General features: G+C 36.5%; 2 protein-coding genes across 2 annotated transcripts; one reads left to right on the forward strand and one right to left on the reverse strand.

The window, feature by feature from the left end:
* The first annotated feature begins 20,191 nt into the window (after window positions 1–20,191).
* PKN2 (protein kinase N2) lies at window positions 20,192–168,386 on the forward strand. Its single transcript, XM_014841895.3, has 22 exons — window positions 20,192–20,636; window positions 66,273–66,573; window positions 87,887–88,041; window positions 95,875–95,992; window positions 96,320–96,465; window positions 96,557–96,770; window positions 108,863–109,048; window positions 110,070–110,179; window positions 133,941–134,084; window positions 134,436–134,511; window positions 135,101–135,275; window positions 135,503–135,629; window positions 136,437–136,567; window positions 136,650–136,725; window positions 136,804–136,895; window positions 148,012–148,188; window positions 152,230–152,292; window positions 153,501–153,577; window positions 160,675–160,817; window positions 165,042–165,149; window positions 165,357–165,437; window positions 165,525–168,386. The coding sequence occupies exons 1-22, from the start codon at window positions 20,589–20,591 to the stop codon at window positions 165,726–165,728; spliced, it is 2,952 nt and encodes a 983-aa protein (XP_014697381.1). The 5' UTR covers window positions 20,192–20,588; the 3' UTR covers window positions 165,729–168,386.
* A 26,476-nt stretch (window positions 168,387–194,862) lies between these two features.
* GTF2B (general transcription factor IIB) lies at window positions 194,863–223,570 on the reverse strand. The gene is made up of 7 exons (XM_014841894.3): window positions 223,417–223,570; window positions 219,477–219,583; window positions 203,872–204,005; window positions 201,360–201,506; window positions 201,099–201,228; window positions 199,633–199,914; window positions 194,863–195,501 (listed from the first exon to the last, which is right to left on the reverse strand). Exons 1-7 carry the CDS (start codon window positions 223,431–223,433, stop codon window positions 195,368–195,370), a joined length of 951 nt encoding a protein of 316 aa, XP_014697380.1. The 5' UTR covers window positions 223,434–223,570; the 3' UTR covers window positions 194,863–195,367.
* Between the last annotated feature and the right edge of the window lie 14,837 nt (window positions 223,571–238,407).

Below are 238,407 nucleotides of genomic sequence, written 5' to 3' on the forward strand. Positions count from 1 at the left end.
ATCGCAGGCTGTTTTTGAAGATGCTAGTAGCTAAGTTATCCACAGGTAAGAAAGTAAATAATTCACCTTACTCTTAAGTACAAACAAAAGGACTTTATAGGCCAGCTAGTGACTGGCTTGGAAAGATTAGAATGTTTATCTTAGAGTGCTCAGGAAGAGAGACATGGGTGTTTATTATACCCAGCAACCATCCAGGTCCAGTCTGTGGTGTATGCTATGTTTCATTAGGAAAGACAAGGAGAAGCAACTTGGAAGTAAGGTAGAATCTTGTTGGATCAAATACAAACCTACCTCTTAACCAGCTCAGAGAACAGTCAAGGAAGAGACTCCCAGTATCTGCGAAACAAGCCTCTAGGATTTTCAAACTGATACTGGTAGAGAAGGACAAATTCACTTAAAGAGGTTTGGGACCAAGGTACATGAGTTTAAGATGAGTATAACCTCTTAGAGAAAACTTTAAGAACTGGTAGGCAAAGACAATAGCAGTGCTAAAGATTATAGTAGAGCTTAAAGAATTATTCCATGCTCCATTTAGAAACAAAAAAGAGTATACCTTTTCTTTGATGGTCTATTCATGATTATTTGAGATATGGCCTCTTGAACTGCCCTAGGTCAGTACTGATATTTTTATTCTCCTCCTTGGTCTCCTCCATCATAGGTCTACCCCATGATGACCATTATCCAAGTTTTTGTACTTACCAGTATATTTTTCCTTTCTGATAATCCCATTTGTTCTTTCTTTTGTAATAAACTCTCCTTTATTACTTAAGACTTACTTTACAATTCATTACATTCATGTTATTGACTGCTTCCTATTTTCTTAAAATGAACTTAATCCCATGAAAACACGCAGACAGTTCTGTAATGCAAACCGACTCTTCCTAAATTGACAGTCTTATTCTTTTCCCACTTTACTTATATCATTTTTTGACTTGTAAGATCACTACACTGGCAGTGCAGAGCAATCACACTAGGGAAGGCTGGAAGAGAAACTGGAAATACATGTGGAAGAGTCAGTCTAATACTTACAGAAGGAAATTTAGATTATCTGTAGTACAGGGGCTTGAGTTGATATGGGATGGAACAGAACTCATGCTCCCATCTTGAATACAGGGAAGTAATATTTTTTTCTTTAACTTCCTTTTTCAAGTTTTTCAGGTGTGCTTAGAATATCAGGTTAATGCTGACCTGAGACAGTAGAGAAATGCTTCCTTTTTTGCATCCTGCTGAGAACGGATCTTTACAGATGGATAAATTATAGGATAAGTCAATGCATCTTTTCTGCATAGACAACAGTGGCACACTTTTGCTTATGTTCAGGGGAACTCCTTGGTTTGGTTTGAGTTAGGCTTTAAGAGTTTTCAAAACATTTTATGAAAACTCCAAATTTTATAGTTAATAAACTAACAAGATATTATTTTTAGGGCCATTTTAAAATGAAAATAATGTGATATTTGAAAGTCCAATGAAATCTAAAACTATTGGGTTTGAATGATGACCTTTGGCAGCAATAGTAAGAGATTATTACTCTAAAAAGTCAAACGAGATGACAAAGGGCCTTGCAAGTCATACAAATGGATTGGATTTATCTGGAAGGTAATGGGGAACCGCCTCAGAAAGAGTGGCAAAATCTAATTTGCATTTTAGAAATGTACCTCCAATGGCAGCGTGAAAGATGGATTACAGAAAAAGTGAGGCTAGAGACAGGAAAGTCTTTTAGGAGGCTATTTTAAAAGCCCAGAAGAGAGACAGGCATGTGAGCGAGGACCCTGAGGCAATGGCCGTGAGGATTATGAGAAAGAAATTAACCTGAGAGGTGACTGAAAAGTAGGTTCAACATGACTAGGTGACTAACTGGTTGAAAGGTAAAATACAGAGGTGAGAACCATTCTGAGTTTTCTGCTTTGATCAATTAGGTGGCTTATGGTGCCATTAACTGAAATAGATAACATAGAAGGAAAAGCAGATTTGGGGAAAACAATAAACGTGAGCTTGGTTGAAGACTTGTGGGATTTGAGGTAGAAATACTTGGTTATTCTTTAGAAATACAATATTGATTAGAACAAAGATTTGAGCAGGATACACATACACGTGCATAATATTAATGGAAGTTGATGAGTTGATCCACATGTGGAACACTGGTTCCTAACCATTTCCCAGTCAAACACACCTGCATGATACATCACAGCCCCATTGGTAACTGCGGCAATATAGTGATTTTACAAGGATGTGCTGTCAGTACTTTCCCCTTTGAGTGTTGAAAGCAGACTAAGTGAGAATTGCCTGAAAACGGCAATACTTAAGGGGCTACTTCTTAAACTTCAGTGTGTATAAGAGCACTCAACAGGGGCCGGCTCAGTGGTGCAGGGGTTAAGCACGCACATTTCGCTTCAGCAGCCCAGGGTCTGCCGGTTCAGATCCATGGCACCGCTTGGTAAGCCAGGCTGTGGTAGGCATCCCACATATAAAATAGAGGAAGATGGGCATGGATGTTACCTCAGGGCCATTCTTTCTCAGCAAAAAGAGGAGGATTGGCAGCAGATGCTAGCTCAGGGCTAATCTTGCTCAAAAAAAAAAAAAAAAAAAAGAACACCCAATAAGCTTGCTAGAATGAGGATACCTAGACACATTCTCAGAGACTTTGATTCAGTGGTTTGGTGTAGTGCTCAGGAACCTGCATGTTTAATAAGCAACTACTGGTGTCTCTTATACACACTGAAGCTTGAGAATTTCTTTTGGAAAATCTAATAAAAAGGAAGAAGAAAACAAATAGTCAGAATTTTGCCTTAAAAATGACATGCTTAACTTGAATCAGATTATTTCTTTTGGTTTTAAAGTTCATGGTTTTAGTCAAAACCTAGAGATTATTTTTCCTGGAAAAGTGTATACCAAATAGATTTTCCTGCTTTGAGTCATAAGAGCGTATTTCCCTGGGCTTAACAAGAAAAAACTCTAAAGTTAAAAACAAAACAAGCAGTGAAAAGCAACTGGTTTACAAAATTTGAAAACGACTAATTGAAAATTTTGGATTCATTATGCTTAATGGAAAGGGTCCTGGACTGAAATTCAGAAAAACTGCATTACTTGGCATTAGTACTAACCTTAAGCAAGTCTCCTGAAATTTCTAGGCCTTCATTTTCCCATTTATCACAAGAAAGCGTTGGGCTGGAAAAATTTCATAAGATTCTGGATAAGATTGATGTATGGTCTTTTAACTTGTCTATTAGGTTTAGCCAAATGAAAATGACAATATTTAACCATTTTGACTGACAAAAAAATGGCAATTTCAACATGTCTACAATGGAGCTGACCCATTAGGCATGACAAGTCCAGGGGCCTAATATCCCTCCATCTCACAGTCAGCTTGCTTCATTTTCTCCGACTACAACGGGTCTTTCTCCATGGCCACAAGTAGACCCGCCTTTACATCCTTCAGGCTCTGTGATTTCAAAGGGCAATAACCCTTTTTAACCTCTAAGTTGAAAAATCCTGGGGAAGGACTCAGGTTGACATGGCTTGGCTCATACCCTCATCTCAGCCAAACGCTGTGGTCAAAGGACTATTATTGGCTGGAAATGGATCACTTTCCTACCCCAGTGGCCAGTGGGGTAGAATAGTGTGAATGGCAGCCTTTAGATCCCTAAAGAAGGTGTAGTGCTCAACAGACAAAAACTAGAAATCCTCTACACATTTGTATGTCTCTGGGTGTGTCACAATTTAAAATATACTTTATTCATTGAAAGGAGACATTATGACTAAACTAAACCAGAAGGAAGAAGATTTGGATTCCAAATCTTTGTGACTTGGGAAGTTATTTTCTTCTTTTGAATCTATTTTCTGATCTGAAAAATGTATTATAAATCCCTCAAAGGGTTATTCCAGGGTTAGGTGAAATCATGTGTGTGAAACTTCTTTGAAAATTGCAAAGCACTATAGAAGTTAAGGACTCTTTCATTCGACAAGCATCTATTGAGTGCCTACTGTGGGTTGTGAACTTTATTATGTGCTGGGAATATAAAGATGAACACAATATGATATTTTTGCCCTCTATAACATCACATAGGATCAGGATAAGATCTGGCATGTAAATAACTCAGTGCATCTTAACTTTTAAATATTTAAAATAGATCAAATACTTGACAATAGAGTCAGAGAAAACAGTAGTTTACCAAATGCAGGAATAGCCTATATATAATAGAATAGAGACATTACTCAAAGTTTCAGTGTAAAATGAATTTCTTTAAAGCAGACCTTTTACTTGTTTCACCTCTATCCCTTTCACAACACTATATTTGTTTCTGTTCACCTCTTCAAGTAAAGATTTATTCCTTAAGGTTAACACTGATTGCCTCAAAGCTGGCTTTTCTTGAAACTGATTCTGTGGCTAGTACTCTACCAAATGTTTCTTGTCTCTACGCACAGTTAAACCCAAATACAGCAATTCTTACCACATAGTCTCCCTCACACACTGTCTTCAAACTATTTCCCAAACAAGTCTATTTTGAATTTGATTCATATTAGTTTTTACTTTCAACTTTTCTTGGCATAATTCTCTTACCAAATTATGTTGTCCCACTTAAGTTTATGCCTTGGGAAAAAGCTGATAAAACTGAGACTTGTCTATAGATGATCTTACTGTTCTCCATTCTGCGTCTAAATTATCCATTATCATTTGGGGCAAACAGGTTTCTCTTAGTGCTTTACATTCCCATCATCCTGAACCACATTTTGAAATACAACTTTTAAAAAATTTGACAAGATTATAAACAAAAAATTGTAAGAGACTTTTCAGGAACCGCCTGCTAAAAACTATTTGCTTGCTATGCACTCCAATTTATATACCAATCACATATTTATTCAGCATGAACTGGCCACATTGCAATAAGTACTGGCTTCGACCATAACAGCATAAAATTCCCAAACCTAAGTGGTCATAATGCCACTACTCATTGCTGGTACTTTATACCTGTTGCTCAGTTTTGTCATGGGTTCCTAACCCACTCTTTTCGAAATTCTTTGCCTAGCTTTGCTTATTCATTTCTTTCTTCAGCAAATATTTACTGAGGGTCTACTATATGCCACATGCTGTTCTTGGCTGGGTGGATACAAAGTTAACAAGGCACAGTCTTTCCCCTCAAGGCCCTTCCAAAGCAGTAGAGACAGAGAACCAAAAAGACAATACAGGAGATGCAATGGACTACAGGAACTATAGTTTGTGTCTGCCTCCTCCTAGTTCCCTCAGGCAATTCCTCCCATCCCCATTTTGAAAGAGCCAATCACATTGGTTCAGGGATGGGCATGGAACTGTCCCAGACCCATCAAAGGCCCCCTCAGAACTCTTCAGCTGGAGTTAGAAGGGCAGGAGTATGCCAATGTTGCTTTTGGATCACAAGCCCCAAGTGTGGAGCCTGAAGCATGCAGGTGATTTCACCATTCATGTTAAGAGCCAAATGAGAAGATGCTGATGGCACTTTTCCCACCATGTGGAGAGAACCAATCCGGGCAGAGCAAAGTTAACATGTCAGGAGAAGCAGAGGAAAGTGAGTCCTGTGTGATGGAGAAAGCCTTGCTGATGCCAGGGTTTGGTATGCCTGAAGCTGTCACTTCCCTGGACTTACCAGTTATGTTTGGAGACGGACAGTCCTGGGTTGGTATGGTGTCTCCATGATCATCAGGGATCCAGGTTCCTTCTGTCTTTCTGCTGTGCAATCCTTAACATACGACTTCTATCCTCATGTGGAAACTGTACTTTTTAGAAGAGGAATAGACTCTACCATTTTTGGCAGTCCCCATTATTTTTTAGTATCTCCCAGACACTATGTTCTGTGCCAGCTGTCACTTATCCTCAAGCTTACAGTATTGTTTTACTTATGCTCTGCCTACTTCACTCGTAAACATAACCCACCTAGTCCCTATAGGCTGTGCGAGTATGGTCCCTGATCAAAAAAGAGAGGGACTGCTACTTAAATGCATCCCTAATGAACTCAAGCAAGAAGTCTAACCACTCCTTTCTTGTAAAGTTTTAAAGGAAAAAAAAAAAAGACCCACCAATGGCAATGTTCTCAACTTCAGATACATGGGACAATGGTGTTACCTACCTATTGTGAAGGATATGAGGTATATCCCCAGTAATTTCTTACTAGATGTAGATGTGCTTTTAAAGTTTGCTAACAGTAGTCTTTCTTTTTTAGAGAAGATTTAAGGTCATTCCTAGGATAATGTCATTCTCTCTTGTATTCTTGTATGCTTTAAAGAACAGGAAGAAAAAAGGTCAGAATTACTGGTTAATTCACATAATTTGAAGTCATTTAAATATATTCATGAGTGTGTCACATATTTGAACTTCATCCTTTATGTGTAGCAACAGCAGAATATTGAAAGTGTAACTCTGAAGCAGATAGACATTACGGTAAAGCTTTGAATGGGATAGGGAGCAGAGACCAACTGTCATCGCTAAATATGCAAGTGGTTTCACTATTCATGTTAAGTGCCAAATGGGATTAGTTAGTCGGCCAACTAAAGTTACTGTGTGAACTTTAGTAAATGTCAGTAGTCTCTTGGGAAAGAAAGTCCAACCTTACGATTAGGAAGAGAAGACTGAAGTTAGGTTTAGGGAAGGGGGTTGTGGGTGAGGAGAGAGAATGATCTATCTCTGAGACCACAGCTTACTCCTCTAGGGGATCTAAGCCTAAGTAAGAATTCCAAGTCAGAGCTGATGTTGCCAGAGATGTGGGATCTGCTGAAAGATCTGTAGTGAAGAGAAAAACAGAAAGAATCTAGGCCTTCAGGTGTAGCTGCTAGCCCCAAATGATGGAAAAAAGAAAACTAGCTAAGAAAAAAGTCCTGGAAAGAACCCGGAGACGAATTTGATGCTAATGTTCATAGCACTAAGCAGATCCCAGCAACAGAAAATGGTGCAGCCAGTTTTGTAGGAATAGCTCATGCAAACAGCCTGTGATTTGGGAGAATAGTTAGTATAAGATAGTATGAGCCTATAAGATGTACTGGGGACCTTGACTAAGGAAGTGGCCTTAGAAAAAAGACAAGGGATGGATATAAGAAACACTAATGAAGTAATAAACAGATGACTTGGCAACTGACAGTGGGTTAGGTGGGAAAGGAGTAGAAAGGCAGGGGTCAAAAGTCACTTAATTGTTTTAGGCCCGAATAACTACAAGAATGAAGATACTCTTGACAGAAATACGGAAACCTGACGGGGAGACTATTTTAAGGGGAAAGGTGATATGTTCAGCTCTAGATAATTTGAGTTTGAGTTGAATGTGAAATATTCAAGTGGAAATATCCAGAATATTCGGTAGGTAATAGGAAATGTGAGGCTAAAGTTAATGACAAAGGTCAAGGCTAGAATTCTAGATTGGGAGTTATAGCTCAGTGATGTTAGCGGAAGCTGGAAGAATAGATGAGATCACTGAGGGAGTTGCTGGTGGCCAAAGATTGGCATGTGAAGGTGTCCTTTCCCTTGTTCCTACATATTAATCTTAAATATGTGGACTGAAGATATTCAATTATTGCCTTGAACTGGTGATCATTTATTGCCTGTCAACGCAGACACAACACATCAGGGGTTCTTGGTTTGCATTCAAATTTCAAATTAGATTAGTTCAATCAAGAAATTTAAATACACAGATTAAGAATATTTGAATACTAGAAAGTTGCTCCTAACTTGTGTTATAAACTAAATCTAGTGTCAGGTACCTTAAAATTTAAGACTGCCAGCCAATACTGAATGGGTAGGTAGTCTTCATACAATATTTTTTACTTAAATCTATTTGAAGTATATTTTTCAAAGAAGAATTTCAAGATCATTTCTGAATTTTCCTAATTTTATAGTTTTAAATTAGACATATGAAATATGCCTTTTTATATATAGTGTTAAAGAGTTTAGTACACTGTGTAATCCAAAACACTGCACTAATGTTTAATTATATAAGGAACATTATGCAAATATTTAACTGAATAAGGAAGTAAGGTGTCATTATTAACAATGATTTGTGAATGTAATTAAAAATGAGGAATTAGGAAAAATACCATACTAACAAAGAGTTCTTTCAAAAGTGGTACACTAGGGATATGAAAATAAGCCCTTTATGTGTCCTTTACATACCAGTAGAATACACACATGGTGTCCTTGCCTACAAAAATGATTTGAAATAAAAAGGTAGGGATAAAAGGGTCATAATGTTCTCCTAACACCTTTGAGTAATTTTATTTTTTTTAAAGACTGGCACCTGAGCTAACATCTGTTGCCAATCTTTTTCCCCCTCAAAGCCCCCCAGTACATAGTTCTATATTCTAGTTGTAAGTCCTTCTGGTTGTGCCATGTGGGACGCTACCGCAGCATGGCTTGATGAGCAGTGCCACGTCTGCACCCAGGATCCGAAACAGCAAAACCCTGGGCCGCTGAAGCAGAGCGCATGAACTTAACCACTAGGCCATGGGCCTGGCCCCTCCTTTGAGTAATTTTAATGTAAAATAATACATTCGAGCTACTACACAGATTTGAATAGACTAGAAATCAAATAAAATATATTCCCAGAGGAAGCTTTATCCTCTGTAAAGCGGATTGTAATCTTGTCCCCCAAAATCACATATTAAAAGGAGTTTTGCTGCATTTCATCAGAGGGAAATTTTATTACTATAAAGGCATAGGTAATCAATAAACATTAGGTGAGTATAGAAAGTATGGCCTCATCTACTTGAAACTTACCCCTGAGACTGGACCATTGGGTTAGGGGTCAGAAAGTAAAGTTCCTGGCAATACAAATAATGTATTCCTTATTTGCTGTCTTCTAGTTCTGAAAGTTCTCAGGCCTCCCTAGGCAACGAATCAACAACGAAAATTTTGAATGACTGCTATGAGTAGATGTAACATAGGAAAGAGAATAACCCAGAAGTATTCAATACGGTATCCCCTTTAGTTGAGGACATGACAGAAAACCTGGAATTTACATAACGATGTCCCAAATCCTATTTCTTTAGTAACTGCCCCACTCTCCTTGTTTGGTCTCTGTACATGTGTATTGCTTCAATCCATTAATAAATGGATTTTGATATTCACAGTTGTATGAGCGTAAGCATTAAGAGAGCACAGGCTCTGGAGCCAGATAACTTTGAATCCTGGTTCTGCCTCTTACAGCTGTGAAGATTTGAGCAATTCACTCAACCCCTCTGAGCCTCAATTGCCTCACCTATAAAATGTAAGTATTAGTAGTACTTACTTAATAGGGTTAATGGAAAGATAAAATATAAAGCATTTAGAGTAGTACTTAGCATAAATGTTTATTATAATATTATTATTATGGACATAAGAAATATATTTGATCCATGCAAATACACACACACATAACACCTACAAGTTATATTTTGTCATATGTGATGGTTGGATTCAATAAATGTACTGGCCAAGGCAAACAGGTAGGCAGAAAGAATCTTTACTTCAGTCTCAGGGAGTTGAACTTAGAGCTGGTATAGGTCCTCTGGAGAGAGAGAAAATTGAATATGTGTTTTATTTAACTTCTAAGTTCTTCCATTGTTTTATCTTCTTTGCCTCTTTGTTCTTTACTGTATTACTCTTTGTGGCTCAAATAAACAGATGCCAATATAGTCACACAGAGAAATATGAAATAGTGCAACAGAGTCAGGTAAAAACAATAATAATAAAATTGTAGGGGCAATTCGAACTAAAGCTGGAGCTCAAATCTTAAACTCTACCAGTTTGAAATGGAAATGAAGAATTTTATTTTTTTGGCACCTTGGCTGATCATGTTGATCAGATCCACAGAATGATTCAAATTAAGAAGCAAATGAGACCTTAACACATTCCTCTGATACTTAAGAAAATTGAATTAGGATTACATGTAAACAGATTGACAGTTGCTGGACAGAGAGTTGAATATGCCATCTGATTACTCTAATTCTAATATATACATCTATTCGGAAATTATTGCTCTTTTTTTCAATTGCTAAGTGTAAAAATCAGATAGCTATTCTATTTTTTATTTTTATTTAATTAATTAATTTTTTTGCCAAAAAGATTTATCCTGAGCTAACATCCGTTGCCAATCTTCCTCTTTTTGCATGAGGAAGATTTGCCCTGATCTAACATCTGTCCTGATCTTCCTTTACTTTGTATGTGGGTGGCTGCCACAACATGGCTGCCGATGAGTGATGTAGGTCACCATTCGGGAACTGAACCCAGGCCCTGGAAGTGGAGCACGTGCTGAACTTAACCATAAGCCATGGGGCTGGGCCCTATTCTATTTTTTAAAGTTAAGAGTGGAGAACTGACTTAAATTTGACTGAAAAATGTATAGATTTGACAAAAGGAAGACTCTTAAGACTGTAATTTATGGGGGAAATAGGGATTTTTTTTTCTTTTGAAAATTTTAAGGTTAGGATTGTTCTCTTGGGATGGGTTAGGTACAAATCACCTTAGAATCATAGAATTTTTTTAAAAGTATATGTAGAAACCAAAAAAAATCAAAACCCTGAAATGAATTGATACTGTAGCTGTGGGATATTATCCTTATTCTATATGTCTTACTTCACCAATCCATTTCAAGTAATTTCTAACCATGTGGGGTAAAGAAGGAGATGAGTAGGGGAGGGCAGGGGGCCTATGTCAGGGAAAAAATGATGGTATACCGAAAAACATATTTTGCCACTTATAGATATAACTACCATTTGTCTACAAGCTATTTCTATCAAAGAGTCCACATCAATATCACAGCAAGTGTAGAGGGAATGAATCTGTAGGAAATCCTCACTATCACACTTCAAATCTTTTCCAGGAATGGCCTATCTTTCATCCATTAACACTGCCTTAGGCAAAGGATGTCCTGCGTGAACTGCATATAGATAACAACTCAAGTCTTTAACACTTTGGGTTAGCTTTGTTTTTCATAAAGGTCTTTATAGCTTCTGGCTTCATTTACCTTTCAAAGAAAAACAAATGAGTTGAGAGTATCATTATAGCTAAGGAATTTAAATTCTTTCAGCATTTAAGTGATAGAGGAAGGCCCAAATTGAGATCAATTTTCACTTGGTACCTAGGGCAAGTAAAACTAGTGCTAATGAAAAATGATTCATTCAGAGCTGCCATTACTAGAATTGTTCATCTATACCACAAACCAGTGAGAGGAGAAAAATGTGTTAGAAGGTTAATAGTTTTAGAAAGACAGTCCAAAAGTGAAAATTTGAGATAATGTAAAATTTGCTAAATAATCAACGAGCTGTAAGAAATTATTTGCTTTATTATTCTGTTCACTATATTGACATAATGGCAAACCAAGAAGTTGAAAATAAGAAAATCCAGCTTATCCACTGGTTATGTTAAAAAAAGTATAACTGACTTTTAACATCCTACAGTTCTACCTAAATGATGTCTACATAGTGAGTTTTGACATATCACAGTCACAGCCTAAATAATATCTTTAAAAATAACTGACCAAAAAACAGTTTAAAAATAAGCATTTATTTTTCCTTATTTTGATAAACCTCTGTGTCTATATTCCTTTGTCTTTATCACATATTGATGAATGTATTATAAATAGAGAATTTCAAATTTTAATATAGTTTGATCATTATCAAAGATTATAGTTTGGTTGATTAATATCACATTTTATTAACTGTCTCAGTACAAAGAATTATTTTTGAAATGCGTTTCAAGTCAGGAAGGCATCCATTTCTTAGGTGAATAATTACTCCAAATAAAGACTTTAAAAGCATAAGAAAACAGTGAAAAAAGGATGTTGATAACATAGTTAAGCCATTTACCAATATTTATGAGGAATTTATACTAAGACATATATAACCCGGAACAAAACCAAAAGTATTCCTATTCTTTTGAGTAAAAATCCTTAAAATATGTTTATACCCACAATAGGTGGTATAATATCATTATATCTACAATACTACAGGCTTCAATAAAAACCCAATTTATAAGGTCAGTCATTTTCATTCTTTGTTTTAATAAAGATAGTTCTTAGCTTTCCATTCTTAGCACGTAAAAAACAGGAAGCTGTTGTCTATGTAGCAAATGAACTCATGAGAAAACCCTTGAATATCTTCTCTGCATCCCCAATTTCAAGTCAATAGATTAAGTGTCCACATTGTTTGCAACTAAGTCACAGCTGTCTAAATTGCTTCAGAAATGTTTAGCAGATTGCTGTATAGCAGGATAACACAGTTTGAACCATAGTTTCTTGAATACATCTTGCTGAGAGCTTATCTCATTCAAATGATGAAGGCAGCTGAAGCATGGTATCTGAATCATCCACATTTTGCTCTAATAAACAAGAACTTTAGGAAGCTTTAGTTGTGATAGGCAACACAGTAAAGCAATTGAAATGTGGATCTTAGATTTTATACCATTCAAACTGCTTGCGTATGTGTGTGTGGTGATAAGATACTTTAAAAATAAAATTTCATTTGGCAAGAGGCTTACAGTTAAACTGTAAAAGGAATACACAGATGATGTGAATTACCAGCATATAAAAATAAATATGCAAATGACTGTAATAGTCTTTTCCAAAATAACATCTTTAATAGGAAACCCTTCATAAGAATCTTTATAAAGTGACAAATTTTAAAGTCATTTTTATATTTTATAAGTACTTATAACTAGCAGTTCTTATTTTTAATTAGAAAATACACATCTTCTCAGCAATACCTGAATAAGCTGTATGTATGAGCATGAAGAAAGGGTACATATATACACTTCCATTATAAATAAAAAAATTATTATCAACCAAACAAGTTCTCATCAAGTACTTTCTACTCACAACGAGCTTTACATATACTAGATGCTGTGGAGATTACAGAAGTCTGACATATATATATTTTTCACTCAAGAAGGTCAAAATCTTCTTGGGAAACGTAAGAGTGAATATAACTGGGTCCTAAGGTGTGTGGTTTACAGATAATAGTAAATTGGAAGGCCTCCATAAATATTGTCAAATAAGTGAATGACTTGTAAAAGCTATACTTTGTTTTTAATTGATCAGTTTAGAAAATTTAAATTAAATATTTCGGAAAACTTCTATCAATGGCAAGGTTGAGAAAAAGGCTTATCCAAATATCTAGCTTGGAATATATGTCCCAGTTATCCATTGCTATGTCTGTTGCTCCTCCCACCCCTAGAACAAATAAACAGACCAACCACTTGATTATGCTCACAAATTCTATGGTTCAGGACTTTGGACAGGGCACAGCAGGGATTGTTTGTCTCCTTCCATGATGTCTGTGGTCTCAAATAGGATGATACCAACAGCTGGTGACTTAAACAGATGGGGGCTGGAAGAGCTGAGACTGGAAGATCTTTTACCAAGATAGTTTTTCACTCACCTGTCTGGAATGATTTGAAGGCTGGGCCCAGCTGGGACTGTTGACCAGAACACCTACATATAGCCTCTCCATGAGGCTTTGCTTTCTCTCAGAATGGTGGCTAGGTTCTAAGAAAACACAAGCTGAGAGGGAGTATTCTAAGACAGCAACCGTTTTAACATAGAAACACTTGCTGTGTCAAAGAATTTATGGTCTTCTTTTTAAAACCAATGCAATCAATGTATTTACTCTAGGCCCTAGAGAATCTGATAGTTACAGATTTGGGGCTTGCATTTTAAAGCCTGAGAAGTAGAACACTTTGCTGACGGCAAAAATCATTGACTAAAAAGTCTATGTGATGAATACTATGAATTATCCAGCAAAATCCACCCTGCCCCTCTTCTTTAGTACCAGAGTTGTGGCTTGGCTCATGACTAGTCAGAGGGCATATTACTCAGCCTCATTTGAGGCTGAGACTACATTCTCACAATGGAACGGGAGCAGAAATGATTTGTACTAATCTTGAGCCTGGGCCTTAAGACACAGGACATATGATCACCCATGCTGTCTTTTCCTTCCCACAGGGTAGATCACGGAGTTCCTTGACCCAGCTTCAATCATGCAGTTGAGAATAATGCCATGGTGGATGGTAGGGCAGTAAGGCAGAAAGCACCTGGGGCCCAGGATGGCCTCATGGAGTACAGCCAATCTGATAAATTGGATTGCTGACTTTGTGCAATCCTGTGTATAAGGGAATAACAGATTTTATGTTCTTTTAACCGTAGTGTTTGGTGTCTCTGTTACAAAATGTTTAGCTTTACCCTAATTCAGATAGTAGATGCACAATGACGGTAGGGAAAGCCACTTCCCTGTTGTCCACGTACTAAACCCTTTAAAATGTTTAGTATGACCAATATTAAGTTCTTTATACCTACTGATTTTTATCGCCATCTTACAGTTGCAGAAGAGTTTTCCTCCAGAGGAAGCACTAGTAGTAAGATGGTCATGTATTACATAAACTTCTTCATAGCTGTATTCCTTTTTAATTTTGACAAGGATGGCTAAAATTTCTCATGTACCACACTAATGTTTCACTTGAAAAGCTCAGAAGCTTGTAGTAATTATTTTGGCATGCTAGTAGATCTCAAACTCTGGAAGCACAGAGATCACATTCTCGTATTCACACGTAGAGAAACTGTACTAATCTGGAAACACCAGAGGCAGACTTATAGGTTAGAATAGGAGTTCTCAAAGTGCAGCTCAGGGGGTCTGCAAGGTCAAGCCTATTTTCATAATAATATTAAGATGTTACTTGACTTTTTCACTCTTATTCTTCCACAGGTGGAAGGCAGAGTGTCTCAGAGGCCATGTGACATGGGATGAGGTCAGCACTCTGATGGCTAACGAAATTGTTTGTATATGCTTATGTTTTAAAAATTCTTCAGTTTTAACTTCTAATATAGTACACATCAGAAGATATAACCCTCATAAACAAAAGCTCTTTGGAGTCTTCAATAATTTTTAAGAGTATGAAGGGATCCTGAGGGTTAGAACAAAAAGTTCAACTACTCAATGGTGGTTAAAACATACTTTCTTTTTCATTATTTCAAATACATAAAATTCAAAATGTTACCATTCATTTGATGATTATGTACCAAGCTAAGAAAATGGCATTTTCTGGTATCCCTCTCAGGAGAACATTGTATATCTTTGGGGGAAATTTCCAAATAACTTGTTTGGAGAAAACAGTTGAGAATCAGAAGGACCTGAGTGCAATCAAACTGTAATAGCCTGGGAAAGGAGCAGGGTTTGCTTGTTAATCTACTGAGGATAGAAAAAGAGGAGCAGACCCAACATCAGGGTAAAAGGCATCATATTTTATCGTGTGATCCCTCTTAAATCTTTGGTACCAAATAAATGAATTCATAAATGCTTGAGGACAGTTGGAGGTAACTGGTCATGGGTTGAGCTTCAGGTCTGTATCAATGTTCTCAGAAGCAAGGCACACAGGCAGCGGGGGAGTGTTGCAGGAGTGTTTGTGGAGGAAGACAGAAGCAGGCAAGCATGTTAAACAACCTGTCAGAGAGTCCTAAAAACAGGATAGTGGGAAACAGAGGCCCTTGACTTTAGAGTTGACTAAACTGGGCACTCAAGGCAAGCTTACCTAATTTTCCGAGAGAGAGGGAGTTCCTAGCTGACAGTTATCCTAAAATATTTCTGTAATATATACAGAAATACACACACATACACACACAATATCTACTCATAAGAGATACTATACTAGGCCACATAAAAGACACATGGACCCTCTCTGGTGGCTTTAAGTCTAGCAGGAGAACAAGATTGTACACGATGAATCCACAAAGAAGAAATTTAAGTGCCCAAATAGATGTATCAACAAACTGCTGTGGGAAGGTTCACACTGGGTATAACAAATACTCATTGTTTATAATTTGTACATTTGCTGGTATCAGGATCTTTTGGGAATAATAAGTAGATTGGATAGAGAAGGAGTCATTGGAAGAGGAGACAGCACTAGTTAAACTCTATTGCTGTCCTAACTACTTCAACCCAATAGCCAGGACTGTGGTGTCACTCTTTCTCTGATGGTTCTCACCTTGGCTTAATGTCTTAGGGCTATTTGCTTGAGAATACACACACACACACACACACACACACACAGACTAACTTAAGCAAAAAGGGAGACTTATTAGGAGAACACAGGAAACCTAAGAACAAACAGACCATAGAGTAGCTTAACTTCCCAAAAGACTGGAGCCAGCAAATGGTAAGACATCAGGAACCAATTTGGCCACATTTCTTCCACCATCCTGGGGCCACACAGTCTCTCACCTCTGTTTCTCTGCACATTACTAGATCCTCCCATCTTTTAAATCTATTGGCTTCTCTCCATTTCCAGTGTCACAACCCTAGTCTAAAGTACTATCCTTTTTTGCCTAGAAAACGGAAATGACCTCCTAATTTTTCTTCCCCAATCCACTCTTGCCCAATTATAATTTGTTGTTCTCATCAACATGACCAGAATGATTTGTTAAAAATGGAAAATTTATTCAACGGTTTTCCATCGCTCCTAAAAGAAACATCAAAATCTTAAACATGGTGTGGAACTGAATTACTATTCACCCACATTCAGTGCCCTTCATTGTGGTGTCCCTTCTGTTGGAGTATGCCCTGCTTCTTGTTGCTTTCGGGCATGGCAAAGGTTTGGCTGATGAAAAGTGAAAGAAATGTGAGCATACGCTTCAAGAACCAGTGGGCAATTTACCACTTTTCTTATCCTTCTGTCATGACAGTGGCAACATTCCAGATAGAGACTGCTCTGTCAGCCTGAGTCCAGAGTGAAGATGACATGAAGCACAGCCATGGTGGACATGTAGCATGAAAGATAAATAAACCTCATTGTAGGCCACTGAGATTTTTGGAGTCATTTGTTACTCAGCACAACCTAGCCTCTCCTAACTGATACACATGGTCTATAAGCTCTTGCTTATTGCTCCATCTCTTTGCTATAGCCCCAGTGGCCTTTCAGTACTCACATACGATGCTCCCTTTCACTTTAGAACATTTATCTATGTTATTCTCTTTCCTTGGAAAGTTCTTTACACCCTTTTCTGCCCAGTTAACATTTATTCACCAGTGAGATCTCAGCTTAAATGTGAAGTACCCAGGAAAGGATTGCCGGACCTGTATTCAAAGTATCCTGAATTCACCTTCTTTGTCATCATGTTTCTTTAACTAAACTATAGATTCCATGAAGACAGAGACCAGGCATGCCTTGCTAAGCATTATATTCCCAGTGCTTTCCAAACAGCAGCTTTTCCTGCATCTTTGTACACATGGCAGAAAATGGACATTCTAGCCCTAGAACCACAACAACTCCCCACTTTAGGGCCACCAATTGATCAGCATTTCAATGCTCTATTTCCAGACTCTTGGAGACAGAATCTAGTTGGCTAAACTTGAACATGTTCTATTGTGTCCACCCAGTTTCCTGAAAGATCTAGGTCAAGAAGAATTGACATGGCTAGTATGTGGTGATACAATCCAGATATTTTTGAGGTCTTTAACTTCTTACATGGACGTTTGTTAAAAAAAATCTTTCATGGGGATGGCCCCATGGCCGAGTGGTTAAGTTCGCGCGCTCCGCTGCAGGCGGCCCAGTGTTTCGTTGGTTCAAATCCTGGGCGCGGACATGGCACTGCTCATCAAACCACGCTGAGGCAGTGTCCCACATGCCACAACTAGAAGAACCCACAACGAAGAATACACAACTATGTACCGGGGGGCTTTGGGGAGAAAAAGGAAAAAATAAAATCTTTAAAAAAAAAAAATCTTTCATCTGTCTTACTATTAATATAAATTAGAACATAACTTGAGGTGAACTGTAGTTAGGATTCCCTAAAAACATTCGCAAATAGGAACTGACTACAGCTTATCTGAATTAACATGATATGGATTTCCATTAAAACTATTTCAAGTGTGCTTCACTCTGATAAGTATGTTCTGTGTCCTATTACTTTTTTTTTTTCCTGAACAGAGACTGTGAGCTGGATAGTAGTTTTTATCTTTAAACTAATTTACTGTTTAAATCATCACATTTTTCAGATTCTCAAGCTGTTTTTATAATGTCTTGGCCTCCCTTTTATATTGTACTACTTTCCCCAGCATAACTAATCTCAGATATAACTCCCATAACTTTAAAAACTTTTTGTTTGTTGCTTATATTTACACGTGATCTATAAAATTAAAATTATTACCAGTACTTATTTTAGACTAGAAATATGTAAAGTTTGAAGTATTTTCCTATGGCAAAAAATTTGATGGACTATAATGATTTCAGTTCAGTTGAAATGAGGATTCTATGTTAAAGTACTACGACAGCATGGCGTAGGTTAAAACCAGCATGGGATCAGCCATTAGGAGAGTTGGGTTCTAGTCTCCATCTCTGCCACTGGGTAATAATGTTGCCATGCTCCTAATTAGTTAGGTAAATTACGGCTTACTTTCTTCCACCTATGATAAGAGTCAGGGTAGTCATTTTAAGTCTCCTCTAGTTCTAAAGTTCCATGGTGCTAAAATGTGAACATTCTCTCATATCTAAATTTATTTTTAAAAAGAAAGCTCATGGACTGTAATGCTCAGTCCTTACATAGGTAATTTTTAATTCCATCATTATTAAGAACCTACTATGTGCATGCCAGAGATCTCAAACCCATTTTGGAGTAAGGCAAGGCAAAAATAAGCAACATATATCTGCATGCATTTAATGCCACTGAATTGTACACTTAGAATTGTTAAAATGGTACATTTTTGTTATATATATTTTTATCACACACACAAAACATATATGCATATGTATATATATCTAAATGCAGTGCTTCCCTAACATTCTTTGCCTACCATTTAAAATTGCATTATAGTTGTTTGGACACAAGTCTGTTTCTCCAAAGACCCAATCATTCCAGGGACAAAGACTCTTTCTCAATCCTAGCTGTAACTCCAGGGCCTAGAACACTGTCTGGCTCTTAGATACCAGGGAGGGCAATTATATCTTGGCTTTTCCAAGTGTTGTTATTTCATATATGTTAATTATCATTTTCAACCAAGGCAATGCATTAAACATATAAACAGTTGTAAAACTTTAAAGTACATACCAGAAAAATTCCTCATCACATATCATGAGTTGGAGCTCAGAAAACATGGTCACAGAACTCTGGACCTTCAATGAATGTTTGTCAAGGTAATGCATGAGAATTGAGAAGACAAAAAGATAAACTTAAGTCCTAGCATCAGTCCAACAGATCTTATGTGGAATGTAAGAGAAATACATACTATTATACCTCTTTAGAAGTATGCCAATTAAGCCCTTCCTCAAGTAGCTATCTAACTAAACAACCCCTAGCACTTTCTCCAAGTAGCTTTTGAGAAAGCTATTGTATTTCAGCCTCAAATAATGAAAAGTTAGGCAGCTGCCTAGAATATCCACTCACTGCTCAAACAAAAGCTACCTGTTGGAAACTTTATTGACATTCCTGAATACTAGTGTCATTTTTTAAACCTAAACTTACACGACTTAGCTATATGTTACTAATAGGTTAGCTTGGATGTTCATCACACCAAGGAAAGTTGGCTTTTTTTCCATTCGTGGGCTGATCCCACCCCACCTCCTTCAGTTTAGATTCAGTTAAAAACAATTCAGGAGGCCAGCTAATTAAATTCTAAACTCTATATAGACTTCTACTGCCCAAACCACAGTAGTTCAGCGCTTGCGAAAATACACAGCACTTAAAGGCTGTGCTTTACAAGTTGCCAGAGATCGCGAGCTGCTTACATTTCTTGAAAAGTACAGACACACCCCGGTGTAGCCAGCTGTGCCCCTTCCTGGTGGGAAGATGCGCTATGGTGGAGCGAGCAAGAAGCAAGATTAATAGCTTGGGTTGATGGGGGCAGGGGAGTAATCTGTAAGGTTTGAGTCCCGAAACTCTGGTTGGTGGCGGTTAGGAAGCGGCCCGTTTAGGTTAGGCCTAAACTTCGGCAACAGAAGAGAAAGCGGCACTGGGGAAAACAACAGCAGCAGCAGGCTCCCGAACGCTAGCCTTCACGGTGGGGCCCGTAAACGCATCAGGAAAGCGGGCGTGTGTTTTTTTCTTCCTCTTCCCGCCCCCCGAGAGACGCGAGGCCAGTCCTTTCCCCTCGTTTTCACCCCCGCCGGGGCCAACGGCTGCCCCGCCCCCGAGCCGGTCGGAAGCCGCCCCGCCCCCGCGCCGCTCCCGCCCCGGGGGCCCCTCCGCTCCTCCTCTCCCGCCCGGCGGGAGGCGGTGGCCGCGGCCGTCACGTGTCCTGACAGCCGCCAAGCGAGACCGCTTTTGCGACGCGGTGACAGCCAAATGGTGCGACAGCAGGAGCTGCCGCCGCGGCCGCAGTGCCCCGCACCGAGAGGCTTAAGGCGGCTCCTGGCGTCGCCCAGAGGGAGCGACTGAGAGAGCAGAGTCCGGAGCGGGCGAGCGGGCGGCGAGGGCGAGCCCGCTACGAGTGCCCTCGCTCCCCGCCGCTCTCCATGAACCGGGTGGAATAAGCCGCGCCTCCAGCAGGGGCTGCGCCTCCATGAAGCTCTAGGTTTTTTTCTTCTCTCCCCGCTCCTCACCCCCCACCCGGCTCCCGTCCCGCCTTCTCCCTTCGCCAGCGGCGGCCGCGTCCAGGTGCGGAGTCCAGAGCGGAGCGCAATGGCGTCCAACCCCGAACGGGCGGAGATCCTGCTCACGGAGCTGCAGGTAAGGCCGCGGCCCGGGCGGGACGCGCCGGCGCCTTGAGCGCGGAAAGTCTGGCGCAGGGTCGCGGGCCGAGCGAAGCCGCTAAGTGCGGAAACTCGGGGATGTCACTCGAGAGCCGCTTCCTTCGGGAGCCGGACCCTCTCCCCGCGCCGGAGCCTGGCCTGCCACCGCTTTGAGCTGACCCTCCCTACCAGCGGGACCCGTCCCTGTGGGCTGCCTGCAGCCGAGTCGGCTCTCCCCGGTGCCGGGAGCGGCCAGCTCCCCGCCCCCTCCCGGGTGTCAGCCGCCCGCGGCCGCCCCTGTCGCCCCCTCCCGCCCTCCCTCCGCCCGCCGCCGGCCCCGCCTTTCCCTTGTCCGCCGCTCCTTACCCTCCTTTGAATGACTCTCAGGCTGTTTTCTCGTCCCTCCCCTTCCCCTCGGACTCCGCACAAAGAGCGCCCCCATAACTTCCAGCCCCCAGACAAGTTCTTTTTTTTTTTTTTTTTTTTTAACGAAAGCGTGTCTCACCAAATGCCTGCTTCACTTTCACCAGCCCTCTTCAGGTGACTGCATTTCTTTCCTCAAATTTGAGGGCTACCTTTTTTCTTTTTTTACCAAGCGATAGCTATAAGGTCCTCTTCTCAGCTACTCCCAGCTCCTGTCTCAGCTGCTCCCTGCCCGGTCAGATCCGGAAGCTCATATGCTGATGCCTTCAGACTTTCATTTTCCCTCCTGTTTGAACCCCAGAGAAAGAGCTACAGAAGTTGTTTACAAATAAGAAAGCAGTCGACTAAGGGAAAATGTTGTGCACCGAATGCCTGCAGAAGATGAGAACAAAATAGGTCTCTTCATTAGTGAAGTCCATGTCGAGTAGCAATATTATTCTTTCCCATTTCCAGCTAAATATTTGATGATGTAGGCACGGTTTTTGTGTTTAGGTCTCTGTGATGTACAAGGATACCTACGCTACCCTGTTGGGTTTATTTTTCATTACTTCGAGGTGTCCTAGAGATGTTTACATCTGGATTAAAATTTCATGCTCGTCTTTTGACTTGAATTTATTTTGGTTTGTTTAAATATAGTCTTCTAGCTACTCAAAGATTGACTTGGGAATTAAAAGAAGAAAAAATACTATACTTAGATTTATTTTTGTGTGTTGGGCAGTTAATTCTTTTTTAAAAGAATCTACACACTCTGAGGAGTTAATTCTTGATGATGTCAGAATTAAGTATTGCACCTGCTTCTAAATTTTTGGCTGTTTAAATGTCTTTATTGATTGATTGCTGTATCAGTTTGGTTTATTGTGCAGTTAGATGTAAGCTTGAAGGCATTCTTATAACACTTGATATTTCCTCCAAAAAAATGCATATTTCAACACGGTGTAACAATGATCTGTTGAAAATTTGGAATCCTTTGGAAATGCAAAGCTGAATTTTCATATCATTGAACAGTTACTATATAGTATTTTAATTACTCTTCGCCATTTATGAGGAAGTCTTAAAGCATACCACATTTGCTATATGAATGAAATTTATTGTTTTATTAATTTACATGAGCTTTTAAAATGAAGTTTATTTGAGGCACATGGGAAATGCTTTCCATTGCCTAGTCTTGAGATATAAAAAGCATACTTTAATTCTGACTGAGAAAAAGCCATGAAAATGACAGGAACATTTTTGTTTGAATGGAGTGGCTTTAGAATTATCAAGTATTTGGCATCCTTATTTGTATTTTATAGAAAGTTGGCATAAAAGACACTTATTTTGGCATGGACCTAAAACTATGTTTTCACATGTATTAAAATATAACATTTTGGGACTTTTAATAAGATCAATTTTGACAAAATCAAGGCGGCAAGTCAAAGTAATTTTAAACATGAGTGTTTAAAAAATGGGACCAAAGTAGGGGAACACCTACTCTAAAGTTAGACTTTTAAGTAAAGTAAAATGTAACTCTCTCCAGAAAAAAGATAGTTTTTATTAAGTGTTACCTTATAAGTTGTCATGTATATCCAGGACACTTTTCTTGGTGTATTTGACTCCCAGTTCTAATAAAAGTTACTGCATTTAAACTTTATCATGTTCGTTAAAATAATTATTTATATCAGCACTTAAGATAAATAGTGATGAAATTTGCTTGACTAACTATATCCATCTATTCACACATTTTATTTCATTGGTCATGAAACTGGTATATAGTGACCAAGTATTTATCGCTCTTGTTTGAAGAACCAGTTTTTAAAAGCTTCTGAGTTATTTGAATTTATTAAATTGAAAAGTTAATATGAAGTTCTTAATGCTTCTCTACCATACAGAATTTAAGTATTTAAATAGTAATTTATGTAGCAAGTTTTAAAATGTGTTTAGTAGTTTAAAATTGTTACTCTGCCATTATCTTGTCTCAGGAATACCTGTCTCACTCTGAAAGTTACACGTTACAACTTACTTTTAATTTAAGTGATACTTATTTATTTAGAAACATTGTACACCCAACATTTTAAAATTATTTTTCAAATTACATTGCAGAATTTAAAATACTTTACTGCTTGAGCTGGAATTGGCTTATTAATAACCATTGGTTGTGGAAAGGCAAAACAAAGAAAATCTGAAACCCAACAGTACTTTGTTTTGTTAATTACTGTAATATTTCTGTGGAATAATGTTTCTAACTGTTGCTAGTAATTTAGGAGGCTTGTTAAACAAGGAATCATTAATAAAGTACACACAGACTTTGATGGCTAGAAGGTTCAATGTGTAAGGAAGAATATTTGCTGTAGCAAAAATAAAAATAGGCTGTTTAAAAATATGAACTTAATTGGCAATTTCTAATTTTTATCTCACAACTAACTTTTGTGTCCTGTTCTCTTTTTTATTTGAAGTGTAGTGGGAAACTTAGTGAGATACTTTCTGAGGCTAAATAAATTAAAGTTTATTTTTAAGGAAACTGGACTAATGAAAGCTATATAAAGAATCTCGAAATGAAAATGTTGGCTACAGCAGTAATTTTGTAGAATTCTGACCCAAATATTGAGTAGCATACTAATAAAGTTCCCTTGTTAATTATTGGAGATTCATCTTCATCAAAATGCCTAATAAAACGTTGGGTTGAGAATCTTAAATTCCATTCTCAGCAGAATTTATTTAGGTAGAGGTGACTTGCCTGCGTGGAAGGTTGAGGTAGTTAGCTTTAAGTTACAGGATTCATTTCAAGAAACATTTATTGATTATCTACCAAAGCTATATTGGAGGAGATAAAGATGACAGGATATGGCTTTCACTTTCTAGAAGAGAGTACAAATAACATTTATTGATTATTTTCTATACGTCAGACATTGTACTTGGTACCCTGTACATCTTATATAATCTTCACAACAATGCAGTAAGGTCGGTGGTATTTCCATTTTGCAGATCAGGACACTTACTTCAGGAATGTTAAGTGAATTGTTTGTGGTCACACTGTATAAGTCTGAGTTAGAATTCGTATCTCTAGAGTTTCCCACTACATCATTCTTTAAGCTTCCTCATTTCTCTGGACCCATAAATGTTTTGCATTCCGAGTTATAGATGTGTGAACTTTCTAAAAATTGGCCAAAGATATAATTAACCAAAGTTAACTTTAATATACATATACTACTTGTTAAGTTCCTCTACAACAAGGAAAAATGCTTTCCACATTCTATTTGGTAGTCTTTAGTTTAGCAGTGCATTATTATTGTGAATAAGGTGTTGTATTTTATAAAGGCTAACAGTACAAATAACCTTTTTGCAGATTTTCATTTGACAATTACTACTTCTGGTGAAAGTTGTCAAGTCTTTGTGCAAAACCTTCCAAAAGATTTTACATTTCTCTGTAGACTATCCATAAGATAAACTTTACTTTAAAATTTTAAGCTCATCTGTAGTGAAGCTATGTGTTTCACGCTTAGTAGGTACTCAGTACTTTGATAAGAAGGCTCCATTTATTACCTAGGCTGAGAAATGTCTTGACTGTTCTAAGAGAAGTTGATCATAATCACTGACATAGAAATTACATAGTTTTCTTTAATTTACATTTCTAATCCCTTGTCCCAAAAATATTCCCTTGAAAAGTTCAGAAGGGATTTCTGCACTACTTATGTCATACCTATCTATAGCACACTGCTATTTTACCCATTTGATGGGAAACGAGGAGGTGATGTCTAATTTTGTAGTGATACTGTAAAGTGGGAAGGTTTCTCTGTTGGAAGGATTAAGATTTTAAAGTGGATTGGAGGAATCTAGACAGGGATGAGAAAGTACACAGAATGGGTAATGCAGATTTTACAGTTTTCTCGAGTTATAAAGGTAATACACGTTCATTGTAGGAAATCTAGAAAGTGCAGAAAAGCACACAGGAAGTAAAAGGTGCTCATAGTTCTGTCACTCAGAGAAAACTGACAACATTTCCCAACTTATAAGTCCCATGGTATTTGAGTCCATTTCCTCTTTCTCCTCCCTTTTTTAAAATTGAGATATATTTAATATAGAACATGTGTAACTTTAAGGTGTACAACATATTGATTTGATATTTTTCCTCCCTTCTTTATCCCATTTTACTTATTAGAATTCTAAAGAGAAATGAGGTTCATAGAGTTTTAAGATAGAAATAGTGAGAGGTTAAGAAAATTTTGCCACTACTTCTAGATAAGTGGATCTAGCTAGCTTAATTGACTTTTTTAAATTTCAGAATATTTTGATTTTGAGTCAGTACTTTGAGGTACAGTTAAGAAAAGTGGAGAATACAGCATAGACTTAGTACTAGACAACAGTGATACCTAGCATCAACTGTTTGAACAATAAATCAATACAGTGTGGTTTTTCAGCTTAGATTCGATTATTCCTATTCTTATAGAATGCTGAGTACTTTATTGAATACGGCATATCCTTAAATAACTTGCCGAATATTTTTTGACTACCTATGTAAAAGTCTCTGTGCTGAAACTAGTGTTATAAAATTGTGGCTCTATGTTGGATGTTTTTCCATCATCTCTGATTAGTATAATAGAGATTAGTTCTCGTCTCCTACAACTCTTACTATTCACATATGATCAATATTGAAATAGGGAGCGGTTGGGGCACCTTCTAAGCATTGTCTCTTTACACCAGATCTTTGCATCTGATTCCTTGGGCTCTCCTCTTTCTGCTTTTCAAATTTGGCAACAGTAAATTTCCATGCCTTTTATTAGATGATTCCTATGTGTCTACTTTTAAACAAATGGGAAGAGTGGAGTAGTAGTTTGTAGAGGTGAATATCACTTCGAATAATGTTATTTCCAGAAGCAAACCTGATATTCGAACAGAGTAGTTAATTCTGCATTATTTCCTAGTAAAATGTACTGTGTTGAACAATTGTCAATGTCTACTCTATTTCAAAAACCAATTTTACTTGGACTACAGTATGACAAAATCATAACATTTAATATGATTAATTTTTGATATGCAAAGTTGGGAGCAAAGTTAGAAATTTGAAAACTAGTTAAAAGCTTTAAACTTTACAATTTTGAATGGGAAAAACATACTAAGAAAAAGTAACTTCTAATGTCTTAGAAGAGCGGAAATAGAGAACATTTATCTTGACACATGTCTCGTTTCTCTTAATTTTATCTAAGGAAATCTTATTTGAAAATAGCTCTATTGTCACATTCAGTTTTTCACAATCTCACAAGAATTAAATTTATGTAACATTATGTACATAAATATTGTCTGTTAAAAATGAAGAATAGGAAAGCCTAAGAAGAATGTATTTGATAATAAATACCTTAGATTTGAAGGTAAATGTTGGTGTCATGTTATAAAGATGAACTGATACGTGAGAATTGCATAACATATACCATTATTAGGATTTATCTGTTTTAGAAACTTGGCAGTGGTAACTTTGTCTAATTGGTTAAAGCTTCACTGCCCTAGCTCACGAACACCTTAATTTATTGGAAGGTTGTTATGACAGAATTTGGAATTTATTTTAGATTGAGAAGACATACTTACCACTCAATACATGTGCTGAATATCATCTATCTTGCACATAAATCATATTGTTTTCCCTTTCCTGTAGTTGCTACCTTAGTGATTCTCCAGGGAGGTATTATTACACCTTAGGTACACTGCATTGGATTAATCCTTATCCATCCATCTATGTATCATTATAATAAGCACTCATAGACTATAACTCACTTCCTACCTCCCCCCAAAAGCTAGGAACTTAGCCTGTGTGTGATTTTTCTCCATTCCTTCCTCCTACCTCCACCTTCTTGTCAGCCAGCATAATCATCGTCTTGAGTCCTGTGTTTGTTCTCTTGCTTTCTTTGTATATAGTTTTGTTGGATATATAATTCTAAAAGATTTATCTTTTATTTTAGTTGTTCTTATATAATTGTGTTAAATACAGTCTTTCCAAATCATTATTGCTGATTTATCCATATTATTGCATCTTGCTATAGTCAGTCATTTTAATTGCTGTATAATATTCCATTGAGTAAACTAATCATCAACTCTCTCCTTCTTTGATATTTGAATATTTCTCCACTCACTCTCCCTCATTGGGCATTTAATTATTTTGTAGTTTTTGTAATTGTGAACAATGCTGCTGTGGAATTCTGTGCAGTTTTCGTATTGTACATATATGAGTTTCTATTAATTATATATCTACAGTACAAATTGTTGCCTCCCGGGGTAGATGAATGCCCAACACTAGGAGATGATTCCCAACTTCCATTGTGGTTGTGCCAGTTTATATTCATATCAGCGATATGTAAGACATAAAAGATCCTTTGGTTATCTGTCCTTTCTTATGTGTGATATTGTCCTTTTAATCTTTCCAAATCAGAAGAGTGTAAAATAGTATGTCATTGTGGTCTTGATTTACATTTTCCTGATCATCATTGTTGTAGAACATTTCTTTTTATGTTTAGTCGCCTTTTCTGTTTCCTCTTCAGTGGAATTCCTGTTCATGGCTCTTACTTATTTTTCTGTTTTTCTTAATTGATTTATAAGAATTTTTTATATTCTTCATGTTAATCCTTTGTGTATGTTGTAAATGCCCTCTCTCAGTTTGTAACTTATCTTTTCACTTTCTTTTAGGGAGTTTGTGGGAGGGATAGTTTTAAATGTTTTACTTTTTTGACAAATATTCAGAATCTTGTACATCATTGTGATCAGCAAGCCTGCTCTTAATACCTGTTCTAGATTTGGTATAGAAAAGGTAAAGTTATACAGTTTATGAGTCATGGATTCACAGACTGTGCAAATAAGCAACCATAGAAGTTGTGTAAAATATTGTATTGCTTAACACATTCTAGCACTCAAATGTCACTCAATTAAAAAGTGAATTTAGAAGCAAAGAAAAGTGAAAATTACATATGTAAATATCTCATCAACTACTCGTTTTTCTCAGTCTGTATCTCTTCAGTGCAAACTATATATTAGTTATTATTGATATTTTATTCTTTTGTTTGAAGGGCAGTGTATTACAAGTATAGAATTATGTGAATTGGTTATTCAGTTATGTTCGTAGCTTGTCAGTAAAGTGCTGGAGTTAATCATTTAATATTGGATATGAAACAGAAAATACTATTCTTATCTTATAGAATTTACTAGTGTTTATGAACCTGGAATCCTAAATGCAGTTTTTGTCGTTGCTGTAGTATCTTTTGATGAAAAAGATTTAATTTTAATTTTAGTCAAATTCATCAATCTTTTCTTTTATTGTAATTGCTTTTTGTTTAGAAAATTGTTCCTTACTCTGAGTCTAAAAAATAGTCACCTGTGCTTTCTACTAAGAGTTTTAAAGTTTTATTTTTAACATTTAAGTCATTAGATCTGGAGTTGATCTTTGAATATGGAGTAAAATGAAAATCTGTGTTATTTTTTAATTTTTAAAATATTTTGAAGTATATCAATCTCTTATAATGTAAATTTAAAACAGAACACTTTTCAGTTTTTAGGACAGAAACATTTCTGAATAGCGTTATTTAATTTTTGCAAGTTAGAAGTTAAGGTGACATCATACTAGGTTATGTAATAAACTATACCTAAGGTTATCCTCACCTAAATCATTAGTAGCTTACTTTTCCCTGATAGTGCCAGTTTGTGATTCTGTTTTTTGTTGTATTCCCTGAAACTCTGGGTCAGTAGGATTCTTGACTGACTTCTTGTTAACTCTCCATCACACTGCACTTGTGGCTCAAACCTTTTATATTTTCATAAGTCATCCAACGTAGTCTTGCTCCTTTGTTCTCAGCAGATCACTGGCCAGTCATTGCCTGTACTGAATGATACACAGTATTCAGGAATGTGAGTTTCCTCAACTTTTCTTCTCCCTACTTTAAGATTTCTTGGGATTTTTGTCATTTTTTTTTTGTTTTTTCGTAACCAATTTTAAGAAAAAATTGACCTTCTTAAGGCTATCCTTTCCTGGACTTCTGCTTCCTTTGGAATATCATTTCACTCTTGTAGAATGGGGCTTTCATTCTCCCCTGACTCTTTACCTAAGGATAAGTTCACATCAATGACCCCTTTTTTTAAAAGTATACTCTTTTTTTAATACTATTGTATTCCCAAATTTCTTTCTTTCTTTCTTTTTATTTTGTGAGGAAGATTTGCCTGGAGCTAACATTCATTGCCAATCCTCCTCTTTTTTTTACTTGAGGAGGATTGGCCTTGAGCTAACATCTGTGCCAATCTTCCTCTCCTTTGCATGTGCAATGCCACCACAGCTTGAGTGATGAGTGGAGTAGGTGCACACTTGGGATCCGAACCTGTGAACCCCAGGCCAGCAAAGCAGAGCACATGGAACTTTAACTACTTGGCCATGGGGCTGGCCCCCAGATTTCTTTCTTTTACTCATCACATTCCTTCAAAGGAATTTCTTAGTTGCACATGTTTTCTGCCATTTATTTCTTATTCAAATATGACTTCTGTCTCAATTATTCTATTGAAATTATTATCTTAAAAGCCTCAGTTGACCTCCTGCTCCTTCTAGTCCTTAGATGCAATTGATACTGCTTCAGCTTCTTGAAACTCTTCGTTTAAATTAAGCTTCATGGGGGCCAGCCCTGTGGCCGAGTGGTTAATAAGTTCATGCGCTCTGCTTGGGCGGCCCCGGGTTTCGCCGGTTCGGATCCTGGGCACGGACATGGTGCCTCTCATTAGGCCGTGCTGAGGTGGCGTCCCAACATGCCACAACTAGAAGGACCCACAACTAAAATATTCAACTATGTACTGGGGGAATTTGGGGAGAAAGCAGAAAGAAAAAAAATGTTTGGCAACAGTTGTTAGCTCAGGTGCCAATCTTTAAAAAATAAAAAAAAATATAAATAAATTAATTAGTTAATCTTCATGGACCCTGCACAATATTGGTTACTTTTTTTCCCCATCCTATCTGCCTCTGTTTGCTACTATTAGTCTTTTTTTTAAAATTTTTTGAGGAAGATTAGTCCTGAGCTAACTGCTGCCAATCCTCTTCTTTTTGCTGAGGAAGCCTGGCCCTGAGCTAACATCCGTGCCCATCTTCCTCTCCGTTATATGTGGGACGCCTACCACAGCATGGCTTGCCAAGCGGTGCCATGTCTGCACCCGGGATCTGAACCAGAGAACCCCGGGCCACTGGGGTGAAACGTGTGCACCTAACCACTGCACCACCGGGCCGGCTCCGATATTGCTGTCTTTTGATAACTCCTTTCCTAGTTTAAATGTTCTACCTGTTTCTAGACTATTTCCCCTCTAATTTATTCTTCTGATTAACCACCAGAATTAATCACCTTGTTTTGTCAGACTTACAAGAAATAGAAACCCATTTAAATTAGCTTAAACAAAAATTGAGTTTATTGGAAAGCCAGGGATATCTACTTAACCCAAGGGTGGTGTATATAGCCAGATCCCATGAGTACTGGAGGCTTGTTCTCTCTGTAGGGCTACATGTTCTCGTATCTCTTCTTCTTTAAGAATGTATACTGCTTTATATACTCATTCTCCTTTCACATGGTCCCCAAATGGCACTCTTAACTTCTGAATTTACATTAACTCTACAAGTCCAATGCCCACAGCTAACTCACTTATTCTGTGCCACAATTCTAAATTCTTGGATGGGAAAACTGATTGACCCCATACAGAGCATGTACCCCTGATCCAATCAGCTTTGGCAGTGGAGGGCTGGAGTTCTCCCTACCAGTATGTGCCAATATGGCTGCAAGGACTCTCCTGTGAGTTAGGGACTGGGGCTGTTCTCTGAGAAGGGAGAATCATTTGAGAAAGCACTTCTCTGCTTCCACTCTTTTAATAACTTTCCATTGATTATGGAATAAAATATATTAGACCTTCCATCATCTGGCCCTTATCAGTCTTTTTAGATTTTTCTCACTATGTATCTTACACTCTGTCATATTAAACTATTTGCAGTTCTTGGAACTATACTGCTTCTTTATACATCTGTATCTTTGCATATACTGTTTCTAACTTTATGAATACTAATATTGCTCATCTGCCTGAAAAACTTTAGACAAATTGGACACTCCTTAAAATTCTAAGAGAAATGTATTCATTGACTATATTAATATATTCATACCATATAATCAAAAATTTCACTTGAGACATTTTTGATAAGTAAATTTAGTGATTGGTCATGTAGCGTTTTGCTCCATTGGCAGATTAGCCTACTTCCCATTTTGCAGCTCCTGTTATTGAATCTATTACCCAATATGGCAATTAATTATTAAATTTTATGTTTCTCTCCCACTTTGAGTAGCGAAACTAGATCTTACTCATCTTTATGTCCCTAGCACCTGGCATGTGATTTATGGTTAATAAATGCTTGAATAAGTAAATCACCGATTTCTATGACTGATTTGTACTAAACTTGAGTTCTCTGTATTTCTGAGGGTTATCATTCTTCCCCTGGTTGCTGATGCTAGAAACGTGCTGGTCATTTTTATTTGAGTACTGTCTCAGCCTCTTGAGTTGGTTCTTCTACTTATGTAACTTGAATGCATTTATAACTTTGCTGTTGTCCAAGTTTGGGCCCCCATTATCATTTGGATGTTTACAGTATCTTGATATTCCATCTCTACTTCTTCAGTCTCATTCCATTTTTATTTAGACTGTGTACAACTACTAGATTCAGAAGTGGTCTCCAGCATTCTGTGACTCCTTACTGCCTGTGAGATATAGTCCTAATTCCTTAGTTCAGCGCTGAAAGCTGTCATTATTGTAGCCCCCAAATACCTGTTAGTTCTTAACTCTTTTCATGCAAGCAGCCTGTTTTTCAGGCACACCATGGTTAGTAATTTTTCCTTGCCTACATACATACATAACTCTTTTTCTTCTGCTTCGCTTTATTGCTCTTCAAAGATAATTTGTTTTTTACAAGACCCTCCACCAGCAAAAAGATTACTAATTGCTGAAGGCTCAGATGATGGTTAGCATTTTCTAGCAATAAAGTTTTTTTAAATTAAGGTATGTATATTGTTTTTTTAGACATCATGCTATTGCACACTTAATAGACTACAGTATAGTATAAATATAACTTTCATATGCACTGGGAAACCAAAAAATTTGTGTGACTTGCTTTATTGTGATAGTTGCTTTATTACAGTGGTCTGGAACCAAACCCACACTATTTCCAAGGTATTCTTGCTATATTCTGTCAACTGCAATGTTTCTTAAGGCCCAATTCAGATTCTACCTTTTTCCTTTTTTCCTTATTTTCCCCTAGTTGTATATAATCTCTCCTCAAAACTTAGGTAGAGTATCTTCTATTTCATGACGTTAATCATATATTGCGTTGCACTGTAGTTGTATTCTACCTCATTTTCTCTCCTAGGTTGTATCCTTAACATCTTTGAGGAAAAGGACTATATAGCTTATCTTCATCTTCTACCCTTGTAGTGCTGAGCACAGCAACTTGTAAATAGTAGCTACTTATTAATGTTTATTGAATAAACAGTTCTCATATCTGAAAACATTCAATAATGTTTATTGAATAACAGTCTCATATCTGAAAATCTCCAGATTTTATATTTATTGCTTTAAACTTTTTTCTGCTTTTGTTTTGGTATTTCTGAGGGAGCAGAACTGCATTATGTCCTTTTTTTAGGTAGAGCCACTTGACAGGTACATAATTTTCAGTTTATTACCTTCTTCAGTCATAATAATTGAATTCTCAGTCTGAGATGGGGAATTTTCTACTGGCAGAAGGATCTGTGTCTAGATACAATGGAAGCAAATAATAATAATAAAAGTAACAATTTTTGTTATTATTAAAAACAAATAATAACTAATTCATTTGATGTTATTTCACTTAATCCTTAAGACAATTCTACTGAAATAGTGTTATCATCTCCACTTTATAGGCAAGAGAACTAAAGTTGAGAGAAGTTAAATAACTTTTCCATGGTCACATAATCGGCCTGAACCAAGATGCAAATTCAGGTCTCTGCCTTGAGAGCACACGTGTCTTAACCATTATATTCTAGTGCCTCTTTCTTCTTTTGGCATTTTTCTCTGCTTCTTCTTTTCCCAGACTCTCCCCACTCCAGTAACCACAGCCTATCTCCTGTCTGCTCAGGTTCTTACCCCAGCCTTTCACTTATGCAGCATCTCTTATTTTATATCTTTCCTTCTCTCTCAACAATGCCAATACTTGCTTTTCTGGTAGGATTGTTTTCGATGACTAGCTAGTTGATCTGAAGGGCAAATTCATGCTGACTTATTACCTTCAAGCTCTAAGTAAGATAAGCTTGAACCCGCAATCTTATACCCTGTGGAAATTCCAAATCTCCTAAGCTTTCTATGTTTTCCTGGTATAGGGCACTTAAGTTCTCATGGCACCCTCTGCTTCCTGGGTTTCTGTTTCTACACATGTTTATAGACACATAACAACTTAACTGGTTTTGATAAAGATACCCGTATTTCACGTAGTCCTTCCTCCCATAGAATACCTAGTTTCTTGTCCTATGGCTGGCTCTTCTCTCCTCTTTGTCATGTCTGTTGCTCAATCCTTTTTACCTTATTTGCCGTGGAAACTCCAAATTCTTCTCTCTGTGAGGAAGAACACTTCAGTTCTCTCAAATTCCTCCTCTCAAACCGCATGGCCAAATTTCTCAAGTGTTCATCAAACAAAGGAACATACATGTTTCAAAGAATCGGTCCTCCTTAGAAAGCAGATATACTTGTAAAAAGCAAAACTTATTTCTTGCTATATCAGTAAAAGTTATCTAATCTCCTGTTCTCTTGGAAGCTTTGAGAAAGGGGAAGGATTCTTTTATCTACTAATGATCCTATATCAGTTAGAAGTACCTGTTAGAGTAAAGATACTTGACTCTATCTATTGGTTCCTAGAAAAGGAAGCCTCATTGAGTTAAGAAAAAACTTGGGTTTTTTTGTCTCCCCAAAGCCCCAGTACATCCTAGTAACAAGTCATTCTGTTTTTTCTATGTGGGCTGCCACCACAGCATGGCTTGATGAGTGGTATGTAGAGCTGTGCCTGGGATCCGAACTGGCGAACCCCAGGCCACCGAAGTGGAGCGCACAAACTTAATCACTCAGCTACAGGGCTAGTCCCGTAAACTGTGCATTTTTTAAAGATGCTTAAGCCTGTTACAACCGTTGGGTCATGGATCAGTGCTGTTCAGGATGATAGTTTCACACTAAGGACAATGTTGTATTAGTATGTATTCTATATATGTTTATACAAAGTTACCAATTTATAAGTAAGAGCGTGGACTGTCCTCCATTCTGAATTTTTGCCATTTCTCCTTCTCTTTACTTCTTTCCTTTCTTGATGTCAAAATGTACTCCCTCTTAAGAAATAATAAGGATAATTATAGTAATATCCTAACTGGCAAAATAATAAATCAGTAACCTTATTTCTGTCTGCCAAATTTCCTTTTGGAAATTTACTGATCAATAATTTCAAGGCCTGGTTGAAATCACTAGTCTAGTAGATAATTCAAGTTTTGGAATCATACACACTTAAATTTAAATCCCATATTTGACACATATTCGCTATCTAATTTTGTGTGGGTTATTTAGCTTCATGAGACAAGTTTTCTTATAAAAATAGGGATAATTTCTGGCTCAGAGGGCTTCTGTAAGTATTAAAAAAAGTGATGTACATAAAGTGCCCGGTATATAGTAGACACTTAATAATTTTTCCTTCTGTCACATTTACATTTTAGGATTAGTTCATTTTTCTTTAAATACTTAAGTTGTGTGGTTGACAGGCTGGCCAAAGGTGGGCGTAAGAGACCTAGAGAACTGATCATACTTCCTAGGTTAATTGTTTTCTCCTCTTTTCTTTCCTCTTTTGCTTCATAGAGGGTACAATGAGGATAGCTATCTGAAAGGTGTGTATATTTTCATGATTGTCTTAATTTAAAATAACAGTATACTGAGATTATGTGTGTAACAGTAATTAAAGAAATCACAGGTTGATATATGATGAACATATAGTATTGAGCCTTCATTTAAGAATTTGTGGTATATTTGTCATGCAAAAAATATACATTGTTAATATTGAGCTATAGAACAATTCAGCAGTTTCATGAAGCAGTTTGATTAAGTTAAGATCCTTATTTTGTCCTTTCCCAGAGGCTTTAGACTTTTTATAAATTTGAGCTAAGATTATGTATTTGCAGAATCAAAAATGGTCTTGAACATTTCAGCACTAGAGAAACAGATTTATGGTAATTATCTCTGGATATTAATAAGTACTATCAACTCTGTAATTGAATATGTCAAGCTTTGATGTGTAAATTATAGTAAATATCCAATTGTTTGTTGCTTATTGGTTAGCATAATTGACTTTCCATTTTGTTACTATGGAAACCTTATCATTGCACTCCAGTATCATGAGAGTGTTCATTTTACTGTAACTTTTTGTTCTGGTTTATGTTTTCATTGTGTTAAACCCTCATAAAACTCTATACCAAATTCTACACTTAGTTTTGATTTGTCCTTTTTAGGAATGTCTTATAACCAATAGAACCTTAAATATCAGATCTAAAGCAAAATTCTTGCTTTACCAAATCCCTAAAAAACACCTTACTTAAATCTCTAAAAATAAGTGGACCTTTCCTTTCATTTTCTTTGAGGTCGGCAAAATGGTGGATAATTCTTTATTTTAGTGTAGTATAATGGTTATGATAGAGAAAGAACTGGTGTTAGTTATAAAAGTACTTCATATAAGAGAACCATGTTGAAAAATACAAGTAGTATTACTAATAGTAATGTCACTCTATGAAGCATTTTTCATTTATAAAGCACTTTCACATGCATTATTTCACTTGATCGTAAATGAAAGATTTTTCTTTCACTTTTGAGTTAGGGAGGGGAAGGATTATTATACCCAGTTTACATGTGTTCATGTTTACTGCAGCAATGTCTGTTTAACCTGAACCCTTATCTTCTGACTCCTATCCCTCATTTTAGTACTCTATACAATTTTAGTTTTATTAGCTTTTAGGGTTGTATTTTTTCCTTTAGTATACATAAAAAATGGTTAAGATTTCCAAAGCTGTGTTAAAAGTGAATGTGAAAAATGTCTTTTTTTCCCAAGACAACTGAGAATAGCTATAAAAGGGAATATATAATTTGCCTTTTAGTGGTGAATATTCATGGTATTATCAAAGTTCTTAGTTGTATTTTTATAGCACAAAAATATTGTAGAGGGGTAGTGATTTCAGCAGCAGTATTGTGTAACTTTTGGAGTGTTTATCATGGTTTAAAGTTTATGTAAAATTTAAAGAAGCTGTTACTAATGAAGTTGAATGGTGTTTTCTATATTTATAAATTATATATATTAAAAGAGGCTAATCATTTTACCCACAATACAGACTTTCAAAGTGAGTGTTGTATATGCCTCAGTTATTTTAGTACACTGAAAAAATGCTCATGTTTTATATCTTTTAAAGGAATAATATTTTTCTGATGTTAAAGTTTAGTCTACACTTATTTCTAATTTATGACTGGTTGTAGGGATAAAGATCTTTGTAGTGATAAACTGCTTTAAGTAAAAACATTTTTAAAAAGCCAAAGAATAAACTTCGTTTTATAAGCCCTTTTCCACTTCAGCATCTAGCAACTTCCCTGAAATATTTTGTTGTGATGTGTTAACACTCTTAGTGATTATAGCATTTGGGCCTATATACATTCAGATAGATTTATGAGGAAAAGAATGAGCTTTTTTGTTTTTGTTATCTACATTAATTTTCTCCTCATTTCTTGTGCGTGAGTTATTTGTTATTAATGGTGGTATTTTCATCTCTACCCCTAGTTTTTACTTGCTGTGCTGATTACAGCCTGAGAGCTGTACTTCTATTATGAGCTTCCACTAAAATAGTCTTACCTTCTAAGGAAGTTAAAAATAACTGTATACAATTAATAAATAATTGAATAAGTTTCTGGGGTTTTTTTTGTTGCTCAGTATGTGACTTGCTCAAGGCCAGCTCTGTTGCCCGTACCTCCAACCAAATAACATAACACTTAGTACTCTACAATTCAGCTTTGACTTTAGTTTGTCGAACCTTGTGACTTCTTAAAAGAGCTCCCATTTACACTGTCCACCTAGATCCTGTAGAATGAAAATGCTCAGCTCTTGGCTATGGTGTGGTAATGTAGCACAACTTGATCTATTATGGGGTTACTTAACTTCTTCTCAGCAAATCTGATGTTTCCATCTCCAAGAAGCACTTTATTTCCTTTATTGGTGACTTTAGATTTCCAGTTAGCTATTCTATCTGAAGTACTTATTTGGTCAAATTGTGATCCTTTGAAATTTTTTTTTTAATTGGGATAAAATACACATAACACTTAGCATCTTAACCATTTTTAAGTGTGCAGTTCAGTGGCATTAAGAACATATATTCACCGTGTCCAGCTATCACCACCCTCCTTCTCCAGAACTCTTTTCACCTTGGAAAGCTGAAACTCTGTACCGATTAAACACTAACTTCCCATTACCCACTCTCCCCAGGTCCTGACAAATACTGTTCTACTTCTTTCTCTATGAGTTTGACATATAAGTGGAATCATACAGTATATGTCTTTTTGTGTCTGGCTTATTTCGGTTAGCATAATGTTTTCAAGGTTCGTCTATCTTGCAGCATGGTTCAGAATTTCCTTCGTTTTTAAGCCTGAATAATATTCCATTGTATGTGTATACTACATTTTCTTTATCCACCCATTCACCGATGGACACTTGGAATCCTTCCTGTGATGCTTTTCTTTTAATAAGTATAGCACTATTGGAGATTATTGTACCTAGTCATGATCGTTTGATAGTCTGTAATTGTGTTTCTCAATTCAGTAGCCACTAGCCACATGCAGCTATTAAAATTCAAATTAATTAAAATTAAATAAAATTTAAAATTTGATTCTTCAGTCACACTAGCCACATTTTAAGTGGTCAATAGCCACATGTGGCTTATGGCTGTCATGTTAACAGTATTGATATATAGAACATTTTGATCATTGCAGAAAGTTCTGTTGAAGTGCTGGATAATGAATACACAGGTCTATTTTAATACCTTGAATTTACAGAAGACAGAAAAGTTCCTTGTGGACTATAGGAATATTTTTATTTACATTTGAATGAAAAAATTTATTAGTTTTTTTCTTTTTTTAGTGGCCCCCCATGAAAGCGGTTTCCTCTTTTTATTTTGCAGGGAAAGTTTTGCCTTGAGCTAACATCTGTTACCAGTCTTCCTCTATTTTTTGTACCCTCCCCAAGGCCCCAGTACGTGGTTGTATATCCTAATTGTAAGTGATTCTAGTTCTTCTATGTGAGCCACTGCCACAGCGTGGCACCTGACAGTCAGGTGATGTGCTTCTGCGACCAAGAAGCGAACTCGGGCTGCCAAAGTGGTGAGCACCAAGCTTTAACCACTAGGCTATCAGGGCCAGCTCTTAGCAGTTTTTTTAAGAAAATAATTATATCTGTTGACATTTTTGAAGTGAGTCCAGAGGTTTTTGTTCACACTCTAACTGGAAAGTGTTAAAATATTTTGTACTAGATGAATTTTAAATAAACTGGTTTTCAAATGAAATAAGTTATAATCAATGTCTTAGAAGTTTAATATATTATAAATATATAAGCTAGCATGTATTTGTATATATCTAAGATTTATAAAATAGTTTGAAGTCATATTTTGCAGCCATCATTCTTTTAGTTAGGGGCATATATGTTAAATTACATTCCTTTTTAGGAGTTGGAGTTTAATTGATCTCAGGTGTAGAAGACAGCAGATGATGATTACTAGTAATTTGTCCAGTTTTTTTAATGTTGAAATCTTAAAACAACTTATCCTAGAAATTCTGTATTCTTTTTAAAATTTTTATTTTAGTTTTTACTCAGATATAATTGACATATAACATTGTATTAGTTTTAGATGTACAACATAATGATTTGATATGTGTGTATGTTGCAAAATAATTATCACAGTAAGTTTAGTTAAGGTCATCACCACACATGGTTACAAATTTTTTTTTCTGGTGATGAGAATTTTCAAGATGTCACTTAGCTACTTTCAAATATACTACATAGTGTTGTTAACTAGAAATTCTGTATTCTTAAGCATTTTTTTTTGCTGACAGCCTCAAATGCCGTCTTTAGGGAACTGGTGGGGCAGGTTTTGTGTGTTTGTGTGTGTGTATAGTATTCCCTTTATCACTCTGGGTTGTATGTTTTTATTAATACCAGTTTATTCACCTGTCTTTTAATATTACTTCTAAAACGGTATTACAAGATATTTTTAAATGTTTGGAATGGTTTTTGAACCTACTGGCTATGTTTAGAAATTATTTTAACTTGCTGAATAATTGCTTGAGCTTGAGAGCTCATTTAAATCTAGCATTTTAAAGTAATTAGAAAAGACCTCTTTATTAATTCCTTGAGTATATTATTTGAAAGACTTTAAGCAAAAAGAATAAAATCTCTCATTTCTAAGAAAAATGGTTTATGTGTTTCTTTTCAAAAGTAAATAGGAACTTGATCTAATCTCGTTTAAAAAATCTATCTAATGAATTTTTTCATTCAAAACTTTTGACTATTACTGCACTAATTTAAAAACAATTTTCAGTTAGAACTAATGTTAAGGAATAAAAATTTAGGCTGTTTGTTCTGACCTTGTGGAAAGAGAAAGGAGTGATATTAATAATTAGCAACTCTGGAATAGGTATCTTTTTAGGCTTAATTATTGCACTTGAGCTGAGAGAGGATACCAGTTCACATTCCAGCTCTTTGTAAAACAGAAACTTTTGTTTTTCTATTACTAACTTGGCTTGCAACCGTTACAATTAATGAGCTGGTGTAATAATGAGAAGTGTCTGAAGCTGAGGAAAATAGATAATTTTTTAAGTCTACTATATGCAGATACCATTAAAAACTTTCAGTAACCAAGAGAGTAAGATAGATTTAAATGAAAGGAAAATTGTTTTCTCACTGTAGATTTTCTGCTATACAAATAGCAGAAACAAATAACAAACATTGAATGCAGGAAAAAGTTACCAACCAGAATTTCTCAGCTCACTATTTGAATACTAACATTTTGTTTTTATCTGATGATACTCACAGCAAGTTTTTTTCATATCTAGTCAAGGTTATAATTCAGTAATTCTGTCAATAGGAATGCCCAGTGTATACCTCCTATTGGAATAAAATATGCTCAAATGAATTGTGGTAGAATACGATAGTAAAGTTAGAGAAGACATTCTCTTCGTTTCCGTAGTCCCCAGAGAAACTTTTTTTTAAATAATTTCAAAAGTTGGGTTATTAGGACACATATTTTGAGAGTCACCTTGAAAGGCGATCGATTCTTAAGATCCAGGCATTACCAACTAGACACCAAATGAAAATTTCTTACAACCTTTTATTTGTATAAAAAGGGCAGTTTTTTTTAAGGGCTTGCATTGTTGAAAGGCTTATGTATCAAAATGGAGCTATACGATTTTAAGTACACTACTAATAGCTTTAGAAAACTCATCAAAATAAATCCTTTCATTCTTTAATAAAAATAATTTTTACATGTCCATGGAGTATAGAGCAGAAGTCACAACTAACATGCCTTCAGAGTCTAGGCAAGTAACATAAATTAGTGAAGCAGATGAGTGTAAGGGACATACATACATTATGGGATTGGCAGTGACTCTGCATGGGTAAGCAGGTATAAAAACAGCTAGGGCAACTGCTTCTCAGCTGTGGTCATGTGTTTCCATGTGGGCTTTTATTGCCTTTTATTGGGAGATATGTTCTAAATTTGAAATATTTCTTCAAGTTCTTAACAAACTATTAACCAAACAAGACAGGTTGTAGGACCGTCTCTGCTGCTACAGTAACTGTCTTTATAAAATCAAATATTGAAGTGCCTATCAAATATTGAAATATTCAGGTTCTATGTTAAGAACTATATGTAGTATGTACAAAGAACCATTAGACCTGGCCACTACCCTTTAGAACAGCGTTGTTCAGTCATCCTTCCTGGGATGATAGAAATGTTATATACTGTATATCCTTTTGGTAACTGTTCAGGAACTGACTTTTTCGTTAAATTTAAATTTAAATATGTACAGCCACATGTGGTTAGTGTCTACTGAACTTACAGTGGCACTCCAGAAACTAAATTCAGTTGCCAAGACAATCATGAAGAGTTACCAGTTCAAGATTTAAGTTACATTTCAGGACAGCAATGGAAGAGATAGATGGCTTGAGGTCACACACAATTTCTCAGTGAATTGTACAAGCATTGCTATGGGACTTCAGAGGAAGGAGTGGTCACTTTAGGCTTTAGAGAGGAGGTGAAATTTAAAGTGAGGGATAGGTAGAATTTCATTAAGGGAGTAGATGTTCTAGGAGAGTGGCATACTGGGAATCAAATGCATGGAGGCAGGAAAAATTCAAAAAAACTTTCTATTTTTCTTTTTTTTTTCCTTTTTGAGGAAGATTAGCCCTGAGCTAACATCTGCCAATCCTCCTCTTTTTGTTGAGGAAGACTGGCCCTGAATTAACATCTCTGCCCAGCTTCCTCTACTTTATATATGGGACGCCTGCCACAGCATGGCTTGTCACTTGGTGACTTGTCCGCACCCGGGATCTGAACCGGCAAACTCTGGGCCGCTGAAGCAGAATGTGCGAACAATCACTGCGCCACTGGGCTGGCCCCTCTATTTTTCATTTAGAAGGCTGCTCCAAATTATGTCCTTTTTATTTTTCCTATTTTGACATGCAAATGATTTAATAATTGGAGTTGGCCTTGATATATTTCCTAGTTCAAGGCTTTGGTCAACAGCTTGAGAAATAAGGCATTATGCTGTTTTTATTCTTTGAGGTCAACAGCCAAAAAAGTTGTAAAGAATGTAAACTTTTAAAAAATAGCTTTACTTTATATAATTTACTCTTAGAATATGCAAATTCTACCACTTTAAAGTTTTTAAGTCAGTTGTGTGTTTTCTTTCTGGTATGATGAATGATAATTTAGCTCAAGGAGCTACAGGAAAAAGCAAATGAAAAGCTCTCAACTGCATAGTTTTCATGAAGTATCCTAGTTTCAGTTGAAAACTTTTTGTTTAATAGTTGTTGGATCTTTTCTTTGGGAGAATTATATTTAATTTGCAGCATGGTGTTTGAAATATTTTATATTTTGTTCATTCATATACTGATTTAAAGGAATGACTTCTTTATTAGTTAAGCCAGGGAAATCTTTGGCTAATGATGCAGTGATATTTTGTGTAAAAAAAATTTATGAATTAAAATCTATTAAGGTTCTTGTTAAAATGTTTCCTTATGAGAGAGCATTTCCTTTATTATCTTATATAAAAATAGTAGTACCTCCCACCCTACCTACCACTCCTTATTCCCCCTCTGCCTCCATGGTTTATTTATGTAGATTAAATGGAATAAAGCATGTTTCACTTTATGTGCCTGATACTTAACGGGCACTCAGTAAATATTCTTGCCTAACCTTCCTCATTCATGGTGAACGACCAAATTCTTGTCTTTTACATTTTATAGTGAGAGATACTTTTTAAAATGGTGGTGGTGGTTTTAATTTATGTTAATAATATGGTAGTTATTTTCATGTATTACAATAAAGTCTGAAGTATGCAAATAATTTTATAAATTAAAGCACTATTTTATCGTTAATAGATATTTAAATTATCATTTATTAAATGCCTGTTATATGACAGGCATCTGCTGGACATTCACCCTTTCTATTTTATTAACCCTCACAACAGCCCTGAGAGAGATTTTATTTTCTTAATATATGTTTTAAAAAAACTGAGGCATAGAGAAGTAAAATTACTTGCTCCTGTTACATAGCAAATTAGCTTAACTGGAATTCGAAACTAGGTTTATCTAAGTCCAAGCCAGTGCTCTTTGCACTGTATATTTTATATTTTAAACAATTGTAGGAGGTTATTGTTGAATTTTGTAATGAAATCATTTTGCCCCCATCACAGAATGTGATTTGATTTACCATAGAGTTCTGGAAACAGCATAATATGATAAAAAGCTGAGGCTACTAGTCTGTAGATCAGTAGAATATTTATTGAGACAGACGTGTATCAATCTAGCCTAATCTCATTTTACAGATGAGAAAAATGAGGCCCAGAAAGGTTAAGTCTACCAAAACTAAGTAAGGGAACTAGGACTAGAATCAAGATATCCTAACTCTAGTAGAATATGGTTTTTAATTAACAACCTTGAATTTAATAAAAAGAAAATATAATCATATCTACAATAAGGGAATAAGAAAATTAGAAAGGTTCTCTCTTTAAAAAAAATACCTGTATTGATTTGTAATAGACCATAAACTGTACATATTTAAAATATACAATTTGATAAGTTTTGATATACCTCTACACCCATGAAACCATCACTCCAATCAGCATAATGAACATATCCCAAAAGTTTCTTTGTGTCCCTTTGTGATCTTACCCTCTTGCCATTATTGCCTTCCCCCCAATTCCCAGGCAATCACTTTCTGCTTTTTGTCACTATAGATTAATTTGCATTTCTAGAGTTTTACATGAAAAGAATCATAGCATGTGTCCTTTTTTTTTTTTTTTTTGGCATAGCTTATTTCACTCTATATAGTGATTTTGAGATTCCACCATGCTGTTGCATGTATCAATGATTTGTTCCTTTTTATTGCTGAGTAATATTCCATTGTGTGGATATACCGCATTTGTTTATCCATCTACCAGTTCATGGATATTTGGTTTGTTGCCAGGTTTTGGCTATTACAAATAAAGCTGCTATGAACATTCATGTACAGGTTTTTTGGTAGATTTGTTTTCGTTATTCTTAGGTAAATGCCTAGGAGAGAAATAGTTCCTTGTGGTATGAAAAGTATCTTGTTATTTTAATTGCATCTCTCTGATTATAACAGAGGGTTGGTATTTTTTTGTTATTGTCCATTCTGAATTCTTTTTCTATTAATTACCTGGTTGTATTTTTCTAACCAAAATATTGAAGGAAAGGAACTTTAATATTTCACATGTCTTTATCCCAAAGTCCCCAGATAACAGCAAAAGTAATCCATATATAATTCATATTTGAATTACTAGGGTACTTTGGTCTATAGTTATTCTTATACTTTTCTTTTGATGCATTTTTTACTTGTTCTGTGTATTTGAAGGAAAGCCAACTTATTGGACAGTATTAAATAGTATATGAGAAGAAAACTGCCATTTGGTTATGTTCAGTAACATGACTAACCTAATGCTGATTGCCAACTGGGGGGGGCGACTCAAATTATTCATTATTAAGTGTTTCCTTGCTACATAATGCCTTAATGACGTCCTATAGATCTGTAGTGGTGGCCTACCTCTTGTCCTCTAACTATGGTTTTTGTGGTTCAACCTGTCTAACCTGTAGTTCTTGCGTTAATGTGAATAGAAATAAGGAAACTAGTTATGGGTATTAACTGGTTCTCTGTGAGTTTTTGTTATCTAACCCCACCCATAATGGAATATGTCATTTAATCAAGTTTATTCCATTTGGTAGTAAAGAATAAGATAGCTCAGTGTCTTATGTGACTCTCTGTCTCCCTTTGTGGTGCTGCTTATACCAGTGAAAAGTTGGTTATTTATTTTGAAGTATGACACCTGATGTATTGTGATACAATAACAAGTCATACTTCAAAGTTACCAATTCTAAATTGTGATTAAAAGGTAGTTTTACTTTATTAAGTCTTCAGTCATAATAACTTGTCAATGGGGAATGAGGTATATTTTCCAAGTAAGTTAGTCTTAATTCTTTAAACATATAAAACTTTGATCTTTTTGTTTGTTTGACACCTGAGCTAACATCTGTTGCCGATCTTTTTCCCCCCACCTTCTTCTTTTCACCAAGGACCCCCAGCACACAGTTGTATGTTCTAGTCATAGATCCTTCTGGTTGTGCTATGTGGGATGCCACCTCAGCATGGCCTAATGAGTGGTGTTTTGTCTGCGCCCAGGATCCAAACTGATGAAACCCTGGGCCTGCAAAGCAGAACACATCAACTTAACCACTTGGCCACAGGGCCAGCCCCAAAACATGGATTTTTAACATTGTTTGTGGAAATTACATTTATGCAGTGTATGTCACATTTTGCTGCCTTATTTATATAATATACATAGAAAATTTGACTTTTTCTTGAGGTATGTAGTACTCCTTATTCCTGTACTAAATGGCCTTAGTGGTTAGTATGATTCTTTTTTTTTTCCAGGTATTATTCTCACTCAGTATGTCAACTTTGAGCAGCCATTTATCTATTCACTCAACAAATATTTACTGAGCACCTTCTAGGGGGACTGATCATATAATAATGATCAAAATATTTAATAGTGATCAAATATACTTCCTTCTGTCATGGAACTTAAAATACAAAGGGGGAAGAGAGAGATGTTAAGTAATTACATGAGGATCTTGGGACTCCCAGGGGCCCAAATGTGAACCACATTTTAAGAACTGCTGAATGAAAGGAAATGAAGGATAATGAAGGGAAGAAGGAAGCATCCAGTCCCAAATCATCGTTAAAGCAAAAGTTGTCTGTAGGATTCAAAATAGACATAATGTAAACGTTGGGTTAAAATTAGAACCAATCACTATTTTAGAAAAGAAACAATTGAAACAGTTTAGGAATTTGCTGTGGATTTTATAGCAAACCAGTGAGATAACTATGACTAGAACTTAGGTTTTCTTATTCATAATTTCTTTCTCTCTCTCTCTCTCTCTCTCTCACTGTTGCCTTTAATATCCCACCTTTGCTTAATCATTCTAGATTTTTGGTTGTGAAATGTGTTTCTGTGTTGGAAGAGTGTGAGAGCCTGAGATTTGTATATACTGTCTATTAAAATAGAGATGATTTTTAATTATATTTTTGATTGAGATGTCATTTTTACCAATAGTAATTTTATTAATATTAAATGTGAGAGATGATTGGGCTAAAAAAATGATTTCCATGTTAATGAAGTGATTAAATCATAGGTGTTTAAATTACTTTGGGTATGCAATGCATTTTAATAAAATGTATATACATTTGGAATGCTTATAAGACATTTTACAATTGTAGATAGAAATGTGATCATTTATATTGCTCAGTAAGTAGAGAGATGAAATCTCTACAAATTTCAAACCTATAAGAGTAAAATGGGGTTTGAGGAATGGTAATCAGAATTTGAGGAGAAAGGAACTGTATTTTATGTGGTTTTCTTTCATTGCCCTCTACAGTTCTAATATAAACATATTATGTATGATTTGGTTGGTTTATCAATTTATTATACTTGGTATATTTATATATGTGTAGGCCTGGTGAGAGAAATGGAAACAATGTGGAAAAGTTATTATTATTTTTTTGTGTGAGGAAGATTGACCTTGAGCTAACATCTGTTGCCAGTCATCCTCTTTTTATTTTTTTCTCCCCAAAGCCCCAGCATGTAATTGTATATCCTAGTTGTAAGTCCTTCTAGTTCTTCTATTTGGGGTGCTGCCACAGCATGGCTTGATGAGTGGTCTGTAGATCTGTGCCCAGGATCCAAACCAGCAAATCCAGGCTGCTGAAGTGGAGCATGCAAATTTAACCACTATGCCACCGGGCTGGCCCCTGAGAAATTATTTTTAACCTACTTCTTTTTCCTAAGCCTTCATAATTCTGCTAAAATAAGTAAGCTTTTGTGACATATTATGTGTTTAAAAAATTATTTCTGTTTTACATATATGTTTTAGTGATATTTTGTGGACTTAAAAATCATGTTTATCAAGATAACATGACTATAGTTTTTAAACAAGTTTTATTAAAGTCGATATGCTTCTGTGCACTTAGATCTGAGCCACTACCTTATAGGAAGAGTAGCTTGATCATCTTTTTATCATCATTGTCTAGAATAGGATTTTACGCATAGTAAATATTTAATAAATTGTTGCTGAATTAAACAATTTTTTAAAAGCAAACTTTTATGCTAAGTTATGGGACAGAAGATATATCAGAGTACTTACATGCCAAAAATTGAATTATCATTTATATCTGAACAGACTGTTGCAGGCTACTCCTACCCCTTCCATACATGTTTTTATAGTACCTCATGGAATATGACTTTTGTTGGAGGAATGTGCTTGCCATTATGATTATTATGTACAACTATAAAAATTTGTCAAAAGAACTAAGCACACCATATTCTAAATTAAGAATGTAATAAGTATGATTCCTTCAGATAGGTAATAACCAGGATTTATTAAAAATTATTAAAAACGTTATATTAACATATACCATAAATTGTAAAGTATTTAAATTAAGGTTGTAAGTCAGAATACATTTAAGACACCAACTTCTGCAGATTTCATTTGATTCTTATGTGATACATTTGTGCCATTTTAATTGTTTTATTCTGATATATTAATATTTGTGGATACCAGCTTTACAGTATGAGAAAAAATGAGATATTACTAAAAAATGTAATTAAGTAATAGGTAGGAAACTTAATTTTTAGGAATCAGAAAAGTTTATATATTATGTTGGGCATAAATTTAAATATATACTCAATATTTTTTGTATATTGAAATCTACCTGGTAACATGGCATTTCAACTTAAAAATTCTTATGCTTTCAAGAAAGTGTTTTCCCAGAACAATTTTAAGAGGTTGAGAGGCTGTTACCTTCACCTGTGGTGTTGAAATTCCAGACAAAGAACTGTCCTACATTAGATGTCCTTCCAGGAATTTTATAGCCTTCTGCAACTACTTCCTCAATAATGAAATCCAATGTCTTTGTTATTAGATTAGCTTTCTATTATATTACCTCTCTCCTTTTATTTTTTGTATCATTCTTTCCTCATTTTATTAACATTATAGACACACCAAAAGGTGCGTAGAGAGTAAAAAAACAAAACACTGTTGTAATCACCACCCAGCTAAAGAAATAAACATTATCAATACAACTGAATGAAGCCTTCTGGATACCTCTCTCTGGCAGTTCTTCTCCTTCCCATCCCTCCACGCCTAGCTACTATACTGAGTTTGTTATTTATCATTTCCACACCAGAAATTATTTCTGGATTAAATCTCTAGCTCTGAAACCCTCATGGTAATTACAAATATTTTCCTTGTGTCATCAGCAGACATGAAGACCAATATGAAGTACAGTGGGAAGGTTGCACTTGTTTTCACACAGCACATTTATATCAGATTGCCAGTATAACACTTTATCACTCACTAGTTTTTAACTTGTTTCTACCAAGTCATTTGGCTCTTTTATTGTTTCTATTTGTAAGTAGCTATTACTTATCTTGCACTTGACTAATTAGTTTTACTTCCTAAGGGAAGTTCTTTTGTATTGTCTGTATAATTTCACTGTTGCCTTCCTGCTTCCCAGCTCTGAGTAATTGACAACTTGCTTTCTGTTTCTTCAACCTAGTCAGTGAATGAAAACATTTAATGAGAGCTCCAAATCTGATTCCCTCCTTCTCTCCCTCTCTTCCTCATTTTCTTCCTCCCTCCCTGTCTGTCTGTCCATCTGTTCATCTATTTATCTGTAATCTTAATTTGGTTGCCTTTTATTGTATATTTTCAAACAAAAACAAGCATCTTGGGGCTTTTCCTTTGTATTCTTTTCTCTTAATGTCTCTTTATTTAAGCCCTCAAATTCTTATCATTATACGTGAAAGAGATATGCTACTATGTTACCTGTTTTGTTTATGCTTAGTTATTTAAAAAATATTTAACACGTTAGCACATTGGAGGTTTTTATGATACGTCAGATCTACTCTAAGCATGACACGTAAATTGATTTTAATACCATCTTTTCTTTATTTTGATATCCTGCTATCCTTTGCCCACTTTTTGGCGGTATTAAATAATACTGGTAATAATGTTGGCTCTCCTGATAATTGAATAAGTAATAAATGCCAAATACCATGACAAAGGTTTCTATATTTTATGAGCTTAATCATTTTTATAGTCCTTTGAGACAAAACCTTTGTTCTTAATTGTTCTAATATACTTATGTTTCGTTATTTTATTAGAATCTTTGACATTCTCTTTCCTAGAGTCTCTGCCTCTGCCTAAGTCATTTCTCCACCTGTCTGTCTCTATCTTATTGTCATCTTCACAACCAGAATTTCCACATATTTCCAAAATGCCCCTAGGAGATGATAAAGTTCCTATTGAGAAGCTCTGGCTAGGGGAAATGACTTTTAGTTCACATTTTGATATGAAAGAAAAATATAATGTATAAATAGCCCTTTAAAATTTTTTTACCCTTTGTTTTTGAGTCTCAGTTAAAGTGTAATGGTCAGTAATAGGTGTATGAAACTATTAGCATTATTTCTTATATTGTTAGCGCCATGGATGCAAAACAGGGCTTGTATGTTTTGTATCCTGGAATGTTCAGGAATAGGGAGGTGCTGAATGAAGAAAATCGCCTGCTTTACCTTCGGAGCTGTGAGAACAAATACAGTTTAGGCACTGAGGAACATTTGTTTCCTTGATCATTCAGAGCTCTATTTAATAGAACTTTTGAAATTACTTAAATTTTTAACATAGTTGCTTTTGTATAAAGGAGATATTCTAGGAAGTTAATTAATCAGGGTCTTCTATGCTTTTTTGTGAATATGGTATATTTTCATAAAATGTCTTTTTTGCATATTAGCCTCCTCAGAAATAGCTGATAGGGAGAAGGTAACTGGTTGACAAAAGGTTAAGCCTACATGGGCTCTGAACTTGGGATGCTTGGATGGCCTTAGGGATCCATGAACCCCCTGAAACCTCCTGTCACTCTGTGTGTGTGTGTGTGTGTGTGTGTTGCACACATGAAATTTTCTGAGAGTCCATTGCTTTCATCAAGATCCCAGAGTAGATCTATAATCTCTGCCCCCACCCCTCACCCCAATCCACATACACAAAAACGTTTGAGAACCACTGCTAGTGGAAGATTGATAAAATTGATCAATGGAATGGTGATTAGATGCTCCTAGCGTTATTAGTAGCTACACTACCTGTCACTTGATAACCAGCCCTCTGGTTTAGAATACTAACAAGGTAAAATTATTTCTATTTTATTTTTCTTGTGAGGAAGATTAGCTCTGAGCTAACGTCTATTGCCAATCCTCCTCTTTTTTTCCTTTGGGAAGATTATCCCTGAGCTAACGTCTGTCCCAGTCTTCCTCTACTTTGCCTATAGGATGCCTCCACAGCATGACTGATGAGTAGAGTAGGTCTGCATCCGGGATCCAAACCCACGAACCCCAGATCGCTGAGGTGGAGCGCATGGAACTTTAACCACTCAGCCGTGGGGCTGGCCCAGATTATTTCTATTTTAAGCATATATGGTCCTAAGAGTTTGGAATGCAAAGATAAAATAAAGGAAAATTAATCTAAATAGTCATTAAAAGAACAGTTACTAACAAAATTCAGATTTTGCTCGTTGTTTAATTTTCTTTTGTGCTTGAGTATGCATGTGACTTAATTGAGAATAACACTCACTTGTGAGTGAAAACCCTTTCCATATTATAAATGTGAGGATTGTCTTGATTTCTGACTCTAGCTGTCTGTGTTTCCCAGTACCTTCTTTTTCTTTTTGCCTGAAACTTTTTCTACAACTAGAGCTTTTGGGGGGCTGGAGGGGTAGAGTTTTGGGTTTGGATATGTGGGATTACTGTTCTACCTATGAAACTAGAAGCATATATATTTTTTTAGTTCTCTTAAAAATATTTACTGATTAGCTATGATGTGCTACACACTGCTGGGACACATTAGTGAACAAGACAGACACTGCTGCTCTTAGAGAGTTTGTCTTATTGTCAAGCAGGGAAGACAAACAAAGTAACATGTGATAATGAATGTGATGGAGAGGGTTACCAGTACTATGGATCACCTCACAGGAGCACCTAAGCAATGATTGTAAATAGTATTATGTTTTTAACTTTGGTGTCCACGTGGTCATTGTATGTTGATTGAGAAGTATGATTGATTTTTGAGTCTTCTTGTACCTTGTGATATTGCTGGACTCTTTTATTCTAGAAATTTCTGGTAAATTTCTTGGGATTTTTCTATGTAGATGACCATGATATCTGCTAATAGGGGCAGTTTTATTTCTTCAGTTCATGTCTGTATGCCTTTACTGTCTTATTGAAGTAGCTAGAATGCCCAAGATTGTGTTGCATAAGAGTGCTGAAAGAGCACATTTTTGTCCTGATCCTGATCTTAGGGGAAAGCATTTAGTCTTTCACTGTTACATATGATGTTAGCTGTAGATATTCTTTTCCAAGTTGAGGAAGTTCTCCTCTATTAGTTTATTGAGAGTTTTTCATCATGAATGCCTGTTGAATTTTGTCATACTTTTTCTGCATCATTATGAACTCATATGTAGCTTAGTATAGATTCAGATGTGTTTTTTCTTTTATTCACCACTGAATATTCAGTGTCCAGCACAGCATCTAGCACACATAGTAGGTGTTCAGTAAATATTTGTGGGATGAATGGATCAATCATGTTTGGCAAAGATGTGGGACACTGGTTTAGCTTAGTCAGATGTCCATCCTTAGATCATTCAACTGTGGCCAAGGATGCAGGATCATGTAAGAACCCTGAAGACCTCACTAGAATCACATGGTTTGAGTGAGGTAAGAAACATTCCCCAGAAGCTCAAGGGATAAGAGAATGCAAAATAAGACCAAAAGTTGCTAGTGGCATTCTTTGGAACAAGAGTGGAAATCTGACCAATTAGATTTAGTTTTGTGGTATAAAACAAAGTTATTTAGAGTGCTAGAGTACAAAGACTTATAAGAAACATTGATCTTGATATTGGAAAAAAATCATATATATAGATCAGGAATTGCCATTATCATTACTAAATTAGATAAAATAGCATGTTTCAAAGCAGGGAGCTAGACATATCATATTGTTTGTGAGTCGTGATTTGTAATAAGAGAAATGTTAAGTCAAACTAACTCAAGCCAAAAAGATTGGTTGGCACTGTGACTAAAAAGTTTAGGGGTATGGAGATATATTTGCTTTAAGCATGATTGAATATAGATGCTCAGCCTGTGTCCTCAGTGATCTTTTTCTCTTTAATTCTCATGTTTGCTTTTTTCTGGGTTAGCTTTGTTTTCTGGCTGTCTATGGTAAGAAAAGCTCTTCTCTTCACAATAATGTCACATTTTTATCTTTGCAACTGGTGTTGTCAGGAGAAGGACTTCCCTATCAGTCCTTAAAAAGGGCTTCCCAATGGGCCACTTCAGTCACATGACTACTCCTAAATCAATCACTGAATCTAAGGATTGGATACTCTGGTCCATATGCAGTTTAGGCTTAACTTTATGACAGGAATCATGGGGAAGGAAGTCTTTTTTTTTTTTTAAGCAAGTCTATTTTAAAAAGTAATGACCTTTTGTTTTGGTCTTTTATTTAAATTGAGGTCGTAATAGTTTATAGCATTGTGAGATTTTAGTTGTACATTCTTGTTTGTCAATCACCATATAAGTGTACCCCTTCACCCCTTTTGCCCACCCAGCAAGCCCTCTTCCCCTCTGGTAACCACTAAACTGCTCTCTTTGTGTGTTCGTTTGTCTTCCACATATGAGTGAAATCATATGGTGTTTGTCTTTCTCTATCTGGCTTATTTTGCTTAACAAGATACCCTCCAGGTCCATCCATGTTGTTGCAAATGGGATGATTTTGTCTTTTTTTGACTGAGTAGTATTCTATTGTATGTATATAAACCACATCTTCTTTATCCAGTCATCAATCGATGGGCACTTGGGTTGCTTCCACTTCTTGGCTATAGTGAATAATGCTGCAGTGAACATGGGGGTGCATAAGTCTCTTTGGATTGTTGATTTCAGGCTCTTTGGGTAAATACCCAGTAGTAGGCTAGTTGGGTCATGTGGTATTTCTATTTTTGATTTTTTGAGAAATCTCCATACTCTTTCCCATAGTGGCTGCACCCATTTGCATTCCCACCAGCAGTATATGAGTGTTCTCTTTTCTCCACATCCTCTCCAACATTTGTTATTTTTTGTGTTGGTTATTATAGCTATTCTAACAGGTGTAAGGGGATGTCTTAGTGTAGTTTTGATTTGCATTTCCCTGATGATTAGTGATGTTGAACGTCTTTTCATGTGGCTATTAGCTGTCTGTAAATCTTCTTTGGAAAAATGGCTGTTCATATCCTCTGCCCCTTTTTTGATTGGGTGGTTTGTTTTTTTGTTCAGTTATGTGAGTTCTTTATACACTTTGGAGATTAACCCCTTGTTGGAGAAATGATTTGCACATATTTTCTCACAGTTGGTGGGTTGTCTTTTCAGTTTGTTCCTGGTTTCCTTTGCGTTTCAGAAGCTCTTTAGTGTGATGAAGTCCTACTTGTTTATTTTTTCTTTTGTTCTCCTTGTCCAAGTAGGCATGGTATTCAAAAAGATCCTTCTAAGACCAATGTCAAAGAGTGTAGTCCCTCTTTTTCTTCTAGGAGTTTTATGGTTTCAGGTCTTGCCTTCAAGTCTGTTATCCATTTTGAGTTAAGTTTTGTGTGTGGCGAAAGATAATGGTCTACTTTGATTCTTTTGCGTGTGGCTGTCCAGTTTTCCCAACATCATTTATTGAAGAGACTTTCTTTTCTACATTGTATGTTCTTAGCTGCTTTGTCAAAGGTTAGCTGTTCCGTTGATCTGTGTGTCTGTTTTTATAGCAGTACCAGGCTATTTTGATTACTACAGCTTTGTAGTATATTTTGAAGTCAGAGATGGTGATACCTCCAGCTTTTTTCTTTTTTCTAAGATTGCTTTATCTGTTTGGAGGGTCTCTTGTTGCCCCATATAAATTTTAGGATGCTTTGTTGCATGTCATTGGGATTCTGATTGGAATTGCATTGAATCTGTAGATTGCTTTTAGTAGTATGGACATTTCAACTGTCTTTGGTCTGTAATTTTCCTTCTTTGTCTTGTTCTTGTCTGACTTTGGTATCAGGGTGATGTTGGCTTCATAGAATGTGTTGGGAAGTATTCTGCCTTCCTCAATTTTTTGGAATAGTTTGAGAAGGATAGGTATTAAATCTTTCAGTGTTTGGTAGAATTCTCCAGAGAAGCCATCTGGTCCTGGACTTTTATTTTTTGAATGTGTTTGATTACTGTTTCAATCTCTTTACTTGTGATTGGTCTATTCAGATTCTCTATTTCTTCTTAATTCAGTTTTGGAGGTTGTATAAGTCTAAGAATTTATCCATTTCTTCTACATTGTCCAATTTGTTGGTATATAGTTTTTTATGGTATTCTCTTATAATCCTTTGTATCTCTGTGGTATCTGTTTTAATTTCTCCTGTTGCATTTCTAATTTTATTTATTTGAGCCTTTATGTTTTTCTTAGTGAGTCAGGCTGAGAATTTGTCAATTTAGTCTATCTTCTCAAAAAAACAGCTCTTTGTTTCATTGATCCTTTCTAATTTTTTTTGTTTCAATTTCATTTATTTCTGCTATAATATTTTTTATTTCCTTCCTTCTGCTAACTTTGGGCTTTGTTCTTTTTCTAATTCTGTTAGGTATAGTTTAAGTTTGTGATTTTTTTGGTTAAGGTGGGCCTATATTGCTATGAATTTCCCTCTTATGACTACTTTTGCTGCATCCCATATGAATTGGTATGGTGTGTTCTTGTTCTCATTTTTTTCCAGATATGTTTTGATTTCTTCTTTAATTTCTTCAATGATCATTTGGTTGGTCTGTAACATGTTGGTTATCTTCCACGTTTGTCACTTTCCCAGCTTTTCTCTTTAGTCGATTTCTAGTTTCATAGCATTATTGTCAGAAAAGGTACTTGATGTGATTTCAGTATTCTTAAATGTATTGAGGCTTGCCTTCTTTCCCAGCATATGGCCTATCTTTGAGAGTCTTCCATGTGTACTTGAGGAGAATGTGTGTTCTCTTATTTTTGGATGGAGTGTTCTCTATATATCTATTAAATCCATTTCATTTAGTTTTTCATTGAAATCCACTATTTCCTTGATGACTTTCTGTCTGGATGATTTATCCATTGATGTAAGTGGTGGAGTGTTAAGTTGCTGTAGTATTTATTGTGTAGTTAATATCTCCTTTTAGGTTTGTTAGTAGTTGGTTTATGTACTTTGGTTCTTCTGTGTTTGGTGCATAAATATTTATAAGAGTTACGTCTTCTTGATGGAGTGGCCCTTTTATCGTTACATGCTGTCCCTCTTTTTCTCTCTTTACCTGTTTTGTCTTGAAGTCTACTTTGTCTGATATAAGCTTGACAACACTTGCTTTCTTTTGTATGCCATTAGCTTGAAGTATCATCTTCTGTCTCTTTGCTCTGAGCCTGTGTTTATCTTTAGAGCTGAGGTGTGTTTCCTTGAGGTGGCATATTGTTGGGCCTTGTTTTTTAATGCATCCCACCACTCTTTGTCTTTTGATTGGAGACTCCAATCCTTTTATATTTAGAGTGATTATTGAACTATGAGGGCTTAATTAAGCTGCCATTTTATTGTTAATTATCCGGTTCTTTTGCATTTCCCTTCTTTTTCATCGCATGTATTTTGGACTACCAATTCACTTTGGTAGTTCTCTATGATGGTTTTCTTACTTTTTATTTATCATTTGTGTCTCTGTTCTGATTATTGGTTTAGTGGTTACCATGAGGTTTATATAAAAAATCTTGTAGATGAGATAGTCCTTTTTCTGATAGCTTCTTATTTCCTTAGACTAAGCTGATTCCATCCCTTCTTTTCTTTCTAAGTTATTGTTACAACTTATTCTATCTTGTATTGTGAGTTTGTGGTTAAAATGCTGAGATTATGTTTATTTTTGGTGTTTTCCTTCCCTTTATCTTTAATGTTATAATTGTTTGCTAACCTTTTGTGATAGAGAGCTGCAATTTTCTGTTTTTGTCTACCTGTTTTATCTCCTTGCTCAAGGCTTTGTAAACCATTTCTTTTTTTTCTCCAGGAATGAGGGCCTTCTTGAGCATTTCCTGTTGGGGGTGTCTTGTGGCAGTGAGCTACCTTAGCTTTTGTTGATCTGGGAAAGTTTTTATTTCTTCAACATATCTGGAGGATGTTTTCTCTGGATAGAGTCTGCTTGGCTGATCCTAAATATTTGTCTTTCAGAATTTTGAATATATCATTCCACTCTCTCCTAGCCCATAAGGTTTCTGCTGAGAAATCTGCTGAAAGCCTAATAGGAGTTCCTTTGTAAGTTGTTTTCTTCTGCCTTGCTGCCCTTAATATTTTTTGTTTGTCATCAACTTTTACTGGCTCACTACTATATACCTTGGAGAAGCTCTTTTTACATTGATAGAATTAGGAGATCTGTTAGCTTCTTCCACTTGTTTTTCCAGCTCCTTCCTCAGGTTTTGGAAGATCCCAGCTATTATTTCTTTGAACAAGCTTTCGGCTCCTTTCTCCTTCTCTTCTCCCTCTGGAAAACGTTTAATCTTTATGTTGTATTTCCTAATTGAGTCAGATATTTCTTGGAGAATTTCTTCATTTCTCTTTAGTGTTAGTTCCCTTTCCTTCTCCATCTGAAGCATTTCTATATTTCTGTCCTCCACACTGCTGTTTTACTCCTCCATAACATCAACTCTGTTGTTCAGGGAGTCCAGATTTTTCTTTATCTCATCCATGTGTTTTTCATCTCCAACATTTCTGATTGATTTTTCTTTATAGTTTCAGTCTCTTATGTGAAGAAGTTCTTGATTTCATTGAACTGTCTATCTGTGTTTTCTTGTACTCACTGAGTTTTTATATGATAGCTATTTGAATTCTCCTCCATTTAGATTATAAATTTCTGTGCCTTCACAATTGATTTCTGAGTGCTTGTCATTTTCCTTCTGGAGTATTAAGATGTTTTTTATATTGTTTGATGGCGTGGATTTGTGCCTCTACATAGTGATAGTATTTGGTCGCAGACCCCACCTGTTGCCATTGGGTGGAGGTCACGAGCTGTGTATTCTGAGTCCACTGAAATCCATGGCTCACTTGCCCACAACTGCTGCTTTTCTATCTTATGCGTGGGCGTTCTGGTTGAACAGCTGAGCTGGAGTTCCAGGCAGGGTGAAGGGCACTTTCTTTTGCCAGCATGATCACCCAGGCATTCTCATTCTGCCCTCGCTGTCTGCTCTCCGGGGGTGCTGGCTTGATGAAGATACCCCCACAATAGCTTACCCACCTCTGTGTGGGTCTTTCCCACGGGCTGTGAGAGAACTTGGAGAGCAAAGGTGTCCCATTCCCATAGAGTGCCACCATGCCCCCTACTCTCAGAGCTGTGTGCAGTCCTGTGACCCAGTCTCGTGCCCTGAGTTGCTACCATTTGGGAGGGAGAGGTCGTTCCCTTACCTCCTTCCAATTCTTCAAGGGCATCTAGCACCTCCACCTTCAGACACATGCCTGTGTGGGTCTCTCAGATGTCTTTTGTGTTGTGTGAACATCCTCTGTTGGTTTATGAATGTCCTTTTCGTTGTATCGTAGAGGGGAGAGTCTAAGGGAAGAGCTCACTCTGCCATGATGCTGGTGTTTTGGTCTTTTTTTAAAGAAGAGGAGTGTTGTCTCTACCTTCCTCCTTCTTAAAGTGTTGGGGGAGCTTAAAGTGGGAAAGAAAAGGAAAATTGGTTATCTTTTTCAACATAATTATAATGTTATTGACATCTCCACTCCTCAGATTAGATTGTTACACTTTTCTCTCTTGAGCGTCAACAAAAAGTAATTAATAATCATTGTAATTGAAAAGGCTGCTTATAGCTATCATTACCTCCTGTCTGGATTACTGCAGTAGCCTCTGTCTAACATATCTAATTGTAGTGTAACAAACTTGTCTCCAGATTCTGTGGGTATAATCAGTGTTTCTTCTGTTGATCTTGCCTATGGTCACTTATGCAGCTGCATTCATCTGGTGGCTAAGCTGAACTGGAATGTCCACTATGGCCTCACTCACATGTCTGGTGCCTCAGCTGGAATGGCTGGAACAGCTGGAGTCCTTCAGTTCTCTTCCACATGATCTCTCTTCATGTGGTTTCTTTCATCCTTTAGGTGCTTTCTCTCTAGTAGAGTAGTCTGGACTTTTTAAAATAGTAGTTGAGTTTTCAAGGACAAAAACAGAAGGTGTGAATCCTCTTGAGGCCTCTGCTTGGAACTCCCTGCCCATCATCAGCATGTCACTTCCATCACACTGTCAGTCAGAGTAAGTCAAAATGCTAGCCTTGAGTCACTGTGGAAGGGGGCTACATAACAATATGAATGCAGAGAGGCAGGATTCCTTTGAGGCCATTTTGCAACAATCTACCATAGCTTCATAACAGGTTTCCCTGCTTTTCCCTGCCTCCCCTCAGATCTACTCTTAACACAGGAGGTCATGCCATATCGCTTCTTTGACTAAGCTCTACCCTATTTCACTCAGAGTAAAAGCCAAAGTCTTTATATTGACCTACAAGGCCCTATGTGATCCTTAACCAAATAGATATTTATATTTCATCTCAAACAAGAAATCCAAGGTAGGCAGTCTAGGACTTGTGTAGCAGTTCAATAAAGCCATCAGTGTCTTAGGCTCTTTCTCTCTGCTTTGCCTTCCTTAGTGTGTTGGGTTTTGTCCTATTTGCCCCTATTGTCACAGGATGACTTCTGTACCTTCAGGCCTTGGGTCTGCATTCTAGGCAAAAAGAAAGGGAGAAGTGGAAACCTTTTTCCCCCAAATCATGGGCTTACTTCTCTTTGACAAGAATTGTCATGTGGCTATTTCTAGCTGTAAGAGGATCTGGTGAAATGAGAATTTTATCTGTGCACTCTGTCGCATCTGAAAAAAATGAAAGGTTTTTTTAGTAAGGATAAAGGGAGGATGGTATTATGTAGGTGCTGAGTACTATCTGCTTAAGTGCTATGTGCCAGGAACTGTATTATTGCTATGAAAGCATATTTCTTAGTTGTAGGCATAGCCATTAGCAGACTTCGAAATAATATAGTCAAGGTAGTTGTAATAATTCCATTTTGCAGATGAAAAAATCGAAGCTTTAGCATGGTTGCAGTATCAGAATTTATACTTGGCCAGTCTGACTCCAAACGCTTAGTTCTTTCCATCATACTACATTCTAACTGAGCCTTCTGTTAACACACACACACACACACACACACACAATATGGCCTACATTTGTGTAAAGTTTTGCTACCTCTTCAGATTATGTTTGGTTTTCATATCTGTCTTCCTTAATAAATTGTGTACCTGAAAAGAATCCAAGATTGTGTCATTTCTGTTGCCTAGCATTCAGTTAATGTTTTGAATAAATGAAGTATGAAGTTTTAAAAACTAAGATAGAAAAGCCAAACATCATTTTGCAGTTGAGCAAACAGGTACAGAGAGATAGGATAACATGCTTGGGTTGCATAGCTAGTGACAGAGCTCTGCTGTTAGGACTGGTTTCTTGGTTTCTGGTTTGAAACCATTCTGCCCTGAGACACAGGGTTGGATTAGGGTGAAATTAGAGAGTAATTTCCTGCCAATATCCCTGATTTGAGGCACATAATATCCACTAATGAATGCAAAAGTTCAAATATAGGGAAATGGATACTCCAAAAATCTCCTCCTAAGAAGGCAGTGTGGAGTAAAAGAGCGCCAAGCCTAGGAGTCAAGAGATATGCTAATATGCTGCACCCTGCCAGGTCACTGACTTCTTTGTGACCTTAGGTAACTTGCTTAGCTGCTTTGAACTTGCTTTTCTCAAAACTAAAATCAAGAGAGTTAGGCTTTATGATCTTTGAAATTTCTTCTAGCTAAAACAGTTTATGAATCATTGTACCCAGTGAGTTTTCATGGGTGCTCTAAGATTCTTGGCATCTATCAGGTCAGACTGCTTTGCATTTCTATAATGTAGAGAAAGTAACAGCTTTTTCACTTCTCTGGGAACTTGGCCAGTGAGGAGTAAACATCCTTTGCTGTCTCTCCCTAAAGTACTTGGTTGTAAGTGACAGACTTTTTTCTTCATTTTGTTCTTTGAATCTGATCCTGTTCTTATTTTAGTGTTTTTCATAACCTCACTGTGAGTTTGTTGAAATGTAGTAAATTGAAAATGTCAATTTATGTTTTAGTCTACAGATAAGAATTTCATTACTTCATACAATAAAAATAGTTGTATTTATCAAATGCATATTAACACTTTTGTGTATTTGAAATACTTGGCTGGCACATGATGTGGTCTAATTAGAGTGGAATGTGTAGTCTCATCCCTTGTGGTAGAATTGTATTGACTCAGAGTAACCTAGTTAATAGCAGGTATACTGTAGGGTGGAAGAAATCATTTTAAGCTTTTACATTTACCAGAACTTAAAGTGAAGGTTACTTTTGGTTTCTTTTAAATAATGTCTTTCCCTTCTTATTAGATAGGCAGCATATATTTATTGCTGAGAAATTGAGAAAATAGGAAAACTTTGAAGAACAACATGAAAATCCTTCTTAATTTTTTACCCAGAGATAATTAATATTTTAATCTCTTTCCTTCCAGTCTTTTCTTTTTTCCATTCTTATTTTAAACATAATTTGAAATAAAACTGTGTGTACATAGCAGCAATATATCAGGTTGGACATACTGCTGTGGAATTATAAAGGGCATAAGTAAGAGAAACCTTTTCTTATTCCTTAGACTGTTTGAAATTCTGAATTTTGTTATGATGCTTACTTAGCATCTTGAACTTTTTCTTTCCTATAAGTTGATCTAAAGCTCTGCTGTTTGTAAACTTTATAGGAAAGTTTGTCTGTGACCAGCACATATTATTGATTAATTCATAACTTGCTGAATTGACCATTCTGTGTAGTAATAATTTCTACTTATTTTCGTAAGTTATATTTCTAGAATTAGAATTACTGAATCAAAGGGAATGACTATTGTTAAGTTTCTTGTTACATATTTTCAACTTTTATAATAGTTTACAGCTTATATCTGGATTATTGCCAACAGTATGATTAGAAAAACCTTTGTCAATTTGAGGTAAAAATTGTATGGTCTTTTCTGCCACAGCACAAGTTTTCTTTAATGTAAATTAACACATACATGATTAGTGAACAGAGGAATGATGTAAGTATAATATGGACACTGGTTTAGTTCATCTGTAATTTTCCCTGCAATGTAAATATTTTGAAGCAGATTTTTTTATTGTAATTTTATAGAAAGCCTTAGCAAAATATAAGTCTCTTAAGATAAAGGATGAAAATCCATTATATAAGTTTGATAGTTTGGGGCTTCTGTTGTTACTAAGGAAAAGTCTTCTGTTGATCTAATTGTCATTCATTTGTAGATAAAATACCTTTTCCCTCTTTTACTTTTGTTAGTGTTTTCATTTAATCTTATTTGCAAGTTGGCGTGAACTTCCATTCTAAGGATTTATATCATTCTTCAATTCTGGAAAATTCTCATCCGTTTCTCTCTTCATGTAGTGGTTCTCCCCCGTCTTTTTGATTCTCTTAATTTGGAACTCTTGCTAGATGCATCTTGGGTCTTCTCATTTTATCTTCCGTGTCTTTTAATTTCGTGTTTCTCTGGGTGATGAATTCAAGGTAATTTCCTCAGTTATCTATCTGCTAGAATACTAATTCATTATCTTGGCCTAAACTGCTATTTAACGTAACCACTTAATTTTGTAATTTATTTTGGTTCCTTTGAAATCCATCTAATTTTTACTCTTTGTTTTTTATTCATTGAGGTCTCTATTCCTTCTTTCATTTATTTGGCCACTTGAAACCAACTTACCTAAAAATCATTTCAATTGTTCTACCATAAATCCTGAGGGTATTGATTTTGCTAATGGTTTCCTTGTGTTTGGATTTGACCCATCTGAATGACTGTATTAAGGATATGAATGATATGAAATTTAAAGTACATTGGAAATCGGTAGGTAGAATTAATCATGAAGACTTGAAATATTTCTCAAACAAGTATTTTGTCTAGATTGATAGGGAAAGGAATAGGACATAAGAAGGACAGACCCAGTAAAAGAATATAAACAGCAAAGTGTTAGATTAATTTGACTAAAATGGAGTGGCTAAGCTTGTGATTTCAGTGGTAAAAGTATGAGAATTGTGGGGTTTCTTTTATGTGTGGATGATTGGTGGAGGATCATGAATACTGTTAGGAGCTTAGTTTTATGCCTAGGATTAGTTCTTTTGTGTTTTTCTTTTATCTCCAGCCTTTCTGAGTATATTAATAAATTTTAAAGGGAGTTTGTGATTAGAGATTGAATCTAACTTTGATGAGTAAAGGTATCTGCTGTTTACTTTTGGGGGAGGCGTGAAATTTTATAGAGTAGAAAAGAGATGTGAATGGTGGATGAAAGTGTTAAGCTTTCAAACATAAATTAGTATAGTGTAGATGGTGTAGACAGTTACTACTGCCTGTAATAGAACCTACTGAGACAAAGATTATCATTGAAGATTTTCACTGGTTAAACAGCTATTTATTTTCCTGAGGCTAATTTATTTTACCTGTGTCAAGAATATTATTTCATTACCTAGTACTGATTCCTGTCTTTTATGATATAATTGTTTTTATTAATTTTTTTAGGGTAGAGACATAATTTAATAGATGGAATATCTTATTTCAGTTCCAAATTTCCAAGAAAATTATATTTTCCAGTAACTTTCACAGTTTATTGCAACCAAAATTTTTAGGAAAGGAGTAATAGAAAGTACTGTAATCTTTCCTGTCTGCTCTCAGAGGGCATTTGTTTATTTTAAATTACTGATTATGTTGTATATATCTCCTGCTCCTTTCCAAAAGGTATTTGAGTCATGTCACAACAAAAGAAGGGAGTAAAAGTATGGTTACTAAAAATTCAGGCCTATGAAAAGGAAGAGGAAGCAAACATGCTAACCACATATAGCTCATATCTAGTTCTAGCTAATATAGTTGCTATGATTGACTATCAGTTTGCCTTTGAGCTTCCTGGGGTATGAGTTGTCTTTATCAGGAAGAGGAAAGCATGACTTTTTCAGCAATGACATATTTTCCTGAATCTTAGAAGAATATTAAATAATATAATGGGCATGTTGTTGAGTAAACAAAACAGAACTACTCTGCCAGGCATAAGCCCTGCCCTCAAATTGCTCATAGTCTTTAGGGTTGTCAGATAAGAAAAGGGATGATTGTTTAAATAAGATCCACAATATCAAAGCACACAGGAGAGTATTTTATCTAAATTCTAAGAGCATAGGCGGGGGAATTCTTTCCAAGGAAAAATTGTGATGAATTTTGAAAAAAGAAAGTAGAAATTAACTGACAAAAGAAGGGACTAGGAATTGATAGTTGAAGAGGGAGAGGTGGTACATCCCAAAGTTGCTTCGTGCACAGTAGTAGCTGAGCCAAGAGAGATTGTCTCTGGCAGTAAATTTCTGTAATTTGATATGATTGGAATTTAGAGAGCAAATTGAAAAGAAATGGAAGTTGTAGTAGGCAATTGCCTTCAAAGGTTTCACATTGAATACAGTAGCCATTTTCATATAACAGGTTTTTTTAAAAACAGCCTTTAAATCTTAGTACCACAGTTCTCAAACTGTGTAACTAACAAGGCTTTCTGGGGTGCCTCAGCAAACTCTCAGGATCCTGCAGTATGTTTTAAATTTTTCAGGGAAACACACTGGCACCATTTGTTCGATACCATGTGAACTAACTGGAATTAGTTAAGTTTCAATCTTAGATTATTCTACATTATCTTTGTATGGTGGAATACGAAATGAGGACGGGAGTGTCCAATATGATTTCAAGGTTTGGGAAATTATGAAGTAACCAACAGGCAGACACATCACATTAATAAGTAACTGTGGTTATTAAAGAGTGAAATAAAAATGTAATTTTTTCTTTCAATTTGTTTCGTTTCAAACAGCTATTAAGTTATGACGTAAGTATTTAAGTTATTTGGACCTTACTACTTAATAAACAAAATTGTTAGATATTTATTTTGGCTTTTGGGGCATAAGGAAAAAATTACTGAGACACTAAGGTCACTGTGAATCAAGAAGTTTAGGGAACATTTGGCTTAGTACATAATATTAAATCACAAATTTGTGAAAGCAGTTCATGTAAATGTTTTTTAAGTCTGTTCAGATAGAAATAAAAATATCTAGAAGAATGTAATTAGATTAAACTTTTTCATGGGAGAATTGTTTGCCTCAGTCCATTTTACCTGAAGCTAGACAGCAGAAATTCGGATTTTTTGACAGTGGTCATGTGTGCTAGCGTTATGAATAACCAGCCAACGATGGATTCATAAAGTTTGGAAACTGAATAAATGGGTGATAGGACTTATATTCCCTTATAAATAGTGAAAAACCTAGACACTATTTTGGCCCAGTTAGAAAATCATTGTGTATCCCCGTAGATAAGAATCCAAAATTTAAGGCCAGTAGGTGTAGATCACCTATCCCAACGATTCTTAATCTAAGATCCATGGATCCTGGAAATTGTACATACAAACACAGAATTTTCTCTGTTCTACTGTTTTTTGTTGGAGTATCAAAAGGGTTCTTGGCCCCACAAAGGTTAAGAACAGATTTATAGATCAACTACTTCGTGTTTTGCATAGTATACCTGTTAGCACAGGGTAAATTGGTACCAAAGCCAAGACTAGATCCCACATCTTGCCATCTATTAACTCACTATTTGCAAGATACATGTTTTTTAGAAGTTAAGAATTAGATGTAAAAAGTATTTACACCAAGAATTTAAATAGAACTTATTTATCTGGTTGTGATGAATTGCCCCCAAAATTAAAGAAAATCTTCTAATTAATTAGGTCTGTGGTTCAACAGGTACATAAAGGGTACACAGTGAAATGTAAACCTCTCTCTTTTTTATGTCCTTCACACACTCAATTCCTCTTCTCAAAGGTAAACATTCTCTAGTTTCAGAAATTAAAAATTTAAAAACCAATAGTATTATAGTAATGGAGTTTAAAATAGTGAATGATATACAAATACCTAGAAGATAGCTTTGGTTGTTTTAAATGTCGAATAGATGTGTTTACCTGATTCAATTTTCATTTTAATATGAATAACTAGTGCTGCGTATTGTCTTAGCTTCTATCAGTAGGACATAATTTAAACATATTTTCTAGTAATGATGATTTTGTAGTGAGTCAACCAAATTGTCCATTGGGATAGTTAGCCATGAAATATGTAAATAGAGTTCTGAATAGTCTCCCCAAGCCTTGACACATTTAATTCATTAACTAAAAAGTGATCATAAGGATGTAACTTTATTTTGCCAATATTAGTTTATTTTTAAGAAGTTTCTTATAGAAGATAAATGGAGTTTATCTCACCTATGGAAGTTAATAGGAATTTTCACTTATTAAGTGACCACAGTGTGCCAAGAATTGTATTTGGAGCTTCACATACAATAGTTTGAGTTATCAAAGTCTCTCTGAAAGGTGGCTAATGTTATTATTTAGATTTTACAGATGATTAAACTGAGTATTTGAAAGGTTAAATAACATGCCCAAGATTCACAGTGTAGGGATTAGGATCTAGTTTGGGTTCATTGTAGTTAGTATCATGGAATTGATTCCAACTCCTAGAGACTCTGTGTACAGTGGAATCCTGCCTGGATGTACCATCCTCTCATCTTCTGGCACTATATCAGACAGTGCTTCACTGCTATTCATAGGGTCCTCATGGCATATTTTTTCAGAAGTGGGTGGCCAGATCCTTCTTCCTAGTCCGTCTTAGTCTGGAAGCTCCACTGAGACCTGTCCACTATGGGCGACCCTGCTGGTGTTTGAAATACCGGTGGCATAGCTTTCAGCATCACAGCAACACACAGCTACCACAGCATGGCAACCAACAGATGGGTGGTATCGTTCCCTGACCTGTGAGAGTGCCGAATCTTAATCACTAGACCACCAACTTTGGTTCATAGGATATCAAAAATCCACTATCTTTATACAACTGTAAGATGCTTTTGTGTGTAAATGTGTTTGTTTTAATGTAATTTTGTCAGGTAATGCTATTTAGTAAGTGGGCAGAGTTTTCGAACTTATGATTCTGTATGGTTATAATAAAGGTAAATAAATAGTCTGTTGCTTATTAAGGGAAGAATTAAATGTAATGTACTTAATAATCACTTTATGCAGTTTTATTCTTATGCTGCACATTTTACTGAGTAGCTCACTTTCCTAAACTCCCCCATTTGTATGTTTCTTTTTTTCTGTAGGGAGATTCCCGAGGTCTTCCATTTTCTGAGAATGTGAGTGCCGTTCAAAAATTAGACTTTTCAGATACTATGGTGCAACAGAGATTGGATGATATCAAGGATCGAATCAAGAGAGAAATAAGGAAAGAACTGAAAATCAAAGAAGGAGCTGAAAATCTGAGGAAAGTCACAACAGATAAAAAAAATTTGGCTTATGTGGACAACATTTTAAAAAAATCAAATAAAAAATTAGAAGAACTGCATCATAAGCTACAGGAACTAAATGCACATATTGTTGTATCAGATCCAGAAGATGTTACAGGTAATACATATTGTATTTGATGTTTATATGGTATACCAATAAGAATTGAATCATTTTTAAAAACAGTAAGATTTGTGACATATACAGTTTTTAGCTTTTCTGAAAGTACAGGGTCTTTATTTTTTTTTTTTGCAGTTAAGGTCTTGTTTATATTCTATTCAGAAGTACAGTGGGTTGATGAATATGAAAATTGAAGTGTTTACTTAGAGATGAATAACTCTGCTGTCTATTCTCTTACCCTCTGTCAGTAAGACATTACTTAGTTATTTTCCAGTATTAATGTTTTGTATTAAGTCAACCACATGCTCTTACCTGATTCATCCTTGTGATCAGTAGGATGAGTTTGCCAGATGACTTTTTAAAGTTAAAAATGCATTGTATGACCAAGGGATATTTTTATTCTTTGCAAGTGTAATTAATAAAACTTATGACCTTTGTTCTTCATGCTCTAAGCTACTGAATTAATGAAACCACCAGGCATATTGTTTAAAAAAGAAGAAAATTTCAAAAGCCAAACAATACTTTTTTTCCCCTTAAATATAGAAAATAAAAGGAAAATATAACCCAGAAGTCCAATTTAAGAGCATAATTTTTAAACAATGGAAGTAACAAATGTTCATTTTGGAAATTTTTCCATGGTACAGAAAATAAAAATAGAAAAATTACCTCTCTCCACCCTAAACTCTCTCCCCAAAGATAGTGTTATTAACTTGTTGTTGTATATCCTTCCAGGAAAAGTTTTCTATATTTGTACCAATGTCCATCCATCCATATATACATTCCTTCTAAAACTTTTTACTTAAAAAATTATATGACACATTTGATTTAATAGTTTTGTCTTTGCAAAGATGATGTTTTTAGTAAGGTTGATCTCTATAATCCTCAATTTCTTCATTTGCAAAGAAAAGGAATGATTATATAGAGAGTAATGTATCTAGTACTGTAGAATTTTTAGAAGAACCTTTGTGATTAGCTAATAAGAAATAACAGATATAAGTAAAATTAAATTTGATTAAGAAAATACATAAAGTTTACTAAGAACCTTAAATTATTAATCTCAAAAGTTGCATAAAATACTTCTGATACTCAGTACTTGATAGAACTTGTTTTAATGGATCATTTTCAACATCTGAGATTTAACTTAGGGATTTCACTTGGAGACTCTATGTAGAGATTTCAACCTTATAAGAATAATTGAATCTTAAAAATGAAAGAAATCCTAGAGAAACCAGCCTTCTTATTTTAGAGCTGAAATAATCCCAAGGATGGGAATTAATTTGCCCGGAATCAAAAAGTTAGCCGAAGAACTCTTTAACTCCTCATCTAGTCTTCTCCTACCCACACATTTAATAATTACATTATGATTGAAAATTTGTATTATGAAAATGCTTTTTTTAGCAATATCATATAAACTTGGAAATAGCCTGTTCTGTTGGAACTCTGCCGAGCTCTACATTTTTTGCCTGTTGCTTCTTTAGGAGAGGTCCAAAAGAAGAAACTGTGCTGCAGCTTTAAACTTTGTTTATTTTGAGAAAACATTTTCATCCTCACAGAATACTGATAACTACCTCTAATTGGATATAGAAGAGTTTTTGCCACACAAAAAGTAGCCCATTTGGTTTCCTCAGTTCCTTTTTAAAAATTGCCTTTACTGAAGTATATTACATATGATAAAATGCATATATTTTAAGTGTACGATTTAATGAGTTTTAATACGTGTATACCCAGCTAACCGTCGCTACAACCGGTGATCCTGAACATGTCCATCACTTCAGTGGTTCTCTTGTATACATACTTCCCAGTCAATCTCCAAATCCCACCCCTGGCTTTAGGCAACCACTGGTCTACCTTCAGTCACTTTAGATTAGATTTGTCTTTCCTACAGTTTCATATAAAGACATGGCCTGTAAGTCCTACCAGCAAATTCCTTTTCTCCCTCAAAAGCCTATTTGAATATCACTGTGAAACCTTCCTTGACTTTCTCTGATTATCTTCTCTGTTCTTCTTTGTCCATTCATTGTTGTATTGAAATTCGTTTCTGTACATGTTTATATCACTTCCTAAACTGTATGATCTCTGAGAGCAGGGACATGTTTTTCATTCATCTATTTTCAAGGCTTATTATAGAGCCTAGAACATAGTAGGTGTTTAATTGCAAATATTATATCTCAAAAAAAAAAACTGAGTAAAAATCTTATATTCTTGAAATTAATACCAAAGCATAATTTATCATGGTACTTTAAAATTTAATAACTTGGGGAACAAAACGTCAAATAAAAGTTTTAGGATATAGAAATGTAGAAACTTTCTTTACTGATCATTTTTAATATTGACTTTTCATGTAATTGCTAGCGCAAATGTTATACGAAATATAACTTTCTACTGTGATTTCTTAATACTTCAGTTTGTTTAGAATAAACTTGACAAGTTGGTTAAAATTTGAATTTATTAAGGGGCCAGCCTGGTGGCGCAGCGGTTAAGTTCGTGTGCTCTACTTCAGCGGCCCAGGGTTCACCGGTTCAGATCCCGGGTGCGGGCCTACGCACTGCTTGTCAAGCCAGGCTGTGGCAGGCGTCCTACATCTAAAGTAGAGGAAGATGGGCACAGATGTTAGCTCAGGGCCAGTCTTTCTCAGCAAAAAGTGGAGGATTGGTGGCAGATGTTAGCTCAGGGCTAATCTTCCTCAAAAAAAAAGTTTTATTAAAAAAATAGTTTTCTTTGCAGATGGCATATTCACACAACTTGGTCATAAGTTTTTTTCTTTTTCCCTCACTACTTATTTGAGAGCATTAAAAGCAACACCACCACCATAGAAGATTAAAGGTAGTTCAACATTAATTTTAGATCAGATTGCCATAAAATTGTATATGTTTTACATTGTGTACTAAGGTAAACAAAACCATTTATTTTAGATTAGGTCCAACAAGGAAATTCAAGGACATAGTACTTTGCGTTCAGTTCTCTAAAGTATGTGGATTAATAGCACAAGTATTTGGCTAATTCCTCTTGTCTTGGGGGTATGTAAGCAGAATCAATGATTCAAGGAAAAAGGGACAAAATTTAAGTCTGCGTTGTATAAATGATTACTGTGTAAGTAGTTAGGAGGCTTGCCCTTAATTCACATCTGCAATAATTAACTGTATTGATCTTTAGTTTCTTATTTGTAAAATAAGGATTTTTTTCTCCTCAAAACCCCAGAGCAAAGTTGTCTATCCTACTTGTAAGTCATTCTGGTTCTTCTATGTGGGATGATGCCACAGCATGGCTTGATGAGCAGCGTGTAGGTCCATACCCAGAATCCAAACTGGCGAACCCCAGGCTGCTGAAGCAGAGCACACAAACTCAACCACTCAGCCACGGGGCCAGCGCCCTAAAATAAGGATTTTTATCAGACGAGCTTTGAGACTTTTAGCTGTAAAAATGTCTGAAATGTTGCTTATTATAATGTCAAGATCTAATCATTTAGGACTGTTATTTGTAAAATATATGTGTTCAATTTTTCTTAAGAGTAGTTGAATTTTTTGATATTTTCTTCAGGCTCATGATACTCTTAAGCTTCCTGTTCACCTTCTGTATACTTCAAGAATAGTCTTTATGGATTATTGTTATTATCCCACATGGAAATTATAAAGATATTATTAGATGAGGCTGAATGCGCTTCTTGAAAAAGATTATTGGATCTCTATAAAGTGGAGTGGTAATCTAAGCCTTAGTTTGCACCTGAGACTCCAAAAGGAAATATTTGGGAAAGAACCAGTTTTCTAAATCTTGGACTCATGTGTATCACCCCTAAAGAAGAGAATAAGAGCATTTCTCATATTTTAAGTACATCTAATAATTTGTGTAGTATAAGCCCCTCTATTTTCTTCTCTGTTTTCTACTTTTCTCCTTCCTCTTCCCATTTCCATCCTCAGACCCCACCAAACTTAGGTTGATTTTTACCTATTGAGGTAGCGAATATTTTCTTTACTTTCTAGAATATCCAGAAGGGAAATATTGTTAGTATAAAACTAATAGTATTTGGATTTTTTTTGGAGTTAACCTTGGAAGATCTTCTAAATTCTGGAGATATAACTATATTGAGGAAGTTTTCTTTCTTAATGACTAACGTGCAGTTTGTGAAGTCTGTCTTGAATGAATAGAAGTGAGAATTTAATTTTCTTTTTTGTTGTTGGCCTCTCCGCTGAAATGTGGCATAGAAATTATTGTTGAATTTTATGTGTATTTAAATGTAAATGTGGAATCTGTGGCTTGGTTTGTTATGTAATTTCTACATATTTCTTATTTCTGACTGATTTTCTCATTTTGAGGTAAACATATTTTGTTAAATTGTGAACTCTCAAAGAAAGAATTTCCATTAAGTAACTCTGATCATTAATTAGAAAGTCACTTTTAAAACCCCTGGATTTGTTTCCTCGTCTTTAAAATCATGAGATTAAATGGTTTGTAGATCTCTAACACTTGGATTCTTTGATGATATACTTTTTTTAAACAGTTAATACACAGTAAAATTGATTCTTTTCTGGTACACCGTTCCATGAATTTTAATATACGTATAGGTTTACCTACCACCACCACAGTCAGGAAAAGGAGCAGTGCTATCACTTTGTAGTCACACCCTCTCCCCACTCCATGTCCTCTGGCAACCATTGATCTGTTCCCTGTCATTATAGTTTGCTTGGCAAGAATATCATATAAATGGAATCATAATGTATATAACCTTTTGAGACTGACTTCTCTCACTCAGCATAATGCTTTTTGAGATTCATGCAGGTTGTTGCATTTATCAATAGTTATTTTTTTTTACTGCTGAGTAATAGTCCATTGTACTGATGTGCCTCAGTTTGTTTATCCATTCATCAAGAACATTAGGGTTTTTTCCTAGGTTTTGCCAGTTATCAGTAAAGCTGGTGTAACTACCCATGAACAGGTTTTGTGTGAACATGTTTTTGGTTCACTTTGGGAAATGCTTAGGAGTGTGGTTGCTAAGTTATGTTAAGAGTAAATTTATTGTTGTTAAGAAACTGCCAAAATGTTTTCTGGAGTGGCTATATTGTTTTTCATTCTCACCAGCAATACATGAGAGTTCCAGCACTTGGTATTGTTAATATATTTTTTAACCAGTCTAACAGATGTATAGTGGTTGATGATATACATTGTTGTGATCAGAGGGAAGAAAAAGAAAAAGAAAGTAGCACCATCTTAAGGAGAACTTATGAAAGAATTGTGTGTGCCGTAGGTACATTTATATTCAGAGTGAGGAAGTCTTCTCTACCAGGAAATGCAATGTGCAGTTTTTAAACATTAAGATGTAATATAAGAGATACCAGCAGTTCTGAAATTTTTAACGCCTAGGTTGCTTATTTCACCTAAAATAAAAAATATTACCACTCACAATCTTATCCATGCTATTTTTGTAAAACATTAAAGTTAAACCAGAGATTGTACTAGTTATAAAATATCTCAGCAAACTTCAATTGGTGACATTGGCAAAATAACTGATTAAGCATCCATTAATAATAAGTGAACATTCAGGGCCAGCCCCATGGCCTAGTGGTTAAGTCTGGCACACTCCACTTTGGCAGCCCAGGTTCTCAGATTTAGATCCCAGGCATGGACCTGCACTACTTGTCAAGCCATGCTGTGGTGGCAACCCACATACAAAATAGAGGAAGATTGGCAATGGATGTTGGCTCAGAGCAAATCTTCCTCACTAAAAAAAAAGTGAACATTCATTATAATCTGAGCAGGTTCCAAATGGCTATATAAGATGAGCATATCTGTTTAAACAAGAAAGTGGATGGGGGGGGGTAATATAAACAGTTAATATAACTGTAACACATGGCAAAATTCTGGAGTTTATTTTTAAAATGTCCATTTATAAGTAACAAGTGCAAATCAAAATATTAACCAAGTGAACAGTAACAGTAACAGAAGTTTGTGAAGGAGATACATGACTAGAAAGCTAGTGCTTCAGCGTACTAGTACTTTTATTAATGTAGATTTGTCTAGGTTTACCCCAACTGTATATTCTCTTATTTTTTTAATGCAATAAATAGTCTCATTCCATAAACAGACATCTTGGCTGTACAAGTACCACTTCATGAATATTGATCATTGGGAGTCAGCTGAGTGTAAAATAAAGACCAAAGGTAATATGATCTGAGATCTCATCCCAGCGGGATCATTACATAGTTATGTGGTTGTATACCACTTGCAACCCCTCCAGGCCTTCTTTCTCTCATTTGTAAACAAGGAGGATAGGCCATATATGCCCTGTCTAGGGTGATTTGTGAACAAGGTGTTTTAATAGCTTGAGGAAAGGTCAAGTACGAGGCATCTAAGGTGTTCTAATTCTGAACATGAAACCCCTGTTTGGATCTAAGTGAAGTCTGAGGAAGCTTTCCTGGGGCTGGGATATAAAGACTCGAAGTCACCTACATTACTAACCTCCAAGAGAATCAAGGAACCAATTTCAGGCTGGACGTTAAGTAGTCAGGAGCCTTCTAAGGATCTGGATTGCTTCTGTGTTCTAGAAAGCTAATTCATCTTGGAAGCCAGCTACTCAGTTAAGGTTTTAGAGAACATATCTGTTGCTCTGCACACACGTTGTTGGGGAAACTACTAACAAATTCCATTTTTACTCATCATTCTGGCTTTGGAAAATCACATCCCTAAGGAGATGTTAACCACTTCATATTTTCTGGTGACTTCCAAAGTGGTATCTCAAGCCAAGATGGGTTTTCTGGGCTGCTTCTGATAACTTATAGCCTTATAACCTTATGGATATTACTTGAATGTCCTATTGGCTTTGCCTCTCATCATGTTTAAAATTGAACTCTTCTTTCCTTGAACAGTACCTCTAAATCTTTCCCTTTGTTTTCTGTCCTGTTAATGGCATGACCCCAGTAATCTGTAACTAAAACTTGACTTTTAATATAGATGCCTTCTTTTCTTTTTACTTTCACTCTCAAATTAAGTCTGTAAGTGAAGTCACCAAGCCCTATAGATTCTACCTCTGACATAGGTCTCAAATCTATATCTTTTCTCATCCTTACTGCCAAAGCCTACAAGTCCGGTATTTCTCTAACCCAACCTAAACGCTGCTACTGATATTTTTTACTTAGTAGTCAGATTTGATCGTGTTATTTTCTTGCTCTAAATCTTTTGGTGGCTTTTCATTCCCTACAGAATACAGTATAAATTTGTAGCATGACAGAGATGCCCTTCATATAATCTGGCCACTTCCTAGTACTTCAACTCCTGTTCCTCTCAAGTCTAATTTTCCCCTTTTTCCACCTGTCTTTATGTTGGCACTATCTTTTTACCTCTCTCCACTTGTATGTGGGTATGTACATGTGCATGTGTGTATAGTTTGGCAAAATCTAGGTGGTGAGTGTATATGGGCGCTCACTGTAAAATTCTTTCAACTTTGCATCATATTTGAAAATGTCTATATATACACATATAATCCTGTATGTATAGACACACATACCCATGTGTACAGATACATACAGGTTGTAAATGTACATGTATATGTATATGAATACTTTAAGCTTTTTGAGAAAAGGAATTTTGTCACTCTTTTGTTCCATTTGCACAATATCTTGATATATATGATATAACCAGTTCCCTGTATTAAATTTCCTCTGTTTAAAATATCTAGTATGGTTTCTGTTTGTCTTCTAGACTCTGAATGGTATACTTTCTTTCCATACCATACAACAAACTTAGAATACTTTAATTCCAATCTACTTAACTCCACTTGATTTATATGCCATTGTCCCTATGTCCATTCTAGTTTCATCATTTTATCTTCAGTTCCACAAATTAATTGTTTTTTAAAATTGGCACCTGAGCTAACAACTGTTGCCAATCTTCTTTTCTTTTCTTTTCTGCTTTTTCTCCCCAAATCCCCCCAGTACATAGTTGTATATTTTAGTTGTGGGTCCTTCTAGTTGTGTCATGTGGGACGCCACCTCAGCAGGGCCTAATGAGCAGTGCCATGTCTGTGCCCAGGATCCAAACCGGCAAAACCCTGGGCCACCGAAGCAGAGTGTGCAAACTTAACTGCTCAGCCATGAGACTGGCCCCAAAGATCTAGTTATTATTGTTTTATATAGTCATTGTTAGTTTATAATTATCTGCATGTTTGTCATTTTCTTTGTTCACCATTTCTTCATGCTTCTCAGACTTTCCTTCTAGAATCATTTTCTTTCTTTCTCATCCTGAAAGTATGTACAGTAGTCTCCCCTTTTCTTCCTGAAAGTATATACAGTGGTATCCATGGTTTCGCTTTCCATGGTTTCCGTTATCCACGGTCAGCTGTGGTCCAAAAATATTAAATGGGAAATTCCAGAAATAATTCGTAAGTTTTAAATTGTGTACCATTCTGAGTAATGTGGTGAAATCTCATACTGTCTTGTTCTGTCCTGCCTGAGATGTAAATCGTTCCTTTGTCCAGTGTATCTGTGCTGTGTATGCTACCTACCTATTAGGTACTTAGTAACTGTCTTAGTTATCAGATCAAGTGTCACAGTATCACAGTGCTTGAGTTCAAGTAACCCTTATTTTACTTAATAATGGTCCCAAAGCCAACTTTATTATTAGTTGTTGTTAATCTCTTACTGTACCTAATTTATAAATTAAACTTTATCATATGTATGTATGTATGTATGTATGTATGTATAGAAGGAAACATAACATATATGTAGGGTGCAGTACTATCCATGGTTTCAGGCATCCACTAGGGGTCTCAGAACATATTCACCATAGATAAGGGGAAACTAGTGTACTTTAGAAAAATATTTCCCCCAATATACAATTTTAGGTTGACATTTACTTTCTCTCAGCACTTGGAAACTATTTCACAGTCTTCTGGAGTCCACTGTTGTTCAGGAGGCAGCTGTCAGTCTAATGGTCGAAGCCAGATAATCTGCCTTTTCTCCCTAACTTCTTTTAAGATACTCTTTGTCTGCAGTGTTCTGTTCTTTGAGTATAATGTAGATTTCCTGTTGTTTGATCTTCGTGGGATTTGTTGGGTTTCCTGAATCTGAGATTCATATATTTCATCGACTATGGGAAATTCTTAGCCCCTCTCCCTTTGAGTATCATACCCCGTCTATTTCCTCTACTCTTTCATGTTGGAATTCCAATTAAATGTATGATAATTTCTTCAAACCTGTCTCTGTTTCTCTAATTCTCTCTTTACCTGCATCCAGTTTGCTCTTGATGACATATATTTCTAATTTCTGTTACATGTTTTTTAATACTAGAAATTCTATTTTGTTAATCTTGGTAATTTTTGATAGTCTCTTTTCCAAGTCATTATTTTGATAGCCCTTATATTTAGTTTTACGTATTAAATAGATTTTTTCCCATTCTGTATAAGATAATAACAATAAGTGAAATCTTTGATACTCTACTCCTATAGTTTTTTTCTCACTCATGGTGGATTTTTTTTTCCTACCTGAGCTTTGTGGTTTCTAATTGTGTGTACATTTTCACTGAAACATTATCTGTGGGAATTCCTTTAGGTCTGGATTTAAAGTGCCTTCTTTCAAAGAGGATTTTTTGGTTCTGTAAGATGCCTAGAAGCATTACCAACCTGAGGGCAATTAAAATTTAAGCTGAAGTTTTTGGAGGCCACATAGATAGTATGATTCCTGCCTCAAACCTATATGAGAGTAGTAGGAATTTTTAAAGAATATCTCTTTCCCCTCCCCTGAGTCACCCCAAGTCAAACACAAGTCAGCAAATAATTCAGCCATTATCAGTGGCACCCTTTTGAGATTCCTCTCTTTAATCAGGTTTTTCCTGATCCAATTGCCTACTTTGTAGGAGCCCCCAGGCCATTTCTTGGGCTGTTACTAAAATCCTAGCTTTTTACTCCACCAAGATGATGAAATCCTAGCAAGAGTCTCTTTTTATCAGAAAAGCAAAAGCCATCTTAGAAGCACAAAGCTACAGATGTCTATTTACATTACTCCTGGGATTGGGTCATCAGACCATGCACTGCCTTCTCCTTAACCTCCAACTGCAAGTGAAACTAAAAATCTAGTTTTTTTGTTTTGTTTTCTCCCTTAACCTGCCTGTTATTTTAAGCAAGAAAGGAGGAGATTGAACACGGGCTATAAAGTTAGTCTACCTACAGTTCAGGTAAAGATTGAAAATATCTTCCAACTCTGTAATTTACTTAAAGTGTCTTGTAGCACTTTAAATTTTATAGGTAATTGTTAACGTTTCTTGAGTTATTTTTGGTGAAATTATAGTTTCTTAGGATGTTCTCCATTTTATGTAATTTTCAAATCTAGTGATATGACTTACAATATTAGTGTATTATCCATTTAAAGTTAGCATGTATCTATAGTAACATTCCCACTTTTATTCCTAATATTGGTATGTTCTTCATTTTTTCCCTTGCTCACTTCTCCAAGATTTGTCATATTATTAGTCTACTCCCTCCACAAAAAAATAATTTGGCTTTACTAATCCTTTCTTTTGTGTATTTGTTTCTATTTTGTTGATCTCTGCCATAATCTTTATTACTTCTCTTCTCTCATTCTCTTTAGAATTGTTTGGCCATATTTTTAACCAACTGAGACAGATGCTTAGCACTTTAAACTTATTCTATTTTCTGATATGTACATTCAAGGTTCATGAGTATCCTCTAAGTATTGCTTTAGCTGCCTCACAAAAGTTGTGATGTGTAAAATTTTTTTAAATTATTTTTATTGAGATGTAATTGACATATAACATTATGTAAGTTTAAGGTATACAATATGTTGGTTTTATACATTTATATATTGCAGTATGTTTACTGTAGCATTAGCTGATACCTGTATTACATCACATAATTATCATTTCTTTTTTGAGGGAAACAATTAAGAGCTAGTCTTTTAGTACTTTTGAAGTTTTAGTGCAATGTTGTTGACTCTAATCAGATAATAATTAGATATAATAATTAGATTATAATTAGATATCCAGGACTTATTTTTCTACTGGTTCCCAGTTTGTACATTTGAACAACATATCCCCAATTCCTCCACCCTTCAACCTCTGGTAACCACCATTCTAATCTCTGTTTTACCAGATCTTGGCTTTTTAAAATTCCACATATAAGTGATAGCATACAGTATTTGTCTTTGTCTGACTTGTCTCACTTAGCACAATGCCCTCAAGATCCATCCATGTTGCAAATGTCAGGATTTTCTTCTTTTTCGTGACTGAATAATATTCCATTGTGTTTATGTATGTGTATACATATATACGTTATGTGTATACATATATACATGGACACATACAGATATACATTACATCTTCATTCATCTGTTGACAGACACTTAGGTTGTTTCCATATCTTGACTATTTCCGTATCTGCAGTGAGTAATGCTGCAGTAAAGGTGAGAGTGCATATATATCTCTTTGATATCATGTTTTCATTTTCTTTGGATGTATACCCAGGAGTGGGATTGTTCGATCATATGGTAGTTCTACTTTCAATTTTTTGAGGAACTTCAATACTGTTTTCCATAGTAACTGCACCAATTTACATTCCCACCAACAGCGCACAAGGCTTGCATTATCTTCACAGCCTTGCCAACACTTCTCTTTTGTCTTCTTGATGTTAGCCATTCTCAGAGGTGTGAGGTGATATCTCAGTGTGAATTTGATTTGCATTGCCCTGATGATTAGCAGTGTTGGGCATCTTTTCATGAACCTGTTAGCTAATTGAAGTTTTCTTTGTAAAAATGTTGATTTAGTTCCTCTACCCATTTTTTAATCAGATTGTGTGGGGTTTTTTGTTATTGAGTTGCGTGAGTTTTTTATAATTTTGGATATTAACCTCTTGTCAAATAGATGATTTGCAACTATTTTCTCCCATTCTGTAGGTTGCTTTTTCATTTTGTTGATTGTTTTTTGTGTGCAGAAGCTTTTTAGTTTGAGGTAGACTGACGTTAACTTTTGCTTTTGTTGCTTGTGCTTTTGGAGTCATATCCCAAAAACCATTGCTGAGACCAACATCTAGGGCCTTTTCTCTATGTTTTTATCTAGGAGTTTTATGGTATCAGGTCTTATATTTAAGTCTTTGATCCCTTCCAAGTTACCAACATCTATCTATTACCAGATGTTAAGGTGGGCAAGACTCCTCCTGGGTCTCCTGGCCTGTGGTACTGGATACCACAAATCCTGCAAAGGTACTTTTGTCCCTGGATGGATGTCTTATTCATTTTTTAAAAAGAGGGACAGAAAGAAGTAACGTCTCACAGTGATATCACCTAAAGTTTTATTCAGTTTCAAATATTTTCTCATTTCCATTATGTCATTGTCATTCTGATTTACTTAAAAATGTTTCTTAGTTATTAACCATATGAAGATTTTCTAGTTATTCTTTATTTATTGATTTCTTGATTTATTACAAAGTGGTCCCTTGAAATTTGCTGAGACTTACTTTATGGCCATGTATAATCAAATTTTTTAAATGTTCTGTGTGTGCTTAAAAATAATGAATATTCTCCAGTTTTGGGGGGTTATTCTTTGTATGTTTATAGGTCAGGCATTTAATTTTGGTGTTAAAATCTTCTGTATCCTTACTGGATTTTTGTCTGCTTATTCTATTAATTACTAAAAACATTGTCTTAATATTTAGTGGAATGTGGAGTTGTTACTTTCTTTTTAATTCTGTCAATTTTTGCTTTATTTTTTGGCCATGTTATTGGGCATCTACAAATTTAGAATGGATGTAGCTATCTGGTGAATTTAACCTTTTATTATTATGAAATGACATTTTTGTCTCCAATAATCTTTATGCCTCAAAGTATCTTTTGTCTATTATTAGTAGAGTTTGGGGATTGGGGTTATTGATTGTGTAGTGTATCTTTTTTTCATTCTTTTACTTTCAGTTTTTCTATATCATTATGTTTTAGATGTGTCTCTTGTAAATAGCATATAGTTGGATTTGATTGTAGTCGTTTGTTTTACCCAGTCTAATGATCTCTGTCCTTCACCTGGATCATTTAGTCCATTATATTTAAATAATTACTGACTTATTTGAGTTTATATTTAATATCTTACTTTGTGCTTTCAACTTTTTTTTCCTTTCTTGCCATTTTTGTCTTCCCCTACTGGGTTGTTACTGTCAGATTTTTTTTTCTTTCTCTTCCTTCTTGTGTTGTGAGTTTGTGGTTAAAATGACAAGATTATATTTATTCTTGGTGTTTCCCTTCCTTTTATCTTTAATGTTATATTTAACTGTTGCTAACCTGTTCTGATGGAGAGCTGCTACTTTCTGTTGTTGTCCTTCTACTTATCTCCTTTCCTCTGGGTTTTGTAACCCCTTTCCTTCTTTTGATTTTTCAGGTATGAGGGTCTTCCTGAGCATTTCTTGAAGAGGAGGTCTTGTGGCAATGAACTCCCTTAACTTTTGTTTGTCTGGGAAAGTTTTTATTTATCCATCGTATTTGAAGGATATTTTCACTGGGTAGAGTATTCTTGGCTGCAAGTTTTTGTCCTTCAGAGTTTTGAATATATCATTCCACTCTCTTCTAGCCTGTAAGGTATCTGCTGAGAAATCTACTGACAGCCTTATGGGGGTTCCTTTGTAGATTATTTTCCTCCGTCTTGCTGCCCTTAGTATTTTCTGTTTGTCATTGACTTTTGCAAGCTTCACTAATATGTGCCTTGGGATTGGTCTTTTTACATTGATAAAGTTTGGAGATCTGTTGGCTTCTGTCAACTGGAGTTCCATCTCTCTCCCCAGGTTTGGAAAGTTCTCAGCCATTATTTCTTTGAACAGGCTTTCTACCCCCTTCTCCTTCTCCTCTCCCTCTAGGACACCTATAATCCTTATGTTGCATCTCCTAATTGAGTCAGATAATTCTTGGAGAGTTTCTTCATTTCTTTTTAGTCTTAGTTCTCTCTCCTCCTGTCTGCAGCATTTCTGTATTGCTGTCCTCCAAATTGCTAATTCTGTCCTCCATATTATCGACCCTACTGTTCAGAGAGTCCAGATTTTTCTTAATCTCCTCCATTGTGTTCTTCATCTCTAGTATTTCTGATTGGTTCTTCTTTATAGTATCAAGCTCTTTTGTGACAAAGCTCCTGAACTTGTTGAGTTGTCTATCTGTATTCTCTTTTAACTCATTGAGCTGTTGCTGACCAGACCTAGGCCCCTCCTTGTAGTCACAGTGGTCCTGTGGGGTCTCTTGTTAGCTTTGGAGACAATTGCAAGGGGGCCTCAGGCTGCTGGTGCCTCCTGTCACAGACCACCTACACTCGCTCTCTCCTTGGAGTCTGCAGTGGTGTTATGGACTTTCCCAGCGGCTGGGAGCAGGTTCACCTAGATTTGCAGCTCTGTCGCTGTCAGGGCCCGCAAGATCTCACTTGTCCACTATGGGCCACAGCAGAGCTATGGGTATCTACTGCAGACTGGTTAGCTCACCCAGCTTTGCTACTTCTGCCCCAGGGCCTTCCAACCTTGTGATTGCTGGGCGGGGCCTCTCCACTAATGCTGCACAGAGGCTTTTGCTGTGGCTGCTGTGGGACTGTGGATTTTCCCCCTGGACCTCAGAGCACGCTTGCTGGGACTCCAGCCTGCCATTGCCCATTCACACGGGCTCACTGGGTGTCCTTTGCCCCCTCTTGGACACTGCCAGAGTCTGTGAGTCAGAGGTGGCTGGCAGACTGCTGCCCCGCCTGGGATCCTCCTGAATCCTGGGCAGGGCCTCTCCGCTAATGCTGAGTAGAGGCTTTGCCTGCGGTTGCTGTGGGGCCATGGATTTTCCCCCCAGGCTTAGGGGCAATCGCGGGGAACTTAGGTAGGGCTGTAGTCACCTGTTTCCACTGTTGCTCTGCCAGTGTGCACACATGCCTGCCCTTGGTACGTGGCGATGCTATGAGTTGTCCGCTGGAAGAAAGTCGCTGGCAGGTACTAGGTTGTCCGGGGGTTGGGGGTCAGAGAGTTTTCTCTTATCTCCACCTCCTCCCGGGGGGAAGTCCGTCCACCTTCCATGTATAGCAGCATGGATCTCTCAGGCATCCTGAGATGTGTATGGATATCCTTTGTTGACCGATGAATGTCCAATTAGTTGTAGACGAAGGGGGAGAGACAAAGAAGACGTCACTCCTTTCTTGCCGTTTTTGTAATATTTTTAAATGTCAGTCAATTATTTTGGAAGTTTTGGTTAATTTAGACAGCACACCCTCCATACTTATCAAAGGCTGTAGTGTTAATCACTATTTTTACCCATCTCCATTAAATTCACAGGCCTTAGAATGTCTCTATGTACCCATGTACTGACTCATATATTGTTATTGCCTTAATTTTAATTCTCTCTCTCTCTGTATATATATGTATTTATATATTCTTTTTTTTACTGAAGAAGATTGCCCTGAGCTAACATCCATTACCAATCCTCCTCTTTTTTTTTCTTGAGGAAGATTAACCCTGAGTTGACATCTGTGCCAGTCTTCCTCTGTTCTTTTTGTATGTGGGACACCTCCACAGCGTGGCTGGTGAGTGGAGTAGGTCCATGCCTGGGATCTGACCCCATGAACCCAGATCATCGAAGCAGAGCGTGTGGAACTTTAACAACTTGGCCACAAGGCTGGGCCCTTTAATTCCATATTTTTTTAACCCTTACATGACGTGTTAAATTTATATAGTGATCATTTAAAATCAGTCACATACAGTCACGTGTCACTTAGCAGGGATACATTCTGAGAAATGAGGCATTAGGTGATTTTGTCATGCTAATGTCATAGAGTGTACTTACACAAACCTAGATGGTATAGTCTACTACACATCTAGGCTGTATGGTTGCAAATCTTATGGGACCACTGTTGTATGTGTGATCCGTCATTAACCAAAACATCGTTATGCAGTGCATGACTGTATAAGCCATTTTCTGTGTTCTTCATTTGTTACTTCTCTTTTGATGTACCAATTTGTATCACTTTTCTTCTTCCTAAAGTACATCTCTTAGCATTTCCCTTAGCATTTCTTTTTAAGTGTTTATGTTTGTAACATTCTTTCCATCCTTTTCTGATAGTGTTTTTATTTTGTCCTCATTCTTGAAAGATATTTTTATTGAGTTTTCAACAGAAGCTCGGTAGTTATATCCTTTAACCTAAAGAAACTATATTCTACCTCCTTTTAGCTTTCATTGTTGCTTTTGAAAAGTCTGTTGTCAATCTAACAATAGCTCCTTTGAAGGTACTCTTTCTCTGCCTGCTCTTAAGATTTTCTCTGTCTTGGATTTTTTGAAGTTTTACTGTGATGTGTCCAGGTGTGCATTTTTTCCCCTATATCTACTTGGAGTTGATTGAATATCTTGAATCTATGGATTGGTATCTTTCGTAAGTTCTGAAAAATTTATAGTCATTATCTTTTCACATACTGTCTTCGAATCATTTTTCTCTTTTTCTTCTGAAACACAAGATATATTTAAGTTTTTCTTTTTACCCTCTGTCTTTTAACTTCTCATTTTGTCTCATTTCCCTTTTTAAGCTTACGTATTTTTCAATACTAAGATGCTGTTTTTCTATATCTAATCTACTATTAAACTCATCCATTAAAGTAGTTAAGAATAAGTCCCAGCACTCAAGATGCTTATAGTCTCCAAGGGGAAACAGACATGAAAATAGATCATTATAATGCTGTATAATACATATTTCAATAGGGGGAAGAAAATATACTTTGAAGACATTAGAAAGGGCACCTGATCAGATTAGGGGATGGTTAGAGGTTTCCTGAAGAAAGTAATACCTACGCTGAGTTAACACAGTAGTATGGAGGAACACAAGTACATTGCATTTTTCGGAGATCAAAGATACAGATTTTTTTGAACTGAACATAGAATTTGACAGAAAAATAGTCATGGAAAGTTATTTGAGACCTATTCAGCATAAGTCTTTTAATGCATAGCTATGAAGGTGGGACTTTATTTGGGACCTCTTTGATCTAATATATAAACATTATATTAAAGCATTCTTATTGAATTTGTATAACATACATTTTAAATTGTATGATAATGTTTAGAAGGTTAGAAGCGTGAACTATTCTTGTAATATCTCCTCCCCTCCCCCAAAAGAAGCTGGTTGGATAATTATAGCAATAGATGTAACAAACAGAGATTTGTTCTTATTCTTAATCATGGGGTATAGTTTTTTTAAGTGGCAGAGTATGAATTTTAGAGTAGATTCAACATTTGCTCTTATACTTTAAAGGCAGTTCTTACAGTAGAAAAATAGTTTCATCTTATAGAATTTTTAAAAATTGCTGTTTTGAATGAAGAGAACATTAATGAGGAGTTCTGGTTACCCTTATTTTGAAATATGTTGCACTATAAAGAAAAGTAAAATAAATGTATTGGCAATCATGTTTTATAATGCTGTAACTTACCATAACTTATAAGAAAGAAATCTGGAGAGAAAAAAAGTATCAGGTTAAAAGGGAAAATAGGTGAAATCTGATGAAGACAGCAGAATGTTTCTCTAATTTCTAAATGAGTAAAAAGTGGACTTTATAAAACAAGATATAACTAAAGTGTATTTCTGCCATGGCATATACTTTTGTGACCTTTGCAAATTGCATAACTTCTCTGAGTTTCAGGATTTTTTTATTTGTAAAATGAGTTTATATTACAAACCTTTGTGAGTTCATTTGAAGATTAAATGACCATAAATACCAGCTACTTAACTGAACCCTGACATGTAATTTTATTGAGCCCTGAACATTGGCCTAAGCACTATGCAGGCTTTATCTTCACAATAACCCCCAATTTGTGGCTGAGGAAACTGCAACACAGAGATGCTAAGTAAGTATATGATCAAGACCACACCAGTAAGTAGCAGCCACAAGATTTTTACCCAGGCATTCTGACCTCAAGAGCCTAGACTCTTAACCATTGTGTTATTTCTTAGGTTCTTGTAATCCTTATTAAAACTGAGGACATACTTTTCCATAAAAACAGTGTTAGATATTATAATATTATTACAAATTAACAGACTATTAGAATCAATAGATATTTCAGTGTCTTAGTACAACTGCTTTAATGTGCAAGAATTTCTTATATAGCGTCTTTAGCAAATTGTAATCTAGCTTCTATGTAAATGCTTCCAGGGACAAGAGAGTTTGTTATGTTTTGAGGCAAACCATTTCATTGTTAGATAACTTGAAATGTAAGGAATTTCTCTTTATCCTGTGATAAAATTTTTGCCCTCACTACCTTTACCCATTGGTTCTAATTCTCTGCCCTGTGGGCAAAAAGTAAGTGGACAGCTTCTTTCATAGACAAATGTTTAAATGTTTAGCTAAGAATCATTTCTGTTTCTCATCATAGGCTAAACAGCATAACAATTCTACAAACAACACATTTCCATATTTTTCTTAACTGAAGGCCTTCTCCTCTGAATGCATGCCAGTTCTTTTTAAAAAGCGTGCTTAGTATAAATTAACTTTATATACGAAATTTTGTGTGATTTTGATTTCTTATGAGAGTCTTCTATCATTTATGTAAAAGAATAAAGAAAAGAAGAAGACTTAACTGTTCACAGATCTGAATACACTTAACTATTCAGTCATTGCTATAATGTTAAGTTCATTTATAGACTCAACAGAGATAAACTCTCACTTCCTGTGGTGACTACTACTAGTTCATGCTTGTTGCATATTTACTATGCACCATGCACTTTTCTAAGCTCTTTACACATAACTTATTTAACCACAATAATCTTGTGAGGCTGATGCTATTTTCAGTATATAACAGATGAGAAAAATGAGGCACAAAGCTGTTAAATAACTTAGCCCGTATTACATGGTTTGTGCTGAATCCCAATGCCAAGACTGAGATTCAAACCTAGACTCTCTTAACCACTATATACTATTTGTGTGCCTTAGTTTGGGCTGCTTTAACAAAGGGCCATAGACTAGGGGGCACAAACAACAGGAATTTAGTGCTCAGTTCTGGAGGCCAGGAATTCCAAGATGAAAGTGCCAGCACAGTCAGAATTCTGGTGACAGCCCTCTTCCTGGTTTGCAGACAGCATCTTCCTGCTGTATCCTCACATGACAGAGAGACCTCCCTCGTGACCTAACAACCTCCCAAAGGCCTCACCTCCAAATACCATCATATTAGAGCTTCAACATACGAATTTTGGGGGGACACAAACATTCTACTCATAGCAGTGTATTAAGTAGTGCTCTTGTGAACCTGATCTGAAAACTTATCTTATCTGAAAACTTTTGTCAGTTGTCTATAAGAGTATGTCATTGAGGGGCCAGCCCCTGGCCGAGTGGTTAAGTTTGCACACTCCTCTTCGGAAGCCTGGGGTTTCGCAGGTTCGGATCCTGGGCACGGACCTGGCACCGCTCATCAGGCCATGCTGAGGTGGTGTCCCACATAACACAACCAGAGGCACTCACAACTAGAATATACAACTGTGTACTGGGGGGCTTTGAGGAGAAGAAAAAGAAGATTGGCAACAGATGTTTGCTCAGGTGCCAGTCTTTAAAAAAAAAGAATATGTCACTGATAAAATCAGCTTTTGAAGCCGTTCATTTTTAATTTGGGAAATTCAGTTATAATAGAAACCTTTCTTGAGTTTGAATCCCAGCTAATAACTGTGACTTTGCCTGTTTCCTAATGTGTAAAATGTTAGATAATATCTGTCTCAGAAGGTTACTTTAAGGATTAATATGCATACATACACATATTTACGTGTGTGTATATATAATTATACTGTTATATATGTAAGTATGCACACATACACAGGATCTAGTATAGTTGTTTACAAGGCAGCATAGCACAGCAATTAAGATAGACTTTGACACAGAAATGACTTAACTCTCTGTATGATCTTGAGCAAGTTTCTTAACTTTTCTGTACCCTAGTTTTCTGTAATATGGGTGTAACATTTGTTATAGGGTGGTTATGAGAATTAGTGAGTTTATAAAAGCACTTTGATCAGGACTTATGCTTTGTAAAGTAGTATATAAATGATAAAATAGTATTATTTTACGTGAGTATGTAGCATAACATCTGTATTTTTGTAAGTTAATTAACAAATTATGTTAAATGTTTTTGAACTAGTGAATGTTTTTAAAGGAGTATAAAACCAAACATGAAACATAGGCATTAAAATCAGTCACACCATCTTTTATTGTGGAAGAGGGGAAGGAACTCTGAAACACAAAGGTTAAGTAACTTGCAGTTTAGGCAGTTTTCCAGTGATTGCCAAGTTACCTGTAACTAAACCAGGTTTAGTACTCTAGTCTTCTAGCTTTTCTTTCTTTCTTTCTTTCTTTTTTTTTTTGGTGAGGAAGATTGGCCCCGAGCTAACATCTGTTGCCAGTCTTCCTCTATTTTGTATGTGGGATGCTGCCATAGCATGGCTTGATGAGCAGTGTGTAGGTCTGCACCTGGGATCTAAACCAGCAAACCCTGGGCTGCCAAAGCAGAATGTGTGAACTTAATCGCTATGCCACCAGGCTCGCCCCCTAGCTTTTTTTTTTTTTCGTATAAGCAAGGGACCTAGTGTGGCTAAAACACAAAATAATGAGCTTTAATATGAAGAATTTTGGTTATGTGGTAGAATTATTAGAAGTGTTTCAACAATAATGGAATACCTGGAAGAATTAGCATGTTCCACTTGAAGTCTTTGTTTCTGTTTTTGTTTTAAAATAGAAGCACCACAGTATGTTTTATGAGAAACCATGGACTTGAGTTTTTGGTCTTCCTACACCCCATACCATCAATGTGATATCAATCAATCAATATCCTTGAAATATTTTCCATTGTGACTGAACATCCTCATAGTAGAAAACAAAATGTGAAGGCTTTTATGCGTATGCTTAGGCTATTACTAGTTAATGCTAGCATTGTATTTGAAGCACCCTTAGTTCTCTTTACAGAGAATTACTTTAGTGGAATTTGTATAATGTTTGAATATGCTTTGTTCTCTAACCAATCAAGTAGTAGTAGGGAATTTAGTTTAATTGTTGAATAGACTAATAAAGTTGATTTGATTTGGTTTGGAAATAATAGTGTTAGAAAAGCATTGGACAGTGATCTAATAAAGCTTCAGACTCAATTTAATCACTTTTGCAGTATCCCTGGCAGATGGTCCTGCAACTCTACTTGAGTATTTTCTTGGCTTGAATTCTTGTATTATCTGTAAGCATAAGGAGATTGCATTTAGATGACTTCAAGCTCATCTGAAACCTTATAATTCCTTATTCTTTGAAAATGTTAACTTCCAATTCTAAGCAGGAATTGATCCTTGTAAGAAATTTTAACATATATTTAATTCACAGATTGCCCAAGGACTCCAGATACTCCCAGTAGTGACCCTCGTTGTTCCACTAGCAATAATAGATTGATGGCCTTACAGAAACAATTGGATATAGAACTTAAAGTAAAACAAGGTGCAGAAAACATGATACAGATGTATTCAAATGGATCTTCAAAGGTAAGTACAGTAAATAAATGTAAGCATATACAGTTAATTCTCATTATTCACAGACTTCGTATGTGTGAATTTGCCTACCTGATAAAACTTATATGTGACTCCAATGTCAGTACTCATGACACTTTCACAGTCATTTGTGGACATTCTCACAAAGGGGTAAAAAATTTGAGTCATCTCATGTGCATATTTACAGCTGGGGTCAAACAAGGTGACGCTCTGCCTTCTTGTTCAAGCTCTTATACTGTAAACAAGTATCCTTTTCATAGTCTCTTTAATACCACACTTTTTTCGCATTTTTGTGCTGTTGGTGATTTTGCTGTTTAAACACTGTATTATTATTTCTGCGACCATTTTGGCCTCCAACTTTGAAAGTATCGACTATAAAGCATGTTGGAAACAAATGGCTTTTAAAATACTGTTTTAAAAATTGCTGATTCCTACCCAAACCAATCGATAAAAAATTTGGCTGTATGAATAAAGGCTACCCAGGAACTCTACACATTTGCAACTTTTCTGTAAGTCTAAAATTATTCTAAAAACAAAAAGTTTTTGTGATTAGTGATTGTTTGGGCTAGACCTTTGTGTTCTTGGGGAATCTGATATGGACATATAACTCCTAATTGAAAATCGGAGTTATGGGGAGCAATTGTTGCTAATGGGAATGTGTCCTTGTTCTGAGGTATAATGTGGAAAAGAAAATGTTGGGAATCACTGAACCATATTATCATGAAGGTTCTTTCCAATCTAAGGTTCTATATAGTTTTATAATTTCCGAAAAGTCTTAGAAAGGTGAATTTATTATAAAATCCACCTTTCTACTCTCATTTATTTTAAATATTCTTACCTCTGCACGTCAGTGTTTCTTCCATATTTTAATAGATATATCTTAAGTAATTTCAGAATGAAAGTTATTAGGTATTTTTTTGTCAGTTTAAGAATTTGAATTCGGGGGCAAAGAGGAATCTTTGCTTGGAGCCATGCACCCTACCTACTCATCTAGATGAAATTTGGGAAGATACTGAAAAGAGAGAAAAGTGTATATGTTATAAATAAGGTTTTTTAAGCATAATTATGAAAATTAGATTGTATGCCATCTTTCAAAAGAATTTTTTTATTTTTAGAGAAATTGATTTGTTTCTACTTGAAACATTACTTATATTTTATGATACTTGATAGCATATTATTTCACTAACTTTGAACATTTATTATGAGGTTGGTAGATCTGGGGGTTTTTGTTATTATTTTTATTATTGACCTTTAGTTTTAGAGATTTTTCATTTTTATCAAATATTATTTTGGACTTTTTTTTTTTTTTTTTGGTGAGGAAGATTGGCCCTGAACCATCATTTGTTGCCAGTCTTCCTCTTTTTGCTTGAGGAAGATTGTCGCTGAGCTAACGTCTGTGCCAGTCTTCCTCTATTTTGTATCTGGGATGCCACCACAGCATGGCTTGATGAGCAGTGCGTAGGTCTGTGCCCAGGATCCAAACCCGTGAACCCTGGGCCACTGAAGTGGAGTGTGCAAACTTAAGCACTACTCCACTGGGCCGGCCCCTATTTTGGATATTTTTTTAAGGCAAATACTGTATTCTTGAAACTCTGAATGCACCATATTATGCTGAATGTTTTCAAATTAAATTAGGCCAGTTACCACCCTCTGGAGTAAAGTGTTTTAATCTAGGGTTAATGTATTAGATTGAGAGGTTCATGAACACTTTGAAGTTATAGGAAAAGTGAGTCTTTATGTTCGTAGGTGGATGAATGAGTGGGCCATAGGTTTCACTGTATTCTCAAAATGGTCTGTAAACACCACCCCCCCTAAAAAAATTGAACAGTGTTATGGCCATACTAAAAGTAAAACAGATAACTTATGATAACCACAGGTTCAAAATGAACAGGGCTGTGAGCAGCCTGATAAAAGAAATAGATAATTTTCCACTGGCCTTTTGTTTTTAATTAGGAGATTCATTAATTTGAGAAGGGGTCAGGTGGAGGTCCAGAGCATACCAAGAGCTGCTGTAATCTCTGAGATAGGCCTGACAGTTATTTCTGTCTGGATTTGATTTTAACTGTTTTCGTTTCTCATCTTTAAACCTCGCAAAGGGTCAAAATATATCTTTATGAGATTATGTAAAATTGTAAATTGAAGTTAGGTGGGATATTAATTAATGTATTCATTAAGAACTTAACAGTTTAATAGCTGTTATGCTAGGCTCTGAAGTATGAATATACTAAAGATAGTGCCTTATGCACAGTAGGTACTCAACAGATAATATCCTGTTTTTAAGAGGTCCACTATCTAAAAAGATGTCACTTGTAAATAAATACAATATATAATAGTGGTATGTTCAAGTTACTTTAGAAGGACGGTGGGGAAGAATCACTTAACTGCTAGAAGAAATCATTAAAGTCTTAGTGTAAGATTTGAAAGATGGCTTGGAGTTCAAGAAGGAATTACTTTTCTAGGGATGGTGATATGGGTAAACCCAATAGGTACAAGGTAGGCAACTGTGGAACAGCATGTGGCTTGTTCTAAGAACTGAAAGTGCTTTCATATGGCTATAGTAGAAGCTCTCAACTTATTTCTTATGCAGCATCTCCGAGGGTAGGTAGAATGCACTTCTAATAGTAAGAATCATCAACTGTAGTATTCATGTCCAATAAAAGGGGGAACAAATCTGAATCTCCAGAAAGGCACATTTTATTTATTAAAGTCCTCCAGGTGATTCCAACAGGACTTTTTTTCCATTCCCCACCGTTAGAGCTTTAAGTGAATAAGGTATATTAAGTGGTGTAGCATAATTGAAAGACAAACCAGATTATAGAGTACTTTGGACAAAATAAAGCAGTTGAGATTCTCTTATAAGATATATATGAAGCTACTGAAAGACAGTTAGAGAAAATACACGATGAGATTTAAAGTTTAGAAAGTTCACATATATCTTCCTCAGACTTGAAGAATTAATTAGAGAGTCTACAAGCAACAAGTTTAAGTACGCTTTTGTAGTAGTCCAGGTTAAACACACTTCATTCCTCTTGTAACAGCAATGAAAGCAAAGAAGACAGAGTCAAGCTATTTAGGTAGAATGAATATGTGGTGTCTGGATATGAGGAAGAAGGCAGGGTCGAAGATGATTCTTAGATTGGTTGTGTGGACAGACTGGTGAATGGTGGTGCCCTTCACAGTGATAGGGAGCAATTTTAGGAATAAGGATGATTAATTCAGTTTGGTAGTAAACAGTTATCTTCAGAACTCTGGTTATTGGATTCTGTATGATAAAATTATTACCCCAGTATGTGTTATAGCCAGAGTTGTTATTTTAAAAGGTGGGTCAGATATTTTCACACTCTTGTTCCAAACCCTTCAGTGGCTTTCTGGCATACTTAGAACAAAATCCGGAGTCCTTAGTATGACTCTACAAGTTCATACATTATTTACTCTGGGCTGCCTTCTGATCTTATCTTCTAAAACACTTTCGTTCTTTCTCGTTACACTCTAGCTGTGTTGGCTTCTTTCCTAGGCCTTGAACATACCAACCACTCTCTTATCTTAGGGCCTTTGCATTTACTGTGTTTCTGCCCTAGATGTCTGTTCCCTCAAGTAATTTCATAGCTTTCCCCCTCACTTCATTACAGTCTCTTCTCAGATCCTACCGCTTCAGCAACCTCTTCACTACTATCCTATGTAAAATAGCAACCCCTGTCTCTACTTATCCCTTTCCCTGCATTACCACCACCTGAAATTATGATTTATACAATCAATTTCTTTATTACCAACATTAGAATGTAAATTTCATGGCTCTAAGTATTACCATTGGTTTTCAGAATAATCTCTGAGGGCTTGATAAGACATGTTGAAGAGATGTTTCCTGTTCGTATATTCAGATGACAAACCAAGCTGTTTATTAAAATTTGGGGTTCTTCTAGCCTTTAGCACTTTTTTTCCCTTTTTTAAATACTCCCAAGTCTTTTCATACTTTCTCCTCGTTTGAAAATACCTGACCATCTATCCAGGTCTCCTTCTCCCTAATCTTCCCATCTTAACATATTCCAACCTTATGTATATCAACAGCCCACAATACCTTTCTGTATTCCCTCAGCCAAAATTGATCCCATCTTCTTTTAAATTTTTATTTGGTTGCTTTTAACATTCTGATACATATAATAATTATCAGTATCTCTTCAAACTGTAAGATTAAAGGGTAACATCCTAACTGATTAATCTTTGTATTTTCACTCGTTATGACAATGTTTAACACATGCAAAGTAAACCATAACTGTGTGATGGAAAAAGAAAGCTGTGTGTGTGATGTCGTTTGTTATAATATCCCACTATGACTTGCAAAATAAAGTTATTTTTTATAAGATAAAAAATATTATATAGTTTGAAAATATACAATTTATTTTTATTTATAATTGTAAAAATGTACATTTGAAATATAAATATCAGGCATTATAAAATGCTAATTACTAATAGTCAGCTACTTTTAACTAGTCTTAGGTTGGACCATATGAAATTGCTGTTTTTTAGTTCAAAATCAGATATTGATATTTTCATATAGTTCAACCTAATATACATGTAAAAGTCTTCCCAAAGGCTTAATATAAAAGCCAGTATTTCTCTAGTACATAAAGCAGTTCATATACTTTGGGCCTACCTTCTCTCTTGCCTCAAATACTTTAGATGCTCAGTAAAAAATCTCTTGAATGCTTGAAAGCATAAAACTGACAAAAATTCACTGAATGCTGGAAAACAAGACTGACATGTAGTAGCTGTAAACTGCCTGTGACAGGTAATATCCAATATTAATTTTAAAAGCCTTCATCACACTTTGACATCTGTGCAGATATTCCAGAAATCTATATGGGAAGATTCACTTGCTTTTATAATGAAATACAAATGCTCTTCCTTGCATGTTGAATTGAAATAGTTAAGAAAGGAGTATTTCCAAAGAAGTAATGGCTGTGCTACTGTCCTTTCACATATTGGTAGAATAGTAGAGTAGCTTAACTGAAAAGCATAGTATTATGTAAATAGTTTACTTAATATTTATACTTTTACATCAGAACTTCATTGAAATAAGACAATTAGTCATTATTTTTGTTACTCTAGAAGAGAGCATTTTAATGCCAATCATATGCTAGGTAATATAATTTTAGTTTTATCTAATACTTGCAAAAGCTATATATTTTAGAGAGTGATATCTTCATTTACATAATTTCTTCAAGAAACCTAAAGCTTGCAGAAGATAGGTAACTAACCCAAGATTATGTATAATAAGATTTGGACCCAAGTCTATCTCATTGCAAAACATAGTTGTCCCATTAAATTAGGAGCTTTGCAATACTAAATTTTCCTCTTACTCTGATCTGGTCTCAAATAGAAAAGTTATTTCAAATCTTCAGTTTGTCTGATGTTCCTAATACTAGATAGGAGGAGGAATTAAAGTAAGAGTAAAGTATTTTCATTTTAACTTTGGAAAGTGAATAGATGTATTCATAAAAGCATATATAATAAGTCATGACAAACACCAAATTCAAGCTAATATCCTTAATGGTAAAGCATATTTAACAAAAATTGTGTGTCTGTGTGTGTACTTCATGGTATAAATTAATATTTAAGGGACTTAGTAAACTCTTTGAGCCCAGCTCCTTCATGAAACCTAAATACTTTAATAAAGAACGAAATCTGACTAGAAGCTCTTTCTTAAATGACTGACTTTGGGAGGAGGAAAGAAATGGAAGAAAAGTTCGTAAATTTGCTAATTGCTTTTTTCTCTGCTGCATATCAACCTAATTTGATGTTTAACATAACATATTTTAGCTCATTTTCCTTTTTTCCTTACACAATAGTAATAGTCTCTCCCACCACGTATATCTCCATCTTCCCCTTTATTCAGTGTTATAGTATACTCTGTGTTTGTACATGATTTATTGAAATGGTGCTGCACACCCAATGCTTGTCTCTTTGCTTCTAGTCTTGAGTCTTTTGGAGAATATAAGTTGATTGTATGCTATTTTATTTCCGAATTAATACTGACTGCCTTAGTGATAAAATTAGAAATGGTTAAATAATATGCCAATAAAATACAATTGGCCTTTCTTGTAAGTGCTTCTTAACTTGATGCTTAGTTTCATCATTTCTGTTTTTTGTGGATTGAAGCCTGCTAGACTTTGACAACTAATATAACTGTCTAAGAAGGAGATGGCATTAACTTCTGTTACTTGTCTCTTATCAAACTTTTGAAAAAATTCCCGTACAGCTATACCTCAGAGGTATTGCAGGTTCGGGTCCAGATCACCACAATAAAGCAAATATCAAAGTTAAGTGAGTCACATGGATTTTTTGGCTTCCCAGTGCATAGGAAAGTTATGTTTATGCTATACTGTAGTCTCTTAAGTGTGCAGTAGCATTATGTCTAAAAGGACAATATGCATACCTTAATTAAAAAATATTTTATTGCTAAAAAATGCTAACCATCATCTGAGACTTCAGCAAGTCATAATCTTTTTGCTAGTGGAGGGACTTGTAAAAAAATGCAATGTCTTTGAAGCGCCATAGAAATGAAGTATGCCTGTATTAGTTTTGTATGGCTGCTGTAACAAATTTATCACAAATTTGGTGGCTTAAAACAACACAAATTTATTGTATTGCAATTTTGTAATTGAGAAGTCTGAAGTAGATCTCACCGAGCTAAGTTCTCTTCTGGAAAGCTGCTTTCTCTTCTGGAGGATGTAAGGGAGAATGTGTTTCCTTGTTATTTCCAGCTTCTAGAAGCTGCCCACATTCCTTGCCTCATGGCCTTCTTTGTCTATCTCTGAAGCCAACAATAGCAGGCTCAACTCTTCACACATCATTCTGACCTCCTCTTCTACCTTCCTCTTCCACATTTAAGGACCCTTGTTACATCGGGCCCATCTGGATAACCCAGGATAACCTCTGTATTTTAAGGTTGGATGATTAACAACCTTAATTGCATCTGTTATCTTAATTCCCCTTTGCCATATAAGGTATCATATTCATAAAGTTCCAGGGATTAGAATATGGACATCTTTGTGTGGGTCATTATTTTGCCTACCACAATTCCTAAAATGGTAAGTTTTTTCTGACTCTCTGTCAGTAAGAGACACTGTTACTGGAACTAAACTGAAGTACGACAGTAACATTATTTCACTTAGTTCAGGACCTTTCTTGAAGTCTTAAGAGATGACAAGTTTATTCACTATAACTTCCTCCCTAACTTTATTGAGAAGGTCTTATTTTTTGACACTTAAGAGTTTCTAATGACCTTTCTCGTTGTCACCAGTGTTGACAAATGCTGTTTCCTGTATCAGAATTTAAGGGAACACAAATACTGTCTATGATCAACTGTTTTAAAAATTTGCCTACATATGTGAAGCTCCATGAAAATTTAACTGTATTGTAATGGGAGAGGAAGAGATTTTCTAAAGTTTTTAGTCTTAGTTACTGAGTTACCCATCACATACAGTGCTTCTGAATATGAGAGTTATTGACGATGGTACAGGAAAATTGTTTATGTTTTGTGTAAAGCAAAGAAAGAGAAAATTATAAATGTAAATTTGGATTTCTTTTAAACAGTGATAAGATTCACATGCTTCCTCTCAAATTGTCTTAACTAATGTTTTTCTCATTTATTGCTCTGTCAGTTTGATGGCTTTTTAAAATATATCTACTAGCATATATATTATATTGCTCACAGTGTTCTTTTAACTCTTGTTTTTCACTTGCTGATAATCATTTGATCTTATTTAGAAGCTATGAAAATGTTTTGTCTCTTTATCTGCTTACCTTCTCAAAACTTACTTTTAATAGGATCGGAAACTCCATGGCACAGCTCAGCAACTGCTCCAGGACAGCAAGACAAAAATAGAAGTGATACGAATGCAGATTCTTCAGGCAGTCCAGACCAATGAATTGGCTTTTGATAATGGTGATGGAATAGAGATAAATTGTCCTTCTTAATATTATGGGCGTACAGTGCTAAATAAATTTTATTTAGGAAAGAAACAGTGGTTCAGAATTGAGGAGCAGGAGACTTTTTTTTTATCTTGAGTTTTTGTCTTTGAATTCTGATGGCTAAAACGGGAGGCTCTGTATTTCAACATTCTATCTATTAAATATTACTTCAGTGTTTATTGACTTAAGGACTAACATTTAATGTTGTAAGAATTCATTTCTTTTTCTTGACTTTTAATGACTACATATTAGAAAGTCAAATAAATGATTCAACTAAGTTTTGTTTTTTTCCCCTTTCTAGCAAAACCTGTCATAAGTCCTCTTGAACTTCGGATGGAAGAATTAAGGCATCATTTTAGGATAGAGTTTGCAGTAGCAGAAGGTGCAAAGAATGTAATGAAATTACTTGGCTCAGGAAAAGTAACAGACAGAAAAGCACTTTCAGAAGTAATTTTCAATAAAAATTTTAACTTATTAAATACATTATTCAAAGAATGTAATTATTTAAATGACAGTAATTGTCTTTTCCCTATTCAAGGCTCAAGCAAGATTTAATGAATCGAGTCAGAAGTTGGACCTTTTAAAGTATTCGTTAGAGCAAAGATTAAATGAACTTCCCAAGAATCATCCCAAAAGCAGTATTATTATTGAGGAGCTTTCACTTGTTGCATCACCAACACTAAGTCCACGTCAAAGTATGATATCAACACAAAACCAATATAGTACGCTATCCAAACCAGCAGCACTAACAGGTATGTAGCACATATCTCCTGATTTTTTGGGTGCGTTTTTTCTTTACTGGTCCTGGTTTAATAAAAAAATAAAAAACTGTGCACAGATTTTTAAAATATAGGGGTAAGATACACATAAAATTTATTTTAACCATTTTAAAATTTACATTCAGAGAGGCATTTAGTATATTCACGATGTTGTGTAACTATCACCACTATCTAGTTCCAGAGTATTTTCCTCATCCCGAAAGGAAACCTTATACCCATGAGGTAGTCACTCTCCATTCCCCCTTCCCCTCAGCCCTTGGCAATCACTATTAGCTTTTGTCTCTATAGCTTTGTCTGTTCTAGATATTACCTATAAATGGTGTCTAAAGTTCAGAAATAATAGAAGTAAAACAGGTGAATCACTGAAGTAGTAATTAGTAAAGGTTTATGACAGTTTGCAAACTGGTAGCCTTCAAACCAAAAGATGGAATGTGGCTCAGGGGTATATTGTTAGAAAACAGCTTGTATAATGAGAAAGCAGTTACTGTTTATTCTTCACAGTGATTGGTTATAATAGAATTTTCTTAAATGGTAGGGAATTGGTCAGTGGTTACCTCATATCAACCTTGGGAAACAGTTGAAATTTTGCTTGTGATTTCCAGAGACATAAGAAATGACCCAGGTCAAGTTAGTCTTGTAAAATATGATAAATTAAGCTTTGCTTCTATGACTAAACTGGTTTCATCTGCTCAGAGAATTTTCAAGGCTGGTCTCCATTTGTTTTTCAGTTCAACAAGAGAAATATTTAATTTGTGGCCTTCTGTATCTGGCTTATTTCATTTATCATACTGTTTTCAAAGTTCATTCTTGTGGCATGTATCAATACTTCATTCCTTTTTATGGCTTTTAGTCCATTGTATGGTATATACCAGATTTAGTTTATCCCATTCATGTATTGATGGTCATTTGGGTTGTTTCCACCGTTTGACTCTGGTGAATGGTGTTGCTATGAACGTTTGTCTGCAGGTTTTTGTTTGAACACCTGTTTTCATTATTTTGAGTCTATACCTCGAAGTACCATTACTAGATCATTTGGTAATTTTATGTTTAAATTTTTGAGGAACCATCAAACTGTTTTCCACAGTGGCTGCTTCGTTTTACATTCCCAACAGCAACGTGTGAGGGTTCCAATTTCTCCATATCCTCACTAACACTTGTTATTTGCCATTTTTTGGATTATTGCCATCCTATTAGATCCATTAATGAAAGTGGGGTAGTGAAGTTTCCAACTATCTTTGTAGATTTGCCTATTTCTCTTTTCAATTACATAAATTTTTGCTTCATATGTTTTCGGGCTCTGTTGTCAAGTGTGTATATGTTTATAATTTTTACATCTTCTTGATTGATTGACTCTTTTATCGAAATAAAATGTCCTTGTCTCCTGTGACAGTTTTGCATTTAAAGTCTGTTTTGTCTGATGTTAGTATAGCCACCTCAGCTCTGTTTTGGTTACTATTTGCATTGATATCTTTTTCTGTCCTTTCACTTTCAGTCGGTTTGTGTCTTTGAATCTAAAATGAGTCCTTTTTAGGCAGCATATAATCGGATCATGTTTGTTTGTTTGTTTTTTAATCCGTTCTGCCAGTCTCTGCCTTTCACTTAACAGTTTAATCTATATATGTTTAAGGTAATTACGGATAGGTGCAATGCAGATCTGATGCTGACTACCTAGAGTTCGGTCGAACTTCATAGGTTAATGGCACAGTCTCCCCCAACACTGCCCTCATTTTAGACATAAACTGCAAGCTTAGAGTTTCCCCAATAACCCATACTTCTAACCTACTGACTGCAAATTCATGGATTCCCACTACCACCTCAGGCTCAATAATTCTTTAGAACAACTCACGGAACTCAGGAAAGCTCTACATTCACATTTACAGTTTTGTTACACAGGATGCAAATTAGGACCAATCAAAAGAAAGACACATAGGGAGAGATTTGGAAGGGTCCCAAATGTGAAGCTTCCTTGTCCTCAGCATGCATCACACTCTCAGCACATCCATTTCTGTTTCCAACCAGGAATCTCAATTTAGCTGTGAGTATTCAGAGTTTTTACTACTGCTTCATTACATAGGAGCGATTCATTAAGTCATTGGCTACTTGATTTCAATCTCCAGCCTTCCGGCCCCTCTCTGAAGGTCAGGCTGATACTATGTGGCTCAAGGCACCAGCCCTCTAATCCTATGATTGGTCTTTCTGGCATAGCCAGCCCCTATTTTGAAACTATCTAGGTACCCACTATGAGTCACTTTGTTAGCATAACTCACGTGTGGTCTGAGGGTCCCACCATGAATAACAAAGACACTGCTATCACTGGGGAAATTACAAGGGTTTAAAGCCTCCCTCCCAGGAACCAGGGACAAAAACCAGCCAAATTCTTTATTATACAACAAAAGGGCTTACTTCTGCCATTTTGCTATTTTTCTGCAAGTCAATCTTTTTTTCTCTGAATTCTTCTGATACTACTTTCTGTTGTGTTTGAATTTTTCTACTTTACGTTTTTGATTCCCTCCTTGTTTCCCTTTCTGTATGTTTTTAAGTTATTTTCTTAGTGATTACACAGGTAATTACAATTAACATTCTAAATTTGTAACAGTGTTGTTTGAATTGATACCAACTTATCTTCAATAGCCTGCAAAAACTCTGCTCCTATACAGCTCTGCCTCCCCATCTGTCTTTCTATTGTTGTTGTCAGAGCTATGTCTTTATATGTTGTGTGCTCATTAGCATAGATCATAATTATTGTCTTATGTATTTGTCTTTTAAGTCATAAAGGAAATACTTACAAACCAAAAATACTGTAATATTGACTTTTACATTTACCTGTGTAGTTAGTTTTACTGGTGTTATTTTTCTCTGTGATTTTGAGTTACTGTCTAGTGACCTTTCATTTCGATCTGAATGACTTCTTTTAGAGTATTTCTTCTGGGAAGGTCTACTAGTGACAAACCCGTCAGTTTTATTTATCTGGGAATCTCTTATTTTCTCCATTTTTGAAGGATAGTTTTGCCATATATACAATCCTTGGTTGACAAGTTTTTTTCTTTCAGCACTTTAAAAATGTTAATCCAGTTCCTCCTGGCCTTTATACTTTCTGATGAAAAATTGAGGAATCCTGTAAGTGATGAGTTGCTTCTGTCTTGTTGGGTTCTAGATTTCTCTTTGTCTTTGGTTTTTTCACAGTTTGATTACAGTGTGTGTCAGAATGGTAATCTCTTTTGAATTTATCCTAATTGGATTCTTTGAGCTTTTTGATGTGTAGATTCAAGTCTTGCATCAAATTTAGGGAGTTTTCAGCCATTATTTCTTCATGTATTTTTTCTACAACTTTTTCTCCTTTTGAGACTCCCATAAGTGTATGTTTGTCTTCTTGATGGTATCCCAGAAATCACTTAGTCTCTTTTCACTTTTTTTTTTAGAACAACAACAGTTTATTGGTATGCAGATGTTTTGGGGGCCCAGAGACACAGATGTAAACACAAAAACAAGCATCAGCTTTTATGGATATCAGAAATTACAAGTATGAGGCAAACATCAGGAGTCAGAGAGTCTTCCCAGCAGCAAGCTCCCACGAGCTCTGTTCAGAAATATGAATTATGCCTCTCTGGTTTGAATGACCAAAATCTCTCCCAGAAACCTGGCTTTAGTAGAGCTCAAAGAGAAGGTCTCAGAAAGGCCCCTAGGGTAATCAAGCCAGGCATCAAATTGGTTATGTCACTTGCAAACCATCTTTAATTTCATTATGTTTTGCCTTCTGTGAAAAACAGCACTTTTAGAAGTAATTTTGTTTTTAATTGGGAACATACACATTTAGTGTTCTTATGTCTTATTGATAATTTACTCTTATCATATGATAAAATATGATAAATATTTTCTTTTATCTCTGAAAATACTCTTTGACTTGCAGTTTACTTTATCTGATATTAGTATAACCATACCATCCTTCTCATGCCTAAAGTGACTGAATGAATTTTTTCTATCCTTTCATTTTCAACTCTGTTTGGTTTTTTTATTTAAAGTGAAATATTTGGGGCTGGCCCCATGGCCGAGTGGTTAAGTTCGCGTGCTCCGCTGCAGGCGGACCAGTGTTTCGTTGGTTCCAATCCTGGGTGCAGACATGGGACTGCTCATCAAACCACGCTGAGGCAGCGTCCCACGTGCCACAACTAGAAGGACCCACAAAGAAGAATATACAACTATGTACTGGGGGGCTTTGGGGAGAAAAAGGAAAAAAATTAAAAAATCTTTAAAAAAAAAAGTGAAATATTTTATTTACATCATATAGGTGACTTTTCTTTTTATCTATCCTGAAAATCTAATTGAAGCTATTAGTCTACTATATTTTTTCTTTTTTTAAAGTTTTATTTATATACATAAAATGCACATATTTGATGTGTACAATTTGATAACTTTTGAAATATCAACCCCTAAAAGTCTCCATTTACTTTTTATAAATCTTCATTTTAGTATTATTTTTGATATATATTTCACTCTGCAATCTTGGTGCTTGAGTAGAAGCTATTAGTCTACTATCTTTTTCTCTTTTTTTAAAAACAGCTTTATTTATATACATAACCTGCACATATTTGCATACAATTTGGTAACTTTTGAAATATCAACCCCTAAAAGTTTCCATTTACCCTTTGTAAACCTTCATTTTAATATTATTTTTGATACATATTTCACTCTACAATCTTGGTGCGTGAATAGCATTTGCTCTTTTTTCTGTGTTCATCCTTTCCTGCTCTTTGTAGTTGTTGTTGAAATAAATACTTCTATTACTCCATTTCATCTCCCAGAACATCCTTTTAGATATGCCTTTGTGTGTGTGTTTTTACTGCTTGCTTTAGAGATTCAAGTCTGCATATTGAACTTACTATGTCTGTGATCACAGCATCAAATCCTTACCTCCAAATCATTTTAAGAATTTTATGAAGAAATATTTGCAAATCCTTCCATTCCACCCTTTTGTATTCTTGTGATATATTTTACTTCTACATATGCCTTAAAAATTTACATCTGTGAGTATTGTTTTTACTTTCAGGAGCTAAGAACTTTGCGGATGTAGTTCACTTTTTTACAGAGTATTTCTTTCAGAAAACAGAACGAAACATTGTCTTTTATCTTCAATGACCCATTTATTCTTTCTCTTGTTCTTCATTTCTTCTTGTACTTGAGATTTTCTCTATTATAATTCTTCTTTAGCCTCTAAAATTTCTTTTAGCGTTTATTCTAGTGAAGATGTGCTGGTGTCTAATTCTTTGACTTCTTTTCTGTATGTTTGACTTCATTTTTTAAGAATATTGTTAGTGGATGTAGAAATCTCTATTTTCTTTTCTTTCAGCTCTTTAAAAATGTGATTTCGTTGTCTTCTGGCTTCTGTTTTTCTGTTATGAGAAGTAAGCTGTAATTCTTATTAATGTTTCTCCTTATGTAATGTTCCTCATTCCACAGCTGCTTCAATAATGTAGAATTACCTTCATTTTTCTTAATTTGTTTTTTCCTTTCTGCTCCTAATACTGGATGCTTTCAATCAACCTTTCTTCTAGTTTGCTGGTTCTTCTGCCTGCTCAAATCTGCTGTTGAATCTCCCTAGTAAATTTTTAAAATTTCAGTTATTGTACTTTTCAGCTCTAGGATTTCTATTTGGTTGTTTATAAATCTATATCTTTGTTAATATTGTCTATTTGTTGAAACACCATTCTTGTTTTTCCCTTTTGGTTTCTTTTAGGTCTTTGACCATATCTAAGATAGTTGATATAAAGTCTTTGTCTCGTAAATCCAATGTTTTGGCTTCATAAAGGACAGTTTCAGTTAATTTTTGCTTTTCTTGTGAAGCAGCCATATTCTCTTATTTCTGTGCTTGCCTCATAATTTTTTATTGAAAACTAGATATTGTTAATATTATAATGTGTAATTCTGGAAGATACTTCCCATCCGTAGAATTTCTTATTGTTATTTGATATAGGGTGTGTGTTTAGTGACTTTTATAAACTATTTGTAAGACTGTTCTTTGTCATGTGAAGTCTAGTACTTGAATTAGTAGTCATCAAGTGTTTTGGCAGGCATTTATTTTAATGCCTGCAGGCAAACAAAGATGTTTTTGCCCTGTCTTTGCAGCTGGGCTCAGTGTTTGTATGCTAGGACGTACCTTCAACATTCACCCAGGCATTTTACAACACTACCTTCACTTACACAGAGCTTGAAGATCAGCCAGATGTGAGAGTTTAGGGCCTTCTCACGTATCTTTTGAGGACATCTCCTGCTTGCACCTAGCTTTCTAGGTTCCCAGTAATATGTGAAAGCATTGCCAAGCCTTTATTCCCCAAAATATCTCACACTCTAGCTTTTCCTCCAAGACTCTTTGGGATGTCTGTTATCTGTCCCAGCTGATATCCTTTGCTCCAGGATGCAGTGGCTGGTTCATTTGCCTTTAAAGGTGCTCCACTTAGCTATTTCTCTGCCCTGAGAGATTTCATAGTTAGGTGAAAAAAAGCAAGCCCTCTGTGTTAGTTCTTTAGGGAACCCTCAGAGAGATCAAAGCAGGCAACCACAGTTCTTTGAGAATGAGGCATTCTCTGCTCCCTCTGGCACCAGGAACCTATACCAGGAATGCAGGCTGCTATCTTCAAGACCATCACCAGGCCTTTGGAGGGGTCAGGGAGAGGCAAAGGTAAGTTAAAATACCACAGAGCTCTTCCTACTGGATACTCGTTGCCTTTTTTGATTAAGCATTTGCTTGATTGCAGTAAACCTTTCACCATTTTCTAGACTTCAGATAAAGTTGATTCTAACAGTTTATGACCTGTGTGGATATGACATATTCTTGTTACAGAGACTTCCCTCACCCCTAGAAATCCTTAAATTATCTTATCAATATGAATATCAACAAGGACTTTATCTTAAAAATAATGTTATTCAATATTTTGAAGATAAGAAAGTGTTCTTCAGAATTGCATAGCATACTATCACATTCTAGTAGCTTTAGGTATCATTGATCTGGAAATGAGCTATCACCTTAGCATAACATGAACTACATGGTAGACAGGGAGGAACCTAGAAAAGCCTATTTGTTGCACTCCCTCTGTGTTCTGTTTCTGTGTGGCCAAACACTTGTTTTCCAAACATTTGCTCCTTTTCACTTACCCGTGAATTGCCTTCCTTTCCTTTGAAGTCTCTGACTCTCCCCACCCCCAACATCTTTTGTCTTTAGCTGAGGATGGTATTTAAAGTGAGGGTTTCAGCCATTTTGGCAAGTTACTGGGTTTTCCTGGCTTTCTCCCATGTGTATGTGTTAGTAAACTTTTGTTTGTTTTCTTCTGTTGATCTGTGTCATGTCAATTTAATGCTTAGACCAGCCAGAAGAACCTAGAAGGGTAGAGGAAAGTTTCTTCCTCCCTTACAGTACTTACACAAACCTAGATGATATAGTTTACCACGCCCAGGCTGTATGGTACTAATCTTATAGGACCACCATCATATATGCAGTCCATCATTGACTGAAATGTTATGTGGTACGTGACTGTAATTCTTAAGACATTTTGGACTTTAAAAACATTCCTTTAAGTTCCTACTGGACCTTAAACATTAAATGTGGAGTAAGTAGGAAAAGAAATTGTATTGGAGTTAATAAAGGATTAGACATGATGAAGGATTAGCATGGATAAATAGTAGGAGCATTTACAGTCCTGAGTTTTTCACTGCATGCTATTATTTGTGGTTTATCTCATTTATACTCTGGTTTCTTTTGTGGTTGTGTGATTATAATACTGAAATTTGCAAATTTGTTGCTATTTTGATATAAAGCATAATTGAATTTTTTCATCCACCTTGGAGATATATACTACTTTTTATAAAAGAAAATTTCCTCAGAATTAAAAAATGTTGCTCAATTCTAAGATGAAATACTGAATTAGTAAAACGGATGTAAAATAGTTCCTCTAGAAAGTTAAAACAAAAAGGCATTTACTTGTTCTAATGGAATTCATAGCTTCTGCTTATGAATACAAACATTTGCTTCTCGGATTTGCTTGTTTTAAAAATTTCATATTGTGAGATGTAAAAGTAAAAAATGTAATTTTAAGCTATTTCTAATATGGTTATATGCAATTGCAATTGTGTCACCTCATAAAAGAAAGAAACTTATAGATGCTTAATAAAGATCTTAAATCCCTCCAGATTTTTTTTTCCTAAATGAAAGCAGGTGTTGAGCATTGTCATCTCCTAATACATTGAAATTACTAAAATATTTAATAAGGTACCAGGGTTTGAAATAGTAGCCAGATGTTTTCAGTTTCCCCAGGATGACTTTTACAGCTGAGCATTTACGGTGGAAATGAACTGTTTGCCAGTTTAACAACAACAAAAAAACAACTAAAACGCACAAACACAAGTTGTTTCTTTTGAACTAAAATTAAAATGAAATCCATTGTACTTAGTCTGCCTTAACACTTTGCAGTTAGGTAAGATTTCCATAGCCTAACCAAACGTAAGATTGAAGCTTCCCCCCTACCTTTAGGGGCTTTATTGAGACACAATTTACATGCCATAGAATTCATCCGTTTTAAGTATACAGTTTTATGATTTTTACTAAATGTATATAGGTTTGCTATCATCATCAACATCCAGTTATTACAACAGTTTTATCGAGGTGTAATTGACATACGATAAACTGTACATATTTAAAGTATATAATTTGAGAAGTTTTGTCATATATTTAAAGTCATGAAATCATCACCACAATCAAGATAATTAGTACATCCATCATCCCCAAAAGTGTCCTCATGTGCCTTCATGTCATCCCTCTTTCCTGCTCTTCTCATATTCTCCCTCCTTACAACTGTTCCCAGGCGATCACTGACCTGTTTCTGTCACTAGATAATTAGTTTGCATTTTGTAGAGTTTTACATAAATGCAATTGTACAATATATACTGTTTTCTTTTTCACTCTGAATAATTATTTTGATATTCTTCTATGTTGCACATATCAATAGTTCCTTTCTATTTATTATTGGGGGTATTCAGTTGTGTGGACATACCATTTCTTTCTCCATTCACCTTTGATTGATATATGAGCTGTTTCCATTTTATACTTTTTCAAATATAGCTGCTGATAACATCCTTGTACGGTTTTTGTGTAAACATAGATTTCAGTTCACTTGGGTAAAAACCTGGGAATGGCATGGCTAGATGATTTGGTAGTCAGGTGATAATGGATTCTTTACTCATTGTTATATCTGAAAAGTCTTCATTTTTGAAAGATATTTTCAGTAGGTTTAGAATTCTAAGTTCACGGTTTCTTTTTTTCCCTCAGTACTTTAAAGGTATTGCTTCTCTGTCTTGCTTTCATTGTTTGTAATGAGAAATCCACTGCCATCCTAATCTTTGAATGTAATATCATTTTTCTCTGACTGCTTTTAATATTTTCTCTTTATCACTTGTTTTGAGAAATTTAATTATAGTATGCTTTGGTGTGATTTAATTATTTTTCTTTTGCTTGGTGTTCATTGTTCTTCTCGGATACTTCTTGGGTTTATATTTTGGAAATTTTTCAGCCATTATTTTTTCAGATATATTTTCTGTCCCCTGTTATCTCTCCTCTTCATCAGGGACTTCAATTACACATATATTAGGCCACTTGAAGTTGAACTGACAGTTTACATAGGCACTGTTCTTTGTTTTTCTCCCAAGTCTTTCATTTCTGTCTCCTATTTTGATCATTTTTATTACTATAGCTTCAAGCTCACTAGCCTTTTCTTTTGCAATGCACAGTCTGCCACCAATCCTATCCAATGTATTTTTGTTTAAATCTCAGACATTGTAGTTTTCATCTCTAGAAATTTTGGGGGGTCTTTTTGATTTCTTCCATGTCTCTATTCAACTTTTTGAATAGGTGGATTATAGTTATAATAACTCTGTGAATGTGTTTATCTGCTAATCTTAACATTTATGTCAATTTTGAATTGGTTTTTGTTTGATTTTTTTTTTTTTTTTTATGGGTCCTATTTTCCTGTTTATTTGCTTGCCTGGTCTGATAGGCAGAATTTTAAGAATCACCACTGGAACCTTCCCCTGTGAATATGATGGGACATTACTGTGATGTGATATTATGTTATGTGGCAAAAAGGATTTTACATATGTGATTAACGTTGCTCATCACTTGACTTTGAGTTAAGGTAAAGGGCAATTATCTAGGAGACCTAGTATAATCACACGAGTTCCTTGAAAGCAGAGAAGTTTCTCTAACCAGTGGCAAAAGGGGAAGTCAGAGAAATCTGAATCATGGAAAGGATTCTATGTGCCATTGTTGGCTTGAAGATGGAGGGGACCATGTGACGAGGAATGCAGGTGGACTCTAGAACTTGAAAACAGCCCCTGTCTGTCAGCCAGCAAGGAAATAGGAAATAGCCTCAGTCCTATGGCTGCAGAAACTGGATTCTGCCAACAAGCTGAATGAGCTTGGAATCAGATTCTTCTTCAGAGCCTCCAGATAAGAGTCCAGCCTGGCAGACATCATTTCAGTCCTTTGAGATCTTTAGCAGAGAATACAGACCAGCCTACCCAGACTTTGACCTACAGAACTGTGAGATAATAAATGGGTGTTGTTTTAAGCTACCAAGTTTGTGGTAATTTGTAATGCAACAATAGAAAACAAATACGAATGGTAATCTCTAATTAGATGCCAGACATTTTGAATTTTAGCTTGTTGGGTGCTGGATATTGTTGAGCTTTGTTCTAGGTCACAGTTGGGTTACTTGGAAACAGTTTGATCATCTGGGTAGGACTTTTCAGATTTGTTATGTGGGACCAGAGCATTGTTTAGCCTAATTATTCTCTACTCCTGGGACAAGACTGAATACTTAGTCAGGGAAACCCTCTGCACATCTGAGGACAACTGTTTTCTTTCCTTTACTCTGCCTGTAAACTCCAGTCACCTTGGTCAGTTCAGTCTCAGTACTCAGTCTCCTTAACTCCCCCTGAGAATGCCCCTCCGTGCACTGTGTCCTAGATGTTCTCAAGGCCATGAGCTGGAGCAACCTTAGGGCTCAACTCATTTGTTTCTCATCTCTCGGGGATCACTGTTCTTCATTGCCTGGTGTCCAGTGTCTTCAACACTATTTTTTAATATATTTTGTCTGATTTTTTTAGTTTTTTGAGTTGAGGGTAAATCCAGGCTTTTTTACTTTGTTGAAGTCCTTCAGTTTACTTTTAAATAATTAAAAACTTTAAATAAAATTAAGTTTTAATTATTTAAGTTTAATGGGACAGGTTTTACCAGGAAATGTTGTTCCTAAAGTGTTATGCTATGTGTAATATCTAAAATTTTGATGCTAAAGCACCATTTTTAAATTCTAATACACTAAGTCTAGCCCAAATGATGACAAAGCCATTTCTCCAGGTGGCTTAATTCACAGTTCCTCATTTGTATTTGAACACCTTTAGTATTTATTTACCTAAGGAAATTACAATTATTTTATGCTTAGATAATTACAACCCATAATTATTTGACTAATTAAACTATTAAAATGGAAAGATAATGTTGTTTTACATCTCAAATGAACAGAAAGCCATTTATTTATGCAAAAAAACCTGTAAAATTCTTTTCCATGTTCACTACATAACTATTAGACACGACTGTTATTCCCATAGTCAGATAACCTTGTTTGTAATTCCTGTAATTAATAAGAATATTATTTAGCTTTGTTTCTCGTCAAGCATATTCTTTCCACGTAATTCTGTAATTCTTCCATGTAATTATAGAAATGAGTATTCAGATACACAGGAAGTTTATGTAACGTGTTTTGTTTCATGCCCTACAGACAGCTTTTGAAAGGTGCTATTCTTTCTATAAAGTTTCTTATAGTTGTCTTAGGAGTTTTCAACAGGTTTCTCTAATTAAAACGGGAAAGATGACAGTTACCTCACAGATCCTCTGGGAGAGAGATTTTGTTATTTTAGCAGATCTCCCTCCCCCCACCCCCAGCCCCATTTCTGAATAAGTAACAAAACCTAGTTGTATATATTAGGAGTTGATATTCTTACTTGATATTTGTTTATGCTAACAGGTACTTTGGAAGTTCGTCTCATGGGCTGTCAAGATATCCTAGAGAATGTCCCTGGACGGTCAAAAGCAACATCGGTTGCACTACCTGGTTGGAGTCCAAGTGAAACCAGATCGTCTTTCATGAGCAGGACGAGTAAAAGTAAAAGTGGAAGCAGTCGAAATCTCCTAAAAACCGATGACTTGTCCAGTTCAGTAACCAAATTTTTAAAAAATCATATAACAAATTAAAGGGCCTATATGAAGGACTTAGCAATGGGGACAAAGAAGAATGGGAAGAGTCAAAGTTGGACAAAAAAATTTTAAATGATGGTTTCCATAATTAAACTTTAAAATGGTAAAAGCTATAATGACAGGAAAACAAAGGGCAACAAGATTTACTTTATTGAAATATATTAGAAAACTGAATGACATATAGCATTAGTTCTACTTTTAGACAAATGAAATATTGGGCATCACTCTTTATGCCAAACTGAAAGTATACAGAGGCTGAGACTTGTCACATCTTAATTCTTTGAATGGTATAGTGACACTTCTGAACTAGCATTGAAATTTTGATAGCTAACGACTGGAACAAACATATTTACTAGGATAGTAGCCTAATATCCCAGTAGTAAACTGAAATGAGGGAGTGGGTGGAGGTGGTAAGAGTGAAATGCAAAAGGTTTATGAGGCACTTTGGAAACATTCTAAAGTGTAATTATAAATTATGATATAAACATTTAACTGGGGGAAGGCACGTGACAGTTCAACCTATTACAGAGTAGAAAGGTAAGTATGTCTGTGCTATATGGAGAGACTTTAGGAAAAATGTGAAAGTAGAGAATCGTCTAAGGTAACAAGCTCTATAAATAGCAAATGAAGAGGGAGAAAAACTGGATGATTTCTATTGATATACAAACATATACATATACACATCTATTATGGCAAACAACTACTGGTCACCTGTTAATCCTTTCAGTTACATTCTATCATAAATGAAATGGATAGCAGTTACTGTTTGTATTTTGTCAAACACAAAGGATAATTTGGGAGCATCTAGTAGGAGTGTATATTTGTATAGAACTAGCCACTGAAGATTCAAAGGCTTCAGTTTTGATTATGAAAAACTTTATTTTCAAAGGATCATAAGACTTGTTGCTATTAAGCAGTGGTACTTCTGTTTTAAAGGTATTAAAATATTTAAGCAAGTTTATAAATTGTAATTACAGATGATGTCTGTGCAGTTTTGAAGCTAGATAATACTGTGGTTGGTCAAACTAGCTGGAAACCCATTTCCAATCAGTCTTGGGACCAGAAGTTTACACTGGAACTAGACAGGGTAAGTTGAGAAACTTTTTACTTGGATTTTTGTTGTACTGGTAATTTACTTTGAATGTAAACTTCATGTTTCAGAAGACTGAGAAGTTTTATTCTTAACAGAATAAAAGAAGAACCTAGGTATTTTTGACATTTCTCCTCTTATAAGTTATACATAAGTCTGCCTTAAGACAAAGGTGAATATCAGAAGCCAGCAGCAGCTTTCTTTTGTGCAGTGATTTGAAAATGTGTAGTTTATACTAACCTAGAAGATTGACAACCAGGCGAGATCTAACATTGAAATATATTTGTTTATTTTAATAATGTGCTCTCTAACCACTAAGGTGATTCTTCTCGTTCACCATTTGTAGGTTATATTATCAAAGCTAGATTGGAAATGAGCTGTTTTGCTCAGTCACTCAGCCCTCGCTGTGTCTCAGTGCTTTCCTGAGTGATGTGAATAGTTAGAATGCAATCTGTAGCTGTAGAACCCAGCAGAAGTTACCTTGGTCCACAGTAGATTCAAATCTGTGATGATAACCTTATTATTTAGCTTCTAATCCATCCATTGGGGGTGTTGGAAGAAAATATTAAAATTTAATCATAATTTTATCTAAAAAATAAGATATTAAGCTTTTTTACCATTTAGTATTCAGATTGAAGATATGTCATTTTAAAAGTTATATATATTAGTGAAAGCAGATATACAGTGCTTAATGATGTTGTAAAGTGGTAATTACTGCTCTAGCCTCTACTTTTAAAATGTTTTTCCAAATTATTTTTTTCTATCCTCGTAGCCAGTATCCTACTCAGGCCCTTATCATTGCTTTTCTCGGTTCAGATACTGTGTCTACCACTTAAATGTGGTATGTACTTGAGCAAAATGCTTAACCCTTTATGTATACCAGTTTCCTTATCTTTAATACTGTCTTCCTCACTAAGATATATGAGAGTTAAATCCACGTAAAAATCTTAGACTAGTTAAAAACTTGATTAATGTTGGCTATTTTTACTAAAGTGATTACTAACTAATTTCCATGTATCTGAGTACCAGACTGATCGTCAAAGAACACTGCTTTCAGCTTAGCATTCGTACTCTGGTTTAGGATCATTAATTTATTAAAAGTTATTATGAAATTATTCTTTCATTTAATTAACAGATATTTATTGATACCTACTGTATTTTAGGCACTTCCAGGTGATAGATTAGCAATGAACAACATAGACAAGGTCTTTCAAGATTTCCTCAAGGAACTTGCACTAAATGGCTTTTCAGTATATATCTGATGAATTTCAGACTTTTTACCATTACATCTGAGACTGTATAAGAGTCTACCACCTCACTTCCCAAATATACGTTTATTTTAATGATTTCAGTTAAAAAGATATTGAGGACTTTGAATGCTAGGCTAAAGTGTTTACTTGTGGGAATGAGAGAGACATAAGGGTAAAAGTGATTTTGGGATTTGTATGAAGAAAAAATTGAGGGGAGGAGAGACTAAAGTCATATAAATTGGCAGGAGGCTACTCCAGTAGCATCTTACAGTGCTACAACTGTAAGATGATGACAGCTTGAAGTAAAATGTGGCAGTAGGAATAGAGAGAAAGGAATATATGTAGGAAATGGAGGAAAAATTAGTATGACTTAGTTATTAATTGGATATGAGTACAGAGGAAGGAATTTGTATTTTGCAAAGAAAATTATGCCACATAGGTTAGAAAAGATCTATAGTCATGTGTAACTTAATGATGGGGATATGTTCTGAGAAGTCTGTCATTAGGCGATTTCATCATTGTGCGAACATCGTGGGGTGTACTTAAACAAACCTAGATGGTTTAGCCTACTACACACTTAGACTGTATGGTACTAATCTTACGGGACCACCATCGTGTATGCGATTTGTTGTTGACTGACATGTCGTTCTGAGACACATGACTGTGCGTTGGAGAGGGATGAATTCTGTATACCTAGTTTTTTAGCAGTTAAATAAAGATGTGGAATTAGATGGCAGGGCTGAATAGCGGATTTGAAGATTATCTGATTATAAAGGTCAGAGTGACTACCATCCAAGTGGATAAGATCAATCCATTCATTTCACATACATTTATTGAACATCATATATGTACCAGGCATTTTTTTAGGTTCCTGGTTTACAAAGATAATATATACTCATTGATATAATGGAACTCTTAGGCTTAATAATCATTAATTTCCTGTTCTGTGCCAAGCACCACTCTAGGTGCTGGTGATGATTGATCAAAATAGTCTCCATGCTTTTGGGCCTTATATTCTAGTGAGGGAAGATAAATAGTAAACAAGTTTAAAGAAAATCTATAAGAGCAATGAAGGATGTAAGTAGGGTGATGTAATGAGGAGATGGGGGCTATTTTAGATAGAGTAATTAGGGAAAGTCTCTTTCAGGAGGCTACATTTGACCTGACACCTAATGAATGAAAAGTTGCCAGACTTGCAAAGATCCAGGGAGAGTGTTCCCAGCAGAGCAGACAGAACATACAACCCCTCAAAGTAGGAGAGAACTTGATTTGTTGTAAGAATAAAAATCGTGACACAGAAGGAAGATCAGTGTGAAGTGAAATAGCAGATGTGGGCAGATGCTCTATTACTAGGGACTTTATAGGCCATGCATTGGAAGACAACTGAAGTGCTTTCCACCGGGGAGTTGACGACGTCTGGTTTACCTATGGTAAGTGATCTGATAGAAATAAATGCCAGGTACTATAGAAGCTAATAAAAGAGTTTCTAACCCATAATAGGAAAGAGTTTATAAACAAAGAAAAGATCTAACACATCTTAAGCAGTATCCCAAGGGTAGGAGGAGAAAGGTTTGCCAAAGAGAAATGGAAAACTTTGAGTTGGATCAGATCATATCTTAGATCAGATAAGCGTTATAAAAGCTTATCCAGTGAAGAATTGTAGGAATGGTGATATGGTGAAAATCCTGTTACATATGGAAAATTTGAAGGAAAATGAGGTTTTAAGACTATTAAAGGAGAGATTTAACGAAGATTTGATATAACTATCTTTAAAATTAAAAGGAGGAATACGTGGACAAAGAATTAAACTAGGGATAGCAATGAGATTTCAATTTGTGTGTCAACTTTACTCAATTGGTAGTGACTTTCTGGAGCTCACTGTTAAGATTTACTGGATGAATCCTGGTTTTCAGAGGAGATTTTACTGATCAAGTAGCAATATTTGCCAAATGTTTGGAGAAGAGGCAAATGATAAGCTATAGTGTATATTTCATCCTTGGATTGACTGTATACTTTGTGGCCGTGGAGGACAAAGCAGAAGTCAGTGGATGGAAGATTTCATTTCAGTCCAAAAATAATACTGTTAAAAAATGAAATGAGCTGCTATAGGAAGTAGAAAGTTCTCTCAAAGTCGAATGAGCAACTTGTAAGAGAAACTTTAAGGGAATTCTTATTTCAGAAAAAGATACACTTCCAAGACTTTTTTCAGTTCTGATATTTTCTCTTTCAGACAGGAGAACTAGCATTATAACATATTGTAAATTAGCTGTTCCACTTAATAGTTAGACCGGTATAATTCAGTCAAGCCCACCAGAGAGGGAAACACAGTTGAGGTTGTTAGTGTATGTAGATAGAGTCTTCACATCTTGTTATATGTGCATCTTCTTATAAGCGGTGTGAATATATATGAATATTTGTGACCATTAAATATTTCTTTCAGTTTCCATTCATTTTTCATGTAATAGGTTTGCCCGTACATTAGCTTTGACAAACTGGGTTCATTGTTCATCTGCTACTTATTAGTTATTTGATGGTAGACAAGTTACATAACTTTACTACTGAGCATTTGTTTCACCATCTCTAAGATGGGAATAAAATATAATACTGACAGGACTTTTAGGAAGAAAAACTGTGGTAGAGTATATAAAATGCCTTGTGTTGCCTGGGACGTGTTAGCTGCTCAATGATAATAGTTCTTTCTTTGGCCCTAGGCTTTGATGTGGCTATGAATTTGAATTTAATGGCAGAGCATGTGAGGTAATGGGGAATTAATTGGTTAAATGTCATTTTCTTTAATTTCAGAGCCTTTTTAAAGTAATGACAGGATTTTTGATGAGTATATGATCAGGATGAAACTTAAGAAAGAGAATTACTGTTAGAGGGAAAATGGCTGGTTAGAAGATTTCTCTTGTAGCTAAGTTACTGCATTATAGAGTTTTATGTTTAAAATAGATCTTGAAAATAGTTGTCTTGCAGTCATTTTATAATTAAGGAAACTGAGAACCAAGGTGGTTACATATTAATAAATTTCAGAGTTGGGGCTAGACCTCAGTGTCCTTCTAAATGGATGCTCTTTTCTCCATGGTATTTGAATGAGAGAGTAATAGTGGCACAGAGGAGAAAATAGCAGATGATGAAAACCTGGAAGAGAGAAAATAGTTTAAAATTACCCAAACTAAAAGCTTAGAAAACTAGAAAAACTAGTAGCTGTTGATTGGTTGTTATTTGTTTTCTATTGTAACCTTCACCTAAAATTGTTTTTCTTCTATATGGTATCAGGTGTTCTTCCCACTTTAGAGTAATCCTCCCTTTGAAACTGTGAAGACTGCATGGCTAGGTAAAGCTATTCACATCTCAGGCCACCTAGACTTTCCTGGTTCCTGGTATGCATGTTACTTGTCCCTAAACTTCCCTTTGGCAGAGACCACACTCCTTATTATGATAACTCCTCTGTTTACATAGTACATTTTATTTTTTCATGTGCTTTTTACTCTTTTATTTTGTCCCTTATATTTATAGAATATTTATTTATAGACAATGTTTATGGAAACATTTATAGAAAATGTTATTTTAAACCAACATGTTCATGCCCAGCATTTTGCCTCAAATGTCAAGTTTCTTTTCTCTGGCACTCTGGGACTAAGTTGTCTGCACTATTTCTACCCTTTTCAAGATACAAAGATTCATAGATCTTTTTAGAGTTGTAAGATACTCTAGAAATGATCTAAATCTAGAATTATCTAAAAAATTCAAATTGTGTTCCTGGAGCTCAGGGCTCTGCAGTATTGTCTCAGGAGGCAACATGGAACCTTTTTTTTGTTTTGGGATTCTTGGTAAAATGTCATTTGGAATTGGCCACTTAAAAAAAAAGTTTTGAAGATTGCTGATGTAATCCAGCCCCTCCATTTTACAGATTAATAAGGAAATTATGGCCAAGGGGTTAAGTAACTATCCTAAAATATGATCCAGGATTCTTAATGAAGTCTACTATCAGTTCTGTGTTGTTTCTGTTCTTATCAGGTTACACTTTTTATATTTTGTTATAAAATTTGGTCTTTGTTAATGTTTATTACAAACACAATAGCTATGTAATTTCTTATTTTCCATCAATTCCCTCAGCCCTCCAGTTATACAAAGTTTAATCCTCCCATGAGAGATTAAAATAAATGACAAGAGGCTGCATGAAGCCCTTTTATTTAACCTTTTCCCTCTCACATTTCCTTTCGATTAACCTTACTAAAGTAATAGAGAACAGTCTTTTATCAATATTAGAAACAAGGAAGGGGCCTGTCCTTAAAACTGAAACTTAGAAAATTTTTAGCAGGATCAGTGCTGTGTTAAGAGCAGAGATAGGGAATGTTCACTGATGGGTGGGAAAGCAGGGACAGAGGACATTGAGGGAATGAGAGCCAGTGAAAAGGTAGGAGGATTAACAGATTGGAGGTAACAGTGGGGTTGAAGAATCAATGGATGTTGAGGTACTAGGAGAGTGAGCTAGAATGTTAGGAGGTGATGGTCAGAGAGAAGGTTGCAGACGGCTGAGATAGTGGAAAGATTGCAGTTATTGATAGGACAATGGAAGTGAAAGGATGAGGCGTAGGATGGAGGACAAGATTATTAGAGAAGAACCCAAGGGATTCTTACTGTTTATTGGTTTCTAATATTTAGAAATTGTCTACTTATACTACATTAAAGAAGGTTAGAATTTAACTCTTTTAAACCACCCATACTCCTCATTCTCCCAAATAATTAGGTTAAAGCAATAATTTTATGTTTATATTATTATGACTATATATAAATATTGTTTATAGGTGAACCATGTTCTCTACCATGATTATATTTCCTTTTTAGTACCTTTTTCCCCCTTTGGGCTAATAAATGCTTCTTTTTTTGTTTATTTATTTTGTTTTGTTTTGCTTTGCTTCGTTTTCTGTGTGCCTGTCATTTATTCCAAAATCTCCAGAAAGATTCTAAAACAACTCTAAGTAAGCAAATATGTCTGATAAGCTGTCAGTCATCTCTGCCCCCGCTCCCCCCACCACCACCACTTCTTCCCCAGTATCTTTTCTGGAGCCTTACATCTTTCTGCTCCAACTTAAATGGCTGCTGTATAGCTTTCATCTTGAGACTCTCCACCAACATCCTGAGAATTCTGTCATTCTGTGTTGGATCACTTGAGTCTTGGATTACTCCCTAATCTTTCTTGTTTTATTTCTTCATTTTGATGGCTCATATCCTCCATTTACATGCAGAGGAAAGGGTTAATGGAAGTTTAAAGATCTAGCATATCTGAAAATATCTTTATTCTACTATCAACTTGGAGTCTAGAATTCTAGGTTGGAGATTATTTTCATTAAGAATCTTGGGGCAATTATGTAATTAGTTTCCAGGTCCAGTGTTATAGTTGACAGTTCTCCAGTGTCTCTAATTTCTAATCTTTGATTGTGATCTGCTTTTTTTCTCTGAAAGGTTTTAAGATTTTTATCTTTTTTTCGCTAGGATTCTGAAATTTCACAGTGGTGCACCTTAATGTAGATAGTTTTCACTCTTTGTGGTAGGTAGGTATTGTGTGGCACCTTTACTTTTGAAAAGCTCATGTGCTTCAGGTCTGAGAAATGAATTTGATAATTCCCTCCTCTCCGTTTTCAATGTTTTCTCTTACTATTTGAACTTCTTAGATTGAGCCTCTAATTTTCTTATCTTTTGTCTATAGTTTTCTGTCACTTTGTGTTTTTTGTTCTACTTTCCAGGATATTTTGACACATTTATTTGTCAAGACTTTTATTGAAAAATTTATATCTGATATATTTTTAATTTATAAAAGTTCATTCTTGTTCTTTTTTAAAAAATAATATCCTGTTTTACTCTCATTGGGACAATATCCTTTCTTCCATTGTTGAGGATATCAATTTTAAGTTTTCTTCTCTCTGAATTGTCTTTATTTCTTCTGAGATCCTTTTTATGATCTCTATTTGTCATATTGTAGCTTGGATCAAATGTCTGGCCATCCTTGGCTGTCTTAAGAATGAGGCACTAAAAAATGGTTGGAAGTTCTGTATGTGGGGCTTTTCCCTGCCCAAATTCTAAACTAGTGAAAAGAAACAAAGACGTGACTAATGGAAAATAAAATGTCATCTATGTTACTGAAAGATAAGCTGATGTTTGAGAGTGTGGTTGGGTGTGATAATGGGGTTAGACACGGTCCCATAGATCCTTGTGGTCCCCAGCTTAAAACATGGGGGAGAAGAACAAATGGTGTTCTTCCGTTTAACAGCCTGGCTTTCAAGGAAAAAAGGAAGAAACGGCCTGGATTATTCATTGGATTCTTCCCGTCCAGTTTCTCTCCCCAAGTTTTCTATCAAGTAACTCATTCTAAGGGATGAGTAAGAGGGTCGAGGTAGAGACCTAGATATTTAGGGGAAAAGTGAAAATTATTCCTCATAGAAACCATAGCAGTGAGAAAGATGCCTTCCTCCCTATAAAAGTATAAATTTTGAGGAAGATAAGCCCGGAGCTAACATCTCCCACCAATCCTCCTCTTTTTTGCTGAGAAAGACTGGCCCTGAGCTAACATCTGTGCCCATCTTCCTCTACTTTATATGTGGGACGCCTGCCACAGTATGGCTTGACAGGCGGTGCGTAGGTCCACATCCAGGATCCCAACTGGCAAATCCCGGGCTGCCGAAGCAGAATGTGGGAACTTAACCGCTGTGCCACCAGGCAAGCCCCACGTGCAACATCTTTTTTTTTTAATTTATTTTTTTTTTTTTTTTAAAGATTGGCACCTGAGCTAACAATTGTTACCAATCTTTTTTTTTTTCCTGCTTTTTCTCCCCAAATTCCCCCAGTATATAGTTGTATATTTTTAGTTGTGGCTCCTTCTAGTTGTGGCATGTGGGACGCCGCCTTAACATGGCCTACTGAGTGGTGCTATGTCTGCGCCCAGGATCCAAACTGGGCTGCTGAAGTAGAGCATGTGAACTTAACCAATTGGCCCTGAGTCGGCCCCTGCAACGTCTCCTTTTTGGTTGTTTTTTCGTTTTAAGTTAATTTTTATTGAGTTGATGATAGTTTACAATCTTGTGAAATTTCAGTTGTACATGATTGTCAGTCATGTTGTAGGTGCACCCCTTCACCCTTTGTGCCCACTCCCCACCCCCGTTTCCCCTGGTAGCCACTAATCTGTTCTCTTTGTCCACGTGTTTAAATTCCTCGTATGAGTGGAGTCATACAGAGATTGTCCTTCTCTATCTGGCTTATTTCACTTAACTTAATTCCCTCAAGGTCCATTCATGTTGTTGTGAATGGGACGATTTTATTCTTTTTTAAGGCTGAGTAGTATTCCATTGTGTGTGTGTATATACACACACACATATATATATGTATATGTATGTATATATATACCATATCTTCTTCATCCAGTCCTCAGTTGATGGGCACTTAGGTAGCTTCCACGTCTTGGCTATTGTAAATAATGCTGCAGTGAACATTGAGGTGCATGGGACTTTTGGAATTGCTGACTTCAAGCTCTTTGGATAGATAGCCAGTAGTGGGATGCCTGGGTCATATGGTACTTCTATTTTTAATTTTTTGAGAAATCTCCATACTGTTTTCCATAGTGGCTGCACCAGTTTGCATTCCCACCAGCAGTGTATGAGGGTTCCTTTTTCTCCACCACCTCTCCAACATTTACTTTTTGTTTTGGTTATTTTTGCCATTACAATGGGTATAAGGTGATATCTTAGTGGACTTTTGATTTTCATTTCCCTGATGATCAGTGATGATGAACATCTTTTCATGTGCCTATTGGCCATCTGTATATCTTCTTTGGAGAAATGTCTCTTCATGTCTCCAGCCCATTTTTTGATCGGGTTGTTTGATTTTTTGTTGTTGAGTTGTGTGGGTTCTTCATTTATTATGGAGATTAACCCTTTGTCGGATATATGACTTGCAAATATTTTTTCCCAATTAGTGGGTTGTTTTTTTGTTTCAACCCTATTTTCCTTTGCCTTGAAGAAGCTCTTTAGTCTGATGAAGTCCCATTTGTTTATTCTTTCCCTTGTCTGAGAAGACATGGTGTCCAAAAAGATCCTTTTAATACTGATGTCAAAGAGTGTACTGCCTATGTTTTCTTCTAGAAGCCTTATTGTTTCAGGTCTTACCTTTAGGTCTTTGATCTGTTTTGAGTTTATTTTTGTGAATGGTGAAAAAGAATGGTCAAATTTTCATTCTTTTACATGTGGCTTTCCAGTTTTCCCAGCACCATTTTTTGAAAAGACTTTCTTTTCTCCATTGTATGTACTCAGCTGCTTTGTCGAAGATCAGCTGTCCATAGATGTGTGGTTTTATTTCCGGCCTTTCAATTCTGTTCCGTTGGTCTGTGCACCTGTTTTTGTACCAGTACCATGCTGTTTTGATTACTGTAGCTTTGTAGTATGTTTTGAAGTCAGGGATTGTAATGCCTCCAGCTTTGTTCTTTTTTCTCAGGATTGCTTTAGCAATTCGGGGTCTTTTGTTGCCCCATATGAATTTTAGGATTCTTTGTTCTATTTCTGTAAAGAATGTCCTTGAGATTCTGATTGGGATTGCATTGAATCTGTAGATTGCTTTAGGTAGTATGGACATTTTAACTATGTTTATTCTTCCATTCCATGTACATGGAATGTCTTTCCATCTCTTTATGTCGTCATCCATTTCTTTCAGGAAAGCCTTGTAGTTTTTGCTGTATAGGTCTTTCACTTTCTTAGTTAAATTCACCCTGAGATATTTTATTCTTTTTGTTGCGATTGTGAATGGTATTGTGTTCTTGAGTTCTTTTTCTGTTAGTTCATTATTAGAGTATAGAAATGCTACTGATTTATGTAAGTTGATTTTATATCCTGCAACTTTGCTGTAGTTGTTGATTATTTCTGAAAGTTTTCCAATGGATTCTTTGGGGTTTTCTATATATAAGATCATGTCGTCTGCAAACAGCGAGAGTTTCACTTCTTCCCTCCCTATTTGGATTCCTTTTATTCCTTTTTCTTGCCTAATTGCTCTGGCCAAAACCTCAAGTACTATGTTGAATAAGAGTGGTGATAGAGGGCATCCTTGTCTCATTCTTGTTCTCAGGGGGATGGTGCCCAGTTTTTGCCTATTGGGTTTGTCATATATGGCCTTTATTATGTTGAGGTAATTTCCTTTTATCCTCCTTTTGTTCAAAGTTTTTATCATAAATGGCTATTGGATCTTGTCAAATGCTTCCTCTGCATCTATTGAGATGATCATGAGGTTTTTATTCCTCAATTTGTTGCTGTGGTGTATCACATTGATTGATTTGCGGATGTTGAACCATCCCTGTGTCCCTGGTATGAATCCCACTTAATCATGGTGTATGATCCTTTTGATGAATTGCTGAATTCGGGTTGCCAAAATTTTGTTGAGAATTTTTGCATCTATGTTCATCAGCAATATTCGCCTGTAGTTCTCCTTTTTCATGCTTTCCTTGTCAGGCTTTGGTATCAGCATGATGTTGGCCTCGTAGAATGTGTTAGGAAGTGTTCCATCCTCACTAATTTTTTGGAATAACTTGAAAAATATAGGTATTAAAAATTTGGTAGGATTCCCTAGGAAAGCCATCTGGTCCTGGGGTTTTATTCTTTGGGATGCTTTTGATTGCTGTTTCAATCTCTTTCCTTGTGATTGGTCTGTTCAGATTGTCTGCTTCTTCTTCACTTAGCTTTGGGAGATTGTAAGAGTCTAAGAATTTATCCATTTCCTCTAGGTTATCTGTTTTCTTGGCATATAGTTTTTCATAATATTCTCTTATAATCCGTTGTATTTCTGTGGAGTCTGTTGTTATTTCTCCTCTTTCCTTTCTAATTTTATTTATTTGAGCTTTCTCTCTTTTTTTCTTTGTAAGTCTGGCTAGGGGTTTGTCAATTTTATCTATCTTCTCAAAAAACCAGCTCTTTGTTTCATTGATCCTTTTTACTACCTTTTTTGTTTCAATAGCATTTATTTCTGCTCTGATTTTTATTATTTATCTCCTTCTGCTGACTTTGGGCTTTGTTTGTTCTTCTTTGTCTAATTCAGTTAGGTGTAATTTGAGATTGCTTATTTGGGATTTTTCCTGTTTGTTAAGGTGTGCCTGTATTGTGATGAATTTCTCTCTTAATACAGCTCTTGCTGTATCCCATATGGTTGGTATGACATGTTATTTTCATTTGTCTCCAGATATTTTTTTATTTCTCCTCTAATTTCTTCAATGATCCATTGCTTGTTCAATAGCATGTTGTTTAGTCTCCACATCTTTGTCCCTTTCTCAGCTTTTTTCTTGTAATTAATTTCTAGCTTTATAGCATTATGATCGGAGAAGATGCTTGTTATTATTTCAATTTTTTTAAATTTATAGAGGCTTGCCTTGTTTCCCAACATATGATCTATCCTTGAGAATGTTTCACATGCACTTGAGAAGAATGTGTATTCTGCTGTTTTTGGATGGAGTGTTCTATATATGTCTATTAAGTCCACCTCTTTTGCTTTTCGTTTAATTCCACTGTTTCCTTGTTGTTTTTCTGTCTGGATGATCTGTCCAATGATGTGAGTGGGATGTTGAGGTCCCCTACTATTATTGTGTTATTTTTGATATCTTCTTTTAGGTTTGTTAATAGTTGCTTTATGAACTTTGGTGCTCCTGTGTTGGGTGCATAGATATTTATAAGCATTGTTTCTTCTTGATGCACTGTCCCTTTGATCACTATATACTGCCCCTCTATGTCTCTCTTTACCTGCCTTATCTTGAAATCTACTTTGTCTGATATAAGTATTGTGATACCTGCTTTCTTTTGTTTGCTATTAGCTTGGAGTATCATCTTCCACCCCTTCACTCTGAGCCTCTATTTGTCATTGGAGCTGAGGTGTGTTTCCTGGAGGCCACATATTGTTGGATCTTGTTCTGTAATCCATTTTGCCACTCTGTGTCTTTTTGTTGGAGAGTTCAGTCCGTTTACATTGAGGGTGATATTGATGCATGAGGGCTTGATGCTGTCATTCTGTCACTCGTTTTCCTGCATTTCCTTTGTTTCTCGTCCTGTGTGTTTTGGCCTACCTATTGACTTCTGCAGTTTCTTGTGCTGGATTTTTTAGCTTTTTCCTTATTTATTTTTTGTGTCTCTGTTCTGTTTTTTAGTTTAGTGGCTACCCTGAAGTTTGTATTCAGAATCTCATGCATAACATAGTCCATTTTCTGGTGGCCTCTTATTTCCTTAGCCTAAACTGATTCAGTCCCTTTCCTCTTCCCCTCCTAAGTTATTATTTTCATCTCTTATTCCAACTTGTGTTGTGAGTTTGTGGTTAAAGTGACAAGATTGTCTTTGTTTTTGGTGTTTTCCTTCCCTTTATCCTAATGCTATAGTTGAATATTTGCTATCCTATTCTGATTCTGTTTGTCTCCTTACTCTGTGTTTGGTGACCCCTTTCTCCCTTTTTTACTTTTTTCAGGTATGATGCCCTTCTTGAGGATTTCTTGTGGGGGTGGGGTATCTCGTGGCTACAAAGTCCCATAGCTTTTGTTTGTGTGGGAAAGATTTAATTTCTCCCTCATATCTGAAAGATATTTTTGCTGGATAGAGTGTTCTTGTCTGAAGACTTTATCTTTTAAAGTTTTGAATATGTCATTCCAGTCTCTCCTAGCTTGTAAGGTTTCTGCAGAGAAATCCGCTGAAAGTCTGATAGGGGTTCCTTTGTTGGTTATTTTCTTCTGCCTTGCTGCCCTGAGTATTCTTTCTTTGTCATTCATTTTTGCCAGTTTTACTACTATATGCCTTGCAATAGGTCTTTTTACATTGACATATCTAGGAGATCTGAAATCTTCCTCCACACACATTTCTCTCTCATTCCCTAGATTTGGGAAGTTCTCTGCTATTATTTCTTTGAGCACACTTTCTGCTCCATTCTCCTTTTCTTCACCTTTGGGGATACCTTAATTCTTATGTTGCATTTCCTCATTGAGCCAGCTATTTCTTGGAGATTTTCTTCATTTATTTTCAGTCTTAGTTCTCTCTGTTCCTCTGTGTGGAGCCATTCAACATGTCTATCTTCGATTATGCTAATTTGCTCCTTAAGGTGTCCGCCTGGGCATTCAGGGAATCCGTGTTTTGTTTTATCTGATCTATTGTATTTTTCGTCTCTAGTGTTTCTGATTGATTTCAATCTCTTTTGTGAAGTAACTCCAGAACTCGTTGACTTGTTTCTCTATATTTTCCTTTACCTCATTGAGTTTTTTGACGATAGCTATTCTGAATTCATTGTCATTTCGTTTACTTATTTCCAAGTCTTCAGTACATAATTCTGTGTTTTTATTCTTTCCCTTCTGGTCTGAAGCTTTTATGAATTGTTTGATGGTTTTTCTGCATAGTGATATTAGTTGGTTGCAGTTAACAGCCTGTTGCCACTAGATGGGGGTTGAGAGCCAAGTATTCTGAGCCCTCTGCCTTCAGCCGAGATGGCGCAGCACAGCGTGTGTTTGGGTGGGGGGGGGCACTTCCTCTTGTGTGCAGACCCGGCTTTCCCAATCAGCTCTCGCTATCTGGACTCCTGGGGTCTTGGCTTGATGAGGTCACCCCACGCAAAAGCTTTCACCCTGTAATAGGGCTTCCCTCTATGGTGCAAGGGCACTAGAGAGTCCTGGGTGATACTGCTGATGTGCAACCCCTCCCCCACTCCTTCCCTCATGGAGCCTCCAGCGGCAGCAATCCCAGTCTCTAGGGGAGGGAGCGAAGTTCTCTCTTACCCCATTCCCACTCCTCCGAGGGAGGCTCCAGACTCTCCGCCCTCCATCATTTGGCTGCTATGGGTCTCTGAGGATTCCTGTGCTATTAGGATATTTTTTGTTGGAATATTGTTGCTCCTTTTTGTTGTATGTTGGATGGGAGAAAGTCCCAGGCAAGCTCCCTCCGCCATGATGCTGATGTCACTCCCTGCAACGTCTTTTTAATGGAGAGTAAGGCATCTTAATATGGAATAAGCCATAGAATAGGAATACAAAGGCATTTTAATTTCTTTCTGTGTTTAAGCTGTCTGACATTGAGCATAGTGTTTAATCTGAGATGCTATTTTTTAATTTATAATGGAGTTATAATTCTTACCCTTTTTAACCCCCTTTTGCTGCTTCCAAATTCTACTATCAAATGACACATCATATCCTCCTCTGAGGCTATGTGAGTCCTTTGAGAGAATTAACTATATATATTATTGTCTGCTTTTTTGTCCTCATCTATTATCTCTTGACCACCAGGCACTCTCCAGTATTCCTTAAGGACTTTGGTGTTCACTTCAACATCTGCCATCATTATAAGGGATTTTTTTAAAAATCTATATATCTAAACAGACCATTTAACATACCATCATTTCAAACTTCTTTGAACACCTCAACCCCAGTATACCTTTACTCCTTTTCATTTTAGCAGTGCATTGTTCTGAAATCTTAAATTCAATATGCCAAACTTTCACCAGATCTTTTATTTTCCTAATGATAGCTCATGTATTGTTACTCCTCTGGCTCTTTTACTTCTTTGTTACCACAAAGCTAGATATTTGTTCAGATATTTCCATTTCCTTGATTCTTCAGGTATTTTTCATGCCATCAGCCTCTTCCACATTTCATTTTCTTCTATAATCTGCTGAATGCTGCTGAAATTAGTCACACTTATTACTTATAAATTTTAATTTCTGATCTCAGCTAGGCTCATAAAAGTTATCCCACATTTCACATCTTTATCCCATTACCAGCAACTTTTGTTTCATGTGTCTCTTCAAGTCTCCTACTCCACCTCAGACCCCTTTGCTTCTATTTTATAGATAAGATTAAGACCATTAGACCTCAGCTTCCTGAAATTCCTCTTATCACCTGCAAATGTTTATGTATCTTCCTTATTGGTTTTAGAGAATGAGGTTTCTCTCTTTCCTGTAAGTCTATAAGCATTAATTTGTCCTCCAGTTTCTATTCTTTCTCATCTCCTAAACTTTGTTTCATCAGTTACCCCAACTGTCACCTGTATTTTTTTTTTTTTTTTTTTTGAGGAAGGTTAGCCCTGAGCTAACATCCATGCCCATCTTCCTTTGCTTTATATGTCGGACACCTACCACAGCATGGCTTGCCAAGCGGTGCCATGTCTGCACCTGGGATCCAAACTGGCGAACCCCAGGCCACCAAAGCGGAATGTGTGAACTTAACCACTGTGCCACCAGGCCAGCCCCTCGCCTGTATTTTTTAACATCCTCTTTTCCTCTCATCTCTGATTCTTGTTGCATATATTCACATTCCTCCCATTTATAAACGTTCTGTTTTGCTTCCTCATTAGCTCTGTTGATAGGCTTCTCTTTCATAATCGAGATTCTTGAAATACTAATTTGTGCTCACAATCTGTTTTCCTCACCCTGCCATTTTACATTACCCTGAAACCTCTCCTATAATGAATTCTGAGCAAGACACATTATATATACTATCTCATTTAATCCTCAAAATCTTCTTATGAGATATGTACAATTATTATCACTGTTTTAGTGATTACCGAGGTTCCAAAAGTTTAGTAACTTTTCTCAGGCCACACAGCTAGAAAGCAGTAGCTCTGGGAATCAAACCAAGCATTTGAAACCAGCACCAACACTATCTGAAGCCAAAGCCTGTGTTCTTCATATTAGTGGGCTAACTTATCTCTGTTTCCAGTCCATACTTCTGTCTGTGTAGATTTTATTCATCACATATAACAATGATGAAAGCTGACATTTACTGAACATTGACTATGTACTGGGCTTGTATTAACACTTAATTCTCATTACAACCCTAGGAGATTGAAACTATTATTGTACATGTTTTATAGATAATCAAACTGAGGCCCAGAAAGGGTAAGTAACTTGCCTGAGTTCACAAAACTAGTAAGTGATGTAGAGCTAAGATTTGAACCTATTTGTTCTACAGAAATTTATTGAGTGTGCAGCACCAGGCAATCTCGATTCTAGAGCCCTTGTTTTTAGCTACTATACTGCCTGATCTGATCTGACCACTACATTTTAAATCCTTTAGTGACAGTTTATAACTTGCAAGTTGAAGACCAAATTCCTTTGCAAGTCAAAGCCCTCATTACCTGTTTCTGCTCATCTTCTCATCTTTGTTTTCCAAAGCATTCATGCTTATATTCTAGGCTTTAACTATAATAAACTATTTCGTATCCCTACAATATACTGTATGCTTCCTTAACTTTGTACATTGTTTTCCCTCTGACAACTGTGTTCTCTCCTCGTTTAATCTTGTGATCCATCTCTCAAAACCCACTTTGAGCAATTATGATCTTTTCTGATCTTCCTACTACCTTTCCCTTAGAAAAAATTGGTCAACTCTCCCTTTTGTGTCATTGTTCCTGTTGTATATGCCTCTGTATTGCCAGTATTAATTTACATTTCCATCTTCCCAACAAAACTGAACTGTTTGAAACAGGACCATATATTGCTTTGCTTTGTATGACCTTCACGGTACTTAGTATAAGTATTAACAGAATGAATGAAAATAACTTCTGGAAAAATAATTTTAAAAATAAAAAGCAATTATTCCCAATTTTTTTCCCCTACTTCAACACACCTGAGGGACAATGGCACATTCCAGTTGGTACAGTTCCCAAATAGACACACGTCAGAATCTAAAGGTGGGGGGACATGCACAATTTTAAAATGTCTGTTTTCTCACCTACTCCCACCCTCCCTCACACAACTGAATCTAATTTAATTCTCCATGCCTCACCTTTTTTAGAATATCATTGCTCTATAGCATAGTATAGGCATTTTAACAACCAGAAATAGTCTTCTCATAAAGGACCCTATGGTTTGATTGATTGGAAAAAAAAACAGTTTGAGACAAAATAAAAAAACATTAAATTGTCTTTCAGAAGCTTAGGGAAGAATTCTGCCCAACATGAGCTTGCATCAAAAAATGTATGAATACACAAGGATATAACCACCATGAGTAAGCAGCAATAGATAATGAGATTATTAGTTAAAGTATAAAAAGTATAAAATAAGTGTTTGCAATATTTAAATAAATAATAGAAGAATTTGAAAGCATGAGCAAAGAATGAGTGATGAACCAAAAAGACTAGGCAGAGTTTCAAAAAATAAATAAATAAAATGAAATTAGAGACATCTGGGATTTGCTTCGGGATAATTGGGGGAAAGGTGGTAATGAAACATGACTGACCATTAGTGATAAATTGTTGAAGCTGGGTGGGAAGGAGAACCGCATAAAACTTATAAAAATAGGAAATACGGCAATTGAAATTGAAACTAAGTAGATGGGTTAAGTAACTGAAGAAAGTTAGTGGCGTGGAAGATAGAGCTAAAATAGTTGCCCAAGTATGACATACAGAAACAAAGAGATGAAAAATATGAAAGAGAGGCAAAGAGACATAAAGGGTAGAATGAGGATGACCAGCACACTAAGTGGAGTTGCAGATTGAGGGAATGGAGAGAATGGGGCAGTGGCCATGTCTAAAGCAATAATGGCCTAGAATTTTCCAGAATTGATGACAAACATGAATCCTCAGATTTGAGGGCACAAGTCTCTCGAAGGATAAATAAATAGATATGCATATCTCAAATCTCAAGGGGAAAAGGTATGGGCTGGATTTAGTTAAGAATGCCTTTGTGGAGGACACAGATGTTTAATCTGGCCTTGAAAAGAGAGAATTTAGACTGGTGCAAGGGAAAGAATAGTATGAAATTTTATATGACAATATGGGTTGTGGTTGGAGAATAAAATACAAGATTAGAAATAGGAACTATATATAAAGACAGAGACAGAAAAGCTTATAATAGGTTTGGAATAAAAGAGAATCCTTGGAACTTTGCATAGTATGTGAATTGATATAGGAAGCAGTTATACATAACTGTTATGGCACTAAATAGTTTATATCATAGTTGTTTACTTCTCTCTTTCTCTATAAAGGGAGCACAGTCACCCATATCTATAGGAAGCAGACTTTTCAAACGAATATCACAGCCTTATATTCTCCATTGTCTCTGTCTCTTACTCTCCTGTTTTTCTCACCCTCCCCAAAGATCCTAAGGTTCCCCTCTTTTTGTCACCTGTTCCAGCTGGAGAATCCCCTCATTGGACTCCTGAACTGAACTGATAGTACTCTTTCCTGAGGTGGTGGTTTTCTGTTTGCCCTTAGTGGATTCCAGTGGCCTCCCTTCCCTGTCTTACTCTTTGCCCCTGCAGGCTGATAGCTGCAAACTTGAATTACTGGGCTCTGACTTATGATGGGGCACATTGTTAGGAGATCTAAGGGCAGGAGGAGAGAGAAGTCAGGGTGTTTCTTTTCTCTCTCCTTCCGTGTTTTCACAACAGTGTTCATCTATGGCTACACCTCCTGTCTGACAGTCTCTTTACCAAGATACAGTTCTCACTGGATTCTGGTAACTCTTGCCTCTTGCCCCTGCAGTTTAGGGGTGGTAATTGATTTCTACTATTGCTAGTCCTCAGATGCTTTCCATCCCTTGTTGATACCTTAACCTTAATCACACCTTCATAAATAACCAGTTTTTTTTGTTTGGTTTTTTTTTTTTGGAGGAAGATTAGCCCTCAGCTAACTACTGCCAGTCCTCCTCTTTTTGCTGAGGAAGCCTGGCTCTGAGCTAACATCCGTGCCCATCTTCCTCTAGTTTATACGTGGGATGCCTACCACAGCATGGCTGCCAAGCAGTGCCATGTCCGCACCCAGGATCCGAACCAGCGAACCCTGGGCCGCCGAGAAGCGGAACGTGTGAACTTAACCGCTGCGCCACCGGGCCGGCCCCAATAACCAGTTTTTAAAACTCAAACCCTTTGAATGTGCAGTCTCTTTGCTGCTGGGACCCTGATTGATATGTTTCCCAAGCCTGTGTTGTCCTCAGAAGCTCATAGAAGACCAGTTAATGTGACATCTGCCATGTTCACCTTTATGAAATTTTGCCTTTCCTCGGCTCTTCAATTTTCCATGCTTTGAGTAGTTTTCTCTTTGTTAGTGGCTGCAAAAAGTTTTTGCCCCTTCTTTTCTTTCAGCAGTGGAGCCTAGCTTTCATTCTTCTAAAAGAGGTTCCCAAGCTTTCTCCATTCACAGTATCCTCAGTGTCCCAGTAATTTTTTTTAACAGTGTGTCTCTAGGCCAAAAGAAATACCCAACAGTTCCATTTTTTTAAGTAGTTATTAACTGAAAAGCTTCTGCACAGCAAAGGAAACCATCAACAAAATGGAAAGGCAGCCTACAGAATGGGAGAAAATATTTACAAATCATCTGTCTGATAAGGGATTAATATCCAAAATACATGAAGAACTCACATAACTCAATAGCAAAAAAACAAACAATCCAATTAAAAAATGGACAGAGGAACTGAATAGACATTTTTCTAAAGGAGATATCCAAATGTCCAACAGGTACGGATAAAGAAGCTCAACATCACTAATCATCAGGGAAATGCAAGTCAAACCCACAATGAGATATTCACATTTGTTAGAATGGCTATTATCAAGGAGACAAGAGATAGTGTTGATGAGGATGTGGAGAAAAAGGAACTCTTGTGGACTGTTGGTAGGATTGTAAATTGGTGCAGCCACTATGGAAAACAGTATGGAGGTTCCTCAAAAAATTAAAAATAAAACTACCATATGGTCCAGCAATTCCACTTCTGAGTATTTATCTGAAGAAAACAAAAACATTAATTCAAAAAGATATATGCATCCCATGTTCACTACAGCACTATTCATAGTGGCCAAGGTACAGAAACAATGTAAGTGTCTGTCAGTGGATGAGTGGGTAAAGAAGATGTGGTATATATTATAATAGAATATTATTGAGTCCTGAGAAAGAAGGAAATCCTGTTTTTTGCAACAACCTGGATAGACTTTGAAGACATTACGCAAAGTGAAATAAGCCTGACAGAGAAAGACAAATACTGCATGGTATCCCTTACATGTGGAATCTTATTTTTAAAGAGTCAAACTCATAGAAACAGAGAGTAGAAAATTGGTTGCCACTGTGTGGAGGAGATAGTGAGAAGCTGTTAAAAAGGTACAAACTTTCAGCTATAAGATGAATAAGGTCTGAGCATCTAATGTATAACATGATGACTATAGTTGATGACACTGTTTTGTATAAATGAAATTTGATTCAAGAATAGAACTTAAACATTCTCACCAAATTTTGTGAGGTGATGGATGTGTTAATTAACAAGATGGGAGGAATCCTTTCACAAAATATACGTATATCAGATTATCATGAGGTACACTTTAAATATCTTACAATTTTATTCTATTGTATCTCAATACAAAAATAGTAGTTATTGGTGCTGGCCCTGTGAGGTAGTGGTTAAGTTTGGCCCCGGTTTGCAGGTGTGGATCCTGGGTGCGGACCTATACTAATCAGCTGTGTTGTGGCAGCAACCCACATGCAAAATAGAGGAAGATTGGCATAGATGTTAGCTCAGGGACAATCTTCTTCTAGCAAAAAAAAAGAGGAAGTTTGGCAGCAAATGTTAGCTCAGGGCAAATCTTCCTCAGGAAGAAAAAGTAGTAGTTACTAATTTAGTACTTATGACCTAACAAATCAGTACTTTTTGAGGGGAAAAAACATCTGAGAGAAAAGATAATATTTTTATTTCATTTTTATGTAACTGGTTACTAATGGGATATGTCTGCCTGTTGTATATTGTGTAATTTCTCAAAACTTGGAATCAGACTGAACACATCACCCTTTATCTGCTCTTCCACATTAATTTTTGTGGAAAAATCAGTTGTTGAAAACCCAGTTTAGCAAAGACATGATGTCATCAAACAGAATATGGTGCGTTCTAATGTTGAAACTATGAAGTTATCATGAACTAGTATTTATTAGGATGTCGCACAGATTTCACTGTGTTTCCTTTGAAAAGTTAAAATATCGTCTATTATTCCAGAGTTCCTCATGAACACTTTGGGAACCTCAGCCTTCTTGGTGTTTCGGTTCTTTTTATGCTAGATGTGCACTGGGTTTTTAAAATTGCAGCACATTTTTTAATTTGTTGCTCTCATTCCTGTCACGTGTCAGGCTGACTCAATGTCTCTTACCTTTTTCTATTTACTTTCAGTCCTTAGAGAGACTTGAGACAAACCATACAGATTCCTACCACAGAGTTTTCTCTTTGATCCTAGGTTCAAGTTTATAATAAGACAAAATGAAACACAAGTTGGGACAGTTTACCAGTACTGCCAATCACTTCCTAGCTCAGATTGTACTGCTCAGCTATTTTGGTGGTGATTTTACTCCATCTAGAGCTTTATTGCTCATAGAGTTTGATGTTGCCTACAAGCATGGCCTTCCTTTATACAACTCACCTGCTTCGTCTGGAAAATCACCTGCAAACAAGCAGTCACTTGCAGTTTAAATTCTGTAAACATTAGTGGCATCTCCTTATATAGGAGGTCCTTTGCTTTTTAGATGATGTATCCCTGCTTTACCTATCCAAATCACACTGCGTGTTAGAGATTAAAGAAGACTTGGGGTTCCATGAAACAGTGTTATGAGTACTGAGGTAAAATATCTTAATCTTCTCTAGATCACAGACACAGTGCCAAGTAACAAAAAGTGAAGAGCTTTATACTTAAAACCTCAGTATAGGACTCCAAGAAAGCTAGCCTAAGGCTTTGAGATGACCTTCCATCCCAAATCTCAGATCTTTCTTTCTTTCTTCAGTTTGTTTGAAGCATGGAATAAAGAAATAGAGGAAAGAGAAATGAGTCAATATGTGAGTTTTTCTAGAGTGGCTAGAATAAATACAAATAAGGTGATTGGACCTCTTCTCATCCAGAAAACAATATACTGTTAGCATTTTAGCAGTGTGAAAGTGTGAGAACTTTGAACAAGTACTGATTCCATCCTCAGCATCTGTACCCCTGGCATCTGCCTGATCCATAACATGTCTTCATTCCTGAGACAGTAGAAAAAGATAGAAGAGAGTAAACCTTTTTTCCACTAGTCTAAAACAATGTAGTCTAAATTATTAATACCTGGTTCAATTATTCATTAAATTTATTTCCCAAAATAGGTGTTTCCAAAATACTTAAACTTAACTTGAATAGAATATTACAGGATTAATATCCACTCTTTCTATGTGCCATTTGCTGATGTTAAAATAATTATACTTTACTCCTACTTCCCCTTTCATGACAAGTATTCTCTCCCATAATAACTATGTAGCAGAGAGAAGAAATGAGGTAGGAGGCCCTGAGCTCACGTCTTCACTGTCATAGATATCTTTTTCTAGTCCTTTTCCTGATTGGCTATGAGACCTTCTGGCACATTGTCTTAACTCATTTTTTTCATGTTCTGTTTTTTATAACTGTTTTCTGTGTTCATTTGTGTTAACTAATTTTATTATTTAAAGTCAAAAGCCTTTTTTATTTATACTAGGGGCTTACATAGTAAGATGCATAAATTCATAAATTCAAAGTTGTTATATGAAAGAAGTAGTTTATTATTTTCTTGAGCCTAAAGGGAAAAACAGTTATCTCATTTTATGGATGGTCTGCGAAACCCTGAAAAACAAAATAATGGGGAAGTCTGGTGCTTTATAATTAAAATGTATGTAGATTATAACATATATGTAGAAGTCAGTTTATAGCTAGACCCCAACTTATAAACGGTGTTCAACAAGTACATTTAGTAGTTTATTTTTAAAACCCTAAATATGTTTTTTTCACATAAGTGTTATTTTTAATGACTACAGAATATTCCTTCATGGATAAGGTATAATTTACCAAACCTTTCCCTGGTTTTTGGGCATTTAAATTCTTGCTAATTTGCTATTTTCTTTTTTTTTTTTATGTTGATTTATTATGAGCATCTTTCTCTATAAAACTTAGTCTGAATTTCCCTTTTCCACCCAGCCTATGCAGGTCCCTGCTACCACTGGTCCTATTGCCTGGTGGTATTCTTTTGAAGATTAGATGACCTAATATTCTTAAAGTGCTTAGTGTAGCGTGTGGCATACTGTAAGTGCAGAATAAAAGCTGTTTGCAGACCTTTCCCTGACTCTACATTGAGACAAGGAAATAAGAAGGTTTGAAATGGGTTCTTTAAGGTGAGCACTGAGGTCTTTTAGCAGTAGCACAGCAAGTGATTCCAAGTGGAGGAGGAAAATCCAAAAGATCGAAGCTATTAGATGGGAAAGAGTTTCTGTGGTCATTCATGTGTATTGGTTGTTCCCAGTCGTGTATTCTTTAGATAAAAGGAATACCTTAACTGGATACTGTTGGAATATAAATTTCTTCCTTTGAGTTAAAATGTGTAAATTTGTTAAGTAATATGTAACAGAGAAACATTACAAAACACTTTAAAACACTGCGACCATTGTGTCTGTTATCTTTGTTTATTGTATTTGTATTTTATATTTTTTGTGATATTTTATTCAGGTGTGTGTCCAATGATGTCTTCTGTTTTGTTTTGTTTTTTTAATTATCCTAGTCACGTGAACTGGAAATTTCAGTTTATTGGCGTGATTGGCGATCTCTGTGTGCTGTAAAATTTCTGAGGTTAGAAGATTTTTTAGACAACCAACGGCATGGCATGTGTCTCTATTTGGAACCACAGGGTACTTTATTTGCAGAGGTAATAAATGTATTTTATTGAATGTGCATTACTACAATTGATATTATTACAATTGATAATGTAGGCAGCGTTACGTAGAAGTGGAAAGAGTATTAGGCTGAATGACAACTTGGAATCTTGGCTCAACTCTGCCACTGAATAGGTATATTACCTTGAGACAAATCATTTATCCTCTCTAGGTCTGTTTTCCCATCTAGAAAATGAGAGGATTGGACTAAATTATATCTAAGATTCTCTTAAGTTTTCAAAACTTAATTTTAGTGAATTTAGTGAACTCACTAAGTTTAGTGAATTTCATGAACCATAAATCCAATGCAGTATTCATGTCAACTTGAATTTTCTTCACTGCAGGTTACCTTTTTTAATCCAGTTATTGAAAGAAGACCAAAACTCCAAAGACAAAAGAAAATTTTTTCAAAACAACAAGGTAATTACTAAGAAATCAAATATAGACTGTTTGGGTGTTTTCTTAAATATAGAAAATCTACATACTATTTAAGAAATGATGTCCATTTTTGCTTTTTGTTTTCTTTTTTTTCATTCATTTATTTCTAACATTCTGTTAAGGAACATTTCAAACATATCCATAAATAGAGAGACTAGTGTAATGTCCCATCACTCAGTTTCAACAGTAGTCATCTCGTGGTCAATTTTGTTTCATTTGTATCCCGTCCACTCACTACTTCTTCAGATTACTTGAAGCAAACATGGATATCATATTGATTCACCCATAAATATTATAGTTAGTATCTCTAAAAAATAAGAATTCTTTCTTAAACCTTAACTACATATCATTACTAGACAAAAAGAAATTTCCACCTATTTATATTTAAAACTGTTTTTGCTATTTTGCACTAACCTTTAATAACAAAGCGTTAAGAACTGTTTTTTTAAGTGACAAATTTTGTTTGTTCTTCATAAATTATAAACCAATGAATATGAATTTTTAAATTACAGCTTTTGGTAATACATTAAAAAATTACTTGTTCTATTTTCTTTATTCACAATATCCACAGGCAAAACATTTCTCAGAGCTCCTCAAATGAATATTAATATTGCCACTTGGGGAAGGCTAGTGAGAAGAGCTATTCCTACAGTAAATCATTCTGGCACCTTCAGCCCTCAAGCTCCTGTGCCTGCTACAGTGCCAGTGGTTGATGTACGCATCCCTGAACTAGTGCCTCCAGCTAGGTATGTGTCTGAGATTTTTAAGCGTCACTTTTATAAAATAGTTATTGTGACATTCGTACATATTGGTTACAGTGAGTCTATTAAAAGTCTCATTTTTTTCAAATAGTATTTTGAAATCAGTGCTCTGCCTACTTTTAAAAACTAAAATTGCTTGCTTTAATTTTAAAGCTATTTAAAATATATACTTTCGATTACTGTTTTTGGTGAATTACTTTATCTTCTATAAGTGATTCTACAGTAACCAAATTGGACTTTGATCTTGAACCTGAGCCTCCTCCGGCCCCACCACGAGATTCTTCCCTTGGAGAAATAAATGAATCTGCTGAATTAAGAGATTTGGATACACCAGGACAGGCAAGGCATTTTAAATCTGTTTAATTCCTTTTTACCAAATGAATCACCAGTAAAAGCGTCTTAGTGAATGAGATGTACATCTCAATTAAAAATGACCTGTGTGAGGGGCCAGCCCAGAGGCACAGCAGTTAAGTGCACACGTTCTGCTTCGGCAGCCTGGGGTTCGCTGGCTCAGATCCGGGATGCGGACCTATGCATCACTTGTCAAGCCATGCTGTGGCAGGTGTCCCACATATAAAATAGAGGAAGATGCACACAGATGGTAGCTCAGGGCCAGTCTTCCTCAGCAAAAAGAGGAGAATTGGCAGCACATGTTAGCTTAGGGCTAATCTTCCTCAAAAAGAAAAAGTTTACCTATGTGAACTGTGTATTTATGTTACTTATGAATGAACTTTTCTCAACTAACTTAGACCAAGTTGTCAGGAGATGACCAACTTAGTGTTTGCGTGCCATTGTCATTAGCGTATGGATGCTCATGAGCCAGTAGATAGGGAATAGGCTGCCTAAACTAGAAGGAGCATAAGAGAATAGTTGATATTAGATCACATTTTGCCCACAGTCTTCATCTTGTAATGAGGTTAACATCATTTCTGAATATGCATTAAAGATGACAATTAGGTGTTAGGTTTTCTTATTTTTTTAAATGTGTAATATAGAATTAATAACTATAAGAATGGTTCTCCAACATCTGCATTTTACTTTTCTCACCAATATTTATATTTCTACTTTTTTCTTTGCCTTTATCCTTACCAAATAAGTTGTATTGTGAATGTTTCTATGATTTAACAATTATTTAATATTTTACAGGATTCAGAAACTGTTTTTGATATTGAGAATGACAGAAATAGTATACTACCAAAATCTCAATCTGAATATGAACCTGATATTCCTCAGTCAGGCCTAGAATATAGTGGTATTCGAGAACTTGAGGATAGAAGGTAAAGAATGTGTGCATAACTTGCTACTACATGTTTGGTCCCATACTTATGCCTTATTTTTAATTGAAATTACTGTTTTCAGATCTCAACAAATGTTTCAGTTTAATCTACAAGACTTCAGATGTTGTGCTGTCTTGGGTAGAGGACATTTTGGAAAGGTAATCTTTTGAATATTCTTGGAGTACCTACAAAAGTAATATCTGAAATGGAAAATAATTATTTTAATCCTATTTCAGGTGCTTTTGGCTGAATATAAACACACAAACGAGATGTTTGCCATAAAAGCCTTAAAGAAAGGAGACATTGTAGCTCGAGATGAAGTAGACAGGTTAGTGTTTAAAAAATGAATTTATTTTTCTATAACTTAATATGAAAATTGATGTATATGTTGCAACAGCAAAACTTTCCATTTTCATAATAATATGTGAAGAAACTAAATTAACGTACCTATATTTGACATAAGGTGGGCATTAATTAAATACTGTTTTTCTTTCTAGCCTACTTCTTCTTCCCCTTCTTATGACAATTTTACTGGTTAGTGGATACCAAGGAAAGATGATAAAATGTTTAAACTAATTCTATTAAGTTTTTTATACTTGGAGATATTAGTGTTTATATGGCATAGGGATTGTTATTCATCTGTGGTTGGATGAGGCTATTTCCCATTTCATCTTATGGAAGTAATAAATATTTCATTTACAGATAATCTGCGGTTAACTGAAAGGTTAATGTATTCTGCTTTTTAAAGTACACCTATATCTATTTTTTTTTCTATTTTTCTTAAAATGATACGTTTTGACCACAGCATCTTACCTTTCTGGGTTTAATAAATGTAAATTGATCTGGATTCATCTTTATATACAGTTATTCAAATGCAAGGACTTTGGGGATAATAGTATAATTAGATTAGAAAATACACTTTGAAAAGACTGTCTTAAATTAGTAAAGTGATTAAACATGGAAATTATTGTATAAAACTGGCATATTTATTACAGAAAGAGGCTTTCATTTGATATTTAAAAGTAGTATTTTTCTTAAACCACTAGGAAGCATCAATTGATATTAATGGAAGAAAGCTCTGTATAATGAAAACAGCCTGGAACTATGGGTGAGAAGACTGACTTCTCTAGTCCTTATTGTTCCCTCTTAGTTAATTATTTGACCCCAAAGTAATTCACTGAACATCTTTGAGCCTCGGTTAACCCACATATTTATTTATTTTTTGGTGAGGAAGATTGACCCTGAGCTAACATTTGTGCCGGTCTTCCTTTATTTTGTACTTGGGACACTGCCACAGCATGACTTCGTAAGTGGCATACAGGTCCATGCCCAGGATCCAGACCTGCAAACCCCAGGCTACCGAAGCAGAGCGCACACACTTAACCACTACACCACCAGGCTGGCCCCAAATGCTTTTTTTGGAAGATTATTTGCTTTATTCCAGTTCTGTAAATGGTAAATTCATTTCCTAAACTAGTAGGAAACCGGTACTACCTCTGTTAATCCTGGTGGTTTATATAGCTTTCTGCTGCATTGTTACTACTTTGAGCTAAATCTCTATAGGAAAACAGTTTCTAATTAAATCTAGACAGAAGAATGTTCAGATAAAAGGATGGAGCTCCAACCAGAACCTAGGCCATTACCCCTAATGAAAATTAATTCAGCCTTGGTGAACGGTTAATGAGAGATCTATATCTAACTTCAGTTATAAATCCATGTATTCAGTAACATGGAAATAAAGTAATCTCCAGTAGAAATGGTACAAAAACAGACGAATGGAAAATTCAGAGTGAGAAATACAACTCACTCTTAGAGAAATTTGAGGAAGGCAGCAAAAAAAGAGCAATTAGAGAAGGCAAGAAAAAAATTAATTTAGAAAATAAGAAGATAGACCAGCATATTTTTTTAGATTAATATATTTTTTTATTGCGGTCATAATAGTTTGTAAACTTGTGGAATTTCGGTTGATAAGTGGGCCCCTTCACCCCTTGTGCCCACCCCCACCCCCCTTCCCCCTGGTAAACACTAAACAGTTCTCTTTGTCCGTGTATTTATCTTCTACATGAGTGAAATCATGTGGTGTTTCCCTTTCTCTGTCTGACTTATTTCACTTAACATAATACCATCAATGTCCATCCACATGGTTACGAATGGGACAATTTTGTCTTTTTTTATAGCTTAGTAGTATTCCATTGTGTATATATACCACATTTTCTATATCCACTCATCACTCCATGGTCACTTGGGTTACCTCCACGTCTTGGCTATTGTGAATAATGCTACAGTGAACATAGGGGTGTGTAAGTGAATTGTTGATTTCAGGTTCTTTGGCTAAATACCCAGTAGTGGGATAGTTGAGTCATATGGTATTTCTATTTTTAATTTTTTGAGAAATCTCCATACTGTTTTCCATAGTGACTGCACCAGTTTTCATTCCCACCAGCAGTGTATGAGGGTTCCCTTCTCTCCAACCTCTCCAACATTTGTTATTTTTCCTCTTGGTTATTATAGCCATTCTAACAGGTATAAGGTGATATCTTAGTGTAGTTTTGATTTGCATTTCCCTGATGATTAGTGATTTTGAGCATCTTTTCATGTGGCTCTTGGCCATCTGCATATCTTCTTTGGAGAAATGTCTGTTCATATCCTCTGCCCATTTTTTGATTGGGTTGTTTTGTTGTTGTTGAGTTGTGTGAGTCCTTTATATATTATGGAGATTAACCCCTTGGTAGATATATGACCTGCAAATATTTTCTCCGAATTGTTGTGATTTTCTTTCTTTTGATTCTGGTTTCTCTTGCCTTGTAGAAGCTCTTTAGTCTGATGAAGTCCCACTTGTTTACTTTGTTTGTTTGTTTCCCTTGTCTGAATAGATATGGTATTTGAAGAGATTCTTTTAAGACTGATGTCAAAGAGTGTACTGCCTATATTTTCTTCTAGAATTTTTATGGTTTCAGATTTTACCTTCAAGTCTTTGATCCATTTTGAGATTATTTTTGTGTATGGTGTAAGATAATTGTCTACTTTCATTCTTTTGCATGTGGTTGTCCAGTTTTCCCAACACCATTTATTGAAGAGACTTTCCTTTCTCCATTGTATGTTCTTAGTTCCTTTGTTGAAGATTAGCTGTCCATAGATGTATGGTTTTATTTCTGGGCTTTCAATTCTGTTGCATTGATCTGTGTGTGTGTTTTTGTACCAATACTATGCTGTCTTGATTACTATAGCTTTGTAATATATTTTGAAGTCTGGGATTGTGATACCACCAGCTTTGTTCTTGTTTCTCAGGATTGCTTTGGCTATTCAGGGTCTTTTGTTGCCCCATATGAATTTTAGGATTCTTTGTTCTATTTCTGTGAAGAATGTCACTGGGATTCTGATTGGGATTGCATTGAATCTGTAGATAGCTTTAGGTAGTATGGGCATTTTAACTATGTTTATTCTGCGAATCTATGTGCGTGGAATATCTTTCCATTTCTTTATGTTGTTATCAATTTCAGTAATCTCTTATATTTTTCCTTGTCTAGATCTTTCACCTCCTTGGTTAAATTTATTCCTAGGTATTTTATTCTTTTTGTTGAAATTGTAAATGGGATTGTATTCATGAGTTCTCGTTCTGTTAGTTCGTTATTGGAGTATATAAATGCCACTGATTTTTGTAAGTTGACTTTGTACCCTGCAACTTTGCTATAGTTGATTATTTCTAATAGTTTTCCGATGGATTCTTTAGGGTTATCTGTATATAAAATCATGTCATCTGCAAACAGCAAGAATTTCGCCACTTCTTTGCCCATTTTGATTCCTTTTATTTCTTTTTCTTGCCTAATTGCTGTGGCCAAAACCTCCAGTATGTTGAATAAGAATGGTGAGAGTGGGCACCCTTGTCTTGTTCCTGTTCTCAGTGGGATGGCTTTCAGTTTATCCCCATTGAGTATGATGTCAGCCATGCGTTGTCGTATATGGTCTTTATTATGTTGGGGTCCTTTCCTTCTATACCCATTTTATTGAGAATTTCTATCATGAATGGATGTTGGATTTTGTCAAATGCTTTCTCTGCGGCTATTGAGATTACCATGTGGTTTTTGTTCCTCATTTTGTTAATGTGGTGTATCACATTGATTGATTTGTGGATGTTGAGCCATCCCTGTGTCCTGGTATGTATCCCACTTGATCATGGTGTGTGATCTTTTTAATGTATTGCTGTATTTGAGTTGCCAGTATTTTGTTGAGAATTTCTGCATCTATGTTCATCAGCAACATTGGCCTGTAATTTTCCTTCTTTGTGTTGTCCTTGTCTGGCTTTGGCATCCGGGTGATGTTGGCCTCCTAGAAAGTGTTAGGAATTTTTCCATCTTCCTCAATTTTTTGGAATAGTTTGAGAAAGATAGGTAATAAATCTTCTTTGAATGTTTAGTAGAATTCTCCAGAGAAGCCATCTAGTCCTGGACTTTTATTTTTTGGGATGTTTTTGATTACTGTTTCAATCTCTTTACTTGTGGTTGGTTTATTCAGGTCTCTATTTCTTCTTGATTCAGTTTTGGGAGGTTGTAAGAGTCTAAGAATTTATGCATTTCTTCAAGATTGTCAATTTGTTGCCATATTGTTTTTCATAATATTCTCATAATCTTTTGTATTTCTGTGGTATCTGTTGTAATTTCTCCTCTTTCATTTCTAATTTTATTTATGTGAGCCTTCTCTGTGTTTTTTCTTAGTGAATCTGGCTAGGGGTTTGTCAATTTTGTTTATCTTCTCCAAGAACCAACTCCTTGCTTCATTGATCCTTTCAACTGTCTTTTTTGTTTCAATTTCATTTATTTCTGCTGTAATTTTTATTATTTCTCTCCTCCTGCTGAGTGTGGGCTTTGTTTCCTCTTCTTTTTCTAATTCTGTTAGGTTCAGTTTAAGATTGCTTGTTTGAGCTTTTTCTTGTTTGTTAATGTTGGCCTTTATTGCTATAAATTTCCCTCTTAGCACCGCTTTTACTGCATCCCATATGAGTTGATGTGTTGTCTTCTCATCTTCATTTGTCTCCAGATATTTTTTTATTTCTCCCTTTTTTTCTTCAATGATCCATTGGTTGTTTAGTAGCATGTTGTTTAGTCTCCACATTTTTGTTCCTTTCCCAGCTTTTTTCTTGTAGTTGATTTCTAGTTTCATAGCATTATGGTTGGAAAAGATACTAGATATGATTTCAATCTTCTTAAATTTATTAAGGTTGCCTTGTTTCTCAGAGTATGGTCTATCCTTGATAATGTTCCATGTGCACTTGAGAAGAATGTATAGTCTGTTTTTGGATGGAGTGTTCTGTATATATCTGTTAAGTCCATCAGGTCTAATTTTCATTTAATTCCAATATTTACTTGTTGACTTTTTGTCTGGATGATCTGTCCATTGATGTAAGTCGGGTGTTGAGGTCCCCTACTAATATTATGTTGTCATTGATATCTCCTTTTAGGTTTGTTAATAGTTGCTTTATGTACTTTGGTACTCCTGTGTTGGGTGCACAAATATTTATAGATGTTGTGTCTTTTTGGTGAAATGTCCCTTTTATCATTATGTACTGCCCATCTTTGTCTCTCTTTACTTGTTTTGTCTTCAAGTCTCCTTTGTCTGATATAAGTATGGCAACACCTGCTTTCTTTTGTTTGCCGTTAGCTTGGGATATCTTCTTCCAGCCCTTCACTCTAAGCCTATGTTTGTCTTTGAAACTGAGATGGTTTCCTGGAGGCAGCATATTGTTGGATCTTGTTCTTTAATGCATCCTGCCACTCTTGTCTTTTGATTGGAGATTTCAGACCATTTACACTTAGATTGATTATTGATATATGAGGGCTTAATATTGCCATCTTATCTCTCGTTTTCTGGTTCTTCTGCATTTCCTTTGTTTCTCATCTCATGTATTTCAGACTACCAATTTGATTAGGTAGTTTTCTGTAATAGTTTTCTTCATTTGCTCTTTGTTTATCGTTTATGTCTCTGTTCTAATTGTTTGTTTAGTGGTTACCATTAGGTTTGTGTAAAACAATCTCATAGATGAGATGGTCCATTTTCTGGTGGATCTTATTTCCTTAGACTTTGCTGATTATGTTCTTTTCCTCTTCCCCTTCTAAGTTATTTTTGTCATATCTTATTCCATCTTGTGTTGTGAGTTTGTGGTTAAAATGATGAGATTATTTTTATTTTGATGTTTTCCTTCTCTTTATCCTTAATTTTAAAGTTGTGTTTACTAACCTGATCTAATAGAGAGCTTCCATTTTCTGATTATTGCCTACCTATTCATCTCCTTGCTCAGGGCTTTGTAGCCCTTTTCCTATCTTTTTTTTTTTTTTTCAGGTATGAGGGCCTTCTTGAGCATTTCTTGTGGGGGGTCTTGTGGTGATGAACTCCCTTAGCTTTTCTTTATCTGGGAAGGTTTTTAATTCTCCATCATATCTGAAGGATATTTTCACTCAATAGAATATTCTTGGCTGAAAGTTTTTGTCTTTCAGAATTTTGAATATATCATTCCACTCTCTCATAGCCTGTAACGCTTCTGCTGAGAAATCCACTGAAAGCCTGATAGGGGTTCCTTTGTAACTTATTTTCTTCTGCCTTGCTGTCCTTAGAATTTTTTTCTTTATCATTTACTTTTGCCCACTTTACTACTAATATGCCTTGCAGTGGGTCTTTTTACATTGATGTAATTAGGAGAGCTGCTGGCTTCATTCACTTGTATTTCCAGCTCTTTCCCCAGGTTTGGGAAGTTCTTAGCTGTTATTTCTTTGAGCAAGCTTTCTGCTCCATTCTCCTTCTCTTTGCCCTCTAGACTACCTATCATCCTTATGTTTCACTTCCTAATTGAGTCAGCTATTTCCCTGATAGTCTCTTCCTGTTCTTTTAGTCTTAGTTCTCTCTTCTCCTCCATCTGAAGCATTTCTATAGTACTCTCCTCTAAATTGCCAATTTGGTCCTCCATAATGTCAGCTCTCTTGTTTAGAGAGTCTGGATTTTTCTGTATCTCAGCTATTGTGTTTTTTTTAACTCCATCAATTCTGATTGGTTCTTTATAGTTTCAACCATTTTTGCGAAGAAGCTCCTGAATTCGTTAGTTTTTCTTTCTGTGTTTTCTTGTAACTCATTGAGTTTTTTATGACAGCTGTTTTTAATTCTTTGTCATTTCGGTTATGAATTTCTTTGTCTTCGGGGTTAGTTTCTGGGTACTTGTCACTTTCCTTCTAGTCTGGAGATTTAATATACTTTTTCATACTGCTTGAAAGTGTGGATGTTTGCCTTTGCATAGTTATTATCTGGTCGCAGCTTCCACCTGCCACCACTGGGTGAGGATCAGACGCTATATATTCTGGCCCGGCATGATACACTTCTCCCCAGCTGCAGCCACTGACTTCTTTTCTCTCTGTGCGACTCTGACAGATGGCTGATCTGGAGCGCTGGGCAGGGGGAGGGGTACTTTCTTTCACTTGTGCTTCCCCCAGCCTCTGCTTTTCTCTCTGTGCAGAGCTCTGGGCTATGGTAAGGCTAGAGTACTGGGCAGGGGAAGGACTGCCTTCTTACACCTGCACACCTTTCCCAGCTGCCACCTCTCTCTTTGCCTGGTGCTTTAGACGATCACAGGGCTGGAGTGCCAGGCGGTGGAAGGGGCACCTTCTTACACCTGCACACTTTACCCAGCCGCTGTCTCTCTCTCCACATGGCCCTCTGGGCAATTGCAAGGCTGGAATGCCAGGTGCAGGAAGGGTTGCCTTCTTACACCTGCACACGTTTCCTAGCTGCTGCCTCTCTGCATAGTGCTCTGGGCGATCACAGAGACCTGAGCACCTTTCCCAGCTGCCACCTCTCCGCATGATGCTCTGGGCTATCACAGAGACCTGTGCGTTTCCCCCAGCCACCACCTCTCTCTCTACATGGTGCTCTGGGCAATCTCAGAGACCTGCACACCTTTCCCAGCTGCCGCCTCTTTCTCTACATGGTGCTATGGGTGATCTCACAGACCTGTGCACCTTTCCCAGCCACCATCTGTCTCTCCGTGAGGTGCTCTGGGCAATCACGGAGACCTACACACCTTTCCCAGCCTCCATCTCTCTTTTCACAGAGCTCTCTGGGCAATCATGGAGACCTTTGTACCTTTTCTAGCCTCCCCCTCTCTCTCCACACAGTGCTCTGGGAGATCACAGAGACCTATACGACTTTTCCAGCTGCCACCTCTCTCTCCATGGAGCGCTCTGGGCGATTGCAGGGCTGGAGTAGCAGGCAGTGGGGAGAGGCACTCTCTTTCTTCTCCGCAATCCCAGCATTCTTCCTGGGCCCTCACCAACTGCTCTCCTGGGGTACTAGTTTGATGGAGACACCCCCACAACAGCTCAGTCTCCTCTATCTGTGGGGCTTTCCCTCAGGCTGTGAGGGAACTTGGAGGGCAATGTTGTTCTTTTGGAGGGTCGCCCCTCCCCACTTTTGTCTTAGAGCCATGTGCTGTCCCAAGGTTACTTGCTGCCGTTAGGGAGAGAAAAGTCTCCCTTACCAGCTTCCGCTTCCTCCAGAGGAGCCAGCCCCACCACCTTCAGATGCATGGCTGCATGGGTCTCTCAGATGTCTTTTGTGTTGTGTCAGTGTCCTCTGTTGGTGTACGAGTGTCCTTTTGGTTGTACTTTAGAGTGGAGAGTTCAAGGGGAGAGCTCATTCCACGATGATGCTGACATCACTCTCTCCCAGCATATTTTTTAAAGTAGTATGTATTTATTACTTGCAAGTCTGAATAGTAAACAACTTAATTAACTAATTAAGCAGAATCCTTTATATTCACTTCTCAGGTCATCCTTTTAATAGATCCGTAGAATTAGATATCATTACATAATAGTGGTTTATTTTTTTAATACATGTTTCTAAAATAGTTGATGGTTCTTAATGATAGTTTTCCTTTCTAAATTTTCTTTGTCTAGTCTGGATTTCATTTTACTTAGAAAACTGCCCTTTTTTAATAGATCATAGGAAATTCCAAATCAACCTCTTTTTGAATGAACACAAATTATGGACTAACTCAAAGTAATGTAATTTATGTACAAAGATCACATTCTCCACCTACCATTAGTAGAACATTCTCTTTGAATCCCATCTTTCCCTACTCTCGAGTAAGAATGTTAAATTTATATTATTGTAATGACTTCTCACTTAGATTCCTTTTCTCACCAGTTTATGTTTCAAGACAACAGAACAGGATTGGAAGTGTATTTTTGCAGTTGTAGAACAAAAGCACAGCTAACCAGAGGATATATATATATATATAGGATGCAATCCTAAGACCTTAGCCTAATTAATGATGTGGTTTTCCACTGACCAAAATAACTATTTATACAAGTTTTTTAAGTTTCTGGCATGTCTAATAATGTACTAAACTTCGAAGGAAGTGCACAAAAAAAAATGTTAGGATAGAATTAGTCACTTAGAGAGGTAAGACATAAATACAGTAGTTATATGAATAAAAGAGGCTGGATATGTTTGAGTTTAAAATAAATAATACAAACAATAGGAACTTATAGAAAGGGGAACATCATGGTGTGCTGATGGATTTAGGTAAGGCCTTGTAAAGGAGATTGGATTTGTGCTCTTTGGCAGATGGAAGATATTTGAGAATATGGAGAGAAGAGAAATGAAAATTTAGAGGGAAATGGTCTAGACAGAAATGAATAAAGTTTGAGATTTTGAATAAGGTTGGATTGTTTCATGGACTTTTAAGGAGAATATACAATAAGGTTGGGAAAAGTAAAAAGACTCTTACAGAGTAGCCTTTTGGTGCACTGTAAAATGCTTGAAATTATTGTGACAATTTGGGTCTATAAAGAGCTGTCTTCCTTTACCAAATAGAACCAAGAGATGTATCCAGTCCTCATCAATATGGCTGGTTCTCATCAAAGAATTTCTATAAATGACATTGAAAGCATTTTAAGAAGTATTCTGATCAGTGATTCTCAATCTTTTGCATGATGTACATGTTCAACACAGGTCTAACCTAATAACCTGTCCAGTTGAGAATTAGTAACTCACTCATAATGAATTAGTAATTCACCCATAAATATAAACCATAGACAATGAAAAGACTGTCATCTACGTGAGCCCAAAACATTTTATCAGCTTGTCGTATTACATTATGCAAAATTTAGATTGACTTGGTAAATCAGATATTTTAGAATCCATCTTATAGATCTTGCCCAATTGGACATTATTTTCCAATAAGTTTAAATGGTGATGAAAATCAAAGCTATTAACTTTCTTTTTAATCTTCTATGAATTTATTTTTAATAATGACCTTATTTGTAGTAACATTTAGAAACCTTGCCAAATATGTGTAGACATAAGCCTAAAGCTTTAAAAACAATGTTTCTGAGTATGTATAAAATTTAAACAGATTGTGTGAAATCAGTGGGTAAGAGTTCACCTACAATGTGACCATATTAAATGGAGTTTTAACATGATTTCATAATAGTTTCATTTACTGTTGGTATTTAAAACTGAATAGATGTTTTAGTTCATAATCCAGAAGACAACTATATTAAATATACCTTTAAATTTTTCATGTTCCTTCTACACAACAGAAATACTCTTAAATGTTTTCAAAATTCTGTTTAATTTTGTCAAGTCATAGCAATGTAATCTGAATACACAAATAAATACTTTGTCTTTAAAATTATCTTTTTAAAATAACTCTTTCTTAAAAGACCTAAAGGAAAGGAGAATGGGTCTGCCTGCCTCTAATGTCAGGATTTTAGTTTGGCATTTTGAAATCATCATCAACAACAGCAACAAAAATCTAAGCAATTTTTTAATTTTAAAAATAAAAGCAATATTAATGCTTTTAGACAAACATTAATGTCAATTTTTGGTTCCAATCTCAAAATGAGAAAAAGTGCATATTTTGTATTAGAAACATAAATATAATCTTATTGTTAATACAGTGTATATTGATATCCTTATTTTGATCAGGTGCTTAAAATAAGTTAATTCTAGGTTATATTTGAATAATATTTGACCTAGCTTTTCTCTACTTTGAGTTTAAGTCAGGTTGGTTTACTAAATATTTTCAGGGAAAGGAAGAGTGGTATTTTTTGATATTTAGGCAAAATTAATGTTCCAGAGTCAGTAAGCTTGAACCTTGTTCTCTGTAGTAATTTGTAAGAGTTCTTAGAGAGGAAACCTGTGATTGTTAGAGATTTTACAGAGAAATTATATTATTCTCAAGGAGCTTCCTTGAAGCAAGTTATAGAATTCTCCATGTGGCCTCTTTATTTTCTAGTCAAGACTTCTAAATTAAAATCTTATGCAGTACATCTTTACGTCTAAACTTCATGTATTATATGGTAAAATGTTTGAATAGTGTTGCTTATAAATTATGAATAGTGTCCTTGAAATTACCTTGGTCGCGAACTTTATATTTTTGAAAATGTTTTCTCTTACAGCCTGATGTGTGAAAAAAGAATTTTTGAAACTGTGAACAGTGTAAGGCATCCCTTTTTGGTGAACCTTTTTGCATGTTTCCAAACCAAAGAGCATGTTTGCTTTGTAATGGAATATGCTGCCGGTGGGGACCTAATGATGCACATTCATACTGATGTCTTTTCTGAACCAAGAGCTGTGTGAGTATGCTTTAGCCATTTCTCTGATTGTTTTCCATGACTGATTTCTTTCTGGGAAGGAACAAAGCTCTTTAGATTTTTTTTTTCCCCCAAATAGAAAATAGGTCTCTGCAAGAATTATTAGAACCCCTTACTTACCCTTTTGCCATATATAAATATATCTATTTTGCTCTGTTGTCTATGTTGAAAATTTCATAGATTACCCTAAATCACACTTGATAGTGTAGATACACAATTTAGGTTCATTTTAGTAAAATTTCTTCTTTTTTTCTATTTTCTCCCTAGATAATGCCAACTAGGACCATGGCTTTAAATACTAACTATACTCAGTACATTGTTAAGAGAAAAGATTTGTATCATGTATTTGTGTGAAGTATTTGCATGAGCATTTTAAAGGGTTATCTAAAAGAATATATGTTAAGTATTTGCTTGCGTGTGCATGATATCTCTGAAAGAATATAAAAGAAACTGGTCTAATTATTGCCTCCAAAAAAAGACACAGAAAGCATACTTTCACTATAACCCTTTTGGTAGTTTATGAATTTGATATTTTATGAAGATTTTGCTTATTCAAATGAATAAAAATAAATAATAGCAAATAATTGAGATTAAATATCCATATTTTTTTCTCCTGTTGTTGTATCAGTTTTATAGCTCAAGTATTAGAGCTTGGATTTAAACCTAGGGAAGTGCTCTTAATAGCTACACTCCGCATGCTTGTGTTTACCAAATTTCTATCTCCAGGCCTGGCCTCTTCCCTAAACTTCCAACTCTGATAACACTCAGTGGCTAACTTGACTTTTCCCTTTGAGTCGGCTGAGTATTTCTCATGTAACTTCTCAAACGGAACTCCTAATTTTTCTCATTTTCCCCGACCTCACCCACCGCTCCCCAGGCCTTGCTACTCCTCTAGTCTCTCGATCTCATTGAATGGCAGGACCATCTCCCAGTTGTTCAAGACAAAACAGGGAGTCATTTTTAGTCCTCTTTTTCCCTCACATGCAACATCCAACTTAGTAGCAAGTCCAATCAATTCTACCTTCAAAACAAACCCTAAATCATAAAAATCATAAACCAATAGTAAACCTTTATTGGGTTCATTTTTGAATTTTCATCACTTATCTATATTCTGACAAAGTAGCAACTGATGTTTGTGAAGCACTTTCACTTTCACTCCTGTATTTGATTCTCATCATAATCATTACAACTATATAGAGCAGATAGTAGTACTACTGTCATACCTTCAAGTTTCAGATGAAGAAATAGGGGTTAGTTCTGATGCATAGTGAAGTTTTCAAAGAAGGAGCAAAAGCCAGAAGGTAGTAGAAAGCTACTAATAATTCATTCCTTGAATATTTAAAATTTAAAAACGGCATCTAGACTGTGCCTCGCCCTGTGCTAACTGCCATGCAAATTTATTTGTTCTTGCTTTTTTATCCCCTTTTTTTTTTTAAGAAATATAAAATCCACTCTGCCTTAAGGAACTTTTATTTTTGCTCAGGATATAAATCATATACAAAGAAAACAGTTAAGCCCAGTAAAATAGAAGAATAAAGTGCTACATTGCACTACTTCAAATCTGAAGTACCTTCCCCTCATCGTTCAGATCTAACTTTACATGTCATTTCTTTAACGGTCCTGTCCTTTAAAGAAATACAGTACCCTATATAAAATGCCACTACATCACTTACATCCAAATCAGGTCACTCTATTCTATTTTCTCCACAGCACTTTATTTATACCTGAAATCATCTTGTTTATTTATCGTTTACATTTATATTGTCTGTCTCCCTTCACTAAACGGGAGAGACAGGGACTATGTCTATTCTGTGTACTAGTGGGACACCTAGAAGGGTGGCTGGCATATACTAGGTGATCAGTGAATTTTTATTGACTGAGACTATGGAATCAAAATTAGTTTGATTCCTGGCTTTGCTGTTTTCTAGCTATAGACATATTAATTACTCTCTCTGAGAGCTTCATTTTCTGCTTCTGTAAAATATTTATCTTAAAGGCTTGATTTGAAGACTAAATAAGCTGATAAATAAAAATATCTAACACAGTACCTGACACATAGTAAGCATTCAAACAGTATACCCAGTTATTTGTTGAATATCATTATGTCAGTCTGTTTACAAAGAATGAAACAAAAGAGAAATAAAAGTATTTTTATAATTTTTACAGTATTTTTTGACACCAAAATAAGTTTGCTAAAAACTTTACGCTAAGCAATTTTAGAATTGCATTTGTTTTAATGGACTTTAGGTAAATCTTTTAAACTTCTGGTAAGTAATTATACAAGATCTAACGTATAATGAAATAAGTATTTCTAATGATTGCATTTTAAAATTCTCCCAAATTATGGTCCCATTTTTGTAAAAATAGGTAAACACAAAACATAGCTGTATTATCTACATGTGCATGTAAATGCACTCTAAAAGTTTGAAGAATATTCAGCAAGCTGACAGGACTAGTTATCTGTATGAATGATAGTGGCATTGAGGTGAAATGGAAAGATGGATGAATGAAACATTGTGCTTTGAGGCAAGAGCATTATGTTTATTTTTTAGAGAAAATATCCATGTATTACTTGTATAATTAAGAACTGATTCTCCTAAGTTTCTTCTTATAGGCTGTTCTGTAGTAAAGGCAGGTCCGCATTTTTAAATTCATTCATTCATTTATTATCTATCTTGTAATGCAGTAATCCTATCATGTGTCAGGCATTAATGCTAAGTATTGAGGATAAACACTGAAAAAGACAAACATGGTTCTTATCCCTTGAGAATTAATATTCTAGCTGGGCTCAAGCTTTCCTAAGATCCAAACCCATTTACCCAATTTCTAGACCTCTTCACCTGCCCCAAGGCAATTCAAAGTCAACCTGTCTAAAGCCAAACTCATTTTCCCCACAAAACTTTGGCTACTCCTGTATTTCTTTACCTATTCATTATACTAAGAAGGAAACCTTGAGTCACCTTCCACTTTTCCCTATCCCTCATCCTCTACAGCTAATGAGACACCAAGTCCTGCCTGCTAGTTTTAAACTTTCTCTGGAATCCATCTCTTACTTTCTTTGTTGCCACTATGTTGGAGGTTCTCATGATCTTTCATCTGTACTGTCCTAATAGCCTTATCTGTTCTTTTTCCCTGTGGATATCTAACTACTTCTACTCCAAACTTCATACTACTATTCAAAAAATCTCTCTAACATAAATCTGATCATTCTGTCCAAGTGAAAAATGGTTTGGGGGCCAACCCGGTGGTGTACCAGTTAAGTTTGCACGTTCCACTTCAGTGGCCCAGGGTTCACTAGTTCAGATCCCAGGTGTGGACCTGTGCACCGTTTGTCAAGCCATGCTGTGGCAGGCGTCCCACATATAAAGTAGAGGAAGATGGGCATGGATGTTAGCTCAGGGGCAGTCTTCTTCAGCAAAAAAAAAGAGGAGGATTGGTGGCAGATGTTAGCTCGGGGCTAATCTTCCTCAAAAAGAAATAATTTGATTCTCTATCACTAAGAGAAGAAATCGCAATATCTGTAATATGACATTCAAGATCCTTCATAACTTGACCCCAGGGTGTCTTCTCAGTCTCCTCTCTCACTACTACTTCTCCTTCCTTTACTTCAGCCACAACAAACTTGTTATCGATTGTCAAACATGTTATGCCTTTTATCCTCTATTCCTTTCCCTCTTAGGAGAATGCCCTGTGTTTCCCCCATGAAAGTTCTACCTTTCACATCATCCTTCTGCCTTTGTGGCATATTGTAATTTGTCCTACAGAACCAGATCAATGTCTGCTCTAAGGACTTCAGTGACTTCATCAGTCGAATGACTTCCATTGTAGACGTTGTATTTTCCTTATTTTTAGTTTTACCGCCAATATTTAGCGTATAGCTTACTATGTCTGGCATATAGTAAAGACTAAATAAGTATTTGTGAAATTAGTTAACTGCAGAATTCTGCTTTGAAGCATAAAAGTGTAAACTGGGATTCAAGAGAAGTAGAATTTATTAAACTTTTGATTTAATTCTTCAAACAGATTTTATGCTGCATGTGTAGTTCTTGGGTTGCAGTATTTACATGAACACAAAATTGTTTATAGGTAAGTAAAGTTTTGATACTTTCTAATGGCTTACTTTGGTGTGAATTAGAATTAAAGATAATTAAGAAGGATATTTTATGTTTAACCAGCTTCTTAATTTTCACTTTCATATCATGTGACCTCTAAAAAAGTTAAATTCTGATTTTCAAAGACATAGTTAACATAATAATGATATGATGAACCTCTTTGTTCCTGATCTCTGCCTATTACCTAATTAGAAGAGTGAGACTAAAAGTTGGCCTCTTAATAACATGTCACCAGCAGTATTTATCCTAGTGAATATTTTACATTCAACTCATCCACTGCAAAAAACTTCTATAGACCAGTACTACTCAAAATTTGTCCATGATGAGTAAGATAAGTAGCTTGTGCCGGAATGTAAAACATCACCCTGCTTTCTTCATTAAGTCTTGTTGTCATCTAGACAGTGTGCTTGGTGACATAGCTGATGTATGTACTGGCACAGGTTCCTTATCAAATTGCAGACCAGTAACAAGTAGTTTATAGCCCAGCAGCTAGCCTGTGAGTGACACTTTGAATATCATTGCCCTAGACCAGATAAGTTATGGAAAGTCCAGGCAGAATTATAATGTCTATAAATGAACTATAAATGTTGGTTTATTCAAACTTCTAACAGTATTTTCAAGATAAGGATTTTCTCATGGTCCTATTTTACTCAAAGGATAAAATATTTTCAACTTAATTTGGAATCAGTTAGTACAGATAGATAGCTTTCTCTTTATTTTGAATTATTCTCTTAGAAGGTTAAAGCTGCCCCCCAATACCATGTTTATACTGTTATGTTGACAATTCGTTCTTATGGATGGTATGTAGAGCAAACTTCAAACTTAGTCCAAGTCAGATTATCACAAATAACAAATTAATAAAACCTGAGTTAAAGATACTTGAACTCCTTCCATGCTTTAAATATATATTTAAATAAATGAAACATTCCTCTTTTTAACGCATTCTCCCTTCTATATAACAGGGGGAAGGTTATTCAGAAACTGTATTATTTAGGGTAATAAACTTGCCAAAAGAAAGAAAAATGAACAATTGTAATATGGTATTTAAATCTCAAATCATAACTTGAAAAACTCATTGTTAGTAAAGCAAACATATGGCTCCTATTGAGATTAGTTTTTTACTACGTTATCTACTGATTTTATTGATTTTTTTTTTCATTTTACATTTTTTATCCTGAACAGAGATTTGAAATTGGATAACTTATTGCTAGATACAGAGGGCTTTGTGAAAATTGCTGATTTTGGTCTTTGCAAAGAAGGTAATTGAATATTTTTAAGTTCCTTTTCTAATTGATTACTATTGCTTTGTACTTTGGTAGTTTTCAAGTCTGTCTGTGGAAAGCAAAATGTATTTTTAACTTCAAGTTATTTTTTATTAAGACATTGCAGATTGTTCATATAACCTAATTATCACATTATTTAAAAATTAGTCTATGGATATGAATAAGGTTAGTTTTTCAGAAATCATAGTATAAAACTAAGATTCCCTTTGTGTGATTAATAATTCTGTCACTACGCTAAGAAAGCATTGGTTAAGCACCAAATTTTCTCTTTGCTGGGGCTGTACAGAGTGAATTACTTAGGCCTAATAACTTCTCTCCAGCTTCTTAAAACTTTTAACATTTTTTAAATAGGAAAAAATATATACATATATCTCGAGAATCTTTTCTATGTAGTTAAAAGTAAAAACATAAGTAAACTGGGAAAATCTGAAACAGAGGTAGCATAACAAAGTATAAAGAGCATGGGCTTAGGTACCAGACAGTCCTAGGTTTGAATCCTGGCTCTGCTGCCTGCCGCTTATTTACTATGTGTCTTTGAACAAGTTACTTTTAACCTCGTTGAGTCTGTTTCCTCAACTATAAAAATGGATATAATCTTTCTTGTTTAGGATATTATGAGAATTGGAGATAAGTCTGTTGGCACAGTGCCTAACATATAGTAAATAGGTACAGGCATACTTTGGAGATATTGCGAGTTTAGTTCCAGACCACTGCGATAAAGCAAATATTGCAATAAAGTGAGTCACACAAATTTTTTGGTTTTACATTGCATGTAAAAGTTATACTATACTGTAGTCTAGTAAGTGAGCCGTAACATTATGTCTAAAACAATATGCGTACCTTAAATAAAAATATTGTATTGCTAAAAAATTGTAACCATTATCTGAGCCTGCAGCAAGTTATAATCTTTTTTTGCTGGTGGAGGATCTTGCCTCGATGTTGATGGCTGCTGACTGATCAGGGTGGTGGTTGCTGAGGTTAGGGTGGCTGTGGCAATTTCTTAAGACAACAATGAAGTTTGCCACATCAGTTGACTCTTCCTTTCATGAATGATTTCTTGTAGTATGCAATGCTATTTGATAGCATTTTACCCACAGTAGAACTTCTTTCAAAACAGGAGTCAACCCGGGGCCAGCCCGGTGGCACAGCAGTTAAGTTCGCACGTTCCACTTCAGTGGCCCGAGGTTCGCTGGTTTGGATCCCTGATGCGCACCTATGCACCACTTTTCAAGCCATGCTGTGGCAAGCATCCCATATATAAAATAGAGGAAGATGGGCACAGATGTTAGCTCAAGGCCAATCTTCCTCGAAAAGAAAAAAAAATTGGAGTGTCAGTGCTCTCAAATCCTGCCACTGCTTTATCTACTAAGTTTATGTGATATTCTGAATCCTTAGTTGTTATTACAACACTCTTCACAGGATCTTTACCAGTAGGTTCCATCTTAAGATATTATTTTCTTTACTCATCCATAAGAAGCAACTCCTTATCTGTTAAAGTTTTATTGTGAGATTGCAGCAATTCAGTCACATTTTCAGACCCCACTGCTAATTCTAGTTTTCTTGCTATTTCCACCACATCTACATCTGCAGTTACTTCCTCCGTAGAAGTCTTCAACTCCTCAAAGTCATCTGTGAGGGTTGGAATCAATTTCTTCCAGACTCCTGTTATTGTTGATATTTTGACCTCTTCTCATGAATCATGAATATTCTTAATGGCATCTAGAACGGTGAATTCTTTCCAGAAGGTTTTCAATTTACTTTGTCCAGATCCATCAGAAGGATCACTATCTATGGCAGCTATAATCTTAGGAGATGTATTTCTTAAGTATTAAGACTTGAAAGTCAAAATTACTCCTTGATCCATGGGCTACAGAATGGATGTTGTATTAGTAGACGTGAGAACAATATTAATCTTGTTATACATCTCCATCGAGCTCTTGGATGACCCAGGCATGTTGTCAATGAGCACTAATAATATTGAAAGAAACCTTTTTTTCTGAGCAGTAGTTCTCAACAGTGGGCTTAAAATGTTCAGTAAACCATGTTGTAAACAGAGGTGCTGTCATCCAGGCTTTGTTGTTCATTTATAGAGCACAGGCAGAGTAGATTTAGCATAATTCTTCAGGTCCCTAGGTTTTTCAGAGTGGTAGATGAGCACTGGCTTCAACTTAAAGTCAGCATTTACATTAGCCCCTAACAGTAGAGTCAGCCTGTCCTTTGAAGCTTTGAAGCCAGGCATTGACTTCTCTTCTTGAGCTATGAAAGTCCTAAATGGCTTCTTCCAATAGAAGGCTGTTTTGTCTACACTGAAAATCTGTTGTTTAGTGTAGCCACCTTCATGAATTATCTTAGCTGGATCTTCTGGAGAACTTGCTGCAGCTTCTCCATCAGCACTTGCTGCTTCATCTTGACTTTCATGTTATGGAGACGGCTTCTTTCCTTAAACCTTGTGAACCAACCTCTGTTAGCTTCGGACTTTTCTTCTGCAGCTTCCTCACCTCTCTCAGCCTTCATAGAATTGAAGAGAGTTAAGTCCTTCCTCTGGATTAGGCTTTGGCTTAAGGGAATGTTGTGGCTGATTTGATCTTCTGTCCAGACCACTAAAACTTTCTCCATATCAGCAATGAGGCTTCTTATCATTCATGTGTTCACTGGAGTAGCACTTTTAACTTCCTTCAAGAACTTTTTCTTTGCATTTACAACTTGACTAAGTATTTGATGCAAGAGGCCCATCTTTTGGCCTATCTTGGCTTTCAGCATGCCTCCCTCATTAAGCCTACTCATTTGTAGCTTTTGATTTAAAGTGAGAGATGTGCAACTCTTCCTTTCGTTTGGACACTGAGGCCATTGTAGAGTTATTAATTGGCCCAGTTTCAATACTGTTGTGCCTCAGGGTATAGGGAGGCCTGAGGAGATGGAGAAAGACCAGGGAACAGCTGGTTGTTGGAGCAGTCAGAACATGTACAACATTTATTGATTAAGTTTGCTGTCTTATATGGGTACGGTTCTTGGCATCCCAAAACAATTACAATAGTAAGATTAAAGATCACTGATCACAGATCATCATAACAAATATAATAATAAGGAAAAACTTTGAAATATTGTAAGAATTACCAAAATTTGACACAGAGACACGAAGTGAGCAGATGTTGTTGGAAAAATGGCTCTGATAGACTTGTTTGAGGCAGGGTTTCTACACACTTTCAATTTTTAAAAAACGCAATATCTGCGAAGTGCAATAAAGCAAAGCACAATAAAACTAGATATGCCTGTATTCTTATCTTTACATTTAATACATTGTATTGTAATGGACGTTGTCTGTTTCCCCTCTACACTGGTAGCTTCTTGTTTCTTAGCTTTGTTTCCGTAGCACAGAGTATCATGCTTGGCACATCTTAACTATTCAGTGAATATTCAGTTAATAAGTAGTTGCAGGGGCTGGCTCCATGGCCAAGGGATTAAGTTCACGCGCTGCGCTTCAGTGGCCTGGGATTTCCCAGTTCGGATCCTGGGTGCAGACATGGCACTGCTCAGCAGGCCATGTTGAGGCAGTGTCCCACATGCCACAACTAGAAGGACCCGCAACTGTGTACTAGGGGGATTTGGGGAGAAAAAGCAGAAAAAAAAAGAAGATTGGCAACAGTTGTTAGGTGCCAGTCTTTTAAAAAAAAAGTAGTTGTATGAATGAATGAACTTTTCAAATATATGTTCATCAGTTACCCCCTGACCTCCTAATTGCTGAATCCAATAAAAGTTTTTTTCACTTAGTGGATAATCTCTGTTTTGGACACTATTGATTTTTTTTTTTTTTTTTTTTTTTTGCTAATGATTGATTAGCCCTGAGCTAACATCTGTTGCCGATCTTCCTCTTTGTTTTTTTCTTTTGCTTGAGTAGGATTAGCCCTGAGCTAACATCTGTGCCAATCTTCCTCTATTTTGTATGTGGGATGCCTCCACAGCATGGCTGATGAGTGGAGTAGTTCCACGCCTAGGATCCGAATCTGTGCACCTGCACTGCTGAAACAGAGCACATGGAACTTTAACCATTTGGCCATAGGGCCAGCCCCTTGGACACTGTTGATTTAAATGCTTTCATTCGTCAGAGTCTCTCCTTAGCCCATTGCTCTTCACTGCTAGTTTTTAACTAGCCAGTATATGCTAATAATTCCCAACTTTATTACTTCCTTTCCTACCATACGTATTCAACTATCTACTAGAACGCACTACCTGAGTAGTCAATAGATACCTCAAATGCTGTACACACAAAACTAGTTTGTTTTCCTCAGATAGTCTAGTTCATCATTGATGTTGCCACAATCCTCATAATCTCCTAATCTGAAAACGTGGAATTATCCTTGATTCTGTTCTCTTCTCTACTTTCCACATCTGGTTAATCACCAAATTGTGCTGACACCTACTTCCTTAATATTCCCTAAGTTTTTCATTTCTCCTCTACTACTGCCAACCGTCATCTTGTTTTAATAAGACTACCTCAGTAGTCTCTTAAGCTTTTCTGTCTCTAGTCTTTTTCTCCCTCAAATTGGTCTGCCCATGTAATTGCTAAAATGCGGCAGGCATATATAAAGATAACTGACCGTGGTACACCCCTGCTGCAAACCCTTCAGTGGCTAAGATGTGAGATACAGTGCCCTTCCTGATCTGCCTGCCTATTTCTCCAGCCATATCTCTTGCAGCTCTCTGCCTAGTACTTTCTACTCCAGCAACAACAAAGCTTATAGTGTCTCTCCACCATCACCCATCCAACTCTATTTGCTCACTAATGTCTGTTCATCTTTCAGTCTCGACTCAGGTGTCACCTTCTCAAATAAGTTAGCTGAGACTCCTCTCCTCTGATCTCTACTCCTAAGTCAGCTTTAGGAGCCCTTCTTCAGTGTTTCCACAATATCTTGCTCTTACATAACATTATAAAATTATCAGTATATCTCTATTTTCCTCTAGTTTCCTGTAAGCCCCTTAAAGACAAAAACCGTGTCTTATTCTCATTTTTGTGTTCCCATCACTTGGCACGGATGCCTCGAACATAATAGCTACTCAGAAAATATGTATTGAATAACTAGACTTAGAAAATGTGTTTTTCTTCATTGTCATAAAATATATATAGTACATTATAAAAATAATAGCTCACAATTTTTTAGCACTCACTGTGTGCCAAGCACTTTGCCAAGTATTTCATATGCCTGAACTCCTTTAATTTATAACAATCTTATGGAAGTAGATAGTAGTATTAACTGCTGCACGTAGATGAAGAAACTAGGCTTTGAGATTAGGCAACTTTCCCAAGCTCTCACAGCCAACAAGTGGCAAAAGCTGGCATTTAAACCCAGGTCTTTATAACTCCAGAGCTTGATGTTAACTAATTCCGTGGAGTTTTACCAATTTGAAGTCCTGGCTAATTGGGCCTACTTTGAATTTCCTTTAAAAATATCAGGATAAGCGGGACCAACCCAGTGGTCCAGTGGTTAAGTTTGCCTGTTCTGCTTCGATGGCCCGGGATTCGCCAGCTGGGATCCTGGGTGCAGACCTACGCACTGCTTGTCAATCCATGCTGTGGCAGGCATCCCACATATAAAGTAGAGGAAGGCCGGCACGGATGTTAGCTCAGGGCCAGTCTTCCTCAGCAAAAAAAAGAAGAGGATTGGTGGCAGATGTTAGCTCAGGGCTAGTCTTCCTCAAAAAATTAATTAATTAATTAATTAATTAAAATTAAAATATCAGGATAAAGGAGCCAGCCCAGTGGTGTAGTGGTTAAGTTCATATGCTCTGCTTTGGTGGCCCGGGGTTCACAGGTTCAGATCCCAAATGTGGACCTATATACCACTCATCATGCCATGCTATGGTAGTGTCCCACATAGAAAATAGAGGAAGATTGGCACAGATGTTAGCTCAGGGCCAATCTTCCTCACCAAAAAAAATATGTGTATATATCAGGATAAAATATATCAGAAATATATCAGAATTAATGAAATGTTATAATCATATTGTTATAACTGACGTGATATGTATGCATTACATTAAAATGTGACAGGTTTTATAATATTACTATAAACAAGACAAAAAATTAGAGTAATTGTATCCTAAAAATATGACGTACGTATGTATTATGCTCTAGTTGTGAACAGAGCACAGAATAAAAATCAAAAAATATTAGTTCTGTTTCTGTCTTTGTTAACTTTTTCTTAATCTTAGCCAGGTTACTTAAAAAGCTTGTGTAGAGCTTATATAGGTATTATGTCAAATCTTCTTCAAAATAATATTTTATTGGAGAAAAAAATATGATAATGTTAAAGAAATTTTTCAAAAAAGAAAAAATTCCTCCACCCTAATGTGCTGATATATTTAATTAGTCCCTTCAAGTCTTGGTCCATAGACTTACAGATTCATTTGAAATTTTCAGTCATTGTAAATGCATACCTTTTTAAATTTAGAACTCAGAGCTTTTCTTTCAAATTGTTTCATAAGATGATGCTTATAATGAGCTTTTAACACTTTAGAATACATTGAGATATTATCTTCCATATATAGAATGTATATTTGATTAATTAATCTATTACTGAGTTATGAGGAACATGTATTCGAAAACTACTTAACTCAAATATTAATATATCTCTATGTTATACTACACATTTGGTCAATTCTTGATTACCTAAGGGTTTGCTTTTTGGTATTTTCTAAAGTATACTTAATGTTATTTTTATAATGAAGGAAATAAACTTATTTAAGGGTTGAATTGAAAAGATGATAGAAATTAAAGCTTAGAATCAGTTCCTTTTGTAACTTCTTAGCATCACTTATAATGACCAGAAGGAGAAAATAAGTAAATAAAATGAAGTATGAAATTTTATTTATTTTTACCCATTAATTTAATAGTCATTGCTATTACACAGTTTTTTCTATACAAATACTTAACATTTTTTTAAAAGCCTTTGATATATCTTGAGTTTGATCACCATGCACAAATGTACAACTTTAGTTTTATTTCCTAAGGATATCTTCTAATTTTTATGCTAGATTTTTTTCATTGCTAACAAATATTTAAATTTTACCTTTTTCAGGAATGGGATATGGAGATAGAACAAGTACATTTTGTGGCACTCCTGAATTTCTTGCCCCAGAAGTATTAACAGAAACTTCCTATACGAGAGCTGTAGATTGGTGGGGCCTTGGTGTACTTATATATGAAATGCTCGTTGGTGAGGTAAGCAGTATAAAATAGATGAGAGAGAAAGGAGGAAAGATGGTTGAAAGAACAAAGCATGTCATTTATAAAACACTTAATATGTCTCCTGCATAAGCAGAACCTAAGTTTTATAAATATTTATAATATACTAATAATTGCCTACGATTCTGTATTATCTTCACTGTCATTTTTAGATTTTTATATTATCTGTGGAATGTGTTACCAAGGCTTTAAACTAGTTCCTCATATTTCAGTATTACTATGGTGATGTTTTATGATTTTAAGACAAAATCATATCTAACCGATCATTTCACAGGGAATAAAATAGCAGGAAGACTAATGAAAAGAATGTACTCTGTACCTGTAAAGAAAAGTCAGCTATACATTGGTCAAACATAAATCTTACCTTCAAAAACAGTACAGCAGATTTGAAAAGGTTAACTTTTTTTTTTTCCTACTGTTTTCTTTAGATTAACTTAAATTTCTGGGGATGACTTAGTTGTACACAGAAATTGTTACCATTTAGGAAAGAGTGAATTATATCTAATAAATCAAGCAGTAATAAGAGCTAATCTATTTTGTTATAAATTGTTGGAAATGATAAATTAGAGAGGAATTGGGAAAGGGTAAATATTTAAACAAGTAATTGAAAACTTCTTAGACGGGCTTGATGATCCCAAGAGGTGAGAAAAATTACCTTATTGGGTTGGTTAATTGTTCTGCCATTTCCCCAGTGCCAACAAGCTTCCTTGTACATTCCAGGCATGAACAAATTAGGAGTTGAATGAGTGAATGACTGAATTATTGAGTTTCAGAAATTTCTAAAGTTTTGCTCTGTGATTGTAATTTAGTGGCACTTATCTCAAACAAACAAATAAATGATTTCGTCTTATGCAAATGACATCCTTTTTGGTATGTCAAATTGGAGTGGATACTTAGAAAAGGAGGAAAAGAAATAGCTAATTAAAATGTTTAACATGTGCTAGGCACTGTTCTATGTGCTTTATAAATATTAGCTCATTTAATTTTTCAGCAACCTTTCATGAGTTCAGTACTAGTCTTATTCCGATTTTCAGATGCATAAATGGAGACACAAAGAGGTTCATAGCTTGCTTCACGTCACACAGCTCTCATGTGGAGACCTGGGATTTTAACCCTGCCACTCTGGTTTCAGAACCTGTCTCCAAACCATTTTGCTTTGCTGCCCCCAGGATAGGGTTATTCGGTCCACTCAAACTTGTTTCTATTCTTAAGACCACTGGTCCAGATCAGAATTTTTCACGCCTATTTAAAAAATCTGCTGTATGATATTTTAAAATGGAAAGATTTATTTAATCCCTAACCCACCATGGTCTTTACTTTCTAAGGATATCAGAAGTGCTCATAATAGTTGTTTCTGTACGCTCCGGCCTGCTTGAACTCACTTTTATTTTCTTCCTTTTAAAAGAAGCAACATTTCTATTGCTGCTTTTTAAATGTCGTGTTCAGTTATGTCTGAGATTTAATTAAGTTACCAAAAATTATATGCTTGCTTAAAATTTACTCTCCATATTAGAGACGGCATGCCAAAAATGTGAGTTTATTGCAGACTACTACAGAATTAAGAGCCAGTTGATTCTACTTCCTCCTGTTCTAAAGTGAGTGGAGGATTCGGCAGTGAACAAGTGAGGAAATTCGGTTCCATACTTTTTTAAAAGAGCTTCTAATTGAGCTCTTAATTACCTAGGAGGTAAATGGCAGTGAATCTGGCTATTCCTTCACAATTGCTTTTTGCAATTTCATTTCTCTTTATCCCCTACCTAAGAGGGAGGATAGTTGGGAAAAGAACTAAACTTAAAACTCATCAATATACTTTATAATTTTATAGCATTGGTGAAACTTTAGCATAACTTTTTTTATCTGTGATAAAAGTAAAGTTTGACTAAAGCTTATGTGTAATTTCTCTGGTATTATAAGTAATTGAAAAATCACTGAATATATCATGCATTTCCAAATTTGTATTTGAATTTATGAGTTTTGAGGACTGAAAAAGACTCCAGGAATAAATTAATGTACCAGGTCCCCTTTCCCTGTGTCACATGAGAGTGAAGTACAAAGAAGTTGAACGTAATCTTAGATACTGGAGTTAGATACTTGACGTCCGAACAGACTGTTGGATTTTTATATGTGTTTAAAACACAATTGCTAACCTTTTGTTGTTAGCCCTGTTAGCTTCTTTGATTAGCCCTGAGCTAACATCTGCTGCCAATCCTTCTCTTTTTTTTGCTGAGGAAGACTGGCCCTGAGCTAACATCCATGCCCATCTTCCTCTACTTTATATGTGGGACGCCTGCCATGTCATGGTTTGCCAAGCAGTGCCATGTCCGCACCCGAGATCTGAACCAGGGTTTGCCAGGCCACCAAAGCAGAATGTGCACACTTAACCACTGTGCCACTGGGCCAGCCCCTAGCCCTGTTAGCTTCTTATACAATAGTCCTCCATTATACATGGTTTTGCTTTCCACGGTTTCAGTTACCCACAATTGATTTGAAATGGAAAATTCCAGAAATAATTCATAAGTTTTAAATTATGCATTGTTCTGATTATCATGATGAAATCTCATGCTGTCTTGCCTGGGATGTGAATCATCCCTTTGTCCAGCGTATCCAGACTGTATACACTAACCACCCATTGGTCACTTAGTAGCCATGTCGGTTATCAGATCGACTGTCATGGTGTCTCAGTGCTTATGTTCAAGTAACCCTTATTTTATCTAATAATGGCCCCAAAGTGCAAGAGTAGTGATGCTGGCAATTTGGATATTCCAAAGAGAAGTTGTTAATCTCTTACTGTGCCTAATTTATAAATTAAACTTTATCATAGGTATGGTTATATGTATAGGAAAAAGCCACAGTGTGTATCGGGTTCAGTTACTATGTGAGGTTTCAGGCATCCATTGGGGGTCGGAGATAAGGGAGAACTACTGTACTCTCTTTGCAGAAACAAGGACCTGTAGCATCTTAACAAATATCTAGATGTGTCTTCACTCTTCAGCCTTGTAGAGTGACAGTGTTCACATGCAAAATTAACTGATCAAATAGGAGACGAAAGTGCTTTGTATTAACGCTTAACATTTTGGTTGAGAATCCTTGTGAAATAGAATTTTCCCCTGACTTGCTGTCTCAATCCCAGAAAGAAATTACATTGTCCCACATAGTAGGTATTTTATTTATATATTTTGAATGAGTGAATAAACAGAGTACAGTTGTGATAACTGAGAAGTTTGACATTTTCTTAGATGTGAGCAATAAGATTGGCAGATCACCCTTAGGAAGTTGGGTTCTGAATTCATTTCCACTAATTTCTCAGGTCAAAGATCCCTCCTTTTCCATTGATATTGCTTTCTACTTGGCTCTTATTCTTTAATACCTTATAGGAAGCAAGCAGCCAAATCTAAGCCGTCTGGAATTCTGAGGTAGTAAGTCACATTTCATAGCCACTTTTTCAGCATAGTTGAGAGTTTATCACTTTGTACATCAAATTGTTATACTGAATATAATTTAACTACTTTTTTATGACTTGGGCTCATTATTGTCATTATAATAATACTCTGCTTACTGAAATGCCCCAAGACCTATTGTGTAAAGCATTAAATATTCCTGGAAATGTGTGCTTTTTGAGTTCCTTTCAGTCTAATTTTGTTGGCAGCTGCTGCTTAGTCCAGTCATTATGCCTGCAAATCTCTAATTGTGTTTCGCCACTGTTAATTTGCTATTGACTTTGAAATTCGAAGTATATCCTTATCTGATGTATTTCCACAAACTCTGTGCTTCTCTCTGTAATAACAGTCATTACCATATTTACCTTACCATTTCCTTTTCTCTTTCCACAAGATTCTGTCTGTTATCTAAATATTTCCCACTATCTAATAGGCATTCAAAATATTGACCATCTGGCCAGGTAAATAAATAAATGAATGAAATGAAATGAAATGGAATGGAGTGAAATTAAATGAAAATGATATTATACAATATGACAAAAGTTGTTTTTAGGGTCTGTGAAATAAATTTAGAGATTTCGATAAGAAATGATCCTCTGGGTGATAGATACATGTCTATTGTGGTTTCTTGTAGTCCTTATTTGGTGTTTTGGTGATTTTTTTTTTTTCCCTCACTGCGTGGTTCTTGGTTGTACTTTGGATAGGGGATAAGATTTTACTGTATTAAGACTCATTTTTACTTACTCAAAGATATTTTTTCTAGTCTCCCTTTCCTGGTGATGATGAAGAGGAGGTTTTTGACAGTATTGTAAATGATGAAGTAAGATATCCAAGGTTCTTATCTACAGAAGCCATTTCAATAATGAGAAGGGTAAGAGTCAATGGTTTATAAACTACTTAAATTTTTTATATTGAAGGACATTTCCCAGTAGAACTTTAGGAGTTATTTTTCAATTCATAGATGTTGCATGGTTTAGACAATCACATACCAAAAAACATCTAAATCTTTACAAGTTTTGAGCATCCTTTTCAATGAAGTTGCTTGTTTTATTTGAAATTTTATACTCTGTTGTGTTAGCTATTAAGAAGAAATCCTGAGCGGCGCCTTGGAGCGGGTGAGAAAGATGCAGAGGATGTAAAAAAGCACCCATTTTTCCGGGTAGGTATGAAAATTTAAAAACTTTTATGAAACTTTAGCAATTAGGAGTAGGAAACTAAACTGGCCAATTTCTATTTTGTAATCCAGCTAATTGATTGGAGTGCTCTGATGGACAAAAAAGTAAAGCCGCCATTTGTACCTACCATTAGAGGACGGGAAGACGTTAGTAATTTTGATGATGAATTTACCTCAGAAGCACCTATTCTAACTCCACCTCGAGAACCAAGGATACTTTCAGAAGAGGAGCAGGAAATGTTCAGAGATTTTGACTACATTGCTGATTGGTGTTAAGTTCCGAGACACTGTGAAACCAAGCAGACTGACTGACAAGATGACCTCTTAAAAATAGCAACACTTAATTTGCTCTCTGTGCCATCAGTAGCTTCTGAGATTTTTTTTTAAACACATGAAGATTTGTTTAAAAGTCCTATTCTAATACCTTCTTGAAAACTGGCTTCTTGACGTGTTTTCAATGTAAATCTGAGCACTGGAAACAGTTTCATGGAGTTTAAGCTGAATGGACACCAGCCATGAAAATCTATCACAAATGAATACTTTTGGATCAATAGTCTATTTTTTAAAAAAAAAAAAGGAAAAAGGAAAAAAAACACTCTTCTACAGTCCCTAGCTTTGCTGTATGCCTGCTTTAAGTAGAAGGAAGATTAATCAGTTAACTTCACTTGGCTGTATTTTACACAAAGTAAAAGAAAGGCTTGGGATGCTATTACTCTTCACACATTGTATGATTCCATTTGAATAAGGCAAATGCTCTTATTTTTTTAAAGAAATTACTTTAATATCAAAAAAATGTAGTAGTAGTTCATGCATACTTTTGGGCTTTTTTTAAAAAAAATGAAATGAATTGACATCTTGTTTTATAAATTTTCTATATTTATTAGGGAAAAATTTTTATTGTCTTATCTTTACCAACCATGTAACAGAGCCTCATAGCTTTCCAACAGAGCTACTTGCCAAACAGTTTTTTTTTTTCTTAAGCCATGCTGAAACAAACAGGAACAACTAAACATCAGCATTTACTTAAAATTTTAAGAATGAGGACTTCTGATCAGCCTGAACCAAGATACTGTGTTACCTGTATGCATTCCCAAAGTCGAGACATTCAGTATGTGCAGTCATACCTTCCTCCAAAATTAGTGAACTGATTCCTCCTTTTGTGATATTCGTTGTACATTTATCAGCCTAGTTCATCTTATTCTTGTGTCTACTGTAGAAGGGAACCATATCTTTGTTAAAACATAGGGATTATCATTGTATACTTGCTGTGAACATGTATATGTGCAAGTTGTAATGTATTCTATGTTGTAGGTTTATTATTTAATTCACCACTTCATCACTTTTGTACAGTGGCCACCAGACACCTCAAACTCCAGCGTTTATGTTAAGTGCATTTGTACATTTTAGGCCACTGGATCCAGATTTTATATTGGCAGTTACTGAGGGCAAAAGCAATATATTGTAACAGAATGTATAAATATTTTTGATAAAACAGTCTATATTTTATAAAAATTATTATAACACTAAAGCTGTACCTCAAAAGTCTCAAAAATAATTTGATCAAATACTTTTTTACAACTCTTCAGAGGATCCATTTGTGGCTTTTTTAACGCTCTTATAGGAAAGTCTTTTTGTAAGCCATGACTTTTCCACTTGCCTGGAGTTTTTTGGGGGGTTTTTGTTTATTTCTTTTTATTTTTTTCCCTCCTAGTGTATGACTTCATTTTTTTTCCTTAGTTCAATAATAACATCTTTGATTCTGTGCTTAGCATGTTAGGGTCATCATACCTCAGGAATAGCAAGTGTTGTTAACTAACCATAATGAATTAACTATTTAATCACAGTAATCTCATGTCTTAATTGTTCAAGTTCAAATCCTATGAGAAACATGAAAGCACACTGATTTATAGAGTTGAGCTAAAAACATAAATATTTCAGCCTTGCCAGGGTGTGTTGGCATATTTTTATTGTACTCTGTGTAAAATTGTTCAGAGATAATTCATATTTCCTTCCAAATTGATTATTACCCAAGATCCTTTGGGGGAAAATCTTATAGAAAGAGGGAGCAATATGCTGTTTAAAGTTATTTTAAAATGCCAGTTAACTTCCTTGGTAAAGGACAATAGAGGATCTTAGCTTAATTGTCTGGCTTTAATTTAAACAGTGTTAACACAACATTAAAAAAAAACACTACATACTTTTGAGGTACAGTCTGCTCACCTTTTCTGGTTCTCAAATATACATAGACAGCAGTGTCGAAAATAGGCTTTTAGCATTAAAAACTGACGTAGCATTTTGTAACTACACAATGTACAGAAATTTTTTTTAATTGAAGTCAATCACTAAAAAAAATTATAGGGCAGGGTATATTCACACAATTAAGCTGAAGAAAGCACTAATTTTTTCTGTAGTTTTTAAAATATATATATTTTAGTCAGATTTAAAATTTTTTAACTCTATAGAGTGTAAATATATTTTGCTATTACTGTATGTGTAAGTGACTGCTCAAGCACTTTGTAAGGAAATTAGGAAATTTTAGAATGGTACACTATGCATTCAAATGAAATGTGCCTTTAACTATGTCATTCTAAGAAGTGTTTTGCAGTCATAAATTACCACAAATGCACAAATTAAAGTTTAAACAGATTGTAATTTGTAACTTTGGTTTTAAGTATTATTTCCTTTTGAAAACTTCCTATTGGTCAAATTATGCATTCGCTATACTCTGTTCAAGATCTCAAAGACTAATTAACTTTAGCCTTCTTACGAGTACTTTTTCTCTTGGGGGGGTGCAAAATTGTGAAGATTTGGAGTAAATTGTACACTGATAATAATGGGAAAAGTTTGCATTCTACTTCTGTAAGATCAGTAGCGTCTTTCATTCAGTGGATATTTATGGAATGCCTTCTCTGTGCTGGCCACTGAAGATAGAAAGGTGGAAAAAAAATCAAAGTCTTCATAAATGAAGAACAATATGCATTAATGCTAAAATTCAAGCATCAGTGTTATATATACTTTTCTCTTGCTTGAGATTAACATTTTATTTTAGGACCTGACCTTTCAGAAAATACGTAAATGTAAACAGAATAGTAGCCATTTTGTAGTCATCTTTTTCAAAAATTGCAAATGGAATGTTTTAGAAATATAAAATGATCCATGCTATCCCTGTAACACAAATTGAGGTCATAGAAATTACCATTATATGTTGACTAGGTGAAAGCTGCATTATAGATTCAAATCTAACAAAATTTTCACAGGTGCTGCTGATCTTCCCTAAGCAAGTGAGGGTGAGTATGAGAAACCCAAAGGAGCAAATCCCAATCCATGAATCATAATCTTAATTTAGAATTCTCATTTACCTACTAGCTATCTTTTGAGATCTACTGTTTCTCTGAGATACTAGCTTTATGTGTGTGTGTGTATATACATATATAAATATTATATGTATTTATAAGCATATTTATATAAATATATAACAAATATATAAATAGAGGGAAGTTTTTAAATAATTCCTAATTGTCAGAAGTCTTGCATAATTTCCAACTCTAGTATCATGACCAAGTAGAAGCTCTAAGACCTCCAATAAAACACATAATTTGACGCCTTGCTGGTCTCATTAGAGATAAGAGTGGTCTCTGGCAACCCCTCACCCCAAAACAGGCAAATAAACTTGAACCTGAATCTGGGCAAGCCCAGGGTTTCAGCAGCCAAGAGGTAGAGGGTGCCCAAGCACAAGAGTGGGAGTACTGAGACGTTAGGACTGGAAGTTGAGTCTACAGAGTAGGCCAGAAAAGTAGGAAGTTGAAGAGGGTGAGAGCCAGAATGGCAGGGACCTGGTTTTAGAAATGCAGGCACCCAGAAGAAATGGGTTTACCAAGGATGCATTCCTGTAGCAACACCATTATGAAGCATAACAAACCTTGCAAAGCAGAACAACTTATGTTCTGTGCTAAAATCCTCAACAGGAGCTCAAGTTCTAGTTTGCAAGTCAATCTCTACTAGTAGAATCAGATACTTTCTGAAGGAAAGCTTCTCCAGGATGGTAACATACAACTTCCACAGATTAAGATCAAGTAATTCGCTGTCAAGGATTACCAAACATATGAGAGACAGCAAGCTACCTTGAATGAGAGTCAAGAAAAAGTGAATTTAGACATCCCCTCCAAAAAATTACAAATATTAGAATTCCCAGATACAGAATATAACTATGTATCAAATGTTTATATGCATAAAATTAACAGGATAAATGTAAAATTTTAAAGAAATTAGCACTTTTAAAATACAAAAATAAAAAATATAATTGATCAAACTTTAAACTCAGCGGAAGGGTTAACAGGAGATTAGACAGCTGAAGAGAGAAATGGAGAACTGGAAGATAATATCTGGAAAATAAATCCTGAAAAAATCAAATAAAGAGATAAGGAAATAGGAAATATGAGAGGAAGGTTAAGAGATATAGAAGATAGAATGGAGACCCAAGAGGAAAGAATGAAACAGAGGCAATATTTAAAGAGAGAATGGCTACACATTTCCCAGAGGTGCAAAATATCCAAGAAGTACAATATTCTCCATACAGGATAAATATAAATAAATTTATGCATAGAACCATTGTAGTAAAACTGCAGACCACCAAAGACAACATCTTGAAACTACCAGGAGAGAAAGCACTAATTGTCTATAAAGGAGAAACGAGCAGCTGACCTCTCATTAGCAGCGGTGGAATCAGTAGAATGTTGTCTTCAGAGCGCTGGCAAACAACGTGTCAACTTGGAATTGTGTAGAAAGTAAAATTTTTTTTTTAAGAAAGAGCAAATAAAAATTTTTTTTTAAAGAAGGGTTTACTATCAAGGGTCCTACTCTAAGGAAGTGCTTAAGAAGAAGGAAAATGATCCCAGATTGAATCCATGATACAAAAAAGGTTTGTGAACAAATAATATGGTAAACACTTAGGTAAATCTAAATAAACCAAATCAATAGATAGAAAACTTTTTTTCCTTTTAAATTAACAGAAATTCTGGACAGCAATAGTAAGAAAATTGAGCGAGAAAAGATCAGAGCTAAAGTATTGTATTGTTGGAGTGACAAGTTATCGATTAACTTTGATTAAATGTACACCATAAAATGTCAAGGATACTCACTAAAAGAATATAGTGCATATAAATTCCAAACCAAAAGGTTAGATGGTAGAAATAAACCCAAATGTATCAGTAATCACAATAAATGTAAATGGAGTAAACTCAAGGTATAGATTTTTTTAAAATCCAGCTTTATAATACTTAGAAAAAGATACATCTAAAATATAAGTAATACATATAAGTTGAAAGTAAAAGTATGAGGGAAAATATATGATGCAAAAACCATTCAAGCTAAACCTGTAGTAGCTCTACTGATATCAAACAAAACAGATTTTAGACCCACCATGAAAAAATAAGTATCAGCAAGAGTTTCTACATAATGATACAAGATTCAATTTGCAAGAAAGCTATAATAATTCTAAGATGTTAGGCATCTAATAAGATAGTCTCTAAATACATAAAGCAAAAATTGTTAAGAGTTACTGGAGAAAACTCACAAATAACCATCAAGGTGGAAGATTTCAACTCACATTGTTAGATAGCAGACTTTTTTTTTTTTAAGGTGAATTGTCTTTTTTTTTTTCTGTTGAGGTTATGATAGTTTACAACCTTGTGAAATTTCAGTTGTACATTATTATTTGTCAGTCATATTATAGGTGCACCACTTCACCCTTTGTGCCCACCCCCAACACCCCTTTCCCCTGGTCACCACTAATCTGTTCTCTTTGTCCACGTGTTTATCTTCCACATATGAGTGGAGTCATACAGAGATTGTCTTTCTCTATCTGGCTTATTTCGTTTAACATAATACCCTCAAGGTCCATCCATGTTGTTGTGAATGGGATGATTTTATCCTTTTTTATGGCTGAGTAGTATTCCATTAGACAGCAGACTTTTTAAAATCAGCAAAAATATAAAATATTTGAATGCAATAAGCTTGATCCAATGGACATATATAGAATTCTGGATCCAGCAATTAAGAGATTCCACATTCTTTTCAAGCACACATGGAGCATTTATAAAAATTGAGCCATAAAACAAATTGCAGAAAATTACAAAGTATACTTATACTGATTATATTTTCTAAATGGTTAGAACAAAAAGATTTTAAGAGCTATATATGTATTTGAAAAAATTTTTAAATACTTTTTAAATAATGGATCAAAAGAAGAAAGAATAGTGGTAATTAAATACTTATAACTCAATAATAGTAAAAACATTACGTACCAAAACTTGAGGGATATGGCAAAAGTGGTGCTACCAGGGGACTTTGTAAACTAAAGTTAGAAAAAGGAAGGTTAAAAATTGATCAAGTTATTCAACTTAAGGAGTTAGAAAAAGAGCAACAGAATAAACTGAAAGTAAATAATAAAAATAAGCAAAATAGAAACAAAAGCCAAAAGCTTATTTCTTGAAACTGCTAACAAAATAGACACAGCTCTAAAAAGATGACAAGTGAGAGAAGGCATAAATACTATCTGTAATGCATGTAAATACAAATACTACAAAGATTTTTTTAAATTAAAAAAATACTATCAATGTTATGTAAATAAATTTGAAAATTTAAAATAATGAAGATAGTCTTTGAAAAATATAAGAATACTAAACTAGGAAGAAATTAAAGGCTGAATAATCTCATAACTATTAAAGAAATAAAAGTAGAAGTTGTCTTTCCACAAGGAAAACACTGGGTCTGGATTGTGTTGCAAGGAAGAGATTATTTCCACCACTTGGAAAGTTTTTGAGAAAATAGGAAAAAGTTATATTTCCTAACTCATTCTATGAAGACATTATAACCTAGGTACCAAATATGCAAGAAGATTATATTAACTAGCACATTTCACTCATGAATATTGATACAAAAATAGTAAACAAAATATTACCAAATCAGGTTCAGTGATGTATTAAAAAGACGTTATTCCATTAGCAAATTAGGCTTATCTTAGTAATGCAGAGACAGCCTAATGCTAGAAAATCTGTAACTGTTGTGTGCCATGTTGACAGATTAAAGGAGGAAAAGTAATAGATTTAGAAAAAGTTGATCACATTCCTGCTTTTAAGAAAGAGGGGGGTTTCCTTAACCTAATAAATGATACCTATATTTTTAAAGAACACACACACACGCACAAAAACTAAAATCAATGGCATCGTCTCATAAAAGGAAACGTTGGAAGCATTCCCTTTAAATTTGGGAAATAGGACCAGAATGCCTGTCATTACTACTGCTTTTCAACATTGAACTCTGCTACTCTAGGTAATATAATGACACGAAAGAGGAAATGAAATAGTTATTATTAGCAGGTGATGTGATTGTCTACCTAGAAAACTCAAAAGACTACGACTTGTTAGCAGTCGTAGTTTGCCCAAGATACTGGTTATAAGATGCATATACAAAAGTCATGAAATGTCTGTGTACCATCATCAAACAGAATACATAATTTTTTTAAACACAACGTTTGCAATAGGAACAAAAAAGTAAGTTACCTAGAAATAAATCTAACAAAGGATGTGTAAGACCTGTTTAAAAAAAAAGAATTCTTTACTGGGAGACATTAAAGAAGACCTACGTAAGTGTAGACATATCCCATCTTAGGGTGTAATGCCAGTAGCAATTGTAGTATTAGTACATATTACAGACAGAATAGAAGAGAGCCAAGAAACAGACACACACATCCCTGAAACTTTAATTTGTGAAAGAAGTGATGTGATTCATTGGAGAGAAAAGAAAATGTTCCATACACAGAGCTAGGAAAATTTTTTATCCATATAGAAAGGGAAAAAGAAATTGGATTTCTGTCCCACTATACATAAAAATTTCAAATGAATTAAAAACATGTCAAAGGAAAACTTAAAATCATTGAGTATATAGGAGAAGAAAGCACTAAAATACAAGAAAAATTAATGGAACTATAACAAAATTAGAAACTTGTTTATCAAAAGACATCATAAAGTATAAAAAGACAAGGCACAAACTGGAAGATTATTTCTATCACATGTAACAGAGAAAAAATAATAGCATATATTTAAAATTCTTAGGGGCCAGCCCAGTGGTGCAGCGCTTAAGTGCGCATGTTCTGCTTCAGTGGCCCCAGGTTCGCCGGTTCGGATCCCGGGTGCAGACATGGCACTGCTTGGTAAGCCATACTGTGATAGGCGTCCCACATAGAAAGTAGAGGAAGATGGGCACGGATGTTAGCTCAGGGCCTAGTCTTCCTCAGCAAAAAGAGGAGTATTGGCAGCAGTTAGCTCAGGGCTGATCTTCCTTAAAAAGAAAAAAATAAAATTCTTAGAACTCAATAAGGAAAACAATGGAAAAGTTCAAAAGATATGAACAGAGATTTCACATGGACAATAAACCTGCCAAATCTCAACAGTAGTCAGGAACTACAAATCAAGATCATACTGAAATACAATGTGCACAGGTTCAATTGGCAAAAATTTTAAATTCTGACCATATCAAGCTGTGGAGATGGAGTGGAACAAAAAGCTCCCATGTAAATTGCTGTGGGGAGTGTAAAGAAGTACAACAGTTTGGGAAAACAATTTGGTATTATCTTGTCAAATTGAATATTTACATACTTAGGTACCCAGGAGTTCCACTTGAGTACTGTACCCCAAAGAAACTATATATATGCAGCGTGTCAGGAACGAGAATGTTCACAGCACTGTTTGTAACAGCAAAAACGGAAAACAACCCGAATGCTCATCAGTTGAAGAGAATCGTTTAGTAGGATATAGGATATTTACACCATGAAATATTTATTATAGAGCAATGAAAATTAATCAACTGCAGTTATAGGAACAATACAAAAGATCAAAATGTGTGAAAGGAGTTAATCAAAGAAGACTATATACAGCATGATAATCATCTTTAAAAGTTAAAAACAGCCAAATCAAACATCAGTATGATAAAACATTGCTTTTTCTTTTTTAAGCAAGGGAATGTTGATCAAAAATTAACATAGTGATTATCTGATGGAGAAGTGGAATAATACGATAGTGGTGAAGTACATTGGTAGGTGGAAGTTACTGGTAGTATTTTAGGCCTTCATTTTGGGTGGTGATTTCAGCAATCTTCAATATGTTAATGACAGTATACCCCTCACTCCTGGAGTCCTTACTTTTCTCATTTTCCAGCTTATATACGCATATCCATTATAATCACTCTCATGTATATCCTCAACTCCCTGCTCCTCTCTTGCTTCTTTGTACAACGCTGTTAAAACTCAGTCTAGCCTGTGTTAAATCCATCTCTGCATCCAAACGACCGTGCTAACTCATCTCCCCACGAAGTGAGCCAGTACTAAATTTACTTAGTCTAATGGTTCTCAAACTTTAGCATGTATCAGAATCATTTGAAGGACTTATATATGGGCCTCACCCCCAGTTTCTGATTCAGTAGGCCTGGAGTGGGGCCTGAGAATTTACATTTCTAGTAAGTTACCAGCTAGTACTGATGCTTCTTGGTCCATAAAACGAGTCTCAATAAATTTTAAAAGATTAAAATTTTTAAAGATCAATGTCCAAAATTCAAACAATTTCACAATTACATGTAACTTGTTTATGTGGAAACATTATCTTCTTGTACCAGCTGACTTTGTTGCTGAAGTAATAGAAATGACGAGAATGTGGATTTCAGCATATTGATTATTAAAAGTTATTGTAAGGAAGTAAAGCTATTCACCATATAGTGAGGAAAAATCCTGGAAATAGATAACAGTTTCCTTGTTACCCATTCATATATGTGGTCTGCTTGAAAAATATGTTAGTAATCATGTTATTCTTGCTAAAGTTAGCAAAACAGTTAGTCATAAAAGGAATAATGAGAGTAATGCACTAATGTTTTTAGGTAATTGTGATCTCTAACACTTTACTTTTGTGAAGCAGTCAGTGCCAAAGAAATATACAGTGACACTTCCTTAATTCAGCAGCATTTTGTGTAGTTCACAATGTGTGAATCTGCATATAACTGAAGTAGAGTTCAATGTGATGCAATAAACTCATTTAAGAAGTAAAGTGAAAGTTTCATATAATCATAATTTTCCTTGAAAATTCCTCAACTTACTCATAAAAGTACAGCCAACTTTGGCTTCTTATCAGAATGTAGAAAGTTTGAAAAGTTCATTTTCTCAGATTGTGTCACCAACTATAGGCACACATTTGCTGTTTGTGCCTTCTGACTATAAGTTTAACGTATTTTTTGTTTTCACTAAAGTCTTGCAACAAACAACATAACACATCACATTATGGGATACTGGATCATTAGTTGCCATGGCCTGAGATTTTTCCTTAAAATTCTTTTTGTTGGATATAATTCACATAATATTGTGTAAGTTTAAGTTGTTCAGTGTGTTGGTTTGATACATTTATCTATTGCAATATGATTACCACTGTAGCATTAGTAATCACCTCTATCAAGTCACATAATTATCTTTTTTGTGTGTATGGTAGGAACAGTTATGATCTAGTCTCTTAGCGACTTTGAAGTTATAATAGCATATTGTTGTCTGTAATCACTATGCTGTGCATTAGATCTCCAGGACTTATTTTTCCACTGGTTGCAAGTTTGTACCCTCAAACAATATCTCACCAGATCCTCCACCACCCAGCCTCTGGTGACCACCATTCTACTCTCTGTTTTTAGAGGTAGGCTTTATAAAATTCCACATATAAGTAATATCATGGTACAGTCATGTGCCACATAATGACATTTCAGTCAGCAACAAACCACATATACAATGGTGGTGCCATAAGACTAGTACCATATAACCTAGGTGTTAGTAGGTTAGACCATCTAGGTTTGTGTAAAGTACTGTAGGAGAGAGGAGGAAATTTTCCTCTACCCTTCTAGGTTCTTCTGGTTGGTCTAAGAATTAAATTGACATGATAGACTAACAAAAGAAAAACAAAGATTTAATAACATGTACACATGGGAGAAACCCAGGAAAACTGAGTAACTTACCCAAATGGCTAAAACCCTCACCTTAAATACCATTCTCAGCTATAGACAAAAGAAGATGTTGAGGGTGGGGAGAGTCAGGGACTTCAAAGGGAAGGAAGGCAATTCACAGGTAGGTGAAAACGAGCAAATGTTTGGAAAACAAGTGTTTGGCCACACAGAAACAGAACACAGAGGGGAGCCCAACAAACAGGCTTTTCTAGGTTCCTCCCTGTCTGCCACCTAGGCCATGTTATGCTAGGGTGATAGCTCGCTTCCTGAGACAGGTTTTTTTTTATTTGAATTCTTTTAGGCAGTTAAGGGAGAGGTAACAAGAAAGACTTTGAGTCTTTTGTTTCTTAAGGAATTCTCAGCCTTGGGCCAGCCATGGTGGCCTAGTGGTTAAGTTTGGCACGTGCTGCTTCAGCAGTCCAGGTTCGGTTCCCACATGTGGACCTACACCACTCATCAGTGGCTGTGCTGTGGTGGTGGCCCATGTACAAAATGGAGGAGGCTTGGCCACAGATGTTAGCTCAGGGTGAATCTTCCTTAGCAAAAATAAAAAATAAAAACACCTCAGCCTAAAATAATCCTCATGTTAAGGAGACACATTTTGGGGTGGCAAATTTTGTTCCCCTTCAGTACACTCTATGATATTCACACAACAACAAAATCACCTAACACATTTCTCAGAACATATCTCCATTGATAAGCAACACATGACTGTACTTGTCTTTCTCTATGTGTCTTATCTCACTAAGCAATAATGCCCTGAAGGTCTGTCCATGTTGTTGCAAATGGCAGGATTTCTTTCTTATAGCTGAATAATATTCCATTGTATATTTACATACCACATCTTTTTATTCATTCATCCATTGGCCATCACTTAGGTTGTTTCCCTATCTTGGCTCTTGTGAGTAATGCTGCAATAAACAAGAGAGTGCACATATCTCTTTGATAGTTTATTTTCATTTTGGTTGGTTATATACCCAGGAGTGGAATCGCTGCGTCATATGGTAGTTCTGATTTTTTGAGGAATCTCCATACTGTTTCCCATAGTGGCTGAACCAATTTGCATTCCCATCAACAGTATACAAGTGTTCCCTTTTCTCCATGTCCTCGCCAACACCTGTCTCTTGTCTTCTTGATGATAGCTGTTCTGATGTGTGAGGTGATATCTTACTGTGGTTTTGATTTGCATTTCCCAGATGGTTGGTGATGTTGAGCATCTTTTATCTTTTCATGTACCTGTTGGCCATTTGGATGGCTTCTTTGGAAAAATGTCTATTCAGTTCCTCTGCCCGTTTTTTAATTGGATTGTTTTTTTGTTATTGAGCTGTATGAGTTCTTTATATATTTTGGATATTAAGCCCTAATCTGATAGATGGTTTGCAGATATTTTCTCCCATTCTATAGGTGTCCTTTTCATTTTGTCGATTGTTTCTTTGCTGTGCAGAAGCTTTTTAGTTTGATGTAGTCCCACTTGTTGATTTTTGCTTTTGTTGCCTGTGCGTTTGGTGTCATATGTAAAAAATCATTGTCCAGACCAATGTCAAGGAACTTATTTCCTGTTTCTTTCTAGGAGTTTTATGGTATCAGGGCTTATGGTTATGTCTTTAATCCATTTCAAAGATAGAGTTAATCTCCCCCCACCACAGCAATAGTACCTTAGTGGTATTACATCTTAATGCATCACGTTAGGAGAGATGTAATGTCAAATTTTTCCACTATCATTGATCTAAGTCTGTTCACTTGGTTAAGGTGGTGATCACCGTATCTCTCTTTGTAAAGATATATTTTGCTTTTGTAAGTAATAGGCAATCTGAATAATACTTGAGATTTTTTTAATATTCTATTTCCCAATGACTATCCTCCCAATGGTTTTATCCTCCCCATTGATTTTCTTCATCTGAATAAATGATTGCATTGAGAGTTGCAAAATAATTTTCTAACTCTAGTATTCTTTCTACGTGCATTAGCTGCCATTCTTCCAGTTTTTTCTTTTTTTTAAGGTATGCTTTTTGGTGAGGAAGATTGGCCCTGAACCAACATCTGTTGGCAATCTTCCTCTTCTTTTTTCTCCCTAAAGCCACAGTACATAGTTCTAAGTCATTCTATTTCTTCTATATGGGATGCCACCACAGCATGGCTTGATGAGCATTGTGTAGGTCCACACCCAGGATCCAAACTGAGGAACTCCGGGCCACCAAAGCAGAGCATACAAACTTAACCATTTGGCCATGGGGCTGGCCTCTTGTTTCTGTTTTCTAAAGCTTTCCCTTTTTCCTCCTCTCTTTCTTTGACTTTTTCTTTTTTTAGTATCTTACTGTGGGTGCATGGGTTTTCTTTTGAAAATTTCTTTCTTTTTTTTTTTGAGGAAGATTAGCCCTGAGCTAACATCTGCCACCAATCCTCCTCTTTTTGCTGAGGAAGACTGGCCCTGAGCTAAAATCCATGCCCATCTTCCTCTGCTTTATATGTGGGACGCCTACCACAGCATGGCTTGACAAGCAGTGCCGTGTCTGTACCTGGGATCCAAACTGGCGAACCCTGGGCAACCGAAGCAGAACATGCGCACTTAACCGCTGCACCACCGGGCCGGCCTCTGCATAGATTTTTTTTTATTCATTGTATTATAATCCATTAATATTCTTACTTTTTTCTTGGATGCTTTTAATGTCCCAAAATTTGACCCCATTTCTTCTTGAGTACCTCCTTTCTTTCTTGCACTGTAAGGTGTTCCAGGCCCACTTTATATGTTCCCTGCAAAACTGAAATGAGCCATTTTTTTCTTTTTACTGGAGAAAGGCTACTAGAAATTAAAATCTGATTGCTATTGTGAAATCATGACTTCTAGACCCTTTCAGTTGATAGAGCTAGGAAGTAAACCTTTTTCAAAATCATGGCTTCATGTTCTTTTAACTGGAGCATCACAGAATTCTTCTCAATTTATCCACAATTCGTGTTTGCACCTCTTCTGCCACTAAAGACCCACATTTTTAAGAGTCTGCATTTGGTGATTCAGTTTCATACTAGAAAGTAATATTTTGGACTTTTTCTAGAAAATCTTGATCAGTTTGCCAAAGAGATCGCTATACGTTATTTGAAAATTATATGAAAGCTTAAAAACTTTCCTGCCACCACCTTCATGCCTCAGTGGGAACCAGATGAATAGGTTGATGGTATTTAAAAAAAAATCCAGTTTTTAGGTGATTGTTGTCCTAGTTCCTAATTTCTTTTTAGCTGTTTATGTAAAATCATCACACTCGCAAATTTACTTGCGCAAGTGTACAGATTCACATTTTAGATTCTCAGTGGAATCCAATTCAGTACTTTTGCTATTTACAGCATTATGCTGAATTGTAGCACTCGTCTCTTCATGCTTTTACATTTCAGTGAACCACTCTGGAGTCGTCGGCTTATTTCTTGTGAAAGATGGGTGTAATGCAATGCAATAAACGTAATGAAAAATGCAAACTGACCCAAATTGGCAATATCCAAATGACATGAAAATGCTTTATTGCCTTATTTAAGACAATCTGTACAGTGTGCTTGCAATATTTAAGAATGTAATTATTAACGAAAGAGTTAGGTTTCTGTGGAAATAGTAACTACTTTTACCTTTTACAAATTTGAAATTATGTGAAAAAAAATTAATCCCAGTAATTTTTTTCTCTGACCACCAAACTACTTGTAAAGCACTTAGTCGGCTTGCCGGGATTTCCAGCCATCTAAACACTGTGAGAGAGAGGTGGCTTCATTTCTCATCTGCCATCCTGGACGCGTCAAATCTAGGGCTCTTTTTGATAAAGTAAATTGCAATCCGATTTCTAAGGCGCTCTTGATGCCTTCTTAGTACCTGCTTTTTCTTTACACATACTCATGCTACTGACTACTCCCTTGAGTTGTTTGTGTCGTAGTCTAATTAGGACAGGTAGAAAATAAAGTCATTTAGTGGCCATTTAACCACTGTGGACATTGGCATATTATGACCTTACCAGAGATCTATAGTGTGGTCTTCAGCTTTGTGGGTTCAGAGATCTTTATAAGTTCATAGAATGATTGGACTCTGAATTAGAATATAGGTTCTGTCATGTGTAACAGAGACCCAAAGGAGCAGTGGCTTTAGAGGCAAGGTTGGTGTGCCTGCTCTTACCACAAAGTTATCCTTGTCACTCAGACTCCTTTAGCTTTTTGCTCTGCCATTTCTAGGTGCCTAGTCTGCATAGTCCAAGATGGTCTGAGCTCGTTTGAGTCCAGGGGATATGCTTTTTCCTTACTGGGATGATTCAGAAGTTGATTATACCTCTTGCACACTTGTCCCACTCGCCTAAAATTAGCTGCCAGTGTAGTGTGACTGACACAAATGATTTTTATCTGGTACATATATATGAGTGAGCTCCATTACTGTTAAAGGAGGGAGGACAGATATTGGGTGCAATATATGTATGTGCATTCTCCACTGGTTCCTAGATGCTCATGTACCCCAGGGCTCTGTTCTGAGGCCCTTTCCCTTTTCTGTCAACACATTCTTCTCTGGTCTCAAGACTCAAAGGACAATTCATGTGTCACTAACTCTGAAATCATATATCCAGTCCCAACTCTTCCAAGAAATTCAGGAACATACATCCAGTTGCCTTTGTGACCCTTCCCCATTTAAAAATGGATGGCCTAGAGACAGCAAATTTCGTACGATTAGGGCAGAGTGTGGACTCCCTATTATCACTCTAGCTCAAGCTGTCACCATCTCTCCCCTAGGCCTCTTAGTAACCTAACTGGTTTCCTTGCTTTCGCTTTTCTCCACCTGTAGTCTATTGTCCCATACAGCAGCCAGAGTTATTTTTTAAAAATGCAAACCCTCCACCAGTTTCTCACCTCTTTCACTATAAAATATCAATCCTGGCTCACAAGGCATGATGTGGTCCAAACTACCTCTCAATCTGGCCTCATTCAACTCCGGCCCTCCTACTGCTCCCGCTGGAATGACTTCCTTTCTAGCCTGTAAGCACACCAAGATCTTTCCTTCCTTAGGGGCTTTTCACTGTTCTCTGTTCTTGAAACGATTCTTCTCCTAATTCTTACATAGCTATTTTTTGACATTCAGATTTCAGCTTAAATGTCACCTCTTCAGATTGATAAGGTTCCAATTCATTGTTCTGAATATTTATAGATAAAAGGAAAGAATCAAGCATTCGTTCTGGCTTTCCTGTACCATACTTTATTTCAGGGTAACCAAATAGTTGATAAGGGAGAGTTCTTTTTTGTATAGAAGAGTCATAGCTAATAAATGCAAAAACAATTTCAGGATTAGAAAATTGGCGTTTTGCAACCCCTATTGAAGTAATGATTTTGGCAACAAGTTGGCAATAGCTGCTATAACTATTAGGCAAAAAGTTCACATGGAATTTTTATAATAGATAGATCAGTCTGGCAACTCTTGAACTCACTGATCAATCTTATTATCACTAAAAGCAGAACAAACACACAAGGTCTACATTCTGATTTGATGCAATAGAAAAACGAAGCACCACCTTCTCCCCGTCATCCTCCGCGCCTCCCTCCCCCCCATTTGAACTTAAATCTGATCAAGCCTCTAGTTCTCAGTTTACAGGAAATACAGGGTGGAAGAATACGATAAATAATACCATGAAGAGGTACCAGAATGTGTGAAATTCTTCAAGACAAATGACCTAAGCTCTTTAACAAATAAACAGCTTGGGGAGGCGGGGGCAGGAGGAGGCATCTATTACAGATTTTTTTAAATTCAAGAGATATATAGTCCACATGCATTGTATGAACTTTGATCCTTTGGGTATGATAATTTTGTTGTTATGTGCTTTTTAAAAATTCCCTCTAAGTAGATACTGAACTCTTTATGAATGAAATGATGGGATTTCTGGGATTTGCTTTAAAATACTTCAGCAAAAAAAGAGGTGAGAGAGTAGATCAAACACAATTACATCATCTTTCTAACCTACAAAGCTAGGTGATGGATACATGGGGGGCGTGGGAGGACATGACAATATTCTCTCTGTTTTGAATAGTTTGAAAGTTTCCATAATAAAATGCTTTGAAAAACATTCCTACTCAAAGAGTGCTTTTTCTGTCACCTATTTGAAAGTAACTATATTCAGTCACTATCACATTACCATATTTTAGTTTGCTGCTTTGTACTTATAATGATCTTATTTTCTTTTCATTTTTTTTATGTATTTGTTTCTCCATCTAGAATGAGAGCAGAGGCCTTGGCTTGTTAAACACTATATCGTCACTGCCCAAAATAGCACCAGATACTGTTAGTTGGTATATAGTATTTGTTGAATGAATGAGTTAAATGTGGGACTGAGAAAGAAGCAGGTAATTTGAGGTCAAATAAAATGAAATCAGCTTATACAGCATATCATCCACATATGCTGCTTGCTATCTTAAATTATGGTAATGAAAAAAAAATACATTTAAGGCTGGCCTGGAAGAATTTTGAGTAAATTAAGGGGGGAGTGAATGATGTTTGCCAGGCATCTCTTGTTTTGTGGAGATGGTTAAATTTATCTGATGCCTGTCATAAAATATATATTTTGGTAATTTTTATTTTATGTTGCTTTGATTTTTAAGATGAAAAATGCTGTTATGTTATTATTATCCTTAAAGTGAGAATATTTGATCATGGGCTTTTAAAAGCCATCGTTTGAGGATGACACTCCATCTTGGAGATCTTTGAAATGAGGCCTGTGAAGAAAATGAGGCCTAGTTTCATTAACTAATAAAACCTTATTTAAATTAAAAATAAAATGCATATGTATTTCTTTACTCTGTAATTATGTTTCATAATTATGCACGTTGAGATCTCCAAGCCTAGAGTTCAGGAAGAAGCCTGGGCTAGAGACATGAGGGTCACTGGAGGGTAACTGAAGTCACAGGAGTAGATGAGATCATCCGAGGTTGAATGTGGAGAGTGAGAAGATAAAAGGGCCAACCAAGGGCAAAATTGTAAGGGAGGAACGGAAGAGGAAGACTCACAGAGACTTAACAGTAGTAGCCAGAGATGGAAGGCGATGCGGACGCGAAGCAGTGTCGCGGGAGCCTAGCGAGAGTATTTCAAAGACGAGAACACGGATGACAGTATCCAATGTTAATTGGTTAAGATGAGTTTTGAGATGTTCACACCTGTTTTAGCAACATGGACCTTATTGAGACCGTGAGGAGAGTAGTTCTGCTGGTGTGCCCAGGGTTGAAACTAGCCTGACACCGTTTTACGGTGGGAATGAAAGGGAATCTTTCGAGAAGTTTAGCCGTGAAGGGAAAGTGCCAGGCGTTGACTAGTTTAGGACATAGGAGAGATTGGAATGTATTTACATGTGGATGGGAGGGAGCCAGTAAAGAGTTGCCGAAGCGCTTGTAATTCCCGCAGGATCCATGCCTACGGGGCCTCCAGGTTGGTTCACGATGTTCATCTTCACTCTTCCCAGAGATGCAGCTAAACCCAGTGAACTTAAGTGGTAATCAGCCTCCAGATTTTGCTAAAGGAAAACCTTAATCTTCTAACCAACCTGCCCCAACATAGAACTAATTAAATCCTGATTTGTGTCCCCACGTAACCTGCAAAAGACTCTTCATAATTTATTGCATTAATCTGTCTCTTTTCTCTATAAGCTGTGTTTTATTCATCTTGGATGCCCAATGCATAGCACTGTGGCTGACACACTGTAGTGTTCAATAAATAGTAATAGCCTTCATTAAATAAAAACCTTCACTTTTAAAAACCAGATATTCTGTGTTATCATACTGGATCTTCACAACAACCCTGTGAAAAAAGCACTGTATGTATTCTAGTTTTACATAAGGAAGCTGGTACTTAAGAGAGTTAAGTACTTGTTCAAGGTCACATGGTAGGTTGGAGAACTAGGACTCAAACCCAGTCTGTTAGCAAGATCCATGCTTTTTTTAAAAATTTTTTATTTTTTTAATTTTTTTTTTAAAGATTTTATTTTTTCCTTTTTCTCCCCAAAGCCCCCGGCACATAGTTGTATATTCTGCGTTGTGGGTCATTCTAGTTGTGGCATGTGGGACGCTGCCTCAGTGTGGTTTGATGAGCAGTGCCATGTCCGCGCCCAGGATTCGAACCAACGAAACACTGGGCTGCCTGCAGCGGAGTGCGCGAATTTAACCACTCGGCCATGGGGCCAGCCCCAGATTCATGCTTTTAATCTCACTATACTCAGTGCATGATTGAATAAATGAATGAGGGGTTGGGTTTAAAGGAATTCAAAAGGAAGAAATTCCCACAACTGAACTACTCCTTGTTAAACACACATTCAGAGTATCTGGTTACTCAGTAAATACTTTTTGTTTGGAAAAAAGATGGAGCAGCTGCAAAACTGAAATTCAGTGTAAACTTCCAGACTGGCAACCACTGGAGGCCCCTTGCTTATTCTTCCTTTATAGAAAACAGAAAAGATTAACATCCATCCTCTCTTTGTTCATCTGTGTACACATTGTTCCAAGAGCTCAACGGTACTAAAAAGATCACCCCTTCATGGGAAAGGAAAGTGCCTTTTGCTTTAAAACTATTACCTGCAGTGACTACACAAACCCATTTGTCCACTCCTACTCTAGGCATAATGGTGGTTACACCTATAACTTTTAGAGCCACCCAGAGCAGTGTGCAAAGCCCAAGCTTGCAGTACGTGCTGGGCATGACTGCCACACAGCCTCTGAAAAGAAAAACTCGTGGTCCCCAAAACCACCAGCCTAGGACCGTTGGTCCTGCTGGCATATTCAAGCCATCCCATGCCCGAAATAACCGGAAGCTGATTCTGGGAATGTTAGGACAGACTTCCTCCAGGCATTAATTCAGGTTTACGTCACCATTCAATCCAGGATTCAGGAAACTGAGAGTCAGAACTTCAGTGATTTGGTCTCACTCATTGGCATCATCTAGTTGGGGAGCAGTGTAGAGTAATGTATCAAAGTGTGCGTCTTGGGCAGGATACTCTTTGGACTTCAATTTTTCTCATCTGTAAAATGGAAGTAATGATAGTTCCTGCTGAGTAAGCTCTGAAACGTCCATTACAGTAATGCTCTTGACCTGCCTTGGCCCTGCTGCTGCTTATGACTTGCAGAAGACCAAATTCCCTCTAGAAAGGGTTTAGTTCTGACTAGTAAATGGCTAACAGAATCCTGGGAGAACTCCAGAAGCCAACTTCAGACTGAACTTTTAGGACTGACATCCAAAGCCCCAGGGCAGGACTGGCCAAGAAGGATCGCTGCTTTTGCCACACCTGGCACTTCCCTGGAGAATCTGGAAGCTGGCTTTGCTACACAATATGTATATGTATATGCCAACAAAATGGATGCTGTGTGCCCTGACCTGCTTAACTCCTTTTTGAATTCAAGTATCATGTGGGTGCATCTGATTGGTAAGAACTTAATTTATATCTAAAACTTCAGCTTCAAAGAAGTCTGGGATTTTTATTTTTTGGATTTTAGGAGCGGGGGTTATTTTTGCTTTCTAGCCTCTGCTGTTCAGGAAAGCATGCTAGAAGGAGGTTGGACTAGATGTTGAACAAGCCAATCCACACTATTTGCCATGAAGTGACAGTGATTGCTATTATCTAGTTGACATCGATTTTACAAGTGAATTAAACACAGAGAGAGTTTCCTCCTTCAGTTCAGTGTTATTTCTCTAACATGCTGGTTCTCCATTGACCTACAAACCCCTCATTTGGCTATAAATTTTGCATACTACTTCTCTATGTTATCTATTTTCTCACTGTTTACACATTGTAATAATTACACTGTATTCTACAGATTGAATTTAGACTTAGTGAAATCATTCTAGAAGTCGCCTTTATTTCTCCCTGCCCTAACTTTTTTTCTTTCAGAATCTGAACTGTCTCTTCAGTTTTAAGCTAAAGGCAATCAAAAGAAAAGAATTCATTTTTATTTCAGATCACTATTTCAGACTATACAAGGTGGGCTTTTACCAAACCTGCTTTTTTCTTCGATTTCCAGAGCCATCTTCATAGTAAAAAGTTCAAACTCTCTCTTTTTAACTAAAGTCTACTTCTTCTGTTCTAGAAACTTGCATAGAATGGGAAAAAGAAATCTAAATAGTTTAATGCTTTACCATTTGATCTATAAATGAATAAAGTTTTCGTTATAAGTTTATACTGCAGTGTGGTTTCCTATCCGAAAAAACAAACCAATCCTCTTTGTTACATTCAGCCAATCTTCTTTTTATTATTGAGGTGTAACTGACATAGAACATTATATTCGTTTCAGGTGTACAACATAATGATTCGATATTTGTCTACATTATGAAATGAAAACCATAGTAAGTCTAGTTAACATCCATCACCACACAGTTACAAATTTTTTTTCCTTATGATGAAAAATTTTGAGATCTACTCTCTTAGCAACTTTCAAATATATGATACAATATTATTAACTACAGTCACCATCTGTTCATTACATCCCCATGACTTACGTATTTTATAAGTGAAAGTTTATACCTTTTGATCAGCTTCACCCAACCCTCTATCCCCCGCCTCTGGCAACCACCAATCTGTTCCCTGAATCTATGAGCTTGTTTCATTTTTTGTTTTTTAGATTCTACATTTAGGGGCTAGCCAGGTGGCGCAGCGGTTAAGTGAGCATGTTCCGCTTTGGTGGCCCGGGGTTCGCCAGTTCGGATCCTGGGTGCAGACATGGCACCGCTTGGCACACCATGCTGTGGTAGGCATCCCACATGTAACATGGAGGAAGATGGGCATGGATGTTAGCTCAGGGCCAGTCTTCCTTGGCAAAAAGAGGAGGATTGGCAGATGTTAGCTCAGGGCTGATCTTCCTCAAAATAAATAAACTAATAAATAAAATAGATTTTGCATTTAAGTGAGATCATGCAGTATGTGTCTTTCTCTGTCTGATTTAGTTCACTTAGCATAATGCCTGCAAGGTCCATCCATGCTTTTGCAAATAGCGAGATTTCACTTTTTAATGGCTGAATAATATTCCATTGTGTGTGTATATATAGCACATCTTTATCCATCCATCCACCAATGGACACTGAGGTTGTTTCCATATCTTGGCTATTGTGAATAATGCTGCAATGAACACGGAGGTGCAGATATCTTTTTGAGTTAGTTTTTTGTATGGAAACAGAAAAGACCCCAATTTTCCCTTCAGATACATACTCAGAAGTGGAATTGGTGGATCGTGTGGTAATTCTATTTTCAGTTTTTTGTGGACCCTCCTTACTGTTTGCCATAGTGGCTGAACCAATTTACATTCCCACCAACAGTGCACAAAGGTTCCCTTTTCTCCACATCCTCATCAACACTTCTCTCTTGTTTTTTTGATAATAGCCACCCTAACAGGTGTGAGGTGATATCTCATTGTGGTTTTGATTTGCATTTCCCTGACAATGAGTGATGTTGAGCACCTTTTCATGTGCCTGTTGGCCATCTGGATGTCTTTTTTTGGGAAAATGTCTCTTCAGATCATCTGCCCATTTTTTAATCAGACTTTTTAATTTTGCTATTGAGTTGTAGGAGTTCTTTATATATTTTGGGTATTAGCCCCTTATCAGATATATGATTTGCAAATATTTTCTCCCATTTGATAGGTTGCCTTTGCGTTTTGTTGATGGTTTCCTTTGCTGTGCAGAAGCTTTTTAGTTTTATGTAGTCCCATTTGTTTATTTTTTCTTTTATTGCCTTTGTTTTTGGTGTCAAATACAAAAACGTTGTTGCCAAGACTGACGTCAAGAAGCTTACCGCCTATGTTTTCTTCTAGTTTTATGATTTCAGGTGTTATGTTCACGTCTTCAATCCATTTTAATTTTTGTGTATGATGTAAAATAGAGGTCCTGTTTCATTCTTTTGCAAGTAGCTGTCCAGTTCTCTCAACACCATTTGTTGAAGAGACTGCCCTTTCCTCATTGTATATTCTTGGCTCCTTTGTCATAAATCGACTATATACGCATGAATCTAATTCTGGGCTCTCTATTCTGTACCACTGATCTATGTGTCTGTTTTTACGCCAATACCACTGTTTCCATTGCTATAGCTTTGTAATATGGTTTGAAATGAGGGAGCATGATGCCTCCAACTTTGTTCTTTCTCAAGTTGCTTTGGCTATTTGAGGTCTTTTGTTTTTCCATACAAATTTTAGAATGGTTGTTCTACTTCTGTGAACAGCCAATTTTCAAAGGGAAAATTAAGTTTCAAAGAACTTTCTTCATAGTTAAGTTTTATACTATGAAAAGTCTAAGAAAAATTAATTACTACTTTTTCCAAAGGAGGAGTATTCAGCTCATTGTGTATTGCTTGGCCAGCATTTGAAATCAAAGTCTGATGTTCATTCATTCAATAAATATTTATTGATTCCCCCATTACTGGTCACTAGCCATTGTGCTTGGTGCAGACAAGAAAGGAAAGTTGATGTCACTGCCTCCATAGAGCCTACAATCCAGTAGGGGTACATATAAGTCACTTGGCAATGACATTATAGCGTGATCAAGATTCCTCTAGGGGGAGGACAAGGTGCTGTGGGAGCACATCAGAAATCCAAGCTGGAGAGTCAGTGAAGACTTCCGGAGGTCTTGGTATTTAGGTTGATGTTGGAGATGAGTTAGCAAGTGAAGAGAGGGCCAGGAAGGGTTCTAAGTGAGGGAGGGATATTTGAGTTTGCCCACAGATGAAAGAACATGGCACTCTGGAGGAAATTAAACTTCATTATAGCTGGAAGATACATATAAACTGCAACGCAGTAGATGGGGAGAGATTAGGAAAGAAAGGGTCATATTGTGCAGGCCTTGTGGACACTGTTCAGAAAGGGTTATTTATCACAGGGGCACATCTAAATTTTGTGGGACTGGAAGTATATACAATTTTGGGGGCCCTCTTTAAGAAATCCATGATTTTATATTTATGGCTACAAAATTAAGTTCACAGCCTTCCCTGGTAGGAGCCTGAGCAAGTACACCTCAAGCTTCATTAGTTTTCTGATAAATTGCCTCTGCCTCAGAGCATTGAAGCATCTTCCCCTGGGAGGGACATGATTAGATTTGCATGTGGAGAATGGAGTGGAGGATGCAGGACTGAAGGCAGGAGCACTAACGTGCAGCCACCTTAGCAACTGTGGGAGATGATAAGGCCTCAACTAGGATATGGCAGTTAGGAGAGAGACAAGTGGATAAAGAAGCACTATTTAGGTGGTAGAAACAAACCACTGGGACTGACTACCTGTGGCCCATAAGGGGCCATATACCAACCTATCAAAGGAATGTCTCCCTATCAATGTGATGTCCGCTTATCTTCCAAGGGCCTTTTCTAACTAAAAAGTCTTTTTTCAGGGCCAGCCTGGTGGCGCAGTAGTTAAGTGCACATGTTCTGCTTCAGTGGCCCGGGGTTCGCCGGTTCGGATCCCGGACATGGCACTGCTTGGCAAGTCATGCTGTGGCAGGCGTCCCACATATAAATGAGAGGAAGATGGGCACAGATGTTAGCTCAGGGCCAGTCTTCCTCAGCATAAAGAAGAGGACTGGCAGATGTTAGCTCAGGGCTAATCTTGCTCAAAAAAAACCCCGCCTTTTTTCCACTTTGTGCCCTCCTCTTTTCACACAGGTGGAATGAGTGTTTCCTCCTTTCTGATCCCCTTGGGCTGTATACACACCTCCATCTTATGCTTGTTTCATTGCATCAGTGCAGGGCATGCCTTATTCACCTCTTGTATCTTGTACCTTCAGACTCATCACAGTGGAGAATCAATGACTGGCCTGCTTTGCTCTATACAAAGACATTTAGAATAATATAAAATATAAAAAGTTTCTATTAGTGATTGAGATCCAACCTAAGATCCATTGTTGATATGAACTGCAGTTGGGCTCCAACATAACAAGGTGTCCCTCTGACAACCAGAAGAATCAGCCCTTTTCTAAGTTCAGTCCTTCCTAATCTACAGAGAACTTCCACACATGCCGTCACTTGAAACTCTCAAGCATTTTGAAAATCAGCACATGGAGGCAGCAAGATGCCTGGGCCTAGTCCTCATTTTGCTACTCACTAGTAGTGTGACCTTGGACAAGTTATTTCACCTCACTAGTGATATATGTACATTTCACCCTAATGATCTCATCTGTAAAATGAAGGAGTTATAGTGTATCACTCATTTTTAACTTCCCTTTTCAAACAAAATCTTCCATGTTCTTCCAATGCATAACAATCAGAGCAGAAGCAGGCTGGCAGCCCAGTCTGTCACTCACTGGAGCTACTTCTGAGGTCTTCCATAGGAGCCCCTGGCACACAGTTTGATGTCCATGCTACTAGAGAATGCTTAAAATGCCTTTTTAGAGCTATCATTGAATATTCACTATCTGCAATATGCAGATAGAAAAAAAGTATGATAGACTCAAAGTCACAGCACTAAAATGTGATATCAGGGCCAAAACCCAGGCCCCTACTGTATACTGAAGAGCAAACCACCCTTCATGTTAACAAATTAGAACAGTGAGGGAAGCTGATTGCGCAGCAGATCATCTTTATCGAGCCACAGCAGTGCAGAAGGGGGCTGAGAGTTCTGAGTCCATCATTTTTTCTAGTGTCTCACAGCCATAGAGCTGGAAGGAACCACAGAGGCGGTAAGGTGATTCCACAGAAATCTCTGACAGATCAACCAAGTCTCTGCTTAAATACCTTCAGTGAGGTCTTCCGCATAATTGACGTGTTCATCTCAAAGCTCCACGTAGCTTTTCCAGCCTAGACCTGTCTCTTGGAACAGAATAGAACAAAGCAGCCTTTCTAAAATTTCTAAGAGCACTAGACCCAATTCTTTGGTGGTTTTAACTTTGTCACTTATGTCAATTTAAAGCAAAGTATCTTTTAGCAGAATCTTAAATTCAACATCACTTCAACTTGCTTTTTCTTACTCTTAAGGACTTTGCATGCCAGTGATCCTCCCTGTCTCAGATGTCTCAGAACATTTACCATTTCAAACAATGGCTGTGCCAGCCATATGCTGTTGCAGATCAGAGAGGGCATGAGAACGTCTGACACTGCAGAGGAAAAGAAAGCTTTACGGTCACCTTTTCCCTCCTCCTCTTTCACCAAGTGCGAGCTTGAGCCTCCCAGATTGGCAGTTAAGAGTCCCTCCGGCTAGAGAAAAGCCAGTGAGGGTTGTGAGTGGACGTTGACGCCTGTGCAAGATGCTGAGGCTTCTATGGCCTAGAGATGAGCCGCACGGTACTTTTGCAGTGACACTGAAATCTTGCGATCCTGATGAAAGGAGCGTGTATGTGTACATATCGGGAGCAGGAGAGTGAGGAAGTGTTTGGGGGCCAGGGAGTCTTCCAGTAGCTCCACAATTGGCAGATGAGATAAAAACTGCAGCAACACGAAAAGTCAGGGCCATTGACAATTGAAAATATTGGCATGGGACACAGAGGCCTCTTGGCTGGATTAGGACCAGATGGGTAATAGGCCTGCTCAGCTGTTCATCTTGATAATTAAAGTAAATCTTGCACCTGTGATACAAAATTAGCTCAGAAACCAAAGATAACTATGGGTAAAGTACGTTTGTTGCTTTGAACACAAAGGCTTACTATCAAGAGGAATCTAGTTTAAGAAGCATTTAGTTCGGAGGAAAACTAAAGAACAATTTCTGGCTATTAACTCCTTGTCACCTGGGCTGATTTAAAAGTAGTTCAAAAACTCACTCTGAAAAGCTTTCCCCAAGAAGCCAGATCCAAGTACTGCACTGAATGATTCCGTTAATTTAGTAATTGAACGTATTTGAAAGCTACAACTAAAGCCCGTCCTGAAGCAGCCTCCTGTGAAATAAGCTTCAATAGTACGGCTCAGGGCATGAGAGCACTGGACTGAGCGACCAAGCGACCTTAGTTGGTCCCATCTCTGCTGCTAAGTGAACTTGGACAGATCCTTTGGTTTCTCTGATCTACAAAATGGGGAGATTGGACCAGGGCACTCAAACTCAGATTCCATGAAACTTCTAACCAAAGGTTTGAACTCACAGAGCCCTAGCAGAGAGTGTCAATGAAAAAGAGGCTTCCAGTGAGTCTTCGTTTTAAATACCTGGATGGAAGGGGCCACAATAACCAAAATTTCAACTGCTTAAAGATGCTGGCACACACAGGATGGATGCATTTTATCTTCACAGAAATTGCTTTGCATGGCTAATATTCCTAACTTGCTAAAATGTAGGCCCAAACAGAGGCAGGTTTCAACTTTTATGATCAGCTCTCAACAAGGTAGCTGTCCACCTACGTAGGGGGAGATTTTCACACCTCAAATGAAAAAAAGTTATGCACAATTACTGGTTTAGAATGTATTCTTTTCAAGGTATGTTGGATTCCTTTCACTGGTTAGTAAGACCTGGGTGATTTTCTGAATTTCTAAGTATTAGTAATTTTGCCATATTAAATATGATCAAGTTGCTGCAATTGAACACTCCACATCTCAAGTGGATTTTAGTAGCAAATCAGCCAACCACAACCTCCATGTATGATATAAGAGCCTGGGAGGAGATGGACAAATAAGGACTAGGACTTGCTCAGGTGGCCAGAGAACACTAGAGGGAGCTGAAGCCCAAATATGGCATTGCTGTGGATTCCCTCTTCCCTGCTAGGTGAAAATGTTCCAGTAGTCAGAATAAATGTCTCTCTGAAAGCGTCATTAACAACACATCCAATTCCAAACACACCTGTCCCTCTCAAGAACACCCAGACTGTGAGGCCAGGGGTGGGAGCAAAGAGGAGTAAACGGCACTGCCGCTCCTTCACTCTTCGGGCATTTCTCCTTATTTCAGTATCTGCAGTTGAGTTAAACTGATTAAACTACATGGGTGACTTAGGGAGAATCTGGAAAAACGAGCATTTTAATTCCTTTAGTTTTAATACTTACAAGAATATAAGCTCCATTCCCTTAAAAAAGCAAACATATCCTCTGCCCCAGATTAATCTTTAAAATCAGTTCTGCTGATCCAAGCTTTTTAAATGTATAGAAAACAAAAAATAAACCAAGATGTTGACATATCTGAGTGGCAGGGGCTAGGTGGGTTTTTTTTCCCCTTTATGCTTATCTGCATTTTTCTAGTTATCTAATGCATTTTTGTAACCAGGAAAGTGAAAAGATTAAGCAAATCATATTACTCTACCTGAACCACAACTATATTTAAATAATGAGCATAGCAAAATAGCAGGAAAGAAAAAATTACCAGTATACTGGTAGTTATTTTGGGGTGGCTTATGGGTATTTTCATTATGCATTTTCCAAATGTTCTACAGTTACTTGTACTGACCTTTGAAAATTGCAAAAACAACCATTTTAAGATCTAGTTAACTGGTTGCTGCTTGCAGATATTCTTTACCGAATGGGAAGTTTTGTGATCAATCACTAGAATCTGGGGAGCACAAAGGGGGAGGAGGACCGCTCTCAGTCCACACCTGGAAAGATGGAGAAGCGTGGCACTGGGGACCACTGATGGTGCCCAGGAGGTGCCAATGACCTAAGTTTTCTTCTTTCTGGGTCTCACTCTGGGTAGGATGGGTTCTGACTGCCTGGAGTATAAATTTCATCACTGGCCTTGGGATCTTGTATTTGGGTTATAGTATGCCTGTGATGCTCTCTCTGGTGTTCTCCCCCAGCTTTGAGGGTCATACATTTTGCACAAGGGAGAAATACCGTTTGTCTTCATGGTCCAATACCCACCCCCATTCCGTGGTCAATAGAAATGACAGTGGAGGTCTGATCTTCTAGAGGGAAAGTCTCTCTCTGGACCAGAGTCTGCATCTGCTCATCAAGCCACAATAAGAGATTGTTCTTCTCACCTAATGATAACCTCTTTATGTGTAAGAACCACGACATCTGTTTTAAACCAGTGCAGCTGACAGTGGTGACGGTTAGCATGGATTCAAGTCCCCTGCTCAAATACCGAGCTGGTAAAAGGGCAAAATTTTGTTGGTCTTCACTTACATTGCCTAACAGTCAAGAGAACTGAAATCAATGTTCTTCAAAGAGTGATATGCAAAACACCTACACATCACATTCACCTGGGGGGAGGGGGGGCTGCTTGTTAAAAAAAATTCCTGGACATTCCCAAGCCCAATGACCTTCATTTCAAATATTCTTTATGAATATCCCAAAAAGTAAAAATAAGAATTGTAGATATGCAGATTCTATAAAATGAAATGTTAACATCCAAAAATTGAAATCTGTTGACCTACTGCTAATTATTTGCCAGCATCATCATCTCTGCTCAATAAGCTCACTGAGGAAAAACACATACATACTTAACATTTTTCTCTCTCTCAAGCCAGTGCCTTTCAAGGTCCAGTTCATCACTTCTTTTTTAATATATATATAAATAAATCACACAGACACCCTTTCAAACTGCAAACTAAATACGTTCTTGATATCAAGAGTAGTTCTCAAAAGCTTTTCTATTGCCATGATTTTATTAACATAAAAAAACTAAATATATATATGAAAAAAACCCAGAAGACAAGGACCTCTATCAGCTTCATTAGCTGCAATATGTATTATTTGTAATTGTATATTATAAATTATAAATTACATATAACATGTAATTTACCTTAACAAAAACTTTAGTTTTAAAAAATGTTTTATTCAAGAATTACATAATTTCAAATATCTTCCAAAATACAGTTTCCTAGATTGCTACAAAAGAAAGCAAATTCAATAAGAAATTTAAATCATTAAATAGGTTTTGCTAGTATATACATACAGAATGCCAAGCCATTAACATTTAGCCCTGGAATGCGTACCACGTCTTCGTTCCCTTGTTAAAGGCTCCCTCCAGCACTTCGGAAAGGCTGTGGACAACAGGCCAAGTTCAGTGTGCGAGAGTCTGGCATTAGCTGCCTCGATTTATAGCTGTGGTAGTTTGTCCACAGGAGTGTCAAATTTGAAGTCTGTGGGAAACAGATCTGGGGCTCGAGGATAGATCAGTCTGTAGGACTGTCTGATTGTAACATCAGCAACACCAGCAATATCTCCAATTTCTAAAAGACAAAAATCAAAATAATAAGTATAACTTCCATCCTACCTCCCTTCTATTACCTGCATTCCAACTTGCGAGATATGGTAGTATAAAAATGCAAAAGTGAAAAAAACAAAAACACTGATTTTTAAAAACTGATAATGGAAATATACACAAAAAAGTAGAAAGCAGGGCTAAAGTTAGTAACAACAAGAATAAGGGCAATAGTACTTAATACCTCAAAGGGCTGCCATATTAGTATTAAAAGGTTCACTATCCGTAAAACATCTGAACAGTGCTCAGGGCAGAGCACTAAGAGTGATGACTATTAGACAGTCATGTGTCGCTTAACAACAGGGATACATTCTGAGAAAAGCATCATTAGGTGATTTTGTTGTTGTGTGAACATCAGAGTGTACTGAAGGGGAACAAAATGTGCCACCCCAAAATGTGTCTCCTTAACATGAGGATTATTTTAGGCTGAATATTTTTAAGAAACAAGACTCAAAGTTTTTCTTGTTACTTCCCCCTTAACTGCCTAAAAGAATTCAGATTAAAAAAGGACTGTCTCAGGAAGTGAGCTGTCACCTTAGCATAACATGGCCTAGGTGGCAGACAGGGAGGAACCTAGAAAGGCCAGTTTGTTGGGCTCCCCTCTGTGTTCTTCTGTTTCTGTGTGGCCAAACACTTGTTTTCCAAACATTTGCTCGTTTTCACCTACCTGTGAATTGCCTGCCTTCCCTTTGAAGTCCCTGACTCTCCCCACCCTCAAGGTCTTTTGTCTTTAGCTGAGGATGGTATTTAAGGTGAGGGTTTTAGTCATTTGGGTGAGTTACTCAGTTTTCCTGGGTTTCTCCCATGTGTTATTAAACTTTTGTTTTCTCCTGTTAATGTGCCACGTCAATTTAATTCTTAGACTGGCCAGAAGAACCTAGAAAGGTAGAAGAAAATTTCTTCCTCCCCTGCAGTACTTACACAAACCTAGATGGTATGGCTTATGACATAGCTAGGCTATGAGGCATGGATCTTATGGGACCACCATCACATATGCACAGTCCACTGTTGACCAAAATGTCATTATGCAGCACATGACTGTACTGGTCATCATACTTAGAACTGACTTCTTTTCTTCACAGTAAATCTTCTTTATCCATGAATACATTCTTGTAAAGAAGTTCACTTTATTAGTTCTCTATTCAAAAGTTCCCCTGCAACATCTCCCCTAGCTAACTTCCACTAAAAGTTTCTTTTGTTAAGATGGTAAAACCAAAATGGGATGATACTATAAATATTGTTCTACAACCTTTTTTTTCTACTTAATACATCTGAGATCAAACAGCTGTACATTATAGCATAATATAGATGTTTTTCACTTACGAACACATACTTGAGCATATATATTGAGTTCATATGAGTATTTCTACAGACTATTATAAAATCCTAGGATCCACTTTTATCCTTCAAAGTCACTGTCACTTTTTTCCTTTTTTCAATTAAAAGAAGTCCCAAAGGGGCCGGCCTGGTGGTGCAGCGGTGGTTAAGTTCACACATTCCGCTTCTTGGCAGCCCTGTGTTTGCTGGTTCAGATCCTGGGTGCAGACATGGCACCACTTGGCAAAAGCCATGCTGTGGTAGGCATCCCACATACAAAGGAGAGGAAGATGGGCATGGATGTTACCTCAGGGCCAGTCTTCCTCAGCAAAAAGAGGAGGACTGGCAGTAGTTAGCTCAGGGTTAATCTTCCACAAAAAAAAAATAAAAGTCCCACAGGATTACCACTTAATAATTTGGTTAGTTATAAATACTTAACCAAAATGGACTTTAAAACACACCCTTTAGCACAAACTCATTTTACCACCTTTTCACAGTCAGTTCAAATCGGTGAGGTTTCATGGATTTTCGGTGTGGATGCCTGCCACCAGTGTGGAATTCGCTCATTTTACATTTTCTTATCTCATATTGCATTACACTATTCTAGACAGATACTGATGAACGTCAACTACGTGAAGGTCAACTGCCTGCTGGGGAGGGAAGAGAAAGGCCTTAAAATTTCAAGAAAACTCTTCACGTAAAACACAAGCTGCGGGAAGCGCCAAGAGAAACATTTCTGTGTTGCTGAAAACCTTTACAACTAGGAATGAAGGTAAGGATGATGTGCCTAAGCTGCAACTTCTCAACTGCACCGGAAGACTCAAAATTTCCTTAAAAAATATGAATGGAGGGGGGCTGGCCCCGTGGCCAAGTGGTTAAGTTCGCGCGCTCCGCTGCAGGCGGCCCAGTGTTTCGTTGGTTCGAATCCTGGGCGCGGACATGGCACTGCTCATCAGACCACGCTGAGGCGGCGTCCCACATGCCACAACTGGAAGAACCCACAACGAAGAATACACAACTATGTACCGGGGGGCTTTGGGGAGAAAAAGGAAAAAATAAAATCTTTAAAAAAAAAAAAAAAAAAAATATGAATGGAGGAAAAACAGCTCACTAATTGGGAAAAAATATTTACAAGCCACTTATCCGACAAAGGGTTAATCTCCATAATATACAAAGAACTCACACTGCTTAACAACAAAAAAACAAACAACCCAATCAAAAAATGGGCAGAGGACATGAACAGACATTTCTCAAAAGATATGAATATGGCCAATAGACACATGAAAAGATGTTCATCATCGCTAATCATCAGGGAAATGCAAATCAAAACTACACTAAGATATCACCTTACACCCGTTAGATTGGCAAAAACATCCAAAACCAAGAGTGACAAATGTTGGAGAGGTTGTGGAGAAAAAGGAACCCTCATACACTGTTGGTGGGAATGCAAACTGGTACAGCCACTATGGAAAACAGTATGGAGATTTCTCAAAAAGTTAAAAATAGAAATACCCTATGACCCAGCCATCCCATTACTGGGTATCTATCCTAAGAACCTGAAATCAGAAATCCCAAGAGTCCCTTGCACCCCTATGTTCATCGAAGCATTATTTACAATAGCCAAGATGTGCAACCAACCTACATGCCCAGAAACTGATGATTGGATAAAGAAGATATGGTATATATACACAATGGAATACTACTCAGCCATAAAAAAAGACAAAATTGGCCCATTCACAACAACGTGGATGGACCTCGAGGGTATTATGTTAAGCGAAATAAGCCAGTCAGAGAAAGACGAACTCTATATGACTCCACTCATAGGTGGAAGTTAGTATATTGAGAAGGAGATCAGATCGGTGGTTACCAGGGAAAAGGGGGGGTGGGGGGAGGGCACAAAGGGGCAAGTGGTGTACCCACAACATGACTAACAAAAATGTACAACTGAAATTTCACAAGGTTGTAATCGATCGTAACATTAATAAAAAAAAAAAAAAGAAAAAAAAATATGAATGGAGGCCAAAGTGAATAGATAACGGCACATTTAAATAACTAACGGGTGGCTTCTTTTTTGTAGTCTTTCTTCTACATATGAATAGGGTATCACAAAGTTATTGCAGCAAGTAATTTCACTACCTCACTTTTAAATTTAGAATTGACTGCTTTTTCTTTATAAATCATTTTGAGGATCACAGAATTAATGAATACATGCTTATAAAGAAATTCACTTAATACTTCTGTTTCAAAGTTCCCCTACAACACTAAATTAAAAAATGGCTTTAGATGGTCAAACTACTTATGTTAGTATTTTCATTAAGAAACTGTGACTCTGTACAAAAGGACAAAGAGAACAGCTTCTCAGCATGTTAAAGCTTGAGGGTCAACGTCTATGTACAGTGTGCCTATCTACAGGGTACCAGGTCAGGAGCTGAGAAGGCAAGCACAGCCCCCTCAAGTTTTAAAAGGTAAGTTTTGAGGAGAAGAAAAGGACTATTCAAAATAACCAGGAACATTTAAGGGAAAAAATAAAAACAACTTCTAAAAATGAAAAATGTACAAAGTGAAATAATTCAAATGGAAAAAAGTCTGTACACAGGATTATGCCTCTATTTTTATTTCTGAGCCACTTAAAAGCAAAACACTGGATTTTCTTGTTCGGATGCGAAGGAAATACCTCTTACATGAGTTCTGGATATTAACCTGTTTTCTACTTAGAATGGAACTAGTCACATGCTCCAGCCTTCACAATCTCATCACCACTCTGCCTGAGGAAGATTCCTACCTTTTTGGGTCCTCTTCTCAGCTGATGCCTGTGAGGCCATGTAAATGGCTGCTGCCGCCACAGATATTGGGCTCCTTCCAGGAACCAAGTCCAATTCCACAGCTTTACGGGCTATATGTGTAGCTGCCATCTGCACTTGTTTAGGAAGACAAAGGTTGGAACAAAACCTGGACATGAAGTCCCCAGTTGTAATCAAATCCACACTGGTTTCTAAAGCTTTCAAAATAAGTTTAAAACATCGACCAATTTCTTTCTTAGAAATTCGTGATACAGCACATATTTCTAAAAGAAAAAAAAAATGAATAAATCCAAATAAGCCATATAGTTCATTTTAAAATCTATCATTTCTGATTCTAATTGCAAAAAATTCCATCAGGCCTTAAAGATGAAATCTCTAATTCTCTCAGTGATATTTATGATAGAGCTAATTTAAAATTTCTCAGTTAACATAAATTTTTTTAAAAATTTCTTTAAAGTTTGATAAACAATTTAACTATGGTCCCAATATTTCAAAATTTTAACTTCTCTGAAGTTTCAACTCATGCAAGTAAGTTTCTTCAACTTATCAGAAACTCTGGTATTTATATCTTAATCTGCTGTAAAGAGCATATCAAGGAGATGGAAGAAATACTCAAGCTAAAGAACACTCCTCAAGCTGCAGCCTGTCACGTGTACACGCAATCCCTGCAGTTACGGCTACAGCAAACAGGACCCAATCGTTGACTCTGTTCTTCTAAAAATTCAACTACCAAACACTTTCAGAATAAATTTAACAAAATCCTTAATTTTAGTTGTAATACCAAAAATGATGATGAAAGCCACTTCCTCTTCCCTTTGACATTAAGAAAACTTAAAAAAATAAATATTCATGGATGAATGGAGGGTAAGCTAAAATGCACTTTGGCAGTGAAAGTCAGTGTGAGTGTCACAGCAACGTGGTGTGAATAAGATGGTCATGGGTTCTTGGGTAAACTGCCAACTGGATGAAAAACAGTAATCCTCTCAAATCCTCCAACTTGAGTATGAAAGTGCAACCCATGTAACTCAAAAGAAAAAACGTCACTGATGCTTTCTAAAGCTTGACTCCCTCACTTACAGAGACCTGTGCTGGGAGCAGAAACTTTTCTGTGCATCAAGTGTACAGACTTACTACAAAGGCCTGCTCTGGCTTATGGTGCCAGGCCTCAAACTCAAAGCCCACAAAATACAGTCAGTGAAAAAATCTTACTAGCAAAGAACACAGGGCTTACATGAACTAAAATGACTTTACATGGGAAAACAGCCTGAAAAGAACATGGCCAATAAGATCACAGAATGATCAAAAGGAACAAAAATAAGTAGGCATTTGAAAATGAATGTAACCACAGAGACACGACTGAGCTGCTTAGTGTCAAAGCTGCTTGACTTTGGTCTGTGACTTTAAGGTGACACAGATAATATTTTTACCTATGCAACTAAAAACTTACCTTTAAACGTCCTAGGAACCCCTTCTTGTCTACAGGCAATATAGAGACAAGCGGAAGCTATGGCATCATTAGCTCTTCCCTTCAGGCTCTTCTGCTCATACACTTGCTTGAATAAATTATTTGTTCGATCCTTCAAAGCAGAGAAACTAAGTTTAATAAACTCTAGGCCATTTAATTAGTTGCAATATCAAAATTTCATGTCTTCATTAAATTATGCTAAGTCAAAGCCAGAATGGCTTAAAGGAGAAGACAAGAACTTACAACTATATTTCGAGGGAGGTTGATTCTGTCTGCCATGGTAGTAATCTCCTTGAATGCATTCATCATTGCCCGATCAGAACTACTCATTGTTCTCCGATTTTGGTACTTAGAATTGCCAAATTCATCAAAACTTGCAGCTCCTGTGCCCTACAAAACAAAGTTTTATAATTTTGTGCAAAAAAATTTTGGAAGCCTGAATAAACAATTTCTAAGAAAATATACCTTATATGATCTGACTCCATGTGCTCAAGAAATCTACCCTGTGCATCTTCCCTATTCCTCAATAGAAAAAGTACCAGGTTAAGATGGTTTTAAACAGGTTTTTCTATCACATGCTTTACATGTAAGAATATCTACTATTAGAGAATCCAATAATATAAACTATCATATTAAGAGACCTAAGGAGAAAAATCAACTGATCATCTCCAAACTCACTAAAAAAGACAAGTAAACAAAACTCACAATCCAGTTTTTGATAAAAACTCTTAAAGCACTACAAATGGGGACTTCATATCAGGAAATCGCTCTCCCAAGCCCAAAGCCAGCACAGTGATTAAAGGAGCGTGAGCAGCGTCACATTTCTCCACTGAAGCCAGAAGATGAAGGCGCCTCCTACCACTACCCCTTGTAACACAGTACTAGAAAAACTAGCCAATATAATGCAGTTATAACTACATGACATAATTCTATTATTTTAGTATAAGGATATTAAAATTAGGCAAGAGAAAAATTAGAAGTACAAATTTGGGAAGGAAGTGATAAACTCTTTGTAGATAATATCTTTGTATACCTAGACTACTCATGAAAATCACTGCAAAACTGCTATAGAAAAGAGAACTGATTAGAGTGGCAAGGTCAAAACTGACAAATTAATAGCTTTCATGTGTATCATCAACCAGTTAGACAATGAAAGAAAACACTCCAATTACAATACATTGAAAAAAATAAAATATCTAGGAATCAACTTAAGAAACATGCAAGACCCTCGTGAAGAAAACTTTAAAACATCCCTTGAAGAACACATACGACCTAAGGAGAAGGAAAGGCATGCTAGGTTTTTGGACAGGAAGTTTTATCATGAAGAAGCCGATCTTCCCTAACTCAATTTGCAAGTAAATCTAACCAAAATCTCAGTGAAAAAAATAATAACAAAGTTTTTCTGGTATTTGTTTTTTTAACTAATCCAAGCAATCCTAACCCTAAAATGGAAAAGACTAGTGAAGAAAACGCTGAAAAAGAGGAGCCATGAAGGAGGACTGATGCTGCCTACAGGCTATTGAAACAGTGTGGTATGGCATCTGATTAAGCCGGGAGAGAGAAAGAAAACAAAGTCCAGAAATATTCCCAAAAACATACAGAAATTTACTATATAATAAACGTAGTATCCTAAAAAAATTCTTTTTTGCCATATAGGCATAAACTTTCAAAGGACACAGGAGAAACTAATAAGAACGGTTACCTGTTTTTGACAGGGAAAGGGGGTTGCAGTGGGAACTGAGAGTTTGGGGGTCAAGAGTGAGGAAGATTTACTGTGTTCTTTTTACATTTTTGGTTTTGAGTCAAGTATTTCCTATTGAAAAAAATTAAACATTAAAAAAAGGTTGCAGTGTCAATTAGTTGCAATCTTACATTTAAAAACGTCCTTAAGTATACCTTTTTTCCAGCTTGGAAGGCTAAAGTGAACACGGAAATCACCTACTTAAAGATATTTCTGAATACTGTAAACTTTTTAACTTAGCCTACACGTTTTTCAAATTTGATATGTAATTTATAGAGCATGAAAAAATAAGTAATGACCTGTCTTTTAATGATACTTTAAAAAGAGACTATGCAGTAGTATAGATTACGTCCTAAAATAGCATCCACTTCCTTGATTAGTCCTTTGGAATATTTGCCACTACTACTGCCAATTCAGATAACAGCAAAACAGAGCCAGGCTGCCCAGAAGATGATGGTACTGCCGTACACAATAGCAGTAGCTACCATTTACTGAATATATACAACACATTACATGTTGTGTGATAAATACTTGACACACATTCCCATGTAACTCTCAATATCTCTATGAAGTACTATTATTCTCACTTTACTGATGAGGAATGTGAAGCTTAGATAAGTCATAAATTCACTGATATTAGAAAATAGGCTATACTGAGCCCAATTTATTTTAGGTGGTATGGAGGGAAAAGACAAGACATTCCCAATATTCAAGGAACATATCAATATAAACTCATAAAGACCATTTACACCCAACTTAATTTTTGTGCAAAATGTGCTTCTTGAAAACAAGGGCCTGAGATATAAAGGCTCGGTAATTTCGATATGTTGGTCTCCCCTTTAAGATGGAAGAAATGCCTAAGGCAACCATCATTCACAATGGTATTACTGGCAAATGTTATTCTCAGGTCAAGACTCCTCACCAGGACAGTGACTGATACTCTTCCCAAAATCCCAAACTCCCAGGTCTTTGGTCAGTCTGCACTTGGTATTTCCTGTAGAATGGATTCATTACCTTGCCAATCATGGTAGACAAATCTCCATCACTCAGAAGAGGATTCTGAGAATCTCCAACTCGAGACGGATCTTTTGTTGCTTTATCATTGCTGAAGGTTCTCCATTCAGATCCCACATCAATAACCCGGTCACCTAAGGATATAAGCACAAATCTAAATTGCCTTGTCAAGATAGGATTTACTTAACACTGTCTAATGCTCAACTCAGCCCTTTCATTCCCAGGAAATCTCAACATGGACATCTAGGCTCCAGCTTAAGCATCATGTCTCACAGAGATTGGATTGGTGGTTACCAGAGGGGAAGCAGGGAGGGAGGAGGACAAAGGGATGATCAGGCACATGCATGTGGGGATGGATTGTAATTAGTCCTTCAGTGGTGAACATGATGTAATCTACACAGAAATCAAAATATAATGATGTACACCCAAAATGTATATAATGTTACAAGTTAAAAAAAAAGGGAAACACAGTGAATTATCAAAGGTTAACCAATTGGCTAATGCCAGCAGTGGGATTTGAACTACAGACTTATTTTCTGTTATATGGAAGTCTGGAAATTTTTCCAGCATTTTGTATGGTTTTGCTCATTCTAGTACCATCTTTCAAGATGTCAATTAAAAATCTTCCCATTAAAAAAAAAGTATCACATCTCAGATTTGTCCTAAAGCGTTCCTTTAACTACTGTGCCAGTCCAATAATAACCCTCTTTATACCTTACGCTATGATTAGTCACAGTCTAACTCTTGGAAGAAAAAACAATTAGTCAAAATAAAGACAAATAGCACAATAAAGCTATTCACATGTGATGCAATGATAAAGTAATATAATGATTCATAACCAGGATTTGCACAAAATGTGCAACAGGCATGGAAAAAAATAGAAAACACAGTTCACAATGGTATTAATGCACATAGTGTAATATAAAAAAATTACCAAGTTTTCAAGGGAAATGCTTTACAAACAACTAAGTCTAAGTTTATGTTTTACTGTTTGATGAAAAAATATTTTTGGCCAAATAATTTATATAGAATAAACTAAGCCTAGAATCAGTGAGAAGAAAGCCAGGTAGGAAACTTTTCCTTTTAGGTTACGAAGCAGTGGCTAAATATGCCAAGAAACCAGACAGGAACAGACCTGGCTGACTGCTGCTTTGGGGGAATGCTCAATGGCCAGTCATATCTCCACAGGAGCCAAGAGTTAACACTGAGCACTTGCATGTGTTCGTCACTGTGCCCTTTGTAAATGTTCTCTCTCGATTATCACAGCCTTATAAAGGTAGGTACCACTTTTACTGCCACTTTAGCAATAAGATTCATTTGCCTAAGATCACACAGCTAGAACTGAAATGCGCACTGGATTCCAGCCTGTTCTATACTGTATTTGTAAAACATGAGCTTTCCACCAAAATGTGCTAAAATTGAAAGCAAGAACCAGACCGTTTTCATCTCTACCTATACACAACCAACAGAAAGGAGAAAGGAATGGCAGAAATCACTTAGCTCAGCAATTACAAGTTCTGGTACTGACAAATCAATTAATATAACGGTCAAGACTGTGGAGTCTGCCATTTGCCACTCAGCCTTGGACAATGTACCTCATTTCTGTGCCTTCACTTCCTCAGCTTTAAATTTCCCCAATAACTTCATATTTTAAAGACTGTAAAAATTAAATAAGCTAACAGATACAGCACACATAAACTGCTTAAAAAGTGAGTGCTGAGTATTAGCTATTTATTGCTATGAAAATAAAAATAAGATGACAGATATTCTGACTTTTCCCCCCTTTTGGTGGGGTAATTAGGAGAGGCACCAGCTGTAAAACATAAATCTTCATATTAGACTTTAAAAGTATCAGTCTGCTGCAGGTAACTGATCAGTAAAAGACAGCAAAGGAGGCAGGGAGACAACAGAAGGAAGGCACTCCATGTAGACTATGTTAAATCTTCTAAATTGTTTTATATCTAGTACGTTAATTAAAATGCTCATAAACACTAGAGTATAGTGATCATAATCTAATCTTAGCGTTATATTTAAGAAAGCAGGTAAATGCACAACGGGATGATTCATTCCTGATGATTTTGGAAAAATTCATTTTTCTCCAAACACTCGAATCACTTGGGAATAAACAGATTTCACTGGACTATCATGTCACAAGAGAACTGAGAGGAGAGGTAGGGCCCCTACTGGCCACACCTGTGTGCCACGAGAAGGGCCAAGGAAGGAAAATCAGAGAGGTCAGATATGTAAGGCAACCTCAGTAGATGAGAGATTGAGCAGGTGGTCCAAAATGAGGAGAAAAAGAACGTGAAACGGATGGGACTGTCATGGATTTCTCTGCTTCCTCCTCCTAACTAACATCACTAAACTTGGGAAGCAATTCTAATTACATAAATTAAGATTTTAAAAACTTACCTGAAAGTAACATTAAATCTGTAATTGTGCACTGAAGCCTTACTACAACACTAAATAAGACCCATCTCAAAGAGACCACTATATAGAGACGATTTTTCTTCCTTTTCATAAAAGAATAATACTTGTTTACAAAAAAAATAGATATATGAGCAAAACAAAATTACTTGTATTTCCAACACCCAGAGACAGCCACAGACAGTAAATACTTTGGAATATATTCTGCTGTTTTCATTCATGTGTATACATGCATTTGTTCCTAAAATTAAAATTAGATCATATCGTGCCTGTTCCATGACAAACTGACACTAAATTTGTATCATAAACACCAAAACAAGATTTTTAGACAAAGTTTAGCCCCTTTAATAATATCCACCAATTAAAGTGATACCACGATGCCTCCAAACACTTATGTTTTCAAAGGGAGAAAAGGGAATCTAACTTTCCCAGTCAGTGAAATAAACACACACACAACAAAAAACCACTGTAGCCTTCAAATTTGGAGTTATTTGCTAAATTCTAAGTTCACAAAAAATGTCAAATGTCATGATTAACTTGTAATATTTTAATTAACACCATGAATGTATTAAGAGGACACTGCAAATGAAAAGGCAGGTAGGTAGAATATATCTATTAGTAATCTAAAGATAAAGTACTAGTTAGCCAAGATGCTTCACTTCATAGCATTTTCCTTTTGGCCTCAAAGTAACTTACCATGAGTTTCTTTTACTGCTTGCTTTGTACTGCCTCAAAAAAGACAAGATGCATTATGGGGAAAAACAAAGCAAAACAAAACGAAGCTGGCCTAGGATAGTATAAATAGAAAACCCCAAACTGGGTAGTGAGGTAATTTTTCCACATACGTGGGAGTGATCTACATGACTCATTCAATAATCTGTGGTTTGTGCTAAAAGCCATTCCTCTTTTCATATTTTACTGCTCAAAACACAGCATTTATAATAAATAAAATTTCCAAAATAACTCAAATAGCACATCATGAAACTATAACTAGACCATCAGATTAAGGGCATGAGTAACAAGAAATAGGGTGGACCATTCAGGAAGAAAGTCAGAATACATAAAGGATTTTCATTCGAAGAAAACCTAAACGAGGCAGCATTTTCAAAGTTGCTCTGGAAGGAAACTGCAATACAGAATCCTTTTAGGGGTTAAGAGCACAGGCAGCCATGTTTTGGTATAACCAACCTCTGACAAGGAAGAAGCCTGCCAATCAGCGCAGCACACACCACTTCACGTATCCTTTAATGTTCTAGAAACAGAGAAACATGCCAACTTTTACTAGTTTCTTTCTTAACCACACACTGATTTGTCTAAAATTAACACCAGACACAAAGTCTATATATGAATATTTATAAAACCAAAATAGTAGCACTACTGTAATATACATCATAGCCCTACTCCTCCGTCCACCTATAGAGTATGCTCTCTAACACTCTGATCAAGTTTCTCACCCAAAAGTAAACATACTCAGTACATATGTATATTCACATATTACACACGTACAGTTCTCAATCCATGTGAGTGGTATCTAAAGAATGTTAACTAAGACATTTAACCATATTCTAAAGAGAATGAGTTTCATCTCTTTATTTTTCAGGAAAAAATTGAGAACAGCCAAAATCATTTACACCAGTTTAAAATGGTTCCACTACTTTGGCACCTATGATTTGGCAATTCCACTCAAGTATTTACCTACAAAAGTCTCATACAAGAATGTTTATAGCAGCATTATGCATATCAGCTAAAAACTAGAAACAACCCAAATGTCTAGCAACAGGAAAATGTACACAATGGAATATCCCTCAGCAAATAAACTACTGATACATGCAGTAACATAAATGCATTTCAAAAGCACTATTTTGAGTCAAAAAAGCTCAGTCACAAAAAAGAACATACTACATGATTCTATTTATAGGAAGTTCAAAAACAGGCAAAATAATCTATGAGAACAGAAATCAGTACAGTGGTTGCTGTTGGGTGGAGGTGGAGGGCAGAGATGACTGACTAGAAACAGACACAAGGGGACTTCTGAGGTGAAGCAAACGGCCTAACCTTCTTGGTCAGTGTGCTGGTTACACCAGTATATGCAACGTCAAGATTCAAACTGCACCATCTGGGATCTGTGCATTTTACTGCATGCAATTATACCGCAATCAATTAAAAATTAGAATTCACTCCCACCAAAACACCACTGATTTTGAATTAAACTGCGTCAAACCTATACATTATTTTGGGAATGACAGAACAACTTTCCTCAATCTTCTTGGACAAGGAATATACTCTTTCTCAAGGTCTTCTTTCAGATTATATGTATTTCACATTAAAGACTAGACCTAATTTTTTTCTGTTAAAAATCTCATTTTCTAACTAGTAATTGCTGTAATATTTTACATGCTTATATTCAGCCACTTTTAATAGACTATTAATTTTTAAAGTTTGCTCTGAATATTCTAGATATAGAATCCCATCAGTGGCAGAACTTGTTCCCTTTCCAATGCTTAACTCCCATTTCTATTTTATACCTAAAGCACTTGTCAGAACTTTCAAAACAATGCCTTCCATTTAAAACAGAAATGTCTCTAATATTTCAACATTATTTCATAAAAGTAACAGGTGAACTGAAATAGTCTTAAAACATAATTCTACTCTAATTCAGAGTATCTTATATTAGAAACAAGTGTTGAGTTAATTATCATCTTAGCAGACCATAGTGTTTCTTACACACCGTCTTCTTACATTATGAAAGCTAACCAGAGTCGTCTGTGGCTTATTCTTCTTCTAGTACCTTTGTGTTAGGATAAATTAAGTTATTCTGGGGTAATGAATAATTTCAAAAGTTCAGTGTCTTAAAACAAAGATTTCTTTCTTATTCATACTATACTTTCTTATTCATACTCTAAAAAGAGACAAGATGGCTTTTATGCAGTCCTTATTCAAGATGATGGAATTCCTACCACTTGACACATGCCAGTCACCATGCTAGGGAAAAGGGAATGTGGTGAATTATGCACTGACTTAATGGTTTCTAACAGTAACATTTCCACTCACCTCCCACTGGCCAAAGCCAGCCAAGGGTAATGCTTAACTTCAAAAGGGGTGGGGAAGTACAACTGTACCATGTAGCCCAAAGAAGAACCAGAAATACCAGTGAAGAGTCAGCAGGGCTGTTCCACAAGACAATTAGCAAACAGATTTCAGTACCATAGTTTTGGGGATTTATGTATAAGTCCATTAAAAAAAGACTGTTCTATGGCTTCCTTTTTATGCCACATGACAAACTGAGGAAATCACAAATATTAGCTATTTTCTATAACTTTCTACTAGCAAACTATGTCAGGGGTAGAATTTTCTGTTAAGTCCATAGACTTAATCAGGATCACTATTCCTCTTCCTTGTAGTTTATATTCATAAGCCCCATGGTGATTTTTATGCTTATTCATCCTGTAATACAGAATTGTCAATGCAAGTCCAGTGATGGCAGTGACGCTGGAAAACCTTCCAATTCACCACCACCAGTGCTCTCAGTCTCTCCAGATACTCACAGTCCCTGGCAGATAATAGATGACCCAAACAAAATAAACTCCCCATACGATTCCAGAAATGTATCAGGAAGGAAACAGGTAGGTTTGTAATCAAAGCAAAAATTATAGTGATTTAAAGAAGACACAACTTTCTCATGTTAACAGTCCACAGTTAATAGTTCTGGTCTAGTGTGACCCAGACTCCTCCTATCTTTGTGATAAGCCATCTTTATCATGGCTTGCATTTCGCAGCATAAGATGGCTGTTGGTAGGTCCCTCCGTCATGTCTGCATTCTAACCAGTGGAAGGAGAAAAAGGGAGGGCACATCCCTTAGGGCAGGATCTAGAGTTGCCAACATTTCTTCTACTGACAACCTACCAGTTAGAACTTAATCACACAGCCATATCAAGCTACAAGGGAAGCTGGGTAATACAGTTACTAGGGCAGCCACATGCCCAGTTCCAACTTGGGGATTCTATGGGGCTGGCCCCATGGCTGAGTGGTTACGTTTGAGTGCTCCACTTGGGCGGCCCAGGGTTTCGCTGGTTTGTATCCTGGGTGCGGAGATGGCACTGCTGATCAAGCCACGCTGAGGTGGCATCCCCCATGCCACAAGTAGAAGGACCTACAACTAGAATATACAACTATGTACTGGTGGGCTTTGGGGAGTGAAGGAAAAAAAAGAAGATTGGCGACAGATGTTGGCTCAGGTGCCAATCTTTAAAAAACAAAAACAAACAGGGATTCTATTAGTGAAGAAAGGGGGAATAGACATTGGGGAAAAAAGCAGCAGCCTCTGCCACAGGAATAATGGGGCAGGGAGAGAGGAGATGAGAAAGAACATCCAGCAGAATCAAGGTACTGTGCCTTATAGTCTAAAGGAAATAGTACACAAAGACAAATTAAACATACATTAAACCTTATCATGCAAACTATAAACTGTAAATTCAACCAAAGGTATTTCATGGTACATTATTAAAACCAGAATGGCTTAAGGTAGCAATCCTAACAGTGCAGGGAAACACTGCAACATACCAAAAGCACCAGGAAGCCAATACTGGAGAGCGTGACTTTCTAGCCTGACCTAGACTTACAATGTTTTTGTTTTCTCTCTCTTATTGTAAATTAAGAAAGGAACTTTAAAAAAGGGTATATGAGCAGGAATTGCCCCAGATTTCAATTCTTTATGGCATCTTACCGAAAAAATGATCTTATTTAAGCATTCTGGCATACAACCTGCAGTAGAGAATTCAGAAGTAGGAGGGTCTTAGAAAAATACTGCCCAAATTACTTGTTTTTCTCAGGCTAGATTTGTCTAACACCATTTAGTTTAAAACTACAAAATTTTTCAAAATGGGCTAAGTCTAATAAAAGTTCAATAATCTGAATGTATTACTACTCAAGATGGACAAACCCCAAGCATCAAATTTTTGTAATTAAAGAAAACTTAAGGTGCTTTGAAAAATGTTTAAGCCAACACATTAGATTCATAAAAGCTACTGCTCGAGATGAAATGCATCATTAGCTTCCACAACTTCCTCAGTCATTTAACCCTTTCCCCCATTTCTTCTCATGATATTTCAAAGAATCCTGATTTTTAGCCTATGGTTACTATACATTCTTATCAGAAATATGTGTTAAAGACAATTTTGAAGAGAACTTTAATCAAGAGATACTTTATGAAGACATACTATTAATAATATAGCCTGTCTCTAAATCACAGTTTATGTTCCCAAAACGTAAACTGGGTACAAACTCAAAATGAATTATCCCCTAGAAACAAACCACATCATGATTAATTTCCAAGACCAGCCCATAAAAGCCTACTTTACCCAGGATGCTTAGACTCCCCACGCCCTCAAACATGTACAAGTTGACAGTGTAATTACCATTTGGAAAATAGTCTGTAAAGGAAAATGCATTATAAGTTCCATCCCTGAATACCTGAATACATCTTGTTTTTCCTCAAAAACAGGCAAGTCTGCAACAGCAGAATCTAAGCCAATGAGCTTCGGCTCTGATGGAAGATGCATCCTAACCTTGGTCACAGTAAACTTAGTCATTCAGGAACTAATACTTTCAGGCCTCTATCCTATGGTATATGTTTCTTTTCCCTCTACTTGGAATGACTTTCCCTCCATAAACCCTGACTCATTCTTAATGACCACGTTTCAATGTAAATTCAACAGTAATTTCCCCAGGAAGTCACCACTTCCTACCTTTGTGTTCTCCCCAAACTTGAAAGAACTGTAATAGAGCTTTTACCATGTTATGCTGTATTAATTTACCCTCTTCCCTTCCACACACTAGCCAGAGTTGCTCCAGAGCTTGCTTATAGGGTTTCATCTTTCTATCACTCTCCCTGACCAGGACAGTCTTAAAAGAAACATGTAGTAGAAAGACCAAAGGCGTTTAACTCGTACAGATCTGGATTTAAGTGGCTCTGTCACTTACTAGATGTGGAATCTTGAGCTAATTACCTAAGCACTCCAAGCCTCAGTTTCCCTTTCAGTAAAATGGAAAAACTACTGCAAACAGTGGTTGTGTTAAATGAGTAAAATTAGTAATATTCCGATGCTTAAGAGAAAGTAGCATCTAAATTAAAAATTCTACATTAGGCAAGAAGGCTGTCTCTGAAGGCTTACAAGAGATGCCAAAGCAAGAATGTGAAAGGGAATACAAATAGTCCTTAATTTAAATATATAGATGGGCACATTAAACTAAACCTGAATTTTTTTCCTTTAGGAAATATTGCTAACGTAAATTTAAAGATGGTAGCACAGGAATCTTTAAAATACTGCAATTGGAGCATTAAATATGCCAAACCCATTTAAACATTTTGCAATTGACTTGCTATGAAGAATGGCGTCTCAGAATCATCCTCTTTTACGACAAGGTTAAGGAAAAAGGAGTAACTTGTATCCCCAAAATATATTAACACTAAAATGTCATACTAAAGCCATACTATATACATTATCTCATTTACTTCTTAACAATTCCTAACAATTCTGAGATGTATGGTATCTGCCCTTTGTTTTGTGGGGTGGGGGAGGAAGACTTATTTTACACATGAAGAAATTACGTAACTTTACTATAGTTACATAGCCTATTACTAGTAGCCAAGCCAAGTATAACTAGGGCCACTGACTCCTAATTATACTAGGAGCTAGGATATGTACCCTATAGGAATTTGCAGTCTAGGTCTGGAGACAGAGAAAGTATGAAAACTCTACAAGTAGAGAAGATCTTAAAGAATGTGGTAAATTATAAAGATAACAGTATAGGTATGTGTTTCTTAATGTATTATCAACGTATGACCTGAGCTAGAATTTCTGGACGTGAGGCCTGGAATCTTTTTAAACATATTTCCCAGCTGATTCTTAATGCACATTCATACATTCATGTGTCAGATTTAATACCAGATTCCATTCATGTTCAAATATCAGATACCAATAAATAATATCCAGAATGAGTTTAAGAGGGAGAGGTCAAATTGACTCATTTTCCCTTTCAAATCCACCTAAACTATCTTCTGGTATTTTCCTTATATTGCTTTAAAGAACAATGAAAGAATTCAGTTTTAAATGGTACACGAAAAGTGGCTTTAACTAGAAATGATACCACTAGTTCTAACGAACACCTCATTATGAAATCCTAGTTTATAAAAGTCTTGATAACCAATTTCATGTTTTAACAGCTATTACAGCAGTTTACTAACCTAACACTCTGCTGACTATAAGTCACTGTATAAACAATGAACAAAGTCAAATTTATGAACAAATTGACAATCTAAATATGATTATACTGCCACCTAGTGCTCACCCTTTAAAGTGACACACAATCACACAGGATTTGGGGGAAAAACCCCACAAAACAAGCTATTAGAGCCAATAGTTTCATGGTAGAAATGACAAAGCTTTGCTTTAAAAATTGGCCCTATTTTAGAGATCACTACCAATATCTTAAGGATCACTGATGAGACAGCCAACCACAAATCATAACATTTCATATGTTTAAAACACAAATCCTGTAATTCAAAGAGGAAAGTCAATTAGATAACTATTACATGTTAAACAGTATTAAAAGATAGCACAAAAAATTGGAAACAACCTGAGTTACAAGAGAGACTAAATACTACACAACCATGTGGATACTGGGAAAAAAATTAGACGTTAAACATGTGACAAATTGTCTTTTCCAAAGATGGCTGCAATATCTCCCATCCACATGTTCTTCTGCAACATGACCCTATCACTCACATCAGGTGAAGCCTATTTCTCCAACTCCTCCAAACTAGGCAGGTCTCATGACTGCTAATAGAATACAGAAGCAATCCTGTTCCAGGCATAGCCTTTCACGACCCAAATCCAGCTTCTACTCTCTCTCAAAACACTTGCTCTTGAGAGGTTTCTCTTGAAAATCAACCATTATGTATGAAATAGGATTACTCTGAAACAACTATGGAGAAGACCTAGAGGATGAGAGACCCATGTAGGAAGGCCAAGGAGCATAGAGGCACCAGAAATGCAGGTGACGAAGCCATCACAGCAGTGGATCCTCCAGGACCTGCCAGTACCATGGAAAGAAACAATACCCCAGATGAGTCCTTCCCAAATTACTGACCCATAAAATCAAGAGCAAAATAAAATGGCTGCTATAAGCAACTAAGTTTTGAGGGAGTTTGTCACATAATTGAAACAGAAATTGGTTCCTGAAGGTATAATGTTGCTTTAAGAAAATCCTAAAACACGTGGCACTGGTTTTGAGACTGACTGGTGGGCCTCAAGGGGCCTATGAATGAAGGTTTAAAGGACAGTGAGAAAAGTGTTACTAGAGACTAAAGAAAAGACAGTTTATATAAGACAAATATATTTTTTGTATTATGAATTATTTCATTAAAAAAGGTGATAATAATGGACTCTCTTAGTGCCGACTCAGTTGAGGGGGTAGCACATGGCTCTGAAGATGACAATTGAGTGGTATCTAGTCTTAAGTTTGAGATTAAGGGGAGTTAGTGACAAGAGGCCGCCCTAAGTTTCAAGCACAAATTAAACGTTAATTAAGTACAGAGTTGTCCAAAAATAATTCTAGCAGAGTTTGTTTTTAAGTTGTCTGGTGATTAAACCAAAGGTTATTCAAAATGCTTATTCAATAAATATGGTATAATCTAAAAAGTTTCAGAGAATGTGAAATTCTATGGCAAGCACAATCAAACCACATATACCAAGATTACTGGGAAACACATGATGATGATGTCCAGATTTAAATCTTTATGAACAGCAATATCTCGAATACGAGAAAAGGGACAAATTGTATGCCCTTAGTGGATTGCAGAATATTTGACCAGTTTAAGTTCTTCCTCTCTCCACAGCATAAGAGATAAAAGCTAAATTAAGCTGGCAACAAAGAGCACATGCCTTTAAACCAACAAGATGATGCAAACCCAATAAAATATATAATACAATCTAAATTTATTATTGATAGATGACAGTGATATATGTTTGTGTATATATGTACATATGTATATGTATTTTTAAAATTTAGACTCATGGAGTGTCATGTTTAATTAAGCTATTTTCAACATAATTTGATTGATGATATCTGCAGCAAAACAGAAGTCTGTCAGCAGAGTCTTACCTGCCTGCACTTGTTTGGTCACGGAATAATTCTTCGTTTGCAAGACATCATATAACACATTTAACCACAAATATCTGTGAATGAGGCTACTGTATATTATAAGACAAGTATTTGTTATATTTTTGTCAGGAAAACCAGTATCACAAAGAGATATTTCTATATATAGAAAGGAAGTTTAATCAGATTATATTTTCAAATTTCCAGGCCTTAAAATTCAGCCTGGTAGCTTTAGTTAGAATAAAATATACTTCTGATGCTGGTGTTCAAGACTAGTAATTAACTAAAGGAAAACTAAAAGAAAATATACTTTCTTTGGTTTGATACAGCAGAAAAATACAAGTAAAAATTAGGGATTCCAAACACCAAAAAAGCATATAAGGCCTGTGAATTCTATCCTCCTCCTCCAGTTGGTTAATCTTACCCAAGTGTCTTGCTGGTCAAAGTGGAAGTGAAGCTGATGGAAAGGCTGGAAATATAAGGCAACATTTTTGCACTCCTTCTTTTTAAATGCCTACAGAGGTTAGGACCTCCAAGAAGACGAATTTACCTTCAATATTCCATCTCTGTCTCACTGTCACACATTATTGGTTTGATCTTAATACTACGGAAGAATTAGAATGCTCTCATTTAACTGAGGGGCCAGCAAACATTTTCCGTAAAGGGTCATACAGTAAACATTTTAGGTTTTGTGAGTCAAGAGGTCAAACTGATGATATTACATAGGTATTTATACCAAAAGAAAAAAATCAACGAATAATTTTTATTGATGGAATGAAAAATATAACAATAATTAAGTATAATTTTTTGTAATACATATCTACTACTGAGAAGAATGATATTCTATTTTGGGGGGAAAAATTTCACTTAATTGAAATTCAAAGTTAGTGTTCCTTATCATCAAAATCAATTACAAATGTTCATCTGTCAATGCCATGTTAACAAGACTTCATGCATTTCATTTTTTAAAATGTCTTTTTCACATAAGTAAGTACTGCCAAATAGTGATATTAATCTGCAAGCCTATGATTTAATTGAGCATATTCACTGCTTGGAAAGCATTTATGGAATTTTATTACATTCTCCTGATATTTGCCTTTTAACATGTCATTACATTGTAGATTAATCATTTCCAATTGAAGGTTAGGTGGAAGCTCCTTAACTACAGTTAAGCAAATCTTGAAATATGAAAATTTCATTTGCATTTGCATCCTGATCTGGAAAACACAGTTTGGGTTTGGAAAAATATACCTGCTGCAGATCTGTGCGGGGATGAAGATCTTAGTTCTTGTTTTAATTCTGACAGCAATGAAAGTACATAAAATATATAAAGCAATTTGATATTACTTGTGATTCAAATAAGGTTAGTTGTCAAATTGACTTTACTACCGTTTAACTAAGTTAAACACAGGCACTGCTTTGCCTTGCGATTCTAGGTTGAATTCAATTAAGACATATTAGCAAGTCTGCAGCAAAAGCTAATTTCTAAAGCTATTCCAAGTTCAGCAACAGCGGGTGAAAGCGGCACTGATTCATAGAACTGACTGATGACAGTTAAGTCCAGGAGAGTGAGTGAAATTCACTATTGACACTACTGAATCAATAACAAATGACAGATTCAAACTTTTTCCACAACGTATCTACTGGTAAATAACACGACGAATAACTATAGGCTTTAAAAATCTTAAAATTTTTCACAATCTTTGTAAATTTGTCTCACTAAGTCTTCCACTCCACACATATTTTTACCACCATCAGTTACAAAACATCTTAGCTGATTCCACTTCAGGTCGTACTGAATCAGTAATTCTGCACCTCTTTGAAAATATTTTCTCCTGTAGTTGTTCCATGCAGATGATTCAGTCACTTCCAACTGCACACTGCACTGACTTCTTGAATAAACAGCTCAGCACTATCAGTAACATTTGCCGAGTCATCAAGAGTCCAGGAAAAATACTTGAAATAATTTGCCTTGATTGTTAATTGACTATTGCTGTTGCTCCCAATGTCCTCCACTCTTCAAGCAACTCTTCTTGCTGAGACGCTAACAGTCTTAAATAAGTGTATTTTCTCTGAACACATTTCTTTAGCTGCTATAATCAAACACGAATTAATTAACTCATCATGGTAAATCGCTTTCCTTGCTTGGCCTACCAAAAATGAGCCACTCAGAAACTTACTTTAGCTGCAGCCTTATTTCCATTCTTTTATATTTGCAAAGAAATTCTGCTGTGATGAGATACTCCACTTTACATTTTCCAAATGTTCTGACCATTGTTTTCCTGAGTTGGGAGTACTGTGATGAGTGCCTAGTCTCGTTATGTCAATGTTTACGGTATTCTTTTAGCATAGCTATAGTATCACTGCATAATAAACACAACGCTTTGCCATCTAATTCAATAACAAAATAACCCACACTCTGCTGTGCCTTTTAAGCATGACATTCAAAATTCACATTTTTTCTTGTTTTTGACATGATGGGTACGCAATGGTAACAAAATAAATAAAATGTTACACTGTGGAGATATGCTGGGCACTCCAAATGCTGTGTGGGGTTATAACTGCATCACTGGGACTCCTAGTGCACTGAGCAGCAGTACAAAGCAATGAGAGCACCACATATGGTTTCTGTTGCGGCTACTAAATTCTGCTGTTGCAATGTGAAAGCAACCACGGGCAACATGTAAATAAATGACTGTGGTTGTGTTCCAATAAAACTTTATTTATGGACATGGAAATCTGAATTTGATACTATTTTCACATCTCAAAATATTCTTTTTTTTCAGCCATTTAAAAATGTAAAAGCCATTTTCAGCATTCAAGCCATATAAAAATAGGTGGTGTTAGTAATTTCCCAATCTCAGACTGAACTCATTTTATTACGAAAGGTAGGATAGAAATTTGGCTCCCATGCAGACCCTGGAGCTGGACTGCTAGACTTCCTAAACTTCAGTTTTCTCATCTCTAAAATGATATGCTAGTACTCACCTCATAGGTATCTCTGAGGATAAACTGCACGAATATGTAAATCATTTAGAACAATCCCTAGCATACAATAAGTGTACTAGCTGTTAATATTTTTACGAGTAGAATACAGTTGCAAATGGATTTCAATTCCTATTAGCAACTCTGTATGATTTAAAACTCCCACTGGAGGTCTGAGGCAAGCACCCTACTTGGAGGAATATTACAGATGTCCTCCAAGTAAGATACTCCCACAGTACACCACCACCAATGTTTGTTATACTTCCCACAACCCCACCAGCATTTTCATTCCTAAGTATTTCAAACTGCTAAGCATTACTCCTTTTCTCAGATACTGGCTGCAACCTCGCTATATGAATAAGTTTTGAACAGACCATCTCTAAAGTTCTGCTGCATATCTAGATTAGCGAGCAAGTAGGAATAAAAGTGAAATTTTAAGTAGCAGTATTTTTGGCAATAACAATTTTATATTAGAAATTAATAAATAAATCATTCTACATGAGCAAATGAAAATTACAATAAATCTTTTTGCTGACTAAAAGGACTTAGTTGAGACTCAGTACAAATACATCTTTACTACTCTGAAATAAATCATGTCTGCCTAGCTTTATATACTCTGAAATAAATCATGTTTAAATATATGAAAGCCACAAAAGTTGGATTACATTTATTAATTATTCCACACGCATAAACGTCATCCCCTTGTCCCAATGCCCCATCAAATATTTAAGACTAAGGACTCAAGAGATTAAGGACTGAGGGCCTTTTCTCTTGGATGAGCTGTCTCATTTAATGCTCCCTCCTACCCCACATTATGAAATATACACATTTGGATAGATAATAAAATATAGTATCTCTGGATGATATTACTTTCACTTGTTTCTTTTTAATTATTTTTTTTTTGTTTTACAACAAATGTAAATTACCTGTAAGGAAAAAATTCAAAATGTATTCACTAAAAGACAGTTTGGAAAATAAACAAAAGCAAAGTATCCCAAATAGTGATTTCAGTTAAAATCATAATAAGTGCTCACCTACAACCAGGCCACACTCAGGACAGATCATATCACCAGCTCTGTAGTCCTCCACTAAAATGGCATCTGGATGGTTTGGACATGTGACTCTTGGAAGAGCATCCAAACTAAATGAAAAAAAAATATATATGTATTCTTATATCCTCCCAACCAACATGTAACGAAGTAGACTTTATGGGGAAAAAAGAAATATTTGAACACTTTTCCAATACTATAAGTTTATAACACATTTAAGCTAAATTTTCAAAGTAAACATCCCAATTAGGTTACTTTAAAATTCTAGCTAGTAATTAACAGGTATATTCTATTGGAATTGTTTTTTATAAGAATACTTACTGGTGTGCAGACATGGAGGGCTTTAAAAACTTAAATGGAAAACAACTTTTCTCTCTTAACATGTAGGCTACTAAGATTTTTAAAAATTTTCATTAGCATAGAAATGACTAGCTACCATAATAACCTGTGACATTTATATATAACCATCAAGGTTGTGCACCTTGCCACTTATTTCTCTGGTCAGAGAATAAATTTCAAGCCTGTGTCTTTCTACTTGCTAGTTACCTTAGTAACAGATTTAGAGTAGTGCACTGAAAGGAACAGGTATGTAAATGAGGGCTGCAGATGTGGCTCTGCTGAACCTAAGATGTGACAATTTCATTTGCTCCACAATTGAGCTTGTTAGCATTCAAGAAACAGCTTCAAAAGCTACTTTTACTCTACTTGTGATAGTAATAATTTGCTCAATTATTTTATTTTGAAAATAAAGCAGTGTGGGGAAGACATGTTAGCATTAAATGAATTGATAGAATCAGTTTTTAAAAGCAACAAAGATATTTAACATAGATTGAGTAATTATTTCTGGGGGTATGACTTCAAAATCACAAATGTTTGGTATCATTGAAAATAAGCCCTCTTTAAAAGTTCACTTGAAGTAACACAGTAAAAGGTTATTTTATGGCCATCTCAAATATACATCTAAAAGACTTCACCAACCATTCTTATAGCATGTAAATAGGTATTTGTGGTTTTGGACAAAGTTTCTCACGATAGCAAATATGATTCAGAATATTAACTCAACATAAAAGGTGATTCCCACCAAAAAACGGATAAAATAATCCATATTCCCCAAATTTATATATTCAAGTTAACCAGAACATGTCTTCGATCTGTTAATTGGAAAAATGGGGGCTGGGGCCTACTTTATACTCACGTTTATTCCATAAATTCCTATTGGGCAGCCACGTGGCACACAGCATACAAAGAAAAGGACTGATATATTTTGCACTCTTAAAAAAGTAGATAAAGTATCTTGTAGAGTGCGTGTGTATATACACAAACGATACGGAAACATCTCAAAGATATGCTAGGTGAAAAGAATAAGGTAGAGATTTTATACAAAACTGGAAAAAGTATGAAGTAGAGTTATATGCAATAACATGGATGAATCTCAAATGCTGATCAAAAGACACAGAGGAATATACATGCCATTTACAGAAACTTTAAAGCAGGCAGACAAATCTATGGTGCCAGAGTCACGATCTTTGGGAAGGGGTAATGATTGAGGGCACAAAGCAGGCTTCAGGGTGCCAGCGGTATTTGATTCCTTGACCTGGGTGGGTGTTCTGCGTACGTGCTCACTTTGTAATTGAGCTGTGCACGTAAAACGGATGTGTTCACTTCATAAGAAAGGTAAAAAGCAAGGTAGCAAACAGTGTTTACATTAGACTACTTCTCCGGCAGACAAGAGGTTAGAAGGATATGCATATGCTTGTTCAAGCACAGAATCACTAGGAAAACACCGAGAAACTGGTTACAATGTCTGTTTCGGGGGAGAATCAGATGGTTGGGAGCTAGGGAAGGAGGGAGAATGCTTTGTATTTTTCTTGTTTTTCTACTATTTGGATGTGTACTCTATCCAAAATAAAATGAAGTCATGCTAAAGTAGTCAATTTTTAATCAAATTACTCACAAGAGTAATATTAAAGAGGCATCACAAGAGTGGGTGGTGAGGGAAGTAGGGGAGAGAAACCATCAGGAAGGAACGGAGTAAACAACCACCACAGACAAAACAACTTAGACTACTTAAGGAGCCAGCTATTCCCGACCTCATTTTAGAGCTATCACGTATTGGGGTGCCTACTACGTGTGTAGAGCCATACATATATTACTAACCTTCACAGCCACCCTGCAACAGAGGCATTCTCCCTATCTTAAAGATTATACTCAGAGAATGATTTGTCTGAGGTCACAGAACTACTAAGAGATGGAGCTTAGGTATGCACTCAGGACATCTGTGCTCTTCTCTGTAAAAACATCAGGCATTTTCATAGTCTAGTAATTGTACACCTTCCTCAGGGAAAAAACTGCTAAAGGTAGAAATACTAACATTTACATTTGTTCTCACTGGTAGAAAAACTCGAGATGGACAACATATATTTAAGAGCTGGATATGTTTAGAAAAAATTTATTTCAAACATTTTTTTTTAACAAATGAGGAAAATAAAGGCATACAAAGCAAAGTACTTTTCGGGTAGAGAATCTACAAAGTGAATTTACTATATTTTACTACTGCAACATTTCCTACAAACACAATTTCCTATTCTATTACATGCAAAAGCTGTGCCCAAATATGACCACATTTACCTTTCAGATCTAGGGTCGTGAGAGAATATGTCATATTTATGTGTCTTTGGGAAGGTGACGTTTTCCATTTACCTACAAGGAAGCCTTACTTGACAGAGCCACACCCAGATAGAATGATTGAGCAGTCAATCATGGAATTAGAATCAGTGAACAACAGTGTCACCGGCTTTGAGAGTTATTTTCAAACAGTCCATTAGCTAAAGCTGCCTCTCTCCCTACCCCCACCTTTTAAAAAAATACAGTTAACATAAGCAGTAAGTCTTGGCAGTAACCAGAAAGGGCCCGGACTTCTCTAGCTATTTTGTGATAATGGCTTTCTGTGGGAACTCAAATCCACAGAGGATAACAAGTTGAGAAAAATTATCCCAGACTTGCCTTCTAGGAGCTATAGAACTTGATACTTTTAATACATTATGAGTTAACTACAGGCCAATTGTGTGATAACAGGAAATACATATCTGAGACTCTACACTCTAACACCAACTTTGGAAAAGTCAACACTGGCGTGACTCAGTTTACACTTATGCAAAAATACTAACATCTACCTCATAGTGGTAACGAGAAAGATAATTAGGCTCTGCAAGCATTTTTCAGGTCACAGGATTAAAGGCTGTCTCTAAGGACATTCTGCATGCACTTCCTGTAGGTATGTATACATCACATTTTAAGAAGATATTAAAGAGTGACTTCCCAGCACTTACGTAATTTTCTGCCGGCAAGACTTCCTTCAGGAATACGCAGAAGACAACATTTGTAAAGAACTCTATTAGAAAGGAACTGATCAACTGTTCGGAAATGCCCCGCTTCCACTTCAGAGGGCCTCTGGGATGCCAGTTTCCATCAGGCTCAACAATGCTGCCGTCCCTAACTCCCTGTCAGATTGACAGGGGCCTGGAACTAACCCTCTCCTGCTCTTTAGACTCACAGACCCTCAGGATGACTGAGCCGTAGATGGAAAAACAAGCGCAGAAAGAAGTAACAAGAAAAAAAGACAGTTGAAATATCTTCAAAAGACGCGAGGCCGGGGCTGGGGACACAGAGACCCACAGGATGCTGCCTGCATAAGAAGACGCCCTAGGACGCCGGGGCGGGGACGCCGAAGGCACGGTAGCCCCTGCGACAGCCCTGACAACCCGGCAATCTGGGAGGGCCTTTGTCCGTGCCGGCCAGCGAGCCCTGCCGCCTCTCCGCGCACCTCCGGGGCGCCCAGCCCGACGCAGCAGCCCCGGCGGCCGCCGAGCGAGTCCGGGCACTCCCGCCCGCCCCCAGCTCGCCGGGCTCGGCCGGCCGTACTAACCGGCTGGTAGACGCCATCTTCACAGCCACTGCGGTCCCAGCAAAAACCAGCAACGAACGCTGCCGCAAACAGGAAGAGCTTGTGGCGACAAAACGCGCCCAGCTGGGCTTTTATAGGCGAACAGGGCACGTAGCCGTAATAGGGCGGGGCTACGGGTCGGGAGAAAGGCCAAGAAAGATGAGATCCTGTATGCCACGTGCTTTGCGTTTCCTTATTTTTGTATTCCGTGTCTGTAATTTGTTCTGTTGCTGGGAGAATCAACAAAACTACCCAGGAAACCTTTCAAGGGAGCCTTGAAAACGGGCCACACCAGAGATACCACCCACTTGACTGAATTAAAACATAAAAACAACCCGAGCTTCGTGGTAGGCGCAAAGCCCACATCCGCAAGGGCTAACTACCCCCTCCTCCGGGAGTCAGTTCCTCCAGTTTGAGGCAGTTCTTACTTGCCCAGAGGGGTGATTCTCCTAAGGAATTTGGGCTAAAAAGAGAAATTCACTTAGGTCAGCTAGAACTGGTATCAATTCAGCCTCTGTCATCAGCTAGCAAGCTGTGTCTTCTGAAGCACGTCCCTTCGCCCTTCGGGGCAAAGGGTAATAGTATCTGCCTTGCATACCCTTTTAGAATTGGCAGGAGATGAAACAAAACCATATGAGAGCACTGTGCACCCGTGAGGCAGGGAGATGTGGGGCCCTACCCTGATTGTTTTTTTCCATGGCCTTTGCAAATTTGTCTGATAGTTGGAGAACTCAGCAGAACGTTTGGATACCGCAAAAGGTCCCTAGATTTATCCATTGGCCAAACGAACGTCAGAATAGTAATAATGATAATAACAATAATAACAATAACACTACCACCACTTTGCTGAAAACAGACCCCACTCTTGACCCTGTGGGGATCGGAGGAAAGAGGGTGCTTCTGGTTTCTGTGAGGCTGAGGACTTAGACTCAGTGGCTGCTTGGTTCATTTGGGCATGGGACTTAAATGTCACTGAGCACTCTGTTTTCTTGAAAAGTGGGGAAGACTCGCTTCCATAGAAAGAATAAGGGGTGTAAGAGGCAGGAATTTTGGAACTGACATCTAGATGGGGATGGGAGAAACTTTTTTTTCGGTCTTCCAATCTGTTGTATTATAATTTAAAATTTTAACTGTGCTCGTGTATGTGTGTGTGGGTAGGCCTCTTAATATTTGGAAAAGTTTTAGAAATCCCAGTTCATTTCAGCTGTGCCAAGTGCAACCACGAAAGGGCTTGGGGATGCTCCACCCCAATTCAGTAGGAAATTTTCCTACTAGAGCATCTTGGCTTGGGAGAGGAAAACGGAGAGAACGAAGAGGGCAACTGGGCACCTCTTGAGGTCAAGAATTGGGACCTACCACCTAATGGATTCCCGGTAGGCATTCAGTAATGTTTGTTGAGGGAAGAAACCATCAGAGAAATTGAAACCCCAGAGAAAGGTAGCCGGGCAACTGGTTAAATTACTCCTGCCCCACCTGGAGAGTCTCTTATCTGTCGCAACCTAGTTAGATTTCTTTTATATTAAAATAGAAGCAGCTTAGGTAGGTCATTCCTTTTCTTTCGTTAATGCAGCATTGGTAATTTATAAAGCGTTTTTATCAACATTATCCCATTTAATGTTTATAGTTGATTCTGAGATTAAAACACACACACACACATTCATCAATGGGTGATTAATTATCCTGCGCCTGCTTCTTGGTGGTTTGGTTTTACCAGGTGGCAGGGTAAGGCCCTGCTGAAGATGGCAGGGAGCTAGAGAAGGAAAAGGGAGGGACCCGCGTGGAGCTGCAAGAAGCAGGTGAGTTCTTGAAAGTAGGCCTGAGGTTCTTAGGCACTAGGCCATCTGTCAGGCACCTCACATTCATTATCCTATCTGCTTCTTGGCTATCTTGTCAGGCAAGTAGTATTAGTCTCCTTCTAAAGGCTTAGAGAGGTTGCAAGGTAAATTGCCCAGGGTCACAAAATAAGCTACTGGTGGAGGCAGAATTCAAAGCCAGGAATGCCTCACTTTAAGAATTTCTCACTTTTATGTTTGCCTACTATGTGCTGTTATTGCAAGGCTGTATTTTTAGACCCAAATCACTGTGTCCTGGGAAATATAGGTTATATTTGTAGAAGCATTCACTATCATTTTGATTCTTTAATAAAGGCATAAAGCTTTATTTAAATTCAGATAGAAGTAGTAATAAAAATTAATAATCATGATGTTAATAATAGCACCAAACACTCATATATAGTGCTTACTATGTGCCAGGTACTATTTTAAGGCTTTGCATATATTCACTTATTTAATCTTTCTGACAACTCTGTGAGTTGGATACCATTCTCGTCCCCATTTTATGGATGGAGAAATTGGGGCACCGAATGGTTAAGTAACTGGCCTGAAGTCATACAGGTAGTAAATGGCAGAGCTGGGATTTCGACCCCGGCAATTTGGCTCCAGAGTCCATACCGTACGCCTCTTAATAGAAACTCAGTATACAGAAATTCACTTTCCAGACTCTAAGATCAAGGAATGGGTTCAACAAGAATGTACCTGCAGCAGTCATGCGAGCTTGAGGTTGTGCTCGGAAGTGTTCTGGCCAGCTGGCCGCATAAGGACACTTGTGTCTGTCAAAGCATGTGCTACCTAACCTGAAATGTGCCTGGCTCATGTCCCATCACCAAATGGACTTGCATATGTGAACCTGAATTTAACTTTTCCATTTGTTTGTTTGTGGATTTATTTGAAATCTTTGATTCCTACGTATTGGCAGCTTGTCCTCCATTTGAGAATAAATCCAGCTTTTCACTGAGAAAAGCCAGCAGCTTCTTCAAGTGCTAGGAAGTAGAATAAAAGCTTAAAACATTAATAATCTATAAATAGAAAATATTAACTGTCAGATCTCATACATTCAGGGAGGAAGATTGCTAGCAGTTAATTCACTTTTTAATTCAATGTTCAGTGAGCACTTTTCTCTTAAACTTCTAAATTACTCTGATAAAAACAAAACAAAATATCTCTAATGGGCTCGCGTGAATAGCTTGTGACTTTTGAAATTAATATTTTTTTCCAAAAAGATATCATTGGCATTAAGTATGTGACTTCAAAAGTTATGCTGCAGTATTTCTTGTTGTTTTATTATGTCTTGAAGTTAATATTTTTCCCAAAATAACTTTCTCATTTTATAATTAAAAACATGGAGAAATTGAATGATATATGAGACTATAATTTCCTAAAAATGTTTTCCAGTACATTTATTTTAGTGTAGATAAAGTTTGCCTCTAAAGTCCTATTGATGGTTTTCAAGTGCCCTCATGAACTATTAGGGAAAAATGAGAACATGAAACATGTTCATACTCATGTGACCTGTTGCTTGATGCTTTCTTAAAGACTGAATTTTAATATTAGATGTTTATTGTTTCCATGAAAATCACATCCTAAAAACCTTCTTATGTAACATAAGTACCTATTTGCAAATACTCTCATACTATTTAAATATTATAACTCTGAAATTATTAATTATAAAGTATACCATGTGATGAGAATATAAAATTGCTTCTCTCCTTGCTGTCATGCATTGCTCACCGTGTTATAAATTGATACAGTCCTTTTAGAAAGCAATTTAAAAATACTCCAAGAATGACTTAAATGTTAAAGCCTCTTGGGTCAGTAATCCCACTGCTGAGAACCAGAGTAAGGAGATAATCTAAAATGTGGAATCCTATGTTCATGAAGATGTCCATTGTAGTGTTGTTTATAATAATATAACATTGAAAGCAAGATAAATGCTAAAAACAGGAAAATTGTAACTGGTTATAATGTTATCAAACAGGAAGCAACCTTTACTGTTGAAATAGCAGAATGATATACAGAAGGTCCCTAAAGTCTTGGTGCAATTTAGGTGGTAAAACCAATGCACGTACCAAGGACCTTTTCTAAGCAACACTTTACCAGGGCCCATTCTGTTACTGCAGGGGCTTGAAGGGAGCTGCAGTGCACTCACTTAGGGCGGAAGCACCCTCATTTTCCTTTGGACCTTTGGTGACTGGCTAAGCTTTTGTACACAGAATACATCCAATAAATGTTGGCTTGTGTGAGTTATTGGTTGATTGAATGAAAGAATGTATTTTAAAATATCATTATTCTGACCATTCTTCACAATAATCAGACCAAATTAGTGAGGCTTACCAAGAGGGTTTTCCGATTATAGCTAGCTTTCCTTTTTTTCTTAGTGCTTTCTTTCTTCTACAAAATTGTCCGTTAATACCTGCTCATTCTCACTAGTTTCTGACCTTTCCTACCTAGGATTTTGTTCTCTCACATTCACGAGATGAAAGGACTCTGCCCCACGCTTTCATCAAGTAAAGCATTTGTCACCAACTGACCTATCACTGATCTTAGCCAAAATGGGCAATCTCCGCTCAGTGTCTCATGTTCAGACATCACAAGAGTCCATGAGATCACTGCTAGTATTATTATTATCTGAGTATTAACAATGTACACACTACTAAACCAAGTCTCTTAGTGAGTGTTTTGAATGACAGAAGAGAGGCAATTCCCAAATATAGCTTAACAGAGGTGGTATTTGGTACACCATCAGTTACATAGAATACTTTCATTGGGGTGGATCTATTCAAGTTAAAAAAAATTCAGTTAACTTGAACGTAGCTTTTCTATTAAAACCAAAAACCCCACAATGGTTTAGCCATCTTTCACTGTTTTAATGACTTTATTCTATGGCATTTACATCAAGAAGCAGTATAAAAGCTGCATAAAGGGCCGGCCTGGTGGTGCAGCGGTTAAGTGCACACGTTCTCCATCGGTGGCCCAGGTTCGCCAGTTCAGATTCGGGGTGTGGACATGAAACCACTTGCCATGCCATGCTGTGGCAGGCATCCCACATATAAAGTAGAGGAAGATGGGCACAGATGTTAGCTCAGGGCCAGTCTTCCTCAGCAAAAAAGAGGAGGATTGGCAGCAGATGTTAGCTCAAGGCTCATCTTCCTAAAAAAATTAAAAATAAATAAATAAATAAAAGCTGCATAAAAAGCCCATGCCACTTTTTGCATTCAACTCTTCTAGTCCATTGTTTTGACCTCTCAAGCTAATTTTGTAGCGTGCTGATCCAATGCTCACTCCTGACATGTCTATAGATTATCATCTTTACTCCCTCAGTTATGTTAAACTCTGGCTATAGTCTTACAAGATTGTCTATTTTGCGAATGAGGGATTTCTGCTTTCTTTTCTGTTATGTGGAAGCTGATGTTAAAGAAAAGATTCCACACAAACTCAAGGTCAATAGTTTGATTTTACAATAGAGATCCTGAGAATTTCCCACTAAACTAAATGGTCACAGATCTCTACATCTACAATAACTAGATTTTTTTGTTTCTTTCAAATTTTCATAAAATTGTTCTAGAGTAACATGACATGAGCTACACTCTAAGTTATTGAGAATTTGGTTATGGCTTGCTTTCAAACCACTAAACTACACTATGATAGATCATACATTTGAGTACTTTTATTTGGAATTCAAAAGTATTTGGATCTATTAATATTCCATTTAACTGATTGTGAAATAAGGAAAGAGAAAGATTAAGTGACTTAAGATCCTTCGTGCAGAGCTATAGACAGCTACTCCCATTTCCTGCACAAAATGCTGTGCCCAAAAACTGGGGGGTCGCACCACACTGGCAGTCATGCAGTTCCTCCAGCTTCCTGAGCTCCTTCCCACCTCAGCACCTTGGCCAAAAGAAGGTACCGTTTACAGCTCAGGTGACACTGCCATGTTGCAATGGTATAAGCACAGGGCCTGCCAGTCTTGAAATTATGTATTTTTTAAACAAATATTTTTATTTGGGGAAATTAAAATTATATAAAATTCTGAGCACAAGAAAGACTGTATTAATATTTTTACATGGTCCCATATCTGATGATTCAAATTCATGTATAGATGCAGCCATATTGTACCCATGCATATTAACCTATTGATGTATTTTTGTTTTATTTGCACAAACAGATCATATTCAATAGTCTATTAGTTTTTTTCAAGTCACAGAGGTGAACTGCCTTCTTTGACTAGATACCATAATTTATTTACCTAAACTGCCAATAACGGAGTTGGCTGTTTCCAGTGTTTTGGTATTATAAATAATGCTGTCATGAACATTTATGTTCATATTTGTGGGCGTACATTTGCATGTGCTAAGCATAAACCTAGCAATAGATTCAGGACAACAAAGGACACGCTTATACAACATTTTGATAGATGTTGTGAAATTGCCCTCCAGAGATGTTGCACCGATTTGAGTACCCATTCCCCCATGTTTGGACAGCAGGGACTGAGACATCCTCTCGGTATTATTTTGGACCAAGAACCAGACCCTGACTAGAAATAACTGTTTGCCAGGCACAGGCAGATGGGTGTAATTCCAAGCTTTTGTGTGTGCGTGTGTGCACATGTGAGCTTATGCGCGTGTATGTATGCACTACACGGCTTAAAAATGCTTGCGGACCACTACTCTATTGAATCTAACTGTCTTGAAGCTAGGAGCCAAGTGCACCTTTGAGTCCTGGAATTGGGCTTCCTGAGGTCACACAGAGTCCCGCGTTATTGATCAGCTGAATCCCTCAGCACCGGTGGTGAACCTGGCTGAAGTGACTCGGAGACATCCAATCAGATCTGGGCAGTCTTAGGAACAGGCTTTGGCACTTCAGGAAATCATTAATAAGTGAAAGTCAGGGCCCAAGAGAGACCTGAGGTTAGAAATGAAACACCAATAAACCAACGATATTCTGAGGGCCAAATTCAATTTGAGAAATTCATTCATTCAACAAATATTTGTTGAGTGCCTGCTATAGGCAGACTCCACATTAGGTGCTGGGGATGCAGCAGTGAACAGAACGATAAAAATCCCTGGTCTCACAGAATGTATATTCGGAGGGGCTATGGATGATAAATTAAATGAGAGAAACATATTGTGGGTTCGATAGTGTAAGTGCTAAGGAAAAAAGTAAGGCAGGGAAGGGCATGGGGAGAGGCAGGATCTACAATTTTAAGCGGGAGGTCAGATAAGTTCTCCCGAGGTGACGTTTGAGTGAAGATCTGAGGGAGCCAGACGGACAGTGGGGGGGACTGTATTCCAGGCAGAGGGAAGGCCCTAACCAGGAGGGGGCCTGGGGATCAGGGATCGGCAAGGAGCGCCTGGGGGCAAGGGAAGCAGCGGGAGATAAGGTTGGGGAAGAGCAGCTCAGGTTGTGCAGGGCTCCAAGGTCAGAGTGACGAATCTGGCTTTTACTCTGAGTGAGACAGAGCGGCGTTGAGAGGTTTTCACCAGAGAAGTGTTGCGAGCTAACTCTCCTTTAAAATGGTCACTCCCCACAGTAGAGCAGGCAGACAAGCGGTTACCAGGAGAAGGGCATTCTAGAGAGAAAAAACTTTGGAAAACTGAACAGTTTTCATGAGTTTTGTACTCTTTCAAGCGTCTGTTGGCCCGCACACTGCTTCAAGAATAATAATTATGAAAGTAGTGTTATTGTAAGTCATCTCAGGAATTGACACAGAAAGTGGAGTTTGGTGCTAGAGGATATAGCTCTAAGGTTTCAGCCAAAATATGATGTTTATACTTTCAGTGGATAATTAATGAGAGGAGTAAAGGAGTTTATGAAATTAATACTTCAGACAAGATAACCACGCTCATTGCTACAATTGAAAAGTTTTCCATATTATATGAAAAAAATGCTGTATCTAAACATAAAAGAAAGTAGCAGTTGTATAATATGATGAAGTTAATATTGATTAGAAAATCCAATTACTCCTACCGTTTATTCTGATATATCCCAAGAGAGCTGTTTGTCAGCGGGTGAACTTCCCGTTGTTGGGCCTGGTTGAGTAACTGGATGGATTCTCAGAGCAGCAGTGAAATGGAATGCTCACGTTTGGGGAGCTGGGCGGAGGGTTTGGTTTGGTTTGGTTTGGTTTGGTTTGACCCTTCGGCTTATCCAACTGAGACCAAAGAGACTCGTTGTTTTATCTGGGAATGATTTTTGATTGAAAATATTTGATCATTGTGTGGTTGTTTAATTGTTTTCATTATACGAATGATAGGAAAAATTCAAGACTTTGACAAAGATTTGTGATTTTTTGCCTTTCTCTTGTACTAAATCCTTCTGGCCTTCCCCATCTTGTCCTGGATTCCTGCAGGAGCCTTCTGATTAAAAGGCTTCCAGGTCTTTTCATCAGGTCAATTTATCTTCTAGAAGAAACATTTGATCTTTGTACCATATCCTTTATGTCAGGTAGTAATGCGCTCATCTGTAAATAACAGAAAAACCCTACTACAGTGGCTTAAACAGAGGTTTATTTGTCTCATGCATTACAAAGCCTGGGGGTAGGTACTGTGGCTCCAAATTGCTTCCAGGGTCCCCATCTCTTCCCATCTTTCTGCTCTGCCATCCTCATTATGTAGGCCTTTACTCTCATGCTAGTTGCTGCACAAATGCAAGATGGCTGCTGTACCTCCATACCTCACTTCTACATTCCAAGCAGAAAGACGGGAGAATGGTAAAGAGGACAAAAAAGTCTCAGAATGACCTTGCTTTATATCTTATTCCATGAAGGGAAGCTCTTCTCAGGCACTTTTGGCTAGTTGCAAGGAAAGCTGAGAAATTGAGAATTTTGGCTTTTAGCCTCTATGTAGTAGTAGTCAAAGGAGAAGGTGGATATAATTGGCTTTTGGATAGCCAAACCATAGTTGTTTCCCTACTCCCTCTCTTCCATAAAAATCTTCGGCAATTCACCATTGCTTCCTGTATGAAGTCGATATCTCTTATTACTGTGCAGTATAATGTCATAGGATGACCGTCTTACCTAACTTAGGGAATTTATAGACAACTCATCTTCACTTTTGCATATCCACCTGTATGCCTCAGACTTCTCCAGAGAAACAGAACTAATAGGATGTGTTTATATGTATATATATATATATACATATATATACACACACACACACACACAAAGAGATTTATTTTAAGAAATTGGCTCAGGTGATTACAGAGGCTGGCAAGTCCAAAATCTGCAGAGTGGGCCAGCAGGCTGGAGACCGAAGGAGGCAATGCTGCAGTTCAAGTCTGAGTTCATCGGCTGCAGAATTCCCTCTTGCTCAGGGGAGATCAGTCTTTTGTTCTATTCAGGCCTTCAACTGATTGGATGAGGCCCACCCACACTATGAAAGGCAATTTGCTTTACTCAAAGTCCACCAATTTAAATGTCAATCTCATCCAAAAACACCCTTACAGATACATCCAGAATAATGTTTGAACACATATCTGGGCCCAGCCAAGTTGACACATAAAATTAAGCATTACACCACCTAAATTAAGCATGCTTGAACGTCAGGAAATGACATGCGCTAAAAGGCAGAGAGAAAAGGGCTCATTTAGGAATTGAAGGGAGCTCAGTCTGTCTAGACCTTTGAGTAGGAGAAAATGACTGGGAAAGGTGAGACGGGAAGAGTGACAGAGACTACATCATGCAGGGCATTGTAGGCCCTGATGAGGGGAGTAGCCTCTACGTTAAGAGTGATGGAGTAATTAAAGGGCTTTAAGTTACTCAAGATGTTTGCTGATCCATTTCCTCCCTTCTCCATTCTGTCCTCTGCCAATCAATGTAGTGCGTGTGGAGTGGACCTTGGATTGGCCTAAGCTATTTAGCATGTCCGATCCCCTTGGCCTCAGCAGGTAGCTCAGGGATGGGCCAGTACAACACAATATACTGTTTGCTGGAGCTTCGGAAAGAGAAAGTGTCCTCTTTTGCTGGATTTGCTGGTGTGACCATATGATACTTAGAAACTGCTGAAGCCAAGTTGCTATCACAGGATGTGGCAATCTGAAGATAAAGCTGACACAGAGAGGACAGCACTGTGGGATGGAACTTTGTAACAGATTATATTCTGAGTCCTGGATCAAGCTGTAACTGAAACTAGATTACTCCTCAAATATACAGTTGAGTCAGAAAATTCCTTTTTATTTGATTTAAACCCGTATGAGTTAGGCTTTTTGCAGCTGGCAACATGAGTATTCTTAGCTAATACACGTAACAGATCACATTTGCATTTTATAAAGCTCATTTGGTCTACAAGGATAATGGCTTGCAAGGAGCAAGGCAGGGAGAAGTGTGAGGAAGTCAACTAGTAATCTAGCTGAGTGATGATGTTGGCTTGTCCCAGATTGGTTGCAGCTGGGGCAGAGGCAAGTGATGGATTTAAGAGGCATTGAGGATAATATACAGAGGACTTGGACATGGGGAGAAAAGTTAAGAATGGCTTCTAGGTTTTCTACTTGAGCACCTGGATTGGTGGTGTCATTCCTTGAGGTGAGGAGGCCAGACCGGATAGGGTTTGCCTGTGAAACGTCCACGTGAGATGACAAATGAGGTGTTGGATATATGAGTCTGAAATTCAATAGGAAGGACTAGGCTGGAGATACAGATTTGGGAGTCACGAGCATATAAAGAGTCAATGAAGTTATTTAGTAAGGAAGACAAAATACCATTATTCAAGGAACAGGTAAAGGAGACTGAGAAAGAGCAGCCAGAGAGGTGAGAGGCAAGTCATGGATGTGCAGTGTCACGGGAACAAGAAAGAATAGGGTTTAAGAAGGCTAGAGTGTCTGCAGCGATAAATACAGAGAGGTAAAGTCAGATGGGACTGAGAAGTTTCCTTTAAACTTAGGAACATGGAGGTCATCAGAGAACTTGAGCAATATTGGGTGTAGAATCCAGATTGCAGAGGGCTAAGGGTAAGGAGGTGGGAGTGTGTGTGACAGTGGAGGCATCAAATGAGAAAACTCTTTCAAGAGTTATTCCACTTTGCAGTAAAGTTTCTCACAACTCCAGAGCTAAGTCATCAGCACTCTTCTTGTTGCTGTCACTGACATATTTGGTGCTCCCATCCAGTCTCACGTCCTTAACTGTTATCAACAGGCCACAGACTCTCAAGTGTGTTTATCTCCAGCCTCTTCCCTAAACTGCATACTTAACTCTCCAGCTGCCTACCCAACATCTCCACTGAAAGCTGAATGGGCATCTGAAACTTACCATGTTCAAAACTGGCCTCCTGATCTTCCCCAAGCCTGCCCCTCCTGGAGCCTTGTTGACCTCACTGGTGGCACTCAATCTTTCCAGTTGCTCAGGCCAAAAATTGGACTCATTTTTGATGCCTCACTTTCTCTCATGTCTGTTATAAACTTTGTTAGCAAATCCCGTTGGCTCCACTTTCCAAATACATCCAGAATCTGATCATTTCTTACTTCCCACTGCCACTACTGTGATCTTTTACCTGAATTATTGTAATAGGTTTTCATACCTCGAGCTTTGCTGCCCCACAGTCTATTCCCAACATAGCAGCCAGAGGGATCCTTTGAAAAGATGCAACAGCCTCAAGAGTCTGGGGGCCCTTCAAGAAGAGAGGAATATACTCTCAACAGCAGGAAAGAGGAAAAAAAGGATGAAGTCTCTGTTTGAGAAGACAAGTACCCAATCTTCAATGAGGGAGGAAGAGGCTGGAAACTCCAGCCTAGATGAGTGCAAAGGCAGGTGTGATTTGCAAATTGAGGGGCCAAATACTTTAAGCAGCAGCAGCAACAACAGTGCTCACCAGGGGAACTAGTTGAAGACAAGGAGCTGGGTGCTAGTGGGGCCTGTCAGCCAGAGCTGATGCTGATGCTATTGTTCTGCGATTCTCAGGTTCTTGCAGACTCCTCTGTTCAACCCCTTTGCATTTCCCATTGTAGCAATTATAGTCTTTAACAATTAGGCCTGGATGTCTAGTTAGGTGTCTGGAAGCCCCAGGTTTGGCCTTGGTCTCTAAAGTCGCAGGGACGTTAAGCCAGACTTTAAAATTTTCCTTGGTCCAATATTTCACTGTTCACCCACACCCTATATTTAAAATCCATACCTTGCTCCTCCCCAGGTCAGCTCTCCTCATCCCAGCCAAGTGGAAAGGATGGTAACTTCTGTCCCTTGGATCACTCAGAAATGGAGTTCACTATGGACCAGTCCTAGACCTGACTGTTGGACCAAAACATGGAAGCCCTTACTCCAGTGGGCACAGAAATCCCAGGACCCCCAAGATTGGGGCTGGCATGTGAGGCTTCAATGATCACAGTATCAGATTCTAGTATTATAGAACACTCTGCTGACTAAGAACTCCAGCTTATTCTTTGAAGATACTGTGAGGAAACCCTATGAAAAATGTTGATGAAATTCATTCACGTTACTGTGTGTGGCTGTAGTTCGTGAATTTTCATTGCTGTATGCTATTCTATTGTATGAATATACCCCCAAATATTAGACTGTTGTTGGACATTTTGGTTGTTCCCAGTTTGGAGTAATTATAAACAATGCTGCAATAAACATTATTTTACATATTTAAAAAAAGTATGGATGGAGTGGCACCCTGATCCTCTGGATTAAACGATAATTCTTACACTAGTCCTTGAGGTCCTATGTTACTTCTCTGATCTAATACCTACTACTCTGTCCTTTGGTTATTCCATCCAGCCATCCCAGACTCTTGGTATCATCAAACATGCCAGGCACTCTCCTGTCACAGAGCCTTTGCACTGGCCGTTCCTTCTCTCTAGAATCTTCCTCTCTGGGATCTTTGCACGGCTTTCTCCCTCCCCTCCTCTAAGTCTGCTTCTATGCCCCCTCCATGAGACCTACCTTGGCCAAGTGTTTAAAATTCCAATGTGCTCCCTAACACTCTCATTCCTCTCTATCCCGCTCTACTTCTTTTCTTCATACAATTATCATGTATAAGTTTAACATACAATATATCTCATTATGTTTATGATTTAGTCTCACTCCCCTGGGGGTCAGAAGGAAAGCCCTGGAAGGCAGGGATCTTTATTTGTTGACTGATATATCCTAAGTGCCTAGGATAGTGTCTGGCATATAATAGGAATTCAATGAATATTTGTTAAAGGGAGAAATGAAGGAAGGAAGGAGGGAGGGAAGATGGAAGGAAGAAACCTGAACACGTCTCACTGAGGAAGGGAGCCAGTAGAGGCTGAAGATACAAGCAAATGGACTGAACCAAGCCCTTGAGAATATGAGAAGAAATGGGATCTAGAGCACAGGTGGTAGGATTAGTACCGGACAAGGCTATGGCTGCAAAGAGCAGACTTACACCCTGGTGAAAATTTTATCAAGTCTCCAGCAAGAGCAGACAGGCTAAAAATCATACATGGGATTTATATTGCTATGCAATAGTTGGCTCCTGAGGTCCTGGGCCTCCTTCTGCATGGCTGGCTCTGGTTCTGTCTGCCCACCATCCTCCCCACTCTGCCCCCCAATCCCAAGAGGAAATGAAGAAAGGATGGATGTTGATGCAGTGAAGTCATAGGAGTATTGGGAAGATCCCAGTTGGGAGTGCTGTTCTGGTAGTTTGTTTTTTATTTTGTTTTGTTTTTCACAGAAGCGGGAGATGAGGTCATTTGCTAAGAATTAATTGGGTGGCAGTGGTGGGCTTTGAGGTGTGAGGAGAACGGAGAAGTTTGGATATTTTTATTGTGGAGAATGGGAGAATCTTAGGGATTGCTGCTGAGGTAAAAGGTAGAGAAAGGTCGTTATGGTATCACAGAAGAATTGAGTTAAGGTCAATGATGTGCATTCATGGCTGTCAGAACCTGCCCAATTGTGCATTTTGCTACAGCAGTGCCCAGCAGCCCAGGTGCCAGCATGGAGCTGCAACCCCAGGGTTGAGTTCTCTTTTTTTGACCAGGCAGGTGAGATAGAACAATGGGCAAGTTGTTCAAGGCAGAAAAGTATCTTGGTTGAAGTGATCGATGATTGAATCTAAGCTGGATGAGGAAGGGAGTGAAGACGTAAAGGGACCAATAGGAATAAAATAGAGTGTTGTATGGATTACAGCAGTGCTTATCAAATTTAGTGGGTATAAGAACCACCTGGGAAGGGCCAGATTCTAAAATTATTATTCAGTGTGTCTGGGTGAAGACCAGAATATCTTCAACAAGGATCCTGGTTGATTCTGATGTAAGAAAGCCATGGACCATTTTTTTGGACAAATAGTGGATTTTAAGTTATAGTGAGTTTAAAGAAGTGATTTTTGAGAGGAGCTGAGAGAGTGAATACTATAAGTGATGTGGATTAAGGCTGCCCCAGCTAGAGAAGCCCAAGGTGACCTGGCCTACATGCCAAACTATATGACCCAGTGGACTTGTTTTATGGTACGAATTAGTACTGCCCCAGGGAGAGAAGCCCGGGGCATCCTCAACTGCATGCCGATCTATATGGCCAGATTCGTATCTAAAGTTATATGACCGCACAATAACCAGACCCCATCTGCACTGAAATCATTTAATGACTTTTACATCATCTTTTCTTTTTTCCAGTAAAAATAAGTCAAGTACCCATGCCTTATAAAATTAGCCCTAACCCTCAACTCAGGGCAGCAGAAGCTCTGACTGCCCATGGGTCCTGTCCCCATGCTATTCCACACTATTCTCTAAATAAAAAGCACTACTACCAGATCTTGAGAGTCTAAGGAATCTTTCTTTCGACTCCTTGGCTCACCGACCCCGCATCATAAGGATAGGTGGTTACAGTGTGAGGTGACTAATTTATTATCTCAAAGGTGGAACAGCCTCGAATGATGAAAGGCTCAGGGTGTGCCCAAGAGAGTGGGTGGCTGAAGTGGAGGTGAATGTCACCACAGGTGAGGAGATCAAAGTACCGAAAGCCTAGATAATCCAAGTGGAGCTTAAAGCCAGCCCAGATGATGGCAGCACTTGGACAGAGGCAAAACTGTGAGCAAAGTTCAAAGTCATTGGTAAATGAAGGCGAGGGAACTGCAGGCGGGCAGACAAAACAAAGATGTGGGGCAAAGGCGGGTGTTACTGGCTAAGGGTTTTACACAATGGCTGAGAAGTGAAACTGGCTAACGTTAGTTGAGTGTTTACTGTTTGCGAG

The sequence above is a fragment of the Equus asinus genome, chromosome 16 (assembly GCF_041296235.1).
Source record: "Equus asinus isolate D_3611 breed Donkey chromosome 16, EquAss-T2T_v2, whole genome shotgun sequence".
Taxonomy (NCBI): domain Eukaryota; kingdom Metazoa; phylum Chordata; class Mammalia; order Perissodactyla; family Equidae; genus Equus; species Equus asinus.

Coding starts and splice junctions, on each gene's coding strand:
- PKN2 (XM_014841895.3), top strand. CDS start 20,589: ATGGCGTCCAACCCCGAACGGGCGGAGATCCTGCTCACGGAGCTGCAG. Junction 136,568..136,649: donor CGAGAACTTGAGGATAGAAG/GTAAAGAATGTG, acceptor TACTGTTTTCAG/ATCTCAACAAATGTTTCAGT. Junction 165,150..165,356: donor CCATTTCAATAATGAGAAGG/GTAAGAGTCAAT, acceptor CTGTTGTGTTAG/CTATTAAGAAGAAATCCTGA.
- GTF2B (XM_014841894.3), bottom strand. Junction 201,507..203,871: donor TGTCTACCATGATTGGCAAG/GTAATGAATCCA, acceptor TTTGTTTTGTAG/GGCACAGGAGCTGCAAGTTT. Junction 195,502..199,632: donor TGAGAAGAGGACCCAAAAAG/GTAGGAATCTTC, acceptor TTTGTCTTTTAG/AAATTGGAGATATTGCTGGT.